Raw genomic sequence first — 232,500 nt, forward strand, 5'->3', positions numbered from 1 at the left:
GAAAGAAAAAAAATCATGATGTATGCATATCATTATGTCAAGATAATGGCACTAGCATTTACTTAATTTAAGAATATTTTTCAACATATTGAGCAAAAAGGTCTCTTTTTTTTCTACCAAGAAAAGTGCACTTGTTATTAGTGAGAATATACTTATTTTAAGGTATTTTTGGGTTCATTGAGGTTAGCTAATTTGACTTGTTTTGGAAAGTCTTGACAAGCCGAATTTTCTTGTTCTATTGGCAGATAATTTTGCTTAGTTCAAGTAAAATAGCCCTCCTTTTTGTATATTTTTTTCTTGTTTTTGAACACTGACTTTTTGCAGTGTATATAAATGCATGGTTGTTGATGACCCCAATGTATCCCACTGGGCATCTCCCACACTGCAAAAACTGAAAAATAAGTAAGATTAAATATCTCAAATAAGTTTTGCTTATTTTCTGTCGGATAAGATAATTCTTCTCACTAAGCAGATTTTATTTTAGAGTGTTTTACTTGTTTTAAGGGTTTTGGTCCTAAATTATCTCAGTAAGATATTACAGCTTGTTGCTGAGATTTGATGACCTATATTGAGTAAAACATGCTTGAAAGTAGAATATCAACTGATGCAAAGCTGTGTCATCAACACTCACTCAAAAGTACTTTTTTAAAGTAATAATTTCTTACTTCAAGCATGAAAAAAAAAAATCATGATGTATGCATATCATTATGTCAAGATAATGGCACTAGCATTTACTTCATTTAAGAATATTTTTCAACATATTGAGCAAAAAGGTCTCTTTTTTTTCTACCAAGAAAAGTGCACTTGTTATTAGTGAGAATATACTTATTTTAAGGTATTTTTGGGTTCATTGAGGTTAGCTAATTTTACTTGTTTTGGAAAGTCTTGACAAGCCGAATTTTCTTGTTCTATTGGCAGATAATTTTGCTTAGTTCAAGTAAAATAGCCCTCATTTTTGTATATTTTTTTCTTGTTTTTGAACACTGACTTTTTGCAGTGTATATAAATGTATGGTTGTTGATGACCCCAATGTATCCCACTGGGCATCTCCCACACTGCAAAAACTGAAATCTAAGTAAGATTAAATATCTCAAATAAGTTTTGCTTATTTTCTGTCGGATAAGATAATTCTTCTCACTAAGCAGATTTTATTTTAGAGTGTTTTACTTGTTTTAAGGGTTTTGGTCCTAAATGATCTCAGTAAGATATTACAGCTTGTTGCTGAGATTTGATGACCTATATTGAGTAAAACATGCTTGAAACTAGAATATCAACTGATGCAAAGCTGTGTCATCAACACTCACTCAAAAGTACTTTTTAAAGTAATAATTTCTTACTTCAAGCATGAAAAAAAAAAATCATGATGTATGCATATCATTATGTCAAGATAATGGCACTAGTATTTACTTAATTTAAGAATATTTTTCAACATATTGAGCAAAAAGGTCTCTTTTTTTCTACCAAGAAAAGTGCACTTGTTATTAGTGAGAATATACTTATTTTAAGGTATTTTTGGGTTCATTGAGGTTAGCTAATTTTACTTGTTTTGGAAAGTCTTGACAAGCCAAATTTTCTTGTTCTATTGGCAGATAATTTTGCTTAGTTCAAGTAAAATAGCCCTCATTTTTGTATATTTTTTTCTTGTTTTTGAACACTGACTTTTTGCAGTGTATATAAATGCATGGTTGTTGATGACCCCAATGTATCCCACTGGGCATCTCCCACACTGCAAAAACTGAAATCTAAGTAAGATTAAATATCTCAAATAAGTTTTGCTTATTTTCTGTCGGATAAGATAATTCTTCTCACTAAGCAGATTTTATTTTAGAGTGTTTTACTTGTTTTAAGGGTTTTGGTCCTAAATTATCTCAGTAAGATATTACAGCTTGTTGCTGAGATTTTATGACCTTTATTTAGTAAAACATGCTTGAAAGTAGAATATCAACTGATGCAAAGCTGTGTCATCAACACTCACTCAAAAGTACTTTTTTAAAGTAATAATTTCTTACTTCAAGCATGAAAAAAAAAATCATGATGTATGCATATCATTATGTCAAGATAATGGCACTAGCATTTACTTCATTTAAGAATATTTTTCAACATATTGATCAAAAAGGTCTCTTTTTTTTCTACCAAGAAAAGTGCACTTGTTATTAGTGAGAATATACTTATTTTAAGGTATTTTTGGGTTCATTGAGGTTAGCTAATTTTACTTGTTTTGGAAAGTCTTGACAAGCCACATTTTCTTGTTCTATTGGCAGATAATTTTGCTTAGTTCAAGTAAAATAGCCCTCATTTTTGTATATTTTTTTCTTGTTTTTGAACACTGACTTTTTGCAGTGTATATAAATGCATGGTTGTTGAAGACCCCAATGTATCCCACTGGGCATCTCCCACACTGCAAAAACTGAAATCTAAGTAAGATTAAATATCTCAAATGAGTTTTGCTTATTTTCTGTCGGATAAGATAATTCTTCTCACTAAGCAGATTTTATTTTAGAGTGTTTTACTTGTTTTAAGGGTTTTGGTTCTAAATTATCTCAGTAAGATATTACAGCTTGTTGCTGAGATTTGATGACCTATATTGAGTAAAACATGCTTGAAACTAGAATATCAACTGTTGCAAAGCTGTGTCATCAACACTCACTCAAAAGTACTTTTTTAAAGTAATCATTTCTTACTTCAAGCATGAAAAAAAAAAATCATGATGTATGCATATCATTATGTCAAGATTATAGCACTAGCATTTACTTAATTTAAGAATATTTTTCAACATATTGAGCAAAAAGGTCTCTTTGTTTTCTACCAAGAAAAGTGCACTTGTTATTAGTGAGAATATACTTATTTTAAGGTATTTTTGGGTTCATTGAGGTGAGCTAATTTTACTTGTTTTTGGAAAATCTTGACAAGCCGAATTTTCTTGTTCTATTGGCAGATAATTTTGCTTAGTTCAAGTAAAATAGCCCTCATTTTTGTATATTTTTTTCTTGTTTTTGAACACTGACTTTTTGCAGTGTATATAAATGCATGGTTGTTGATGACCCCAATGTATCCCACTGGGCATCTCCCACACTGCAAAAACTGAAATCTAAGTAAGATTAAATATCTCAAATAAGTTTTGCTTATTTTCTGTCGGATAAGATAATTCTTCTCACTAAGCAGATTTTATTTTAGAGTGTTTTACTTGTTTTAAGGGTTTTGGTCCTAAATGATCTCAGTAAGATATTACAACTAGTTGCTAAGATTTTATGACCTTTATTTAGTTAAACATGCTTGAAAGTACAATATCAACTGATGCAAAGCTGTGTCAACACTCACTCAAAAGTACTTTTTTAAAGTAATCATTTCTTACTTCAAGCATGAAAAAAAAAAATCACGATTTATGCATATCATTATGTCAAGATAATGGCACTAACATTTACTTAATTTAAGAATATTTTTCAACATATTGAGCAAAAAGGTCTCTTTTTTTTCTACCAAGAAAAGTGCACTTGTTATTAATGAGAATATACTTATTTTAAGGTATTTTTGGGTTCATTGAGGTTAGCCCATTTTACTTGTTTTAGAAAGTCTTGACAAGCCGAATTTTCTTGTTCTATTGGCACATAATTTTGCTTAGTTCAAATAAAATACCCCTAATTTTTGTATATTTTTTTTTCTTGTTTTTGAACACTGACTTTTTGCAATGCATGAGTTGTGTTCTGGGTCCTGTTGGTACCTGAGACATCTGCGGCCTGAGGTTGATGGCCTTCAGGTCGAGGCTGCGGGCCCTCAGGTTGTTGAGCAGCTGACACAGCAGAACGCCGTCCCGCAGAGTTTGCGCCAGGTCGAAGACATGCGCCGAGTCCGCAGTGACGCGATGGTTGACTGGCAACACCTTGCAGCCGATCAGCCACAGGGCGCACTGCCTCCAGTATTCCATGACGGTCCTGAAAACTAAATAAAAACAAACAAATAAACAAAAGTTTATCGTCCAAAATGTGGTGTCCACAACATGCTGAGAGCTTTGGTGTCTCTAAAGGCAGCAGCAGCGTTAATGCAGTGGGAGGAGGTGCACTTGCGCTTGATGTGGGTCAAAAGTGGGTAAAGCTTCCTGTGGCTGCTCAGTGCTTGGACTTCCCCCTTCTTCCTTTTGGTGACATTTCAACACGTATGGTCCTCCCTCTCAAATGTACTTTCAATATCCATGACCAAATAGGTTTTCATTTGCAATTGTCTTATTATTATCATGACTATTAGAGGTGTCCCCGCTACAATATTGATATTGGTACGATATCAGCAAAAAAAATCGGATAACATGGCTTTGCATGTAAAAAACCCAAAAGCAGTGAAGTTGGCACGTTGTGTAAATGGTAAATAAAAACAAAATACAATGATTTGCAAATACTTTTTAACCTACACGTATTTTTCGGATTATAAATCGCATTTTTTTTCATAGTTTGGCCGGGGGTGCGCCACCACCCTCGTCTCCGGTGGGCCAGCAGCAGAGGGCGCCACCACCATCCTCCCCGGTGGGCCAGCAGAGGGCGCCACCACCATCGTCCCCGGTGGGCCAGCAGAGGGCACCACCACCATCGTCTCCGGTGGGCCAGCAGAGGGCGCCACCACCATCGTCTCCGGTGGGCCAGCAGAGGGCGCCACCACCATCGTCTCCGGTGGGCCAGCAGAGGGCGCCAGCAGAGGGCGCCACCACCATCGTCTCCGGTGGGTTCTCCCACGCCGGCGGACGAGCCGCCTCGCCTATTGCGGCGGCGTTCAACTCGCCGTCGCCACCTAACTCTTCCCCGCTGGTTGCGGGGACACTTGGCCTGGTGGCCCACCTCCTTGTCCTCCCTCCACCCTCCCGTGACTTTGGACTTTTTTTGGGGGGGGGGTTTCTAGAACGTCTGGTATCCGTTATAGGAAGGGGGGCTACTGTCAGGCTTGTCCCTGACAGTTTGACTGTGTTTTATTTTTTCCTCTGTGTTTGTCTTAGTTTTCTGTCAGCGCTTTTTATTTATTTCTATTCCTGATTGTCTCCCTGAGTGCTGCTTCCCCTCAGCTGTGGCTGATTGGCACCTGGCCACACCTGGTGTCAATCAGCCAGCTGCTATTTAAACCTGCCTTCCCCTCCAGTCAGTGCTGGATTATTGTCATTGTCATTGTCATTACTACCTGTCTTAACACTTGTCATTGTAGCTCTGTCTACTTTTGTTTCACTCTGCTCATGTCCTAGTTCCTTCCTGTCACAGTAAGTGTTTTTGTTTCTTGTCCAAAGTTAGCCTCTGTGCTATTTTAGTTCATAACCAAGTTTGTTCTCCGCCTTGTGCGCGCCTTTTGTTGTTACCCTTTTGTTTGTTGTTTTGCCTTAGTGTTTAATTAAATCATGTTTTATCGCTCAATGCCTGCCGTCATCTCTGCATCTTGGGGTTCGTGTCCTACAAACTCTGACAATACTCAGGAGCGACTTATGTGTGAAATTATTAACACATTAGCGTAAAATATCAAATAATATTATTTAGCTCATTCACGTAAGAGACTAAACGTGTAAGATTTCATGGGATTTAGCGATTAGGAGTGACAGATTGTTTGGTAAACGTATAGCATGTTCTATATGTTATAGTTATTTGAATGACTCTTACCATAATATGTTACGTTAACATACCAGTTGGTTATTTATGCCTCATATAACGTACACTTATTCAGCCTGTTGTTCACTATTCTTTATTTATTTTAAATTGCCTTTCAAATGTCTATTCTCGCCCGGAAAAGGGTGCAATGCCATCTTCGGCTTGGGGAGGAGACCCTGCCCCAAGTGGAGGAGCTCAAGTACCTCGGAGTCTTGTTCACGAGTGAGGGAAGAGTGGATCGTGAGATCGATAGGCGGATCGGTGCGGCATCTTCAGTAATGCGGACGCCGTATCGATCCGTTGTGGTGAAGAAGGAGCTGAGCCGGAAGGCAAAGCTCTCAATTTACCGGTCGATCTACGTTCCCATCCTCACCTATGGAGGTGTTTAGGGCACATCCGACCAGTAGGAGGCCGCGGGGAAGACCCAGGACACGTTGGGTAGACTACGTTTCCCGGCTGGCCTGGGAACGCCTCGGGGTCCCACAGGAAGAGCTGGACGAAGTGGCTGGGGAGAGGGAAGTCTGGGCTTCCCTGCTCAGGCTGCTGCCCCCGCGACCCAACCTCGGATAAGCGGAAGAAGATGGATGGATGGATGGATGGAAGGGTTTGTGTCGCTGACGTTTATACAGAACAAGAAAAAAGGTGGAAAAATGCCAACTTTATTTTACTGGTGGAGTAAAATAGCCTGCTCAGTGGCCTTGTGGTTAGAGTGTCCGCCCTGAGATCGGTATGTTGTAAGTTCAAACCCCGGCCGAGTCATACCAAAGACTATAAAAATGGGAGCCATTACCTCCCTGCTTGGCACTCAGCATCAAGGGGTTGGAATTGGGAGTTAAATCATCAAAATGATTCCCGAGCGCAGCCACCGCTGCTGCTCACTGCTCCCCTCACCTCCCAGGGGGTGTCAAATGCAGAGAGTAATTTCACTATCAGTGGTACTTTATTACTCTCTTAATAAAATGGAGGTCGGCATGATTGACATGTTGACCTGCCAATCAGTGTCAAGCAAGATGATGTGAGTCATTGAAGTCCATTATAGTGAACTGACTGAAAATGTAATTGTTACAATTTACAAACACAGCTAATCCACATCATGTTTTGCATTTTACTTCATGTCCAGTAAGCAACGAAAGAAAGAAAAGAAGCAAGAAGGGCAGACATCCTCCTTCAGTCTGATGATTAAGACCTTCACATAAACACAGGAAGGAAGCTGAGGTATCCCATCTTGTTTCGCACCAGATGAGACCACCACATTTTATAGCATCACTGAACTGGACTTACTGATAACAGTATTTGTTAGTGTATTAAAATAATTTGTTCTCTCTAAAACAAATTAGTGGTATCATAACTGTGTTATAATTAGTGGATGGTTTGTGACTTTACACCAGGGACAATATCACATCTGTGCATCTAACTATCTCGCTGTCAAAATGTGTAGTGTATAACTTTAATTTGTGCCTGCACAATGTAAATAAGATAATTAAACATTAGTTGACTATACATCACTGACATATTTATTTCAATAGTCTAATGTTTTGTTTAATTAATTCATTAACGTGGACCCCGACCTAACAAGTTGAAAAACTTATTCGGGTGTTACCAAAGTGGGCTGGCTCAGGGTGGAGGACAGAGTAAAACAACTTGCACTGAGCCTGGTCTATAAAATCTGCTACACCTCCCTGATACCGAAGTACATGTCAAACTACTTCCTTAACGTAAATGACCGCCATAACCACAACACCAGGGGGAGCTCCACAAACCACGTTAAACCCAGATTCCGATCGAACAAAGGTCTTAACTCATTCTCCTTCTATGCCACATCAATATGGAATGCACTCCCAACAGGTGAAAAAGAAAGGGCATCTCTATCCTCCTTCAAAACCTCACTAAAAGAACACCTCCGGGCAACTTCAACCCTAGACTAACACCCTCCCCCCACCACATCCCACCTCCCCGGATTGTAAATAACCAAATGTAAATAATTTCTAATGTATATACTTGTTCTTATGCTATCTGAACTCACTATGTTCTCTGCTCGCTGTACATATCCTACCAAGTCAGACCTACACTGTTACAATGCCCATTTCTCTGATGATGCAATTGTTGATGACTGAAGTGCTGATATCAACCAAACCCTCCTCATCCCACCCTTCGGATTGTAAATAATGTAAATAATTCAATGTATATACTCTGATGATTAACTTGTGTGATGACTGTATTTTTCCTGCGATAAAATGGCAACCAAGGTAATGAAAAAGGTCAACCAACGAACAAGATTTCTCGATAGAATCTCCTCTCTGGTCAACAAAAGCACCATGAGGGTTCTGGCGGGAACTCTTGTTCAACCCTTTTTCGATTACGCATGCACCTCCTGGTACCCTAGCACCTCCAAAACCCTCAAATCTAGACTCCAAACATGCCAGAACAAGCTAGTCAGATTACTTCTAGACCTCCACCCCAGATCCCACCTCACTCCTACCCACTTCTCCAAAGTGGGCTGGCTCAGGGTGGAGGACAGAGTAAAACAACTTGCACTGCCTAGTCTATAAAATCCGCTACACCTCCCTGATACCGAAGTACATGTCAAACTACTTCCTTAACGTAAATGACCGCCATAACCACAACACCAGGGGGAGCTCCACAAACCACGTTAAACCCAGATTCCGATCTAACAAAGGTCTTAACTCATTCTCTTTCTATGCCACACCAACGTGGAATGCGCTTCCAACAGGTATAAAAGAAAGGGCATCTCTATCCTCCTTCAAAACCGCAATAAAAGTACACCTCCAGGCAACTTCAACCCTAAACTAACACCCTCCCCGGATTGTTGTTAATAATCAAATGTAAACCTTCTGATCTCTCTCTCTCTTTCTATGTCTACTACTTGCTGTACATATCCTACCAAGTCAGACCTACGTTGTTTCAATATCCATTTCTCTGTTCTCAATTGTTGATGACTGATGATAACAACCAAACCTAACCCCCCCCCCCCCCCCTCCTCCACACCCCGAATTGTAAATAATGTAAATAATTCAATGTATACACCCTGATGATTATCTTGTGTGATGACTGTATTATGATGATAGTATATATCTGATAGTATATATCTGTATCATGAATCAATTTAAGTGGACCCCGACTTAAACAAGTTGAAAAACTTATTGGGGTGTTACCATTTAGTGGTCAATTGTACGGAATATGTACTTCACTGTGCAACCTACTAATAAAAGTCTCAATCAATCAATCAAAAGTATATGCTGATAGTATATATTTGTACCATGAATTGATTAACGTGGACTTAAACAAGTTGAAAAACGTATTCGAGTGTTACCATTTAGTGGTCAATTGTACGGAATATGTACTGTACTGTGCAATCTACTAATAAAAGTTTCAATCAATCAATGTCATGGTATTGTATCTAAAGTTGTGGGCGGTGAATGTATTTCAAAATGCGAAATATATGGAAGAAAACAAAATACAGCAAGAAAAGGGCTGTTATTTTTACTTTATTGTACCACTTCCGGGATTGAGCACAACTAATGACGTCAACGGCAGTCTCCCCACACACACACACACACACACGCGCGCACAAAAATGAACAGTCACGCAGGAAAACCTTAATTTTGTTCAATATTTGTAACTCTTTGTATTTTAATCAATAATTGAGGGAAAAAAGAGGAACAAAAGAAAAAAAATTAAGTTACTAGTTTCTCCCCATGCTACTACTTTTGGAGTTGAGAGCAACACTATGACGTCACCAAAAGCTTACGGCACACAAAACAGGAGCTCAACTGTCAAAGGCGCAATTAATAGTTCAGTTTATAAACAATCTCATTAAATTGTGACAATGTGATCGGTGTAACGGTAGGTTGTGTATGGAATAAAGACTAAACAAAGACAGTGAAGTATCTTAGTGTATTCTGTGCTGCTACTTCCGGGTTAAAAAAAAACAAAAAACAACAAAAAAAAAAAACTCGCGTCCCTACGTCACCGGAAACGTGACCAAAAAAGGAAGCAGCAGCTCAGTTGGGTCAAAACATAAACAGAACGAGCAACCTTGTTTCTTCTTCTTATGCTCGCCGTCAACAATGTGGCGTCTTCGTCTCTTTTTGTCACAGCCTGCCCGCTAGAGAGGCGTTTGCTTTAGCAAGCGGTGACGAAAGCAAAGCCGCAAAAAAAAAAAAGGGAAAAAAGATTAGGACTCAGCTAAAAGAAGTGCGGAGCGTCGGGCCTGCGAGGCGAGCTAGCTTGTTAGCCGCGCTAGCCTGCAGCGGAGCTACCAAACAGGTGTTTTACAACAACGAGTGACAGCTGTTGATATTTGTTAACCATGCACATGCTATCTTGTCACGGTATTATCATATCAGTGTCACACCATTGTGCTGTTACTCGGCTTTGTGGGGGGGCTGAGAAGGTAGACAAGTGCACGACTCTCACCAAAACAAAAGTGGGCCATTTCGTCAGGCCTGCACGTCAGTTTTTGTAACCGAGTTGTTTTAAGTATGCCGTCACAAAGCGTCTCTAGGTGTATTCTGCATGCTGGCTAGCTAACCTAACAGGCAGTGCATGCTTAGTCTTAAATGCACAACGAAACAATGTTAACTTTTAGAGTTGACCACTTTCAGTTTCAGTTTGTGCAAATGTATATAAATCACCTTTTGTGTGTGTGTGACAGACTCACCAGAGACTCCATGATGGCGGAAACCGATGGCAAAGCCAGATCGCTCAACGGTAAAGGCAATCGGGTTACTTTTGGGGGGTCTTCATTCTGATAGGTGTGTTTTTTTTCTTCTCCTAGGGGCTTCTGGAGAGGAGGAAGACCAACAGGAAGAGGGCGCTTGCAAAAGCAAAAAAGGTACCGTGGAAATGAGTTTACCATCTTTTTACAGGTGTTGGGCATTGGTAGGGATGATGTTTGATAAGAAATGATCGAGTTCGAGCCCATTATCGAATGCTCTTATCGAACCGATTCCTTATCGATTCTCTTATCGAGTCCAGATAGGGTTTGAAATAGGAAAAAAACACACAATATTTGGTTTAACAAAAGCTCACTTTTATTATATAAGAAAAAAATAAAATGTAATAAATAAATAAATAAATATTGACTGTTACTAGGGATGTCCCGATCCAGGTTTTTGCACTTACGATCCGATACCGATATTGTTTTTGCATTTCCGATCCGATACCGATACTGACCGATGCTGGCCTATCCGAGCATGTATTAAAGTTTAAAGTTATTTAGCCTACTTAGTTGTCAGAATCATGTTGAAAATGGTTTTAGTACTCTTGATAACAACTAGCCAGCTGAATTAGGGGAGTTTGAATAATACACAATGGTTGGTAACAAGAAACTGACCTGTTTATTCAAGGATAAACACAAAATAGACAAAATTATACATGACAAACAGAAATGGCATCACTGAACTAGGGCTGGGCGATATGGCCTTTTTTTTAATATTGCGATATTTTAAGGCCATATTGCGATACACGATATATATCTCGATATTTTGCCTTAGCCTTGAATGAACACTTGATGCATATAATCACATCAGTATGATGATTCTATGTGTTTTGATTGATTGATGAGACTTTTATTAGTAGGTTGCACAGTGAAGTACATATTCCGTACAATTGACCACTAAATGGTAACACCCCAATAAGTTTTTCAACTTGTTTAAGTCGGGGTCCACTTAAATTGATTCATGATACAGATATATACTATCAGATATATACTATCATCATAATACAGTCATCACACAAGATAATCACATTGAATTATTTACATTATTTATAATCCAGGGTGTGGAGGGGGGCGCCAGATGTAAGTGTCAAAAAGACAGCCAAAAGAGTTTGATATGAGAATAAATCTAAAGTTAAAATATAGGGTAGAAATGCACCCATTTGCAGGAAATGTAGTCTTGATTTTCAAAATTTTCTTTCAAAGCTTGCATGTCTACATTAAAACATTCTTCTTCATACTGCAATAATATATGCTACTTTTAAACTTTCATGCAGAGAAGGAAATCACAACTAAAAAAATCACTAATTTCTTCATACGGTGTTGATGTGGAAATTTTTGCCTCTGCATTTTGATGGTGTGGACGTGTGGCACCGAATGGAGATAAGCGTCTCGACAGACGTCACAATATTTGAACAATGATGACGAAAACTGTTTTCTCTGTCGTGTCCGTGTGTCGAAAATTGTTATGCGCTTATTTTTTTATTTGATTTTGTGCGTGGCATAGATTTGCTATGCGCAGAGGACGCTTAAACAGTGCGCAATTGCACAGGCGAGCACCTTAGAGGGAGCGTTGCTCACACGGCTGCGCTAGCATCACAGCTAACGTTAACCATGCTGCTACCTCTCTGCTCGGGAAGGACGTATACGTATGTGACGTATGTCGTGACAGTATGTGACGTGTGTAAGAAGGTGCACTTGCTGTCTGTGAGAGGGAGACACAGGAAAGAGTGAGAAGAGCCTGTCGTGTAATGCCAGCAGCTAAAAGCAACTGCGTGAGAATTCACAGACATGTGGATGTGTTGAAGGTGTGCTGGAAAATGCGGAACGGAAATTACGGAGCAGCAGAAAAGTGAAATGTATTATTTAAATCGGTGTGTTGGAAAACACGGACCGGAGTTTTTTTTTTTAAACTGGATCTGGATCGGCATTTTCCCATGCCTTGCCGATACGCAATTTTTAGCAAATATCGGCAGCCGATCCGATCCAAATATCGGATCGGGACATCCCTGACTGTTACCCCCCTAAAAAAATAAAATAAATACATATTGACTGTTACCCAAAGTATATTAAGTGGGATTTTTCAGAAAAACAAATATATATACAGTAACACAAAAACAACCTGTCTCTGTGATCACTATAGGTGTATAAATAATAATATAGTGTTAAATAAAATCAGTCCCTTGGGCACAAAACTGAAAATAATACAGCTCTCCAAAAAGTGCACTTCTGCTGCTGTTTGACATAACTGTTTGTTATGATGCTTTGACATTTTTGCACTTTATTTCTTTATCGAAAGAAAATTCTATGAAGAGAAAAGTTGTTTGCAAATGTGGTTACAATGTTAAAAAAATGAAAAGTTACAGCTAAAAAAAGAAATACACTTTATTGAGTTAACATTATTTCTTCATAGGGGGAAAGATGTGATGTTATGAGCTAGGGAATATAACAACTACACTACCCAGCATGCAACGGGAGTGACGAGCATGCGCGGTAGCCCCGAAAAGTGTTGTTGCATGTCGCCACCCGGCAGCTAAGAATGAGGTTATGAGCACGCTGTGAAAGTAAAGGTCAAGAACTCAGCCAGCACGCCTCGTCTGCATCATTTATAATTAGACAGACAACACATATACAGTGTGATTTTGTTTTGTTTACAAGGAAAGAAAAACTAAAGTTAAAAAAGGGAGATATGTTATATGTATGTGCTGCGGTTGCTTTAAGAACGTTGCGACAGCTGCCGTAAAGGAAGTGCGTTGCTAGCCTGGTTGCTATGTTTCCGGTTAGTCGTAAAAGTGTTCGTCATGTGTTTGTACCCTGCTCATATCTCTCAGTGAAGTTATTCATTGGATAATACCTTTTGTTTTGAACTTTCTTACACCTTGGAGCGCTTTTTCCGGTCCATTGTTTTTCCTGCTTTCCCTATCTGCGCCTAATGACTGAGCTACGTGACGTCATTTCTTGTGATGTCCCACGGGGCATTTCTGGTCGGGACGGGATTTGTTCACAGGGATTCGAATAAAGAACCAACTCTTTTTCTTTACTATAGTGGTCTCGATAACGGGTACTGGTTCTCAAAAAGGGATTAGAGTCCAAAGACTCGGTTCTTTTCTTATCGAACAACCGGGAAAATCGGTTTCGCGTATTATCTCTAGGCATTGGTGATAGAATTTGCAACAAGTAAGGTAGGAAACATGGTAAAGCGGCAAGGTTAAAGGATATGTTTTCAAATTGTAGGTTAAAGTAACACAAAATATCACATACTTTTTGTGGCCGAAGGACTCGTCATTTTAAGTACCGTATTTTTCGGAGTATAAGTCGCTCCGGAGTATAAGTCGCACTGGCCGAAAATGCATAATAAAGAAGAAAAAAAACATATATAAGTCGCACTGGGGTATAAGTCGCATTTTTGGGGGGAATGTATTTGATAAAAGCCAACACCAAGAATAGACATTTAAAAGGCAATTTAAAATAAATCAAGAATAGTGAACAACAGGCTGAATAAGTGTATGTTATATGAGGCATAAATAACCAACTGGTATGTTAACGTAACATATTATGGTAAGAGTCATTCAAATAACTATAACATATAGAACATGCTATACGTTTACCAAACAATCTGTCACTCCTAATCGCTAAATCCCATGAAATCTTATACGTCTAGTCTCTTACGTGAGTGAGATAAATAATATTATTTGATATTTTACGGTAATGTGTTAATAATTTCACACAAGTCGCTCCTGAGTATAAGTCGCACCCCCTGCGACTTATAGTCCGAAAAATACGGTGGAAGACACGCATGCATATGATCACGTTTCATCAAACATATTAACGTTGTTGCCCTAGGGGAAACTGGGTAACACATGGCACACTGACAAAGCTTAACCTATTGTTACTATAACAATCTACAAGGTTAATATAGTTGGCTTCTCTTTCTTCCTCTCCATTTGTCTGCTTTCTTTTGAATTTCAAGTTATCATTACGTATATGTATTGTTGCATTTGAACTAGAGATGTCCGATAATGGCTTTTTTGCCGATATCCGATATTCCCCAACTCTTAATTACCGATACCGATATCAACCGATACCGATATATACAGTCGTGGAATTAACACATTATTATTCCTAATTTTGTTGTGATGCCCCACTGGATGCATTACACAATGTAACAAGGTTTTCCAAAATAAATCAACTCAAGTTATGGAAAAAAATGCCAACATGGTACTGCCATATTTATTATTGAAGTCACAAAGTGCATTGTTTTTTTTTAACATGCCTCAAAACAGCAGCTTGGAATTTGGGACATGCTCTCCTTGAGAGAGCATGAGGAGGTTGAGGTTGGGGGGGTTTGGTAGCGGGGGGTGTATATTGTAGCGTCCGGGAAGAGTTAGTGCTGCAAGGGGTTCTGGGTATTTTTTCTGTTGTGTTACGGTGCGGATGTTCTCCCGAAATGTCTTTGTCATTCTTGTTTGGTGTGGGTTCACAGTGTGGCGCATATTTGTAACGGTGTTAAAGTTGTTTATACGGCCCCCCCCTCAGTGTGACCTGTATGGCTGTTGACCAAGTATGCCTTGCATTCGCTTGTGTGTGTGAAAAGCCGTAGATATTATGTGACTGGGCCGGCACGCAAAGGCAGTGCCTTTAAGGTTTATTGGCGCTTTGTACTTCTCCCTACGTCCGTGTACAGTGGCGATTTAAAAAGTCATGAATTTGACTTTTTGATACCGATACCGAAAATTTTGAAACCGATACCGATAATTTCCGATCTTACATTTTAAAGCATTTATCGGCCGATAATATCGGCAGTCCGATATCGGACATCTCTATATTGAACAATTGTATTGTTGATAATAGAGGTAATTATTGTTATTATTCATTATCAATAGTGCTATTTCTATTGGTATTTGTATTGCTCCATGTGTAGTGTAATAATGCTCATTGTCATTTCTGTATTTATTTATTTCACTAACTGATGCTTTGCTGTCACTTTTACCATCATATTTATACATATCCTATTTGCTGATGTTGTTCTATTGTTATTGTTATTGGCTGTTGTTTTTGTCTCTCTGTCTTATCCCTTATCTTATTTTCTTGTACATATCCTATTTGCTGATGTTGTTGTTATTGTTGAGTTTGCTGTTGTCTCTCTGTCTTATCCCCACAATTTCCCCCTCTGTTTTCCTTTTTTCCTCTTTCTATCTACTCCTGCTCCGGCCCGGCTGCACCAAATAATAATATAAATCCACTTAATAAAGTCAAATACAAATAAGGCATCAAGAGAATTATCCCACACCTCTCTTTTGTAAAGTGCATTTGTACAGCCGATATGGGCATCTACATCAACTATATGATTTGCCTCAGTAGCTGGACAGGACAAAAAAAAAACTAAGTAGAAGTGTGGTGATAACCATAGAACAGGAAGTCGAGGTTACTGTTATGCAGGGAAGTGGTTCACATGTGTCTGTGTGGCTGTTCACTACAACATTGATTAAAGAACAAAGTTAAGACTCACTGTAGTGCATGTTTGTCACTGGGAAGTCACACATCGGAACTCTTAAATCCATTTTCTTAGATGCAGCATTAACACCTTACTGTCGTATTCTTGGTGTACCCTAAAAAAAAAAAGACACAGGAGAAGCATCGGGAGACAAGAAGAAAGTGCCGGGGAAAAGTGAGCTGAAGGCAAACCAAGACACCGAGGTGGAGGACGATGAAGAAGACACAGACAGCATGGACGGCAGCGGTCTCTACTCGCTGACTGAGGACGGCCAGCGAGAGAGCGAAGGAGACGGACGAGACGGGTCGAAGGACAAGGAAGGCGGGAGACGGGCCGCCCGGAAGAGGAACAGACCTTGTAGCGGAAGCAACAACAACAACAACAACTCCTCCAGCTCGGATGAGGACGAAGAAGATGAGCATAAAGACGAAGAAGAAGACGACGAGGAGGAGGAGGATGACAACGAGGCGATAGAGGCGTGGCTGGGCGCCGAGCTGCGAGACCTACGCGGGCCCGTGTGGCGCGCCATCCCGTCGCTGCGCTCCAGGGAGATCGGCCGGGAGGCGCAGCAGTTCGTGAGGCGGGTGTGCGGTGCCCGCGGCTTGGTGCAGAGGCTGGAGCTGCAGGGCCGGCTGGAGAGGCACTCGGGGTGCGTCAACACGCTGCACTTCAACCTGTCGGGCACGCGCCTCGCGTCCGGCAGCGATGACCTCAGGGTGGTCATCTGGGACTGGGCCATCAGGCGCGCCGAGCTGGAGTTCGACAGCGGACACAAGAGCAACGTCTTTCAGGTGAGAGATGGCGTGGAGAACGGGTTCTCTGCAGTCAATGTCTCTTACTACAATAAACAAAGCCAATATTTAAAGCTGCCGCAATTAAAATAAATCCATCATAATCAGAACGTTTTCCTTTTGAAATACTAGGGGTGTAACGGTACGTGTATTTGTATTGAACCGTTTCGGTACGGGGGATTGGGTTCGGTTCGGAGGTGTACCGAACGAGTTTCCACACAAACATATTAAGTAGCCGCCTCCGCTTCCTTCTGCCTCTCTCTGTCAGTCCTCTACACAGCACCCAGCATTGTCCCACCCACACAACCATCTGATTGGTTACAAACAGAGCGGTAACAGCCAATCAGCAGTGCGTATTCAGAGCGCATGTAGTCAATGCTTAGCGTTTAGCACAGGGGTCGGCAACCCGCGGCTCCGGGGCCGCATGCGGCTCTTTGATCACTCTGATGCGGCTCAGCAGCTTACTTGCTGAACCCCCCAATTGTCCCATGAGATTTCCGGATTTCAGTGCCTCTCGCAGAAAACTCCCGGGATTAATATTCACCGATTTACACCCTTATGGCTATAATAAGGGTGTGCTATGATGGTACAACATTTAGCGCCCTCTACAATTTGTATTAACAGCGTGTCAGCACACGTATGTGACAGCAAGGCATACTTGGTCAACAGCCACACAGGTTACACTGACGGTGGTCATATAAAACAACTTTAACACACTTACTAATAATGCGCCACACTTTGAACCAAAACCAAACAAGAATGACAAACACATTTCGGGAGAACATCTGCACCTTAACACAACATAAACACAACAGAACAAACACCCAGAATCCCATGCAGCCCTGACTCTTCCGGGCTCCATTATACACCCCTGCTACCACCAAACCCCCCCCCCACCCCCCTCTCTGTGCGTCGGTTGAGGTGGGCGGGGTTTGGTAGCGGGTCTGTATAATGTATCCCGGAAGAGTTAGGGCTGCATGGGGTTCTGGGTATTTGTCCTGTTGTGTTTATGTTGTGTTACGGTGCAGATGTTCTCCCGAAATTTGTTTGTCATTCTTGTTTGGTGTGGGTTCACAGTGTGGCGCATTATTAGTAAGAGTGTTAAAGTTTTTTTTTTTTTAATACCGCCGCCGTCAGTGTGACTTGTGTGGTTGTTGACTAAGTATGCCTTGCTGTCACCTACGTGGGCAAGCGGAAGCCGCGTACAACGTGTGGCTGATCAGGTTCGCTGACTGCAGTGAGTGCTATATGCTGTACCATCACGGCACGCATGACGCTGACAAGCGCCATTCATTCAAAACCTGCGTGCCGCACCAGCTTTCAAATTCCACATAAAGGTGTGGGCAGCGTGACGGAGACCACTGGTTATACATATCACAAAGCATGTTTTGTATGCAGTGTTATTTCATTTAAAATTTCAAAAAAAATTTGCGGATCCCATTGTCTTCTATAATTTGTGAAACTGGTCAAAATGGCTCTTTGACTGGTAAAGGTTGCCGACCCCTGGTTTAGCAGGTAAGCATCAGGCAGCGGACTCTCCCCAAATTATAATGAACACTCCCAGTCAACTACTAGTAACATCAAATGAGCCCGTTGACCTTCTAGAAATATAAAAGGCAGCTCAGCTCGCTCGCAGTCCTGGCTTGAGGTGAAGGCTAATTCGCTTTTAGCGTAACGTTAGCTCATTTTGTGTGTGTTACGGACAGCAAAGCCCTGTCTGTCTGTTATTTCACTTTACCTTTTTCTGTGTTGATTGAGCTGTGTCGAAGCAGCAAAAAAGGACATTACCGGTATGTTAAATGAAGAGTTTCTGTCTCTGATAGTTGATATAATAATGTAACTGCATCATTAAGCCTACATGAACTCCATGGTGTTCAGGGATGAATAGTCTCTCCTATTGCTATTGTATCATTTTTTTCAGCTATAGTTACATTAATCATTAGTAATGCAGCAGCCTAATTTTGAATGGCAGGGTCCCTGCTATCACATGTTGATAAAAATATAACATTTACATAATAAATCAACTACAGGCTTCCCAAATGCTGAAATAAATTAAGCATGATGAGTTGACTTGATACTTTAATGTTGCACTTTTTATATGTAGAAGAAAAGTTTTGTCATTTTATTTAATCTGAGCAACAACCTGAGGCAGTTTAATGTTGATTAACGTGGGCAGAATTATTATAGTGTTCCCAATGTTAAAAGGATAAAGCCATTGTTTACAAATTTGGTAAATAAATAACCCAAAAATTAAAATTTAGTTTTCTTACTGTACCGAAAATGAACCGAACTGTGACCTCTAAACCGAGGTACGTACCGAACCAAAATTTGTGTGTACGTTACACCCTTAACTAATACAAACATGAATTTATATTTTTCCACTTGAAGAAGTTGTAATCTTGAAAAACTCACTTATGTAACATCCTCTGTGACTCCCATTTGTGGCGGCCTGCCACAAATACTTTTGGGCCATTATTAATCAATTAATTGTTCCCTCTGCCAGAAAATTAAGAATTGTTGCTGTTGTTTTGTCTAATATCAAAATAGTTGATGCGGATCATTTTTAATACGTTACCTTACTGTTACATGAAAAGCCTCAACTTCTTTGTGTGTATGCAAGCAACCCCCGCCTCCACCCACAGAGACAAAGATAGCATAAACTGACAAGAGGCTTAACGCAAGTGTTTTTCATTCCGCCATAGATAACTTGAAAAGTTATTGGCAAACTTCCATCTACCTTTCAGGGAACGTCGGGAATGGGATAACAAACCAGTGGCCACTTTTTAAGGCTTTGCGGAAGTCTGTGCTCTGAGTGCTTTTCTCGTTTTTATTGTTAAATTTCCCATTACACAAGAGGTGTCCAAAATATGGCCTGTGAGCCTCTTGCAGAACACAGCATGGTTTTTTATGGTTATTTATGGAGATGGCCGATACTATCGGCTGATAAATGCTTTAAAATGTAATATCGGAAATTATCGGTATCGGTTTCAAAAAGTAAAATGTATGACTTTTTAAAACGCCGCTGTGTACACGGACGTAGGGAGAAGTACAGAGCGCCAATAAACCTTAAAGGCACTGCCTTTGCGTGCCGGCCCAATCACATAATATCTACGGCTTTTCACACACACAAGTGAATGCAAAGCATACTTGGTCAACAGCCATACAGGTCACTCTGAGGGTGGCCGTATAAACAACTTTAACACTGTTAACAAATATGCGCCACACTGTGAACCCACACCAAACAAAAATGACAAACACATTTCGGGAGAACATCCACACCGTAACACAACAGAACAAATACCCAGAACCCCTGGCAGCACTAACTCTTCCGGTATGCTACAATATACCACCCCCCACCTGAACCTCGCCCCACCTCAACCTCCTCATGCTTTCTCAGGGAGAGCATGTCCCAAATTCCAAGCTGCTGTTTTGAGGCATGTTAAAAAAAATAATGCACTTTGTGACTTCAATAATAAATACGGCAGTGCCATGTTGTCATTTTTTTCCATAACTTGAGTTGATTTATTTTGGAAAACCTTGTTACATTGTTTAATGCATCACAACAAAATTAGGCATAATAATGTGTTAATTCCACGACTATATATATATCGGTTGATATCGGAATTGGTAATTAAGAGTTGGACAATATCTGAATATCGGCAAAAAAGCCATTATCGGACATCTCTAATCTCTAGTTATTTATAATGTAACAAGAAAAAGATTAAAATATTGTTTTTCTGTTTCCTTAGCTTTTTGGTTTTTATTTTCTACTGACATATTTGCTATTCTGTACACGTATTTGTTTATTTTTCACCCGGTAAAGTGTGTTTCAGTTGTTTGAAAATGCTCTATAAATAAAATGTATTATTACATTTTGATAACAATAACTTGGGGTGCACAATAAATATTGGAACAGTATTTATGCTATCGAGCAATTATGATATCACACCGATACATCTGATTATATAAAAAACAGCTCAGATAACCAGTTTAAAAAAAATGCTCCAATGAGGCGTGATTACCCATATTGGGCTAAAAGTAGGTTAGGGTGGGGAAATCAAGCAGCCTTTTTCTTCTGGCCTGTCATAAACTTCTCCTGAGTTAATTGTAAACAAACATGGCGTCAATCGCCTGGAACTTCCTTAGTTTTAGAGGAGTTTACACATGCTATTTGCACCAAATGTTCTGCAAACAATCCGCAGGGAGGGTAAACCACTGCGCATCAGAACATCAACTTTGTTCGCTACTACGGTGTTTTGAAAACCTACAACAACGCCTGCTGCTAAAGAAGCTGCCACAAGCCAGCCACAGAGAAAGGTAGGCACAAATGACAGTTAAATCAAAATAAAAAAAATTAAATACTCAATTATCGGTATCAGTCTTGAGAAGCAGGAAGTTATCTGTATTGCTTGAAAAAATATTGTGCATCCCTAAAAATGACTCAAAATAACACATTGATTTGCCTTTTGAATATATGTATGTTTTTTAGCCTTTTAAAAGAGCATGTGTTATAGCCAATTATGCAACTCAGACTATGACATTATCTTGGCCCCCACCGACACAAAAATCATAAGAATGGTAAATAACACGAGATAGTATCAAATGTGACTGTCATTGGCTACTTCAATTGATTTAACTTGAGGCTACAGATAAACGTTTGCTTATGTCGAAAGAAAATTACATTATCTCCACTCGGGATGTCCCGATCCAGGTTTTTGCACTTCCGATCCGATACCGATATTGTTTTTGCATTTCCGAACCGATACTGACCGATACCGATACTGGCCTATCCGAGCATGTATTAAAGTTTAAAGTTATTTAGCCTACTTAGTTGTCAGAATCATGTTGAAAAGGGTTTTAGTACTCTTGATAACAACTAGCCAGCTGAATTAGGGGAGTTTGAATAATACACAATGGTTGGTAACAAGAAACTGACCTGTTTATTCAAGGACAAACACAAAATAGACAAAATTATACATGACAAACAGAAATGGCATCATTGAACTAGGGCTGGGCGATATGGCCTTTTTTTAATATTGCGATATTTTAAGGCCATATTGCGATACACGATATATATCTCGATATTTTGCCTTAGCCTTGAATGAACACTTGATGCATATAATCACAGCAGTATGATGATTCTATGTGTTTTGATTGATTGATTGAGACTTTTATTAGTAGGTTGCACAGTGAAGTACATATTCCGTACAATTGACCACTAAATGGTAACACCCCAATAAGTTTTTCGACTTGTTTAAGTCGGGGTTCACTTAAATTGATTCATGATACAGATATATACTATCAGATATATACTATCATCATAATACAGTCATCACACAAGATAATCACATTGAATTATTTACATTATTTATAATCCAGGGTGTGGAGGGGGGCGCCGGATGTAAGTGTCAAAAAGACAGCCAAAAGAGTTTGATATGAGAATAAATCTAAAGTTAAAATATAGGGTAGAAATGCACCCATTTGCAGGAAATGTAGTCTTGATTTTCAACATTTTCTTTCAAGGCTTGCATGTCTACATTAAAACATTCTTCTTCATACTGCATTAATATATGCTACTTTTAAACTTTCATGCAGAGAAGGAAATCACAACTAAAAAAATCACTAATTTTTTCATACGGTGTTGATGTGGAAATTTTTGCCTCGGCATTTTGATGGTGTGGACGTGTGGCACCGAATGGAGATAAGCGTCTCGACAGACGTCACAATATTTGAACAATGATGACGAAAACTGTTTTCTCTGTCGTGTCCGTGTGTCGAAAATTGTTATGCGCTTATTTTTTTATTTGATTTTGTGCGTGGAATTGATTTGCTATGCGCAGAGGACGCTTAAACAGTGCGCAATTGCACAGGCAAGCACCTTAGAGGGAGCGTTGCTCGCACGGCTGCGCTAGCATCACAGCTAACGTTAGCCATGCTGCTACCTCTCTGCTCGGGGAGGACGTATACGTATGTGACGTATGACGTGACAGTATGTGACGTGTGTAAGAAGGTGCACTTGCTGTCTGTGAGAGGGAGACACAGGAAAGAGTGAGAAGAGCCTGTCGTGTAATGCCAGCAGCTAAAAGCAACTGCGTGAGAATTCACAGACCTGTGGATGTGTTGAAGGTGTGCTGGAAAATGCGGAACGGAAATTACGGAGCAGCAGAAAAGTGGAATGTATTCTTTAAATCGGTGCGTTGGAAAACACGGACCGGAGTTTTTTTTTTAACTGGATCTGGATCGGCATTTTCCCATGCCTTGCCGATACGCAATTATTGGCAAATATCGGCAACCGATCCGTTCCAAATATCGGATCGGGACATCCCTAATCTCCACATTTTGTGAGTGTTGTTTAGTTTGTTTATTTTTTGGCCTATTGATTATAGAAAGACTTTAATAAATACCAGGAAATACTTAAATATTTGATCATTAGAACAAATTATAAACTATTTCCCCAAACATCATTAAAATAAAAGGCAGGGAAGCCCGAGGCTGCGGACTAAATGCTTCACATTCAAAGGTCAGAGATTGTTGTGGTACAATATGAACATGTCAACACATAAAAGCAGTCTTAATGTACTGGACAGGAGTGTGCAAACATGCAAGCTTGAGGAACTATATTCCATCCACTTACCACTATTCAGTGTTGTGGCTTTGACTATATTGCTGATGAGGTGTTTCGGTGTGTCACTATGCACCCACAGGCTAAGTTCCTGCCCCACAGCGGTGACTCCACTTTGGCCATGTGCGCCCGAGACGGTCAGATCCGGGTGGCCGAACTCTCCGCCACGCAGCGCTGCAAGAACACCAAGAGAGTGGCGCAGCACAAAGGCGCCGCGCACAAGGTGAGTATTTTACGCGCCGTTACCCACAATGACGTTGTTTCTCACCGGTTCTTGTTTTATTCCAGCTGGCCCTTGAGCCTGACTCTCCCTGCTCCTTCCTATCAGCGGGAGAAGACGCTGTGGTGTTTGGAATCGACCTAAGGCTCGACCGGCCCGCCAAGTGAGCGCGAGTTTTGTTACATTTTGTTTATTTAACACATTTCAGCTCAAAGCCAAATGCGATACTGCCGTCTTGTGTAATGAGCAAACACCTGGCTTACTGCAATATGTCCGATTATGACGAAACTGTATACATCAGTTGATACTTGGGGCATGTATGCTTGAAACTTTGTGGAAAGACTTTCCGCCGAACCCCTGAGGCTGACTCACCGAACCCCGAGGGTTCGATCGAACCCAGGTTAAGAACCACTGTACTAGTGCTAATGTAGTCGAAATATTAGTACTAGGGATGTCCCGATCCAGGTTTTTGCACTTCCGATCCGATACCGATATTGTTTTTGCACTTCCGATCCGATACCGATACCGATAATGGCCTATCCGAGCATGTATTAAAGTTTAAAGTTATTTAGCCTACTTAGTTGTCAGAATCATGTTGAAAAGGGTTTTAGTACTCTTGATAACAACTAGCCAGCTGAATTAGGGGAGTTTGAATAATACACAATGGTTGGTAACAAGAAACGGACCTGTTTATTCAAGGATAAACACAAAATAGACAAAATTATACATGACAAACAGAAATGGCATCACTGAACTAGGGCTGGGCGATATGGCCTTTTTTTAATATTGCGATATTTTAAGGCCATATTGCGATACACAATATATATCTCAATATTTTGCCTTAGCCTTGAATGAACACTTGATGCATATAATCACATCAGTATGATGATTCTATGTGTTTTGATTGATTGATGGAGACGTTTATTAGTAGGTTGCACAGTGAAGTACATATTCCGTACAATTGACCACTAAATGGTAACATCCCAATAAGTTTTTCCAGGGGTCCACTTAAATTGATTCATGATACAGATATATACTATCAGATATATACTATCATCATAATTCAGTCATCACACAAGATAATCACATTGAATTATTTACATTATTTATAATCCAGGGTGTGGAGGGGGGCGCCGGATGTAAGTGTCAAAAAGACAACTAAAATAGTTTGATATGAGAATAAATCTAAAGTTAAAATATAGGGTAGAAATGCACCCATTTGCAGGAAATGTAGTCTTGATTTTCAAAATTTTCTTTCAGGGCTTGCATGTCTACATTAAAACATTCTTCTTCATACTGCATTAATATATGCTACTTTTAAACTTTCATGCAGAGAGGGAAATCACAAAAAAAAAATCACTATTTTTTTCATACGGTGTTGATGTGGAAATGTTTGCCTCGGCATTTTGATGGTGTGGACATGTGGCACCGAATGGAGATAAGCGTCTCGACAGACGTTACAATATTTGAACAATGATGACGAAAACTGTTTTCTCTGTCGTGTCCGTGTGTCGAAAATTGTTATGCGCTTATTTTTTTTATTTGATTTTGTGCGTGGCATAGATTTGCCGTGCGCAGAGGACGTTTGAGCAGGCGCGCACCTTAGCGGCTGCGCTAGCATCACAGCTAACGTTAGCCATGCTGCTACCTCGCTCTCTGCTGGAAGAGGGCGTATACGTATATGACGTATGACGTGACAGTATGTGACGTGTGTAAGAAGGTGCGCTCGTTGTCTGTAAGAGGGAGACACAGGAAAGAGTGAGAAGAGCCTGTCGTGTAATGCCAGCAGCTAAAAGCAACTGCGTTAGAATCCACAGACCTGTGGATGTTCTGAAGGTATGCTGGAAAATGCGGGACGGAGCTTAGGGAACAGCAGAAAAGTGGAATGTATTATTTAAATCGGTGCGTTGGAAAACACGGACCGGAGTTTTTTTTTAAACTGGATCTGGATCGGCATTTTCCCATGCCTTGCCGATACGCATTTTTTTGCGAATATCGGCGGCCGATCCGATCCAAATATCGGATCGGGACATCCCTAAGTAGTACTAATAGTAGTGGTAGTAAACATAGCAGTTTAGGAAATTTAATTATTAGTAGTTGTAGTAGCAGTAGTAAGAGTAGAAGTCGTAATAGTAAAATAAATAACAGTCGCGGTAGTAGCAATAGCAGGAGTAATAGTGGTACTTGCAGTTGTACTGTTGAAAGTAGCAATAGTGGTGGTGGTGAAGTGAGTAGTAGTAATAATAGTAGTAGAAGTAGTGAGAATGGTCATTGTAGTAATGGTGGTAGCAGTAGCAGCAACATTTAAGGTAGTAGCAGTAACAGTAGCACTAGTATTCGTGGTAGCAGTATTAGTATAGGCCCAATGACCTCATGTCCAAATACTTTTGTCCATATCTGCTATTAAGAAATATGTTTTTGCTGACAGGGTGTTTTTATTGCTTTGTGTGGCAGTAAGCTGGTGGTGGTGAAGGAGGGTGACAAAAAGGTGGGCCTCTACACCATCTTTGTCAACCCAGCCAAGACGCACCAATTTGCTGTCGGCGGGAGGGACCAGTATGTTAGGTACGCATGATGAAGATGATGATGATGATGATGATGATGATGGCCCGAGACTTCATGTTGGTGTTATTACTGGCTCTGTAGGATTTACGACCAGAGGAAGATCAACGAGAACGACAATAACGGCGTGCTGAAAAAGTTCTGCCCTTCCCATCTGGTGTCCAGCGAGTCCAAAACCAACATCACCTGTCTGGTGTACAGTCACGACGGCTCAGGTGCGCACAATTCAAAACAGGGGAGCACGTTTTGACGGCTTGAAAATGTTTCAAATCTGCTGCATGCAGAGCTGCTGACCACTTACAACGATGAGGACATCTACCTGTTTGACTCCAACCACAGCGACGGCGCAGACTACTGCAGGAGATTTAAGGGACACCGCAACAACGCCACAGGTGGGACGAGCCCGTTGACTTTTAGACCATTGACAGTAACTCCTTCACGTCTTTCTGGCAGTGAAGGGCGTCAACTTCTACGGGCCGAGCAGCGAGTTTGTGGTCAGCGGGAGCGACTGCGGACACATCTACCTGTGGGACAAACACTCGGCTCGCATCGTCCAGTTCATGGAGGGGGACATCGGGGGAGTGGTGAGTATCACCTGTGTCAATAATTAAAATTAGAGATGTCCGATAATGGCTTTTTTGCAGATATCCGATATTGTCCAACTCTTAATTACCGATTCCGATATCAACCGATATATGCAGTCGTGGAATTAACACATTATTATGCCTAATTTTGTTGTGATGCCCCGCTGGATGCATTAAACAATGTAACAAGGTTTTCCAAAATAAATCAACTCCAGTTATGGAAAAAAAATGCCAACATGGCACTGCCATATTTATTATTGAAGTCACAAAGTGCATTATTTTTTTTAACATGCCTCAAATTTCGCGCAAAATTTAAAATTGCACTTTAGTAAGCTAACCCGGCATGTGTTGCAATGTTAAGATTTCATCATTGATATATAAACTATCAGACTGCGTGGTCGGTGGTAGTGGGTTTCAGTAGGCCTTTAAAAGTAGAACCCAAAACCAGTGAAGTTGGTACGTTGTGTAAATAAAAACAAAATACAATGATTTGCAAATCCTTTTTAACCTATATTTAATTGAACAGACTGCAAAGACAAGATACTTAATGTTCGAACTGGTAAATGTATTTTTTGCAATTATTAGCTCATTTGGAATTTGATGCCTGCAACATGTTTCAGAAAAGCTGGCACTAGTGTCAAAAAAGACCTGAAAAAGTTGAGGAATGCTCATTAAACACTTATTTGGAACATCTCACAAGTGAACGGGCTATTTGGGAACAGGTGGGTGCCATGATTGGGTATAAAAGCAGCTTCCATGAAATGCTCAGTCATTCACAAACAAGGATGGGGCGAGGGTCACCACTTTGTGAACAAATGCGTAAGCAAATTGTGGAACAGTTTAAGAACAACATTTCTCAACCAGCTATTGCAAGGAATTTAGGGATTTCACCATCTACGGTCCGTAATATCATCAAAGGGTTCAGAGAATTTGGAGAAATCACTGCACGTAAGCGGAAAGGCCGTGACCTCAGGCGGTACTGCATCAAAAAGCGACATCGGTGTGTAAAGGATATCACCACATGGGCTCAGGAACACTTCAGAAACCCACTGTCAGTAACTACAGTTTGTCGCTACATCTGTAAGTGCAAGTTAAAACTCTACTACGGAAAGCGAAAGCCATTTATCAACAACACCCAGAAACGCCGCCAGTTTCGCTGGGCCCGAGCTTATCTAAGATGGACTGATGCAAAGTGGAAAAGTGTTCTGTGGTCTGACGAGTCCACATTTGTTGTTTGGAAACTGTGGACGTCGTGTCCTCCGGAACAAAGAGGAAAAGAACCATAGGCGCAAAGTTGAAAAGCCAGCATCTGTGATGGTATGGGGGTGTATTAGTGCCCAAGACATGGGTAACTTACACATCTGTGAAGGCGCCATTATTGCTGAAAGGTACATACAGGTTTTGGAGCAACATATGTTGCCATCCGAGCAACGTTGTCATGGCCGCCTCTGCTTATTTCAGCAAGACAGCCACGTGTTACAACAGCATGGCTTTGTAGTAAAAAAGCGCAGGTACTAGACTGGCCTGCCTGTAGTCCAGACCTGTATCCCATTGAAAATGTGTGGCGCAATATAAAGCCTAAAATACCACAACAGAGACTGTTGAACAACTTAAGCTGTACATCAAGCAAGAATGGGAAAGAATTCCACTTGAAAAGCTTCAAAAATTGGTCTCCTCAGTTCCCAAACATTTACTGAGTGTTGTTAAAAGGAAAGGCCATGTAACACAGTGGTAAAAATGCCCCTGTGCCAACTTTTTTGCAATGTGTTACTGCCATTAAATTCCAAGTTAATGATTATTTTCCCCCCAAAAAAATGAAGTTTTTCAGTTGGAACATTAAATATCTTGTCTTTGCAGTCTATTCAATTGAATATAAGTTGAAAAGGATTTGCAAATCATTGTATTCTGTTTTTATTTACCATTTACACAACGTGCCAACTTTACTGGTTTTGTAGAAAAAAAATATGCCTCTTTCAAGATGTGTAGCAAAGCATGCCTTTTTTATGCAAACTGGTGGGCGTATACATTTATTATCTAGCCAATGACGGGTTTGAAGCCATATCATGTCCAGAAGGATGTCCATGATGTTATGAAAAGCCACTATTTCAAAAGCGAGCATGTGATTGCCTCTTCTGTCAAAAGTAAAGAGTTGAGTTCTCATGTGTGTTGCTACTAAAAAGGCTCTAGTGATGCGTTTTACTGTTAAAAGAGCACTTAAACGTCACTGCACAAAATGGGAACCTAAAATGATTCCACAAGGGTTTAAAGGCAACTTATGTTGTACTCGTGTGGCATAGGTGAACTGCTTGGAGCCACATCCCCACCTGCCTGGAATGGCCACCAGCGGCCTGGATCACGACATCAAACTGTGGGCGCCTACCGCCGAGACCCCCACTGGACTGAAGGGCCTCAAAGAGGTAAGCAACCCTTTCTAATTGTCACTTTTAAGCCAACCACGATAAACTAGGGGTGTAACGGTACGTGTATTTGTATTGATTCGGTACGGGGGGTTCGGTTCGGTTCGGAGGTGTACCGAACGAGTTTCCGCACGGACATATTAAGTAGCGTAACAAATGCACACCGAGGCACAACACATGGCTTGCTAGCAGCTATCGGGCTAGGATAGACTGAGCATACGTCCTCTTTTCACCGGACATGTCCTCTTTTGTGGAGCTGTCAGGGCGGAGTTTCTTAAATGCCTCAAATGTCCGGCATTTTGAGTTAGGGTTGCGTGTATTGTCAATGTACGTTCAGGGTTAAGAAGGGGTTAAAAACAAAATAAATTGTGCACGCAGTAGCATTGGTGAGGGAGGGGCAGAGACAGAGAGAGAGAGAGAGAGAGAGTTATGATAAACACGCATGCGTCGCCAGGTTTTGCTTTTTATCCATATATTTATCAGATTTAATTTTTTATTATCTACAGCATGGGTGTCAAAAGTGTGCCCCGGAGGCCTTTTGCGGCCCACAGCTAATGTTTTAAAGGCCCACGGCACATTCTAAAAATACTATTAAAATAAACAAAAACATTACTAAAGTGAAATAAAAAAGCTTAAAGGTTAAATGTAATTTAGAAAAAGTTGCAATGTTGACTAATAAAACACAGCTGTTTTTTTTCTCTTTCTTCTCAAAACAATGTTATTATGAATTATTGACCTATCCAAGGTTCCGATTACTTCACATCAAATATTCCACTAAGAAAAATATTTTTGGTGGAAGATTTTGCAAATTTGGTAAATAAATAACCCAAAAATGTATATTTTGTTGTTTTCTTACTGTACCGAAAATTAACCGAACCGTGACCTCTAAACTGAGGTACGTACCGAACCGAAATGTTTGTGTACCGTTACACCTCTACGATAAACAGTACTGTATTTTTTGGACTATAAATCGCTCCGGAGTATAAGTCGCACAGGCCGAAAATGCATAATAAAGAAGGAAAAAAACATATATAAGTCGCACTGGAGTATAAGTCGCATTTTTGGGGGAAATGTATTTGATAAAAGCCAACACCAAGAATAGACATTTGAAAGGCAATTTAAAATAAATAAAGAATAGTGAACAACAGGCTGAATAAGTGTACGTTATATGAGGCATAAATAACCAACTAGTATGTTAACGTAACATATTATGGTAAGAGTCATTCAAATAACTATAACATATAGAACATGCTATACGTTTACCAAACAATCTGTCACTCCTAATCGCTAAATCCCATGAAATCTTATACGTCTAGTCTCTTACGTGAATGAGATAAATAATATTGTTTGATATTTTACGGTAATGTGTTAATCATTTCACACATAAGTCGTACCCCCGGCCAAACTATGAAAAAAACTGCGACTTATAGTCCGAAAAATACGGTATCAGATTTAATTTTTTATTATCTATAGCAGGGGTGTCAAAAGTGTGCCCCGGAGGCCATTTTCGGCCCACAGCTAATGTTTTAAAGGTCCACGGCACATTCTAAAAATACTATTAAAATAAACAAAAACATTACTAAAGTGAAATAAAAAAGCTTAAAGGTTAAATGTAATTTAGAAAAAGTTGCAATGTTGACTAATAAAACAAAGCTGTTTTTTTCCTCTTTCTTCTCAAAACAATGTTATTATGAATTATTGACCTATCCAAGGTTCCGATTACTTCACATCAAATATTCCACTAAGAAAAATATTTTTGGTGGAAGATTTTGCAAATTTGGTAAATAAATAACCCAAAAATGTATATTTTGTTGTTTTCTTACTGTACCGAAAATGAACCGAACCGTGACCTCTAAACCGAGGTACGTACCGAACCAAAATTTTTGTGCACCGTTACACCCCTACGATAAACAGTACCGTATTTTTCGGACTATAAGTCGCTCCGGAGTATAAGTCGCACAGGCCGAAAATGCATAATAAAGAAGGAAAAAAACATATATAAGTCGCACTGGAGTATAAGTCGCATTTTTGGGGGAAATGTATTTGATAAAAGCCAACACCAAGAATAGACATTTGAAAAGCAATTTAAAATAAATAAAGAATAGTGAACAACAGGCTGAATAAGTGTGCGTTATATGAGGCATAAATAACCAACTGGTATGTTAACGTAACATATTATGGTAAGAGTCATTCAAATAACTATAACATATAGAACATGCTATACGTTTACCAAACAATCTGTCACTCCTAATCGCTAAATCCCATGAAATCTTATACGTCTAGTCTCTTACGTGAATGAGATAAATAATATTATTTGATATTTTACGCTAATGTGTTAATCATTTCACACATAAGTCGCACCCCGGCCAAACTATGAAAAAAACTGCGACTTATAGTCCGAAAAATACGGTATCAGATTTAATTTTTTATTATCTATAGCAGGGGTGTCAAAAGTGTGCCCCGGAGGCCATTTCCGGCCCACAGCTAATGTTTTAAAAGGCCCACGGCACATTCTAAAAATACTATTAAAATAAACAAAAACATTACTAAAGTGAAATAAAAAAGCTTAAAGGTTAAATGTAATTAAGAAAAAGTTTCAATGTTGACTAATAAAAGTGAAGTGAAGTGAATTACATTTTATATAGCGCTTTTTCTCAAGTGACTCAAAGCGCTTTACATAGTGAAACCCAATATCTAAGTTACATTTAAACCAGTGTGGGTGGCACTGGGAGCAGTTGGGTAAAGTGTCTTGCCCAAGGACACAACGGCAGTGACTAGGATGGCAGAAGCGGGGATCGAACCTGCAACCCTCAAATTGCTGGCACGGCCGCTCTACCAACCGAGCTATTAGTCGTCATAAGTCGCTCCTGAGTATAAGTCAAACTATGAAAAGAACTGCGACTTATAGTCCGAAAAACACGGTATGTCTTTCTATTCTTTTTAACGCACCTGAAGGTGATGAAGAAGAACAAGCGGGAGCGTGACGAGGACAGCGTGCGGCACGGCGATCAGTACGACACGCAGCTGCTGTGGTTCCTCATGAGGCACATGAGGAACAGGCGGCCCCCCAGGGTAACTACAATAAACAACCACATGATCAAACCTCCAACGACACACAAACATAAGAACCGTTGTATTATGCCAACTCTCGAATTGGATCTGATTGTACCTAATATTGTGACCAGACCCGCCGCGAGGGGGCCGACGCCGACACCGACGAGTCCTGGAGCTCGCCGGACAGTTCGGACGAAGAAGAGGGGGGTCCGGATCACGTACAGTGCATGTCGTCCTGAACCACAATCCACAGTCACTGTCCTGTGGAAAAACATGTATCTCCCCAAAAATGGAAATATGGAATTACATGCTTTGCAATGGAGAGTGACTATGCATCTACACACATACTTCATTGCTCTTGTATTAACACACACACACATGCAGATTTTTGCTGCCCAGGGAAAGAGAATGAGTCTCCAAATTTGTCGTCCAAAAAGGCAGCAAACAAGTATGGCGATACCTGCTTCTCAGTGGTCAGCAATCATACACTGGCTTTTTTTCTTTTCTTCTGGCACGCACACATTTCAGACACAGCGAGAGGTGCAAGGTGACAACATCGACTGCAGCGCCATAGTGAAATCCCTCTTTTCTTTTAGACCTGAAACGACCTCTTGTACCCTACACCAGCACGTAGACCCGCCCCTTCTTTGTAACGACACACCTTTTTTTGGCCCCGCCCACCCCACTATTGAACGCACGTTGAATCAGGGATCTTGTAGTTTAGCACAAATGTGCAGTGATTTTATTTTTTTGCTTTTTTTGTGGGTTAGGTGCTAATTTTTGCATCTTTTTGTTGCACTTGAGCCTTTTTGATGAGACTCTGAAGGAAGGAGTATTATTTTGTTGCTTCCAGTCGCCCTTCCTTCTCATCCCTCTATCCTGGACAGGAAACCCATTCTTAATCATATCGTGGAGCTTTTTTTTTTTTTTTGTCTGTTGGTTTTGTTCCTCTGCAGAATTAGAACCAGATCATGCGGTTTGCTGGCACCCCCAATCTTTAGTCCAAAAGAGGAAAGGTGGTTGTTTAGGGGGGGGGGGGCGAGGCTTGAAGAAGTGTGCTCGCCCGTTCTTTGTTGTGTGAGAGCGATGAAGACAAGCTTTTTTTTCTCGTTTTTCGAGAACTCCAGTTATGTAGTTTGAATTTAATTGTACATAATATAAATATGAAAACTGTAAAAAAAAATAAAAAGGATTAAAAGATGCTGTTTGATTCTAAAAAGTAAAAATAAGATGTCAAAATCAGTTTGATTGGTCGCAGAGGTTTATATTCGATACAAAGACAAAATACTTTTAAGAAAAAACTTGACGCACCTTTTCTCCTCCTTTGACTGTTTTATTACAGTATTAAGCGTTGATGTGGAAAGCAAACTAATGTGTTTTGGTCAATCTTTTTCCCTACAACCACCACACAGTCCATTACAACATAACTACTGGTTCAGCTGAAAATATGTTCAAATATTTGTGCAATAAAAAAATACAGTACTCTTGATCCTGCTTCTTGTCCTGGTCGCAATTATTCTATTGCTTTAAACATTTTAGTGTCAATGTTTTATGTCCTCTATACCAGTGGTTCTCAACTTTTTTTCAGTGATGTACCCCCTGTGAATTTTTAATTCAAGTACCCCCTAATCAGAGCAAAGCATTTCTGGTTGAAAAAAAGAGATGAAGTAAAATACAGCACTATGTCATCAGTTTCTGATTTATTAAATTGTATAACATTGCAAAATATTGCTCATTTATAGTGGTCTTTCTTGAACTATTTGGAAAAAAAGATAGGTTTTTATTTATATTTATAAAGGATTTTTGAATTGTTGCTATTTTTAGAATATTTTAAAAAAATCTCACGTACCCTTTGGCATACCTTCAAGTACCCCCAGGGGTACGCGTACCCCTATTTGAGAACCACTGCTCTATACCACCGGTTCGGGGACCGGTACAGGTCCACGACGCATTTGCTACCGGGCCGCACAGAAACCCTAATTAGTTTATGAACTAACGCATTTTCTCCAATTTAACTTTCGCCTGTCCCACTAAACACTAATAAGCTTGTTAATAGATGTGTAATACTCCTTTTGTTATAGTACATGGTACAATGCACATTAATGGACATAAAAAAAGGTTAATGTGCCAAATTGTAGCCAAAGGATAATTTTTTTGCTGTTTTTATCTGCCACACGTACTGTAGAAAGCCGGTCCGTGAAAATAATGCATACATTAAACCGGTCCCTGGTGGAAAAAAGGTTGGGGAACTCCGCTCTATAGGGAGGATTCACAATACAGCCGTCCCTCATTTATAGCTGTTGATTGGTTCCCGGCCTGAGTGGGGATTAACCATAAATTGATTATATCCTGTCTACAGCCCTCTAAACACAGGTTTAAAAATAAGGGGCCTGTAGACATGAAACAGTTTCCGTTACACTCCTTTAATACATTACAATTTACTTAAGACATACCGGTACTGTACTGACTTTTAGACCCATGATCTCTTCTATTGGCCACTTGTATTATAATGTTTTTTGTTTGTTCATTTAGCCATTTTTATGCTTGAAAATGCTTACTTTAGGCCAAAAATACATAGAATATGCTTTAAAACCAAGCCGCAGACTCAAAGCGTGGTGTAGCGAGGAGCGACTGTAGTCCATAAACACCATCGGGATGAACTAGAAGGGAGATTTGAGGTAAACCAGCAGGTCCTCACGCTTAACACCTGTGTTACATGTGTTTTATGTTGCACGATTGCACCAAGGAAAATTCCTAGTTTGTGAACCCGTTCTCAAACATTGGCAATAAAAAGTATTCTGATTCTAACAAGTGGAAACATTCCCACACTGCAAAAACTGAAATCTAAGTAAGATGAAATATCTCAAATAAGGGTGATATTTGCTTATTTTCTGTCTGATAAGATAATTCTTCTCACTAAGCAGATTTTATTGTAGAGTTTTACTTGTTTTAAGGGTTTTGGTCCTAAATGATCTCAGTAAGATATTACAGCTTGTTGCTGAGATTTGATGACCTATATTGAGTAAAACATGCTTGAAACTAGAATATCAACTGATGCAAAGCTGTGTCATCAACACTCACAAGTATAAAACTACTTTTTTAAAGTAATTTATTTCAAGCATGAAAAAAAAATCATGATGCCGAGCGCATATCATTATGTCAAGATAATGGCACTAGCATTTACTTAAAAGAATGTTTTTCATCTTATTGAGCAAAAAGGTCTCTTTTTTTCTACCAAGAAAAGTGCACTTGTTATTAGTGAGAAAATACTTATTTTAAAAGATATTTTGGGGTTCATTGAGGTTAGCTATTTTTACTTGTTTTGGAAAGTCTTGAGAAGCCGAATGTTCTTGTTCTATTGGCAGATAGTTTTGCTTAGTTCAAATAAAATACCCCTATTTTTTTTCTTGTTTTTGAACACTAACTTTTTGCCTTGCAGATTATGTCAAGATAATGGCACTCGCATTTACTTAAAAGAATGTTTTTCATCTTATTGAGCAAAAAGGTCTCTTTTTTTCTACCAAGAAAAGTGCACTTGTTATTAGTGAGAAAATACTTATTTTAAAAGGTATTTTGGGGTTCATTGAGGTTAGCTATTTTTACTTGTTTTGGAAAGTCTTGACAAGCCGAATTTTCTTGTGCTATTGGCGGATAATTTTGCTTAGTTCAAATAAAATACCCCTATTATTTTTTTCTTGTTTTTGAACATAAACTTTTTGCAGTGCAGAGTCAAAAATATCCCAACCTCTTGAAGTTCAAACTGCAAAAGGGAGAAACAACTCCATGTTTTCTCCCCTCAGCTACTTACGTGAGCAGCAACGAAACCAAGGTATTCTTGACATTTTTATTTAAACAGAGTGCAGTAACAAAGAAAAAAAAGCTATTATGTACAAGCAGGCGTCTGACCTGTGAGTGTTCGTTCTTTTTCTGTTGCGTACAAATAAAAGCCCCGCTCCTAAAAATTCATTCTTTGTAGTCGAGAAAGTGCTGCAGTCTCTTGCGGTGCTCGGCGGACATGTGAACAGCACTGAGGAAGCAAAAACAACACTATGAAAACCTAAAAATGTAAAAGACAGTCCCCTGCCACACCTACTTTAAGTGATCTCCAAAGGTGGTGGTTATTCGGTAAATGGCTGTCTTGAGCGTGGCCCTGAGAGCGAAACGCAGAGTCTTGTAGGCTGAGTCGCCCATGCTGCCCGTGGTCCTCACGGGTTTTGTGGAGGCGTGAGGCAGCTTGAAGTGTCGGTCAACCGCCTGGTAGAATAAGAGCAGCTGTCGGTACAATGCAGTGAGACAAACTACAAATAATAGAGCACAAGCGACCTCTTGAAGGAGCAGCAAACAGCTGAGAATGCTGGGTAACGTCGTCTGGACTACTCCAAAGTGGTCCTCTGAAAAGGAGGCTTGGACCAGGTAGGACAGTCCTGCAAGCCCAGAAGTTTCATAACCATACTGGGACCATAGAGGAAGTGAGCATCTTTTTACCTTCTAAAGCCCAGATGTGGGCCTGGCTGTCAGCAAAAAGCGCTTCACTAGAAGCCTCTGGAAGCTGGGCAATAAAATAAAAACATGCATGTGAACTGTTAAGTTGCAGTCTAACTTACCAGGGACTGAGTAGTGGACTCACCTTGTTGAACAAATATGCTATGAGCACCCGCTTTGACAGGAAGCTTTTGACCTGAAGAGGAAGAACAAAATGTTAGAATTTAAGTGAAAACATAACAACCTTCCACTCCTTTTTATGTGATCAGTAATTAACCTTTGTGTAATGTTCATATTGTTACTCAGCCAGCGTTTGTGGTTCTGATGCACACTTTTATGTTAAAATACTAAACAGATGTTTACCTTATCCCAATAAACATCTGTTCAGTATTTTAACATAAAAGTGTTTGATTGTGAGGCATTAAAAGACACAAAATGCAAGGGGTCCATCAGACCCACAAATGCTGGCTGAGTAACAACAATATGAACGTTGCACGGAAAATTTCTCTGCCAGTTTCTGCATCCCACAGGGATTCTTCTTTTGTGTTTCTGCACCTGCGGTTCCCACACAAGGTTGCAACATTGTTTGTCTGCTCTCATTTTCTCGCACATTTGTCCCTGTCCTCCTGCTGTGTGTGTGTGTGTGTGTGTGTGTGTGTGTGTGTGGTAGGGATGTCCCGATCCGATATTTGGATCGGATGCCGATATTTGCAAAAAAAATGCGTATCGGCAAGGCATGGGAAAATGCCGATCCAGATCCAGTTTAAAAAAATAAACTCCGGTCCGTGTTTTCCAACGCACCGATTTAAATAATACATTCCACTTTTCTGCTGCTCCCTAATTTCCGTTCCGCATTTTCCAGCACACCTTCAACACATCCACAGGTCTGGGGATTCTCACGCATTTGCTTTTAGCTGCGGACATTACACGACAGGCTCTTCTCACTCTTTCCTGTGTCTCCTTCTCACAGACAGAAAGCGCACCTTCTTACACACGTCACATACTGTCACGTCATACGTCACATACGTATACGTACTCCCCGAGCAGAGAGGTAGCAGCATGGCTAACGTTAGCTGTGATGCTAGCGCAGCCGCTAAGGTGCGCGCCTGTGCAATTGCGCTCCGGCGCACGGCAAATCATTGCCACAAACAAAATCAAATAAAAAAATAAGCGCATAACACACGGACACGACAGCGAAAACAGTTTCCGTCATCATTGTTCAAATATTGTAACGTCTGTCGAGACGCGTATCAAAATGCCGAGGCAAACATTTCCAAATCAACACCGTATGAAAAAAATAGTGATTTTTTTAGTTGTGATTTCCTTCTCTGCATGAAAGTTTAAAAGTAGCATATATTAATGCAGTATGAAGAAGAATGTTTTAATGTTGACACACAGAATCATCATACTGCTGTGATTATATGCATCAAGTGTTCATTCAAGGCTAAGGCAAAATATCGAGATATATATCGTGTATCGCAATATGGCCTTAAAATATCGCAATATTAAAAAGCCATATCGCCTAGCCCTAGTTCAATGATGCCATTTCTGTTTGTCATGTATAATTTTGTCTATTTTGTGTTTATCCTTGAATAAACAGGTCAGTTTCTTGTTACCAACCATTGTGTATTATTCAAACTCCCCTAATTCAGCTGGCTTGTTGTTATCAAGAGTACTAAAACCCTTTTCAACATGATTCTGACAACTAAGTAGGCTAAATAACTTTAAACTTTAATACATGCTCGGATAGGCCAGTATCGGTCAGTATTGGTATCGGATCGGAAGTGCAAAAACAATATCGGTATCGAATCGGAAGTGCAAAAACCTGGATCGGGACATCCCTAGTGTGTGGTACACAGAACATCAATTTCCACACTTCTATTAGTGGACCCGGACATCTTATATGTAATAGAAATGTGTAGGGAGGGTGTATGGTGTGTGGTCATTAAATATGTATTCTGATATATGTTCTTCACAGAAAATGAGCCAAAGTCAGTGAGTCTCAGTTTGAAAAATTAATTAATTGTATAATTTTTCTTTTAATAAAAAATGAAAACGGGTCCCACAGACCCGAACACCACACAAGGGTTAAAACAATAACAATAAAACATCGTTTTGTTACTGTAAAAATAATTGATTTATTAGGTGCTGAATAAATACCACTTTAGTTCCTTAAATAATTGTCTCTGCCAACCACTGACAATCAACAGTATATTTTTTTCAAAGTAATGATGAGCATTCATTTATTCATCATTTGTATGTCTTTTGCATTGTTTTCTGCATGTAAAACAATACATATTTTATAAAAAATTATATTTTTGGCTGCCTGTAATGGATTAATTGGATGTATATTTTGTGAAAAATGTTCTTGGTTTTGTAATACCGAAAAGCATACATATGATTTTGGAGTGTGGAATGTTAGAAAAGGTTGTATCAAGTGAAATTGGTCAAACAAAACAATACTACATATGAAAAGCACTAACCTATTTATTATCAACATCTATAATAGACTTATTCTGAGTGTTAATTTTTTTTAGCGACACCTGGTGGTCACAATAATTCATTACATGAGAGTACCGGTACGTTGTATGATGCAGACATGTTTGTTACAGGATACTTTCTAACACGAGACATCTTTGAAACATTGTATGTGAAAGTAATATGCGACTATAATTATTTGATACTTGTTTATATTGACAAATGTGTTTTAGACTGCAATATTGTTCATTGAAGGACACTTTTTACACCTGTCTAGCTTGTGTAGCTGCTATCTCCTAGTAGCCTATAGCCTACCATGTTTACCTTTTGTAAATGTCTTGACTAAAATACAAGAAAATACCAACTTGTGTGCTTATTGGCAAACATCTCTATGTTAACTGACTGTCCAGCTTTGCACAAATAAACACGCTACAGGACTGCTTGTATTGGAGCGCTTAGTTAGGAGATTTTACATGCAAGCTAATATTTTTTGACGATATCACACCGATATCAGATCGGGGCTTAATACAAATGTTATTTTGCTGCCTACTTGTAAAAAATTAAAAAAATTAATACAAAATCAAAATGCCTGCTTGATAATAAACGCCTGGAACTCTCAATAGTTGAGTAAATACACTTGCCCTCGAGACTATTTTAGGAAATACTGTAATCAAATAGGGACAATAAAAGGTAATGATGTCAGCGAAGACCGTAAAAAGTTTCAGTTCAGTATTGTAATGTTTTGCAGATGCATCCTACTTCAGCCCAAAGGCAAAGTTCCGTTTAGGACAACATTATTCTGATTCAGCACGCTAACATTGCAAGTACCTGCTCTTTTCGCTTGTGCAGGAACTGGGCCAGAAGGCTTGGTTTGTAGGCGCCCTGCTTGTGAAAGGGAAAGGGGGAGGGCGAAAGCAGCAAGCTGCCATTGGACTGCGAATCTGGAACAAGGCAATGACACAATAATAATATAATAATACATAAGCAAGCAGAAATATGTACGCTAGGGCTGGGCGATATGGCAAAAAAAAAAAATATCACAATTTTTTTCATATCTAATCTCGATTAATATCACAATTTTTTTCTTGAATTAAAGTGGATTGTCCAGTGCAGGATTATACTGAGTAGCCTTGCATCCCTACTGTTTAATACAGCAGTGTCTTGTAAAATACATTTCCACCATGTTTGATAGAGGCAATATATGTTAACAACTGTCATTTTGTTCATACCTATATTTGTGTTTACTAGAGGTGCAACAGTACAGGTAACCCACCCTACAGTCTGTACCTGGTTTTAGAGCCACGGTTTTTGCACCTTTTTTGGTACGTTATGTGGGGGTAAAGAGAACACCTTTTTTCCTCTTAGTTATTTAGTTTTTGTGCTTGCCATCACAAACATTCTGAAGTAAACAAAGTATATTTGGTATAGGGATTACTATAAGACTTATTTCAAGTTAACATTTATTTAGCAATTTTAGTAAATTATTAATTTTATTCTTTAATTAATTGTATACATCAGTGCAGGGCAAACACACAAGCGGTGACTCACATTGGAGTTTTTAAAACTCAAATGTTGTATCTTATATTGAATGAAAGTACATCAAAGTGCAGTTTGAATTTGAGGTACTGTAAAATAATGTAAACTAAAGTTTAATGACTGCCAGGAACAAAATATATATGTATTTTTTTTAATCCACAAACAAACAAAAAGAACAAAGTGTCTGTCTGCAGTTTTTTTTGTTTAATACAGGTATACTGATACTATTGCGCTTTTTACTCCAACATCTGGGACAGGTTTTTTTAGTACATGTTGTATGACAGGATGGAATCTTTGCAGACACAAACAAAAAGTCTGATTAAAAAAATATTTAGATATAAAATTGCGTTATGATTAAATTAGCGGGTGTGTTGATTCTCCCAGTCTGGACCAATACAGTCACACAGACGAGTGCCTACAAGTCCGCGTTCGGGGCAAGATTACTAGTGCGCTGCAGTAGATAGTGAAACTAAAGCCGCTGCTCCTTCTAAATGTTTTTGTTAGAGATGTCCGATAATGGCTTTTTTGCCGATATCCGATATTGTCCAACTCTTAATTACCGATTCCGATATCAACCGATACCGATATATACAGTCGTGGAATTAACACATTATTATGCCTAATTTTGTTGTGATGCCCTGCTGGATGCATTAAACAATGTAACAAGGTTTTCCAAAATAAATCAACTCAAGTTATGGAAAAAAATGCCAACATGGCACTGCCATATTTATTATTGAAGTCACAAAGTGCATTATTTTTTTTAACATGCCTCAAAACAGTAGCTTGGAATTTGGGACATGCTCTCCCTGAGAGAGCATGAGGAGGTTGAGGTGGGCGGGGTTGAGGGTAGCGGGGAGTGTATATTGTAGCGTCCCGGAAGAGTTAGTGCTGCAAGGGGTTCTGGGTATTTGTTCTGTTGTGTTACGGTGCGGATGTTCTCCCGAAATGTGTTTGTCATTCTTGTTTGGTGTGGGTTCACAGTGTGGCGCATATTTGTAACAGTGTTAAAGTTGTTTATACGGCCACCCTCAGTGTGACCTGTATGGCTGTTGACCAAGTATGCAGCGGGGAGTGTATATTGTAGCGTCCCGGAAGAGTTAGTGCTGCAAGGGGTTCTGGGTATTTGTTCTGTTGTGTTTATGTTGTGTTACGGTGTGGATGTTCTCCCAAAATGTGTGTCATTCTTGTTTGGTGTGGGTTCACAGTGTGGCGCATATTTGTCACAGTGTTAAAGTTGTTTATACGGCCACCCTCAGTGTGACCTGCATGGCTGTTGACAAAGTATGAATTGCATTCACTTGTGTGTGTGAAAAGCCGTAGATATTATTTGACTGGGCCGGCACGTAAAGGCAGTGCCTTCAAAGTTTATTGGCGCTCTGTGCTTCTCCCTACGTCCGGGTACACAGCGGCGTTTTAAAAAGTCATAAATTTTACTTTTTGAAACCGATACCGATAATTTCCGATATTACATTTTAAAGCATTTATCGGCCGATAATATCGGCAGTCTGATATCGGACATCCCTAGTTTTTGTTTCAACTTCTATGATAGTGTTAGTCATATTTCTTTATTTTGTTCTTCAGGGCAGCACCTACAGCTGTTTAAGGGGACGAGGCACAAGATCACGGTCAACAAAAGGCGGAATGTTCCATGCAGGATTATCCCAAGCATTTTTGCTTCCCTGTTTACTACTGCAGTAACTTCTAACAGACTTTTCGCCATGTTTGATTGAGCAAATATGCCAACAGCTGATTATTGTGATCGAACTAAAAATAATCGCAATCAACGATCACAATCATATAATCGCACTGCTTCTCACCTGTGGACGTAGACCACAGCTTTGGGCCCCTCCTCATGATGTGGGGACTCTGCACAGTGCCGTGCCACGGTGATCCTTGATCCACGTAAGCAGTGAGACGACGCAGGCTGGGTGACGTAAAGGGGCTGTCCATGTGAGGAGGGGTAAAGGGGGCTGTTAGAGGGCTCTGCGCCAGGTCGATGGCGGGGCGGCCGGCGACAGACGTGGGCATCTTGGGCAGGAAGGTGGTGGGATGCGGACTCATCAGATCCTCCAGGCCAGAAGATACTTTAATCAGAAACATTTCAGATCCTTTAATTGCCTTATAATGTACATCTAATAAGGGTGTAACGGTACGTGTATTTGTATTGAACCGTTTCGGTACGGGTGTTTCGGTTCGGTTCGGAGGTGTACCGAACGAGTTTCCACACGGACATATTAATTAGCGCACCGCACGTTGTGTAAACAATGCACACCAAGGCATGCTAGCAGCGACCGGGCTACGACAACAAAGCGAAAGTGGTTTGCCGACATTGTTCAGCAGCGGTAGGGTATGCTTCTGGCAACACGTCAAACATGCTAACCCATTTGAAGCGTCACCACCCCCAAGTGAACATCGCTTCAACGAAGAAAAAGACGAGCGTCGTGCAATCACCGCATTCAAGCAGCCTCTCCTCGGCGAGTCAGGCAGGGCTAAAGCAATAACAAATGCCGTTGGTGTTTTTATAGCAGCAGATTTAAGACCATATTGCATTAAAAACTAGATTTTGACCCACTTCTTCTTTCTGCAGACAATGTGGATAAAATGATTTTTCTGGCAAAAAACATGAAGATTGAGTGAAAGTCACCAAGGTTAAAGGCTGGGGGGAAAAAGAAAAGTTAATCTGAGGCTGAGTTGACTTGAAACTGTTTAATGTTGCACTTTTTCTATGTAGAAGAAAAGTTTTGTCATTTTATTTAATCCGAGCAACAACTTGAGGCAGTTTAATGTTGATTAACGTGGACCCTGTATCATGAATCAATTTAAGTGAACCCCGACTTAAACAAGTTGAAAAACTTATTGGGGTGTTACCATTTAGTGGTCAATTGTACGGAATATGTACTGTACTGTGCAATCTACTAATAAAAGTCTCAATCAATCAATCAAAAAAGCACTTTATATGTAGAAAGGTTTTGTTAAGAAACCATTCTGAGCTATATCTTATTTAGTTTTTATTTTATATATAGGGGACGGCGTGGCGAAGTTGGTAGAGTGGCCGTGCCAGCAATCGGAGGTTGCTGGTTACTGGGGTTCAATCCCCACCTTCTACCATCCAAGTCACGCCCGTTGTGTCCTTGGGCAAGACACTTCACCCCTTGCTCCTGATGGCTGCTGGTTAGCGCCTTGCATGGCAGCTCCCGCCATCAGTGTGTGAATGTGTGTGTGAATGGGTGAATGTGGTGATACTGTCAAAGCGCTTTGAGTACCTTGAAGGTAGAAAAGCGCTATACAAGTATAACCCATTTATCATTTATATATGTTGACCACATTAACCCTGGCAATGGACCCTGTGTGTATATGTATGTTATTGTTATGCTTAGCAATCATGACGGCCTGCTGTTGCACTGATCAGCCTAGTGGTGACTCACATCCATCACACACACAGCTATTTCTATTTTTGGGCAGAATTATTATAGTGTTCCCAATGTTAAAAGGATAAAGCCATCGTTTACAAATTTGGTAAATAAATAACCAAAAAATTTATATTTTGTTGTTTTCTTACTGTACCGTAAATGAACCGAACCGTGACCTCTAAACCGAGGTATGTACCGAACAGAAATTTGTGTACCGTTACACCCTTAACATCTAACTGTAACTACTTAGTGACCACTAGGGATGTCCCAATCCAGGTTTTTGCACTTCCGATCCGATACCGATATTGTTTTTGCATTTCCGATCCGATACCAATACTGACCGATACCGATACTGACCGATACTGGCCTATCCGAGCATGTATTAAAGTTTAAAGTTATTCAGCCTACTTAGTTGTCAGAATCATGTTGAAAAGGGTTTTAGTACTCTTGATAACAACTAGCCAGCTGAATTAGGGGAGTTTGAATAATACACAATGGTTGGTAACAAGAAACTGACCTGTTTATTCAAGGAGAAACACAAAATAGACAAAATTATACATGACAAACAGAAATGGCATCATTGAACTAGGGATGGGTGATATGGCCTTTTTTTAATATTGCGATATTTTAAGGCCATATTGCGATACACAATATATATCTCGATATTTTGCCTTAGCCTTGAATGAACACTTAATGCATATAATCACAGCAGTATGATGATTCTGTGTGTTTTGATTGATTGATTGAGACTTTTATTAGTAGGTTGCACAGTGAAGTACATATTCCGTACAATTGACCACTAAATGGTAACACACCAATAAGTTTTTCAACTTGTTTAAGTCGGGGTCCACTTAAATTGATTCATGATACAGATATATACTATCAGATATATACTATCATCATAATACAGTCATCACACAAGATAATCACATTGAATTATTTACATTATTTATAATCCAGGGTGTGGAGGGGGGCGCCGGATGTAAGTGTCAAAAAGACAGCCAAAAGGGTTTGATATGAGAATAAATCTAAAGTTAAAATATAGGGTAGAAATGCACCCATTTGCAGGAAATGTAGTCTTGATTTTCAAAATGTTCTTTCAAGGCATGCATGTCTACATTAAAACATTCTTCTTCATACTGCATTAATATATGCTACTTTTAAACTTTCATGCAGAGAAGGAAATCACAACTAAAAAAATCACAAATTTTTTCATACGGTGTTGATGTGGAAATTTTTTGCCTCAGCATTTTGATGGTGTGGACGTGTGGCATAGAATGGAGATAAGCGTCTCGACAGACGTCACAATATTTGAACAATGATGACGAAAACTGTTGTCTCTGTCGTGTCCGTGTGTCGAAAAATTTTTATTTGATTTTGTGCGTGGCATAGATTTGCCGTGCGCAGAGGACGTTTGAGCAGGCACGCACCTTAGCGACTGCGCTAGCATCACAGCTAACGTTAGCCATGCCGCTACCTCGCTCTCTGCTGGGAGAGGACGTATACGTATGTGACGTATGACGTGACAGTATGTGACGTATGACGTGACAGTATGTGATGTATGACGTGACAGTATGTGATGTATGACGTGACAGTATGTGACGTGTGTAAGAAGGTGCACTTGCTGTCTGTGAGAGGGAGACACAGGAAAGAGTGAGAAGAGTCTGTCGTGTAATGCCAGCAGCTAAAAGCAACTGCGTGAGAATTGTGGATGTGTTGAAGGTGTGCTGGAAAATGCGGAACAGAAATTACGGAGCAGCAGAAAAGTGGAATGTATTATTTAAATAGGTGCGTTGGAAAACACGGACCGGAGTTTTTTTTTTAAACTGGATCTGGATCGGCATTTTCCCATGCCTTGCCGATACGCAATTTTTGGCAAATATCGGCAGCCGATCCGATCCAAATATCGGATCGGGACATCCCTAGTGACCACTACATTAGGTACAACAGCCCAATCTAATAATGCCATTACAAAGATAATACTGCAATGTTTGAAGGTGTTTCTTTAATAATATTTTTAATGTAGACAGCATTAGTGTAAAAAGGCTGTTTAATATTGTGACCTCGAGTAAGACATGCGCAAATGTACCTATTGTTGTGGCCAATGCATCAAAAGAAAAAAAAACTTCAATTGTAAAATATAAAACATAAACAGAGTACCTACCCATGGACGTCTCTGACGAGGACTTTTCGCTCCCCGAAGACAGCGACTTGGCCCTGCCATTTGTGGCCACGCTGTCATGATACGTCACCAGTCGCTGTGTCAAGTCAGCCAGCAGCGACATACACTCCCTGCTGATGGTGTTCCAGTTGTGAGGATGACCACCTGAAAGAGGGAGTTTGAGATTGCCTTCAAATGTTGTTATGCTCAAGCCACACAAAACATTCAAAGCCAACAAACAAACCTGGCTGACTCAGGCTGAACACCTCGCAGCGACGCGACGGCGAGTGCTGAGAGAGTAATGCCAAGTCCTGCAGGGCTAGGAACTTTTTAGGAGAGAACTTGTTAGGTGAGATTCAGTACGATGCACATTTAAACACAACTGGGCCTGCAGGAGATAGCTGATTGACTACCTTTAAGATGGGCGGCTGGGGGTCGCTCAGAACTTTGGGAAGACATTGATGCAGGTCCTCAGTGAAAGACGACTGCAAAGGAAAGCTGTATCCCTGTAAAAGTTAATATTCCTCAATTAAAGACTAATTAATGTCAACTGAAGACTCCTGGCAGATTTACAACGTTCGTACAAGCGGTAAAAATGGATGGATGGATGGGTTCCTTATTCATACACATGTGAGACAACAGCAACACTGCCCTCTAGTGTCTACATAATGAAGCAAGACTATCATACAGTTAGAAAAAGAGAAAAACACCTCAGTGACAAAAATCCTGAAGAGCAGCAGGGTGATGTGCCAGCTGAAGAGCAGGAAGGTGGCACTGAGCCACAGATGGTAGAGCATTGACAAGTCCAAAAGTCCCGCGACAGTGTCCAGACGATGAGCGGAGCTTGAGGGAAAGACAAGAACAATAATGTGTAAACACTGTGAGGGCGGAGACACTTCAGCTTTAAACCCAATGACTGACCTGTCAATGTATAGATTAAATGTTTTACAGATCCATTCCCTTGGAATATAACCTGTCAATACAAAGCATAAAGAGAGTGAGTTCTGACAGCCCTAATAAAATGTACAAAAAAAAGAAAAAAAGAAAAGGAAGTAAATCAAAATCAGTTCAATGATAAAGGTAAACTGCACTTTTTAATGTTGCCTATCATTCACAATTTCTATGCAAGACAAAAACATGTTTTTCTCTTTTTTATGCATTGTAATTTGTAGTACGGTATTTAACTCGTACTAGTCGGCTAATAACGTAACTAGGGGGAGTCATCTATTGCCCCCTTAAAGACTCCCCACAAAAACGCCAACAATACTTCATGTTAAATTGGAGATTTTTAGAGCTCTTTATAGGCAGAATAGATTGAATGTCCATAACCTGCATTGTTAGCCATTTCTTGCTAGAGTTTATTTATCAGTTAGAATGCACACAAAAAAAGAAAGACATACAGCTATTTTCATAATAATAGCAGTGTGTTTAAAAAGGTGAGTAAACCTCAAAATTATTCAAATAAATTGTATTTTAATGAACACAAATGCATTGGGGACACTGCACATTCTATTTCAAAGCAAGAAAATTGGAAAAAGGTAATTGAATTTGATATTTTACAAAAAGTCAATAAATATAAAACAGAAAAATAGCAGTGCTGACATATTTCTTTACAAAACTCAAATGTACTGTATAAACTAAGAAAGGCTTGCATATTCAACTTTCTTGAGAATCATTAACTAATATTTAGTTGCATAACCACGGTTTCTGATAAATGCTTCACATCTGTGGCACATGGAGTCCACCAACTTCTGGCACCGGTCAACAGGTATTGCAGCCCAGGACAATTGTACTACGTTCCACAATTCCTCTGCATTTTTTGGTTTTGCCTCATGAACAGCATTTTTTATGTCAGCCCACAAGTTTTCAATGGGATTAAGGTCCGGGTATTGTGCTGGCCACTCCATTACTTGAATTCTGTTTGTCTGAAACCATGATTTTGCTCGCTTGCTGGTGTGTTTCGGGTCATTGTCTTGTTGAAACACCCATTTCAAGGGCATTTCCTCTTCAGCATTTGGCATCATGACTTCTTCTAGTATTCTGATGTACTCAAACTGATCCATGATGCCTGATATGCGATAAATAGGACGAACACCATAGTACGAGAAACATCCCTATATCATGATGCTTGCACCACCATGCTTCACCGTCTTCACTGTGTACTGTGGCTTGAATTCAGTGTTTGCAGGATGTCTGACAAACTGTCTGTGGCCCTTGGACTCAAAAAGAACAATCTTACTCTCATCAATCCACAAAATATTACGTCATTTCTTTTTAGGCCAGTCAATGTGTTCTTTGGCAAATTGGCACACGTCTTTTTTTTTAACAATGGGACTTTGTGGGGGCTTCTTGCTGGTAGCTTGGCTTCACATAGACGTGGTCTGATTGTTCCAGTACTCACAGGCCATCTTAGATCTTCTTTGATTCTCCTGGAGCTGATCATTGGCTGAGCCTTTGCCATTTTGGTTATTCTCCCATCCATTCGAATAGTCGTTTTTCTTCCTCGCCTTTCTGGTTTCGGCTGCCATTTTAAAGCGTTTGATATCATTTTAGCTGAACAGCCTATCATTTTCTGCACTTCTTTATAGGTTTTCCCCTCTTTTATTACTTTCTTAATCAAAGAACGATCTTCTGAACAGTGTCTGGAACGACCCATTTTACTCTGTTTTTCAAGGACAAATGCACCGCCAGCATATACAGCGTCAGTTGCCTTGATCCTTAAAGGGGAACATTATCACCAGACCTATGTAAGCGTCATTATATATCTTGATGTTGCAGAAAAAAGACCATATATTTTTTAAACCGATTTCCGAACTCTAAATGGGTGAATTTTGGCGAATTAAACGCCTTTCTATTATTTGTGACATCACATCGGGAAGCAATCCGCCATTTTCTCACTTTCGTCGGTGTGTTGTCGGAGGGTGTAACAACACGAACAGGGACGGATTCAAGTTGCACCAGTGGCCCAAAGATGCGAAAGTGGCAAGATATTGGACGAAATTTGTTCAAAATATGAGGGTGTGGGGAAAGCCGACGAAATGGTCAGTCGTTTGTTCCGCACACTTTACCGACGAAAGCTATGCTACGACAGAGATGGCAAGAATGTGTGGATATCCTGCGACACTCAAAGCAGATGCATTTCCGACGATAAAGTCAAAAAATCTGCCGCCAGACCCCCATTGAATCTTCCGGAGTGTGTGAGCAATTCAGGGACAAAGGACCTCGGTAGCACGGCAAGCAATGGCGGCAGTTTGTTCCCGCAGACGAGCGAGCTAAACCCCCTGGATGTCTTGGCTCACACCGTCCCTTATGCCACCGAAGATGATCAAGAGAAGAATATCGACTCTAGCTTCCCTGGCCTGCTGACATCAACTCCAAAACTGGACAGATCAGCTTTCAGGAAAAGAGAGCGGATGAGGGTATGTCTACAGAATATATTAATTGATGAAAACTTTATTCATTACTCGCGGTTTTACGTAAATTATTATACATAAACTGTGTTTACCAATAATTTAGCTTAAAAACATTTTTTTTCTTCAATCATTCGAGTACATTCGGGTAGTCTTGTGTAATGCAGTATTTTGTGTCTATTTAGGTATAACCTGAGTGCTGAAATCGTGGAAAAATATATGTTCTTAGCACGCCAGAAATAGGCTGTCTGCACTCTCAAAGTGCATGTTGTTGCCAAATGTATTTCATATGTTGTAAACCTAGTTCATAGTTGTTAGTAATTATCTTATCAGACAGTGTTAAGCCGCTGAAATCAGAGTCTGAATCCAAGCTAATGTCGCTATACCTTGCGGTTTGTTTATATTGGCATCACTGTGTGACGTCACAGGAAAATGGACGGGTGTATATAACGATGGTTAAAATCAGGCACTTTGAAGCTTTTTTTAGGGATATTGCGCGATGGGTAAAATTTTGAAAAATTTAATAAGCCACTGGGAACTGATTTTTAATGGTTTTAACCATTCTGAAATTGTGATAATGTTCCCCTTTAAATAAGGGCCACCTGTTTAACACCTTTTTTTTTCACATAATCAATGACCTCACTTATGGAACTCAGCACTGCTATTTTTTTTAACACGCCCCTTTCAGTAAATGATTCAGTTTCACAGAATCTGCAGCATGCATGTCATGCCTGTTTTCTATACCTTTACTAAACCTTTTAGAAACTTACTTGCACTGTAGAAGTTGAAATTCTAACAAAAACAGTGATTTATCTTGCTAGTGATGTGGGACTGCTATTATTTTGAACACAACTGTATGTGTGCTTGTCTCACATAGATTGTGAATGATAGGCAAAATTCCTAAATAAAGTGTAGTTACCTTATACTCAGTTTCTGTGTGTGTGTGTGTGTGTGTGTGTGTGTGTGTGTGTGTGTGTGTGTGTGTGTGTGTGTGTGTGTGTGTGTACAGGAAGGCAAACTTACCCAAAAAGAAATACACTATGATGTAGTTCCTCACGGAGTATAGTGCTTGAGTGGCGCTGCACTTCACCACCAGTGACAAGGACCCCTTAAAGTGAATATACTTGTATTGCTAAGGAAGGGGGGGAGAGAAAGTGTGCTCAAAATTGTTCAACAAACCAGATTGTGAAAGGTAAACACGCTTTGACACGACGCACCTGAACGGTGTGGAAAGAGACGTAATTGACGTTGTGGATCACACCAAACAGGCTGTGTGAAAAGCCAACAAAGGCTCCCGCTAGCAAGAGAACGAGGTGGTACTCGTTCAAACACATCTGAGAAACACTGTGCAGACAATTATTAGCGACGTGTTAGCATAATGAACTTATTATTTATCATTCTCTCGCGGTCCGTCAGCTTACCCCTCACTGTGGGCGCACGGATATCCCACCATCTCGTATCTGCCCCCGATGGTGACGGTGGAACACCAGGCAACGATGATACCCATGACACAGTGGATTAGGGAGTTGGCCACGTGACGAGGGTGAAGCAGCTGAGCTAAAAGGGAAATTTTGGAACAGGCGATGGTTGGGACCACTAAGGGGAAGCAGACCAAATACTGTATTAGAGCACAATAACCAGGTTTAAACTCCAATCGGACTCCTCTGTGTGGAGTTTACATGTGCTCCACTTGTATGCATGGGTTTATTCAGGCTTCCCCAAAATATGCATGTTAGGCTAATTGGAATCTCTAAATTGTCCAAACATATACAGTAGTGGTCAAAAGTTTAGATACACTTGTAAAGAACATAATGTCATGGCTGTCTTGAGTTTCCAATCATTTCTACAACTCTTATTTTTTTGTGATAGAGTGATTGGAGCACATACTTGTTGGTCGCAAAAAACATTCATGAAGTTTGTTTCTTTTATAAATGTATTATGGGTCTACTGAAAATGTGAGCAAATGTGCTGGGTCAAAAGTATACATACAGCAATGGTAATATTTGCTTACATGTCCCTTGGCAAGTTTCACTGCAATAAGGCGCTTTTGGGAGCCATCCACAAACTTCTGATGGAATTTTTGACCACTCATCTTGACAAAATTGGTGCAGTTCAGCTAAAATTGTTGGTTTTCTGACATGGACTTGTTTCTTCAGCATTGTCCACACTTTTAAGTCAGGACTTTGGGAAGACCATTCTAAAACCTTAATTCTAGCCATTCCTTTACCACTTTAGACGTGTGTTTGGGGTCACTGTCCTGTTGGAACACCTAACTGCGCACAAGACCCAACCTCTGTGCTGATGATTTTAGCTTGTCCTGAAGAATTTGGAGTTAATCCTCCTTTTTATTGTCCCATTTACTCTCTGTAAAGCACCAGTTCCATTGGCAGCAAAACAGGCCCAGAGCATAATACTACCACCAGTTGTAGAAATAATTGGAAACGCAAGACAGCCATGACACTATGTTCTTTACAAGTGTATGTAAACTTTTGACCACGACTGTACATGTGAGCATGAATGGATGTTTGTCTATATTGTGTGCCATGTGATTGACTGGAGAACAGTCCGGCATGTAAGGAAGATGAGCACTACAGAAAATGATAGGATGAGTATAGGAATGTCCCGATCCAGGTTTTTGCACTTCCGATCCGATACCGATATTGTTTTTGCACTTCCGATCCGATACCGATACTGACCGATACTGGCCTATCCGAGCATGTATTAAAGTTTAAAGTTATTTAGCCTACCGTACTTAGTTGTCAGAATCATGTTGAAAAGGGTTTTAGTACTCTTGATAACAACTAGCCAGCTGAATTAGGGGAGTTTGAATAATACACTGACCTGTTTATTCAAGGATAAACACAAAATAGACAAAATTATACATGACAAACAGAAATGGCATCATTGAACTAGGGCTGGGCGATATGGCCTTTTTTTAATATTGCGATATTTTAAGGCCATATTGCGATACACAAAATATATCTCGATATTTTGCCTTAGCCTTGAATGAACACTTGATGCATATAATCACAGCAGTATGATGATTCTGTGTGTTTTGATTGATTGATTGGGACTTTTATTAGTAGGTTGCACAGTGAAGTACATATTCCGTACAATTGACCACTAAATGGTAACACCCCAATAAGTTTTTCAACTTGTTTAAGTCGGGGTCCACTTAAATTGATTCATGATACAGATATATACTATCAGATATATACTATCATCATAATACAGTCATCACACAAGATAATCACATTGAATTATTTACATTATTTATAACCCAGGGTGTGGAGGGGGGTGCCGGATGTTAGTGTCAAAAAGACAGCCAAAAGAGTTTGATATGAGAATAAATCTAAAGTTAAAATATAGGGTAGAAATGCATCCATTTGCAGGAAATGTAGTCTTGATTTTCAACATTTTCTTTTAAGGCTTGCATGTCTACATTAAAACATTCTTCTTCATACGGCATTAATATATGCTACTTTTAAACTTTCATGCAGAGAAAGAAATCACAACTAAAAAAATCACAAATTTTTTCATACGGTGTTGATCTGGAAATTTTTGCCTCTGCATTTTGATGGTGTGGACGTGTGGCACCGAACGGAGATAAGCGTCTCGACAGACGTTATAATATTTGAACAATGATGACGAAAACTGTTTTCTCTGTCGTGTCGGTGTGTCGAAAATTGTTATGCGCTTATTTTTTTATTTGATTTTGTGCGTGGCATATAATTGCTATGCGCAGAGGACGTTTAAACAGTGCGCAATTGCACAAGCGCGCACCTTAGAGAGAACGTTGGTCACACGGCTGCGCTAGCATCACAGCTAACGTTAGCCATGCTGCTACCTCTCTGCTCGGGGAGGGCTTATACGTATGTGACGTATGACGTGACAGTATGTGACGTATGACGTGACAGTATGTGACGTATGACGTGACAGTATGTGACGTGTGTAAGAAGGTGCGCTTGCTGTCTGTGAGAAGCACAGACACAGAAAAGAGTGAGAAGAGCCTGTCGTGTAATGCCAGCAGCTAAAAGCAACTGTTAGAATCCACAGACCTGTGGATGTATTGAAGGTGTGCTGGAAAATGCGGAACGGAAATTATAGGGAGCAGCAGAAAAGTGGAATGTACTATTTAAATAGGAGCAGAGTTGTTGTTTTTTAACTGGATCTGGATCGGCATTTTCCCATGCCTTGCCGATACGCATTTTTTTGCAAATATCGGCGGCCGATCCGATCCAAATATCGGATCGGGACATCCCTAGATGAGTATAATACATTAACAAAAAATCCATCCATCCGTTTTTTACCGCTTGTCCCTTTTGGGGTCGCGGGGGGTGCTGGAGCCTATCTCAGCTGCATTCGGGCGGAAGGCGGGGTACACCCTGGACAAGTCGCCACCTCATCACAGGGCCAACACAGATAGACAGACAACATTCACACACTAGGGCCAATTTTAGTGTTGCCAATCAACCTATCCCTAGGTGCATGTTTTTGGCGGTGGGAGGAAGCCGGGGTACCCAGAGGGAACCCACGCAGTCACGGGGAGAACATGCAAACTCCACACAGAAAGATCCCGAGCCCAAGATTGAACTCAGGACTCATCAGGAGATCATTATTTTTGAAAACTCAATCAAACAGTTGGATTACAGAGGCAATACTAAATGTATACTAGCAGATTTGAACTCTGCTCACCTGTATAATACTCATAGATCAGGAACCCAACCATGATGGTCACAGTGCAAAGCAAGATAAAGGAGAAAATGGCACTTGTGCTTGTCAAGATGGACAAACATTCTGTCAGAAGGGGGAAAAACAAGACATTTAGCTTCAATGGAGACTGGAATATAAATACTTGAATGGGGAACTATGAAGAATGCTGACTTACCTGATATGGTCTGGAGTGGGAGAAGAAGACTGAATCTGCTGAGGATGATAAAAACTGCAGTGGTGGGAGGCAACAACAGGACAGCCCAGGCGATGCTGGCCGCAGCCCTCCAGCATATCACCTGAAATGAAATGAGCACATTTCTCAACTGTAAGAACTATGGTTACCATGAATTGATTAACGTGGACCCCGTGTGTGGTGTTCGGGTCTGTGGGACCCGTTTTCATTTTTTATTAAAAGAAAAATGATACAATTAATTAATTTTTCAAACTGAGACTCACTGACTTTGGCTCATTTTCTGTGAAGAACATATATCAGAATACATATTTAATGACCACACACCATACACCCCTCTACACAATTCTATTACATATAAGATGTCCAGGTCCACTGGACTTGGGGCTAATAGAAGTGTGGAAATTGATGTTATGTGTACCACACACACACACACACACACACCTAGACAGCAGGAGGACAGAGTGTAGGTACACAGAACATCAGAGGGTCAAATGTGTGAGAAAATGAGAGCAGACAGTGTTGACAAACAATGTTGCAACCTTGTTTGGGAACCGCAGGTGCAGAAACACAAAAGAAGAATCCCTGTGGGATGCAGAAACTGGCAGTGAAATTTTCCGTGCAATGTTCATATTGTTGTTACTCAGCCAGCGTTAAACAGATGTTTTACCTTATCCCAATAAACATCTGTTCAGTCTGTAGACTGACCATACGTCCTCTTTTCCCAGGACATGTCCTCTTTTGCGGGGCTGTCCGGGCGGAGTTTCTTAAATGCCTCAAATGTCCGGCATTTTGAGTTATGGTTGCGTGTATTTTCAATGTACGTTCAGGGTTAAGAAGGGGTTGAAAACAAAACTAATTGTGAAGGTGTACGCACGCAGTAGAATTCGTGAGGGAGGGGCAGAGACAGGGAGAGCAAAAGAGTTATGATTAACGCGCACGTGTCGCCAGGCTCTGCTTTTTATCAATAGATTTATCAGATTTAATTTTTTATCATCTATAGCAGGGGTGTCAAAAGTGTGCCCCGGAGGCCATTTGCGGCCCACAGCTAATGTTTTAAAAGCCCACGGCACATTCTAAAAATACTATTAAAATAAACAAAAACATAACAAAAGTGAAATAAAAAAGCTTAAAGGTGAAATGTAATTTAGAAAAAGTTGCAATAATGACTAACAAAGCTGGGTTTTTTTCTTTCAAACTGTCATTGCTCAAAACATAATATTGAATCAAAATCAATGTTATTATGAATTATTGACCTAGCCATGGTTCCCATTACCTCACATCAAATATTCCACTTTGAAAAATATTTTTTGTGGAAGATCTTGCATATTTTGTGTGTTTGCCATTAAAAACATAGTTTTGTTTGACCAAAAAGAGCGGAAAACATCCATCCACCCATCCATTTTCTACCGCTTATTCCCTTCGGGGTCGCTGGAGCCTTCCTCAGCTACAATCGAGCGGAAGGCGGGGTACACCCTGGACAAGTCGCCACCTCATCACAGGGCCAACACAGATAGACAGACAACATTCACACTCACACACTAGAGCCAAACAAACAAACAAAAAAACCACATAAAAAAACTAAAACATTTTGAAATGAGGGATAGATCTGAAGTTGATGTAGACTCCAGAGATTTAAGCGTTAAATATAAAATGTATGTATGCCCTGGCACACCATTATCATCATTTCATGACCCAAGCAAAACACTTTTTACACTTTTATACTGAAATGAATACAGCTACAACTTATTAAATAAAAACATAGAAAAAAAACTACCAGCAGTGGTAAAGTTCAGATCCATGAAGGAAAGAAAAAAGTGAATGAATGTTTATAACTGAATACATTAGGGATGTCCCAATCCAGGTTTTTGCACTTCCGATCCGATACCGATATTGTTTTTGCACTTCCGATCCGATACCGATACTGACCTATCTGAGCATGTATTAAAGTTTATAGTTATTTAGCCTACTTAGTTGTCAGAATCATGTTGAAAAGGGTTTTAGTACTCTTGATAACAACTCGTCAGCTGAATTAGGCGAGTTTGAATAATACACAATGGTTGGTAACAAGAAACTGACCTGTTTATTCAAGGATAAACACAAAACATACAAAATTATACATGACAAACAAAAATGGCATCATTGAACTAGGGCTGGGCGATATGGCCTTTTTTTAATATTGCGATACTTTAAGGCCATATTGCGATACACGATATATATGTGGATATTTTGCCTTAGCCTTGAATGAACACTTGATGCATATAATCACAGCAGTATGATGATTATATGTGTCTACATTAAAACATTCTTCTTCATACTGCATTAATATATGCTACTTTTAAACTTTCATGCAGAGAAGGAAATCACAACTAAAAAAATCACTATTTTTTTCATACGGTGTTGATGTGGAAATGTTTGCCTGGGCATTTTGATGGTGTGGACGTGTGGCACCGAATGGAGATAAGCGTCTCGACAGACGTTACAATATTTGAACAATGACGACGAAAACTGTTTTCTCTGTCGTGTCCGTGTGTCGAAAATTGTTATGCGCTTATTTTTTTATTTGATTTTGTGCGTGGCATAGATTTGCCGTGTGCAGAGGAGGCATGAGCAGTGCGCAATTGCACAGGCGCGCACCTTAGAGGGAAGGTTGCTCGCACGGCTGCGCTAGCATCACAGCTAACGTTAGCCATGCTGCTACCTCTCTGCTGGGAGAGGGCGTATACGTATGTGACGTATGACGTGACAGTATGTGACGTATGACGTGACAGTATGTGACGTATGTCGTGACAGTATGTGACGTGTGTAAGAAGGTGCGCTTGCTGTCTGTGAGAGGGAGACACAGGAAAGAGTGAGAAGAGCCTGTCGTGTAATGCCAGCAGCTAAAAGCAACTGCGTTAGAATCCACAGACCTGTGGATGTGTTGAAGGTGTGCTGGAAAATGCGGAACGGAAATTATAGGGAGCAGCAGAAAGTGGAATGTACTATTTAAATAGGTGCGTTGGAAAACACAGAGTGGAGTTTTTTTTTGTTTTTTTTTAATATAAATTGGATCTGGATACACATTTTTTTGCAAATATCGGCGGCCGATCCGATCCAAATATCGGATCGGGACATCCCTAGAATGTTTATAACTGAATACATTTACATATGTATACAAATTAGTTTTTTTTTTTTTTAATGAATTAAGTAACGTTTATGACAACCTTTTTCCAAAACACAATATAGAATGTGAGATAATAATAACTGGGATTTATATAGCGCTTTTCTAAGTACCCAAAGTCGCTTTACATGTAGAACCCATCATTCGTTCACACCTGGTGGTGGTAAGCTACTTTCATAGCCACAGCTGCCCTGGGGTAGACTGACGGAAGCGTGGCTGCAATTTGCGCCAACGGCCCCTCCGACCACCACCTGTCATTCATCATTCAATTCACCGGTGTGAGTGGCACCGGGGGCAAAGGGTGAAGTGTCCCGCCCAAGGACACAACGGCAGCGATTTTTGGATGGTAAGAGGCGGGGAGCGAACCTGCAACCCTCAGGTTTCTGGCACGGTTGCTCTACCCACTACGCCATGCCGCCCCCAGATATAACAGGATAATGCATGCGCTTATCAATTTTTTTCAAAACGCTTACAAAAATGTATCCAATATTTGGATCGGATCGGGACATCCCTAGAATGTTTATAACTGAATACATTTACATATGTATACAAATTAGTTTTTTGTTTTTTTTAATGAATTAAGTAACGTTTATGACAACCTTTTTCCAAAACACAATATAGAATGTGAGATATAACAGGATAATGCATACGCTTATAATTTTTTTTCAAAACGCTCACAAAAATTTACTGTGGGACCCCATTTTGAAAACTCCTAGCGAGGAGAAAAAATGCTTTATTTAAATAAATATATTATTTATAAAGCAAGTTCAAGTATCATTGGCACATTTTCACCTAGTCCCGGCCTTGGCACGCATATATGTGTCCTCTTTTGGGGATTTCACAATATGGTCAGCCTACACTTCAGTATTTTAACATAAAACTGTTTGATTATGAGCCATTAAAAGTAGGGATGTCCCGATCCGATATTTGGATCGGATCGGCTGCCGATATTTGCCAAAAATTGCGTATCGGTAAGGCATGGGAAAATGCCGATCCAGATCTAAAAAAAACTCCGGTCCATGTTTTCCAACGCACCGATTTAAATAATACATTCCACTTTTCTGCTGCTCCGCAATTTCCGTTCCGCATTTTCCAGCACACTTTCAACACATCCACAGGTCTGTGAATTCTCACGCAGTTGCTTTTAGCTGCTGGCATTACACAACAGGCTCTTCTCACTCTTTCCTGTGTCTCCCTCTCACAGACAGCGAGCGCACCTTCTTACACACGTCACATACTGTCACGACATACGTCACATACTGTCACGACATACGTCACATACTGTAACGTCATACGTCACATACGTATACGTCCTCCCCGAGCAGAGAGGTAGCAGCATGGCTAACGTTAGCTGTGATGCTAGCGCAGCCGTGCGAGCAACGCTCCCTCTAAGGTGCTCGCCTGTGCAATTGCGCACTGTTTAAGCGTCCTCTGCGCATAGCAAATCTATGCCACGCACAAAATCAAATAAAAAAAATAAGCGCATAACAATTTTCGACACACGGACACGACAGAGACAACGGTTTTCGTCATCATTGTTCAAATATTGTGACGTCTGTCGAGACGCTTATCTCCATTCGGTGCCACACGTCCACACCATCAAAATGCCGAGGCAAAAATTTCCACATCAACACCGTATGAAAAAATTAGTGATTTTTTTAGTTGTGATTTCCTTCTCTGCATGAAAGTTTAAAAGTAGCATATATTAATGCAGTATGAAGAAGAATGTTTTAATGTAGACATGCAAGCCTTGAAAGAACATTTTGAAAATCAAGACTACATTTCCTGTAAATGGGTGCATTTCTACCCTATATTTTAACTTTAGATTTATTCTCATATCAAACTCTTTTGGCTGTCTTTTTGACACTTAGATCAGGCGCCCTCCTCCACACCCTGGATTATAAATAATGTAAATAATTCAATGTGATTATCTTGTGTGATGACTGTATTATGATGATAGTATATATCTGAATAGTATATATCTGTATCATGAATCAATTTAAGTTGAAAAACTTATTGGGGTGTTACCATTTAGTGGTCAATTGTACGAAATATGTACTTCACTGTGCAACCTACTAATAAAAGTCCCAATCAATCAATCAAAACACATAGAATCATCATACTGCTGTGATTATATGCATCAAGTGTTCATTCAAGGCTAAGGCAAAATATCGAGATATATATCGTGTATCGCAATATGGCCTTAAAATATCGCAATATTAAAAAAAGGCCATATCGCCCAGCCCTAGTTCAATGATGCCATTTCTGTTTGTCATGTATAATTTTGTCTATTTTGTGTTTATCCTTGAATAAACAGGTCAGTTTCTTGTTACCAACCATTGTGTATTATTCAAACTCCCCTAATTCAGCTGGCTAGTTGTTATCAAGAGTACTAAAACCCTTTTCAACATGATTCTGACAACTAAGTAGGCTAAATAACTTTAAACTTTAATACATGCTCGGATAGGCCAGTATCGGTCAGTATCGGTATCGGAAATGCAAAAACAATATCGGTATCGGATCGGAAGTGCAAAAACCTGGATCGGGACATCCCTAATTAAAAGCCACAAAATGCAACGGGTCCATCAGACCCACAAACGCTGGCTGAGTAACAACAATATGAACATTACACAAGGGTTACACAAGTTGAAAAACTTATTCGGGTGTTACCATTTAGTGGTCAATTATACGGAATATGTACTGTACTGTGTAATCTACTAATAAAAGTCTCAATCAATGGTGTTTACTGTCAATAGGCGTATGGCATCAAACTCCTAGTTCAGGAGAGTTAAAAGTGTATGATATTTGTATAAAAGCAAATGCCAGTGAATATATATAAACATAAACACTCTTGTAAAATATGAACTTAAGGGTATAAAAAGTAGGCTAACTGGCTCAAACTAGCGTAAACAACAAGGCTAACGTTAGCATGCTAGCTGACGCCGTGTATATTAACAACATATATTAACAACAAAAAGCGGGCTTTTGGAAGACACGTTGACTCACCTTGCGAACAAACCAACAACTTTGATCGGAAAACATGAGTGTTGCAGCAGAGAGCAGAAGTATTTATTTGGGCTTTGCGGCTGTCAAAACTACGAAACCACTCAAATGTCCATGCCGCGCCACATTCATTCATAGGACCTCCGGAAGGACCCCTCGGCGTCAGTAGGGGTGTCTTAATTACTGCCTGTTTAAAAAAGAAATGAAAACATCCATCCATTCCTGATCTAGCGCTTGTCGCCACCATATGTCAGGGCAAACATTGTTTACAAAAACAAAATTAACGACTAAATGGGGAATACTACCATGAATTGATTAACGTGGACCCCGACTTAAACAAGTTGAAAAACTTATTCGGGTGTTACCATTTAGTGCAGTGGTCCCCACAAGAAATACATTTTTTTTTTAAAATACTTTTTTTATTTTTATTAAATCAACATAAAAAAGACAAGATACACTTACAATTAGTGCACCAACCCAAAAAAAACTCCCTCCCCCATGTATACTCATTCACACTCATTCGCACAAAAAGGTTGTTTCTTTCTGTTATTAATATTCTGGTTCCTACATTATATATCAATATAGATCAATACAGTCTGCAGGGATACAGTCCGTAAGCACACATGATTGTATTTTTTATGACAATAACAAACAAACAAAACAAAACAAAACAAAAAAAATGTTCAAGCGTTGACCAGTCCGCAGTTACAAAAAGGTTGGGGACCACTGATTTAGTGGTCAATTGTACGGAATATGTACTGTACTGTGCAATCTACTAATAAAAGTCTCAATCAATCAATCAAACTTTACGGAATATAAGTAGGTCTTATTTTTTTGGAATTTTTAATACATCCATCCATTTTCTTCCGCTTATCCGAGGTCGGGTCGCGGGGGCAGCAGCCTAAGCAGAGAAGCCCAGACTTCCCTCTCCCCAGCCACTTCGTACAGCTCCTCCCGGGGGATCCCGAGGCGTTTCCAGGCCAGCCGGGAGACATAGTCTTCCCGACGTGTCCTGGTTTTGATTGATTGATTGATTGAAACTTTTATTAGTAGATTGCACAGTAAAGTACATATTCCGTACAATTGACCACTAAATGGTAACACCCGAATATGTTTTTCAACTTGTTTAAGTTGAAATCAATTCATGGTACAAATATATACTATCAGCATAATACAGTCATCCCACGAGTTAATCATCAGAGTATATACATTGAATTATTTACATTATTTACAATCCGGGGGGTGGGATGAGGAGGGTTTAGTTGATATCAGCACTTCAGTCCTCAACAATTATATCGTCAAAGAAATGGACATTGAAACAGTGTAGGTCTGACTTGGTAGGATATGTACAGCGAGCAGAGAACATAGTGAGTTCAGATAGCATAAGAACAAGTATATACATTAGAAATACATTTGATTATTTACAATCCGGGGAGGTGGGATGTGGAGAGGGGAGGGTGTTAGTCAAGGGTTGAAGTTGCCTGGAGGTGTTCTTTTAGTGCGGTTTTGAAGGACCTACACACTTGCCTAGGGAGGCGTTCGGGTGGCATCCTGACCAGATGCCCGAACCACCTCATCTGGCTCCTCTCCATGTGGAGGAGCAGCGGCTTTACTCTGAGCTCCCCCCGGATGGCAGAGCTTCTCACCCTATCTCTAAGGGAGAGCCCCGCCACCCGGCGGAAGAAACTTGTGATCTTGTCCTTTCGGTCATAACCCAAAGCTCATGACCATATAGATCGACCGGTAAATTGAGAGCTTTGCCTTCCGGCTCAGCTCCTTCTTCACCACAACGGATCGATACAGCGTCCGCATTACCGAAGACGCCGCACCGATCCGCCTGTCGATCTCACAATCCACTCTTCCCTCACTCGTGAACAAGACTCCGAGATACTCGAACTCCTCCACTTGGGGCGAGATCTTCTCCCCAACTTGGAGATGGCACTCCATCCTTTCCCGGGCGAGAACCATGGACTCGGACTTGGAGGTGCTGATTCTCAAACCAGTCGCTTCACACTCGGCTGTTTTTAATACATTTCTTTGAAAATCTTTAGTCATTTTAATGACGAACACAAATCAGACTGAATTAGAAGGTAATTTACTTACATCTCCATACATGTATGAATAAGAGCAATGTGCAGTAATCAGTTCTGAATCCCTTGAATTGTATCATGCATGAAAGACTTCTTGTCATAATGATAGCCCATCCCATAAAAATCCACAGCCGTCTTTTGGTCATTGGTAACGGACTTGGACTCAAACGCATTGGCTGGAAGCTTTTGTGTTGAGCTGATGGACATGTCTGTCTGAATGGCTTTTTGGACGGTCGGTTTCTGTCCTGTTTTGAGAGCGATGGCGGGCAGGGCCTTGTGCTCCCGCTGGGTCTTCTTGTCCTCCCACAGTTTCAACAGACGCCGCTGGTTGTTGGTCATGTCTTTGAGGTTGCGCTGCAGCGACTGCACCTGCTCCTCCAGAAGCGTCTTGGAGGTGACCGCGTTGGCCAACTCGGACGTCAGCTCGTCAACGGTCAGGCTGAGCTTCGCGGTCTTTTCCACCAGGGAGCCGCACTCTCGCTCCTTGTCGCGCAAGTCGTCGATGATGTCCTTGGTAGTCTTGCCGTGGAACCCGGGGCTGCACTCCAGGCCGAGCTCCGTGCGAAGAGCCTTCGTTTGCTTCCTCAGCTCCTTGTGGTCTACGGTCAAGGTCTTCAGTTTCTGCTTGAGGGCCTCGGTGGAGCGCGTCCTGGACTCGTATTGCCTCAGCTTCTCCCTGAGGACGCTTTCCCTGTGCACGGCATCGTCCCGTTCCTTCCTGCACTTCTCCAACAGCTTTAAGGTCTCGAATTTACACGTTCGGTCGCCTCTGCCATTCGAAGACGCCATCCCAGCGATTACAGTTCACAGCACAGAAACAAACCCAACCTCATAAAGTCATTTTCGGCTCTGTATTAGTTCATCCTTGAGCATTGTGCAGCCAATTCCCCCAACGGCGAGGCGAGCCTGATACTGATGCAGGGGACATTCCTCCCACAGGGTTTTCTGCCAGTGTAACTCAAAGCTGGGGCTAGAATGACCATTAATTAGGGCACCAGCTTTGACACAGTTTCAACACTGCAAAAAGTCAGTGTCCAAAAAAACAAGAAAAAAAAATACAAAAATGAGGGGTATTTTATTTGAACTAAGCAAAATTATCTGCCAATAGAACAAGAAAATTTGGCTTGTCAAGACTTTCCAAAACAAGTAAAATTAACCCGAAAATACTTTAAAATAAGTATATTCTCACTAATAACAAGTGCACTTTTCTTGGTAGAAAAAAAAAGACCTTTTTGCTCAATATGTTGAAAAATATTCTTAAATGAAGTAAATGCTAGTGCCATTATCTTGACATAATGATATGCACTCGGCATTACATTTCTTGAAACCAGCAAACTTATACTAAAAAACAATTTATTGTTCTTAATGGAAAGGCAACAAGGCAACCGCTTGTTACTCTCGTGGTCTCCTAGCCGCTCAGGCAAATCATATGCTCTAAAAATGCATTTTTCCATCGACAACATGACATAATCGCGCCAAGTGCGTGCTCTTTCAGTCAATTACCGTAATTTCTGGACTATAAGCCGCTACTTTTTTCCCTCGTTCTGGTCCCTGCGGCTTATACAACGGTGCGGCTTTTCTACGGCTTACGGTAACCAGGGGCGCGCACTACCGAGGATGCGCGAGACCGAGGCAGACATCTGGCGCCAGGTAAGAGAGAGAGCAAAACAAAGAGTAGGAGAGCGTCAGCGACAGTTTGCGCGAAGGAAGTGTTCATGCAAACACCCTCAATATGGAAAACAAACGGAGAAGTGCATATGATTATGATGAAGAGGACGACGTAACGGCTGACGAAGCCGAAGCCGTCGATTCCACTGACGAAGAGGAAGGTTTTGAGAGCGAGAACAAAGGAGAGAGAGTGGCTGACGACGCCATTTTGGACCTGTTCTTCTCCGACACCGACGAAGAGGATTTCGGTGGTTTTAGTACGCAGGAGGAAGACGATGACACAATGATTAAAGACTGACTTTTTATATACCGGTAGTAGGCTGGTTATTTTGATAACGTAAACGGCCGCGGGACTGCACTTTTACTGCCGTGTTACAGGCGAGCACTTTGTATTACTTTGCACCGTTGTATTATTTGTACTCTGCACGAATGCTGTTCGCCATGTCAAAGATGTGAAAGTTTGATTGATCCCGACAATCCCCTCCGTGGTAGCAGGAACCCCTATATACTACAGTAATTACACATCAAAACGCCTGCGGCTTATAGTCGGGTGCGGCTTATATATGGAGCAATCTGTATTTTCCCCTAAATTTAGCTGGTGCGGCTTATAGTCAGGTGCGCCTTATAGTCCGGAAATTACGGTAGTGTGCATATATAAAGCCCGGCCCCCGGCCAAAATGTTTTTAATTGTAATTTGGAGGAATTTATCTGAATGTGCATGAACTATTTCTGTTCAAAATTGTTAGAAATGTCAAATGTTAAATGTTTAAATATTAACTGTCAGTTTACTGTACTGTGCCAACTGTACTACTATATGAGTACGTATTTTCTATTGTTTCATTGAAAATAAAACAGCAAAGTCCATTTGACACAATTGTGTCAAAGTCATGATTTTTTTTGTTCATGCTTGAAATAAGAAATGATTACTTTAAAAAAGTAGTTTTATACTTGTGAGTGTTGATGACACAGCTTTGCAATAGTTGATATTCTAGTTTCAAGCATGTTTTACTCAATATAGGTCATCAAATCTCAGCTACAAGCTGTAATATCTTACTGAGATCATTTAGGACCAAAACACTTAAAACAAGTAAAACACTAACATAAAATCTGCTTAGTGAGAAGAATTATCTTATCAGACAGAAAATAAGCAAATATCACCCTTATTTGAGATATTTCATCTTACTTAGATTTCAGTTTTTGCAGTGAAGTGACAGAATTTATTTTTCTTATTTTGTTAATTCATCTAAAAAGTAATTTACAAAAATAGTTAATATCCACTACCCACACAGGAAGATGCAAATAGCGACACGTCAAACCGTCGTCAGGCAGCAAGGTGGTTTGAGATGGAAGAGCTGCCAAATGTCACTTTCATAGCTGGACGCTTTGACGAGTTTGGAACTATTTTAGTTACAAGCACCGGCTGCCTAAATATTTAAAAACGTCACGTGCTGAAATGTGCTGGCAGGCTTTGATGCGGTTAGCTGCTGATTAAAAGAAAGAGTCGTGTTGCCTGCACCAGTGGGATTTTAAAGTGTTTTATTCGAGTTAGAATTGTGTATATTTGCTGAAATAACAATTCATCTACCGTATTTTTCGGAGTATAAGTCGCTCCGGAGTATAAGTCGTACTGGCCGAACATGCACAATAAAGAAGGAAAAAAACATATATAAGTCGCACTGGAGTATAAGTCGCATTTTTGGGGGAAATGTATTTCATAAAAGCCAACACCAAGAATAGACATTTGAAAGGCAATTTAAAATAAATAAAGAATAGTGAACAACAGGCTGAATAAGTGTACGTTATATGAGTCATAAATAACCAACTGGTATGTCAACGTAACATATTATGGTATAAGAGTCATTCAAATAACTATAACATATAGAACATGCTATACGTTTACCAAACAATCTGTCACTCCTAATCGCTAAATCCCATGAAATCTTATACGTCTAGTCTCTTATGTGAATGAGATAAATAATATTATTTGATATTTTACGCTAATGTGTTAATCATTTCACACATAAGTCGCTCCTGAGAATAAGTCGCACCCCCGGCCAAACTATGAAAAAAAATGCGACTTATAGTCCGAAAAATACGGTACTAGAAAATGTGTACGTTAATTTGCACACAAGTAATTATTAATCCGTAAATAATGTGTTGTTGAGTGTCGGTGCTGTCTAGAGCTCGGCAGAGTAACCATGTAATACTATTCCATATCAGTAGGTGGCAGCAGGTAGCTAATCGCTTTGTAGATGTCGGAAACACGTCGTGTCGTGATCACAATATGCAGACGACAGCGGAAAGCAGAGTGCAGGTAAAAAGGTATCTTATGCTTAAACCAAAAATAAACAAAAGGCGAGTGCCGCTAAGAAAAGGCATTGAAGCTTAGGGATTGGCTATGCAAAACGACACTAAAACTGAACTGGCTGCAAAGTAAACAAAACACAAAAATGCTGGACGACAGCAAAGACTTACAGCGTGTGGAGCAGCAGACGGCGTCCACAAAGTACACCCGAACATGACATGACAATCAACAATGTCCCTACAATTTAAAATAGTCTGGATAGCGAAAACAAAGCAGGTGAGGGGAATAGCGCTCAAAGGAAGACATGAAACTGCGACAGGAAAATACCAACAAAACAGGAAATAACACCAAAATAGAAGCGCAAGGCAAGGACTAAAATACTACACACAGGAAAACAGCAAAAAACTCAAAATGAGTCAGGGTGTGATGTGACAGGTGGTGACAGTTCACCTACTTTGAGACAAGAGCTAGTGTGATGCCTGCTTGGTTATGCTTTAAAGTCATATCCAACAATTGCGACAACGACTTTTTATTGTCTATATCGGCTGCTGACTTTCGTTTTTTATTGATTTCTGCTGGTGGTGTGCCTCAGGATTTTTTCAATGAAAAAAATGTGCTTTGGCTCAAAAAAGGTTGAAAAACACTGCGTTAAGCATTCTGTGTGCTTAATAATTTATGTTTAAAAGCAAGGAATACACATTTTTTTGTTGCAAGAGTTTAAATGTCCATTAATCAGTTCCCTGAATATCACCAATTTATTTATTTATTTTTAATCAACACAAAATAATTAAACATGCACAGAGGAGCATAAGAGCCACACTGGGAGAAAAAGGAAGTGTTTATTGCATGGCAATAAATGAACTGAATAGAAGACTAATGCTGTAATGTTACATGAAAAATCACACATACAGCGTCACCTCGTGTTTTGAGATAAGAGCTGTCTCTTGTTACGCTTTAAGTTGCAAGCATACCAAACATCCGTTTTTTACTCACGAGCAATAGCGTATTGCTAGAAATCGACGTAACTTTGCTTTCCAACTATTGGAATGAAGAAAGTGAGTGTGAAAGATAGTGCTGAGAAGCAGCAACATTGATTTGAGATACAAGTGTTTTGATTTAAGAGCTCAGTCACTGAACCAATTAAGGGTATGTTAAGGTACTACTGTACCGTCCCTATCGGGGTCGCGTGGGGGTGCCGGAGGCTATCTCAGCAAAATTTTACCTTGAAATTTTATTTTTACCTTGAAAAAATGTATTTACCTTGAAAATCATTTTTTACCTTGAAAATCATTTTTAGCCTTGAAAAAAAAATTTTACCTTCAAAAATTTTTTATACCTTAAAAAAATTTTTTACCTAGAAAATCATTTTTTACCTTGAAAATCATTTTTAACCTTGAAAAAAAAAATTTACCTTGAAAATTTTTTTTTACCTTGAAAATAATTGTTTGCCTTGAAAATCATTTTTTACCTTGAAAATCATTTTTAACCTTGAAAAAAAAAATTTACCTTGAAAATTTTTTTTTACCTTGAAAATAATTGTTTGCCTTGAAAATCATTTTTTACCTTGAAAATCATTTTTAACCTTGAAAAAAAAAATTTACCTTGAAAATTTTTTTTTACCTTGAAAATAATTGTTTGCCTTGAAAATCATTTTTTACCTTGAAAATCATTTTTAACCTTGAAAAAAAAAATTTACCTTGAAAATTTTTTTTTACCTTGAAAATAATTTTTTGATTTTCTCACCTTGAAAATCATTTTTTACCTTGAAAACATTTTTTACCTTGAAAATCATTTTTTACCTTGAAAATCATTTTTAACCTTGAAAAAAAAATTCTACCTTGAAAATCATTTTTTTTACCTTGAAAATCATTTTTTACCTTGAAAATCATTTTTTACATTGAAAAAAAAATGATACCTTAAAATTTTTTTTTTAACCTTGAAAATCATTTTTTACCCTGAAAATCATTTTTTACCTTGAAAATTTTTTTTTACATTGAAAATCATTTTTTTACCTTGAAAATAATTTTTTACCTTGAAAAAAAATTTTTTACCTTGAAAAAAAAAATGTACCTTGAAAATCATTTTTAACCTTTGAGTTCATGCCAAAAATGGCAAATAAGGCATGGATTCTAATTTATACAACTCATTAGATCATGCTTGTAGAATTGAACAAACAATTTTACAGCTTTATTGTTGTATAATTATTCATTTTATTTGTAAAATGTTGGGGTTTTGGAGGGATGACATTATGACTTGCTCTTAAATCACAACTTTTTCCTAATTAAATGAATATTGCTTTTAAAGGTGTGGCCCTGATACTCCTTTGTACTTATGGTATTTGTTGACAGTGTTAATAATTATATTAAAGAAATTTAAATACATTCATCAGTACAGAAGATTATGTGGTATCCCATGACCATAACATTAAATAAATAGATGCCTCCAAAAGACGAGTTATTTTGGCTGATTGTCTTTATGTAAGGTCAGAAGCCACCCCGGTAGAAACAACATACTTGGTACCAGTGTTCATTGTCAGCCATGTAACCAAGAATTGAAGCCAGGCTTTCAGGTCTTGGGCTAGTTAGTAAGTGCGAGTGCAGGTGAAATCCAGACAGCCTGTGACTTCATCACCACAGCAACCCGATTCTCTGTAGTAAGGCAACAGGAGAACCTGCAATATGGGAGAGGAAAAAAAAAAAAGCACTTGCTGAGGCAGAATTCATGTGGGGAAGTGAAGTGTTGAATTGCACATGAACTTGAGACGGAGAAATGGGCCACACAGTTTGGAGCAAGTGAGGTTAACATTTGGCCATTAAACTGTTGTAAATGTATTTATGTATGTTTCCAATCTTTTTTTTTTTAAGCATTTTCTTTAATGAAAATGACTGAATTTGCACATGACCTGCTCAAATACAAGGCAGAAATCTAAGATGAGGCTGCAGTGAACTAAGACAAGCCTCTGACGGTCTTTATTCTACAACATGTCTGGGTTGGCCTCCACTGAACTCTACCCAGAAATAATATGTCTCATTGTCATATTAGCATTTAAGCTATCTCGCGATTGATTGATTGATTGATTGAGACTTTTATTAGTAGATTGCACAGTACAGTACCTATTCCGTACAATTGACCACTGAATGGTAACACCCGAAAAAGTTTTTCAACTTGTTTAAGTCGGGGTCCACGTTAATCAATTCATGGTACAAATATATACTATCAGCATAATACAGTCATCACACAAGTTAATCATCAGAGTATATACATTGAATTATTTACATTAGAGATGTCAGATAATGGCTTTTTTGCCGATATCCGATATTGTCCAACTCTTAATTACCACTTCCAATATCAACCGATACCGATACATACAGTCGTGGAATTAACACATTATTATTGCTAATTTTGTTGTGATGCCCCGCTGGATGCATTAAACAATGTAACAAGGTCTTCCAAAATAAATCAACTCAAGTTATAGAAAAAAATGCCATACTGCCATATTTATTATTGAAGTCACAAAGTGCATTATTTTTTTTAACATGCCTCAAAACAGCAGCTTGGAATTTGGGACATGGCTCTCCCTGAGAGAGCATGAGGGGGTTGAGGTGTGGGGGGCGGGGGGGTGTATATTGTAGCGTCCCGGAAGAGTTAGTGCTGCAGGGGCTTCTGGGTATTTGCTCTGTTGTGTTTATGTTGTGTTACGGTGCGGATGTTCTCCCGAAATGTGTTTGTCATTCTTGTTTGGTGTGGGTTCACAGTGTGGCGCATATTTGTAACAGTGTTAAAGTTGTTCATACGGCCACCCTCAGTGTGACCTGTATGGCTGTTGACCAAGTATGCTTGGCATTCACTTGTGTGTGTGAAAAGCCGTAGATATTATGTGATTGGGCCGGCACGCAAAGGCAGTGCCTTTAAGGTTTATTGGCGCTCTGTACTTCTCTCTACGTCCGTGTACACGGCGGCGTATTAAAAAGTCATACATTTTACTTTTTGAAACCGATACCGATAATTTCCGATATTACATTTTAAAGCATTTATCGGCCGATAATATCGGCAGTCCGATATAATTGTCTCTAATTTACATTATTTACAATCCGGGGGGTGGAATGTGGAGGGGGTTGGGACGGGGGGGGGATTAGGTTGGGTTGCTATCAGCACTTCAGGCATCAGCAATTATAACATCAGAGAAATGGACATTGGAACAGTGTAGGTCTGACTTGGTAGGATATGTACAGCGAGTAGAGAACATAGTGAGCTCAGAAAGCATAAGAACAAGTATATACATTTGATTATTTACAATCCGGGGAAGTGGGATGTGGTGGGGGGATGGGGTTAGTCTAGGGTTGTAGTTGCCTGGAGGTGTTCTTTTAGTGCGGTTTTGAAGGAGGGTCGAGATGGACTTTCTTTTACACCTGTTGGGAGTGCATTCCATATTGATGTGGCATAGAAGGAGAATGAGTTAAGGCATTTGTTAGATCGGAATCTGGGTTTGACATGGTTTGTGGAGCTCCCCCTGGTGTTGTGGTTATGGCGGTCATTTACGTTCTGGAAGTAGTTTGACATGTACTTCGGTATTAGTGAGCTAGTTGCCAGCTAATAATTCGTCAGATGCTGGCTTGCGATTAGTCAGTGGGACCAGCTCCGAGCTAACGATCAGCTAACTTGCGATCCGCGCGCTAGCAATTAACTAACTATCAGCGAGCTTGCAATCCGCGCACTAGCGATCGGTGTGCTCGCTTTCTTCTCAAAGAAATTATCAGTATCGCCAGTCTGTGGCTTTATTGCGTTGCAGTTATCAATCACAGTTTTATGATTTTTTTAGGGCCCGCATGGCCCATTGCATAAGGACTCCCAAAGGGAGTCCTTATGCAATGGGACATAAGGACCTATTGAATTTGTAAGGTTTTATTCTTTATTCTTTATTCTTCCGCCGCCACATTAAACTGTAATTTGACCCACTTAACATGCTTCAAAACTCACCATATTTGACCCACACATCAGGACCTGCGAAAATTGCCTTTAAAAAAAAAAAACGAACAGCAAAACTCAAAATTGCGCTCTAGCGCCCCCTAGGAAAAAAAAAACTAGACTGCCTGTAACTCCCACTAGGAAGGTCGGAGAGACATGAAACAAAAACCTCTATTTAGATCTGACTTACACCTACCTTTCATAATTGTATATGCTCGGGCAAAAATCAACAGGAAGTTGGCAATTCCCCCTTCAAGACAAAAAAGTACTAAAAACAGTAACTTTTGCCTCTTTGAGCTGTAATTTGACCCCCTTAACACGCTTCAAAACTCACCAAACTGAACGCACACATCAGGACTGGCAAAAATTGCGATCCAATAGAAAAACCTAACCCCAAATTTAAAAATTGCGCTCTAGAGCAATTTTTAAATAAAACAGAGAAAAAACTGCTCCTCGGAAGAAAAAAATGACAAAACTGCCTGTAACTCCCACTGGGAAGGTCGGAGAGACATGAAACAAAAACCTCTCCGTAGGTCTCACTTAGACCTACATTTCATAAATTGACAACCCCCAGCAAAAATCAACAGGAAGTTTGCTATTCCCCCTTCAAAACAAATTTTTTGTAAAAACCGGTCACCTTCCTTCAAAAACGAACTCCTCTGAGCGCGTTTGTCGTTTCGCCTTCAAACTAACACAGGAGAGAGATTGAACCCTTCTGATTACAATGACAGAAGCGCTTTTTTTCTAACTGCTCCGGTTTTGATTTTATGACCCTTCAAAGACCCGCTGCGCTGATGCTGCTGTTTTTTTAAGATGGCTGCTTAAAAGCAGGAAGCACCAACGTGCCCACACAATGCAGACAAGGTAGGTACACTAGACAAAAGTATTGGGACACTTCAGACTAAAAGTAGACAAAAGTATTGGGACACTTAGGACAAGCACCTGCCAAAAACACGGGCCCGACCAATGCTGCTTGCAGCTTTAATTTTATTTGAAACGGTAATATTAGTAGTCAAACGTATTACTGCAATTTAACAATAACACCTGTCATCGTTAACTTCCTAGCTGGTATAGATAATTTCCTGCTCCTCAAGACCGATAACCAATGACCTATTTATATTTGCTATTTTTTAAATGTGGATTTTGTCAGGTTTGTCACTGACAGTTTAGTTATGTTTTGAGTTTTTCCTCTGTTTGTCTTTATTTCCTGTCGGCACTCTTATTTTGGTTATTTCCTACTTGTCTCCCTGAGTGCTGTGTCCCCTCAGCTGTGGCTGATTGGCACCTGGCCACACCTGGTGTCAATCAGCCAGCTGCTATTTAAACCTGCCTTCTCCTCCAGTCAGTGCTGGATTATTGTCATTCCTACCTGTCGATGCCAGTGTAGCTGTAAGCGGTAGCGGTAAGCTATTAGATGTTTGTAGCTTGCTGTCTTTTTGTTCCTCGTCTTCCAGTTCCTGTTTTCCTGGCATCCTGTTCCTAGTTCCTGGTTTGTGTTTTTTTCCTTTATTTTATGAACATTAAATCATGTTTTCCCGCACAATGCCTTCCGCCTTCTCTGCATCTTGGGGTTCGTCACCAACAAACTCTGACGGATTTAAGTGTAGTTTGTGCACACCTGAAGGTTTTTTATTTATTTAGCCTTTATTTAACCAGGTAAAATCCCATTGAGATCAAAGATCTCTTTTCCAAGGGAGACCTGGCCAAGAGGGCAGCAGCAAGGTTACATTAAAAACAGTAAACAACACATAAAACATCAAATATACAACATTAAAACTTGCCCATATGACACGTGTGCATACAGACAAGGTAGACTGCAATCCTTTCACAGAAGCTTTAAACTCATTTAATGTAACAAGGGTTTGAAGTTGAAGATACGATTGTAGGTTATTCCAAGCCCTCGGTGCTGAAAACCTAAATGCTTTCTTGCCCAGTTCAGTTCTTACTTTGGGGATGACAAATCGCAGAACATTCAATGAACGAAGATTGTGACTGCTTTGTTTCTTTGTTAAAAGACAAGACAGATAAGATGGAGTGATACCCAGAATGGTTTTGTAGGTAAATAGGTAAATAAGACAAAAAAAGATGGATTTAACTAACTGAACCTGTAGATTTTTTCTAACCAAATATGAGATCAATTCTTTAATAGAGCTAAAATCACGCTTTCATAAGTCAGTACTCGGGTTGTACCTAAACCAATATTTTGGTACCGGTAACAAATTATTTCGATACTTTTCAAAATAAAGGGGATAATGAAAAAAAAAAAAATTTGGCTTAAAGGGGAACATTATCACCAGACCTATGTAAGCGTCAATATATACCTTGATGTTGCAGAAAAAAGACCATATATTTTTTTAACCGATTTCCGAACTCTAAATGGGTGAATTTTGGCGAATTAAACGCCTTTCTAATATTCGCTCTGTGACGTCACATCGGGAAGCAATCCGCCATTTTCTCAAACACCGAATCAAATCAGCTCTGTTATTTTCCGTTTTTTCGACTGTTTTCCGTACCTTGGAGACATCATGCCTCGTCGGTGTGTTGTCGGAGGGTGTAACAACACGAACAGGGACGGATTCAAGTTGCACCAGTGGCCCAAAGATGCGAAAGTGGCAAGAAATTGGACGTTTGTTCCGCACACTTTACCGACGAAAGCTATGCTACGGCAGAGATGGCAAGAATGTGTGGATATCCTGCGACACTCAAAGCAGATGCATTTCCAACGATAAAGTCAAAGAAATCTGCCGCCAGACCCCCATTGAATCTGCCGGAGTGTGTGAGCAATTCAGGGACAAAGGACCTCGGTAGCACGGCAAGCAATGGCGGCAGTTTGTTCCCGCAGATGAGCGAGCTAAACCCCCTGGATGTCTTGGCTCACACCGTCCCTTATGCCACCGAAGATGATCAAGAGAAGAATATCGACCCTAGCCTGCTGACATCAACTCCAAATCTGGACAGATCAGCTTTCAGGAAAAGAGAGCGGATGAGGGTATGTCTACAGACTATATTAATTGATGAAAATTGGGCTGTCTGCACTCTCAAAGTGCATGTTGTTGCCAAATGTATTTTATATGCTGTAAACCTAGTTCATAGTTGTTAGATTCCTTTAATGCCAAACAAACACATACCAATCGTTGGTTAGAAGGCGATCGCCGAATTCGTCCTCGCTTTCTCCCGTGTCGCTGGCTGTCGTGTCGTTTTCGTCGGTTTCGCTTGCATACGGTTCAAACCGATATGGCTCAATAGCTTCAGTTTCTTCTTCAATTTCGTTTTCGCTACCTGCCTCCACACTACAACCATCCGTTTCAATACATGCGTAATCTGTTGAATCGCTTAAGCCGCTGAAATCCGAGTCTGAATCGGAGCTAATGTCGCTATAGCTTGCTGTTCTATGCGCCATGTTTGTTTGTGTTGGCATCACTATGTGACGTCACAGGAAAATGGACGGGTGTGTATATAACGATGGTTAAAATCGGGCACTTTGAAGCTTTTTTTAGGGATATTGCATGATGGGTAAAATTTTGAAAAAAACTTCGAAAAATAAAATAAACCACTGGGAACTGATTTTTAATGGTTTTAACCCTTCTGAAATTGTGATAATGTTCCCCTTTAATTTTAACAAAATATCTTACGATACTTTAATCATTTGGTTCTTATTGCACTCAAAGAACACTTTTAGAAGATTAAAATAAAAACTAAAAGGCATTAAACACACTGGGCTTTTCTTGTTGCACTCCAAAAACGATTTACAATTTGATGTATTACATATAGTAATCTAGGATTAGGTTAGAATAGAATTGAATAGTTTATTGACATTGTATTAACTGTTTCATTATTGCCACTCTTGGTTTGTGCTTTAAGACAAAATCATTAGTAAATACTAAAAACAATACTATGACTAAACATACACAGATAAGACATGTAGCAGGTAAAACACACATTGTTAAAGATACAACACAAATTGTAGCAAATAGTCACAAAATTCAGTCATTTCACTTGCATTACCGGTAGTTTGCGCTACATGGGCGGTTTGCGCTAAAATTTGGCATCAAGCCAAATAGCTGTGCAAGCTTCTATACGATATGTGCACAATAGGGGAGCTAGTTATCTATATAACCTTTAAACTACTTGCGCGGGTCCGGATGACTGCTATTAAAATGTTTACCTAATACTGTCGGAGGCAGATATTTACATATATCCGTATTTAAGTGTTACTTCTTTAATTTCATAATCATATTACAAAACAGCTAGTGTTTTTCTTCCAATTGTGGTCTTTTGGTTGTCTGCAAATACTGTGTGCTAACCTTGAGTGTGGAATGTAAGAAAGAGAGATACTCCTTCTTCTTATCTATTCTTATGTCCAGGTGCGGAGGACAATGGGCATGTGTTTGGGCTGAAAAGACAAGACAGCGAGGGAGGGAGGGAGAAAGACTTTATAGAAGAGAAGGTTTCCATTTTTGAGATCAGACCATCTTAGCTGCGTGATTGAATGTTCTATGCTGGACTGGTCTCGTTTATATTTACAAAGCTTTGCAAATATATACAAAATACCTATTCTGTCTCTGGTGGTTCTTTTACTCAGCTTTAAGTGTCGTAAGGAGCTTGGGAGCGACGACCAGCAACTTGAATTCCCTGGGAGGAACAACTGGTCCAAACGCAACAATACCTAAATTCGATGGTAATACTTTATTTATGCCACTTTTCACAAGGCATGTTTTAAAGCGCTTGCATCGTGGCACTTCTGTGTTTAAAGTGCCATCCAGATTTATGGTTTTAAAGCCCAAATAACTCCATATTGTGCTTCTTGTACCCTCTTTATTAACTAGTGCAATTGCCTTTATTTACCATTTTTCCTCTCCACACTGTTTCTGCTTGTGTGTCTGTGAGCAGACATAACAATAAATGGGATTAAGTATTTGAAAACAAAATTTTTACTGAGAGTGAATTTTTTTTTTACTTGTCATCCCTTTAATTATAAATAAGAATTTAATGTTTGCAAAGTAAGCCTGTGCCTCACCGGCCATGAAACACACCGCACGTCCTTGTTTGGAGCTGATAGTGAAGAAATGCACAAGTAGACAATATGCAATGTGAATACCTTCAAACAATGGCAGCTTCTCATGTTGTGGCATGTGCATGGATCCCTGCTGTCGCTGCTAACTTATCAGGTATTAACACCGGCGCTGCTTTGCTGAAAAAATAGGCCTAGAAAAAGGAGAAAGAAAGCAACAAAAAGGATCATCGCCAAAGTTTCATGTTGTCAGTGTAACTTGCAGACGCGGGATTAAAGTGAAGACTAATTACACCACCACGAGGAGACATGCGACACCGTGGACTTGACAGAGCTTAGAGCATCAACATACTATAACAGGGTCACAGTTTCCGATGAAAGTCAGGTCAACACGACACGGGACGAGCAGGACGATGGGTCAGCAGGTTGAATGAGTCACTCAATTGAGATTAATTGTATTTATTCAAATTTTAAAGGTGAGGCCCATTTCCTCTCGGGGGGGGGGGGGGGCAACGGAAGACCCAACGAGAAGCGTAACACCAAATGAGGAACTAAATTGATCTCTTATTAAATGTGAGAGGTATGCAGCTGAGATAGGCTCCAGCAACCCCTGCGACCCCTAAAAGGGACAAGCGGTAGAAAATGGATGGAGGTATGGACGGATTTTAAGCAGTTGACTCTTACCACTATTTAACATGGGTTCTGTTACAACACATATGGAAAATGGGAGGACTTTTTTGACTGCCCGTTGTCGTGGGATGCAATATTCAAATTAATCTACAAAACTACTATCGACGTGCAAAATCGTTATTTTCAAATTAAAATTATTTATAACTTCTTACCCACGGGAAAAATTTTAAAACTATTGAATGTGACAGAGTCATATACCGGGTAGTTGATGTCGATGCCCATATCGGCTGTTCAGATTTACTTGACAAAAGAGAAGTGTGGGATACTTCTCTTGTTGCCTTATTTGTATTTGACATTATTAAATGTATTTATATTATCATTTGGTGCAGCCGGGCCGGAGCAAGAGGGGATAGAAAGAGAAAAAAAGGAAGACAGAGGGGGAAATTGTGCGGACAAGAGGGGGATAAGACAGAGAGACAAAAACAACAACAGCAAACACAACAATAATAACAACAACAACAACAATAGAGCAACATCAGCAAATAGGATATGTACAAATATGATGGTAAAAGTGATAGCAAAGAAGCATTTAGCAAAATAAATAATACAGAAATGACAATGAGCATTATTACACTACAAATGGAGCAATACAAATACCAATAGAAATAGCACTATTGATAATGAACAATACCAATAATTTACCTCTATTATCAACAATACAGTTGTTCAAATGCAACAATACATATACATAATGAAAAATAGAAATACAAAATAATGCAGAAAAATGGAGGGGAAAGAAAGAAGCGACCTATATTAACCTTGTAGATTGTTATAGTAACAATTGGTTAAGCTTTGTCAGTGTGCCATGTGTTACCCAGTTTCCCCTAGGGCAGGGGTCGGCAACCTTTACCAGTCAAAGAGCCATTTTGACCAGTTTCACAAATTATAGAAAACAATGGGAGCCGCAAAAATTTTTGAAATTTTAAATGAAATAATACTGCATACAAAGTTTTTTTTTTTGCTTTGTGCTATGTATAAACCAGGGGTCTCAGACACGATGCTCACACCTTTTTAAGGAATTTTTAAGCTGGTGCGGCACGCGGGTTTTTACTGAATAGCGGTTGTCAGCGTCATGCGTGCCGTGATGGTACAGCATATAGCGCCCACTACAATCAACGTGCCTGATCAGCCACATGTTGAATGGGGCATCCGCTTGCTCATGTAGGTGACAGCATTGCATACTTGCTCAACAACCACACAGGTTACACTGACGGTCGCAGTATAAAAAAAACTTTAACACTCTTACTAATAATGCGCCACACTGTGAACCCACACCAAACAAGAATGACAAACACATTTCGGGAGAAGATCTGCACCGTAACACAACATAAACACAACAGGACAAATACCCAGAATCCCATGCAGCCCTAACTCCTCGGGCTACATTATACACCCTCGCTACCAAACCCCGCCCACCTCAACCGACGCACAGAAAGGGGGGGGGGGGGGGGGGGGGTTGATGTGTGAGAGAGCAGGGTTGGGGTGGGGGCGGGGTTTGGTGGTAGCATAATGTAGCCCGGAAGAGTCAGGGCTGCATGGGATTCTGGGTATTTGTCCTGTTGTGTTTATGTTGTGTTAAGGTGCAGATGTTCTCCCGAAATGTGTTTGTCAATCTTGTTTGGTTTTGGTTCAAAGTGTGGCGCATTATTAGTAAGAGTGTTAAAGTTGTTTTATATGATCACCGTCAGTGTAACCTGTGTGGCTGTTGACCAAGTATGCCTTGCTGTCACGTACGTGTTCAAGCAGAAGATGCCTACCACATAACAAGGGGTTGGGCTGACACGCTGTTAATACAGATTGTAGAGGGCGCCAAATGCTGTACCATCATGACACGCCCTTATTATAACTGCAAGGTTGAAAATCGGAGAATATCAATCCCGGGAGTTTTCTGCGAGAGGCACTGAAATCCGGAAGTCTCCCGGGAAAATCGGGGGGGTCGGCAAGTAAGCTGCTGAGCCGCATCAGAGTGATCAAAGAGCCGCATGCGCCTCCGGAGCCGCGGGTTGCCGACCCCTGCCCTAGGGTAACGATGTTAATTTATGTTTGATGAAACGTGATTATGTGCATGATGATAATATTGGCAGTCCGATATTATCGGACATCTCTGATGATGATGTACCGTATTTTTCGGCCTATATAGTGCGGCTTATATATGTTTTTTTCCTTTTTTATTATGCATTTTGGGCAGGTGCGACTTATACATATACGTATATATATATATATATATATATATATATATATATATACTTATACGTATATAAAACCACGCCTCCACCGCCACTATATCTTGGCAATCTGGAGGAAATCCTGATACTTGCTCATCATCTGACCAAAAAGGGTTCTAGTTTTTGTAGTGGAATTTCTGACTTTTTAACTATATTTCGTGTCTGTCAAGAATGTCTGCTCATTTCATTTCTCGTCTATTCTAAACCACCATAGGACCAGATGTCGGCCAAAGTTGAATATGGAGTCGGGCTGACCATTCTACAAAATGTTTTGATTGTCTAAGTATGACTATGGCATACTTGCCAACCTTGAGACCTCCGATTTCGGGAGGTGGTCAGGGTGGGATGGGGGCGTGGTTGGGGGCGTGGCTAAAAGGGGAGGAGTATATTTACAGCTAGAATTCACCAAGTCAAGTATTTCATATATATATATATATATATATATATATATATATATATATATATATATATATATATATATATATATATATAAGAAATACTTGACGTTCAGTGAATTCTAGCTATATATATATATTTTTTTTTTAATTATATATATATATATATATATATATATATATACAGTATATATATATATATATATATAAAATAAATACTTGAATTTCAGTGTTCATTTATTTACACATATACACACACATAACACTCATCTACTCATTGTTGAGTTAAGGATTGAATTGTCCATCCTTGTTCTATTCTCTGTCACTATTTTTCGAACCATGCTGAACCCTCTCTGATGATGCATTGATGTGTGGCACGCACAAAAGTGCTTTCATCAAATGCACTAGATGGCAGTATTGTCCTGTTTAAGAGTGTCACAACATTGCTGTTTACGGCAGACGAACTGCTTTACGGTATACAAAAAAGTGACTGCTGTTGTTGTGTGTTGTTGCCACGCTGGGAGGACGTTAATGAAACTGCCTAACAATAAACCCACATAAGAAACCAAGAACTCGCCCTCCATCATTCTATAGTTATAACGTGATTGGGCAGGTACGCTTTTTTATATTGTGGAGGACCTGAGTCCATCTGAATTTCGGGAGAAAATTTGTCCCGGGAGGTTTTCGGGAGAGGCGCTGAATTTCGGGAGTCTCCCGGAAAATCCGGGAGGGTTGGCAAGTATGGACTATGGGTTAAAGGAGATTGCGGAACAAACTTGTCGAAAACATCAGGACCTTGACGCACGAGGAAAACAGATAAAAATGACGAAGTCAAAGCAAGGAGAGAGCTTTTTTTCATTGCATGTTGACGGGCGCGCCCGGGGAAAACTGTCTGTGTGCTCGACAACTTAATCCAACCATTTAATTATGAGTAAAATAAAACTCTTGTGTTAAATCCACTTTTGTTCTCATTTAAAACCTGGACCTTCCACGACATTTTCCTTTTCAGCTTTATAATGCATCACAGAGTATGATCAAAGCTATACAAAATGAGTTTCCAACATTAAAAACAACATCATCCTTACAATTATCGCCTGTCTTACCTTGCATCCGACGGCGAGCAGGACGTTGAGCACCACGATGGCCGACATGACCGCCGCGATGATCTTGGGCTGGTCGTCGCGCACCGCTGGCCAGAAGGTGATGACCAGGACAGAACCGGACAGGAAGAGGGCCACCAGGATGGAGAGCCACCTCAGCCACTCGAACGGGAATATCCACAGAACCTTGTTGGGATAACATGATCAAATGTGTATACATTAGAGACGCAGGTATATAATGTTAGTGTAGTTTCTAAAAGTAGCCATATAAAGTTTCATATTAGCGCAGGACTGACGGAACATATAAATATAAATAAGTGAAGAAAAACATTCTCTTTTGTATAATCTGCCTTCTTAAATTAAAATGACAAAGAAAAGGGAGCAGTAATTTAACCCCCTATGAATCCTGGCACAGCATAAATAAATGTGACCGTGTAAGCAACACCTACCACTGCAGGAATGTAGATGAACAGGGAGTATCCGTACACACAGACAATCTCCATAAAGGAATATGACACCAAGTTCATAATCTTGTTGCTTCTCCAAAGCAGGAAACCCCAAACAGCAAGCGGCACCAGCCAAGCATAGCTGAAGATGGCCGTGGCAGCTATGGTCACTAAGGTAAAACACAAGCAAAAATGTACAGGTTATTTAATGGGATTTTAAAAGCTTCCTCCAAATATGGAACAAGAAAACTATTACCTTTTCCAAACTCAGGGCTGTACTTGTATTCTGGTTTGCCTAAGTTAACCAGGAAGGTAGATATGTTTCCACTGATGGCGATGGCAAACACAAGAGTCGTGCAGATCCAGAATGGCCCTAAGAGGGAAAAGAATGAGAAAATCAAACAACTTGATTCAATATTAGACATAGAAGCTGAACATTTCTGATATCATCAACAAGAATATTGATGTGGGTGGACGTGTTGTGCAAGCGGACCATAGAGATCAGGGTTTCGACGAAGGTAGACTTGAATGAAGTTCTTTCCGGGCCATGGCAGAATGGAACCAATTATCCTCTCCTTTACCTTAAAAGACATATGCGTCTATAATCATCAAGTAACACTTTCCTTCCGTTTAAATGGAGGTTATACTTACATGACGTGTGTCCACGTTGAAAAGCATTTGGTAGTAATCAAACGTCCAGAAAGGGACACTTTTCTTCTGCCCGGAGAGAAGCTTCAAATACAGACAAAAAATTATGAAACTGACATTTTCACCTACACTTCAAAAACTGAAATCTAAGTAAGATGAAATATCTCAAATAAGGCTGATATTTGCTTATTTTGCGTCTGAAAAGATAATTCTTCACACTAAGCAGATTTTATGTTAAAGTGTTTTACTTGTTTTTAGTGTTTTGGTCCTAAATGACCTCAGTAAGATATTACAGCTTGTTGCTGAGATTTGATGACCTATATTGAGTAAAACATGCTTGAAACTAGAATGTCAACTGTTGCAAAGCTGTGTCATCAACACTCACAAGTATAAAACCGCTTTTTCAAAGTAATAATTTCTTATTTCAAGCGTGAAATTAAAAAAAATCAAGACTTTGACACAACTGTGTCAAAGTCAATAATTAAAACAGATGACAGCCTAATGGACTTTGCTGTTTTATTTTCAATGAAACAATAGAAAATACATACTCATATAGTAGTACAGTTGGCACAGTACAGTAAACTGACAGTTAATATTCAAACATTTAACATGTGACATTTCAAACTATTTTGAACAGAAATACTTCATGCACATTCAGATAAATTCCTCAAAATTATAATTAAAAAGAATTTGGCTGGGGGCCGGGCTGTGAATATATATGTACACACATATATATATGTATATGTATGTGTGTGTGTGTGTGTGTATATATATATATATATATATATATATATATATATATACATACTAGGCTGCAACTAACGATTAATTTGATAATCGATTAATCTGTCGATTATTACTTCGATTAATCGATTAATAATCGGATAAAAGAGACAAACTACATTTCTATCCTTTCCAGTATTTCATTGGAAAAACAACAGCATACTGGCACCATACTTATTTTGATTATTGTTTCTCAGCTGTTTGTAGATGTTGCAGTTTATAAATAAAGGTTTATAAAAAAATAATAATAATAATTTGCCTCTGCGCATACGCATAGCATAGATCCAACGAATCGATGACTAAATTAATCGCCAACTATTTTTATAATCGATTTTAATCGATTAGTTGTTGCAGCCCTAATATATATATATATATATATATATATATATATATATTCCTCGCGGACTAATTGGCTGAAAGAACACGCACTTGGCGCGATGATGTCATGTTGTCTAAGGGAAAATGCATTTTTAGACAATATGATTTGCCTGAGCGGCTAGGAGACCCCGAGAGTAACAAGCGGTTGCCTTGTTGCCTTTCCATTAAGAACAATAAATTTGTTTTGAGTGTAACTTCGCTGGTTTCAATGATATGCCGAGCGCATATCATTACGTCAACATAATGACACTAGCATTTACTTAATTTAAGAATATTTTTCAACATATTGAGAAAAAAGGTCTTTTTTTTTTTTCAAGAAAAGTGCACTTGTTATTAGTGAGAATATACTTATTTTAAGGTATTTTTGGGTTGAGGTTAGCTAATTTTACTTGTTTTGGAAAGTCTTGACTAGCCAAATTTTCTTGTTCCATTGTTAGATAATTTTGCTTAGTTCAAGTAAAATACCCCTCATTTTTTTCCCTTGTTTTTGAACACTGACTTTTTGCAGTGCAGTTAATGTTGTTGTTTTTTGCTCTCCAAACCTCTGATTTGTCATCACTTGCAAGCGGGTCGTCATCAGGAGCGAGACTGGGGGTCTTCCTCGACGTGTCAGAGTTGATGAAATCGTCCTCAATGCTGATAGAGGTTGAATCTTTGTCAGCTGCTAGCAGATTGCTCTCTTCAAATTCTAAAATACAGCAAATTCAGTATTTTATTTTATTTTTTCAAAAATGGCAATATTTAACTTTGCAATGCTACTACTTTACACAGAAAAATATATTCATGTATAAATACAGTGTTGGGACTAACGCGTTACTGTTACGCTGTTAGTTTCGGCGGTAACTAGTAATCTAACGCGTTATTTTTTATATTCAGTAACTCAGTTACCGTTACTACATGACTGCCTAACAATAAACCCACATAACATACTGCGTTATTTTACGTTATTTTTTATGTAGAATCGGCTAGAAACAGAAGATCTGAGTGTGTTTTATTGGAGCGCTGCGGTGGAAAAGAAAAGGCGTGCTTTGTGTGGGTGGGGGCTGGGGGGGACTCCCATACCGTAGTTGAGGGGCGCAGGGGAGACGTCCTATGTACTTCGGGGCTAACAACCTTCACTTTACCCGGAAGTGGGTCTTTACAGCTGAGGGTGAATGACGAGGCCGGCGGTTTGTTGCAACTTTGTGACTTTATTGGACGCAGCCATCCACCAAGCTAGAGCACCTGCACGCACTCACTGTCGCCGTTCCCTCACCTCTCTCGCCCACTCACTCACTGACGTCACTCACCTCACATGCTGTCATATCTTAAAGGGCCACACACACACACACATACGCTACTCTCATAACAACTAACAAGACATCATGGCGAAGCCAGAAGTCGAGTTTCTTAACATGGAGACATTCTCAATACTCTTCTTTTGTCGAGCACAAAGAAAATAACATTTTAGTTAAATGTAAGTTGTGTCCATACTTGCCAACCTTGAGACCTCCGATTTCGGGAGGTGGGGGGCGTGGTCAGGGGTGCGGCGGGGCGTGGTTGGGGGCGTGTTTAAGAGGGGAGGAGTATATTGACAGCTAGAATTCACCAAGTCAAGTATTTCATACATACATACATACATACATACATACATATATATATATATATATATATATATATACATCCTGAAAATATGCAAACAAAACTGTGTTTAGATAATTGATACTTCAAACTTGCATAAATAAATCTTAAGGAATATAACATAACTTGGCTTCTGAGAGCTTCAAAATGTAATGAATAAAATGCTAAAGTTGTTGATAAGCAATTATTTTCATAATTAAATATGGTAATTTTAAATGAATTATGATCATTTAAAATTAATTATTTCAAATATGTTTATTTTAATGTATAATTCTATGGCTGGATGTAATAAGGAGTCAGAAAAAATACAAATAAAAATACAATTAATTTTGATGTTTTTAGCAAAATATAGTAAAAATGTATTTCGTTTTTTTTTTTTTTAATTAATAAATATATTTATTTTTAGGTAAGATAAACATAATAATACAATTTATCTCTAGTCTGGATGATTTAGTTCTTGTCACCCTGTTGTCCTCCCGTCTGAAAAAAGGCTGTCCTCACTCAGGTCCGCATTCCTCCGGCTGAAAATCGGGAGATTTTCGGGAGAATATTTGTCCCGGGAGGTTTTTGGTAGAGGCGCTGAATTTCGGGAGTCTCCCGGAAAATTCGGGAGGGTTGGCAAGTATGGTTGTGTCTTAGATCAAAGATCCTATCTACTTCAAGTTAAAGTGCCATTATGTTGCAGCTATTTAAAATAGTTTTGTCAATTTGTTCTGGCCTGAAATAAATTGGCCCTTTGAAACATATCTTTGTCTTTGTGTGTTGTATGTAGACCACATTGCTTTCTGAGTTCAGTGATGCAAATGCATGTCAAGTTGATCAACACATTGTATTATTCTCCAGTGCAATAACAGTACTGTAATGAAGGCTCAAAAGGCATTAAAGGGAGCCTTAAAAAAACTAAATAGTTACTTTTCACGGTAACACATTACTTTTTGGTGTAAGTAACTGAGTTAATAAAGTAACTAGTAACTGTAACTGGTTTTCAGTAACTAACCAAACACTGTATAAATACGAGTAAAGACTTGGAGATAAATGACGTCACCCACCTTGGAACTGAAATGGGTCGTTTGCTGCCATTTACACGATTGTGTACAGTCCAGATCGATCTGTAAGAAACGTATTATTGGCTTATTATTTCGAGTAACACCGAAGTCATGACTCTTTCTGAGATAAAAAAAAACAAATATATATCCAGAGAGTCCTTTCATAGACGATGTCCATTTGAATACAAGTAACTACGAGAATTGATTAACGACTTATAAGTTGAAAAACTTATTCTGGTGTTATTACCATTTAGTGGCCAATTGTACGGAATATGTACTGTACTGTGCTATATATTAATAAAAGTTTCAATCAATCAAACAAAGGCTAAACAAGTTAAGTGTTTCAAGTTGGCTACTAGCTAGCTAGCTAGCACACCTCCGTGCAGGAAATAGTGACGCTACGTATCTTTTTAAAGACCATACAGCAATATTATTGGGTGTATTCATCAACTTAACACATAAATTCGACAGAAATATCATAAATATTACACAAAATGCATAATTTACCTGTCCCGTTTGCGTTAGCTACGTTGACGGAAGCCGGACCAGGAAATGCCGTGTGTAAATATGTCCGCTTCCGGTTGTGGTCTTTCAAAATAACTGCTCGAGATCACTTTTAACTCATACCTTTTGTAAATATGACAAGCAAACATTGAAATGTCTTTTTATAGGTGACACTAGTTGTTTTTAATGTCGTATGTAGCGTTTGGTGACGATAAATGAGTTTTATTTTTTAGTTATAACTTTTATTGTGACACCAGTGAGCAAAACACGCGACACCGTCAACTTGTTATGTTGTGCAAACATTCGGACCTGGGAATAAGGACAAAAACAACATAAATAAACACTGCAACGCATGCACGGGCGTACGTGGGGGAAAAAAGAACCAATGACCGTGCTGATGATCCCATCGAGGCTTCTTCGTGGGGGGGTGATGTAACGCGTGCATTAATTAGCTAACTCGGTGCTAATCGTGTCAAATGTTCGGGTAAAGTTGCAATAATGGCCTCCAACATGGACTCCGGTGTCGTTTACGTGCGGGAAAGAGGAAAGCTGCGCCGCGTCAGCGACATCGTCCTCGCACCGCCCAAGCTGGCGTCGTCGTGCAGGAGGACCAACCCGTTCGTGCAGAGGAAGGAGCACTTTGTCTTCACCTACAACGCGGAGGGCAGCCTGAGGTACAGCACCAAGTCGCTCTTCGACATCGTCCTCCTCTTCGTGGCGGACAACGTCCACCACGTCGACTCCCTGGTGGGCTTCCCCGAGCAGATCGGGGACAGACTCTTTACAGCCGCCGAGGAGAACCGGGTTTTTCTCAACCCGGACGTGTCCCCCAAAGCCCTGCAGCTCTTCAGCGATGCCTACGGAGGCATGGTGCTGGGCTCTCTCTGTCTCAGGAACAGGTCAGTTTCAGTCTTAGAGCATGTCTTTTTTATTTAGCCTCATTGAATGAATGACATCAGTTATTTTGGTCATATAATCTAGTGTTTTTCAACCACTGTGCCGCAGATACAGTCTGGTGTGCCATGGGAGATTATCTAATTTCACCTATTTCGGTTCAAAATATTTTTGGCAAACCAGTAATTATAGTCTTCAAATGATGTGTTGTTGTTGAGAGTCGGTGCTGTCTAGAGCTCTGCAGAGTAACCATGTAATACTCTTCCATATCAGTAGGTGGCAGCCGGTAGCTAATTGCTTTGTAGATGTCGGAAACAGCGGGAGGCATAGTGCAGGTAAAAAGGTGTCTAATGCTTAAACCAAAAATTAAACAAAAGGTGAGTGCCTCTAAGAAAAGGCACTGAAGTTTAGGGAAGGCTATGCAGAACAAAACTAAAACTGAACTGGCTACAAAGTAAACAAAAACAGAATGCTGGACAACAGCAAAGACTTACTGTGGAGCAAAGACGGCGTCCACCATGTACATCCGAACATGACATGACAATCGACAATGTCCCCACAAAGAAGGATAAAAACAACTGAAATATTCTTGATTGCTAAAACAAAGTAGATGCGGGAAATATCGCTCAAAGGAAGACATTAAACTGCTACAGGAAAATACAGAAAAAAGAGAAAAAAAACACCAAAATAGGAGCGCAAGACAAGAACTAAAACACTACACACAGGAAAACTGTCTAGAGCTCAGCAGAGTAACCGTGTAATACTCTTCCATATCAGTAGGTGGCAGCCGGTAGCTAATTGCTTTGTAGATGTCGGAAACAGCGGGAGGCAGCGTACAGGTAAAAAGGTGTCTAATGCTGAAACCAAAAATTAAACAAAAGGTGAGTGCCTCTAAGAAAAGGCACTGAAGTTTAGGGAAGGCTATGCAGAACAAAACTAAAACTGAACTGGCTACAAAGTAAACAAAAACAGAATGCTGGACAACAGCAAAGACTTACTGTGGAGCAAAGACGGCGTCCACCATGTACATCCGAACATGACATGACAATCAACAATGTCCCCACAAAGAAGGATAAAAACAACTGAAATATTCTTGATTGCTAAAACAAAGTACAAACCCCGTTTCCATATGAGTTGGGAAATTGTGTTAGATGTAAATATAAACGGAATACAATGATTTGCAAATCATTTTCAACCCATATTCAGTTGAATATGCTACAAAGACAACATATTTGATGTTCAAACTGATAAACATTTTTTTGTGTGCAAATAATCATTAACTTTAGAATGTGATGCCAGCAACACGTGACAAAGAAGTTGGGAAAGGTGGCAATAAATACTGATAAAGTTGAGGAATGCTCATCAAACACTTATTTGGAACATCCCACAGGTGTGCAGGCTTATTAGGAACAGATGGGTGCCATGATTGGGTATAAAACAGCTTCCCAAAAAATGCTCAGTCTTTCACAAGAAAGGATGGGGCGAGGTACACCCCTTTGTCCACAACTGCGTGAGCGAATAGTCAAACAGTTTAAGAACAACGTTTCTCAAAGTGCAATTGCAAGAAATTTAGGGATTTCAACATCTACGGTCCGTTATATCATCAAAAGGTTCAGAGAATCTGGAGAAATCACTCCACGTAAGCGGCATGGCCGGAAACCAACATTGAATGACCGTGACCTTCGATCCCTCAGACGGCACTGTATCAAAAAGCGACATCAATCTCTAAAGGATATCACCACATGGGCTCAGGAACACTTCAGAAAACCAGTGTCACTTAATACAGTTGGTCGCTACATCTGTAAGTGCAAGTTAAAGCTCTACTATGCAAAGCGAAAGCCATTTAGCAACAACATCCAGAAACGCCGCCGGCTTCTCTGGGCCCGAGATCATCTAAGATGGACTCATGCAAAGTGGAAAAGTGTTCTGTGGTCTGACGAGTCCACATTTCAAATTGTTTTTGGAAATATTCGACATCGTGTCATCCGGACCAAAGGGGAAGCGAACCATCCAGACTGTTATCGACGCAAAGTTCAAAAGCCAGCATCTGTGATGGTATGGGGGTGCATTAGTGCCCAAGACATGGGTAACTTACACATCTGTGAAGGCACCATTAATGCTGAAAGGTACATACAGGTTTTGGAACAACATATGCTACCATCTAAGCGCCATCTTTTTCATGGACGCCCCTGCTTATTTCAGCAAGACAATGCCAAGCCACATTCAGCACGTGTTACAACAGCGTGGCTTCGTAAAAAAAGAGTGCGGGTACTTTCCTGGCCCGCCTGCAGTCCAGACCTGTCTCCCATCGAAAATGTGCGGCGCATTATGAAGCGTAAAATACGACAGCGGAGACCCCGGACTGTTGAACGACTGAAGCTCTACATAAAACAAGAATGGGAAAGAATTCCACTTTCAAAGCTTCAACAATTAGTTTCCTCAGTTCCCAATCGTTTACTGAGTGTTGTTAAAAGAAAAGGTGATGTAACACAGTGGCGAACATGCCCTTTCCCAACTACTTTGGCAGGTGTTGCAGCCATGAAATTCTAAGTTAATTATTATTTGCAAAAAAAACATAAAGTTTATGAGTTTGAACATCAAATATGTTGTCTTTGTAGTGCATTCAATTGAATATGGGTTGAAAATGATTTGCAAATCATTGTATTCTGTTTATATTTACATCTAACACAATTTCCCAACTCATATGGAAACAGGGTTTGTAGAAATGAAATCAAGAGCTGGTCTAACATCACTCCCGGTCCTTGTTTGGCCAGTAGAACAGAACAAGCACGCACACGTTGTTGAATATGAAGTACTATCGAATGACATCTACCAGAGCATCTTCTCACTGATGTTCCCTGCAGGTTTCCTCTACTCAACGAGAGGATGGATGACATCAAAACATTTCACAGTTTGAAATGTTTGGACCTGTTTGGCTGCAGACTAGGTGACAATCACGAGATCTTCCAGCACCTGACGTCCACCTCTCTGGCAAGGTGATGAACGCAACCACTGACCTTTCATTGACCTTGAAGATAAACGCTCGTCTTCTCCCCTCCAGCTGCTTGGTACAGCTCTTCATCGGCGCCAACGGCCTGTCAGACGTGGGCCTGCAAAGACTGACGGCGCCAGTAAGGATGATGAGGAAGGGACTGGACTGCCTTCAGTACCTGGATGTGTCACGTTAGTTGACATTTTCATTACGTCGCACAATAAACTGCAACTACATGATCTACTGACCAGTATAGTGTGTGCACAACAACATCAGGGAACTTGTGTCTTCGTAAAATGACCAAATTTGGTCATAATTTGTCCTACAGGAAGTAACAGCTTCTTGTTACACAGATATTGTAAAATTGCCACAACAGAAAAAGTACAACAATTGCTTTCAACACAACAGGGCGTAAGAAGTTCAGGTAATGTAGAAGATTCCTTGGCGTCCCAACTCTGTTACGGCTCTAATACGACCTCAGAAGGCAGAAAGTTGCTGGTTTGACTTCCGTGCTGGTGCCTTTTTATACGGAACAGTGACAGGAAAGTGGTTAGGAATACAGTATGATCTGTTTCAGGGTCAAGCTTTGACCGTCATAAAGACAATTACTACATCATTTGCTGCCATGCAGGTTAAAAAAAAAGAGAAAAAAAGGCTAACCACACTGCAAAAAGTCAGTGTTCAAAAACAAGAAAAAAATACAAAATACAAAAATTAGGGGTATTTTATTTGAACTAGGGCTGCAACAACTAATCGATTATAAAAATAGTTAGCGATTAATTTAGTCATCGATTCGTTGGATCTATGCTATGCGCAGAGGCAATTCATTTTTTTATTTTTTTTTATAAACCTTTATTTATAAACTGCAACATGTACAAACAGCTGAGAAACAATAATCAAAATTAAAGCTGCAAGCAGCGATGGACGGGACCGACTTTGAGGGCTCATAAAATCTAAACCGGAGCAGTAATTAAAACTCTTTCATCAACTTTTAATCAGAAGGGTTCAATCTCTCTCCTGTGCTAATTTGAAGCCGACACGACAAACGCGCTCAGAGGAGATAATGTTTGAAAAAAGGTGACTGTTTTTACTCAACTTTTGTTTTGAAGGGGGAATTGCAAACTTCCTGTTGATTTTTGCTGGGGGTTGTGAGTGAATGAAATCTAGGTCTAAGTGAGACTTACATAGAGGTTTTTGTTTCATGTCTCTACGACATTCCTACTGGGAGTTACAGGCAGTTTTGTCTGTGTTTTCTTCCTAGGGGGCACTAGAGCGCAATTTTGAGTTTTGGGGTTTGGTTTTTTGATTAGATCGCAATTTTCGCCAGTCCTGATGTGTGTGTCCAATTTGGTGAGTTTTGAAGCATGTTAAGGGGGTCAAATTACAGCTCAAAGAGGCGGCGGAATAATAATAATAAAACGCTAGAAATACAATAGGGTCCTCTGTCCCAAAGGGACTCGGTCCCTAATAAGTATGGTGCCAGTATGCTGTTTTTTTCCCCAAAAAATACTGGAAAGAATAGAAATGTAGTTTCTCTTTTATCCGATTATTAATCGATTAATCGAAGTAATATTCGACAGATTAATCGATTATCAAATTAATCGTTAGTTGCAGCCCTAATTTGAACTAAGCAAAATTATCTGCCAATAGAACAAGAAAATTTGGCTTGTCAAGACTTTCCCAAACAAGTCAAATTAGCTAACCTCAATGAACACAAAAATACCTTAAAATAAGTATATTCTCACTAATAACAAGTGCACTTTTCTTGGTAGAAAAAAAAGAGACCTTTTTTGCTCAATATGTTGAAAAATATTCTTAAATTAAGGGTTTTGGTCCTAAATGATCTCAGTAAGATATTACAGCTTGTTGCTGAGATTTGATGACCTATATTGAGTAAAACATGCTTGAAACTAGAATATCAACTGTTGCAAAGCTGTGTCATCAACACTCACAAGTATAAAACTACTTTTTTAAAGTAATCATTTCTTATTTCAAGGATGAAAAAAAAATCATGATGCCGAGCGCATATCATTATGTCAAGATAATGGCACTAGCATTTACTTCATTTAAGACCATTTTTCAACATATTGAGCAAAAGTCTATTTTTTTCTACCAAGAAAAGTGCACTTGTTATTAGTGAGAATATACTTATTTTAAGGTATTTTGGGGTTCATTGAGGTTAGCTAATTTTACTTGTTTTGGAAAGTCTTGACAAGCTGAATTTTCTTGTTTTATTGGCAGTTTGCTTAGTTCAAATAAAATACCCCTCATTTTTGAAAAATGTTTTTCTTGTTTTTGAACACTGACTTTTTGCAGTGCAGCATTTACACGTCCGAGAGGTTGAAGTGTGATGATAATCTGCTATTGTCTCTCATCTACCCAGAAAAGAGGCGCTGTAGATTAATTAAATTAATATTTAAGATGGGCAAACACTTTTCAAGTGTGAAATATACATGGGGGAATGTCTACAACTTTTTTTTTTTTTTCCCATGTAATTATTACGAATAGCTATAATAACAGTTGACAATCATTTCTGATGATGTGCTTTTACTGCCATCTAGTTTCTACTTTTAAGTCTGCGCGTAAACGTCAATACAGTTTTTAATTTTTAATTTGTGTTCATTCCCGTGCTTTTTGAAGAAACACATAAAATCACAAGTTGATTAAAAGTTATTGAAAAAATAAGTCTCAAAACATTGCAACTTTTGCCTGAAAAATCTGCTGCGAATTCAGGCACTTTTGGCCGCAACAATCCCAAAAAAAGTCAGCAGAATCTTGGAGGGACTGACTACATATTTTTCCGTTCGGTGCTTGATGATAATGTGTGTTAAAACATGCATTTTCTTTCCAATCCAGACAATCCCATCTCAGAAAGGGCTCTCAGGTATCTTACATGTCTCCCCAAACTTGAAAAACTTGACGCCTCTGGGACAAGTATGAAGGTGAGGCTGGCAGGCTTATTAGCATCATTATTTGTGATTAAACATTTATAATCTCCTGCAGTTTGGAGCGGTATTGAAGTCGACCATTTGGGAGATGCTGGGCCTGACTTACTCGGAGAAACCACTGGACGCCTTCGATCACTCCGCGTGTAAAACACAAGGATGGGCAGAACAGGTAATTAAAAAAAAAACATTGTTTTCCTGAGTTTTTGCTGGTTTGTGCGTGATATCTCATAAATAAAATGCGTTGATGATTACCAGGTGGTGAACCAGTGGGAAACCAATGCAGGGCTAATGCCCAAACAGAAGAAATTGGAAGAATCTAGATTGTCAGCGCTCTGCTTCTGTAAGTCTAAACTATATTGTTTTTTTTAATAGAGTATTGGTGTACTTAGTTTAAATTAGAGATGGGCACTATGCGCAAATTGTTGAATTTTTTAATGTTTACTAATGTATCAAAAAAATCCTTTTAAAACCTCTAAAGGCTCAGTGCCCACATGTGTGGACAGCACCTTTTAGCTCTTATTTCCAAAATTGTGTGCACTACTGAATTGGGGTCTTACGGCCACTTATGTGGACACTTATACTGCCATCTGGTGGTGTCAGAAGAGTATAACATACAATGGAGTTTGGAAGAAAAAAAAGTGTAAAAATAAGAATTAGCATGTCACTAAACATGAAGTACACGTTTGTGTACTTATGGACTAAAGCACATCATATCAAAAGATGATTCTTAGTTTTTATTCTAATTAGGGTCCAATAAGCCCAAATAGCAAAGAGAAATAAAAAAAAGCATGTAAACAAACAGCTTGGGCCTTAAGAGGTTAATAAAGGGGACTTTTTTACCTGGAAATATGCCGAATTTGTGACAATTTTCCCAGTTGTCAGCGGATATCTCCATATATGGTAGAAATTTACCTGCATTGCTTTGCGCAAGTCCGCCATTGTAGTTTGACGCCGTAGGCAATAAGCTTCGTATCTATCCTCATGTTTTGGGGCAGACTGGCTCGTACATGCACCTTTGTAATAAAAAGTAGCGCATAGTTTTAAATTGTATCCAGTCAGTAGACTCGATTTGGAAGCGCTAAAAAGTACAACATGGCTGACGGGGAGAAGACTTTAATATAGCGGAAAAAAGGCTCATACATTTTGTAAGTCTAAAGTATATTGTTTTATTTTAGTAGAGTATTGGTCTACTTAGTTTAAATTAGAGATGGGCACTATGAGCAAATGTATTATTGTTGATTTTTTAAATATTTACTAATGTATCAAACAATCCTTTTAAAACCTCTAAAGGCTCAGTGGCCACATGCGTGGACAGCACCTTTTAGCTCTTATTTCCAAAATTGTGTACACTACTGAATTGGGGTCTTATGGCCACTTATGTGGACACTTATACTGCCATCTGGTGGTGTCAGAAGAGTATAACATACAATGGAGTTTGGAAGAAAAAAAAAGTGTAAAAATAAGAATTAGCATGTCACTAAACATGAAGTACACGTTTGTGTACTTATGGACTAAAGTACATCATATCAAAAGATGATTCTTTGTTTTTATTCTAATTAGGGTCCAATAAGCCCAAATAGCAAAGAGAAATTAAAAAAAGCATGTAAACAAACAGCTTGGGCCTTAAGAGGTTAATAAAGGGGACTTTTTTACCTGGAAATCTGCCAAATGACGTTTTTCCCAGTTGTCAGCGGCTATCTCCATATATGGTAGAAATTTACCTGCATTGCTTTGCGCAAGTCCGCCATTGCAGTTTGATGCTGTAGGCAATAAGATTCCCATCCATCCTCATGTTTTGGGGCAGACTGGCTCGCACATGCATATGCACCTTTCTAATAAAAAGTAGCGTATAGTTTTAAATTATATCCAGTCAGTAGAGTCGATGTGGAAGCGCTAAAAAGTACAACACGGCTGACGGGGAGAAGACTTTAATATAGCGGAAAACAGGCTTGTACATTTTGTAAGTCTAAAGTATATTGTTTTATTTTAGTAGAGTATTGGTCTACTTAGTTTAAATTAGAGATGGGCACTATGCGCAAATTTACTATCAGGGAATTAATTGTTAATTGTTTTAATGTTTACTAATGTATCAAAAAATCCTTTTAAAATGGGACTTTTTTACCTGGAAATCTGCCGAATTTGTGACATTTTTCCCAGTTGTCAGCGGATATCTCCATATATGGTAGACATTTACCTGCATTGCTTTGTGCAAGTCCGCCATTGTAGTGTGACGCTGTAGGCAATAAGATTCTTATCTATCCTCATGTTTTGGGGCAGACTGGCTCGTACATGCACATTTCTAATAAAAAGTAGCGCATAGTTTTAAATTGTATCTGTCAGTAGACTCAATTTTTGGAAGCGCTAAAAAGTACAACATGGCTGACGGGGAGAAGTCTTTAATATAGCGGAAAAAAGGCTCATACATTTTGTAAGTCTAAAGTATATTGTTTTATTTTAGTAGAGTATTGGTCTACTTAGTTTAAATTAGAGATGGGCACTATGAGCAAATGTACTATTTTTGATTTTTTTAATGTTTATTAATGTATCAAAAAATCCTTTTAAAAACTAAAGGCTCAGTGGCCACATGCGTGGACAGCACCTTTTAGCTCTTATTTCCAAAATTGTGTACACTACTGAATTGGGGTCTTATGGCCACTTATGTGGACACGTATACTGCCATCTGGTGACGTCAGAAGAGTATAACATACAATGGAGTTTGGGGGGAAAAAAGTGTAAAAATAAGAATTAGCATGTCACTAAACATGAAGTACACGTTTGTGTACTTATGGACTAAAGTACATCATATCAAAAGATGATTCTTAGTTTTTATTCTAATTAGGGTCCAATAAGCCCAAATAGCAAAGAGAAATAAAAAAAAGCATGTAAACAAACAGCTTGGGCCTTAAGAGGTTAATAAAGGGGACTTTTTTACCTGGAAATATTTGTGACAATTTTCCCAGTTGTCAGCGGATATCTCCATATATGGTAGAAATTTACCTGCATTGCTTTGCGCAAGTGCGCCATTGCAGTTTGACGCTGTAGGCAATAAGATTCCCATCTATCCTCATGTTTTGGGGCAGACTGGCTCGTACATGCACCTTTCTAATAAAAAGTAGCGTATAGTTTTAAATTATATCCAGTCAGTAGAGTCGATTTGGAAGCGCTAAAAAGTACAACACGGCTGACGGGGAGAAGACTTTAATATAGCGGAAAACAGGCTCGTACATTTTGTAAGTCTAAAGTATATTGTTTTATTTTAGTAGAGTATTGGTCTACTTGGTTTAAATTAGAGATGGGCACTATGCGCAAATTTACTATCAGGGAATTAATTGTTAATTTTTTTAGTGTTTACTAATGTATCAAAAAATCCTTTTAAAAGGGGACTTTTTTACCTGGAAATCTGCCGAATTTGTGACGTTTTTCCTAGTTGTCAGCGGATACCTCCATATAAGGTAGACATTTACCTGCATTGCTTTGCGCAAGTCCGCCATGTAGTGTGACGCTGTAGGCAATAAGATTCTTATCTATCCTCATGTTTTGGGGCAGACTGGCTCGTACATGCACATTTCTAATAAAAAGTAGCGCATAGTTTTAAATTATATCTGTCAGTAGACTCGATTTTTGGAAGCGCTAAAAAGTACAACATGGCTGACGGGGAGAAGACTTTAATATAGCGGAAAAAAGGCTCATACATTTTGTAATTTTTAAAGTATATTGTTTTATTTTAGTAGAGTATTGGTCTACTTAGTTTAAATTAGAGATGGGCACTATGAGCAAATGTATTATTGTTGATTTTTTAAATGTTTACTAATGTATCAAAAAATCCTTTTAAAACCTCTAAAGGCTCAGTGGCCACATGTGTGGACATCACCTTTTAGCTCTTATTTCCAAAATTGTGTGCACTACTGAATTGGGGTCTTATGGCCACTTATGTGGAAACTTATACTGCCATCTGGTGGTGTCAGAAGAGTATAACATACAATGGAATTCGGGGGAAAAAAGTGTAAAAATAAGAATTAGCATGTCACTAAACATGAAGTACACGTTTGTGTACTTATGGACTAAAGTACATCATATCAAAAGATGATTCTTAGATTTTATTCTAATTAGGGTCCAATAAGCCCAAATAGAAAAGAGAAATTAAAAAAAGCATGTAAACAAACAGCTTGGGCCTTAAGAGGTTAATAAAGGGGACTTTTTAACCTGGAAATATGCCGAATTTGTGACAATTTTCCCAGTTGTCAGCGGATATCTCCATATATGGTAGAAATTTACCTGCATTGCTTTGCGCAAGTCTGCCATTGCAGTTTGACGCCGTAGGCAATAAGCTTCGTATCTATCCTCATGTTTTGGGGCAGACTGGCTCGTACATGCACCTTTCTAATAAAAAGTAGCGTATAGTTTTAAATTATATCCAGTCAGTAGAGTCGATTTGGAAGCGCTAAAAAGTACAACACGGCTGACGGGGAGAAGACTTTAATATAGCGTAAAACAGGCTCGTACATTTTGTAAGTCTAAAGTATATTGTTTTATTTTAGTAGAGTATTGGTCTACTTAGTTTAAATTAGAGATGGGCACTATGCGCAAATTTACCATCAGGGAATTAATTGTTGATTTTTTTTTAATGTTTACTAATGTATCAAAAAATAATTTTAAAAGGGGACATTTTTACCTGGAAATCTGCCGAATTTGTGACGTTTTTCCTAGTTGTCAGCAGATACCTCCATATAAGGTAGACATTTACCTGCATTGCTTTGCGCAAGTCCGCCATGTAGTGTGACGCTGTAGGCAATAAGATTCTTATCTATCCTCATGTTTTGGGGCAGACTGGCTCGTACATGCACATTTCTAATAAAAAGTAGCGCATAGTTTTAAATTATATCTGTCAGTAGACTCGATTTTTGGAAGCGCTAAAAAGTACAACATGGCTGACGGGGAGAAGACTTTAATATAGCGGAAAAAAGGCTCATACATTTTGTAAGTCTAAAGTATATTGTTTTATTTTAGTAGAGTATTGGTCTACTTAGTTTAAATTAGAGATGGGCACTACGAGCAAATGTATTATTGTTGATTTTTTAAATGTTTACTAATGTATCAAAAAATCCTTTTAAAACCTCTAAAGGCTCAGTGGCCACATGTGTGGACATCACCTTTTAGCTCTTATTTCCAAAATTGTGTGCACTACTGAATTGGGGTCTTATGGCCACTTATGTGGAAACTTATACTGCCATCTGGTGGTGTCAGAAGAGTATAACATACAATGGAATTCGGGAAAAAAAAGTGTAAAAATAAGAATTAGCATGTCACTAAACATGAAGTACACGTTTGTGTACTTATGGACTAAAGTACATCATATCAAAAGATGATTCTTAGTTTTTATTCTAATTAGGGTCCAATAAGCCCAAATAGCAAAGAGAAATAAAAAAAAGCATGTAAACAAACAGCTTGGGCCTTGAGAGGTTAATAAAGGGGACTTTTTTTACCTGGAAATCTGCCGAATTTGTGACGTTTTTCCCAGTTGTCAGCGGATATCTCCATATATGGTAGAAATTTACCTGCATTGCTTTGCGCAAGTCTGCCATTGCAGTTTGACGCTGTAGTCAATAAGCTTCCCATCTATCCTCATGTTTTGGGGCAGACTGTCTCGCACATGCACCTTTCTAATAAAAAGTAGCGCATAGTTTTAAATTATATCCAGTCAGTAGACTCGATTTGGAAGCGCTAAAAAGTACAACATGGCTGACGGGGAGAAGACTTTAATATAGCGTAAAACAGGCTCGTACATTTTGTAAGTCTAAAGTATATTGTTTTATTTTAGTAGAGTATTGGTCTACTTAGTTTAAATTAGAGATGGGCACTATGCGCAAATTTACCATCAGGGAATTAATTTTTGATTTTTTTTAATGTTTACTAATATATCAAAAAATCCTTTTAAAAGGGGAAATTTTTACCTGGAAATCTGTCGAATTTGTGACATTTTTCCCAGTTGTGTTGTCAGCAGATATCTGCATATATGGTAGAAATTTACCTGCATTATAGTTTGACGCTCTCGTCAATAAGCTTCCTATCTATCCTCATGCTTTGGGGCAGACTGGCTCGTACATGCACATGCACCCTAAGCTGTTGCCATTTCTAATAAAAAGTAGCGCATAGTTTTAAATTATATCTGTCAGTAGACTCGATTTGGAAGCGCTAAAAAGTACAACATGGCTGGCGGGGAGAAGACTTTAACATAGCGGAAAACAGGCTCATACAGAAGGGGTCCTGCCCCCAATAACCAGTGAGTGTCACTGAATCATCGTTCAGTGGGACACATGGTCAACTTTGTAGTTTGTTTACTCGGTATCTGTGATTCACGTCGTCAAACACTTGTATCTAAGTTATCACAAAACTTTGTGTTTCAATGAGTTTCCGGCGAGAGGACAAAAGCTGTCTTTGATCTTACCAATCAAAAGGCTTGTAAAACTCCACTGTGTAGGATGGGAAGCAACATGAAGGCAAACTTTTCTTTGAACTGTTCTGTAACCAAAGGTGATGGCTGTTTATGACCCCCCTCCCTTAGAAACAGCTTGTAATCAGGGAAAGTCCAAAATAAAAGAGGCGGCGTACAATCTTTCGTCTGAGCGTGGTGTAACACTGTACAACAGTACAGTGTCTGTGTGTTTCTCCTCATTGAGCTAAATTTAATTCTGTCTGTTTAATTCCTTGCTTCTTGTCTTGTTTAATAGATGTCATCAGTTGCATTTATACTAAGAGGAGCATAATTACATATTACACGGTTTATTCTCTTAATTTAACTAGCATAGCATGGGTGAGTCATTGACCAAATTAATGGTGACGGGAACCCGTGAGTGCCGATTCAATTAAAAAACTTGCAGGTTTTGAACAGTTCGTTAATGACTTGCACGTCACTAATAGCCACCGTAATTTATAAAGTTTAGCTCATGACGCATAAAGTTAAATGATGCGGACACATTTATTACTGGATACTAAGCCTTGGAGACTTTGTATGTTTAAATAATTTGCAACTATAGTTATTTGATACTTGTTTATGTTGACAAATGTGTGCTGTTTTAAACGGCAATATTTTCCAATTAAGGACACAGCTAAGCTTGTGTGCTTAGCTGTTGTGTAGCTGCAAGTTCCTTGTAGTCTAACGCCTACCCTGTTTACCTTTTGTAAATGACTTGACTAAAATACAAGGAAAGACCAACCTTATGTGTTTGTTGAAGGGGCGTTTAGATGTTAAAATACTTGTTCTCAAGTCAATAAATAAATAGACGGAATAGAAATTGAAAGAGTAAATGAAACCAAAGTTCTTGGTATAATGATTGATGATAAATTGAACTGGAAATCTCACGTAAAAAATATACAACATAAAGTAGCAAGAAACACGTCAATAATAAATAAAGCAAAACATGTTCTAGACAAAAAATCACTTCATATTCTCTACTGCTCACTAGTGTTACCATATCTGAGTTATTGTGCAGAAATATGGGGAAATAACTACAAAAGTACACTTCATTCATTAACGGTGTTACAAAAAAGATCAGTTAGAATAATACATAATGTACACAAATCCTTTATTTATTGAATCAAAGATACTGAAATTCTACGACATAGTGAATTTGCAAACAGCTAGAATTATACACAAAGCAAACTATAACCTGCTACCCAAGAATATACAACAATTCTTCTCAAAAAAAGAGGAGAAATATAATCTTAGGGAGAAATGTAATTTAAAACATTTGTATGCACGTACAACACTTAAGACCTTCAGTATATCAGTATGTGGAATTAAATGATGGAATGGATTAAGCAAAGCAATCAAACAATGTACTAATATGATCCACTTCAAGAAACTCTTCAAACTTAAAGTGTTTACAAAGTACAAAGAAGAAGAACCATGATAAACATTCTGAATTTATTTAACTCATCCATTCTTTCATTCTTTCACTCACAAAATAATCTTACTTATCTCAACATATGAAATGTAACTTACTTCACCAATTATCATTTATTTACTTATTTTATTGTGATTACTTATGGAGTATATTGTGAATAAATTGAGAACAGGAAGTGAACAAAAGTTTTAGCAACTGTTATGTAAAAGAAAAGGGGTAGGATTAAATAAGCTCTGCTTCTTCCTACTCCTTTTCGAACATGTTGAAAAGAGAAACTGGAGATTGTGATGTATCATGTTGTATACTTGCATGTTCGAAATAAACTCAAACTCAAACTCAATAAATAACTGAGCTATCACCAACTCTTTGTTCTTTAGTCGGAAGGCAGAAGTTTGTCCGAGAGGTGCTGAACGCTGCCTCCTTGTCACGTGAGAAACAAGCAACTGCAGCCGCCACCTCGGAGAAGGAGCAACGCCTGCACTTTTACAAACCTCCAGCAGGAAGCGGCGGCGGCGCCCCCACAGACAACACCTCCTCGTCCTCAACGAACGACCAAGACAGGACGTCCAAAAGGAAATGCTTGCCGAAAAGATGGGGCGGCCCAAAGACGAGTCCGCCGCCGAAACGCGTGTCCTCGTCAGTGCTGACCGCGGCAGACATGGACTTGTTGGACAGCTATTGAGACGTCTTTTTTTTATTGTATTGTTTTGCATTTTTGTAATGTTTTTTTTTTCCTTTCTTTAAATAAAGCTATTTTGTATGCTTGTTTTGTTGTACTTCTACTCATTTTGTCAGTATGACAAAAGTTGACGTACTGAATAGAGATGTCCGATAATATCGGACTGCCGATATTATCGGCCGATAAATGCTTTAAAATGTAATATCGGAAATGATCGGTATCGGTTTCAAAAAGTACAATTAATGACTATTTAAAACGCCGCTGTACGGAGTGGAGAAGTACCGAGCACCAATAAACTTAAAGGCACTGCCTTTGCGTGCCGGCCCAATCACATAATATCTACGGCTTTTCACACACACAAGTGAATGCAAGGCATACTTGGTCAACAGCCATACAGGTCACACTGAGGGTGGCCGTATAAACAACTTTAACGCTGTTACAAATATGCGCCACACTGTGAACCCACACCAAACAAGAATGACAAACACATTTCGGGAGAACATCTGCACCGTAACACAACATAAACACAACAGAACAAATACCCAGAACCCCTTGCAGCACTAACTCTTCCGGGACGCTATAACATACACCCCCCGCTACACCCTACCCTCAACCCCGCCCCCCCAACCCCACCCACCTCAACCTCCTCATGCTCTCTCAGGAAGAGCATGTCCCAAATTCCAAGCTGCTGTTTTGAGGTATGTTAAAAAAAATAATGCACTTTGTGACTTCAATAATAACTATGGCAGTGCCATGTTGGCATTTTTTACCATAACATGAGTTGATTTATTTTGGAAAACCTTGTTACATTGTTTAATGCATCCAGCGGGGCATCACAACAAAATTAGGCATACCGTATTTTTCGAAGTATAAGTCGCTCCGGAGTATAAGTCGCACCGGCCGAAAATGCATAATAACGAAGGAAAAAAACATATATAAGTCGCACTGGAGTATAAGTCGCATTTTTGGGGGAAATGTGTTTGATAAAAGCCAACACCAAGAATAGACATTTGAAAGGCAATTTAAAATAAATAAAGAATAGTGAACAACAGGCTGAATAAGTGTACGTTATATGAGGCATAAATAACCAACTGGTATGTTAACGTAACATATTATGGTAAGAGTCATTCAAATAACTATAACATATAGAACATGCTATACGTTTACCAAACAATCTGTCACTCCTAATCGCTAAATCCCATGAAATCTTATACGTCTAGTCTCTTACGTGAATGAGCTAAATAATATGATTTGATATTTTACGGTAATGTGTTAATAATTTCACACATAAGTCGCACCCTCGGCCAAACTATGAAAATAACTGTGACTTATAGTCCGAAAAATACAATAATGTGTTAATTCCACGACTGTATTTATTGGTATCGGTTGATATCGGAATCGGAAATTAAGAGTAGGACAATATCGGCAAAAAAAGCCATTATCGGACATCTCTAGTACTGAAGTATTTTAAAAAGAAGTCCCCTTTTCGAAATTTAAAAGCATTTTATTAAATATGTCATGGACACATCACAAGAACAGGAAGCTGCTACCATATTGCCTCATTATACCAAACATTGTCCGCATAATCAAAAGTTACATATTTTCAATAAAAATAAACTAACACACAAAATTAAAGGGAGGGTAAACACTCGCATATTTTAAGTTTTGTACTGATTTAGTACCATAATGCACCCACTGTGGCCCACTTATGATTTGTAAAACATTAACTCAATCATAGAAAATGTTTTGCAAGTACAGTTTCTTTTATAGCACAAAAAGTTGCAGCAGGAATCAACTTATCAAAAAAAAAAAAAAACCCAGCAGCTTTTAAATGTCAGACTGACCGAGGTTCACCTTGGGAGGGAGAGGCCCTGCCCCTTCCTCTTCTGCTGCTTCCAGCCCTTTCGCAGTGATGAGCAGGGAGGACGACAGGTAGGGAATCAGTTTCTTCTCCGTGATGTAATCCCTATCACCGTAAATGCTCAATTTCTGAAAAGTTGGAAACATTTCTATTATTGTGATATATTTTCGACTACTCCACTCACTCATTTCATAGTAATTATTTACTAGACACAGTACATGGATGTAAAGTGCAATTTATTTTCCATGCAGCACCCCACGGCTTGTCAAAGCACATGATTAGTGGTAAAAGAAGGTAAAACGATAACGAATGAACTCTAATTTCCTTTAACAGCATTATTTTTTTGACACACGGTTAACCCTTGTGTGGTGTTCGGGTCTGTGGGACCCGTTTTGATTTTTTATTAAAAGAAAAATGATACAATTAATTAATTTTTTAAACCGAGACTCCCTGACTTTGGCTCATTTTCTGTGAAGAACATATGTCAGAATAAATATTTAATGACCACACACCATACACCCCCACTACACATTTCTATTACATATAAGATGTCCGGGTCTGTGTAACACACACACACACACACACACACACACACACACACAGGAGGAGGACAGAGTGTAGGTACACTGAGGGTGGCCGTATAAACAACTTTAACACTGTTACAAATATGCGCCACACACCAAACAAGAATGACAAATACATTGCGGGAGAACATCCGCACCGCAACACAACATAAACACAACAGAACAAATACCCAGAACCCCTTGCAGCATTAACTCTTCCGGGACGCTACAATATACACCCCCCCGCCACCCCCCTTTTCAAACCCGCCCCCCGCAGCCCCAACCCTGCCCACCTGAACCTCCTCATGCTCTCTCGGGGAGAGCATGTCCCAAATTCCAAGCTGCTGTTTTGAGGCATGTTAAAAAAAAAAAGCACTTTGTGACTTCAATAATAAATATGGAAGTGCCATGTTGGCATTTTGTTCCATAACTTGAGTTGAATTATTTTGGAAAACCTTGTTACACTGTTTAATGCATCCAGCGGGGCATCACAACAAAATTAGGCATAATAATGTGTTAATTCCACGACTGTATATATCGGTATCGGTTGATATCGGAATCGGTAATTAAGAGTTGGACAATATCGCAATATCGAATATCGGCAAAAAAGCCATTATCGGACATCTCTATTTAAAATTTCAAATGCCGATAGCTTTTAGCGGCATTATACTGTAAAATTTTAATATCTTAGTATTTTTATTCTTTAGGACTAGTTTAATTTTTAAAACACAATCACAATTTTCGACAGGATATATACTGCAAGTAAGGGGTCCCCCACTCCATCGCTCCCTCAGTTTGGGGCTCTTTGGCCTGGGAAATGTTGAAGAACCCTGGTCTAAGGTACACGTATTAAAAGTAAAAAAAACAACTTCTATCCCTCTGCGATTTATCACAATTAATTACAAGTTAACTATGGACAAAATGCAATTAATCTCCTGTTTTTAATAGAGATTAAAAAGGTACCGACCTCAGGAGCCACATGCTGGTCCACAGCGGTCGCCACAGTGGCACAGCAGATCCAGATGAGGACCATTACCGACAAAACAAGAGTGCTGGTAAGAATCCAGCCTGGCAGCCAAGGGTTCCTGTATAATGCAACACACAATGTTGTAATAATGGCAAGGAGCAAACCGCTGAGCCACACTGCAAAAACTGAAATCTAAGTAAGATCCATCCATCCATTTTCCACCGCTTATCCCTTTTTGGGGTTGCGGGGGGTGCTGGAGCCTATCTCAGCTGCATTCGGGCGGAAGGCGGCGTACACCATGGACAAGTCGACACCTCATCACATCTAAGTAAGATGAAATAACTCAAATAAGGGTGATATTTGCTTATTTTCTGTCTGATAAGATAATTCTTCTCACTAAGCGATTTTATGTTAGAGTGTTTTACTTGTTTTAAGGATTTGGTCCTAAATGATCTCAGTAAGATATTACAGCTTGTTGCTGAGATTTGATGACCTATATTGAGTAAAACATGCTTGAAACTAGAATATCAACTGATGCAAAGCTCATCAACACTCACAAGTATACAACTACTTTTTTAAAGTAATAATTTCTTATTTCAAGCATGAAAAATAAATCATGACTTTGACACAATTGTGTCTCATAATTAAAACAGATGACAGCCAAATTGACTTTGCTGTTTTATTTTCAATGAAACAATAGAAAATAGGTACTCATATAGAAGTACAGTTGGCACAGTACAGTAAACTGACAGTTAATATTTTAACATTTGACATTTCTAACAATTTTGAACAGAAATAGTTCATGCACATTCATGATGAATTCTTCAAAAGTACAATAAAAAATTTTTTTGGCCGGGGGCCGGGCTGTATATATGCGCACTAATTGACTGAAAGAGCACGCACTTGGCGCGATGATGTCATGTTATCCATGGGAAAATGCATTTTTAGACAATATGATTTGCCTGAGCGGCTAGGAGACCCCGAGAGTAACAAGCGGTTGCCTTGTTGCCTTTCCATTAAGAACAATAAACTAGTTTTTAGTATAAGTTTGATAGTTTCAAGAAATGTAATGCCGAGTGCATATCATTATGTCATTAATTGTAATTTTGAAGAATTTATCTGAATGTGCATGAACTATTTCTGTTCAAAATTGTTTGAAATGTTAAATGTTTAAATATTAACTGTCAGTTTACTGTACTGTGCCAACTGTACTACTATATGAGTACGTGTTTTCTATTGTTTCACTGAAAATAAAACTGCAAAGTCCATTTGGCTGTCATCTGTTTTAATTATGAGACACAATTGTGTCAAAGTCATGATTTTTGTTTTCATGCTTGAAATAAGAAATGATTACTTTAAAAAAGTAGTTTTATACTTGTGAGTGTTGATGACACAGCTTTGCAACAGTTGATATTCTAGTTTCAAGCATGTTTTACTCAATATAGGTCATCAAATCTCAGCAACAAGCTGTAATATCTTACTGAGATCATTTAGGACCAAAACCCTTAAAACAAGTAAAACACTTAAAATAAAAATCTGCTTAGTGAGAAGAATTATCTTATCAGACAGAAAATAAGCAAAGATCACCCTTATTTGAGATATTTCATCTTACTTAGATTTCACTTTTTGGGTTGCAACCTTGAGGTGTAGATGTTTATAAACTCCACCAAAAGGGAGTGGCTGCATTTGAATACGAGTTGTCAACAACTTAATCACCTCAATCATCATCATTTTCACTGGTGTAAAGCACTTGGTGTTGCAACTTGACTGTGCATGAAAAGTGCTATGTAAATATTTGCTGTATTTGCTGTATAAAAATGTGGTCATTCTGGATTCGAGCATGTTCACCAACCTTGCGAGGCAGCTGAAGAGGTTGTTCTCGCCGTAGCTGCGATCGACGTTCAAGTCCCGGTCTCTCTCCTGGATGAGCGTGCGCTGGTAGTCTTTATAGACGGGACTGCTCAACACGGAGACTTAAAAAGGTGGAGACGATATAGAATGAAATGACATTGGTTCGTGTTGTTGTCACAAACACTGGCTGACTTACTTGTCTTCTGTGGTTCCTGCTCCTCCTCTTTCTCCACTTCAAACTGGGAGAACTTGAATTGAGGCTCAGTCTGGCATTCAAGGCAAACACTCGTGTTTTTTTTAACACCTGATGTCTATTACAGTGCCTCACCTGGAAAATGACCACTTTTCCATCATCCGCCTGGAGGTAAAATGTCCACGTGGAGGTGATGAAGCTGTGCGCCTGACTCATCATGTCGTCCCAAAACCCTCGCACCAAAGTTAGCGGGTACAGCAAGTGAATCCTCGGCACCATGGCTTCCAGCTATAAATTTTTTTTTTAAAAAGCTCTGAACTGCTGTGCGAGGAAATACTTGACGAAATGCAAAAAAGCTCAAAACCCTGACCACACCCTGTATAGTTATAGTTAGACTGAACCACCCGAGATTTGATGTACTGTACCTGTTCATAGCGTTGCTCTGCAAAAGGAAGCTGGTTCTCACAGCCCAAGTTGCACGCAAACTTCTCATTAGTTTGTGAGTAGGCTTCGTAGCAGGCTGTAAAACAGCATTACAAACAAGAGAACAAACAATATGTTAAAAAGCAGTGTTGACGCGTGCTACTGCAACAAAACCTTTATGTGTTGTGTGCAGTAAAGACGTGATGTTTGTGAACGAGTCAAATTGTTGAACGGCTCTTTAAAGGGAACGATGAGAACCGATTCGCAGTTGCGAGCTATAATGTTTCACAAATTACAATAACAATTACAAATATGAAAATGAGTCAGGGTCAAAGGAATCGCAGCATTTGGAGTCGCTTTTCTGGTTAATTCGTGTAAAGAAGTTCAGGGGTGGTATAATTTTGCATTCACATTTTTATCTTGTCCTAATTTTTTTCTAATGTTAATAATAATTGTATATACATTGAGACACATCAGTGTTTCCCACACATTCATTTATTTGTGGCGGCCCGCCACGAAAGAATTACGTCCGCCACAAATGGATTTTTCGGCTTTTGACTCGCTCGACCGCTCATAAAAGCAATGGGACTCTGTCTGTGAATGTACCTTGTAGTTACAACTCCGGTGCAGTAGGTTGCGGTAGCCTACTATGCATTGTAACTCCGCCAATAGCACTTAATTCACCTGGTGGGCCAGAAGAAGAAGACGAAGACGGACGGACGGACGGGATCAAAATACGAGGGTAATATAGGTTATGGTAGATAGGTTATAGCTGCATCGCTCGCGGCTCGTCATATATTTAACGTTAATCCGCGATTTCACCGAGCGTTTCACTGACGGTGAGCAGCCTGACGCTGCTTCATTAACACCGCCGCTGTTTGACTCGGGTCCGGGGCAGACGCACGTAATAACAATCACCTGTTTTCATACCGACGAGCTAACGTGTCCAGGTTATAACCCTGTTGTCAATAAACACACGTGGAGACGGTGCTTCAGATACTGCATTAATACTCAAGCTAAAATGTCCACTGTCCACTGCAGCATGTGAATGCAATGAAAAGAATAAAATCTGAGCCAACCAGCTGTTAAAATGTTGTCCAGGTTAATGTTTTGGCCATTAAAGGCCCTTCATTTCAAGATTTCAACTGTGATCGGGCTTTAAACAGGTGGCTGACCTGTTCAGATGGGTGTAACTGCTATTGGTCAAATAATGTGAAATAGCATTTAATTTTACATGTATGCAATGCCATTTAAATGTAATTATAGATAATAATAATAATAAATACTGTGTAGTGTTGTAAATAGTCAACGGGAAGGATTTTAGTAAGATATAAGCCACGAGCACTACACAGCCAGAAAAAAACCTAGGCAGGACAAGTAAAAATATTGGGGCAAGTAGATTTGAGAAGTCGGGCAAGTAGAAAAATTAGGGCGGAGGGAACAGGTGAGACTCAGCAAACACTGAAAAATAAAGCAGGGTCAGATCAGAAATGCACTTTTCTCATGAAAAGGGTCCTAATTTATATTCTTATGTGCCTTATAGAGAGGACCATGACAAAACATACACCTCTGCCTCTGTTTCACTTTATGTTGCTGGTAAATAATATGGTTGTAGTAGTAGGCTAAAGTTAAATGATTTAGTATGCACTAATTAAAGGGGCAGAGCTTTAAGAGACATTTTAGCGTTTATATTTTATAAGATATATTTTTTGTAAGAACCACAATTAATAAATATATTTCAGTGAATAACTAATTGTTCAAATCTGTATATAAATATGTACATAAAGTGTTCTTCTTGGTCATCGCCGCTGCCGCCGCCACCGCCACCCCCCGCCCCCCGACCACACCACCACAAATAGATGCCTGCCCTATGGGAAACACTGCACATTATTCTTATTTATTATTTGCATATTTTTCTGTACCTGTGATCCACAAAGTTTGTAGGCGAAGAACATTTTTAAATTTGAGATTTCATTGTCAATGCACATGGATGGGATATAGCACCATCTTATGGAATGTTTACATGCATCCATTTGTCTACCGCTTGTCCGCTGGAGCTTATCCCAGCTGCACCCGGGCGGAAGGTGGGGTGCACCCTGGACAAGTCGCCACCTCAACGCAGGGCCAACACAGACGAAAACCAAATTAAATAATTCTCACTACCATCAATAGAAAATATATCATATATGATAACATTTCATATTAAGTTGTTTTATAACTGCTATCAGTGATTGCTTCTTCAATAAAAACAAGTTACTTTTAAAAAAAGGATTATAACAACAAGCCAGTCCTTTGAAGAGTCATAAAACCCAATTCCTGTGTGCATGGAGAAAGTTGCATTAGAGCATACTTGCCAACCCTCCCGGATTTTCCGGGAGACTCCCGAAATTCAGCGCCTCTCCCGAAAACCTCCCGGGACAAAATTTCTCCCGAAAATCTCCCGAAATTCTCCCGAAATTCAGGCGGAGCTGGACAGCGGCCAGCCTGTTTTCACGTCCGCTTTCCCACAATATAAACAGCGTGCCTACCCAATCACGTTATAACTGTAGAATGATTGAGGGCAAGTTCTTGGTTTATTGTTAGGCAGTTTCATTAACGTCCTCCCAGCGCGGTAACAACACACAACAAAAGCAGTCACGTTTTCGTCTACCATAAAGCAGTTTGTCTGCCTTAAACAGCAATGTTGTGACACTCTTAAACAGGACAATACTGCCATCTACTGTACATGCATATGTGACAATAACATCTAGGGCTTTTAGAGAGTGCAGTGCACAACTGCTATACTATATATATATATATATATATATATGTCTTAATAAGGTTATCCAAAAAATTGTGCTCGATACCGTAGTAGAGCGCAATATATGTATGTGTGGGAAAAAAAATCACAAGACTATTTCATCTCTACAGGCCTGTTTCATGAGAGGGGGTACCCTCAATCATCAGGAGATTTTAATGGGAGCATTCGCATACCATGGTTTATATAGGGCACAGAGTGGGTGGGTACAGGCTGGCGTAGGGGCGTGGTGATTGGCTCATGTGTTACCTAGGAGGTGTTTCCGTCTATGGCGGCATGCTGTTACAATTTCGCTGCGCTTGTTGAGGGATGACAGGTCTGGACGGTAAATAATAAACAGTTTCTCTTTAAGGCATAGGTTGCATCTTTTATTACCACTATTGTAAGGTGTGCTGGATGCAAGAATTTGCCATGTTATTGAATAGTCAACATTATTGTCTTTGAGGTCCCAAATGTGTTTGCTGAGTTCTGTGGTATTTCGCAGGTTTTTGTTCCTGAAAGAAGCCTTGTGATTGTTCCATCTGGTTTTGAATTCTCCCTCGGTTAATCCTACATATGTGTCGGATGTGTTAATGTCCTTGCGTATTACCTTAGATTGGTAGACAACTGATGTTTGTAAGCACCCCCCGTTGAGAGGGCAATCAGGTTTCTTTCGACAGTTACAGCCTTTGTTGGTTTTGGAGTCGCTCTGTCTGGGGGCCGACGGCTCATTTGCAATTGTTTTGTTGTGGTTTGAGATGATTTGTCGTATATTGTTCATGCAGCTGTAGCTCAATTTTGTTCTTGTTGAATACTTTTCTTAGGGTGTTGTCTTTGGGAAAGTGTTTGTCAATCAGATTGAGGAATTTGTGTCCAAAGTTAGTTGAGACGTTTTTGCTGTATGAGGGGTTGTACCAGATGATGTCGTTTCGTTAATGCCGAAAACTCAAACCCCCGTTGAGACGGCTGCGTTGACCCTGGATCTCAGGAAACAGAGTGGACCGACACCAGCAGATGACATGGCACCCCAAACCATCACTGATGGTGGAAACTTTACACTAGACTTCAGGCAACGTGGATCCTGTGCCTCTCCTGTCTTCCTCCAGACTCTGGGACCTCGATTTCCAAAGGAAATGCAAAATTTGCATGGTTGGGTGATGGTTTGGGGTGCCATGTCATCTGCTGGTGTCGGTCCACTCTGTTTCCTGAGATCCAGGGTCAACGCAGCCGTCTACCAGCAAGTTTTAGAGCACTTCATGCTTCCTGCTGCTGACCTGCTCTATGGAGATGGAGATTTCAAGTTCCAACAGGACTTGGCGCCTGCACACAGCGCAAAATCTACCCGTGCCTGGTTTACGGACCATGGTATTTCTGTTCTAAATTGGCCCGCCAACTCCCCTGACCTTAGCCCCATAGAAAATCTGTGGGGTATTGTGAAAAGGAAGATGCAGAATGCCAGACCCAAAAACGCAGAAGAGTTGAAGGCCACTATCAGAGAAACCTGGGCTCTCATAACACCTGAGCAGTGCCAGAAACTCATCGACTCCATGCCACGCCGCATTAACGCAGTAATTGAGGCAAAAGGAGCTCCAACCAAGTATTGAGTATTGTACATGCTCATATTTTTCATTTTCATACTTTTCAGTTGGCCAACATTTCTAAAAATCCCTTTTTTGTATTAGCCTTACACAATATTCTAATTTTGTGACACACGAAATTTTGGATTTTCATTTGTTGCCACTTCAAATAATCAAAATTAAATGAAATAAACATTTGAATGCATCAGTCTGTGTGCAATGAATAAATATAATGTACAAGTTACACCTTTTGAATGCAATTACTGAAATAAATCAAGTTTTTCAAAATATTCTAATTTACTGGCTTTTACCTGTACATGCTCGGATAGGCCAGTATCGGTATCGGATCGGAATTGCAAAAACAATATCGGTGTCGGATCGGAAGTGCAACAACCTGGATCGGGACATCCCTAATTAAAACGCCACTGCAGTAAACAACAGAAATAGATATAAGCCTGTACCGAAGCGATGACACACATTAAAGCAGATAATGGAAGTCCAGGCAAGATAACAAAGGGCTTATTTTCAGCTTACTTGATTCACAGTCGGATTTGGTGTGGTTCAAATCTTTGCTGTCACGCACAAACTGGCAAATGGAGAAGAGTCGGCAGCCTCGCTGACAGGCATAGAGTTCCTCCTCCTAGGAAAATAAAAACCCAATTTAACCACAATCACTTTGAAATAAAACAAAGCAAAAGTGTATTATTAGGACATAGTCACCAAGTACAAGGCTAACGGCGGGAGCTAAAACTAGCCGTGGTCACTTTTTTTTAAGCTAATTTGTCAACACTCACCCTCGGGTACGTATGTAAAGTGTACGTCATTTCACACGACCTATGGCAGGACACCGTACTCCCCAGCACGCTGTCGAACACGTCCGAGGACGCCCACACGCCCGCCAGCGAGACAAGAAGTCCCAAAGTAACGAAGAGACGGGACGGCTTCCCCATTTTGTCTGCGAAAATCCCCAAACAACAACAAGCGCCAGCCACTTCCGCCCTTCCTTTCCTCCTCGAGTCATCGCGGGAAGATGACGTCACGCGAGACTTTGAGGAGATTGCTGCGTTTGGTTCGACCCGGGAAATGATCAGTATTCTGCTCTGTTTGTTTCGTGACGGGTTAATTAAGACACATTGATTAGCTAAATGTCGCTCTGACAGAAGAATATTATTTGGGAATCATGTTTATCATGTGGTGGGCTCTTCTATTTCTGGGGCTGAGGTTGCTGAGGTAGTTAAAAAGCTCCTCGGTGGCAAGGCCCCGGGGGTGGATGAGATCCGCCCGGAGTTCCTTAAGGCTCTGGATGCTGTGGGGCTGTCTTGGTTGACAAGACTCTGCAGCATCGCGTGGACATCGGGGGCGGTACCTCTGGATTGGCAGACCGGGGTGGTGGTTCCTCTCTTTAAGAAGGGGAACCGGAGGGTGTGTTCTAACTATCGTGGGATCACACTCCTCAGCCTTCCCGGTAAGGTCTATTCAGGTGTACTGGAGAGGAGGCTACGCCGGATAGTCGAACCTCGGATTCAGGAGGAACAGTGTGGTTTTCGTCCTGGTCGTGGAACTGTGGACCAGCTCTATACTCTCGGCAGGGTCCTTGAGGGTGCATGGGAGTTTGCCCAACCAGTCTACATGTGTTTTGTGGACTTGGAGAAGGCATTCGACCGTGTCCCTCGGGAAGTCCTGTGGGGAGTGCTCAGAGAGTATGGGGTATCGGACTGTCTGATTTTTGGCGGTCCGCTCCCTGTATGATCAGTGTCAGAGCTTGGTCCGCATTGCCGGCAGTATGTCGGACACGTTTCCAGTGAGGGTTGGACTCCGCCAAGGCTGCCCTTTGTCACCGATTCTGTTCATAACTTTTATGGACAGAATTTCTAGGCGCAGTCAAGGCGTTGAGGGGATCTGGTTTGGTGGCTGCAGGATTAGGTCTCTGCTTTTTGCAGATGATGTGGTCCTGATGGCTTCATCTGGCCAGGATCTTCAGCTCTCGCTGGATCGGTTCGCAGCCGAGTGTGAAGCGACTGGGATGAGAATCAGCACCTCCAAGTCCGAGTCCATGGTTTTCTCCCGGAAAAGGGTGGAATGCCATCTTCGGGTTGGGGAGGAGACCCTGCCCCAAGTGGAGGAGTTCAAGTACCTCGGAGTCTTGTTCACGAGTGAGGGAAGAGTGGATCGTGAGATCGACAGGCGGATCGGTGCGGCATCTTCAGTAATGCGGACGCTGTATCGATCCGTTGTGGTGAAGAAGGAGCTGAGCCGGAAGGCAAAGCTCTCAATTTACCGGTCGATCTACGTTCCCATCCTCACCTATGGTCATGAGCTTTGGGTTATGACCGAAAGGACAAGATCACGGGTACAAGCGGCCGAAATGAGTTTCCTCCGCCGGGTGGCGGGGCTCTCCCTTAGAGATAGGGTGAGAAGCTCTGTCATCCGGGGGGAGCTCAAAGTAAAGCCGCTGCTCCTCCACATCGAGAGGAGCCAGATGAGGTGGTTCGGGCATCTGGTCAGGATGCCACCCGAACGCCTCCCTCGGGAGGTGTTTAGGGCACGTCCGACCGGTAGGAGGCCACGGGGAAGACCCAGGACACACTGGGAAGACTATGTCTCCCGGCTGGCCTGGGAACGCCTCGGGATCCCCCGGGAGGAGCTGGACGAAGTGGCTGGGGAGAGGGAAGTCTGGGCTTCCCTGCTTAGGCTGCTGCCCCCGCGACCCGACCTCGGATAAGCGGAAGAAGATGGATGGATGGATGGATGTTTATCATTTAAATATGCTATATAAATTACTCTTGAATAGTGATTAGATTCATGCATTCTCGAAAATGTGTTCAGTTTCTGTGGTATGAAATGAGACCATAACCCCATATATTAAAAAAATCTTATTTTTTTTTACATTTAATCTATTTAAATCAGAATGTTTAAATATTTAAACCATTTAACTAGCAGTACTGTAACAAACAGTTCAGGGTGTCCCAAGTTATATTTGATGTTCAAACTGATAAACATTTTTTTTTGTTGCAAATAATCATTAACTTTAGAATTTGATGCCAGCAACACATGACAAAGAAGTTGGGAAAGGTGGCAATAAATACGGATAAAGTTGAGGAACGCTCATCAAACACTTATTTGGAACATCCCACAGGTGTGCAGGGTAATTGGGAACAGGTGGGTGCCATGATTGGGTATAAAAACAGCTTCCCAAAAAAAGGCTCAGTCTTTCACAAGAAAGGATGGGGCGAGGTACACCCCTTTGTCCACAACTGCGTGTTGGAATAGTCAAACAGTTTAAGAACAACGTTTCTCAAAGTGCAATTGCAAGAAATTTAGGGATTTCAACATCTACGGTCCATAATATCATCAAAAGGTTCAGAGAATCTGGAGAAATCACTCCACGTAAGCAGCATGGCCGGAAACCAACATTGAATGACCGTGACCTTCGATCCCACTTTATCAAAAACCGACATCAATCTCTAAAAAAAAATAAAATAAAATAAAACTATTCTGATTCTGATAAAGGATATCACCACATGGACTCAGGAACACTTCAGAAAATCACTGTCACTAAAAACAGTTTGTCGCTACATCTGTAAGTGCAAGTTAAAGCTCTACTATGCAAAGCGAAAGCCATTTATCAACAACATCCAGAAACCCCGCCGGCTTCTCTGGGCCCGAGATCATCTAAGATGGACTCATGCAAAGTGGAAAAGTGTTCTGTGGTCTGATGAGTCCACATTTCAAATTGTTTTTGGAAATATTCGACATCGTGTCATCCGGACCAAAGGGGAAGCGAACATCCAGACTGTTATCGACGCAAAGTTCAAAAGCCAGCATCTGTGATGGTATGGGGGTGCATTAGTGCCCAAGGCATGGGTAACTTACACATCTGTGAAGGCACCATTAATGCTGAAAGGTACATACAGGTTTTGGAACAACATATGCTGCCATCTAAGCATCGTCTTTTTCATGGACGCCCCTGCTTATTTCAGCAAGACAATGCCCAGCCACATTCAGCACGAGTTACAACAGCGTGGCTTCGTAAAAAAAGAGTGCAGGTACTTTCCTGGCCCGCCTGCAGTCCAGACCTGTCTCCCATCGAAAATGTGTGGCGCATTATGAAGCGTAAAATACGACAGCGGAGACCCCGGACTGTTGAACGACTGAAGCTCTACAGAAAACAAGAATGGGAAAGAATTCCATTTTCAAAGCTTCAACAATTAGTTTCCTCAGTTCCCAATCGTATATTGAGTGTTGTTAAAAGGAAAGGCCATGTAACACAGTGGTGAACATGCCCTTTCCCAACTACTTTGTCACGTGTTGCAGCCATGAAATTCTAAGGTAATTATTATTTGCAAAAAAAAAAAAAAAGTTTATTAGTTTGAACATCAAATATCTTGTCTTTGTAGTGCATTCAATTGAATACGGGTTGAAAAGGATTTGCACATCATTGTATTCCGTTTATATTTACATCTAACACAATTTCCCAACTCATATGTTAAGTAAGGAGGAGGAGTTGTGTCCTTCCAGAGTTGCCGTAGGGATGTGACGTAAGAGGTCTATAAGTGTGGGTTGTTGAAGAAGGTGAAGAGATGACATTAAAGAAGTGGTGGAGACCGGACCTGCTCTCATGACTCCCATTTATTATTTTATTATTATATTATATCTGTTATATTATATCAGTACACAGAATATACGAACCCAGGACACTCGGCTACAATACATTATTTATAAATCTCATTTCCCCCCGCCAAAATTTGCATTTCCGATTCCCCAAAATGCAACACGAGTAGCATAACACTGCGAGCTTTGAGACTAAATCCATATGGAAAAAAATCTTTTTTTTTTTTTACATTTAATTTATTTACATCAGAATGTTAAAATGTTTAAACCATTTAAATAGCAGTACATTATTTATAAATCTCATTTCCCCCCGCTAAGGTTTGCATTTCCGATTCTTCAAAATGCAACACGAGTAGCATAACAAACCCATTTGGAAAAAAATCTTATTTTTTTACATTTAATTTATTTAAATCGGAATGTTTACATGTGTAAACCATTTAACTAGCAGTACATTATTTATAAATATCATTTCCCCCCGCTAAGAGTTGCATTTCCGATTCCCCAAAATGCAACACGAGTAGCATAACAAACCCATTTGGAAAAAAATCTTATTTTTTTACATTTAATTTATTTAAATCGGAATATTTACATGTGTGAACCATTTAACTAGCAGTACATCATTTATAAATCTCATTTCCCCCCGCTAAGGTTTGCATTTCCGATTACCCAAAATGCAACACGGGTAGCATAACACTGCTAACTCGCTTCTAGCATCAGCGTCGATGCTTTTGTTTATTTGCCATAATTCTCAATGTAAATGAATGAATGTCCTCATTTAAGTAATCCCTTCAAGATGGACAAGTATGTGGTGCGACTACCTACGGGGGAGAAGCCTAAAAAGCCGAGGAGCAGCCACAAGGTTTACAAGCAAACCACCATTGAATCGCTCAGGGTGAGTTATGACTTGCATTGATGACATCCATCCATCCATTTCCTACCGCTTGTCCCTTTCACGGGGGTGGCGGGGGGTGCTGGAGCCTATCTCAGCTGCATTCGGGCGGAGGGCAAGGTACACCCTGGACAAGTCGCCCCCTCATCACAGGGCCAACACAGATAGACAGGCAACATTCACACAATAGGGACCATTTAGAGTTGCCAATTATGGCAAATTCCATATAAAAGTTAAGTTAAAGTACCAATGATTCTCTGCATTTGACCCATCACCCTCGATCACCCCCTGGGAGGTGAGGGGAGCAGTGGGCAGCAGCGGTGGCCGCGCCCGGGAATAATTTTTTGGGTGATTAATACTTAGCTTGTGTTTTCTGCAGAGGGTGGTCGTCATTGAGGACATCATGCGCTACAAGTCCACATTGGAGCTGCCGGGACAGAGCAGGGACAACATACTGAGTGCCTTGACTGAACTGAGCAAGAAGATGCCATCCAGGGAGGTGCTCAGGACCACTAAAATAGGTAGGCTATGTTTATTATTACTATTGTCATGTCTGTGTGATCATGTTTTGTTTTAGTCATGTTCGGTTTTGTTTTTGGACTTTTTGTGCACTTTTGTTGTTTTGTCACCATAGCAACCATTAGTTTTCACCTGTCACGTCACGCACCTGTTTCACGTTTTGAGTCACGCACCTGCTTTCACTAATCATGTCTATAGTATTTAAGTTCATTGTTTTCAGTTCGTCGTTCTGGCGACATCCCGCAATCATACCCCTGTCACACTCTGTTTACCTCTGCGTACTTCATGCCCTGTCCAAGTAAGTTTTTTCGATTCATGCCACAGTTAGCGACTTTTGTTCATGTCCTTAGTTTTTTGCCCACGTGCAAGTATTGGTTTCATTTGTCAAGTTTGTACTTCCGCCTTGTGCGCACCTTTAGTTTGTTCTTTTTGTTATAGTAAAATTAAATATGTCTTCACCTTCACGCCATGTCTGGTCCAAATGTTCATTTGCACCACGGGAGAACAAACCACGCCATAGTCCAAGTCTTTACAACTATTACTATCATTATAAAGTTGTTGCAATTTTGAGATTCATCAACGCATGATGCAATACGGACTGGTATTGGTTTGGTTTAAGTTTATTTCCAACATTAATGCAGTCACAATATGATACATCATGCAATTAACATATTTTCCATTATACAGCATGTCCGAAAAGAAGTCAGAAATCAATATTTTGGTACCGGTACCAAAATTATTTCGATACTTTTTGGTACTTTTCTAAATAAAGGGGACCACAAAAAAATGCATTAATGGACTTTATTTTAACAAAAAATCTTTAACAGTAACCTCTTAAGGCTCAAGCTGTTTGTTTACATGCTTTTTTTTTATTTCTCTTTGCTGTTTGGGCTTATTGGACCCTACTTAGAATAAAAACTAAGACTCATCTTTTGATATGATGTACTTAATCCATAAGTACACAAATGTCTACTTCACGTTTAGTGCATACTTGCCAACCTTGAGACCTCCGATTTTGGGAGGTGGGGGGTGGGGGGCGTGGTTAAGATATATATATATATATATATATATATATATATATATATAAGAAATACTTGACTTTCAGTGAATTCTAGCTATATATATATATATATATATATATATATATATATATATATATATATATATATATATATATATATATATATATATATATATATATATATATATATAAAGAAATACTTGAATTTCAGTGTTCATTTATTTACACATATACACACATAACACTTATCTACTCATTGTTGAGTTAAGGGTTGAATTGGCCATCCTTGTTCTATTCTCTGTCACTATTTCAGAACACACACATTATACAAATATACATTATAAAATCAATAAGAAAACGGGAGCTCTAATTTGGGAGTCTGAATTAGGATCAGAAGTTCCTATATAAACATTGCGCACTCACGTCGCCTTTTTGTATTGATTACTGCAGCTGTGCACTGGATTCATTCACAAATACAAACTACAACTCACAAACACTTTAGAGCAGCGTTTCTCAAAGTGTGGGGCGCGCCCCACTGGTGGGGAATAGAGACATGACAGGTGGGGCGTGAGGAACGGGAGGAAATTTCACTTTAAATTTTTTTTTAAAATTATTATATTTTTAGATTATTTTTTTTACTATGCTTTCATTTTCTATACACACTGTAAATCACTTTGTGATTCTGTCTGTGAAATCCGCTATATAAATAAATGGAAATTACCGGTACTTATTTTTACTGTAGGCTTTATATTTCTCGGTAGGAGCGAAAGTTTGACAGACATAGCAACAGTAACTAATGGGGGCGGGGCTAAGCGGAACAAACTTTCGAGCGGATGGGTAGCAGGCTAATGTGTGGATCACAATTACACAAATATATACATTTGTGACTCACACCTCAAAGGTCGTCGAGCCAGAGCCAGCGCCTGCAGAGAAACAAAAATGTGACGGGCACGCACTGTGTCATTCACCGGGAAGCACTCGCGTCAAGGCAGCTCAGCCCCGAACTCAATGAGGTTTTAACAGATGTTGTGAGCGCGGTAAATTTGATCAAAACACGACCACTGAAAGCGCGACTGTTCTCTGCACTGTGTGAGGAAATGGGAGCTGATCATACAGCCGTGCTGTTTCACAGTGAAGCAAGGTGGCTCTCCCGGGGGAAAGTGCTGTCACTTGCCCTGTCTTGCCAAATGCATAGCTCCTCCTTTTTTTTGTTGCAAAGATTGCAAAGTGGCACTTTTATTGTATTTATTATTGAACTTGATGCAAGTTATTTGATTTATTATTGAACTTGATGCAAGTTATAACACTTTTTTTGATTTATTATTGAACTTGATGCAAGTTATAACACTTTTGTTTTATTTATTATTGAACTTGATGGAAGTTATTTTATTTATTATTGAACTTGATGCAAGTTATACCACAGCTGCACAGTTATTTTATTTATTATTGAACTTAATGTTATTTTATGTTATTGAGTTCGAATGTATACAACTTGATGTTCAATAAATTTGAAAATGTTAAAGCTTGGCATTAGCGCTCTGTTGGGGCGATGGGGGCAGGTGGGGCTTGAAAACTCCCCCTTGTCCAAAGTGGGGGATGACAAAAAAAGTTTGAGAACCACTGCTTTAGAGTTAGGCTCTGCCATCAGAATGTGTACTTAAACTTATAAAGATCACATGGATATTATTCAGTGAGTTGATTCACCAAAACTAACCTGTTATACAGGAGGAAAAAGCACACAGGACGTTTCAATTGTTCACAGACTGGTCGCGCTCATCAGAATGACAAGACATTTCCGGTCTGCAGGTGATAGCATTCAATTGGGAAGAAACGCCCTACTGCCCCCTACTGACCAATGTGAATACTGATAAATGTGTAATGACAGCTCCAAAAACGAATTCAAATCACAAAATAAAATAAATAAATCAACACAAAAATGTGACACATTATGGGTGGGTCACATATGCATGTACAGTAGATGGCAGTATTGTCCTGTTTAAAAGCCGTAAACAGCAATGTTGTGAACAGGCTGTCAACACGTCACTCAAGTCCGCATGGAGCTGGAGGGGGCGTGGCCTCCAGCTCAGCCTGAATTTCGGGAGATTTTCGGGAGAAAATTTGTCCCGGGAGGTTTTCGGGAGAGGCGTTGAATTTCGGGAGTCTCCCGGAAAATCCGGGAGGGTTGGCAAGTATGGTTTAGTGACATGTTAATTCTTATTATTACACTTTTTTCCCCCTCCAAATTCCATTATATGTTATACTCTTCTGACACCACCAGATGGCAGTATAAGTGTCCACATAAGTGGCCATAAGACCCCAATTCAGTAGTGTACACACTTTTGGAAATAAGAGCTAAAAGGTGCTGTCCACGCATGTGTCCAATAAGTCTTTAGAGGTAACATATGTTTCTTATTGCAAGTTTGTCCTTAAATAAAATAGTGAACATACAAGACAACTTGTCTTTTAGTAGTAAGTAAACAAACAAAGGCTCCTAATTTAGTCTGCTGACATATGCAGTAACATATTGTGTCATTTATCTACCTATTATTTTGTCAACATTATTAAGGACAAGTGATAGAAAATGAATTATTAATCTACTTGTTCATTTACTGTTAATATATCTGCTTACTTTCTCTTTCAACATGTTCTATCAACATCCATCCATTCATTTTCTACCGCTTATTCCTTTTGGGGTCGCGGGGGGCGCTGGAGCCTATCTCAGCTACAATGGGGCGGAAGGCGGGGTACACCCTGGACAAGTCGCCACCTTATCGCAGGGCCAACACAGATAGACAGACAACATTCACACTCACATTCACACACTAGGGCCAATTGAGTGTTGCCAATCAACTTATCCCCAGCTGCATGTCTTTGGAGGTGGGAGGAAGCCGGAGTACCCGGAGGGAACCCACGCAGTCACGGGGAGAACATGCAAACTCCACACAGAAAGATCCCGAGCCCGGGATTGAACCCAAGACTACTCAGGACCTTCGTATTGTGAGGCAGATGCACTAACCCCTCTGCCACCGTGCAATTAACATATTTTCCATTATACAGCATGTCCGAAAAGAAGTCAGAAATCAATATTTTGGTACCGGTACCAAAATTATTTCGATACTTTTTGGTACTTTTCTAAATAAAGGGGACCACAAAAAAATGCATTAATGGACTTTATTTTAACAAAAAATCTTTAACAGTAACCTCTTAAGGCTCAAGCTGTTTGTTTACATGCTTTTTTTTATTTCTCTTTGCTGTTTGGGCTTATTGGACCGTACTTAGAATAAAAACTAAGACTCATCTTTTGATATGATGTACTTAATCCATAAGTACACAAATGTGTACTAGTGACATGTTAATTCTTATTATTACACTTTTTCCCCTCCAAATTCCATTGTATGTTATACTCTTCTGACACCACCAGATGGCAGTATAAGTGTCCACATAAGTGGCCATAAGACCCCAATTCAGTAGTATACACAATTTTGGCAATAAGAGCTAAAAGGTGCTGTCCACGCATGTGTCCAATAAGTCTTTAGAGGTAACATATGTTTCTTATTGCAAGTTTGTCCTTAAATAAAATAGTGAACATACAAGACAACTTGTCTTTTAGTAGTAAGTAAGCAAACAAAGACTCCTAATTTAGTCTGCTGACATATGCAGTAACATATTGTGTCATTTATCATTCTATTATTTTGTCAACATTATTAAGGACAAGTGATAGAAAATGAATTATTAATCTACTTGTTCATTTACTGTTAATATATCTGCTTACTTTCTCTTTCAACATGTTCTATCAACATCCATCCATTCATTTTCTACCGCTTATTCCCTTTGGGGTCGCGGGGGGCGCTGGAGCCTATCTCAGCTACAATGGGGCGGAAGGCGGTGTACACCCTGGACAAGTCGCCACCTCATCGCAGGGCCAACACAGATAGACAGACAACATTCACACTCACATTGACACACTAGGGCCAATTGAGTGTTGCCAATCAACTTATCCCCAGCTGCATGTCTTTGGAGGTGGGAGGAAGCCGGAGTACCCGGAGGGAACCCACGCAGTCACGGGGAGAACATGCAAACTCCACACAGAAAGATCCCGAGCCCGGGATTGAACCCAAGACTACTCAGGACCTTCGTATTGTGAGGCAGATGCACTAACCCATCTCCCACCGTGCAATTAACATATTTTCCATTATACAGCATGTCCGAAAAGAAGTCAGAAATCAATATTTTGGTACCGGTACCAAAATTATTTAGATACTTTTTGGTACTTTTCTAAATAAAGGGGACCACAAAAAAAATGCATTAATGGACTTTATTTTAACAAAAAATCTTTAACAGTAACCTCTTAAGGCTCAAGCTGTTTGTTTACATGCTTTTTTTTAATTTCTCTTTGCTGTTTGGGCTTATTGGACCCTACTTAGAATAAAAACTAAGACTCATCTTTTGATATGATGTACTTAATCCATAAGTACACAAATGTCTACTTCACGTTTAGTGCATACTTGCCAACCTTGAGACCTCCGATTTTGGGAGGTGGGGGGTGGGGGGCGTGGTTGGGGGGCGTGGTTAAGATATATATATATATATATATATTAGAAATACTTGACTTTCAGTGAATTCTAGCTATATATATATATATATATATATATATATATATATATATATATATATATAAAGAAATACTTGAATTTCAGTGTTCATTTATTTACACATATACACACATAACACTTATCTACTCATTGTTGAGTTAAGGGTTGAATTGGCCATCCTTGTTCTATTCTCTGTCACTATTTCAGAACACACACATTATACAAATATACATTACAAAATCAATAAGAAAACGGGAGCTCTAATTTGGGAGTCTGAATTAGGATCAGAAGTTCCTATATAAACATTGCGCACTCACGTCGCCTTTTTGTATTGATTACTGCAGCTGTGCACTGGATTCATTCACAAATACAAACTACAACTCACAAACACTTTAGAGTTAGGCTCCACCATCAGAATGTGTACTTAAACTTATAAAGATCACATGGATATTATTCAGTGAGTTGATTCACCAAAACTAACCTGTTATACAGGAGGAAAAAGCACACAGGACGTTTCAATTGTTCACAGACTGGTCGCGCTCATCAGAATGACAAGACATTTCCGGTCTGCAGGTGATAGCATTCAATTGGGAAGAAACACCCTACTGCCCCCTACTGACCAATGTGAATACTGATAAATGTGTAATGACAGCTCCAAAAACGAATTCAAATCACAAAATAAAATAAATAAATCAACACAAAAATGTGACACATTATGGGTGGGTCACATATGCATGTACAGTAGATGGCAGTATTGTCCTGTTTAAAAGTGTCACAACATTGCTGTTTACGGCAATGTTGTGAACAGGCTGTCAACACGTCACTCAAGTCCGCATGGAGCTGGAGGGGGCGTGGCCTCCAACTCAGCCTGAATTTCGGGAGATTTTCGGGAGAAAATTTGTCCCGGGAGGTTTTCGGGAGAGGCGCTGAATTTCGGGAGTCTCCCGGAAAATCCGGGAGGGTTGGCAAGTATGGTTTAGTGACATGTTAATTCTTATTATTACACTTTTTTTCCCCTCCAAATTCCATTATATGTTATACTCTTCTGACACCACCAGATGGCAGTATAAGTGTCCACATAAGTGGCCATAAGACCCCAATTCAGTAGTGTACACACTTTTGGAAATAAGAGCTAAAAGGTGCTGTCCACGCATGTGTCCAATAAGTCTTTAGAGGTAACATATGTTTCTTATTGCAAGTTTGTCCTTAAATAAAATAGTGAACATACAAGACAACTTGTCTTTTAGTAGTAAGTAAACAAACAAAGGCTCCTAATTTAGTCTGCTGACATATGCAGTAACATATTGTGTCATTTATCTACCTATTATTTTGTCAACATTATTAAGGACAAGTGATAGAAAATGAATTATTAATCTACTTGTTCATTTACTGTTAATATATCTGCTTACTTTCTCTTTCAACATGTTCTATCAACATCCATCCATTCATTTTCTACCGCTTATTCCTTTTGGGGTCGCGGGGGGCGCTGGAGCCTATCTCAGCTACAATGGGGCGGAAGGCGGGGTACACCCTGGACAAGTCGCCACCTTATCGCAGGGCCAACACAGATAGACAGACAACATTCACACTCACATTCACACACTAGGGCCAATTGAGTGTTGCCAATCAACTTATCCCCAGCTGCATGTCTTTGGAGGTGGGAGGAAGCCGGAGTACCCGGAGGGAACCCACGCAGTCACGGGGAGAACATGCAAACTCCACACAGAAAGATCCCGAGCCCGGGATTGAACCCAAGACTACTCAGGACCTTCGTATTGTGAGGCAGATGCACTAACCCCTCTGCCACCGTGCAATTAACATATTTTCCATTATACAGCATGTCCGAAAAGAAGTCAGAAATCAATATTTTGGTACCGGTACCAAAATTATTTCGATACTTTTTGGTACTTTTCTAAATAAAGGGGACCACAAAAAAATGCATTAATGGACTTTATTTTAACAAAAAATCTTTAACAGTAACCTCTTAAGGCTCAAGCTGTTTGTTTACATGCTTTTTTTTATTTCTCTTTGCTGTTTGGGCTTATTGGACCGTACTTAGAATAAAAACTAAGACTCATCTTTTGATATGATGTACTTAATCCATAAGTACACAAATGTGTACTAGTGACATGTTAATTCTTATTATTACACTTTTTCCCCTCCAAATTCCATTGTATGTTATACTCTTCTGACACCACCAGATGGCAGTATAAGTGTCCACATAAGTGGCCATAAGACCCCAATTCAGTAGTATACACAATTTTGGCAATAAGAGCTAAAAGGTGCTGTCCACGCATGTGTCCAATAAGTCTTTAGAGGTAACATATGTTTCTTATTGCAAGTTTGTCCTTAAATAAAATAGTGAACATACAAGACAACTTGTCTTTTAGTAGTAAGTAAGCAAACAAAGACTCCTAATTTAGTCTGCTGACATATGCAGTAACATATTGTGTCATTTATCATTCTATTATTTTGTCAACATTATTAAGGACAAGTGATAGAAAATGAATTATTAATCTACTTGTTCATTTACTGTTAATATATCTGCTTACTTTCTCTTTCAACATGTTCTATCAACATCCATCCATTCATTTTCTACCGCTTATTCCCTTTGGGGTCGCGGGGGGCGCTGGAGCCTATCTCAGCTACAATGGGGCGGAAGGCGGGGTACACCCTGGACAAGTCGCCACCTCATCGCAGGGCCAACACAGATAGACAGACAACATTCACACTCACATTGACACACTAGGGCCAATTGAGTGTTGCCAATCAACTTATCCCCAGCTGCATGTCTTTGGAGGTGGGAGGAAGCCGGAGTACCCGGAGGGAACCCACGCAGTCACGGGGAGAACATGCAAACTCCACACAGAAAGATCCCGAGCCCGGGATTGAACCCAAGACTACTCAGGACCTTCGTATTGTGAGGCAGATGCACTAACCCATCTCCCACCGTGCAATTAACATATTTTCCATTATACAGCATGTCCGAAAAGAAGTCAGAAATCAATATTTTGGTACCGGTACCAAAATTATTTAGATACTTTTTGGTACTTTTCTAAATAAAGGGGACCACAAAAAAAATGCATTAATGGACTCTATTTTAACAAAAAATCTTTAACAGTAACCTCTTAAGGCTCAAGCTGTTTGTTTACATGCTTTTTTTTAATTTCTCTTTGCTGTTTGGGCTTATTGGACCCTACTTAGAATAAAAACTAAGACTCATCTTTTGATATGATGTACTTAATCCATAAGTACACAAATGTCTACTTCACGTTTAGTGCATACTTGCCAACCTTGAGACCTCCGATTTTGGGAGGTGGGGGGTGGGGGGCGTGGTTGGGGGGCGTGGTTAAGATATATATATATATATATATATTAGAAATACTTGACTTTCAGTGAATTCTAGCTATATATATATATATATATATATATATATATATATATATATATATATATATATATATATATATATATATATATATATAAAGAAATACTTGAATTTCAGTGTTCATTTATTTACACATATACACACATAACACTTATCTACTCATTGTTGAGTTAAGGGTTGAATTGGCCATCCTTGTTCTATTCTCTGTCACTATTTCAGAACACACACATTATACAAATATACATTACAAAATCAATAAGAAAACGGGAGCTCTAATTTGGGAGTCTGAATTAGGATCAGAAGTTCCTATATAAACATTGCGCACTCACGTCGCCTTTTTGTATTGATTACTGCAGCTGTGCACTGGATTCATTCACAAATACAAACTACAACTCACAAACACTTTAGAGTTAGGCTCCACCATCAGAATGTGTACTTAAACTTATAAAGATCACATGGATATTATTCAGTGAGTTGATTCACCAAAACTAACCTGTTATACAGGAGGAAAAAGCACACAGGACGTTTCAATTGTTCACAGACTGGTCGCGCTCATCAGAATGACAAGACATTTCCGGTCTGCAGGTGATAGCATTCAATTGGGAAGAAACACCCTACTGCCCCCTACTGACCAATGTGAATACTGATAAATGTGTAATGACAGCTCCAAAAACGAATTCAAATCACAAAATAAAATAAATAAATCAACACAAAAATGTGACACATTATGGGTGGGTCACATATGCATGTACAGTAGATGGCAGTATTGTCCTGTTTAAAAGTGTCACAACATTGCTGTTTACGGCAATGTTGTGAACAGGCTGTCAACACGTCACTCAAGTCCGCATGGAGCTGGAGGGGGCGTGGCCTCCAACTCAGCCTGAATTTCGGGAGATTTTCGGGAGAAAATTTGTCCCGGGAGGTTTTCGGGAGAGGCGCTGAATTTCGGGAGTCTCCCGGAAAATCCGGGAGGGTTGGCAAGTATGGTTTAGTGACATGTTAATTCTTATTATTACACTTTTTTTCCCCTCCAAATTCCATTATATGTTATACTCTTCTGACACCACCAGATGGCAGTATAAGTGTCCACATAAGTGGCCATAAGACCCCAATTCAGTAGTGTACACACTTTTGGAAATAAGAGCTAAAAGGTGCTGTCCACGCATGTGTCCAATAAGTCTTTAGAGGTAACATATGTTTCTTATTGCAAGTTTGTCCTTAAATAAAATAGTGAACATACAAGACAACTTGTCTTTTAGTAGTAAGTAAACAAACAAAGGCTCCTAATTTAGTCTGCTGACATATGCAGTAACATATTGTGTCATTTATCTACCTATTATTTTGTCAACATTATTAAGGACAAGTGATAGAAAATGAATTATTAATCTACTTGTTCATTTACTGTTAATATATCTGCTTACTTTCTCTTTCAACATGTTCTATCAACATCCATCCATTCATTTTCTACCGCTTATTCCCTTTGGGGTCGCGGGGGGCGCTGGAGCCTATCTCAGCTACAATGGGGCGGAAGGCGGGGTACACCCTGGACAAGTCGCCACCTCATCGCAGGGCCAACACAGATAGACAGACAACATTCACACTCACATTCACACACTAGGGCCAATTGAGTGTTGCCAATCAACTTATCCCCAGCTGCATGTCTTTGGAGGTGGGAGGAAGCCGGAGTACCCGGAGGGAACCCACGCAGTCACGGGGAGAACATGCAAACTCCACACAGAAAGATCCCGAGCCCGGGATTGAACCCAAGACTACTCAGGACCTTCGTATTGTGAGGCAGATGCACTAACCCCTCTTCCACCGTGCAATTAACATATTTTCCATTATACAGCATGTCCAAAAAGAAGTCAGAAATCAATATTTTGGTACCGGTACCAAAATTATTTCGATACTTTTTGGTACTTTTCTAAATAAAGGGGACCACAAAAAAATGCATTAATGGACTTTATTTTAACAAAAAATCTTTAACAGTAACCTCTTAAGGCTCAAGCTGTTTGTTTACATGCTTTTTTTATTTCTCTTTGCTGTTTGGGCTTATTGGACCCTACTTAGAATAAAAAATAAGACTCATCTTTTGATATGATGTACTTAATCCATAAGTACACAAATGTGTACTAGTGACATGTTAATTCTTATTATAACACTTTTTTCCCTCCAAATTCCATTGTATGTTATACTCTTCTGACACCACCAGATGGCAGTATAAGTGTCCACATAAGTGGCCATAAGACCCCAATTCAGTAGTGTACACAATTTTGGAAATAAGAGCTAAAATGTGCTGTCCACGCATGTGTCCAATAAGTCTTTAGAGGTAACATATGTTTCTTATTGCAAGTTTGTCCTTAAATAAAATAGTGAACATACTAGACAACTTGTCTTTTATTAGTAAGTAAACAAACAAAGGCTCCTAATTTAGTCTGCTGACATATGCAGTAACATATTGTGTCATTTATCTACCTATTATTTTGTCAACATTATTAAGGACAAGTGGTAGAAAATGAATTATTAATCTACTTGTTCATTTCATGTTAATGTATCTGCTTACTTTCTCTTTTAACATGTTCTATCAACACTTCTGTTAAAATGTAATAATCACTTATTCTTCTGTTGTTTGATACTTTACATTAGTTTTGGATGATACCACAAATTTGGGTATCAATGTGATACCAAGTCATTACAGGATCATACATTGGTCATATTCAAAGTCCCCCACTTTCCTCAGTGATGTAACCAGGGACCTCCCAAATAAGTAGAAGAAGCACGTGGGCTGGACTTTAGAGTGTAGTTTGGATCTGTAACTAGAGTACAGTCCAAAAAAATGTCTCTCCTCAATTGAGCAAAGTTGAACTCTGTCTCTGCATGATTCCTTGCTTCTTGTCTGTTTAATAGATGTCATCAGTGTTTGAACCTGACAGTCTTAGATTTACATTTCTTTACAATTTTGATTATTTCCTCTTTTCCTCACCTTCTCGTATTAAACCCCAAAGTCAAAAACTCTTTACTAACCCGTCCTTACCCAAATCAGTGTCCCCGTTAAAATCGTTGCCTTTCTTACGCGTCCCTTCAGGTCACATTGTCAACAAACTGCGGAAGCATCCGGACCCCGAGGTGAGCGTCGCAGCCGCCAAGGTTTACACAGACTGGAGGACTTTCATCGAGGAGAATTCCAATAAGCCGTCCATCGAGGTGCGCTCGGACAAGCAATCAGAGGGGCTCAGGAGCAACGCCAGAAGGCTCATGGCCGAGGCCCTGGAAATCAAGGTGAGGACCGGCGTGACATCCACTGTCTGCATTTTGGTTATGTTTGAATATATTACGCCCGGTATGCACTGCAAAGAGTCAGTGTTCAAAAACAAGAAGAAAAAAATACAAAAATGAGGGGTATTTTATTTGAACTAAGCAAAGTAATCTGCCAATAGAACAAGAAAATTTGGCTTGTCAAGACATTCTAAAACAAGGGGAACATTATCACCAGACCTATGTAAGCGTCAATATATACCTTGATGTTGCAGAAAAAAGACCATATATTTTTTTAACCGATTTCCGAACTCTAAATGGGTGAATTTTGGCGAAATAAACGCCTTTCTATTATTCGCTCTCGGAGCGATGACGTCACAACGGGAAGCAATCCGCCATTTTCTCAAACACCGAGTCAAATCAGCTCTGTTATTTTCCGTTTTTTCGACTGTTTTCCGTACCTTGGAGACATCATGCCTCGTCGGTGTGTTGTCGGAGGGTGTAACAACACGAACAGGGACGGAATCAAGTTGCACCAGTGGCCCAAAGATGCGAAAGTGGCAAGAAATTGGACGTTTGTTCCGCACACTTTACCGACGAAAGCTATGCTACGACAGAGATGGCAAGAATGTGTGGATATCCTGCGACACTCAAAGCAGATGCATTTCCGACGATAAAGTCAAATAAATCTGCCGCCAGACCCCCATTGAATCTGCCGGAGTGTGTGAGCAATTCAGGGACAAAGGACCTCGCTAGCACGGCAAGCAATGGCGGCAGTTTGTTCATGCAGACGAGCGAGCTAAACCCCCTGGATGTCTTGGCTCACACCGTCCCTTATGCCACCGAAGATAATCAAGAGAAGAATATCGACCCTAGCTTCCCTGGCCTGCTGACATCAACTCCAAAACTGGACAGATCAGCTTTCAGTAAAAGAGCGCGGATGAGGGTATGTCTACAGAATATATTAATTGATGAAAATTGGGCTGTCTGCACTCTCAAAGTGCATGTTGTTGCCAAATGTATTTCATATGCTAGTTCATAGTTGTTAGTTTCCTTTAATGCCAAACAAACACATACCAATCGTTGGTTGGAAGGCGATTGCCAAATTCGTCCTCGCTTTCTCCCGTGTCGCTGGCTGTCGTGTCGTTTTCGTCGGTTTCGCTTGCATACGGTTCAAATCGATATGGCTCAATAGCTTCAGTTTCTTCTTCAATTTCGTTTTCGCTACCTGCCTCCACACTACAACCATCCGTTTCAATACATGCGTAATCTGTTGAATCGCTTAAGCCGCTGAAATCCGAGTCTGAATCCGAGCTAATGTCGCTATATCTTGCTGTTTTATCCGCCATGTTTGTTTGTGTTGGCATCACTATGTGACGTCACAGGAAAATGGACGGGTGTATATAACGATGGTTAAAATCAGGCACTTTGAAGCTTTTTTTAGGGATATTGCGTGATGGGGAAAATTTTGAAAAAAACTTAGAAAAATAAAATAAGCCACTGGGAACTGATTTTTAATGGTTTTAACCCTTCTGAAATTGTGATAATGTTCCCCTTTAACTAACTTCACTGAACCCAAAAATACCTTAAAATAAGTATATTATCACTAATAACAAGTGCACTTTTCTTGGTAGAAAAAAAAAAAGAGACCTTTTTGCTGATAATGAAGATGTTACGTGTTGTTTACACCCTTTTTGTGTGTTGTTGTTGGATTGGCAAAGTTCCACACACCGCATGTCTCGTCAATGTTGTTAAAAGTTGCTTCATTTGTCCTCATGGAGCTCATCTATTCAGCTTGCTTTGCCACCTTGTACACTGCAAAAAGTCAGTGTTCAAAAACAAGAAAAAAAAATACAAAAATGAGGGGTATTTAATTTGAACTAAGCAAAATTATCTGCCAAAAACAAGAAAAAAAATACAAAAATGAGGGGTATTTTATTTGAACTAAGCAAAATTATCTGCCAATAAAACAAGATAATTCGGCTTGTCAAGACTTTCCAAAACAAGTCAAATTAGCTAACCTCGATGAACCCTAAAATACCTTAAAATAAGTATATTCTCACTAATAACAAGTGCACTTTCCTTGGTATAAAAAAACAATATGAGACCTTTTTGCTCAATATGTTGAAAAATATTCTTAAATTAAGTGAATGTTAGTGCCTTTTCTTGACATAATGATATGCGCTCGGCATCATGTTTTTTTTTCATGCTTGAAGTAAGAAATTATTACTTTAAAAAAGTAGTTTTATACTTGTGAGTGTTGATGACACAGCTTTGCATCAGTTGATATTCTAATTTCAAGCATGTTTTACTCAATATAGGTCATCAAATCTCAGCAACAAGTTGTAATATCTTACTGAGATCATTTAGTACCAAAACCCTTAAAACAAGTAAAACACTCTAACATAAAATCTGCTTAGTGAGAAGAATTATCTTATCAGACAGAAAATAAGCAAATATCACCCTTATTTGACATATTTAATCTTACTTAGATTTCAGTTTTTGCAGTGTGTGCGCTTGCACACAGAAATACCGACGTCCCACAAACCGATAACGCAATACATAACACTGTTTTGATGCTATGTTAAATGTTATGTTGTGATGTTGTATTTTATTTCTTATTATATTGTATATGTATTGTGTGCTTTTTTTTTTTTTTTTTTAAATTTTTCTCCCTTTTTCTTTTCTTTTTCTTTGAAATTTTCATTTTACTGCCTTTTTTACATCAAGGCCAGGAGACTACAGATGAAAACTAGCCTTCCGGCTAATTCTGGCTTTTTTTTTTAACCATGTGTAGTCATGTGTGTTATGAAATTGCATTGTCCACTTTGAAATAAACTAATCTTAATCTTAATCACAAAGACTGATCCCCTCTATCTGACATTATATTTATTTTTGGTCAGCTAGTAGCTAACTGTATGTCTCCATAAACTGTGTGGATCTGCTCCCCGAAGTTAATAATAATAAATCAACTTTATTGCGGCAAATAAACAGAGTTTAATTGTGTCTTAAGTACCGTTATCACTGGAGGACCAGGCGAAACATGTTACACACCGGGAGCAAGCCAGGAGCAGGCATGTTAATAGTTAAGATATCTGCTATGCTATTTTGAAACGGCACCATAAAATAAGTGCTTAATTAAATTTAAGAAATGTAGATGGAATTTCTTTGCAACAGAAAGTAAGCAGTTATTAACAGGATGTTAGCAAGTAGACTAATAAGAGTGAGAGAGAGGATGATATTACAGCAACTGTTCAAGGGCGGCTCAAATAATAAACGATACCAAGGGTAGTATCAGTATATGATCAATACTAAAGTGATTAGATTGATATTTGTATTTTGTGAAAATAATGTTTTTGTTGTTTATCTGTATCTTTACACGATCAGGAAATAATTCCGTGGACATAAGAGGACTTTAATGAGCAAAAACCAAAGGATTTAAATAAATTGTAGATGGTAATTTTAAGTTTTTTTTAGTTATTGTGTACTATTGACTTTGTTTTGATCAAACAATAATTGTGTGTAATACAGGAGAATAGGACGCCGAGAGGGATAAGCGGTAGGAAATGGATGGATGAAAAAGAGAATAAGGAACTAGTTTTCCCGTACATGTTGTGTTAATAAGTAGGGATGGGAGATATGGCCTAAAAATGTATATTGCAATATTTCAGGCTCCTACAATAATGATTTAATATTATTTGGTATATAAATGATAATAAAAACATTTTAAAATAGGTTACAAAGGCCCCTCGTTTTGCTGCTGGTGTAAGTGGTAAGATATTATGCCATTTACAGTTGTATTATTCTCTCCAAACTATTATTAATCTACTAGATAATTTACTGTTCATGGTTGGTTGGTTACTTTCAATTAAAGTTAAAGTACCACTGCATGGGGTGGGGTTAAGGGGGAGGAGTATATTTGTAGCTAGAATTCACTTAAATTCAAGTATATATATATATATTTTATATATATATATACATATATATATGTAAATAAAATAAATACTTGACTTTCAGTGAATTCTAGCTATATATAAATAGGTATTTTATTATATATATATAGTGTCGGAGGCAGATATTTACATATATCCGAATTTTAGTGTTACTTATTTTCTTTCATAGTCATATTTGAAAACAGCTCGTGTTTTCCATTTATTCTCTTTCTGTTTCTCTGCAAGTAAACTGTGTGTGTTAACCTTGAATTCTTTGGAATGTGTTTTGACTAGCATGTGTTTTGACTAGAGAGAGGAGAGAGGGTTTTGGGGTCGGGAAGACAGACCATTTTGGCGGCGCGATAGAATGTTCTACGCTGGACTGGTCTCAAATGTATATCTGCAAAGCTTTGCCAATATATTACAAAATACCTATTCTGTCTCTGGTGGTTTTTCAACTCAGCTTTAAGTGTCGTAAAAAGCTTGGGAGCAACTTGTGACTTGAATTCCCTGGGAGGAACAACTGGTCCAAAACGCAACAATAGACATATAAATAAAATAAATACTTGAATTTCAGTGTCCATTTATTTACACATACACATACATAACACTCCTCTCTACTCTTTTTCATGCTTGAAGTAAGAAATGATTACTTTAAAAAAGTAGTTTTATACTTGTGAGTGTTGATGACACAGCTTTGCAACAGTTGATATTCTAGTTTCAAGCATGTTTTACTCAATATAGGTCATCAAATCTCAGCAACAAGCTGTATTATCTTACTGAGATCATTTAGGACTAAAACAAGTAAAACACTAACATAAAATCTGCTTAGTGAGAAGAATGATCTTATCAGACAGAAAATAAGCAAATATCACCCTTATTTGAGATATTTCATCTTACTTGGATTTCAGTTTTTGCAGTGTCTATCATTCATATATTACATTGCTTATTTTGAGCAACCCAATTGTTGATATTGTTAAACTGTCAATAGCGCTCACCACAAATAAATGGAAACATTTCCAGTTAATGATCAGAATCGGCAGTATAAACCCGGATCGGAACATCCCTAGCTCATATCGAGCAGCGACCACATGATATAAGTCGTCTTTTAGAGATTTGTGTTAAAAGCAGACTGCTTGTTAAAGCAATATTAATTAATACAATCAACATTAATACAGATCAATATTAATACGTTTTTTATTTCCCCATCAGGAGGACAGCGGACTGGTGGACAACATGGAGCGAGAAGTGTTCCACCAGAGCGGCAGATTGGTCAGCAGCTCGTACAGGAGGACAGTCAGAGCGCTGGTGTTCGCCTTTAAGCACCATCCTGACCTCAGAACTCTCGTGAAGAAGGACAACGCCTCAGTCGGCCAGCTGGTGACCAAATATAAGAAATAGCCTTTAATAGACTTAAAAACCTCATTTTTAAAACCAATTTTTTATTGAATGTAAATATATGTTTTTTTCTTATTGGTCATGCTGCTTCCTGCAATAGGTTTTTATTATGCGCTTGATTTTATACTGTACAGAAAATGGATTGAAAAAATACACTCTTCAATAGGAACATTTGCACATCTAATAAAATCATATACGGTACATTTTTGATTTGTACTGTATAGATTTTCTGTAAATCGAAGATGCAAACAAACAACCCCTGAGGCAGACTCACCGAACCCCTAGGGTTCGATCGTACCCTGGTGAAGAACCACTGTGTTAGATCCACTATGGACTGGACTCTCACAATATTATGCTAGATCCACTATATACTGGACTCTCACTATTATGTTAGATCCACTACGGACTGGACTCTCACACTATTATGTTAGATCCACTCTGGACTGGACTCTCACACTATTATGTTAGATCCACTATGGACTGGACTCTCACACTATTATGTTAGATCCACTATGGACTGGACTCTCACACTATTATGTTAGATCCACTCTGGACTGGACTCTCACACTATTATGTTAGATCCACTATGGACTGGACTCACACTATTATGTTAGATCCACTATGGACTGGACTCTCACACTATTATGTTAGATCCACTATGGACTGGACTCTCACACTATTATGTTAGATCCACTTTGGACTGGACTCTCACAATATTATGTTAGATCCACTCTGGACTGGACTCTCACACTATTATGTTAGATCCACTATGGACTGGACTCTCACACTATTATGTTAGATCCACTCTGGACTGGACTCTCACACTGTTATGTTAGATCCACTATGGACTGGACTCTCACACTATTATGTTAGATCCACTATGGACTGGACTCTCACACTATTATGTTAGATCCACTATGGACTGGACTCTCACACTATTATGTTAGATCCACTATGGACTGGACTCTCACACTATTATGTTAGATCCACTATGGACTGGACTCTCACACTATTATGTTAGATCCACTCTGGACTGGACTCTCACACTATTATGTTAGATCCACTATGGACTGGACTCTCACACTATTATGTTAGATCCACTCTGGACTGGACTCTCACTATTATGTTAGATCCACTATGGACTGGACTCTCACACTATAATGTTAGATCCACTCTGGACTGGACTCTCACAATATTATGTTAGATCCACTCTGGACTGGACTCTCACACTATTATGTTAGATCCACTTTGGACTGGACTCTCACAATATTATGCTAGATCCACTATGGACTGGACTCTCACACTATTATGTTAGATCCACTCTGGACTGGACTCTCGCACTATTATGTTAGATCCACTCTGGACTGGACTCTCGCACTATTATGTTAGATCCACTATGGACTGGACTCTCACATTATTATGTTAGATCCACTCTGGACTGGACTCTCACACTCTTATGTAGATCCACTCTGGACTGGACTCTCACAATATTATGCTAGATCCACTATGGACTGGACTCTCACACTATTATGTTAAGATCCACTATGGACTGGACTCTCACTATTATGTTGGATCCACTATGGACTGGACTCTCACTATTATGTTAGATCCACTCTGGACTGGACTCTCGCACTATTATGTTAGATCCACTATGGACTGGACTCTCACACTATTATGTTAGATCCACTATGGACTGGACTCTTACGCTATTATGTTAGATCAGTGGTTCTTAACCTTGTTGGAGGTACCGAACCCCACCAGTTTCATATGCGCATTCACCGAACCCTTCTTTAGTGAAAAATAAAATGTTTTTTTTTTTTAATTCAAGAAAAAGTCGTATGTTTTTTTACTGGTTTACAAAATGAACCGTGCATGAACATCACCTTGTTCAAAGAACAAAACCAACACAGTGCATGAACTCACAACAAATTACACGCCTTACACACATTACCATGAATTTATTAACATGGACCCCGACTTAAACAAGTTGAAAAACTTATTCGGGTGTTACCATTTAGTGGTCAATTGTACAGAATATGTACTGTACTGTGTAAACTGTACTGTTTCATATAATGTATTCTCTTCCTTTGCAATCTGCTAGTAAAAGTTTCAATCAATCAATCAAAAAACATGCAAATCAGATGGAAAATTAGAGGGAACATTGTTCGGGGGTATTCATAATACGCCGATAGGGAGAAGTTTTTATTTACACGATAAGTCGGATGTGTCTATACCTCCGTGGCGGAGGCTCCGCCGAACCCCTGAGGCCGACTCACCGAACCCCTAGGGTTCGATCGAACCCTGGTTAAGAACCACTGTGTTATATCCACTATAGACTGGACTCTCACAATATTATGTTAGATCCACTATGGACTGGACTCTCACACTATTATGTTAGATCCACTCTGGACTGGACTCTCACACTATTATGTTAGATCCACTATGGACTGGACTCTCACACTATTATGTTAGATCCACTCTGGACTAAACTCTCACTATTATGTTAGATCCACTATGGACTGGACTCTCACAATATTAGGTTAGATCCACTCTGGACTAGACTCTCACACTATTATGTTAGATCCACTCTGGACTGGACTCTCACATTCTTATTTTAGATCCACTCTGGACTGGACTCTCACACTATTATGTTAGATCCACTATGGACTGGACTCTCACAATATTATGTTAGATCCACTATGGACTGAACTCTCACTATTATGTTAGATCCACTACGGACTGGATTCTCACACTATTATGTTAGATCCATTCTGGACTGGACTCTCACACTCTTATGTTAGATCCACTATGGACTGGACTCTCACACTATTATGTTAGATCCACTTTGTACTGGACTCTCACACTATTATGTTAGATCCACTATGGACTGGACTCTCACACTATTATGTTAGATCCACTCTGGACTGGACTCTCACACTATTATGTTAGATCCACCTTGGACTGGACTCTCACACTATTATGTTAGATCCACTATGGACTGGACTCACACTATTATGTTAGATCCACTATGGACTGGACTCTCACACTATTATGTTAGATCCACTCTGGACTGGACTCTCACACTCTTATGTTAGATCCACTATGGACTGGACTCTCACAATATTATGTTAGATCCACTATGGACTGAACTCTCACTATTATGTTAGATCCACTACGGACTGGATTCTCACACTATTATGTTAGATCCATTCAAGACTGGACTCTCACACTCTTATGTTAGATCCACTATGGACTGGACTCTCACACTATTATGTTAGATCCACTTTGTACTGAACTCTCACACTATTATGTTTGATCCACTATGGACTGGACTCTCACACTATTATGTTAGATCCACTCTGGACTGGACTCTCACACTATTATGTTAGATCCACTCTGGACTGGACTCACACTATTATGCTAGATCCACTCTGGACTGGACTCTCACACTATTATGTTAGATCCACTCTGGACTGGACTCTCACACTCTTATGTTAGATCCACTTTGGACTGGACTCTCACACTATTATGTTAGATCCACTCTGGACTGGACTCACACTATTATGCTAGATCCACTATGGACTGGACTCTCACAATATTATGCTAGATCCACTCGACGTCCATTGCACCGGTCGCCCAGGGCGGGGGGGTCTCCACATCTGCGATACCCTCCAAGGTTTCTCATTGTCGTCCCATTGGGTTGAGTTTTTCCTTGCCCTGATGTGGGATCTGAGCCGAGGATGTCGTTGTGGCTTGTGCAGCCCTTTGAGACACTCTTGATTTCGGGCTATATAAGTAAACTTTGATTGACTGAGTCTCTAGGTATTCACATAACTAGTAACACCTGTGGCTGTAGGCAACATCCTGATTTGTATGAACTCCACCAGATGGCAGTAGCCGCGCTAAAAAGTACGAGTGGTCCGCGTCTGCTGCACTTTAGAACATTGCTGAAGTTCTTATGCACTCCAAGTCACGCAATTGTAAATAATTAATTGGAGTACATAAACACTGTCTATATAAATTAAGGACTTACTTTAGTTCCTAATTAGAAGATGTCTAGTGGGATACATTATGGTTGTCTGCAGCCAAGCATCTGCTGTATTGTTTTAAAGCATACAGATCTTGTACTGGATGCCGTGAGTGTACCTAATGGTGTGGCCTATAGATGTGTGTTTTAACCAATTGCTGGATGTCAGGTGGTAGACATCGTGGTGTACCTGTTAAAGGAGCACCAACCAGACGATGGCTATCACCATGAGAATGACGGCCAACACGCAGATGCTGATGAAGACAACGTCGCTGAGGTCGTGGGGCTCGGCGTGCGGGCGGCTGGCGTGCCCCCCGCCGCCGCCGGCGTCGCCGTGCAGGGCCCGCTGCTCCAGGCGTCGCTCCTCGGCCGAGACAATAGAGGCAGACGCCACCTTCTTCATGGCGTCGCACTGCACTTTGTACTCCTGCACGTTGTGCTCGTCTCCGTCCGAGAAGTCGATGTAGAGCTTGTTCACCAGCATGGTGACGTTGCGGTGTTTCTGCAAGGCGGACGCACTCCGAGGTCATTCTCCGTCACCAGCAATTTGACCGTCGTCTCGACGGGGGTGTCACCTGACTGGCGGTGCCGCAGTTGACGAACTGCGCGAGGATCTTGTAGGAGGTGGCGGTCAGCTGGGCGGTGCAGGAGGGGTTGCCCAGGTAGATGCGCTCTCGGTCCAGCTGGGGCAGCGACTGCTGGGGTATCAGGATGGTGAACTCTGACCTGGTGCAGCTCACGTTCACAGGCACAACTTTCGGAGGGGGACACACACACACACACACTTAACTGGACACATCATCAGTTACACTGCAAAAAGTCAGTGTTCAAAAACACGAAAAAAATACAAAAATGAGGGGTATTTTATTTGAACTAAGCAAAATGATCTGCCAATAGAACAAGAAAATTCGGCTTGTCAAGACTTTCCAAAACAAGTAAAATTAGCTAACCTCAATGAACCCAAAAATACCTTAAAATAAGTATATTCTCACTAATAACAAGTGCACTTTTCTTGGTGCAAAAACAAAATGAGACCTTTTTGCTCAATATACTGAAAAATATACTTAAATGAAGTAAATGCTAGTGCCATTATCTTGACATAATGATATGCGCTCGGCATTACATTTCTTGGAACCAGCAAACTTATACTAAAAACTAATGTATTGTTCTTAATGGAAAGGCAACAAGGCAAGCGCTTGTTACTCTCGGAGTCTCCTAGCCGCTCAGGCAAATCATATGGTCCAAAAATGCATTTTTCCATGGATAACATGACATCATCGCGCCAAGTGCGTGCTCTTTCAGTCAATTAGTGCGCATATATACAGCCCGGCCCCCGGCCAAAATTTTAATTTTGAAGAATTTATCTGAATGTGCATGAACTATTTCTGTTCAAAATTGTTAGAAATGTTAAATGTTTAAATATTAACTGTCAGTTTACTGTACTGTGCCAACTGTACTACTATATGAGTACCTATTTTCTATTGTTTCATTGAAAATATTACACTAGGTGTGGCAAAATTATTCTCTGCATTTGCTTGATTCCCCTTCGGGGTGATGGACAGCTGGCAGCGCTTCATAGCAGCAGTCAACCTCCAGGGTCCCAACTCCCCCCACCCCTTCTGTTGCGAGTTGTCGTGATTAAATGTAACATGTTTACGTGTGCATGGCATGGAGGTTTTTTCCCACTCCAGATTAGGCCCCTTTAGGAGCCCAGTCTGGATTGTATTTTTTTACTCATCTTCTTCCCCAGCGTTTTACCTTTTTCCTACCTTTTACGGGGCGCCTGGTGGCGACCCATCAGCGTTCATGTTCTGTAACCCTGCACACTGTTTGTTTGTCTAATCTTGAACGGGTTTGTGCTGAAAACATAGTTTTGTTGTACTTGTTGCAATGACAATAAAGACCTATCCCATACTTGCCAACCCTCCCGGATTTTCCGGGAGACTCCCGAAATTCAGCGCCTCTCCCGAAAACCTCCCGGGACAAATTTTCTCCTGAAAATCTCCCGAAATTCAGGCGGACTCAGGTCCTCCACAATATAAAAAAGCGTACCTGCCCAATGACGTTATAACTGTAGAATGATGGAGGGCGAGTTCTTGGTTTCTTATGTGGGTTTATTGTTAGGCAGTTTCATTAACGTCCTCCCAGCGCGACAACAACACACAACGACAGCAGTCACTTTTTTGTATACCGTAAAGCAGTTTGTCTGCCGTAAACAGCAATGTTGTGACACTCTTAAACAGGACAATACTGCCATCTAGTGCATTTGATGAAAGCACTTTTGTGCGTGCCACACAGCAATGCATCATCAGAGAGGGTTAAGCATGGTTAGAAAAATAGTGACAGAGAATAGAACAAGGATGGACAATTCAACCCTTAACTCAACAATGAGTAGATGAGTGTTATGTGTGTGTATATGTGTGTAAATAAATGAACACTGAAATTCAAGTATTTATTTTATATATATATATATATATATATAATAAAATATATATATAATAAAATAAATATATATATATATATATATATATATATCTAGAATTCACTGAAAGTCAAGTATTTCTTATATATATATATATATATATATATATATATATATATATATATATATATATATATATATATATATATATATATATATATATATATATATATATATATATATGATATACTTGACTTGGTGAATTCTAGCTGTAAATATACCCCTCCCCTTTTAGCCACGCCCCCATCCCACCCCGACCACGCCCACCCCCACCTCCCGAAATCGGAGGTCTCAAGGTTGGCAAGTATGACCTATCCTATCCTATCCTATCCTATCACCCTTGATAACCCCCTGGGAGTTGAGGGGAGCAGTGAGCAGCAGCGGTGGCCGCGCCGGGGAATCATATTTGGTGATTTAACCCCCAATTCCAACCCTTGATGCTGAGTGCCAAGCAGGGAGTTAATGGGTCCCATTTTTATAGTCTTTGGAATGACTCGGCCGGGGTTCGAACTCACAACCTACCGATCTCAGGGCGGACACTCTACCCCCTAGGATGTCATACATTAGCAGTCAAGAGGAGCTTTTGTAACGTTTAACTTGTCTTGAAAAGAGAATCGGTTTGAATCACGAATCGATTCTGAATAGAATCGTCACTCCAAGAATCGGAATCAAATCGTGAGTTGTTATAAATAAATAAATGGGTTATACTTGTATATACATTTTACTACCTTCCAATGTACTCAAAGCGCTTTGACACTATTTCCACATTCATCCATTCACACACCGGTGGTGGGAGCTAAGTGTTACAGAAAACCGGTAATGTGTATGTACAGTATATGCATGAATAAGTGGAATGCTTTGATGGTGGAATGGTTGAATTAGTTGAGAAGTGTGAAACTTGGGAACATTTTTCATTGATTCAGAAAATGTGGAATTCCTGGAAATTTTCTATTCATTTTCATTCATTGTGAAATGAAAAAAAAGGACCACACCTGTAGTATTTCTGGGTATTGGTATACCAAAGATAAATGGGATTTTTACCTCCAAGATAAGACGCCGTGAAGCCTCTGTGCGCCTCATCTCTGTCCGTACTCAACACCACCAGCATCTTGTTGCCCCGGGAGACGAGAGACGGCGGCCTCTCCCCGCCGCACCAGCTCCCCAGCAGCGACGCATCCATCTGCCGGTCCCCGTCGTACACGGCCAACGAGTCGTAGTCGCATTCACCCGTCAAAGTATTGCGGCCCTCCAGGTCCACGACGGGGAAGAAGAGCTTGATGCGGTAACCGGCCGCCAGCGAGATGCTCCAATGGCAGTTGATGTTGTTGGGGTAGATCTCAGGGAAGTGAGGGCTGCTGAAATTACCGCTCACGGCTGACAACACCTGCTGGCATTCACCTGGTGATTAATATATGATAACGATGGTGAAACTGCAGAACAGTGAAAAACAACAACTCTGTGGAAGTTACAATGGCAGTTACTCAACGGAGCCCCAGGGGCTTAATGGAGCCACTAACCTCTTAAACCAGGGATTGTAGGTTGAAATCCCATCTGGATTTAGCAGTTGGACTTTCATCTGGGTTTTAAATTCAATGCAAGTTGCTGTGAAATACGCGATATTGATCAGCAATCTGCAGAATGTCAGCGTCGTTCTTTTTTAGCAGAGTTCTATTTTCATTCCATCACAGGATGTGATAAGTCTCACACAGGATGTCATCTTTTTCCTACTTCCTGTCTTCAATTTGGCACCTTCTCTGCTATCTATTGATCGGTCAGTCAGTCAGTCGGCCTGTCTGTCACTCGTCCATCAAGATTGTCTGTTTTTCCGTTTATTCATGCCTATGTCTGTCTGTCTGTACAACTTTTTTGCCTTTCATTCATCCGTTTGCATGTTAATCTATCTTTCTATCCGTCCATTTGTTTGTCTGTCAGTCATCCACCTTTACTACTCCATCCATGCAGCCGTCTGTCCATCCACCCTTTGTTTGGTCTTTCATCGATCCGTTTGTTAATTTCTTTAAGTCCATGCATCCATATGTATCTGCCTTTCCTTCGTTCTGTCTTCCATCTATCCATTGGGGAATCAGTGTGTCAATCAGTTCATCCGTTCATCCATCTGTCAGTCCGTCTATCCAACTTTGTGCCTTTCTGTCCATGCATTTATTTGTCCATTATGTCTGTTCATCTATCCACCTTTCTGTCTATCCGTCCATCCATTTTCTTGTCTGTCAGTCATCTACCTTCATCTCTCCATCCATGCATTCGTCTGTCTATCCACCCATTGTTCAGTTTTTCGTCCATTGTTTGTTCATTTCTTTATATCCTTCCATCCATACAGTTGTAAATCAATGTGGCTATAAGTTCATACCTTCATCCATCTGCCATCCAGTTTACCCAACTGTCTGTCCATCCATCCATCAGTCCAGCTCTGTTGCTTGGTCTGTCCATCCATTCTTTCAGCAAACACATCTTCCAACCGGCTCTGTAATTCTGTCCATCATCTGTCTTCCTATCTTTCCATCCACTTATCCGTCTATCCATCCATTCATATTTCTTTCAACACTCCATTCATCTTTTTGTGTGTCCTTTCATCATACAAACTTCGGTCTTTCATACATGTATTTTTCTGCCCATCCATCATTTCTGCCCTTCTGTCCGTCCATTAATCCACCTTTCCATCTCTCCATCCATCCATTTGTTTGTCTGTCAGTCAACCATCTCTACCCCTCCATCCATGCAACTGTCACCCCAGTCATCTATCATTGAGTATTTCCTCCATCTGATTGTCCATTTCTCTCCATCCATGCATCCATAGATCTGTTCATCCCTTTATCCATTTGTCAGTCAACTTTCTGTCCGTCCATCCATCCATTGCTTGGTTTAGCCATCCATCTTCTATCATAGACCTATTCATCCATATTTCAGTCAATCCATTCTCCAACCAGCTCTGTATTTCCGTCCATCCATCTGTCTTCCTGTCCCACTCTTTCATCCATCCGTTTGTCCATTTCTCTCCGTCCATACATCCATATCTATTTTCTTTCTGTCTTTCAACCATTTATCCGTAGATCTGTTCATTTGCCCATCTCCATCTCATCTCTCCATCCGTCACCATCATGTATCAGTTAAAGTTAAGTTAAAGTTAAAGTCCGAACGATAGTCACACACACACTTGGTGTGGTGAAATTATCCTCTGCATTTGACCCATCCCCATGTTCACCCCCTGGGAGGTGAGGGGAGGAGTGAGCAGCAGTGGTGGCCCTGCTTGGGAATCATTTGGTGATTTAACCCCCAATTCGAACCCTTGATGATGAGTGCCAAGCAGGAAGGCAATGGGTCCCATTGTCATAGTCTTTGGTATGACTCGGCCGGGGTTTGAACTCACGACCTTCCAGTCTCAGGGCGGACACTCTAACCACAAGGCCACTCAGCAGTCTATCTTTCCTTTCATCCATCCCCTTTGCTTTACCTATCCATCCAGCCATCCATCCAGTTTGCAGTCAATTCATCCTCCAACCAGTTCTGTAGTTCCATCTTTTAATTTCTTACACAATTATGCCCCAAAATTGCTAACACTCTATGCAATGTTATTTTGTCTCACTCTTCCTCTATCTTCTCTCTCTAAATCTAGTCGGTCGAGGCAAATGACCCCTCCCACCCACTTACTCTCGGTTCCTGGATGTGTTTTTCTATTGGGAACAGTTTTGTTGCATATCAGTTGAAATATTATAGATCATTTGACATCCAGGAGGAGTTACCTGAGTAGTAGTAGGCCTTAAAGCCACGGCCAGCGATGTTGAAGTCTGACTTGAAGACCACCATCAGCTGACTGGAGGTGGAGATGGACGTTGGGGGTTTGTCAGCCCCGCAGTAGGTGCCAAGGTGTTGATGGCCGACGCTGGGGCCGTCAAACATTGCCACGTAGTCAAAATTACAGCCCTTGTTGTCTTCCATCTGGAAGTCTAGGAAGACCAAGGTGACCACGCTGCTGTTGGACACCTGGATGAACCAAGTGCAGTCTGCGTTGTTGCTGTAGTCCTGAGGGTAGCCTGGACTAGAGATCACACCTGATAGGCCGGTGAGGACCCCGCCGCACATATCTATGGACATATAGACCCTCTTTGTTGACTCATTTAACCCAATTTATTTTGATAACGCTAGTATGCGGTCACCTTTCCTGTAGCCAACGCTGAAGCCCTTGTGGACGACGTGGCGGTCCGAGTGGAAGATGATCGACATGACGTTCCAGGACGAGGTGAACGGAGGAGGGGCGCCGTCTCCGCAGAAGGTGCCGAGCAGGTTGCCCTCGTCGCCGGGGACGCCGTTGTAGATCTTGACGTGGTCGTAGGCACAACCGGCGTGGAATTCCAGCTCAAAGTGGTGGAAGTTGAGCAGCACAGAGGAACCTTCCGGAACCACGATGAGCCAGGAACAGTCAATGTTGTACGGGTAGAGGCCTGGGAAGTTTGGGCTAGAGAGGTTGCCAGAGGGTGCAGAGAGGATGCCGCCACATTTGACTCCTTAAGAGTGACAAAAACACCATTGTCATTATATTAAGTACACTTTTATGCAAGCGATTTTACATATTTCATTTTGCAGTGCCATTTACAAAAATACATTTAGATACAGTACATCCATCCTGTCATTTTCTACCGCTTGTCCCTCTCAGGGTCGCAGGGGTGCAGGAGCCTATCCCCGCTGCACTCGGGTGGAAGGCAGGGTACACCCTGGACAAGTCGCCACCTCATCACAGGGCCAACACAGATAGACAGACAACATTCACACTCACATTCACACACTAGGGACCATTTAGTTTTGCCAATCAACCTATCCCCAGGTGCATGTCTTTGGAGGTGGAAGGAAGCCGGAGAAAACCCACGCAGTCACGGGAAGAACATGCAAACTCCACACAGAAAAACCCAGAGCCCGGAAATCGGACTCAGGACCTTCGTATTGTGAGGCAAGAGTGCTAACCCTTCTTCCACCGTGCTGCGTAGATACAGTACAGTGTACACTAAATAAAACATACTTGCCAACCTTGAGACCTCCGATTTCGGGAGGTGGGGTGGTGTGGGCGTGGTCGGGGTGGGACGGGGGCGTGATTTGGGGCGTGGCTAAAAGGGGAGGAGTATATTTACAGCTAGAATTCACCAAGTCAAGTATTTCATATATATATATATATATATATATATATATATATATATATATATATATATATATATATATATATATATATATATATATATATATATAAGAAATACTTGACGTTCAGTGAATTCTAGCTATATATATATATATATATATATATATATATATATATATATATATATATATATATATATATATTGCCGTAAACATATATATATTGCCGTAAACAGCAATGTTGTGACACTTTTAAACAGGACAATACTGCCATCTACTGTACATGCATATGTGACCCACCCATAATGTGTCACATTTTTGTGTTGATTTATTTATTTTATTTTGTGGTTTGAATTCGTTTTTGGAGCTGTCATTCCACATTTATCAGTAGGGGGCAGTAGGGCGTTTCTTCCCAATTGAATGCTATCACCTGCAGACCGGAAGTGTCTTGTCATTCTGATGAGAGCGACCAGTCTGTGAACAATTGAAACGTCCTGTGTGCTTTTTCCTCCTGTATAACAGGTTAGTTTTGGTGAATCAACTCACTGAATAATATCCATGTGATCTTTATAAGTTTAAGTACACATTCTGATGGTGGAGCCTAACTCTAAAGTGTTTGTGAGTTGTAGTTTGTATTTGTGAATGAATCCAGTGCACAGCTGTAGTAATCAATACAAAAAGGCGACGTGAGTACGCAATGTTTATATGGGAACTTCTGATCCTAATTCAGACTCCCAAATTAGAGCTCCCGTTTTCTTATTGATTTTATAATGTATATTTGTATAATGTGTGTGTTCTGAAATAGTGACAGAGAATAGAACAAGGATGGACAATTCAACCCTTAACTCAACAATGAGTAGATGAGTGTTATGTGTGTGTATATGTGTAAATAAATGAACACTGAAATTCAAGTATTTCTTTATATATATATATATATATATATATATATATATATATATATATATATATATATATATATAGCTAGAATTCACTGAAAGTCAAGTATTTCTTTTATATATATATATATGTATATATATATATATCTTAACCACGCCCCCAACCACGCCCCCGCCCACACCCCACTCCCCGAAATCGGAGGTCTCAAGGTTGGCAAGTATGCAGTAAGTAAGTATTCCGTGAAAAAATTACTCAAGTTTGGAGTAACTTGTGAGTAACTTCTGATTTATTTAGTAGTTATTTTGATAGTTCTTGGACTGCAATCCTAGTTGGTTCTTGTGTGTGTACATTTGCGTATGTGTGTAAAACCTAAAAATGATCCACAGTACAATGAACTGCAACCACATTTCTCTAGTTGGAAGTGTAATTCTTGCAGGCTGAACTGTGATCATTTCTACGGACACAAATGACACCGCACGATATAAATGTTCTTTATCCTAGTTTATAAGTAAACATTGAACATTTGTGCTGCCTTGTCTGACATCATGTCATGTATTTACGTCAGTACGTGTCTATGCACTAAATTAGTCTGATTTGACAAATAATTCAGTGTCTTGTATTTTTACAGTTTTAGTTTCAATGCTGTATCTCTCATGTGATTGTTGGCCAGACGCAGTGTGCGTCTTGTACACTAGGGGGCGATAGTGGCCATTTCAGCTTGTTTAGCTGTGTGGGAATGTAAATACAGTAAAAGAAGACAATACTACAGCGCTAGTAACATTTAAGCTCTGGATCTTACAGATAAATATAATACAGGATCATCAGAGACGAACAAAAAGATTGTTATTTGAGTGAACTGTTTGACTATTTACTGATTTATTTTTAATTGCTGTTTTTCACATTGTGTAAATCAGGGGTCCCCAAACTACGGCCCACGGGCCAGCGTCCAAAATCCGGCCTGCGGGAAGTCCCATTATAAAAAAATAAAATAAAATATATATATTTAAATGTTTTATTATTATTTTTTTTTAATCTGTCCTTTCTAATCTATTTTCTACCGCTTGTTACTCTCGGTGTCTCCTAGCTGCTCTGGCAAATCATATTGTCTAAAAATGCATTTTCCCATCGATAACATGACATCATCGCGCTCGGAATATATGTATGTATGTATTATATATATAAATATATATAGTCGAGGTCTCTGTGGTTTATACGTCATACAGTGCTTAATACCGGGGTACAGCGCAATATACATTAGGTCAGGAAAAAACACAACGGCTATTTCATCCCTACAAGCCTGTTTCGCAGGTTTTCCTGCTCTTCCGGGGATTTTATATTCTTCAATAAAATCCCCGGAAGAGCAGAGAAATCTCCAAAACAGGTCAGGAAAAAAACACAGAGGCTATTTCATCCCTATCAGCCTGTTTCGCAGGTTTCCCTGCTCTTAAGGGGATTTTATTGATGTATTTATATAAATTTTTTGACTCGGGGGCCGCATTGGGTTAAAAAAATTTGGCGGGGGGCAGGGCTGTACATATATATATATATATATATATATATATATATATATATATATATATATATATATATATATATATATATATATCAATCAATCAATGTTTATTTATACATCCATAAATCACAAGTGTCTCAAAGGGCTGCACAAGCCACAACAACATCCTCGGTACAAAACCCACATAAGGGCAAGGAAAAACTCACCCCAGTGGGACGTCGATGTGAATGACTATGAGAAACCTTGGAGAGGACCGCATATGTGGGTAACCCCCCCCTCTATATATATATATATATATATATATATATATATATATATATATATATATATATATATATATATATACATACTAGAGATGTGCGGATAGGCAATTATTTCATCCGCAACCGCATCAGAAAGTCGTCAACCATCCGCCATCCACCCGATGTAACATTTGATCAGAACCGCACCCGCCCGCACCCGCCCGTTGTTATATATCTAATATAGACGATGCAAGGCATTAGTGAGGTTATAAAGCTTTTGCCTGTTAAAGAAAGGAGACTGATCCAATGCAGCACAGACATTCGCGTGCCACGCTGTCACGACCCAGACGCACACCAGTGCGCAATCATATGGGAGCCGCGCTGAGCGCACCTCCAAGTGCATCTCGCTGCCGGCGACGGCCGGGTATGGGCCCGACGCTCCAGCGCCATCCATTTTCAGGGCTAGTTGATTCGGCAGGTGGGTTGTTACACACTCCTTAGCGGGTTCCGACTTCCATGGCCACCGTCCTGCTGTCTATATCAACCAGGGTGAGCCCCACCCCTTTCGTGAGCGCACTGCGCGCGGAGTGACCCCTGTTACGCGCCCCCGGCCACGGGGGTGGCGGGCAGGTAAGCTGCTTACCTGCTGCGCGTGATGCCGGCCGCGGCGAAGGCGGACGAGGCGGGGTGTCGGTGCGGTGGGCGCGGTGGTGAGCCTGGACGTGCGTCGGGCCCTTCTCGCGGATCGCCTCAGCTACGGCTCCCGGTGGGGCCCTCTCGGGGGAAGGGGCCTCGGTCCCGGACCCCGGCGAGGCGTCCCTTCTCCGCTCCGTAAAAGTGTCCATCTCTTTTTTTTTTTTCTTCTGTTGTGGCATATGCAGCAGGTGCCTGCTCGTTTTTCGTATGTGGGTAACAACATTTAACTATGTATATATATTTCCGAATTGGTTTAACTGCCACCCGCCTGAATCTATTTAAAATCTAATTTTTTTTTATTTCAACCGCCCGACCCGACCCGACCCGACCCGACCCGCGGATAAAATCTAATTTTTTTTAATTTCATCCGCCCGATCCGCGGATAATCCGCGGACTCCGCGGTTGTGCCCGCAAACCGCGCATCTCTAATACATACACATATATACATTGTCTTTATATTCCAGCGAGTTAATCCGTTTTGTCATTTAACATCAATTAACATTGATATTCATCAACATTTAACATTGTCACGTTATCGATGGGAAAATTAATTTTTAGACAATATGATTTGCCTGAGCGGCTAGGAGACACCGAGAGTAACAAGCGGTAGAAAATGGATTAGAAATGAAAGATTAAAAAACAAAACAAAAAAAACAACAACATTTTTTTTTAACTTTGGACTTCCCGTGGGCCGGATTGCTCCGGGGCCGGATCCGGCCCGCGGGCCGTAGGTTGGGGACCCCTGATATATATAATCCCTTGAAAAACAGGGAAACCTTCCGAAACAGGCTGGCAGGGATGAAATAGCCTCTGTGTTTTTTCCTGACCTAACGTATATTCCGCTCTACCCCGGTATTAAGCACTGTATAACAGATAAACCACACAGACCTATAGAAATATATATATATATATATATATATATATATATATATATATATATATATATATATATATATATATATATAAACAATAAGACAATAAACACTTAGGTATTTTTTACATGTGAATACCATAAATACAGTCTATTATACAGCATTATTCACATGTGAATAACATAAATACAGTCTATTATACAGCATTATTTATATGTGAATAATATAAATACAGTCTATTATACAGCATTATTCACATGTGAATAACATAAATACAGTCTATCATACAGCATTATTCACATGTGAATAACATAAATACAGTCTATTATACAGCATTATTCACATGTGAATAATATAAATACAGTCTATTATACAGCATTAGTCACATGTGAATAATATAAATACAGTCTATTATACAGCATTATTCACATGTGAATAATATAAATACAGTCTATTATACAGCATTATTCACATGTGAATAACATAAATACAGTCTATTATACAGCATTATTCACATGTGAACAACATAAATAATAGACTGTATTTATGTTTTTCACATGTGAATATTATACAGCATTATTCACATGTGAACAACATAAATAATAGACTGTATTTATGTTTTTCACATGTGAATAATGCTGTATAATAGACTGTATTTATATTATTCACATGTGAATAATGCTGTATAATAGACTGTATTTATATTATTCACATGTAAAAAATACCTAAATGTTTATTGTCTATTGTAAGCGAACTGTGATGCTGAATTTCCCCCAGGGATCAATAAAGTACTTTCTATTCTATTATATTCTATGGTAATTTGTTATGCATTGTATATATTATATAAAAATATAATATAATACAATAATATAATATATCAGTATATTATTTAATGTATACATAATATGTAAATATTACATATATGTTATATTTTATATTGCTACTATGGTACATTTTTTGTCTACTTAATACCTGCATGATCCTTTCCATCTTTACCCTTTCCATCCCTTGAAACTGAGCTACTGCGGGGAACAATTTCCCTTGTGGATCAATAAAGTTTGTCTAAGTCTTGAAAAAAAAAAAAAAGAAAAAAAAAGAACACGCATGAAATAAAATAAAAGTACAAAAAAATAATATAATAAATTGCCAACAAACCTACTAGGCAAGCATTGTTTGTATGGGACCAGTATCGTTAAACACATCCTTGTTTGTTGTTTCCTTGTCAGCATAAAAACAGAATTTGATTTAGAACATTTAACCTCAGCAGTATCCCGACTCATCTCTTAACTCCAATCTCTGTCCAACGTTGGTCTTAAATATAAGACAGAGCCAAGCCATCAAGCTGGCGGCGGCGCCTCTCCGTTACGATAACAAACGACAGCTCACCTCGTCCCGCCGCGGCCTTGTCGACCAGCAGCAGGAAATGAAGAAGCGAGGCGACCCTGGGACTCATATTATTGTTGATTTAGCCGCAAAACGTATAAAAGAGGCAGCCAAGACGGGCGGCATGACGGCAGCACGAAGCACTTAGCTGTTGAGGGACGCTGCTAAAAAATTAATCGCCCCCCCCCCCCCCCCCCCCCCCCTCTCCCGAGTGGACAAACCTGATCCCCACCTGAGTCTGGCTTTGGCCGCCTACTCCTCCGGCTTCACTAAATTTTAATGAGTGCGATCCTATGAGAGGTGTGTCAGCACGCCGTTTTTTCTAATGGCGGTCACAGCAAGACAGAACGTATGTCAGCAGTGTTATCAATAGCAATACAACATTGCGAGCAGCAGGCGAGATTTTAATTGTGTTGTAACAATACCAATATTTTGGTACCGGTACTAAAATAATTTTCGCTACTTTTCTAAATAAAGGGGACCACAAGAAAATTGCATTATTGGCTTTATTTTAACAAAAAATCTTAGGGTACATTAAACATATGTTTATTATTGCAGTTAAGTCCTTAAATAAAATAGTGAACATGGAAATGGTTTAAATGTTGAAATCATTTAAACGCTGAAATGGTTTGAATGTTGAAGAGTTAGAATTTCCAGGAAAACCGGAATTTGGTTTGGAACTTGGGAAAGTATTAGTTTGAATGTCCAGGATGAGTGGAATGTGTTAATGTTGGAATGGTTTGAATAGGTTGAAAAATGTGGGAATTGGAAAAATGTCCCATTTCAATGGGAACTTCCTGGAAATTTGGGAAAAGCGGGATTTTTGGAAAATGATTAGGAGCATGAATGTCCTAAATGAGCTGAAATGGTTGGTGTTGGAATTGTTTAAATCGGACAAGAAATGTTGAGGTAGTAAATAGTATTAGGGAATTTCGGGATTTTTTTATAAAATGGAAAAAGGGTATTTTGAATTTCCAGAATGGTGGAATGGTTTGAATGGGTTGAAGAATGTGGCAATTGTGGAAGTTTGGAAAATGGCCAATTCATTTTGAATGGGGAAAACACACACAAAAAAAGGAATTATGGGAAATCCGGGAATTTCTTTTTAGAATTGTTGAACCGGAGCACATAATTCCTGAACAGGTTGAATATTTTGAATGTCGGAATGGTTTGAATGTTGAAGAGTTAGAATTTCCAGGAAAACTGGAATTTGGTTTGGAAGTTGGGAAAGTATTAGTTTGAATGTCCAGGATGAGTGGATATGTGTTAATGTTGGAATGGTTTGAATGGTTTGAATAGGTTGAAAAATGTGGGACTTGTGCAACTTGGAAAAATGTCCCACTAATTTCAATGGGAAATTCCTGGAAATTTGGGGAAAAGCATGAATTTTTGAAAATGATTAGGAGCACGAATTTCCTAAATGAGCGGGATTGGTTGGTGTTGGAATTGTTTAAATCGGGCAAGAAATGTTGAAGTAGTAAATAGTATTAGGGAATTTTTTATAAAATGGAAAAAGGGTATTTTGAATTTCCAGAATGGTGGAATGCGTTGAAGGTGGAATGGTTTGAAAAATGTGGCAATTGTGGAAGTTTGAAAAATGGCCAATTCATGTTGAATGGGGAAAATGCACCAACAAACAAAAGGAATTATGGGAATCCTGGAATTTTTTTTTAGAATTGTTGAACCGGAGCACAGAATTCCTGAACAGGCTGAATATTTTGAATGTAGAAATGGTTTGAATATTGAAATCGTTCAAACGCTGAAATGGTTTGAATGTTGGAATGGTTTGAATGTTGAAGAGTTAGAATTTCCAGGAAAACCGGAATTTGGTTTGGAACTTGGGAAATCATTAGTTTGAATGTCCAGGATGAGTGGAATGTGTTGATGTTGGAATGGTTTGAATAGGTTGAAAAATGTGGGAATTGTGCAACTTGGAAAAATGTCCCATTCATTTCAATGGGAACTTCCTGGAAATTTGGGAATTTGGGGAAAAGCGGGATCTTTTTGAAAATGATTAGGAGCATGAATGTCCTAAATTAGCTGAATTGGTTAGTTAGTGTTGGAATTGTTTAGATCGGGCAAGAAATGTTGAAGTAGTAAATGGTATTAGGGAATTTCGGGAAAATCTGGAATTTTTTTTTAACATGGAAAAAGGGTATTTTGAATTTCTTTGAAGGTGGAATGGTTTGAATGGGTTGAAAAATGTGGCGATTGTGGAAATTTGAAAAATGGCCAATTCATTTTGAATGCGGAAAATGCACCAAAAAAAAAGGAATAATGGGAAATCCGGGATATTTTAATTTTTTTTTTAGAATTGTTGAGCACAGAATTCCTGAACAGGCTGAATATTTTGAATGTTGGAAAGGTTTGAATGTTGAAGAGTTAAAATTTCCAGGAAAATCTGAACTTGGTTTGGAACTTGGGAAAGTATTAGTTTGAATGTCCAGGATGAGTGGAATGTGTTAATGTTGGAATGGTTTGAATAGGTTGAAAAATGTGGGAATTGGAAAAATGTCCCATTTCAATGGGAACTTCCTGGAAATTTGGGAAAATTGGGATATTTTGAATGGCCAAAAATGGCCAATTCATTTTGAATGGGGAAAATGCACCAAAAAAAGGAATTATGGGAAATCCGGGAATTATTTTTTTTGGAATTGTTGAACCAGAGCACGGAATTCCTGAACAGGCTGAATATTTTGAATGTTGGAATGGTTTGAATGTTGAAGAGTTTGAATTTCCAGGAAAACCGGAATTTGGATTGGATCTTGGGAAAGTGTTAGTTTGAATGTCCAGGATGAGTGCAATGTGTTAATGTTGGAATGGTTTGAATAGGTTGAAAAATGTCCCATTTCAATGGAAACTTCCTGGAAATTTGGAAATTTTGGGAAAAGTGGGATATTTTGATTGGCTAAAAATGGCCAATTCATTTTGAATGGGGAAAATGCACAAAAAAAAGTAATTTATAGGAAATCCGGGAATTCTTTTTTTTTTAGAATTGTTGAACCGGAGCACAGAATTCCTGTACAGGCTGAATATTTTGAATGTTGGAATGGTTTGAATGTTGAAGGATTATAATTTCCAGGAAAACCGGAATTTGGTTTGGAACTTGGGAAAGTATTAGTTTGAATGTCCAGGATGAGTGGAATGTGTTAATGTTGGAATGGTTTGAATAGGTTGAAAAATGTGGGAATTGGAAAAATGTCCCATTTCAATGGAAACTTCCTGGAAATTTGGGAAAAGCGGAATATTTTGAATGGCCAATTCATTTTGAATGGGGAAAATGCACCCAAAAAAAAGGAATTATGGGAAATCCGGGAATTTTTGTTTTTTAGAATTGTTGAACCAGAGCACAGAATTCCTGAACAGGCTGAATATTTTGAATGTTGGAATGGTTTGAATGTTGATGAGTTTGAATTTCCAGGAAAACTGGAATTTGGATTGGATCTTGGGAAAGTATTAATTTGAATGTCCAGGATGAGTGGAATGTGTTAATGTTGGAATGGTTTGAATAGGTTAAAAAATGTGGGAATTGGAAAAATGTCCCATTTCAATGGGAACTTCCTGGAAATTTGGGGAAATTGGGATATTTTGAATGGCCAAAAATGGCCAATTCATTTTGAAAGGGGAAAATGCACACAAAAAAAGGAATTATGGGAAATCCGGGATTTTTTTTTTTTTGGAATTGTTGAACCATAGCACAGAATTCCTGAACAGGCTGAATATTTTGAATGTTGGAATGGTTTGAATGTTGAAGAGTAAAATTTCCAGGAAAATCGGAACTTGGTTTGGAACTTGGGAAATTATTAGTTTGAATGTCCAGGATGAGTGGAATGTGTTAATGTTGGAATGGTTTGAATAGGTTGAAAAAGGTGGGAATTGGAAAAATGTCCCATTTCAATGGGAACTTCCTGGAATTTTGGGAAAATTGGGATATTTTGAATGGCCAAAAATGGCCAATTCATTTTGAAAGAGGAAAATGCACAAAAAAAAAGGAATTATGGGAAATCCGGGATTTTTTTTTTTTTGGAATTGTTGAACCAGAGCACAGAATTCCTGTACAGGCTGAATATTTTGAATGTTGGAATGGTTTGAATGTTGAAGAGTTTGAATTTCCAGGAAAACCGGAATTTGGATTGGAACTTGGGAAATTATTAGTTTGAATGTCCAGGATGAGTGGAATGTGTTAATGTTGGAATGGTTTGAATAGGTAGAAAAATGTGGGAATTGGAAAAATGTCTCATTTCAGTGGGAACTTCCTGGAAATTTGGAAATTTTGGGAAAAGCGGGATATTTTGAATGGCCAACAATGGCCAATTCATTTTGAATGGGGAAAATGCACAAAAAAAAAGGAATTATGGGAAATCCGGGAATTTTTTTTTTTTAGAATTGTTGAACCAGAGCACAGAATTCCTGAACAGGCTGAATATTTTGGATGTTGGAATGGTTTGAATGTTGAAGAGTAAAATTTCCAGGAAAATCGGAACTTGGTTTGGAACTTGGGAAAGTATTTGTTTGAATGTCCAGGATGAGTGGAATGTGTTAATGTTGGAATGGTTTGAATAGGTTGAAAAATGTGGGAATTGGAAAAATGTCCCATTTCAATGGGAACTTCCTGGAAATTTGGGAAAATTGGGATATTTTGAATGGCCAAAAATGGCCAATTCATTTTGAAAGGGGAAAATGCACCAAAAAAAAGGAATTATGGGAAATCCGGGAATTTTTTTTTTTAGAATTGTTGAACCAGAGCACAGAATTCCTGAACAGGCTGAATATTTTGGATGTTGGAATGGTTTGAATGTTGAAGAGTAAAATTTCCAGGAAAATCGGAACTTGGTTTGGAACTTGGGAAAGTATTAGTTTGAATGTCCAGGATGAGTGGAATGTGTTAATGTTGGAATGGTTTGAATAGGTTGAAAAATGTGGGAATTGGAAAAATGTCCCATTTCAATGGGAACTTCCTGGAAATTTGGGAAAATTGGGATATTTTGAATGGCCAAAAATGGCCAATTCATTTTGAATGGGGAAAATGCACCAAAAAAAGGAATTATGGGAAATCCGGGAATTATTTTTTTTGGAATTGTTGAACCAGAGCACGGAATTCCTGAACAGGCTGAATATTTTGAATGTTGGAATGGTTTGAATGTTGAAGAGTTTGAATTTCCAGGAAAACCGGAATTTGGATTGGATCTTGGGAAAGTGTTAGTTTGAATGTCCAGGATGAGTGCAATGTGTTAATGTTGGAATGGTTTGAATAGGTTGAAAAATGTCCCATTTCAATGGAAACTTCCTGGAAATTTGGAAATTTTGGGAAAAGTGGGATATTTTGATTGGCTAAAAATGGCCAATTCATTTTGAATGGGGAAAATGCACAAAAAAAAGTAATTTATAGGAAATCCGGGAATTCTTTTTTTTTTAGAATTGTTGAACCGGAGCACAGAATTCCTGTACAGGCTGAATATTTTGAATGTTGGAATGGTTTGAATGTTGAAGGATTATAATTTCCAGGAAAACCGGAATTTGGTTTGGAACTTGGGAAAGTATTAGTTTGAATGTCCAGGATGAGTGGAATGTGTTAATGTTGGAATGGTTTGAATAGGTTGAAAAATGTGGGAATTGGAAAAATGTCCCATTTCAATGGAAACTTCCTGGAAATTTGGGAAAAGCGGAATATTTTGAATGGCCAATTCATTTTGAATGGGGAAAATGCACCCAAAAAAAAGGAATTATGGGAAATCCGGGAATTTTTGTTTTTTAGAATTGTTGAACCAGAGCACAGAATTCCTGAACAGGCTGAATATTTTGAATGTTGGAATGGTTTGAATGTTGATGAGTTTGAATTTCCAGGAAAACTGGAATTTGGATTGGATCTTGGGAAAGTATTAATTTGAATGTCCAGGATGAGTGGAATGTGTTAATGTTGGAATGGTTTGAATAGGTTAAAAAATGTGGGAATTGGAAAAATGTCCCATTTCAATGGGAACTTCCTGGAAATTTGGGAAAATTGGGATATTTTGAATGGCCAAAAATGGCCAATTCATTTTGAAAAGGGAAAATGCACACAAAAAAAGGAATTATGGGAAATCCGGGATTTTTTTTTTTTTGGAATTGTTGAACCATAGCACAGAATTCCTGAACAGGCTGAATATTTTGAATGTTGGAATGGTTTGAATGTTGAAGAGTAAAATTTCCAGGAAAATCGGAACTTGGTTTGGAACTTGGGAAATTATTAGTTTGAATGTCCAGGATGAGTGGAATGTGTTAATGTTGGAATGGTTTGAATAGGTTGAAAAAGGTGGGAATTGGAAAAATGTCCCATTTCAATGGGAACTTCCTGGAATTTTGGGAAAATTGGGATATTTTGAATGGCCAAAAATGGCCAATTCATTTTGAAAGAGGAAAATGCACAAAAAAAAAGGAATTATGGGAAATCCGGGATTTTTTTTTTTTTGGAATTGTTGAACCAGAGCACAGAATTCCTGTACAGGCTGAATATTTTGAATGTTGGAATGGTTTGAATGTTGAAGAGTTTGAATTTCCAGGAAAACCGGAATTTGGATTGGAACTTGGGAAATTATTAGTTTGAATGTCCAGGATGAGTGGAATGTGTTAATGTTGGAATGGTTTGAATAGGTAGAAAAATGTGGGAATTGGAAAAATGTCTCATTTCAGTGGGAACTTCCTGGAAATTTGGAAATTTTGGGAAAAGCGGGATATTTTGAATGGCCAACAATGGCCAATTCATTTTGAATGGGGAAAATGCACAAAAAAAAAGGAATTATGGGAAATCCGGGAATTTTTTTTTTTTAGAATTGTTGAACCAGAGCACAGAATTCCTGAACAGGCTGAATATTTTGGATGTTGGAATGGTTTGAATGTTGAAGAGTAAAATTTCCAGGAAAATCGGAACTTGGTTTGGAACTTGGGAAAGTATTTGTTTGAATGTCCAGGATGAGTGGAATGTGTTAATGTTGGAATGGTTTGAATAGGTTGAAAAATGTGGGAATTGGAAAAATGTCCCATTTCAATGGGAACTTCCTGGAAATTTGGGAAAATTGGGATATTTTGAATGGCCAAAAATGGCCAATTCATTTTGAAAGGGGAAAATGCACCAAAAAAAAGGAATTATGGGAAATCCGGGAATTTTTTTTTTTAGAATTGTTGAACCAGAGCACAGAATTCCTGAACAGGCTGAATATTTTGGATGTTGGAATGGTTTGAATGTTGAAGAGTAAAATTTCCAGGAAAATCGGAACTTGGTTTGGAACTTGGGAAAGTATTAATTTGAATGTCCAGGATGAGTGGAATGTGTTAATGTTGGAATGGTTTGAATAGGTTGAAAAATGTGGGAATTGGAAAAATGTCCCATTTCAATGGGAACTTCCTGGAAATTTGGGAAAATTGGGATATTTTGAATGGCCAAAAATGGCCAATTCATTTTGAAAGGGGAAAATGCACAAAAAAAAAGGAATTATGGTAAATCCGGGAATTTTTTTTTTTGGAATTGTTGAACCAGAGCACAGAATTCCTGAACGAGCTGAACATTTTGAATGTTGGAATGGTTTGAATGTTGAAGAGTAAAATTTCCAGGACAATCGGAACTTGGTTTGGAACTTGGAAAAGTATTAGTATAAATGTCCAGGATGAGTGGAATGTGTTGATGTTGGAATGGTTTGAATAGGTTGAAAAATGTGGGAATTGGAAAAATGTCCCATTTCAATAGGAACTTCCTGGAAATTTGGGAAAATTGGGATATTTTGAATGGCCAATTCATTTTGAATGGGGAAAATGCACCAAAAAAAAAGGAATTATGGGAAATCCGGGATTTTTTTTTTTTTTTAGAATTGTTGAATTAGAGGACAGAATTCCTGAACAGGCTGAATATTTTGAATGTTGGAATGGTTTGAATGTTGAAGAGTTAAAATTTACAGGAAAATCTGAACTTTTTTTGGAACTTGGGAAAGTATTAGTTTGAATGTCCAGGATGAGTGGAATGTGTTAATGTTGGAATGGTTTGAATAGGTTGAAAAATGTGGGAATTGGAAAAATGTCCCATTTCAATGGGAACTTCCTGGAAATTTGGGAAAATTGGGATATTTTGAATGACCAAAAATGGCCAATTCATTTTGAAAGGGGAAAATGCACAAAAAAAAATGAATTATGGGAAATCCGGGATTTTTTTTTTTTTATAGAATTGTTGAATTAGAGCACAGAATTCCTGTACAGGCTGAATATTTTTGAAGTTGGAAGAGTTTGAATCGGGTGAAAAATGTGGAAAATAGAACTCGCCAAAATCTGGAGAAGAATAATAATAATACGTTCAGTGGCCTAGTGGTTAGAGTGTCCGCCCTGGGATCGGTAGGTTGTGAGTTCAAACCCCAGCCGAGTCATACCAAAGACTATAAAAATGCGACCCATTACCTCCCTGCTTGGCACTCAGCATCAAGGGTTGGAATTGGGGGTTAAATCACCAAAAATGATTCCCGGGCGCGGCACTGCTGCTGCCCACTGCTCCCCTCACCTCCCAGGTGAACAAGGGTGATGGGTCAAATGCAGAGGACAAATTTCACCACACCTAGTGTGTTTGTGACAATCATTGGTAATTTAAATTTAACTTTAAATAGATGCAATTTGGTGTAGAAAACCATATGTGTGAATGTTCTGGAACATTCCCCCAATCACTTTCACTATGCTTTGTTTCTTCTGCAAGAACCCAAAGATTAACAGGCATTAATAACAGTTTATTGTTACAGTTTGAGGTTTTGCAGGTTTCTTTAAAGCAGAGAGACACATTTCCCTTAACCTTACTTCAAATAAATGCGTGCAAACATATGAATTGGTTTGAAATTGTAGCAAAACAGGAACGCCTCACGTCAAAAGCAAAAAAAAATACTCACCTCAGCCTGCCGGGTGGCGCTGTTGCACTGCACTTGACAAGCTCCTTCTTGCTCCTCTCAAGTCATGCCAAGCTTGCATGCAGAAATAAATAAGAATGTGATTAAAATCAGTCAAGTGTTTTTCACACACACACACACACACACACACGCAGCAGAAAATTCCTGGAACTGACTCCTGCCTTTGAATCCTAATTCCGTCCTCGTGGTCGAGGAAAAAAAGCTCGTCATTGTTAAAGGATTCGGATTGGCGGGCAGCGTCGAAATGTGTTGCGGGAAGATACGGCCTGTTCGGGGGCAATTAAATCACCTCAAGTAAATACTCCAGAAACAAATAGGCTTGAAATGGCTGCAAAAAAAAAAAAAATGAGTGAAAGAGGAGCTGGAGTGAAATATGCAGCAGCTCTCTTTCCTCCTGTCCTGGAGTATCACTCGGAGCCCAATTGAATATTACTGAAGTATTAGTGCTGGGGAAATTCTGATGCTTTGTATCCTGCGGCGCAAACGATGCATTATTGAAGTAATAACGGCTCGTCTTCATGCGTGTGCACGGCAGCTTTGGCATATGATTAGAATAACAAGAGAGCTGATAACAAATAGCTTCTGCCAGCGGATGACATTTGACTAAATACCTCCTAAAATGCTTACACGTGCGCGCATGAATGCTGGTGGTGCTCCTGGTAGACGCTCCCGATTCCTCCCGTGGGTTGCGGAATGAACACGCTCACATGCAGAGATGAGGGCGGTTTGGTTAGAACACTAGTGTGCCATTATACAGTCTGGTGTGCCGTGGGAGATGATCTAATTTCACCTATTTGGGTTAAAAATATTTTTTGCAAACCAGTAACTATAGTCTGCAAATGATGTGTTGTTGTTGAGTGTCGGTGCTGTCTAGAGCTAACCGTGTAATACTCTTCCATATCAGTAGGTGGCAGCCGGTAGCTAATTGCTTTGTAGATGTCGGAAACAGCGGGAGGCAGTGTGCAGGTAAAAAAAAAAGTGTCTAATGCTTAAACCAAAAATAAACAAAAGGTAAGTGCCTCTAAGAAAAGGCATTGAAGCTTAGGGAAGGTTATGAAGGACGAAACTAAAACCGAACTGGCTACAAAGTAAACAAAAACGGAATGCTGGACGACAGCAAAGACTTACTGTGGAGCAAAGACGGCGTCCACAATGTACATCCGAACATGACATGACAATCGACAATGTCCCCACAAAGACGGATGAAAACAACTGAAATATTCTTAATTGCTAAAACAAAGTAGATGCGGGGAATATCGCTCAAAGGAAGACATGAAACTGCTACAGGAAAATACAGAAAAAGCCACCAAAATCGGAGCGCAAGACAAGAAGTAAAACGCTACACAAAGGAAAACAGCAAACAAGTCAAAATAAGTCAGGGTGGGATGTGACAGGTGGTGACAGTACACCTACTTTGAGACAAGAGCTATAGTGATGCATGCTTGGTTATGCTTTAAAGGGGAACATTATCACAATTTCAGAAGGGTTAAAACCATTAAAAATCAGTTCCCATTGGCTTATTTAATTTTTCGAAGTTTTTTTCAAAATTTTACCCATCACACAATATCCCTAAAAAAAAGCTTCAAAGTGCCTGATTTTAACCATCGTTATATACACCCGTCCATTTTCCTGTGACGTCACATAGTGATGCCAACACAAACAAACATGGCGGAAAGAACAGCAAGCTATAGCGACATAAACTCGGATTCAGACTCGGATTTCAGCGGCTTAAGCGATTCAACAAATTACGCATGTATTGAAACGGATGGTTGTAGTGTGGAGGCAGGTAGCGAAAACGAAATTGAAGAAGAAACTGAAGCTATTGAGCCATATCGGTTTGAACCGTTTGCAAGCGAAACCGACGAAAACGACACGACAGCCAGCGACACGGGAGAAAGCGAGGACGAATTTGGCGATCGCCTTCTAACCAACGATCGGTATGTGTTTGTTTGGCATTAAAGGAAACTAACAACTATGAACTAGGTTTACAGCATATGAAATACATTTGGCAACAACATGCACTTTGAGAGTGCAGACAGCCCAATTTTCATCAATTAATATATTCTGTAGACATACCCTCATCCGCTCTTTTTTCCTGAAAGCTGATCTGTCCAGTTCTGGAGTTGATGTCAGCAGGCCAGGGAAGCTAGGGTCGATAGGGGGTTTAGCTTGCTCGTCTGCGGGAACAAACTGCCGCCATTGCTTGCCGTGCTACCGAGGTCTTTTGTCCCTGAATTGCTCACACACTCCGGCAGATTCAATGGGGGTCTGGCGGCAGATTTCTTTGACTTTATCGTTGGAAATGCATCTGCTTTGAGTGTCGCAGGATATCCACACATTCTTGCCATCTCTGTCGTAGCATAGCTTTCGTCGGTAAAGTGTGCGGAACAAACGTCCAATTTCTTGCCACTTTCGCATCTTTGGGCCACTGGTGCAACTTGAATCCGTCCCTGTTCGTGTTGTTACACCCTCCGACAACACACCGACGAGGCATGATGTCTCCAAGGTACGGAAAACAGTCGAAAAAACGGAAAATAACAGAGCTGATTTGACTCGGTGTTTGAGAAAATGGCGGATTGCTTCCCGATGTGACGTCACGTTGTGACGTCATCGCTCCGAGAGCGAATAATAGAAATGCGTTTAATTCGCCAAAATTCACCCATTTAGAGTTCGGAAATCGGTTAAAAAAATATATGGTCTTTTTTCTGCAACATCAAGGTATATATTGACGCTTACATAGGTCTGGTGATAATGTTCCCCTTTAAAGTCATATCCAACAATTGCGACAACGACTGTTTACGGTCAACGGAGTTTAGTTTTTTAATGAATCCTGCTGGTGGTGTGCCTCCGGATATTTTCAACGCAAAAAATGTGCCTTCAGTCTTCTGTAATGGTACTGGTTTTATTTCGGAGCTACTTTTAAACGACTACATTTCAACTGCCAATTGCCTTGTGTTTCTCTGTGAAATACTTGTACCAAACTAATGTTCAGCCTCCTCCAGTTGATTCTGGCAACCTGTTTTAGCTGTGTAGTTCTTAAAAAACTACATCTTTATTGATCAAACGACACAGTTTTTCGTCCTCCCGCGTAGCTCAGACCTACTACTGGTTCCTGTCCACAGCGCTAAGTCCTCTCGATAATGTAGTATATAAACATTTAGCACCACAACGGCATTGTCACCCCCTAGTTGACATGTATTTATATATTTATTTCACTTGTATATATTCAGGGTAAGACAATTAAGAACAGATTTTCATTTGCAATGCTGGTTTTGCAAAGAGGCAACATTTACTGTATATGTTAAAGATCTCTCATCGTCTCTCATTTACAAACAAAACTAGCGCTGTAGATCGTTCTCAACAGTTTACAAAGGGTCTTAACATGCAGGGGTAAATGTAAATATTCTCAGCAGAATCCTCGATGGTGCATGGGAGTTTGCCCATGCGCCATGGATTTACAGAAGGCATTCGACCGTGTCCCTCGGCAAGTCCTGTGTGGAGTACTCAGAGAGTATGGGGTATCAGATCGCCTGATAGTGGCGGTCCACTTCCTGTATGACAGGTGTCAGAGCTTGATCGACAGTAAGTCAGATCCGTCTCCGATAAGGGTTGGACTCCGCCAGGGCTGCCCTTTGTCACCGATTCTGTTCATAACTTTTATGAACAGAATTTCTAGGATTAACTCTCTGCTTTTTGCAGATGATGTGGTCCTGCTGGCTTCATCTGCCCAGAATCTTTAGTTCTCACTGAATCTGTTCGAGGGCCTGTGTAAAGCGACTGGAATGAGAATCAGCAGCTCCAATCTGGAGTGCCATCTCCGGGTTGGAGAGGAGATCTTTCCCCAAGTGGGGGAGTTCAAATACCTTGGAGTCTTGCTCACGAGTGAGGGAAGAGTGGATCAGTGCGGCGTCTGCAGTGATGCGGACCCTGTATCGATCCGTCGTGGTGAAGAAGGAGCTGGGCCTGAAGGCAAACCTCTCAATCTACCGGTCAATTTAATTTCCTATCCTCACCTATGGTCATGAGCTTTGGGTTATGACTGAAAGGACAATATCACGGGTACAAGCGACCAAAATAAGTTGCTTTCCCTTCGAGATAGGGCAAGAAGATCTGTCAATCGGGAGGGGCTTGGAGTAAAGCCGCTGGTCCTCCACATCGAGAGGAACCAGATGAGGTGATTCGGGCATCTGGATGCCCCTGGACACGTCCCCGGGAAGGTGTTTAGGGCAAGGGGAAGACCTAGGACACGTTGGGGAGACTATGTCTTCCAGTTGATCTGGGAACGCCTTGGGATCCCCCGGGAGGAGCTGGGGAGAGGAAAGTCCGGGCTTCTCTGCCTAGGATGCTAGCCCCGCGAATGATTGATAATGTTTTGTCCATTATTGGACCTATTGTAGAATTAAAATGATCTTCAGTGTAATATTTATGTTCATTAATGACAGGAACGAATTAATTGTAATCACTATATTTTGTGTCATGTATTTGATCCGTCGTATTGATATTTGGGTCCATGAAAATGTGTATTAGTTCAATTTGTATTTATGTCTAACCATTTTTGTCAGTATTTGGCCAGTTTCTCCATGTTTCTAAAAACTAGAAGTCTGGCTTCTTTCTGGTGTACCGTTTAGTTTAATGAAAACCTTGCGGTTGGACGTCCAAGTAGACTGTATTTTCCAGAGTCGCGGTTTACCAGCAATATCAGCATTTCCTAGACAGGTGCTCATTTTTTGTAGACCTAGGTGCCTTCCAGCTTCCTCCCCTGTCTTAGAAGCTCCATCTTACGCTTCCTGTTGGCGAATCTTAAAATAATTGAGAGTTTGTCCTTTTTCCTTCTTCTTGGGAGAATATGACATGCCTCAATGTTTCCTGAGTCTATTTTAATCCCTTTAGAGTGCATGAAAGCATTTACTTGGTCCTCTGTTGATAGCTCGTCCATTTCGTTTGGTTCCTGGTCCTGATTTTTCGTCACTGCTCTGGCATACCATCAAGAAAGTATGTGACTGTGCACCGGAGCTTAGAACATGTTACCACCGGAAAAAGCCCCGCTGCTGAGCTTCTCTTTAACCAGAAGATGAGAGGAAAATTGCCAGACACCACACAAGGTTCCGGTAAAAAAGAGACTAATATCACTCACACACAACTATAGAGCATCCAAGTGGCAAAGGTACCAAAGGCCAGATCTAAAAGGGTTATAAAAGCCCCTGAAAGACTCAGTGATTTTGTGCTGAACTGAATAGCAAATTGTTAAAAGAAAAATGAAAATGTGGAGTGTTTGTTTGAATCATACTTGCCAACCTTGAGACCTCCGATATATATATATATATATATATATATATATATATATATATATGTATGTATATATATATATAAATATAAAATACTTGAATTTCAGTGTTCATTTATTTACACATATACACACACATAACACTCATCTACTCATTGTTGAGTTAAGGGTTGAATTGTCCATCCTTGTTCTATTCTCTGTCACTATTTTTCTAACCGTGCTGAACACCCTCTCTGATGATGCATTCTCCTTCGTCTCCTTGTTGTGTGCGCAGTTGTGCACTGCACTCTCTAAAAGCCCTAGATGTTATTGTCACATATGCATGTACAGTAGATGGCAGTATTGTCCTGTTTAAGAGTGTCACAACATTGCTGTTTACGACAGACAAACTGCTTTACGGTAGACGAAAACGTGACTGCTGTTGTTGTGTGTTTTTTCCGCGCTGGGAGGACGTTAATGAAACTGCCTAACAATAAACCCACATAAGAAACCAAGAACTCGCCCTCGATCATTCCACAGATATAACGTGATTGGGCAGGCACGCTGTTTATATTGTGGGAAAGCAGACGTGAAAACAGGCTGTCGACACGTCACTCAGGTCCGCATGGAGCTGGAGGGGGCGTGGCCTCCAGCTCCGCCTGAATTTCGGGAGATTTTCGGGAGAAAATTTGTCCCGGGAGGTTTTCGGCCAACCAAGAAGTAACCACAGAACACTAGTGCTCTGTGGTTACTTATTGGTTGGCCAACGGTTTACGTTGTATTGCGCTATATACACCCGTCCATTTTCCTGTGACATCACATAGTGATGCCAATACAAACAAACATGGCGGATGGACAGCAAGGTATAGCGACATTAGCTCGGATTCAGACTCGGATTTCAGCGGCTTAAGCGAAATGGAAGAAGAAACTGAAGCTATTGAGCCATATCGGTTTGAACCGTATGCAAGCGAAAACGACGAAAACGACACGACAGCCAGCGACACGGGAGAAAGCGAGGACGAATTCGGCGATCGCCTTCTAACCAACGATTGGTATGTGTTTGTTTTTAAGTGTTGTAATGTTTTTAAGCTAAATTATTGGTAAACACAGTTTATGTATAATAATTTACGTTAAACCGCGAGTAATGAATAAAGTTTTCATCACTTAATAAATTCTGTAGACATACCCTCATCAGCTCTCTTTTCCTGAAAGCTGATCTGTCCAGTTTTGGAATTGATGTCAGCAGGCCAGGGAAGCTAGGGTCGATATTCTTCTCTTGATCATCTTTGGTGGCATAGGGGACGGTAGAAGCGGTGTGAGCCAAGACATCCAGGGGGTTTAGCTCGCTCGTCTGCGGGAACAAACTGCCGCCATTGCTTGCCGTGCTATCGGGGTCCTTTGTCCCTGAATAGCTCACACACTCCGGCAGATTCAATGGGGGTCTGGCGGCAGATTTCTTTGACTTTATCGTTGGAAATGCATCTGCTTTGAGTGTCGCAGGATATCCACACATTCTTGCCATCTCTGTCGTAGCATAGCTTTCGTCGGTAAAGTGTGCGGAACAAACGACTGACCATTTTCGTCGGCTTTCCCCACACCCTCGTATTTTGAACAACATTCGTCCAATTTCTCGCCACTTTCGCATCTTTGGGCCACTGGTGCAACTTGAATCCGTCCCTGTTCGTGTTGTTGCACCCTCCGACAACACACCGACGAGGCATGATGTCTCCAAGGTACGGAAAACAGTCGAAAAAACGGAAAATAACAGAGCTGATTTGACTCGGTGTTTGAGAAAATGGCGGATTGCGTCCCGATGTGACGTCACAACGAGCGAATAATAGAAAGGCGTTTAATTCGCCAAAATTCACCCATTTAGAGTTCGGAAATCGGTTAAACATCAAGGTATATATTGACGCTTACATAGGTCTGGTGATAATGTTCCCCTTTAAGAACTTGCACACAAAGCAACACTGGAGGTGACTATGCGTACTAGGTCACGTTGCGCCGGCTGACGGAGGGGTGGAGGGGGTCTTAAACGACCATTGTGCGTGTGTGTGGACAAGGATAAGGTTAGGTGGGATTTACCTTGGATAACCTTTAGTGTAGAAGGGGCCTTAGTAGGGTTGCTGTCGTTCTCCTTGGACAGTTAGGTGGACTGATTGGAGACAGCTGGGACAATTAACAATCAAACTATTTAAATACCAGCAGGAGACACAGAGAGAGGAAGGCAGAAAAGTGCGTCGAAGCAGGGACACGCCGCACTGGACAAGCGGGAGTGACGTGCAAGGTTGAGTCTGACGCGGAGCAAAGCGCTGGAGTGACGACACGCGGCAGACAGGTGGCCAGGACGATCACACGCTGATGGGAAAATATCGGCTCAATGCTCACGATACGCGAAGTAAAGGAAAGAGAAATAATGATGTGCCTGGTGGGCGTGTTTGTTTATGACAAGCTGTCTGCATATTGCTCAGTGAGTGCACCCTTCTGCTCTCCTCACAGCGGCGTCGCAGGAAGGATCGGCGAAGGAGTTGCAGGGCCGTAGCTAAGCTAAAAAAGGTCAAGGAGCACGCCCCCCCAGCAAACAAAGGCAGCTGGAACGGAAAGAGCTAAGAACTACTTTAGTCATACTTGCCAACCTTGAGACCTCCGATTTCGGGAGGTGGGGGGTGGGGATTGGGGGGCGTGGTTGGGGGCGTGGTTAAGATCTATATATATATAAGAAATACTTGACTTTCAGTGAATTCTAGTTATATATATATATACTGTATATATATATATATTATTACATATATATATATATATATATATATATATATATATATATATATATATATATATATATATATATATATATATATATATGTATATATATATATATATATATATATGTATATATATAAATAGATAAAAGAAATATTTGAATTTCAGTGTTCATTTATTTACACATATACACACACATAACACTCATCTACTCATTGTTGAGTTAAGGGTTGAATTGTCCATCCTTGTTCTATTCTCCGTCACTATTTCAGAACACACACATTATACAAATATACATTATAAAATCAATAAGAAAACGGGAGCTCTAATTTGGGAGTCTGAATTAGGATCAGAAGTTCCTATATAAACATTGTGTACTCACGTCGCCTTTTTGTATTGATTACTGCAGCTGTGCACTGGATTCATTCACAAATACAAACTACAACTCACAAACACTTTAGAGTTAGGCTCCACCATCAGAATGTGTACTTAAACTTATAAAGATCACATGGATATTATTCAGTGAGTTGATTCACCAAAACTAACCTGTTATACAGGAGGAAAAAGCACACAGGACGTTTCAATTGTTCACAGACTGGTCGCTTCTCATCAGAATGACAAGACACTTCCGGTCTGCAGGTGATAGCATTCAATTGGGAAGAAACGCCCTAATGCCCCCTACTGACCAATGTGAATACTGATAAATGTGGAACGACAGCTCCAAAAATGAATTCAAACCACAAAATAAACTAAATAAATCAACACAAAAATGTGACACATTATGGGTGGGTCACATATGCATGTACAGTAGATGGCAGTATTGTCCTGTTTAAAAGTGTCACAACATTGCTGTTTACGGCAGACGAACTGCTTTACGGCAGATGAAAACGTGACTGCTGTTGTTGTGTGTTGTTACCGCGCTGGGAGAACGTTAATGAAACTGCCTAACAATAAACCCACATAAGAAACCAAGAACTCGCCCTCGATCATTAGCTGTTTATATTGTGGGAAAGCGGACGTGTGAACAGGCTGTCAACACGTCACTCAGGTCCGCATGGAGCTGGAGGCGCCCCCTCTAGCTCCGCCTGAATTTTGGGAGATTTTCGGGAGAAAATTTGTCCCGGGAGGTTTTCGGGAGAGGCGCTGAATTTCGGGAGTCTCCCGGAAAATCCGAGAGGGTTGGCAAGTATGACTTTAGTTGACTTTTGTTTTTTTAAATCTTTTTTAATTATTTGTTTTAATTTTTAACCATCCATCCATCCATCTTCTTCCGCTTATCCGAGGTCAAGTCGTGGGGGAAGCAGCCTAAGCAGGAAAAGCCCAGACTTCCCTCTCCCCAGCCACTTCGTCCAGCTCCTCCCACGTTCCCAGGCCAGTCTTCCCAAAGTGTCCTGGGTCTTCCCCGTGGCCTCCTACCGGTCGGACGTGCCCGAAACACCTTCCGAGGGAAGCGTTCGGGTGGCATCCTAACCATCTTGTTAAATAAATTTTTTAGCTGGAATTAAATTATTTGAAACAACTTTTGGTATATTTTTCTTAACGGTGGAACTTTGCTTTTAATTGCTGGTAGACGGAAACAACTTTGCCTTACGCGACACAAACTCCACACAGTAAAACCCCGAGCCTAGGGATGTTCTTCTTTCTTTCTTTCTTTAATCCTCTTGGCCCCCTTGGGAGCATAGGGCGTCTACCATGGATCTCCACCTCACTCTCTTCTGTGCGATGGTCTTCGCTTCTTGCCAGGAGATCCCCATCTTGGTCAGTTCATCAAGAGTGGACCGCCTCCAGTTGAGTTTTGGTCTCCCTGGCTTCCTCTTGCCTTGAGGGTTATAGTCCAGAGCTTGTCTTGCTATGTTTCTCGGATCCTTCCTAAGTGTATGGCCGATCCATCCCCACTTTCTGCTTTTGATTTCATTTTGAATTAGCTCTTGGTTCTTATGTCTCCACAGGTCTACATTTGATATCTTGTTGGGCCACCAAATCCTCTGTATGTACCTGAGACAGTTGTTAATAAACACTTGTAGTTTATGGATGATTGATTTGTTGGTTTTCTAGGTTTCATAGCCATAAAGAAGGACAGATTTTACATTTAGTGTTTCTGGAGAGCTGGGAAGAGAGCCATACAGGTCGGAGAGTTCCAAAGGCATGTCTTGCTTTGCTGATGCGCAGCTCGACATCTTTATCAGCTCCTCCATCTGTGCTGATGTTGCTTCCCAGGTAGACAAACTCGACCACATCTTCCAGGGGGTGCTCCTCGATTGTGATAGGTTGATAGGATTTGGTGTTGAGCCTCATGACCTTGGTCTTCCCAGTGTTTATCCTGAGGTCTATCTGTTTACTGTGTTCATGCAATCTGGTGGTCTTGCGTTGAATGTGTGTGTGTGTTCCTGAGATCAGAGCCAGGTCGAACCCAGGAAATTCATAGTTTGAGGCACACACACTAACCCCTGTTTCACCGTGCTGCCTGTGCACTAATGATTAATTGGGCACACGTATGTTCTTTTTGTTAGGGCCCAAGCTCCTGCCGCCGCACATTCAGCAGGGCGCTCCTCTACTGCTGCAGCCGCGCCTCAATCTACAATCAACACACTTGACGCTGATGAAAGCTCCCCTTCCTTCTTAAGCCAGCGTGTCCTGCGTTCTAGTGCCAGAACATAGCTACTTGTATCCGTACAGTAAGCCCTACACGTCTCCAGCTCTCCTCGCCTATGTCTTTCCTTGCTCTCTGTGTCTTGTCCTGTGTCGTCATCCTGCAGCCTCGCGTCATTCCCTGGTTTTTGAGCTGAGTGTCTCGTCTCCCTGAATCCCCTTTGGACTCCCTGCTGCCTTCCCGGATCTCGACCTCTCACCTGCCCCCGGACAATGACCTTTCTGGACTTCCGCATCTGCCTCAACTCCAACACCTTCCGGTAACACTCGACAGATAACCACCTTCCTCACTGTACCGTTACACTTTTACTGCCATCTAGCGTCTACTTTTAAGTCTGGGAAGTTCGAAACATGTAAAACATCAATACATAATTAGTTTTTCCATCTTTGTTGCTTTTTTAGGTGTAGGTTTGAAGAAAATCATCAAAATCAGCACCTCCAAGTCCGAGTCCATGGTTCTCGCCCGGAAAAGGGTGGAATGCCATCTCCGGGTTGGGGAGGAGACACTGCCCCAGGTGAAGGAGTTCAAGTACCTCGGAGTCTTGTTCACCAGTGAGGTAAGAGTGGATTGTGAGATCGACAGGCGGATCGGTGCGGCGTCTTCAGAAATGCGGACGCTGTATCGATCCGTTGTGGTGAAGAAGGAGCTGAGCCGGAAGGCAAAGCTCTCAATTTACCGGCCGATCTACGTTCCCATCCTCACCTATGGTCATGAACTTTGGGTTATGATCGAAAGGACAAGATCACGGGTACAAGCGGTCGAAATGAGTTTCCTCCGCCGGGTGGCGGGTCTCTCCCTTAGAGATAGGGTGAGAAGCTCTGCCATCCGGGGGGAGCTCAAAGTAAAGCCGCTGCTCCTCCACATCGAGAGGAGCCAGATGAGGTGGTTCGGGCATCTGGTCAGGATGCCACCCGAACGCCTCCCTAGGGAGGTGTTTAGGGCACGTCCGACCGGTAGTAGGCCAAGGGGAAGACCCAGGACACGTTGGGAAGACTATGTCTCCCGGCTGGCCTGGGAACGCCTTGGGATCCCCCGGGAAGAGCTGGACGAAGTGGCTGGGGAGAGGAAAGTCTGGGCTTCCCTGCTTAGGCTTCTGCCCCCGCGACCCGACCTCGGATAAGAGGAAGAAGATGGATGGATGGTTTCAAGAAAAACTTCAAACATCGACAAATTCATCAAATCGCAAGATGATTCTGAAAAAAATAAGCCCTTAAAACTTTCAACTTTTACCACAACTGCTGCAAATTCAAGCATCGTAGGCTGCAACAGTTCGAAAAAAAGCCTGCACAATCCTGGAAGGACTGAATAATAGGGCCAATAAAACAAAACCGAGCTGCGGGATCAAATGGCCCCCAGGCATGTGTTTTTTTGGTCTTGTATATGCAGTCCACCTGTTGCTTGCTGACAGATTGATACTTGTGTATGTTAATGGAAGCTGTATACCAGCTGCATGTATTATACATACTGTATATGACTAGTATACAGGCTATAAGCAATTCCACCAGGGAATGTTCTGCTCCTCCAGTTTCATCCCCTCCGCAGTAATCTCAGCGAACAAACACAAGCAGGCTTTATTATTCTCTGACATTTCCTCCCCCATTAAACAAGGCTTTGTCAAGGAGAGGCGACGTGTGTAATCCAGCAGATATTTGAAACAAAACGTGGGTGTACGCCGTGCCTGGCCAACGAGCTCTAGAGAACTAATCCACTTGGTGCGCGAATAAACAGCTGCAGATAATCAGGCCCTCGTTGAGAAGCCGCGGAAAAACTCCGCAGGAGTCGTTTGTAAATGATGACCAGCAGTGCGTTAATAGGATCCAGGATCAAGAGGCTAGTGGCTATTGGTCAGTTACACTCCTAGGATGCAGAATGACCAATCACGGTGATTAATGGGGGTGTCATTTAACAATTAGCCTCACCACCAAACTTAAGCCCACTCTACACTAAGCCGGATAAGGTTATCCAGGATAAATCTCACCTACCCTTATCCATGTCAAGAGGGGACAGAGGCTAGTGGCTATTGGTCAGTTACACTCCTGGGAAGCAGAATGACCAACCATGGTGATTAATGGGGGTCTCATTTAACAATTAGCCCCACCACCAAACTTAGGCCCCTTCTACACTAAGCCGGATAAGGTTATCCAGGGTAAATCCCACCTAACCTTATCCGTGTCAAAAGGGGACAGAGGCTAGAGGCTATTGGTCAGTTACACTCCTGGGAAGCAGAATGACCAATCACAGTGATTAATGGGGGTCTCATTTAACAATTAGCCTCACCACCAAACTTAGGCCCCTTCTACACTAAGCCGGATAAGGTTATCCAGGGTAAATCCCACCTAACCTTATCCGTGTCAAGAGGGGACAGAAGCTAGTGGCTATTGGTCAGTTACACTCCTGGGATGCGGAATGACCAATCACGGTGATTTATGGGGGTCTCATTTAACAATTAGCCTCACCACCAAACTTAGGCCCCTTCTACACTAAGCCGGATAAGGTTATCCAGGATAAATCTCACCTAACCTTATCCGTATCAAGAGGGGACAGAGGCTAGGACTATTGGTCAGTTACACTCCTGGGAAGCAGAATGACCAACCATGGTGATTAATGGGGGTCTCATTTAACAATTAGCCTCACCACCAAACTTAGGCCCCCTCTACACTAAGCCGGATAAGGTTATCCAGAATAAATCCCACCCAACCTTATCCATGTCAAGAGGGGACAGAGGCTAGTGTGCTAGTGTGATGGAGTTACACTCCTGGGAAGCAGAATGACCAACCATGGTGATTAATGGGGGTCTCATTTAACAATTAGCCTCACCACCAAACTTAGGCCCCCTCTACACTAAGCCGGATAAGGTTATCCAGAATAAATCCCACCCAACCTTATCCATGTCAAGAGGGGACAGAGGCTAGTGTGCTAGTGTGATGGAGTTACACTCCTGGGAAGCAGAATGACCAACCATGGTGATTAATGGGGGTCTCATTTAACAATTAGCCTCACCACCAAACTTAGGCCCCCTCTACACTAAGCCGGATAAGGTTATCCAGAATAAATCCCACCCAACCTTATCCATGTCAAGAGGGGACAGAGGCTAGTGTGCTAGTGTGATGAAGAATGACCAATCACGATGATTAATGGGGGTCTCATTTAACAATTAGCCTCACCACCAAACTTAGGCCCACTCTACACTAAACCGGATAAGGTTATCCAGGATAAATCCCACCTAACCTTAACCGTGTCAAGAGGGGACAGAGGCTAGTGGCTATTGGTCAGTTACACTCCTGGGATGCATAATGACCAATCGCGGTGATTATTGGGGGTCTCATTTAACAGTTAACCTCACCACCAAACTTAGGCCCACTCTACACTAAACCGGATAAGGTTATCCAGGGTAAATCGAACCTAACCTTTTCCGTGTCAAGAGGAGACAGAGGCAAGTGGCTATTGGTCAGTTACACTCCTGGGAAGCAGAATGACCAATCACAGTGATTAATGGGGGTCTCATTTAACAGTTAGCCTCACCACCAAACTTAGGCCCACTCTACACTAAGCCGGATAAGGTTTTCCAGGATAAATCCGACCATCAGCAGCTCTTAGACTATTGTAGTGAATCTTACCTGAGCCATCATACATGAATCATATCTTTAATGGACGTGTGGAAGTAAACAATGTGATAAAGAACATTTTACAACAACCAACAACAGGACACTGTGCTTGTAGACTGAAATTGGCGGTCGTACTTGACGGCCGCAACCACTTCATGGCTTCACAATAGTTATGGAGTACAAAACTAGACGTTGAGTAATCGCTCGACATACATCGCGGACAATAACTGACAGTCTGCTTTGCCAGTTCAAATGTATTCGCTATTTTTCGTAGTCTTCCCTTGTCCATTGTCGTTGTCTCTCTTTCGACCAATGGACGAAGTTTTTCGGTAAGTAGAATCACAGCTGACCTGGACATTGGAAAGTTCTCTTGCCATTCCTCAGGCACCACACACTCGGTGACAAACATATCCCACCAGGCTGTCGTTCTTCCAGGCCTTATCCAAAACCGTCGCTCAACATTGCTATGTTGACGTCTGAGATGTGTTGTATCCCGAATAGCTGCAATTGCCCGTTTTCTTCTCTTAAGGTATTGTGTGATTTCCACAAGCTTCTGTACATGTACGAGAAGGAGAAACACGGGCATGTCTGATGACTTGCATCCATCTTTCTAGTGGTTGCCGCCGAGTTACCGAACGGGTTGTTATGAAGCTGGCTGTGGCACGTTTTTTCTGATGTCACTTCCTGCGTGGGCATACTTGCCAACCTTGAGACCTCCGAATTCGCCATGTCTCTTCTTCGTTCGTCTGCTTCGCCTCCTTCTTGTTGTGTGTGCAGTTGTGCACTGAGCTCCAAAAGCCGTAGATGTTATTGTAGCGTCCCGGAAGAGTTAGTGCTGCAAGGGATTCTGGGTATTTGTTCTGTTGTGTTTATGTTGTTGCGGGTGTTCTCCCTAAATGTGTTTGTCATTCTTGTTTGCGGTAGCGGGGGGTGTATATTGTAGCCCGGAAGACATAGGGATGCAAGGGATTCTGGGTATTTGTTCTGTTGTGCTTATGTTGTGTTACGGTGCGGACGTTCTTCCGAAATGTGTTTGTCATTCTTGTCTGGTGTGGGTTCACAGTGTGGCGCATATTTGTAACAGTGTTAAAGTTGTTTATACGGCCACCCTCAGTGTGACCTGTATGGGCGTTGATCAAGTATGCCTTGCGTTATCATTAAACCAGTTGAAAGATCATACAACTTGTCAGCATTTCTTGACATCATCGAGTAAAGATCATTGTTAAACCCGTCCAACGCTACATTATTACGTGACTGGGCCGGTACGCTGTTTATATGGAGGAAAAGCGGACCGCTGGACAGTGTGCGCCTGTTATGGGGTGAAGGTTTCAGGTGAGAGAGGACGTTAAAGGCAGTGTCTTTAAGGCACGCCCCCAATATTGTTGTCCAGGTGGAAATCGGGAGAAATTCGGGAGAATGGTTGCCCCGGGAGACTTTCAGGAGGGGCACTGAAAGGGAGGGTTGGCAAGTATGTGTGTGGGGCGCGGTCTTCCTGGCGTCACTTCCTCTCCGAAATCAGTTTGTAAACGATCGATGAGTCCATTCAAAGCTAAGAGCCGGAGATTCAAGAAATAGATGGCGCACTTACCCGTGTAAACAATTGTCCGAGGAGTGGGACCTTAAACGATGGTTTGGTGTGGCTGACACGATGCTTAGGCTAAATAATTATTCGTTGTAAGGGGTTACCCGGCTTAGTGTAGACAAGGCCTTAGTCTGGAGCCTATGATGAAGTATCTTTTGTTTATAACATTTTTAACCCTTGTGTGGTGTTCGGGTCTGTGGGACCCGTTTTCTTTTTTTATTAAAATAAAAATGATACAATTAATTAATTTTTCAAACTGAGACTCACTGACTTTGGCTCATTTTCTGTGAAGAACATATATCACAATAAATATTTAATGACCACACACCATACACCGCCCCTACACATTTCTATTACATATAAGATGTCCGGGTCCACTGGACCCGGGGCTAATAGAGGTGTGGAAATTGATCTTTTGTGTACCACACACACACACACACACACACACACACACACACACACACACACACACACACACACACACACACACACACACACACACACACACACACACACACACACACACACACACACAGCAGGCCTAGACAGGAGGAGGACAGAGTGTAGGTACACAGAACATCAGAGGGTCAAATGTGCGAGAAAATGAGAGCAGACAGTGTTGACAAACAATGTTGCAACCTTGTGTGGGAACCGCAGGTGCAGAAACACAAAAGAAGAATCCCTGTGGGATGCGGAAACTGGCAGAGAAATTTTCCGTGCAACGTTCATATTGTTGTTACTCAGCCAGCGTTTGTGGGTCTGATGGACCCGTTGCATTTTGTGGCTTTTAATGCCTCACAATCAAACACTTTTATGTTCAATTACTGAACAGATGTTTATTGGGATAAGGTAAACATCTGTTCAGTATTTTAACATAAAACTGTTTGATTGTGAGGCATTAAAAGCCACAAAATGCATCAGACCCACAAACGCTGGCTGAGTAACAACAATATGAACATTACACAAGGGTTAATATAAATTCAAAATGTTGATATTGTCTTGAATCTCTGCTGTGTATCAAATATAAGAGAAAAAAGAAAGCATTGTGAGTGTTTCGTGCAGGATGACTTTTCTTCCAGTGTTTGCCAGTGAGCCGTGATTGATGTTACACAACAACAACATCGTGCTGGAAGGCCACGAGTGTTGCTGTGTGCCGGTGAGACGCGTATTACAACACTTTTACACGGCGCCGGATGAAAATTGCCACGCTGAGGTGGGATTTGCATCAATGGTGAGCTCAGCAAAAGGTCCTCTGTGATTTGTAGCTGCTCCGCGTTGTTTGTTGTTTGCAAACAGTGTCTCGGTGTTCAGAATAATGTTTATTGAACAGAGAGGGCGTTCAGATGATGGGAACCTTGCTGGAATGAGTTGATTAAAATGAGTCAGATCATCTTGGTGGTGACAACACAGAGTAACCACGTACTAAAGTCTTAGCATACCCTGGGAATCATCTACAATCCCTATGTGAGACAAGAACACATGTCTTTCCCTTTTTTGTGCCTTCTAAATAGTGAAAAACTGTTCTTAAGTGGCAACTAACAATGCAAGTACCGTATTTTCCGGACCATAGGGCACACCGGATTATAAGGCACACTGCCCGACGAATGGTCGATTTTCGATCTTTTTTCATATACCGTATTAGGCACACCCGATTATAGGGAGCATTAAAGGAGTCATATTATTATTATTTTTTTCTAAATGGAAAACACTTCCTTGTGGTCTACATCAGGGTTTTTTCAACCACTGTGCCGTGAGATACAGTCTAGTGTGCCGTGGGAGATTATCTAATTTCACCTATTTGGGTTTTGCAAACCAGTAATTATAGTCTGCAAATGATGTGTTGTTGTTGAGTGTCGGTGCTGTCTAGAGCTCGGCAGAGTAACCGTGTAATACTCTTTTTATATCAGTAGGTGGCAGCCGGTGCTAATTGCTTTGTAGATGTCGGAAACAGCGGGAGGCAGTGTGCAGGTAAAAAGGCGTCTAATGCTTAAACCAAAAATAAACAAAAGGTGAGTGCCCCTAAGAAAAGGCATTGAAGTTTAGGGAAGGCTATGCAGAACGAAATTAAAACTGAACTTGCTACAAAGTAAACAAAAACAGAATGCTGGACGACAGCAAAGACTTACTGAGGAGCAAAGACGGCGTCCACAATGTACATCCGAACATGACATGACTATCAACAATGTTCCCACAAAGAAGGATAAAAGGATATTCTTGATTGCTAAAACAAAGTAGATGCAGGAAATATCGCTCAAAGGAAGACATGAAACTGCTACAGGAAAATACCAAAAAAAGAGAAAAAGCCACCAAAATAGGAGCGCAAAACAAGAACTAAAACACTACACACAGGAAAACAGCTAAAAAGTCAAAATAAATCAGGGGGTGATGTGACAGGTGGTGACAGTACACCTACTTTGAGACAAGAGCTATAGTGATGCATGCTTGGTTATGGTTTAAAGTCATATCCAACAATTGCGACAACGACTTTTTACCGTCAACTGAGTTTCGTTTTTTAATGATTTCTGCTGGTGGTGTGCCTTGGCTCAAAAAAGGTTGAAAAACACTGGTCTACATAACATGTAATGGTGGTTCTCTGGTCAAAATGTTGTATGGATTATGTTTTACAGATCAAGTCGCTTCCGGATGCGTCGTTTTGTGGGTGGTCTTATTTACGTGGCTCACCTTCGACAGCGTCTTCTCCCTGTCATCTTTGTTGTAGCGGTGTAGCGTGCAAGGACGGGTGTGGAAGAAGTGTCAAAAGATGGAGCTAATTGTTTTAATGACTGTGAGGGTTGGACTCCGCCAAGGCTGCCCTTTGTCACCGATTCTGTTCATAACTTTTATGGACAGAATTTCTAGGCGCAGTCAAGGCGTTGAGGGGATCCGGTTTGGTGGCTGCAGGATTAGGTCTCTGCTTTTTGCGGATGATGTGGTCCTGATGGCTTCATCTGGCCAGGATCTTCAGCTCTCGCTGGATCGGTTCGCAGCCGAGTGTGAAGCGACTGGGATGAGAATCAGCACCTCCAATTCCGAGTCCATGGTTCTCGCCCGGAAAAGGGTGGAGTGCCATCTCCGGGTTGGGGAGGAGACCCTGCCCCAAGTGGAGGAGTTCAAGTACCTAGGAGTCTTGTTCACGAGTGGGGGAAGAGTGGATCGTGAGATCGACAGGCGGCATCTTCAGTAATGCGGACGCTGTATCGATCCGTTGTGGTGAAGAAGGAGCTGAGCCGGAAGGCAAAGCTCTCAATTTACCGGTCGATCTACGTTCCCATCTTCACCTATGGTCATGAGCTTTGGGTTATGACCGAAAGGACAAGATCACGGGTACAAGTGGCCCAAATGAGTTTCGTCCGCTGGATGGCGGGGCTCTCTCTCTTAGAGATAGGGTGAGAAGCTCTGTCATCCAGGGGGAGCTCAAAGTAAAGCCGCTGCTCCTCCACATCGAGAGGAGCCAGATGAGGTGGTTTGGGCATCTGGTCAGGATGCCACCCGAACGCCTCCCTAGGGAGGTGTTTAGGGCACGTCCAACCGGTAGGAGGCCACGGGGAAGACCCAGGACACGTTGGGAAGACTATGTCTCCCGGCTGGCCTGGGAACGCCTCGGGATCCCCCGGGAAGAGCTGGACGAAGTGGCTGGGGAGAGGAAAGTCTGGGCTTCCCTGCTTAGGCTGCTGCCCCCTCGACCCGACCTCGGGTAAGCGGAAGAAGATGGATGGACTGTTGAAGTCTCTCTTTATAGTGGGTTCACCTGGTGCCGACAGATCTTCTGGGAGCCCGGTGGTCAGGTTTGAACAAGTCTTTTATTGCAAGCGCACACTCGCAAGGATAGCCCGCTTTCCAGCAGTCTTCGCTCTCGTGACTTTTCAGTCTGCTCGTGTCTGCTCGCTCTCTCAGTCTCTTGCTCAAGTGTCTCCCTCCGCTCCAACTCCCAACTCCAACCACATGTCTTGTTCCGGCTGCTGCTAATAAGGGCGACAGGTGATTAGATAACAAGCCCCAGCTGGGCAATCTACTCACCTGCCGCTGACTTTACAAACCCCGCTCCGCGACAGGCCCGCAGACCACGCCCCCCTCCACAATGACATTCGGACTTTACTTATTCACGATTTACGATTCGCGATTGTGACTTACTTCAGTAACAATTTGTCGTGCTCTGGTTTCACTTGTTGGCCTCACTGGTTTAGGAGCTGGGGGTGAAGTAGGTGTCGGGGGATGGTGACACAATTTCGCAGAAGGAGATGACTGTTCAGAACTCGGTTCCTCTTCAGTTTTGTTGCCATCTTTTAAATGTGGACAGAGGGTCTTCGAAGGGTTGATTTCGATGTGAGTGGTTGAAGTAGCACGTCATTCAAGATAACGGACAAGTGGTTTATCCAATCACATACAATGATGACTTTGGAATATTTAGGAGCGAGGAAATTTCACGACTGGACGTGTTGCACTGGTGGCATCCTATGACAGTTCCACGCTGGAAATCACCGAAAGCGGCCCATTCTTTCACACATGTTTGTAGAAACAGTCTCTATGCCTAAGTGCTTGATTTTATACACCGGGCCAAGTGATTAGGACACCTGATTTTCATCATTTGGATGGGTGACCAAATACTTTTGACAATATAGTGTATATGTATATATATATGTATGTACAAACCCCGTTTAAATATGAGTTGGGAAATTGTGTTGGATGTAAATATAAACGGAATACAATGATTTGCAAATCATTTTCAACCCATATTCAATTGAATATGCTACAAAGACAACATATTTGATGTTCAAACTGATAATCATCAACTTTAGAATTTGATGCCAGCAACACGTGACAAAGAAGTTGGGAAAGATGGCAATAAATACTGATAAAGTTGAGGAATGCTCATCAAACACTTATTTGGAACATCCCACAGGTGAACAGGCAAATTGGGAACAGGTGGGTGCCATGATTGGGTGTAAAAGTAGATTCCATGAAATGCTCAGTCATTCACCAACAAGGATGGGGTGATGGTCACCACTTTGTCAACAAATGCGTGAGCAAATTGTTGAACAGTTTAAGAAAAACCTTTCTCAACCAGCTATTGCAAGGAATTGAGGGATTTCACCATCTACGGTCCGTAATATCATCAAAGGGTTCAGAGAATCTGGAGAAATCACTGCACGTAAGCAGCTAAGCCCGTGACCTTCGATCCCTCAGGCTGTACTGCATCAACAAGCGACATCAGTGTGTAAAGGATATCACCACATGGGCTCAGGAACACTTCAGAAACCCACTGTCAGTAACTACAGTTGGTCGCTACATCTGTAAGCGCAAGTTAAAACTCTCCTATGCAAGGCGAAAACCGTTTATCAACAACACCCAGAAACGCCGTCGGCTTCGCTGGGCCTGAGCTCATCTAAGATGGACTGATACAAAGTGGAAAAGTGTTCTGTGGTCTGACGAGTCCACATTTCAAATTGTTTTTGGAAACTGTGGACGTCGTGTCCTCCGGACCAAAGAGGAAAAGAACCATCCGGATTGTTATAGGCGCAAAGTTGAAAAGTCAGCATCTGTGATGGTATGGGGGTGTATTAGTGCCCAAGACATGGGTAACTTAAACACCTGTGAAGGCGCCATTAATGCTGAAAGGTACATACAGGTTTCGGAGCAACATATGTTGCCATCCAAGCAACGTTACCATGGACGCCCCTGCTTATTTCAGCAAGACAATGCCAAGCCACGTGTTACATCAACGTGGCTTCATAGTAAAAGACCTGTCTCCCATTGAAAATGTGTGGCGCATTATGAAGCCTAAAATACCACAACGGAGACCCCCGGACTGTTGAACAACTTAAGCTGTACATCAAGCAGGAATGGGAAAGAATTCCACCTGAGAAGCTTCAAAAATGTGTCTCCTCAGTTCCCAAACGTTTACTGAGTGTTGTTAAAAGAAAAGGTGATGTAACACAGTGGCGAACATGCCCTTTCCCAACTACTTTGGCACGTGTTGCAGTCATAAAATTCTAAGTTAATTATTATTTGCAAAAAAAAAAAAAAAAAAGTTTATGAGTTTGAACATCAAATATGTTGTCTTTGTAGTGCATTCAATTGAATATGGGTTGAAAAGGATTTGCAAATCATTGTTTATATTTACATCTAACACAATTTCCCAACTCATATGGAAACGGGGTTTGTATATGTATATATATATATATTTTGGCAATAGTGAACACAAACACACGTACACATACACACACAGTGCTTGTTAATCCATACTGTTTGGCGTCTCCCGCCAACAGTATATGCATGGCGGGACGACAATGACATTTGACAAAGTGCAGTAATTCCACCATCCCTCCATTCCGCTGCGCTGTTACCACACATTAACCTTTGTGCAAGTTCTTTCTATACGTTGCCAGACTATAAATAATAAGCTTATGCTCTCCAGTGATAAAATCTTGCCAATCTCTCAGCCAGCTGCAGCCACCCTATTATTTCTCCAAAAGGTTGCGTGGTCACACGGCTTCAATGATTCCATTCCCTGCTCTACATTTTGACGCCTCTATGCAGTGTTGCGATGCGCGTTGTCTCCACAAATGGAATATGGAAATGTGCTGCTGATGTTTCACCGCATCACACGAGCATTTCATCAACTGGTGGCCTGCCCTTGGCGTGCCGGCGTTCGCCAAATTGCGCTCTAGTCATGTGTGCAATCTCATATCAAATACACACAACTGCTGTATTTACCGTGCTGCCATGGCAGAGGTAATACAGCGGAACCTTTCGAGTTGAGCACTCCTGATTGGTCGTATGACTGAAAAAAGAAAACATACTGGGAAAAAATACTCAGCTCCATAAACCTGTTTTCTTTTTAACAGCGGAAGTAAAAAAAAACAATCAGCTACAATAATTTTAAACAACATATTTTTTCTCATCATCTGTTTCCATATGAGTTGGGAAATTGTGTTAGATGTAAATATAAACGGAATACAATGATTTGCAAATCATTTTCAACCCATATTCAGTTGAATGCACTACAAAGACAACATATTTGATGTTCAAACTCATAAACTTTATTTTTTTTTTGCAAATAATAATTAACTTAGAATTTCATGGCTGCAACACGTGCCACAGTAGTTGGGAAAGGGCATGTTCACCACTGTGTTACATCACCTTTTCTTTTAACAACACCCAATAAACGATTGGGAACTAAGGAAACTAATTGTTCAAGCTTTGAAAGTGGAATTCTTTCCAATTCTTGTTTTATGTAGAGCTTCAGTCGTTCAACAGTCCGCTGTCGTATTTTACGCTTCATAATGCGCCACACATTTTCAATGGGAGACAGGTCTGGACTGCAGGCGGGCCAGGAAAGTACCCGCACTCTTTTGTTTACGAAGCCACGCTGTTGTAACACGTGCTGAATGTGGCTTGGCATTTTCTTGCTGAAATAAGCAGGGGCGTCCATGAAAAAGATGGCAGCATATGTTGTTCCAAAACCTGTATGTACCTTTCAGCATTAATGGTGCCTTCACAGATGTGTAAGTTACCCATGCCTTGGGCACTAATGCACCCCCATACCATCACAGATGCTGGCTTTTCAACTTTGCGTCGATAACAGTCTGGATGGTTCGCTTCCCCTTTGGTCCGGATGACACGATGTCGAATATTTCCAAAAACAATTTGAAATGTGGACTCGTCAGACCACTGTTGCGTTTTGGACCAGTTGTTCCTCCCAGGGAATTCAAGTCACAAGTCGCTCCCAAGCTCTTTACGACACTTAAAGCTGAGTTGAAAAACCACAATAGACAGAATAGGTATTTTGGAATATATTGGCAAAGCTTTGCAGATATACATTTGAGACCAGTCCAGCATAGAACATTCTATCGCACCGCCAAAATGGTCTGTCTTCCCGACCCCAAAACCCTCTCTCCTCTCTCCTCTCTCTAGTCAAAACACATGCTAGTCAAAACACATTCCAAAGAATTCAATGTTAACACACAGTTTACTTGCAGAGAAACAGAAAGAGAATAAATGGAAAACACGAGCTGTTTTCAAATATGACTATGAAAGAAAATAAGTAACACTAAAATTCGGATATATGTAAATATCTGCCTCCGACACCACAAAACACTTTTCCACTTTGCATGAGTCCATCTTAGTCGATCTCGGGCCCAGAGAAAACGACGGCGTTTCTGGATGTTGTTGATAAATGGCTTTCGCTTTGCATAGTAGAGCTTTAACTTGCACTTACAGATGTAGCGACCAACTGTAGTTACTGACAGTGGTTTTCTGAAGTGTTCCTGAGCCCATGTGGTGATATCCTTTAAAGATTGATGTCGGTTTTTGATACAGTGCCGTCTGAGGGATCGAAGGTCACGGTCATTCAAAGTTGGTTTCTGGCCATGCCGCTTACGTGGAGTGATTTCTCCAGATTCTCTGAACCTTTTGATGATATTATGGACCGTAGATGTTGAAATCCCTAAATTTCTTGCAATTGCACTTTGAGAAACGTTGTTCTTAAACTGTTTGACTATTTGCTCACGCAGTTGTGGACAAAGGGGTGTACCTCGCCCCATCCTTTCTTGTGAAAGACCGAGCATTTTTTGGGAAGCTGATTTTATACCCAATCATGGCACCCACCTGTTCCCAATTAGCCTGTTCACCTGTGGGATGTTCCAAATAAGTGTTTGATGAGCATTCCTCAACTTTATCAGTATTTATTGCCACCTTTCCCAACTTCTTTGTCACGTGTTGCTGGCATCAAATTGTAAAGTTAATGATTATTTGCAAAAAAAAAAAAGTTTATGAGTTTGAACATCAAATATGTTGTCTTTGTAGCATATTCAACTGAATATGGGGTGAAAATTATTTGCAAATCATTGTATTCCGTTTATATTTACATCTAACACAATTTCCCAACTCATATGGAAACGGGGTTTGTAAATCCAACATTTTAAAAGGGAATTGCACTTTTATGAATGTGTGACTATAATTCACAATCCTAATGTAAGACAAGAACACATGTTGTTTTTTCCTTTATGCCTTCCATACTGAACAAAAATATGAACGCAACACTATCAATCAATCAATCAATGTTTACGTATATAGCCCTAAATCACGGGTGTCTCAAAGGGCTGCACAAGCCACAACGACATCCTCGGATCAGATCCCACATTTATTTTTTGCAAATAATCATTAACTTTAGAATTTGATGCCAGCAACACGTGACAAAGAAGTTGGGAAAGGTGGCAATAAATACTGATAAAGTTGAGGAATGCTCATCAAACACTTATTTGGAACATCCCACAGGTGTGCAGGCTAATTGGGAACAGGTGGGTGCCATGATTGGGTATAAAAGTAGATTCCATGAGATGCTCAGTCATGCACAAGCAAGGATGGGGCGAGGGTCACCACTTTGTCAACAAATGCGTGAGCAAATTGTTGAACAGTTTAAGAAAAACCTTTCTCAACCAGCTATTGCAAGGAATTTAGGGATTTCACCATCTACGGTCCGTAATATCATCAAAGGGTTCAGAGAATCTGGAGAAATCACTGCACGTAAGCAGCTAAGCCCGTGACCTTTGATCCCTCAGGCTGTACTGCATCAACAAGCGACATCAGTGTGTAAAGGATATCACCACATGGGCTCAGGAACACTTCAGAAACCCACTGTCAGTAACTACAGTTGGTCGCTACATCTGTAAGTGCAAGTTAAGACTCTCCTATGCTAGGCAAAAACCTTTTATCAACAACACCCAGAAACGCCGTCGGCTTCGCTGGGCCTGAGCTCATCTAAGATGGACTGATACAAAGTGGAAAAGTGTTCTGTAGTCTGACGAGTCCACATTTCAAATTGTTTTTGGAAACTGTGGACGTCGTGTCGTCCGGACCAAAGAGGAAAAGAACCATTGTTATAGGCGCAAAGTTGAAAAGCCAGCATCTGTGATGGTATGGGGGTGTATTAGTGCCCAAGACATGGGTAACTTACACATCTGTGAAGGCGCCATTAATGCTGAAAGGTACATACAGGTTTTGGAGCAACATATGTTGCCATCCAAGCAACGTTACCATGGACGCCCCTGCTTATTTCAGCAAGACAATGCCAAGCCACGTGTTACATCAACGTGACTTCATAGTAAAAGAGTGCGGGTACTAGACTGGCCTGCCTGTAGTCCAGACCTGTCTCCCATTGAAAATGTGTGGCGCATTATGAAGCCTAAAATACCACAACAGAGACCCCCGGACTGTTGAACAACTTAAGCTGTACATCAAGCAAGAATGGGAAAGAATTCCACCTGAGAAGCTTAAAAAATGTGTCTCCTCAGTTCCCAAACGTTTACTGAGTGTTGTTAAAAGGAAAGGCCATGTAACACAGTGGTGAACATGCCCTTTCCCAACTACTTTGGCACATGTTGCAGCCATGAAATTCTAAGTTAATTATTATTTGCAACAAAAAAAAAAAAGTTTATAAGTTTGAACATCAAATATGTTGTCTTTGTAGTGCATTCAATTGAATATGGGTTGAAAATGATTTGCAAATCATTGTATTCCGTTTATATTTACATCTAACACAATTTCCCAACTCATATGGAAACGGGGTTTGTACACAAAACATCAATTTCCACACTTCTATTAGCCCCGAACATCTTATATGTAATAGAAATGTGTATGGTGTGTGGTCATTAAATATGTATTCTGATATATGTTCTTCACAGAAAATGAGCCAAAGTCAGTGAATCTCAGTTTAAAAAATTAATTAATTGTATCATTTTTCTTTTAATAAAAAATGAAAACGGGTCCCACAGACCCGAACACCACACAAGGGTTAAGTTAAGTGAAAGAAAGGAAGGTGTTTTGCCAATAAATAGAATACATCTCAATAGTTTATTAGAGCCAGGGTCTCTGAACATGAGACAAACTAGTGTTCTGCTTCCAGAGGAAAGAATGAACATAAATTAGTTCATATATTCTGGCTTGATAGCATTATTTTTGCTGTTTGCTGTCCTCTTCTTACAGGATCACGTTTGTATTTAATCTTCTGTTGTCTCTCGTCACTGTCCTATTTCCTATGTAACGCTCTTTTTTTCGCCCACTTGTCTTTGTCCTCCTATGAAAGTCTTACTTGTTTTCCTATTAATCCCATGGATATCACTTGTTCTTCCGTGTCACTCGTTTTGATTCTCTTTCGTCCGTCTCTGCATTTAGAGTCGGCATGTTTACCACCTGGAGTGCACGGAATTGATTAACTGAGCAGTATCACGTGGGTTGGTTTACCTAACTGCAAATTACTTGGTGCATTTCATGATTCGATCAACCAGTACGGTAGGGTCTGTAAAAGCTGTGCTGGTCAAAATAGAAGTGCTTCGTCCAAACGTCCAATACGTAATAATCAAATTGATGATAGGTTTAGATCAGGGGTGTCAAACTGATTTTAGCTCAGGGGCCGCATGGAGGAAAATGATAAAACGATGGCATGATAACTTAACACTAAAGACAACTCCAGTTTGTTTTCTTTGTTTAACTTTGGGCAAAAATAGAACAAGCACATTATGAAAACATACAAATCACATCTAATCCTCTGGACAAAAAAAAAATTCAGAGGAAATTGGTGCAGTTTCTAAAACACAATGAGCTTAGACTTTGTCACAGTGTATCTACAAAGCCAGGATGAAACTTTAAGTCACAGTCTTTCTGGGATTGAACCAAAAACACAACATGTAAACTCTTCTAGGGATGAAATACCTCTGTCATGTCCACGTATCAATCCAGGGCTAACTCAAAAATCCATAAGAAACGGAGGTAAAAACTATTCAAAAGGGTTAAGTCATACTTGCCAACCTTGAGACCTCCGATTTCGGGAGGTGGGGGGAGGGGGTGGGCGTGGTCGGGGTGGGTCGGGGGCGTGGCTAAAAGGGGAGGAGTATATTTACAGCTAGAATTCACCAAGTCAAGTATTTCATATATATATATATATGTATATATATATATATATATATATATATAAAAGAAATACTTGACGTTCAGTGAATTCTAGCTATATATATATATATATATATATATATATATATATATATATATACATATATTTATTTTATTATATATATATATATGTATATATTTTATTATATATATATATATATATATATATATATATATATATATACATATATTTATTTTATTATATATATATATATATATATATATATATATATATATATATATATGTATATAGTTTATTATATATATATATATATATATATATATATATATATATATATATATATATATATATATATATATATATATAAATACTGGAATTTCAGTGTTCATTTATTTACACATATACACACACATAACACTCATCTACTCATTGTTGAGTTAAGGGTTGAATTGTCTATCCTTGTTCTATTCTCTGTCACTATTTTTCGAACCATGCTGAACACCCTCTCTGATGATGCATTGATGTGTGGCACGCACAAAAGTGCTTTCATCAAATGCACTAGATGGCAGTATTGTCCTGTTTAAGAGTGTCACAACATTGCTGTTTACGGCAGACGAACTGCTTTACGGTAGACAAAACGTGACTGCTGTTGTTGTGTGTTGTTAACGCGCTGGGAGGACGTTAATGAAACTGCCTAACAATAAACCCACATAAGAAACCAAGAACTCGCCCTCCATCATTCTACAGTTATAACGTGATTGGGCAGGTACGTTTTTTTATATTGTGGAGGACCTGAGTCCGCCTGAATTTCGGGAGATTTTCGGGAGAAAATTTGTCCCGGGAGGTTTTCGGGAGAGGCGCTGAATTTCGGGAGTCTCCCGGAAAATCCGGGAGGGTTAGCAAGTATGGGTTAAGTTCACTTTTCTCGTGTTTGACAGAGACATTTTGGGGCAACGAGGGTGCCAAATGATGATGTGTTCGAAGCAGAAGACATACAACGGCAGGTTTTAAGTTTCATGTGGGTCGAGGAGTAGGAGCTACAGTCACCCTTTACTGTGTACCTCTTGCTAGACCCCGGTGCAAACCATTTGCTTGCCTAACAGAATTGCTATTGTGACATCCAGTGGACACATTTAGAACAACAGTTTTTTTTCGTAAAAAAAAAAAAAAAAAGCAACTAATTTTTATACTTGGCAAATTCATCATGCGTGCCGGAAAAAACCTGTTTGCGGGCCGTACATTTGACATCCCTGGTTTAGATCCATATGGGATGGTGTCTGGGTCCAGACTCGGGCTGCGACCCGTTAGTGATCCCTGTGCTAGACGTTCGGCGAGCGTCAAAGGATTGACTAAACCTGTTTGCTATTTTTTTGTATGACCAGAACCTCAGAACGGAATCGACGTCTGGCTAACCCAGGGGTCGGCAACCTTTACCAGTCAAAGAGCCATTTTGACCAGTTTCGCAAATTATAGAAAACAATGGGAGCCGCAAAATTTTTTTGAAATTTTAAATGAAGTAACACTGCATACAACGTTTTTTTTTTTGCTTTGTGCTATGTATAAACCAGGGGTCTCAGACGCGCTGCCCACATATTTATATGGAATTTGGAAGCTGGTGCGGCACGCGGGTATTAAAAGAATGGCGCTTGCCAGCGTCATGCGTGTCGTGATGGTACAGCACATAGCACCCACTACAATCAGCATGCCTGATCAGCCACACGGTGTATGGTGTTTCCGCTTGCTCACGTAGGTGACAGCAAGGCATACTTGATCAACAACCACACAGGTTACACTGACGGTGGTGGTATAAAAAAAACTATAACACTCTTACTAATAATGCGCCACACTGTGAACCCACACCAAACAAGAATGACAAACACATTTCGGGAGAACATCTGCACAGTGACACAACATAAACACAACAGGACAAATACCCAGAATCCCATGTATCCCTAACTCTTCCGGGATACATTATACACCCCCCGCAACCAAACCCCGCCCACCTCAACCGACGCACAGAGGGGGGGGGGTTGATGTGTGAGGGAGCAGGGTTGGGGTGGGGGCGGGGTTTGGTGGTAGCAGGGGTGTATAATGTAGCCCGGAAGAGTCAGGGCTGCATGGGATTCTGGGTGTTTGTTCTGTTCTGTTTATGTTGTGTTAAGGTGCAGATGTTCTCCCGAAATGTGTTTGTCATTCTTGTTTGGTTTTGGTTCAAAGTGTGGCGCATTATTAGTAAGAGTGTTAAAGTTGTTTTATATGGTCACCGTCAGTGTAACCCGTGTGGCTGTTGACAAAGTATGCCTTGCTGTCACGTACGTGTGCAAGCAGAATATGTATATTGTATAAAAATTGTTGGGCTGGCACGCTGTTAATGCAGATTGTAGAGAGCGCCAAATGTTGTACCATCATGGCACGCCCTTATTATAGCTGTAAGGGTGAAAATCGGTGAACATTAATCCCGGGAGTTTTCTGCGAGAGGCACTGAAATCCGGAAGTCTCACGGGAAAATTGGGGGGTTCAGCAAGTAAGCTGCTGAGCCGCATCAGAGTGATCAAAGAGCCGCATGCGGCTCCGGAGCCGCGGGTTGCCGACCCCTGGGCTAACCTATCGCACACCTGCCCCATGCTACCCACGTGGGTTAGAAAGTTTGGCTCTCCTCCCATGACCTGCCTCTCGCTACAGATTACAAGAAGCTGACCCCAGGATTTAGTGCAACCCGGTCTTCCATGTCTCTCGAATGAAGCCGGTAGCTTCAAGTCCCCTCAGCCCTCCTGAAGTGCCGCCTCGCTCCTCCCTAGGCTTATCGGCAATCTTGGATGTGAGAAGAAGGTGCAGGGTTTCTCGCTCTGGCACCAGCGTCTCCCCCATGCGTGATTGGCCCAGCTGTTTTCCGGTGTGACCATCAGTTAAGTTATTTTTGTGTTGTTTTTCCATGGTATGCTTCCTCCCTCGCCACCACGGCTTTTTGTTGAACCCTTCCTTGATTGAAGAGACTGTAAATTGCTATCTGGCCTCCTTGGGTACCGCACCACACCAGATCATAACACCGGGTTGACATACTGCTGTACAGCCAATGTTTAAAGTCACAATTTAACAACCGTTCGGATGACCTGGCTCTGGTTAGCCATACTCAGCGTGTTCTCCAAGAGATGACCAACAATCTCTATGAGCACGGAGAAAAAGTCGGCGAGCGTCAAAGGATTGACTAAGCCTGTTTGCTATTTTTTTGTATGACCAGAACCTCAGAACGGAATCGACGTCTGGCTAACCTATCGCACACCTGCCCCATGCTACCCACGTGGGTTAGAAAGTTTGGCTCTCCTCCCATGACCTGTCTCTCGCTACAGATTACAAGAAGCTGACCCCAGGATTAAGTGCAACCCGGTCTTCCATGTCTCTCGTATGAAGCCGGTAGCTTCAAGTCCCCTCAGCCCTCCAGAAGTGCCGCCTCGTCCGCCCTAGGCTTATCGGCAATCTTGGATGTGAGAAGAAGGGGCAGGGTTTCTCGCTCTGGCATCAGCGTCTCCCCCATGCGTGGTTGGCCCAGCTGTTTTCCGGTGTGACCATCAGTTAAGTTATTTTGTGTTGTTTTTCCATGGTATGCTTCCTCCCTCGCCACCACGGCTTTTTGTTGAAACCTTCTTTGATTGAAGAGACTGTAAATTGCTATCTGGCCTCCTTGGGTACCGCACCACACAAGATCATAACACCGGGTTGACATACGCTGTACAGCCAATGTTTAAAGCCACAATTTAACAACCGTTCGGATGACCTGGCTCTGGTTAGCCATACTCAGCGTGTTCTCCAAGAGATGACCAACAATCTCTATGAGCACGGAGAAAAAGTCGGACTACGGATAAGCCAAGAAAAGACCAAGGCAATGGCTGTTGGACCAATACAACACTTTCCACCACTCACTATAGACCAGTGGTTCTGAACCTCGTTGGAGGTACAGAACCCCACCAGTTTCATATGCACATTCACCGAACCCTTCTTTCAAATTCAAGACAAAGTTATATGTTTTTTTTACCGGTGCACAACATGAACCGTGCATGAACATCACCTTGTTCAAAGAACAAAACCAACACAGTGCATGAACTCACAACAAATTACACACCTGCAAATCAGTGAGACTTCTGCTGTTGCCGTATCCATAATAAGCCGATAGGGAGAAGTTTTTATTTACACGATGAGTAGGGTGTGTCTCGACCTCCAGAGCGGAGGGTCGCCGAACTCCTGAGGCCGACTCACCGAACCCCTAGGGTTCGATCGAACCCAGGTTAAGAACCACTGCTATAGACGAACATGACAGAGTATAGAGCATGTTGACGACTTCACCTATCTTGGAAGTAACATCTCAAGTACAGGAGACGTGGAGAAAGACGTCAATAACAGAATTGGCAAAGCTACCGGAGTGTTCCAACGGTTCCGATTACATCTGGTCGTCCAAAGCCATCACAACGGCCATCAAGCTACGCCTCTACATGTCAGTGGTCATACCAACAGCAACCTACGCCTGTGAGACGTGGGTAAAGACAGCCAGTATCACCAACAAGCTGGATGTCTTCCACCGACGATGCCTCAGATCCATCCTGAAAAATCCTGGAGAGACCGCATCTCCAACGAGGAGGTGATGAGAAGGGCAGGTGTAGCAGCACTGTCTGCCATTGTCTCCGAAAGGAAAAGGAGAATGATGGGGCACGTAATCCGGCTGCCAAGAGAGAGACCGGCAAGTGTGGGAATGGACTGGATGCCAGAAGGTGGAATAAGGAAGAGAGGGAGGCCGAAGAAGACGTGGAGACAGACAGCCAAGGAAGACCTAAGGGAGATGGGTGTCAGCTTGCACAAAGCAAGAAGAGCTGCCAGTGACCGGAGAAAATGGAGGGGACTCATTGCCCAATGTTCCAATAGGTCTAAGTAAATAAGTCTACAAGGGTAAACAGAATTTAAGCACGGTATAATAAAACTAAAATAAAGTAAAACGATACTCCCCATGATAGACTAAATTAGACTAGATTAAAAGGGTACAGTTTTGGGCAAGTTTCTTTCTTTTGTTGTTGACATTAACATCTGCTGGGTCAGATTGTGCAGGTGTACTGTTGCGTTTGGACCAGTTGTTCCTCCCAGGGAATTCAAGTCACAAGTCGCTCCCAAGCTCTTTATGACACTTAAAGCTGAGTTGAAGAACCACCAGAGACAGAATAGGTATTTTGTAATATATTTGCAAAGCTTTGCATATACATTGAGACCAGTCCAGCATAGAACATTCAATCGCGCCGCTAAGATGGTCTGCCCCCCCCCGACAAAACCCTCTCCCCTCTTAAGTCTCTCTTCCTCCCCCCCTGGCAGTCATGTCTCTCCAGCCAAAACACATGCTTATTATCTCTCTCTCTAACATTCCTCACTCAAGGTTAAGCACACAGTTTTGCAGACAACCAAAAGACCACATTTGGAAGAAAAACACTGTTTTGTAATATGATTATGAAATAAAAAGAAGTAACACTTAAATTCGGATATATGTAAATATCTGCCTCCGACATTACCTAATGATGTGTCCTTTATGGCGACTACCATGGCCATGTTTCTGTGTGATTATGCGTAAAAATGACATGTAATCATTGGCATGTTTCACTAAAGTCTTATTTTGAGGAGATGACCGCAGCCAAGAGGTGGCGACTTTGTCCAGGGTGTACTCCGCCTACCGCCCGAATGAAGCTGAGATAGACTCCAGCGACCCCGAAAGCTGGACAAGCGGTAGAAAATGGATGGATGGATGGACCGCAGCCAATATTTCTTGGTGGAATGATGCCAAACTCTGCATGCTTTATCGCCATGGAAACAGTTGTCTTCCCTGTCCACATGTTGTTACAGTCAACATGAATAATTGACACAGCTCAACCAGCATGAAATATTCATGGCATAGATTTGTCATTTTAACTCGACATACACTGGACACCCGGAATAAACTATTATTAGGGGTGAATAATGCAAATAATATTTAATGCATGAAACCAGCTGTAACCTATTCATCGTGGAGGCCCTGCTGCATCATAAGATATTTACCCATATTTATTGTGTGTATATATATATTAATTAGGGCTGTAAAGTGATTAATTTTTAAAATCAGATTAATTACACTATTTTTTGTGAATAATCATGATTATTCACAGGTTAATACTCGCTTACATAGTTAAATTTTGACACAAATACAATTGTATTGTCAGGATGTCATCCAGGAATAGTAAGATTTAAGTGCACATTTTAAAAGTATTTGCAATAATATAGCAAACAGGGTACAGATAGGAAACACACATAAACAACCTAACATTGTGCACCATTTCCATATGCACGTACTCTTCCTTTAACCAGTTGTTTAAACAAACAAGCGTATTTCCCTTTTTAGATGAGAGTGTAATCTCTTTTTTTTGATACAATGCGACCTCTGGTAGTTCGTGACTACTTACAGATGTCCGATGGTCCCCAGTAAACAAAATACATTCAGCATCAGCCAGAGGTTGCTTGTTGGTCTCGTTTGTGTAGTACAGTCTGTTTATCCTTGATTTGTGCGTCACAAATATTGCAGAGAGCGTAATCTACATCGGAAATTTGGAAAAGATGAGACACACTTTAGAACGTTTTCTATTTGGCATGTGTTGCGTTTGGACCAGATGTTCCTCCAAGGCAGTGGTTCTCAAACTTTTTTTGTCATCCCCCACTTTGGACAAGGGGGAGTTTTCAAGCCCCACCTGCCCCCATCGCCCCAACAGAGCGCTAATGACAAGCTTTAACATTTTCAAATTTATTGAACATCAAGTTGTATACATTCAAACTCAATAACATAAAATAACATCAAGTTCAATGATAAATAAAATAACTGTGCAGCTGTGGTACAACTTGCATCAAGTTCAATAATAAATAAAATAACTTCCATCAAGTTCAATAATAAATAAAACAAAAGTGTTATAACTTGCATCAAGTTCAATAATAAATCAAAAAAAGTGTTATAACTTGCATCATGTTCAATAATAAATCAAAAAAAGTGTTATAACTTGAATCAAGTTCAATAATAAATCAAATAAGTGTTATAACTTGCATCAAGTTCAATAATAAAAAAAAAAAGTGTTATAACTTGCATCACGTTCAATAATAAATAAAAAAAAGTGTTATAACTTGTATCACGTTCAATAATAAATCAAAAAAAGTGTTATAACTTGAATCAAGTTCAATAATAAATCAAACAAAGCGTTATAACTTGCATCAAGTTCAATAATAAATCAAATAAAAGTGCTATAACTTGCATCAAGTTCAATAATAAATCAAATAACTTGCATCAAGTTCAATAATAAATCAAAAAAAGTGTTATAACTTGCATCAAGTTCAATAATAAATAAAACAAAAGTGTTATAACTTGCATCAAGTTCAATAATAAATCCAAAAAAGTGTTATAACTTGCACCAAGTTCAATAATAAATCAAATAACTTGCATCAAGTTCAATAATAAATACAATAAAAGTGCCACTTTGCAATCTTTGCAAAAAAAAAAGGAGGAGCTATGCATTTGGCAAGACAGGGCAAGTGACAGCACTTTTCCCCGGGAGAGCCACCTTGCTTCACTGTGAAACAGCACGGCTGTATGATCAGCTCCCATTTCCTCACACAGTTCAGAGAACAGTCGCACTTTCAGTGGTCGTGTTTTGATCAAATTTACCGCGCTCACAACATGTTAAAACCTCATTGAGTTCGGGGCTGAGCTGCCTTGACGTGAGTGCTTCCCGGTGAATGACACAGTGTGTGCCCGTCACATTTTTGTTTCTCTGCAGGCGCTGGCTCTGGCTCGACGACCTTTGAGGTGCGAGTCACAAATGTATATATTTGTGTAATTGTGGTCCACACATTAGCCTGCTACCCATCCGCGCAAAAGTTTGTTCCGCTTAGCCCCGCCCCCATTAGTTACTGTTTCTATGTCTGTCAAACGTTCGCTCGTACCGAGAAATATAAAGCCTACAGTAAAAATAAGTACCGGTAATTTCCATTTATTTATATAGCGGATTTCACAGACAGAATCACAAAGTGATTTACAGTGTGTATAGAAAATGAAAGCATAGTAAAAAAAATAATCTAAGAATATAATTTAAAAAAAATTTAAAGTGAAATTTCCTCCCGTTCCTCGCGCCCCACCTGTCATGTCTCTATTCCCCACCAGTGGGGCGCGTCCCACACTTTGAGAAACGCTGCTCCAAGGGAATCTAAGTTACTGGTCAATCCCAAGTTCTTTTGATGACACATAAACTGAGTTTAAATTATCACCAGAACAGAATAGGTATTTTGTAATTTATTTTCAAAGCTTTGAAGAGACCAGCCTAGGACAACACATTCAATTGCGCAGCCAAGTTGGTCTGAAAACCTTACGGAAGTGCTGTGTTCTTCAATATGTCCCTCACCCTCCAGAAGTAATACACAAGTCAATTGTTCTACTCTGAGAAGAGACAAGATAAGAAAAAAGGAGTATTGCTACTCCCTGCATTCCAAGCTCAAGGTAGTCCACAGTGTACCCTCGGTCATGAGATGGAGAAAAAATAGAAAGAGCACAAAGAGAAAACACTAGTTATTTCAAACCTGACTATAGAAAGAAATAACTCTTTAAATATGGATATATGTAGATATCTATCTTTGTCACATGGTTTTTGTCATGAAACATTGATGAGTTGCAAGATTACAAAGAGCATGTCCGCTTCCAAATCCCCTATTTTACTCTCAAATGCTAGCAAGTACTCGCCACTCACAAGTGCTATTTCAAACTGCCATGACGTCACACGCCACCCAGGAACCGAAACATGCCACCGCTGGATCGTACGTGAATCGGTGCCCGATAGTACCAGATGGTTTCGGTCAGTGCCAGAAAAAGTACCGGATCCGGTGCCTATCCCTATTGACAAAGCATGATCGTAATGTAAGAAATGTTTTATTTTGTAAACATACATGTAGTTAAACCGGATGTATAGCGTAGCGCTTTTATTTTGAAGCCGGACAAAGTGTGTGATTGGTTTGAGAAAGTATATTGACATGTTATGTGTCCTGCCAACCGTCTGGTTTGCAAAATAGCTATTGTGCTATGGAGAAGATATGTTTTGAGAATGTAATATTGAATTTAGAGAATAATAATGATATTGTTATTGTGGATTATATGAAATATATATAATGGGTAATAAAGAGAGGAAACTGGGGGGAGGGATTGGGCGGGCCGGGTTTGGTGGTAGCGAGGGGGTGTATTCTGTAGCCCGGAAGAGTTAGGGCTGCAAAGGATTCTGGGTATTTGTTCTGTTGTGTTTATGTTGTGTTACGGTGCGGACGTTCTTCCGAAATGTGTTTGTCGTTCTTGTTTGGTGTGGGTTCACAGTGTGGCGCATATTTGTAACAGTGTTAAAGTTGTTTGTACGGCCACCCTCAGTGTGACCTGTATGGCTGTTGATCAAGTATGTCTTGCAGTCACTTTCGTGTGTATGCAGAAGCCGCATAGAACATGTGACTGGACCGGCACGCTGTTTGTATGTAGAAAAAGCGGACGCGACGACAGGTTGTAGAGGACGCTAAAGGCAGTGCCATCAAGGCACGCGCCCAATATTGTTGTGCGGGTGAAAATCGGTAGATATTCGGGAGAATGGTTGCCCCGGGAGGGGCACTGAAATTCGGGAGTCTCCCGGAAAAAATCGGGAGTGTTGGCAAGTATGACTCCGCGGCAGGCCCGCAGACCACGCCCCCCTCCACAACTGGTTTGCAAAATAGCTATTGTGCTATGGAGAAGATATGTTTTGAGAATGTAATATTGAATTTAGAGAATAATAATGATATTGTTATTGTGGATTATAGGAAATATATATAATGGGTAATAAAGAGAGGAAACTTGGGAAGCTTCAAGGATTATTCGTGTCTTCACTCTCCTTAAACATTGCCTGCATTTTCCAGGGTTTAGACCATACTTGCCAACCCTCCCGGATTTTCCGTGAGACTCCCGAAACCTCCCGGTACAAATTTTCTCCCGAAAATCTCCCGAAATTCAGGCTGAGCTGGAAGCCACGCCCCCTCCAGCTCCATGCGGACCTGAGTGACGTCAGGTGCGCAACACCACGTAAATCGTTGGCCAACCAAAAAGTAACCCCAGTACGCTATAGCCAACATTCACCAGGAGATGGCAACAGACAAACATAGATCACTCTATTACATTCCTCCCCTATTAGAAATGTATAGAAGTTACTCGAAATAAATAAACAACCCAACCAAAAAAATGCAGCAGCTCAATTAAAAAACTGTACTTAAGCCACATTCTTTTCTTTTTTTTTTAGTACTGAACTCTTAACCCTCATTTGTAAAAAATAACATGCTTATTATACAAACAGTATTTGTACACCTTTAACACAGATTTTTATATTGTCTTCAGAGATTCAGTTTTTTTTTGGTGGTACTAGAAACCTTTCTGGGTACCTGCGAAAGGGTGTTCAGCATGGTTGGAAAAATAGTGACAGAGAATAGAACAAGGAGGGACAATTCAACCCTTAACTCAACAATGAGTAGATGAGTGTTATGTGTGTGTATATGTGTAAATAAATAAACACTGAAATTCAAGTATTTATATATATACAGGTAAAAGCCAGTAAATTAGAATATTTTGAAAAACTTGATTTATTTCAGTAATTGCATTCAAAAGGTGTAACTTGTACATTATATTTATTCATTGCACACAGACTGATGCATTCAAATGTTTATTTCATTTAATTTTGATGATTTGAAGTGGCAACAAATGAAAATCCAAAATTCCGTGTGTCACAAAATTAGAATATTGTGTAAGGCTAATACAAAAAAGGGATTTTTAGAAATGTTGGCCAACTGAAAAGTATGAAAATGAAAAATATGAGCATGTACAATACTCAATACTTGGTTGGAGCTCCTTTTGCCTCAATTACTGCGTTAATGCGGCGTGGCATGGAGTCGATGAGTTTCTGGCACTGCTCAGGTGTTATGAGAGCCCAGGTTGCTCAGATAGTGGCCTTCAACTCTTCTGCGTTTTTGGGTCTGGCATTCTGCATCTTCCTTTTCACAATACCCCACAGATTTTCTATGGGGCTAAGGTCAGGGGAGTTGGCGGGCCAATTTAGAACAGAAATACCATGGTCCGTAAACCAGGCACGGGTAGATTTTGCGCTGTGTGCAGGCGCCAAGTCCTGTTGGAACTTGAAATCTCCATCTCCATAGAGCAGGTCAGCAGCAGGAAGCATGAAGTGCTCTAAAACTTGCTGGTAGACGGCTGCGTTGACCCTGGATCTCAGGAAACAGAGTGGACCGACACCAGCAGATGACATGGCACCCCAAACCATCACTGATGGTGGAAACTTTACACTAGACTTCAGGCAACGTGGATCCTGTGCCTCTCCTGTCTTCCTCCAGACTCTGGGACCTCGATTTCCAAAGGAAATGCAAAATTTGCTTTCGTCAGAAAACATGACTTTGGACCACTCAGCAGCAGTCCAGCTGGTGTCGGTCCACTCTGTTTCCTGAGATCCAGGGTCAACGCAGCCGTCTACCAGCAAGTTTTAGAGCACTTCATGCTTCCTGCTGCTGACCTGCTCTACGGAGATGGAGATTTCAAGTTCCAACAGGACTTGGCGCCTGCACACAGCGCAAAATCTACCCGTGCCTGGTTTACGGACCATGGTATTTCTGTTCTAAATTGGCCCGCCAACTCCCCTGACCTTAGCCCCATAGAAAATCTGTGGGGTATTGTGAAAAGGAAGATGCAGAATGCCAGACCCAAAAACGCAGAAGAGTTGAAGGCCACTATCAGAGCAACCTGGGCTCTCATAACACCTGAGCAGTGCCAGAAACTCATCGACTCCATGCCACGCCGCATTAACGCAGTAATTGAGGCAAAAGGAGCTCCAACCAAGTATTGAGTATTGTACATGCTCATATTTTTCATTTTCATACTTTTCAGTTGGCCAACATTTCTAAAAATCCCTTTTTTGTATTAGCCTTACACAATATTCTAATTTTGTGACACACGGAATTTTGGATTTTCATTTGTTGCCACTTCAAATCATCAAAATTAAATGAAATAAACATTTGAATGCATCAGTCTGTGTGCAATGAATAAATATAATGTACAAGTTACACCTTTTGAATGCAATTACTGAAATAAATCAAGTTTTTCAAAATATTCTAATTTACTGGCTTTTACCTGTATATATATATATATATATATATGAAATACTTGACTTGGTGAATTCTAGCTGTAAATATACTCCTCCCCTCTTAGCCCCGCCCCCAATCACACCCCCGCCCACCCCGACCACACCACCCCCCACCCCCACCTCCCGAAATCGGAGGTCTCAAGGTTGGCAAGTATGGTTTAGACAATGAACCCAATCTTTTCGTCTACTGAACCCACACGCCTGTGAGACCTGTAACATAAGGATGGATGACGGAAAAAAAAGAAAGAAAAAAAATCGCAATTGTGTCGTTAACCGTGAGGCGTCTGCAGTTGACACGTGTAACGTTGAGCGTGAAATGAAACATTCTCACTGTTCCTGTCCACGCAAACAAGACTTAATAAAGGTGATGGTTCTGTAAGTACGGCGCTGCCTCCCTGCCCATCCTCCCCCCTCCCTACTTCTTCTTTTCTAATTTCCTGCTTCACTGGACATCCCATGTCGACGAGGCGACCACCTATTTCCTGTAAAATACGCCGCTGAAGCACTCAAGTGACATCACGGAACACATATGAGCTGTGTAGGAATGTGCAGACATTGACTACAAATAAATGAAATAATGTCGCAGAGGTCGGGGGTCACGGGCTATCAGCTCTGGGAAAGTTTCATTAAATGAGCGGGAATGGATCAAATAATGTCCACTTTCCCGTCTTTTTTTCCTGTAATGGAGCTAATCAGAATGAAAGGCTGCTCCATTCGTCAGTCCAGTGACCCCCGCCTTGATCCCCGCCATTGTGGTGCCCCTGACAGGTGGTCCTGCCATGGGGGAGCCGCTGACCCTCCTCGGCTTCCCTCTGCGCCGTCAGTCAACGTGACAAAGGTGACATTAGCGGCGTGATGGAAAGGGCACGGGCACAGCATGGACGTCTCTTAATAGCCTGCGCTCGCAATCACGCATTCAGATAGAAGCCGTGGCGGAACAAGTCAGAGCCGGGCCCGGGAGTCGGGCCCCATCACCAAATAATAAAGCTCATCCTAACATCATTTTACAACATGCACATCAATCAATGTTTATTTATATAACCCTAAGTCACAAGTGTCTCAAAGGGCTGCACAAGCCACAACGACATCCTCGGTTCAGAGCCCACATAATGGCAAGGAAAAACTCACAACCCCAATGGGACGTCGATGTGAATGACTATGAGAAACCATAGGGGAGACCGGATGCAATGGACGTCGAGTGGGTCTAGCATAATATTGTGAAAGTCCAGTCCATAGTGGATCTAACATAATAGTGAGAGTCCAGTCCATAGTGGATCTAACGTAATAGTGAGAGTCCAGTCCATAGTGGATCTAACATAATAGTGAGAGTCCAGTCCATAGTGGATCTAATAGTGAGAGTCCAGTCCATAGTAGATCTAACATAATTGTGAGAGTCCAGTCCATAGTGGATCTAACATAATAGTGAGAGTCCAGTCCATAGTGGATCTAATAGTGAGAGCCCAGTCCATAGTAGATCTAACATAATAGTGAGAGTCCAGTCCATAGTGGATCTAACATAATAGTGTGAGAGTCCAGTCCATAGTGGATCTAACATAATAGTGAGAGTCCAGTCCATAGTGGATCTAATAGTGAGAGTCCAGTCCATAGTAGATCTAACATAATTGTGAGAGTCCAGTCCATAGTGGATCTAACATAATAGTGAGAGTCCAGTCCATAGTGGATCTAATAGTGAGAGTCCAGTCCATAGTAGATCTAACATAATAGTGAGAGTCCAGTCCATAGTGGATCTAACATAATAGTGTGAGAGTCCAGTCCATAGTGGATCTAACATAATAGTGAGAGTCCAGTCCATAGTGGATCTAACATAATAGTGAGAGTCCAGTCTATAGTGGATCTAATAGTGAGAGTCCAGTCCATAGTGGATCTAACATAATAGTGTGAGAGTCCAGTCCATAGTGGATCTAACATAATAGTGAGAGTCCAGTCTATAGTGGATCTAACATAATAGTGAGAGTCCAGTCCATAGTGGATCTAATAGTGAGAGTCCAGTCCATAGTGGATCTAACATAATAGTGTGAGAGTCCAGTCCATAGTGGATGTAACATAATAGTGAGAGTCCAGTCCATAGTGGATCTAACATAATAGTGAGAGTCCAGTCCATAGTAGATCTAACATAATAGTGTGAGAGTCCAGTCCATAGTGGATCTAACATAATAGTGAGAGTCCAGTCCATAGTGGATCTGACATAATAGTGAGAGTCCAGTCCATAGTGGATCTAACATAACAGTGTGAGAGTCCAGTCCATAGTGGATCTAACATAATAGTGAGAGTCCAGTCCATAGTGGATCTAATAGTGAGAGTCCAGTCCATAGTAGATCTAACATAATAATGTGAGAGTCCAGTCCATAGTGGATCTAACCTAATAGTTAGAGTCCAGTCCGTAGTGGATCTAACATAATAGTGAGAGTCCAGTCCATAGTGGATCTAACATAATAGTGAGAGTCCAGTCCATAGTGGATCTAACATAACAGTGTGAGAGTCCAGTCCATAGTGGAGCTAACATAATAGTGAGAGTCCAGTCCATAGTAGATCTAACATAATAGTGAGAGTCCAGTCCATAGTGGATCTAACATAACAGTGTGAGAGTCCAGTCCATAGTGGAGCTAACATAATAGTGAGAGTCCAGTCCATAGTAGATCTAACATAATAGTAAGAGTCCAGTCCATAGTGGATCTAATAGTGAGAGTCCAGTCCATAGTAGATCTAACATAATAGTGTGAGAGTCCAGTCCATAGTGGATCTAACATAATAGTGAGAGTCCAGTCCATAGTGGATCTAACATAATAGTGTGAGAGTCTAGTCCATAGTGGATCTAACATTAAAGTGAGAGTCCAGTCCATAGTGGATCTAACATAAGAGTGAAAGTCCAGTCCATAGTAGATCTGGGCCGGCACGTAAAGGCAGTGCCTTTAAGGCACGCCCCCCAATATTGTTGTCTGGATGGAAATCGGGAGAATTCGGGAGAATGGTTGCCCCGGGAGATTTTTGGGAGGCGCACTGAAATTCGGGAGTCTCCCGGGAAAATCGGGAGGGTTGGCAAGTATGTCAATCAATCCACTCCCTCACGAATGCTGCTGCGTGTGCCTTCACCTTCACAATTTGTTTTGTTTTTAACCCCTTCTTAACCCTGGACGTACATTGAAAATACATGCAACCCTGACTCAAAATGCCGGACATTCGAGGCATTTAAGAAACCCTGCCCGGACAGAGGACGTATGGTCAGTCTATGCAAGGCCCATATTAAGACCTTTACTACATCACTATGCACACTTGCCAACCTTGAGACCTCCGATTTCGGGGGGTGGGGCGGGGGGCGTGGTTGGGGGCGTGGTTAAGATATATATATAAGAAATACTTGACTTTCAGTGAATTCTAGCTATATATATATATATATATATATATATATATATATATATATATATATATATATATATATATATATATATATATATATATATATTTATTACGTATATATATACAGTATATTTATATATATATATAAAAATAAATAAAAGAAATACTTGAATTTCAGTGTTCATTTATTTACTCATATACACACACACATAACACTCATCTACTCATTGTTGAGTTAAGGGTTGAATTGTCCATCCTTGTTCTATTCTCTGTCACTATTTCAGAACACACACATTATACAAATATACATTATAAAATCAATAAGAAAACGGGAGCTCTAATTTGGGAGTCTGAATTAGGATCAGAAATTCCTATATAAACATTGCGCACTCACGTCGCCTTTTTGTATTGATTACTGCAGCTGTGCACTGGATTCATTCACAAATACAAACTACAACTCACAAACACTTAAGAGTTAGGCTCCACCATCAGAATGTGTACTTAAACTTATAAAGATCACATGGATTTTATTCAGTGAGTTGATTCACCAAAACTAACCTGTTATACAGGAGGAAAAAGCACACAAGACGTTTCAATTGTTCACAGACTGGTCGCACTCATCACAATGACAAGACACTTCCGGTCTGCAGGTGATAGCATTCAATTGGGAAGAAACGCCCTACTGCCCCCTACTGACCAATGTGAATACTGATAAATGTGTAATGACAGCTCCAAAAACGAATTCAAACCACAAAATAAAATAAATAAATCAACACAAAAATGTGACACATTATGGGTGGGTCACATATGCATGTACAGTAGATGGCAGTATTGTCCTGTTTAAAAGTGTCACAACATTGCTGTTTACGGCAGACAAACTGCTTTACGGTAGACGAAAACTTGGACTGCTGTTGTTGTGTGTTGTTACCGCGCTGGGAGGACGTTAATGAAACTGCCTAACAATAAACCCACATAAGAAACCAAGAACTCGCCCTCGATCATTAGCTGTTTATATTGTGGGAAAGCGGACGTGGGAACAGGCTGTCAACACGTCACTCAGGTCCGCATGGAGCTGGAGGGGGGCGTGGCCTCCAGCTACGCCTGAATTTCGGGAGATTTTCGGGAGAAAATTTGTCCCGGGAGGTTTTCGGGAGAGGCGCTGAATTTCGGGAGTCTCCCGGAAAATCCGGGAGGGTTGGCAAGTATGTCACTATGTCCAATTTAACCCAAACATCACAACAACAAAGCCTGGATTTTTGGTCATTTTTTTCCAGGCCTGTATGACCTGAGCCCTTTTTCTTTGCCCAAACTTAGGCGAAAGGTATTGTTTATGTGTTCTGCTGACAAGAAAGCAAATCGGTGCTGAAGTGAGAATGTAGCTGTGGTCTCTTGGCAATCTGGCTAATTATCAGCAAAAAGCCCGCGAGCGTGGCTGCCAACGCCGACAGGAGGGAACGTTCCGTGGGCCAGCTGCTTTGTGGTGGGTGGCTGCTTTTCCATTAATGCAGGGCACACCGTTGAGGGAAGGCCAGTAGTAGTTGTTTTTTTTTGCAGGCTTAATGCCTCCAACCAGACGGCAATGCATATTTTTTACCTGTAATGTAAATCTATCTCCCTGGTAGGGTTGCCAACTATCCCTTGGAAAACGGAATCGTCCTGTTTTGACAAACAAAAATGTGCGCGTTCCACATTTAGCTGTCTATTTTATTTAACATTAGAATAAAGAGTAGTCTGTAAAACATCAATAGATTCAATCGAATACAACTTTGACAACAGTTTTCCACAGGCTAAGGCTAACCCAATCGTTGCCAGCGTGTCTGACCGCTCTCCTGTCAAACCAATTTGCAGTTTGACTTCATTTGTTTGTCTTGTCTTGGCCGTTGTTACTCTGCTTTACAGTCGCGATCAAACACCGAATCAAATCAGCTCTGTTATTTTCCGTTTTTTCGACTGTTTTCCGTACCTTGGAGACATCATGTCTCATAGGTGTGTTGTCGGAGGGTGTAACAACACGAACAGGGACGGGTTCAAGTTGCACCAGTGGCCCAAAGATGCGAAAGTGGCAAGAAATTGGACGAAATTTGTTCAAAATACGAGGGTGTGGGGAAAGCCGACGAAAATGGTCAGTCGTTTGTTCCGCACACTTTACCGACGAAAGCTGTGCTACGACAGAGATGGCAAGAATGTGTGGATATCCTGCGACACTCAAAGCAGATGCATTTCCAACGATAAAGTCAAAGAAATCTGCCGCCAGACCCCCATTGAATCTGCCGGAGTGTGTGAGCAATTCAGGGACAAAGGACCTCGGTAGCACGGCAAGCAATGGCGGCAGTTTTACACCTGCAGTCTGCAGGTGTACCTAATGTTGTGGCCCTGCAGTCATTCACAACTCCTCCAACACGAACATTATTGTTTTTGCACTTTTTGGCTTCTTATGAGATAACTTTTTTAAATAGATTCAATCTTGCACGTGGAAAGTTTAAGTGTGGGCTTTAGTTGATATAACACTCCCGTCAGGGGGTGCATTCTACGGCGGGGGTGCAGGAGGCGGGATTACTGCGAGCCTCAGCCAGTGCGTGCGTATTTTGCAGCCGTTTTATGATCGCTCAGCACAAGAAATACTTTACACACATACAGTTGTTGACAAAATACACTGTACATTATATACCTCAGCTAACTAAACTATGGAAATGTATAATATAATTCATATAGCAATACGGTCTCACTGCACAGCAGGCCAGCAGTTAGCCGAGTCATTGCGCAATCCATGTTGAGGCACAACGCAGTGACGTGCCTCAACTGGCTGCTGTTCACCGCACCGTCTCTTCTCAGTATTTGAACGGCAAATGAGAAAATTCAGCGATTTTGAATAAAAATAATCGAAAACTGGTGAAGTTAAATGGAAAATAACTTTATAGTATAATCACTGAATACATATAACAATTTAATTAATTTGTTTTCTTTTTACATTTTTTTTCGGAGCCTCACCTGCCTCTAGTGACCGCACGTCACTGGTGTCAGGTCATATAATCCAAAAAGGTCTAATCGATGCAAATGGACTCTTTTAAAAAAGAGTCCATTTGCTTCCATTCGACCTTTATGAATAGTATAAAACTCCTTTAACACAAAAAAAGGTCACCGCCTCTGTCCATGGTGCTGAGGACAGAGCACCATCAGACGGGGGCGTGGCAGTGCTGACGGCGAGACACAGCTGGCAGGTGATTAGATTTCACAGGAGGCACGTGTTAATCTAATCACCTGTTGTCTTTAACAGTAAGCGGCTGGGAGCAGAGAGAGAGAGAGGATACGGACGTGGCTGAAAGGTCACGTTCTACTGGAGAGAAAAACTTTGGTTGAAACAGTATTATTAAAACCTTGTTAAAACGGCCCGCTTGGCTCCTGTGAAGTGTCTGTCAGTGAGACCGCTAGGAAGCGACTTCCACAGTGTCCCTTATTTGTTTCGGGGAGTTGGCAACCCTACGAGCCGGTCCTCCAGCTTAAAAAACCCGGCGCCGCGTGCGCTCCTCACAAGTCAATTAATTTGCGAGCCTCTTCGCCTCTGCAACGTTCCTGAATGCTGAAAGGGGCGGCAGATAAAAGTGAACGAGCGTGGCACATTTGCACTCTAATGTTGATGAATGTGCCGCGTGGCTGACACATAAATAAAACTAACAGACGCCTCAGACGTCGCCAGCAGAAATGAAACATTTTGCAGCTGATGAAGGTTGAACTGAAAATAAACTGATAAATGGCCGTGTTCAAGATGCATGTGCCGCATTAGTAGACACTTCCATCACCTCGTGCAAGTCTGCAATGTGCAAATATTGCTTCATTTTCTACACTTACTTTGAGCTGTAGGCAGACAAACGGAACATTTTTATGGCAGGGTGTCAGGATTTCAATGTTGTGCCCGATAGTGTTATCGCAAACAAGTAAACAGTGAATAGACATACTTTGATGTTGGGGGAACTGCACCAAACAACTTTATAAATGTGTTACTTCACACTTCACACCATCCATACATGGAATAGAACAAGTGGCTGACAATGTTGACTTTTGGCCAAATTTTAAAGGAATCAAGACAATCTACTTTATATGTTTGACTATATCAGTGCGTAGTGTTGTCCCGATACCAATAATTTTGGTACCGGTACCGATAAATAAAGGGGACTACAAGAAATTGCATTATTGGCTTCATTTTAACAAAAAATCTTGGGGTACATTAAACATATGTTTCTTATTGCAAGTTTGTCCTTAAATAAAATAGTGAACATACAAGACAACAACAAGCAAACAAAGGCTCCTAATTAGTCTGCTGACATATGCAGTAACATATTGTGTCATTTTCCATTCTATTATTTTGTCAACATTATTAAGAACAAGTGGTAGAAAATGAATTATTCATCTACTTGTTCATTTACTGTTAAAGGCCTACTAAAATGCGATTTTCTTATTCAAACGGGGATAGCAGGTCCATTCTATGTGTCATACTTGATCATTTCGCGATATTGCCATATTTTTGCTGAAAGGATTTAGTAGAGAACATCGACGATAAAGTTCGCAACTTTTGGTCGCTGATAAAAAAGCCTTGCCTGTACCGGAAGTAGCAGACGAGTAGCGTGACGTCACAGGTTGTGGAGCTCCTCACATCTGCACATTGTTTACAATCATGGCCACCAGCAGCGAGAGCGATTTGCACCGAGAAAGCGACGATTTCCCCATTAATTTGAGCCAGGATGAAAGATTCGTGGATGAGGAAAGTGAGAGTGAAGGACTAGAGGGCAGTGGGAGCGATTCAGATAGGGAAGATGCTGTGAGAGACGGGTGGGACCTGATATTCAGCTGGGAATGACTAAAACAGTAAATAAACACAAGACATATATATACTCTATTAGCCACAACACAACCAGGCTTATATTTAATATGCCACAAATTAATCCCGCATAACAAACACCTCCCCCCTCCCGTCCATATAACCCGCCAATACAACTCAAACACCTGCACAACACACTCAATCCCACAGCCCAAAGTACCGTTCACCTCCCCAAAGTTCATACAGCACATATATTTCCCCAAAGTCCCCAAAGTTACGTACGTGACATGCACATAGCGGCACGCACGTACGGGCAAGCGATCAAATGTTCGGAAGCCGCAGCTGCATGCGTACTCACGGTACCGTGTCTGCGTTTCCAACTCAAAGTCCTCCTGGTAAGAGTCTCTGTTGTCCCAGTTCTCCACAGGCCAATGGTAAAGCTTGACTGTCATCTTTCGGGAATGTCAACAATGAAACACCGGCTGTGTTATCCGGCACAACAGTCAGGGGGTGCATTCTACGGCGGGGGTGCGTTATCCTGCACAACACCTGCCACAATACACCGCTTCCCACCTACAGCTTTCTTCTTTGCTGTCTCCATTGTTCATTGAACAAATTGCAAATATTCACCAACACAGATGTCCAGAATACTGTGGAATTTTGCGATGAAAACAGACGACTTAATAGCTGGCCACCATGCTGTCCCAAAATGTCCTCCACAATCCGTGACGTCACGCGCTGACGTCATCATACCGAGACGTTTTCAGCAGGATATTTCGCGCAAAATTTAAAATTGCACTTTAGTAAGCTAACCCGGCCGTATTGGCATGTGTTGCAATGTTAAGATTTCATCATTGATATATAAACTATCAGACTGTGTGGTCGGTAGTAGTGGGTTTCAGTAGGCCTTTAATATCTGCTTACTTCCTCTTTTAACATGTTCTATCTACACTTTTGTTAAAATGTAATAAACACTTATTCTTCTGTTGTTTGATACTTTACATTAGTTTTGGATGATACCATACATTTGGGTATCAATCCGATATCAAGTCGTTACAGGATCATACATTGGTCATATTCAAAGTCCTCATGTGTCCAGGGACATATTTCCTTAGTTTATAAACATAATTGTGTGGGGGGGGCGTGGCCTGCGGACCTGCAGCTAAGCGGGGTGTGCCAGGACCGGCTTCGAGATCGTGCGTAGATGACCCAGCTGGGAGTGTGTGTCTGATCACCTGTCGCTTTGTTAAAGGCAGCAGTCGGGAAGGAAAAGGGTGTTGTTGTTGAGAGCGGTTGGTGAAGCACGAGCACGAACGAGAGCGAGAGCAAGACAAACGACACTCTGGAGAGAAACCATTCGTGTGCTCGATTGAGAGAAAAGACACTGCTGAAAAGCACCCCGAAAGACTTTGCACTTTTATTGTAAAATAAAACAGTGTTGTCAACCTGGAAGAGCCTGGCATGTCGGTAATTGGTGGTCCAAAGAACCCGGAGGAGCAAGGCCTCCACAATAATATACATTTAAAAAAAACGAAAGTAGATGTGATGCCAAAAAATATCGACGTAATCATAGTAGTATGGACTAGATACGCTACTGTACTTGGTATCATTACAGTGGATGTTAGGTGTAGATCCACTAATGACGGTGAGCTACAGTGTGTAGTGAAGCATGTTTAGCTATTCCTCGTCCTGCAGGGATGATACTTGGAAGAAACTTACTTCATTTGTCGCCATGGAGGCGAGGATTAATGATTTAGAAGTAGCTAAAACACTGCAGACTGGGGCTGGACTTTAGCCGCTAGCTAGCTAGCCATGTCTTAACTTCACCTTTATTGTTAGTTTTTAAGCCAAACTGCTGGAGGAAGATATACATTCGTGATATCTTTTAATCTTGAACTTCATTTTCTTTAGATATTTAAACTATTGCTTACAAGCAGCAGGCGGAAGATGAAGACGTAATATAAACCCTCTTAATTAGGATAAGGTACTGTTGGAATAATTGTTTGTAAGTTATCACAAAAGAAATGTTGTATTATGAATGCTGTATTTCGAGGCCTAACAAGAGGAAGAAGGCTCGTGAAACGCCACTGTGATTTCAGCACGGACAGATGGCAGGATGTGCTCAACTCCCGGAGGAACTCTCTTTGAAGTGTTAAACGAACTCTCTCTGAAGTGTTTCACAAACTCTCTTCCAACTGTTTGGTGACCGAGATCAACGCTGTTTACGACCCGCTGCCCTCTTGAAGTTGCTGTGGACAGGAGACGGGAGGGGTTATCCATTGTCCTCCAACACCTGCCCCAGCTGGATCCAGGAAGAGCCCAAGCCCGAGAAATACCCTTCTTGGACTTCAAAGCGACCGAAAACAATGACTCTTTTTAATACCTCCCATTCCTGCTGTGACATATGTTGGTGCATGAACATGGAACATCTGAATTAAAAGAGGAGACGGAAACCTTCTTCGTCAGAGCGTGCTAAGACACTGTAAGAGGTTACTGGTTGACGCCGTCTCTCCTCAATTGAGTCTAAATTGAATTCTGTCTCTGTTTGATTCCTTGCCTTTTTGTCTTGTTTAATAGATGTCCTGTGTTTGAACATGACAGGGACAGATGTGAAGAATCAGTTCTCCCACAAGAATCAGACATTTGGAAGGAGCACTGAAAACATAAACAAACACTAAACACAGGAAGAATACAACACCAAACCAAGTCAAAGTATGACGTGGGTGACAGGTCCTGACAACTTCCTCAATTTAGTCAAGTTTGATGTCTTTTGGTGCTGCGCGACAGAGCCGAGGACCTCACAAGCTGTGGTTCAGCCTTTTTTGTGGAAAAAGTTGCAAATGAGATCTTTGTTTTGTTCACTTCAATGAAAGACTGTAGTTCTTGTATAAGTACATTTTAATTAGCTTGAAAATAGTCAACTACAATATATGTACTAGAGCACATCCATGTGACGAGTCACTATACTCTACTACATATTATCATCTGTTTAGGGGGGCGGCATAGCCGCATAGGTTTAAACTCACAACCTACCGATCTCAAGATTGTGTTTATTTATTTTTTCTTTAGAGCGGACCACGTTCGGGGCCCGACGCTGATCGCCGCCTGGGCCTGGGCCTGGGCCTGCTCCGTTCTCTGGCCAGGGCCGTATCCGAAGGCTGCTCTGGGACCTTTGACCCACGCCCAGAAATTTGTTTAAATCAGGGGTGTCAAACTCAAATACAGAGTGGGCCAAAATTTAAAACTGAACAAAGCCGCAGGCCAAGGTTGAACAAATTAACCTTTTAATAGAGACCCAAACAAGTTTTGCATTGAATATTGAACATGCAAGGCTTATATAACTTTATAGTGACTTGCAAAATCGAGTTTCAAATAATAATAATTAAAAAATATCAATGGCATATCAAATACAATTTAAATAAAAATTGAATGCCTCTTTTCTATTTGCAGCCTTCTGAGGTAAATATCAACATTAACTTTTTCCACAGGCTAATAAATTTGAAAATAAAATAACAATGAATAAACCAACAATTCAGGACTTTAAACTGCTCAGTTTGCAACACACTGATCTAATCTGATGTGCCCAAGCCAGATACCTGCCATCTTTTCTTGGATGCTAGTTCATTAATATCGGGGCTCAGGCTTTGAGCTGAGGCAACCTTCATTATCGAACGAAGGTTTTCATCAGTCATTATATCTCGTAGTCCACCCGGACTACAGTCTTGGGGGCGTGCCTTAAAGGCACTCCCTTTAACGTCCTCTACGAGCTGTCGTCACGTCCGCTTTTCATCCATTCTAACAACGTGCCGGCCCAGTCACATGATATGTGCGGCTTCTGTATGCGCACACACATGAATGCAACGCATACTTGATCAACACTGAGGGTGGCGGTATAAACAACTTTAACACTGTTAGAAATATACACCACACTGTGAATCCACACCAAACAAGAATGACAAACACATTTCCGGAGAACATCCGCACCGTAACACAACATAAACACAACAGAACAAATACCCAGAACCCTTTGCAGCACTATCTCTTCCGGTACGCTACAAAATACACCCCCTACTACCACCAAACCCCCACACGTCAAAGTGAGTCCGACTCCATCTAGCCAAAACTTCTCAGCGAGGTGACGTTCCAGGTCCAAAGAGCTCGCTTCTGTAGCCGAGGATCGGACCTCCAAAGGCCCTGCCTTCGGCTGCCGCCCAGCTCACACTGCACCGACCTCTATGCCCCTTCCTATGGGTGGTGAGCCCATCGGAAGAGGGATCCACATTACCTCTTTGGGCTGTGCTCGGCCGGGCCCCATGGGGACAGGCCTGGCCACCAGGCACTCGTTATCGAGCCCCACCTCCGGGCCTGGCTCCAGAGGAGGGCCTCGGTGACCCGCATCCAGACGAGGGAGATCTGGGTCCTTGATTTATACTTTCCATAGAGGTCTTCGAGCTGCTCTTTGTCTGGTCCTTCAACTAGGACCTGTTTGCCTTGAGAAACAAGTCAATTTCAGAAAACCAACAAATTTAGCTGAACTGCACCAATTTTTTCAAGAAGAGTGGTCAAACATTCAAGCAGAAGCTTGTGGATGGCTACCAAAAGCGCCTTATTGCAGTGAAACTTGCCAAAAGACATGTAAGCAAATATTAACATTACTGTATGTATACTTTTGACCCAGCAGATTTGCTCACATTTTCAGTAGACCCATAATACATTTATAAAAGAACCAAACCATAAACTCTGTCACAAAAAAACAAGAGTTGTAGAAATTATTGGAAACTCAAGACTGCCATGACATTATGTTCTTTACAAGTGTATATAAACTTTTGATCGTGACTGTATCTACGACGGCCTTAAGACATCCGTCGACATCTTTTTCGTCCTTGAATGTTAGCTTGGGGATGACTGTCTATGTGCAAAGTCAGTAGATAAATAGGATGTTTAGGAGAGCAAACGTCCTGCAGGAATACTAATTAAGTAGGCTCTTCATTTACTCTGCACCGGGCCTCAGGACTATACATTATCTCCATATTGCTTACAAGACACAAATGGGGAAGATAAAGTCGCGGCATCAGGCGATGATGAAGATGAATGATTAACGTTGGAAAATGTTGACGTAAATTCAGTATCAGGGTGGAAAGCAAGGGCGGCGGCAGAAAGCCTGAGTGGTGTCACCTGCTGGCTGTCAAGACATGGACTATGGCGACGCAAATTACTGCGTGGGTTGCTTTCCCGGAATGCAAGCGAACCAGACTGGACATGGCGTGAAGGTAAATACATGATTTATTCTTAACTCCAAAGTACAAACAAAAGGGTACAAACAAAAGGCGCGCACAAGGCGGAGAACAAACTTGGCTATGAAAACAAGGACTAGCACAAAGGCAAAACTATGGACATGAAACAAATAACACTTACTGTGACCAGAACGAACAGCATGAACTACGATCTCAAGGGTAACATGAGTAGCATGGGTAGTAGAGGTAGTAGAGGTATCAGAGTTAGTAATGTCGCCAGGCCGACTGCCTGGCAACTGCAAGCTTAAATCCTAGTGACATGATTAGTGACAAGTGCGTGAGTCCAAATGTGAAACAGGTGAAACTAATGAAACTAATGGTTGTTCTGGTAACAAAGCAAGGGAGTGAAAACAGGAACTAAAAATAATTTTGCTTAGTTCAAATAAAATTTTTCAAGGTAACATTTTTTTTCAAGGTAAAAAATGATTTTCAAGGTAAAAAATGATTTTCAAGGTAAAAAATGATTTGCAAAGAAAAAAATTATTTTCAAGGTAAAAATTTTTTTTCAAGGTAAATTTTTTTTTTCAAGGTAAAAAATGATTTTCAAGGTAAAAAATGAATTTCAAGGTAAAAATTTTTTTTCAAGGTAACATTTTTTTGTAGAGGTATCAGAGGTAGTAATGTCGCCAGGCCGACTGCCTGGCAACTGCAAGCTAAATACTAGTGACATGATTAGTGACAGGTGCGTGAGTCCAAATGTGAAACAGGTGAAACTAATGAAACTAATGGTTGTGAAAACAAGGGAGTGAAAACAGGAACTAAAAAGAGTCCAAAAACTAAACAGAACATAGCCAAACAAAAACATGATCAAAAGACATGACACTAGCTCCCATCCCTCCAGGACCTGTTCTTCTCCAGGACCAGGAGGCGTGTGGGTCAGATCATAGCTGACTCTTCTCACCCTGGACACAAACTATTCTCCCCTCTCCCCCTCAGGCAGGAGGCTACGGTCCACCCAGACCCACACCTCCCGCCACCTGAACAGTTTTTTTCCCCTCGGCCATCAGGCACATGAACAATAACAAGATCTGATGGCTCAGTTACAGCTGATTTTATTACCTATTCTGTGTTATATGTGTTTTATGTTGTACCATTGCACCAAGTAAAATTCCTAGTTTGTGAACCCGTTCTCACACAATGGCAATAAAAACTTGTCAGGTTCAAACACTGATAACTATTAATCAGACAAGAAGCAAGGAATCATGCAGAGACAGAGTTCAATTTAGCTCATAAGGAGAACGCACTCTAAAAGGAGTGGTCACATATATTATGCAAAGCAGGTCCAGGACGCACAATATGTGACGGAATGTGCTGGGGGGCCTTGTGATTTCGCCTTGTCCCCGCTTCGTCTGCGTATTGGCATCTTATCTTCGTTGAGGTCCTTGAAGTCTCTGCTTCGTCTGCGTGCTGTCATCTTATCTTCGTTGAGGTCGTTGAAGTCCTTAGCTGTTAGCGGGCTAAAACAAAGATAACATCTACGGCTGAGGCCACCCCTCAGAGAAGTTTTGTCCTTGCACAGATTAGAAAAGTCTAACTTGAGCACAATAGCTAATAACTAAAGCAACGGATTTTAAGCATACTAAAGTTAGTGTGATAATATACACATAATTATTCTAACAAAACTATTCTGATTCAGATTCTTCTTTTAGGAGTCAGAGTGGGTTTGCTCCTCACGTGAAAAGTGCATGCCTCTCAGGCAGCGGCCCGACGTTAATTAGCTGAAAGTGGTGCGGGCGAAAAGTAAATCAACTTTAATAAACAACGGCAACGTTCGCCATGGCAACACCAGCCAGACTGAAACACTGTCGAGCAACTCATTCATGCTTGTTTCACTCAGCGGGAAGAACATTCAGCACATATTTTACATTGAAAAGGTAGGCGTAACATCACTTAATAAAGTTAAAGTACCAATGATTGTCACACACACACACTAGGTGTGGCAAAAATAATTTGACCCATCACCCTTGATCACCCCCTGGGAGGTGAGGGGAGCAGTGATGCTGAGTGCCAAGCAGGGAGTTAATGGGTCCCATTTTTATAGTCTTTGGTATGACTCGGCCGGGGTTTGAACTCACGACCTACCGATCTCCATACTTGCCAACCTTGAGACCTTCGAATTCGGGAGATTGGGGGGGTTGAGGTAGCGGCGGTGTATATTGTAGCCCGGAAGAGTTAGGGATACATGGGATTCTGGGTATTTGTTTTGTTGTGTTTATGTTGTGTTACGGTGCGGATGTTCTCCCGAAATGTAGTTGTCATTCTTGTTTGGTGTGGGTTCATAGTGTGACGCATATTTGTAACAGTGTTAAAGTTGTTTATACGGCCACCCTCAGTGTGACCTGTATGGCTGTTGACCAAGTATGCCTTGAATTCACTTGTGTGTGTGAAAAGCCGAAGATATTATGTGATTGGGCCGGCACGCAAAGGCAGTGCCTTTAAGGTTTATTGACGCTTTGTACTTCTCCCTACGTTCATGTACACAGCGGTGTTTTAAAAAGTCATAAATTTTACTTTTTGAAACCGATACCGATAATTTCCGATATTACATTTTAAAGCATTTATCGGCCGATAATATCGGCAGTCCACCCCCGTCCTTGCACGCTACACCGCTACAACAAAGACGACGGGGAGAAGACGCTGTCGAAGGTGTGCCACACTCAGTGGCCTAGTGGTTAGAGTGTCCGCCCTGAGATCGGTAGGTTGTGAGTTCAAACCCCGGCCGAGTCATACCAAAGACTATAAAAATGGAACCCATTGCCTCCCTGCTTGGCACTCAGCATCAAGGGTTGGAATTGGGGGTTAAATCACCAAAATGATTCCCGGGCGCAGCCACTGCTGCTGCCCACTGCTCCCCTCACCTCCCAAGGGGAGATCAAGGGTGATGGGTCAAATGCAGAGAATAATTTCGCCACACCTAGTGTGTGTGTGACAATCATTGGTACTTTAACTTTAACTTTAACTTTAAATAAGACCGCCCACAAAACGGTGCATTCGGAAGCGACTGTCAGAAAGCCTCTTGAAGATGATCTGTAAAACATAATCTATGCTACATTTTGACCAAAGAACCACAAGGAAGTGTTTTACATTTAGAAAAAAAAAAATAATAATAATATGACTCCTGTTGCGTCTGAACCAGCCTTCCCTCCCAGGGAATTAAAGTCACTGGTCAATCCCAAGTTCTTTAGATGATATATATGCAGAGTAAGAAGGACCATCAAGACAGAATAGAAATATTATCAAGTTTTACTAAAGCTTCAGCAGACCAGCCCACACCAATACATTCATACCGGCTTCTCGAATTGGTCTCCCATTCAAACGGAAGAGAATATGAAGAAAATCCCCACCCTGTCCAGGGAGGAATACAGCCTCATTGTTCTAATACAGAGAAGATATAAAGTGAGTTCTCCAACTCCTACATTCCAAGTCTTCAAGGTAAAGCACACAGTTTACTTGCGGACATAAAATAAAAAAATAGAAAGAGTACAAATGGAAAAGCACTAACTGATTTAAACATGACTATGAATAAAGAAATAACTCTTAAACATATATGCATTATCCTTTAATGCGCCCTGTCATCCGGTGCGCCTAATATAAGAAAACAGATCAAAAATAGACCATTCATCGCCAGTGCGCCTTATAATCCGGTGCGGAAAATACGGTATTTTATTAATAGACTTTATCAATTTATAACTATTTAATGCTTTATTATATAATTAAATACATTTCATATAATTTATATAAAATTATGGAAAGATATAGACAAATTATGTTAATAAAAATTAACTATAGATAAAACATTAGAATGCAAAACATCTGAAAAAGACTATCAGGCACAATATATCAACAGCGATACACACTGCAGTAATAATAATAATAATATCCAGTGTAAAATTTTGCAGCGTTTAATGTTAGCGTCCAAGTGGGAGCCCCGCATGTATTCATCAGGTGTGTAGATGAGTTATTGTGTTATAGCATTACGTGCTAGTACGCGTCTCCATGGCGCTGTGTCATTGTCGGCCCTGCGGCGACGTCTTGTGTTTGCCGCCCTTTTGATATTTATCTTTAATCAGCCGGCTCCCGGATGGATTAGCATGCAGCACGTGGAGCTATGTCCGACATTACCACGCTGCCTGCTCACTGGCGAAGGCGAGATAAGGTCAGCAGTTAAATATTATCACTGGCCACGGAGGGTTGGGGAGATATATATATATGTATATATATATGTATATATATATATATTGAGAGAGAGAGAGGTGGGCACTAGGTTGAGTGGGCGGCTGTTAGGTAAGGTGCTAGATGCCGTGCCAAAATGCTCAGATAGGAACCAATCAATGAGGAAAAACCGCGGGCCCCTCAAGCGTGACTCTGACAAGCTCCTCCCACTTACTCCCACCTACCACTAGTGGCCTAGTGGTTAGAGTAGGATCGGTAGGTTGTGAGGCCGAGTCATACCAAAGACTATAAAAATGGGAGCCATTACCTCCCTGCTTGGCACTCAGCATCAAGTATTGGAATTGGGGGTTGAATCACCAAAAACTATTCCTAGGCGTGCCCACCGCTGCTGCTCACTGCTCCCCTCACATCCCAGGGGGTGAACAAGGTTGATGGGTCAAATGCAGAGGACACATTTCAGCATTTTTTTGTGTGACAATCATTGGCACTTTAACTTTTAACTTGGTGATGTGAAGTGAATTATATTTATATAGCGCTTTTCTCTAGTGACTCAAAGCGCTTTTACATAGTGAAACCCAATATCTAAGTTGCATTTAAACCAGTGTGGGTGGCACTGGGAGTAGGTGGGTAAAGTGTCTTACCCAAGGACACACTGCAAAAAATGTCTCTGATAAGATAATTCTTCTCACTAAGCAGGTAAATTTTTTTTTTCAAGGTAAAAAATGATTTTCAAGGTAAAAAATTATTTTCAAGGTAAAAAATGATTTTCAAGGTAAAAAAAATTTTCAAGGTAAAAACAAATTTTCAAGGTAAAAAATGATTTTCAAGGTAAAAAATAATTTTCAAGGTAAAAAATGATTTTCAAAGAAAAAAATGATTTTCAAGGTAAAAAAAATTTTTCAAGGTAAAATTTTTTTTTCAAGGTAAAAAATGATTTTCAAGGTAAAAAAATGTTTTCAAGGTAAACATTTTCTCTCAAGGTTAAAAATGATTTTCAAGGTAAAAAATGATTTTCAAGGTAAAAAAAGATTTTCAAGGTAAAACATTTTTTTCAAGGTAAAAAATGATTTTCAAGGTAAAAAATGAATTTCAAGGTAAAAAAAAATTTTCAAGGTAAAATTTTTTTTTCAAGGTTAAAAATTATTTTCAAGGTAAAAAATGATTTTCAAGGTAAAAAATGATTTTCAAGGTAAAAAAAAATTTCAAGGTAAAAACAAATTTTCAAGGTAAAATTTTTTTTTCAAGGTAAAAAAATGTTTTCAAGGTAAACATTTTCTTTCAAGGTTAAAAATGATTTTCAAGGTAAAAAATGATTTTCAAGGTAAAAAATGATTTTCAAGGTAAAAAAAATTTTTCAAGGTAAAAAATGATTTTCAAGGTAAAAAATGATTTTCTAAGAAAAAAATGATTTTCAAGGTAAAAAAAATTTTTCAAGGTAATTTTTTTTTTAACAAGGTAAAAAAATGATTTTCAAGGTAAAAAAATGTTTTCAAGGTAAACATTTTTTTTCAAGTTTAAAAATGATTTTCAAGGTAAAAAATGATTTTCAAGGTAAAAAATGATTTTCAAGGTAAAAAAATGTTTTCAAGGTAAAAATTTTTTTTCAAGGTAAAAAATGATTTTCAAGGTAAAAAATGATTTTCAAGGTAAAAAATGATTTTCAAAGAAAAAAATGATTTTCAAGGTTAAAAATGATTTTCAAAGAAAACAATGATTTTCAAAGAAAAAAATGATTTTCAAAGTAAAAAATTTTTTTCAAGGTAAAAAATGATTTTCAAGGTAAAAAATAAATTTCAAGGTAAAAAATGATTTTCAAGGTAAAAAATGAATTTTAAGGTAAAAAAAAATTTTCAAGGTAAAATTTTTTTTTCAAGGTTAAAAATGATTTTCAAGGTAAAAAATGATTTTCAAGGTAAAAAATGATTTTCAAGGTAAAAAATGATTTTCAAGGTAAAAAATGATTTTCAAGGTAAAAAAAAATTTCAAGGTAAAAACAAATTTTCAATGTAAAATTTTTTTTTCAAGGTAAATAATGATTTTCAAGGTAAAAAATAATTTTCAAGGTAAAAAATGATTTTCAAGGTAAAAAATGATTTTCAAAAAAATATATAATTTTCAAGGTAAAAAATGATTTTCAAAGAAAAAAATTATTTTCAAGGTAAAAAATGATTTTCAAAGAAAAAAATGATTTTCAAGGTAACATTTTTTTTTCAAGGTAAAATTTTTTTTTCAAGGTAAAAAATGATTTTCAAGGTAAAAAAATGTTTTCAAGGTAAAATTTATTTTTCAAGGTTAAAAATGATTTTCAAGGTAAAAAATGATTTTCAAGGTAAAAAATGATTTTCAAGGTAAAAAAATGTTTTCAAGGTAAAATTTTTTTTTCAAGGTAAAAAATGATTTTCAAGGTAAAAAATGATTTTCAAGGTAAAAAATGATTTTCAAAGAAAAAAATGATTTTCAAGGTTAAAAATGATTTTCAAAGAAAAAAATTATTTTCAAAGAAAAAAATGATTTTCAAGGTAAAAATTTTTTTTCAAGGTAAAAAATGATTTTCAAGGTAAAAAATGAATTTCAAGGTAAAAAATGATTTTCAAGGTAAAAAATGAATTTTAAGGTAAAAAAAAATTTTCAAGGTAACATTTTTTTTTCAAGGTTAAAAATGATTTTCAAGGTAAAAAATGATTTTCAAGGTAAAAAATGATTTTCAAGGTAAAAAATGATTTTCAAAAAAAAATATGATTTTCAAGGTAAAAAATTATTTTCAAAGAAAAAAATTATTTTCAAGGTAAAAAATGATTTTCAAAGAAAAAAATTATTTTCAAGGTAAAATTTTTTTTTCAAGGTAAAATTTTTTTTTCAAGGTAAAAAATGATTTTCAAGGTAAAAAAATGTTTTCAAGGTAAAATTTATTTTTCAAGGTTAAAAATGATTTTCAAGGTAAAAAATGATTTTCAAGGTAAAAAATGATTTTCAAGGTAAAAAAAATTTTTCAAGGTAAAATTTTTTTTTCAAGGTAAAAAATGATTTTCAAGGTGAAAAATGATTTTCAAGGTAAAAAATGATTTTCAAAGAAAAAAATGATTTTCAAGGTAAAAAAAAATTTCAAGGTAAAATTTTTTTTTCAAGGTAAAAAATGATTTTCAAGGTTAAAAATGATTTTCAAGGTTAAAAATGATTTTCAAGGTAAAAAATGATTTTCAAGGTTAAAAATGATTTTCAAGGTAAAAAATGATTTTCAAAGAAAAACATTTTCAAGGTAAAAAAATGAATTTTCAAAGAAAAAACATTTTCAAGGTAAAACATTTTTTTCAAGGTAAAATTTTTTTTTCAAGGTAAAAAATGATTTTCAAGGTAAAAAATGATTTTCAAGGTAAAAAATGATTTTCAAGGTAAAAAAAATTTCAAGGTAAAAAATGATTTTCAAGGTAAAAAAAATTTCAAGGTAAAAAATGATTTTCAAAGAAAAAAATGATTTTCTAGGTAAAAAAAATTTTTCAAGGTAATTTTTTTTTTTTCTTGTTTTTGAACGCTGACTTTTTGGAGTGTGGTCCTCACAAGTATAAAACTACTTTTTTAAAGTAATCATTTCTTACTTCAGGCATGAAACAAAAAAATAATGATGCCGAGCGCATATCACTATGTCAAGAAAATGGCACTAGCATTTACTTAATTTAAGAATATTTTTCAACATATTAAGCAAAAAGGTCTCATATTTGTTTTTTCTACGAAGAAAAGTGCACTTGTTATTAGTGAGAATATACTTATTTTAAGGTATTTTTGGGTTCATTGAGGTTAGCTGATTTTACTTGTTTTGGAAAGTCTTGACAAGCCACATTTTCTTGTTCTATTGGCAGATAATTTTGCTTAATTCAAATGAAATACCCCTAATTTTTTTTTCTTTTTTTTCTTGTTTTTGAACGCTGACTTTTTGCAGTGTGGCCCTCAAAATCCTGTGGGGCAGACAGTCCGATGTGAGCCAAATAACAAGAGTGTCCACGGTTCTTCCCGCATCCTCCAATCATTTGTGGCAGCTTTGGGGTACATTGAAGTGGATGAATAGATGGACTGTGCAGGATGATAGGCAGATAGAGGATACATTGTGGAAACATAGACGGACATCAGAATCAGAATCAGCTTTATTGGCCAAGTATGGCAGCGTATTGAGGATTTCCCCAGAAAATTGGGCTTTATTGCAGGTTGTACTGTATTTTTTACATGTTTGTCATGCGGACTTAAATCATTGGGATTGCCGATCACTTGTGAAAACAGCTGCAGAAACTGGTTTGGAATAAATGATAGGAAAGGAACATAGGTAGTATCTTAAAATGATAACGACAATTTATTGTAACTTATTGTAACTTTATAAGTTTAGTTTGGTGATTTACTGTAGCTATTAAATTCATTCAAATAGTAAGATATTACAGCTTGTTGCTGAGATTTTATCACCTATATTACGTAAAACATGCTTGAAACTAGAATATCAACTGTTGCAAAGCTGTGTCATAAACACTCACAAGTATAAAACTACTTTTTTAAAGTAATCATTTCTTACTTCAGGCATGAAAAAAAAAAAATCATGATGCCGAGCGCATATCATTGTCAAGATAATGGTACTAGCATTTACTTCATTTAAGAATATTTTTCAACATATTGAGCAAAAAGGTCTCATATTTGTTTTTTCTACCAAGAAAAGTGCACTTGTTATTAGTGAGAATATACTTATTTTAAGGTATTTTTGGGTTCATTGAGATTAGTTAATTTTATTTGTTTTGAAAAGTCTTGACCGGCCGAATTTTCTTGTTCTATTGGCAGATAATTTTGCTTAGTTCAAATAAAATTCCATTCTATCAAATTCCGGAGGGAAAAGCCTTATCCCTGCAGCTATAGCCGCCCTAAACAGCAGGCCCGGCCGAACTTGTCTGACCAGCCTGTAAATGTGTTGGTCATGTATGATGTCTTTTATGTTATTTTTGTCCGTGACGTGTAATGTCTATTGTTTAAATGTACGGCAGTGAAAATGAATTTCCCCAAACGGGGACCAATAAATCTAAATCTAAAATACCCCTAATTTTATTTTATTTTTTTCTTGTTTTTGAACACTGACTTTTTGCAGTGCACAACGGCAGTGACAAGGAAGGCGGATACGGGGATCGAACCTGGAACCCTCAAGCCACTCTACCAACCGAGCTAGACCGCCCCACCGTCTTTTAATGCTCTGAGATATCTTAAGTCAACATAGTTGGTCAAAATGGAGGCTGGCGGCTGAGATGGTCAAAACATGCTATATCGACATATTGAGAACGAAATAGGTACGAACATAGGTTTTATTTGTCGAAAATATATGTTGCCCTGTCAGTTGGATGACACATCAACATACAGGCTAACGGGCACATATTTCCCCTGTTAGCGTATATGTTGATGTGTCATTGACCGGGCTAGCATGCTAAGTATTGTGACGGTGATTCGCTCCTAAGTATTCGTTGCACAAACATACTAGCTTTGTTAGACACGATCATATTCTGTATTGGACGATATAGTTTACGTATGAAATGTCCATTTCCATTTATTACAAGTAATAAGAAAACTAAATGCCAGACTTACCTGTCAAGGAGGAATTTAGCAAGTTTGGCCCTTCAATAGTCTTCATCTTTCAAAAGCATCCCCGTTTGTTATAAATTCCCTTTGTCAGTGATTGAGATAGAATATATAAATCCCTATTTAATATGTTCATTGTTGAATATGATTGACTATATTATTGTTGACGTAAACAAGCTATTAATGTAGTCATGCACCTTTAAGTTGAGTCTTGTCTGAGTCAGGCAGTTTACCGGGCAGCAATGTTCCCTCTAAGGTGCGCGCCTGTGCAATTGCGCACTGCTCAAGCGTCCTCTGCGCATGGCAAATCTATGCCACGCACAAAATCAAATAAAAAAAATAAGCGCATAACAATTTTCGATACACGGACACGACAGAGGAAACAGTTTTCGTCATCATTGTTCAAATATTGTAACATCTGTCGAGACGCTTTGAGAACATGAATTCCAACCATCACTTTACTGAGCAAAACTCTTTATTGTCGGCCATAAACACATCACCAAAACATTAGTAAAAAAAAAGATATTTAGCAAAAGTGGTCATTTTCTGCAGACCAAAAGCAACTTTGTTATATCAACAGCAGCCGCTCGCTCTTTCTCACTTGCGCCAACACATGCACATATGGCACTTAGCCAGTGATGCGTTTACAGCCACACAAAATGTCGGACAACTCCAACACCACACTTAAAGTGTCATTCCAGGTCGCTACACTATGATTTACCAATCAAAGGTGTGCTTATTCTAGTGTCATTTATTCCATCCATCCATCCATCCATCTTCTTCCGCTTATCCGAGGTCGGGTCGCGGGGGCAGCAGCTTAAGCAGGGAAGCCCAGACTTCCCTCTCCCCAGCCACTTCATCCAGCTCCTCCCGGGGGATCCCGAGGCGTTCCCAGGCCAGCCGGGAGAGATAGTCTTCCCAGCGTGTCCTGGGTCTTCCCCGTGGCCTCCTACCGGTCGGACGTGCCCGAAACACCTTCCTAGGGAGGCGTTCGGGTGGCATCCTGACCAGATGCCCGAACCACCTCATCTGGCTCCTCTCGATGTGGAGGAGCAGCGGCTTTACTTTGAGCTCCCCCCGAATGACAGAGCTTCTCACCCTATATCTAAGGGAGAGCCCCGCCACTCGGCGGAGGAAACTCATTTCGGCCGCTTGTACCCGTGATCTTGTCCTTTCGGTCATGACCCAAAGCTCATGACCATATGTGAGGATGGGAACGTAGATCGACCGGTAAATCGAGAGCTTTGCCTTCCGGCTCAGCTCCTTCTTCACCACAACGGATCAGCGTCCGCATTACTGAAGACGCCGCACCGATCCGCCTGTCGATCTCACGATCCACTCTTCCCCCACTCGTGAACAAGACTCCGAGGTACTTGAACTCCTCCACTTGGGGCAAGATCTCCTCCCCAACCCGGAGATGGCACTCCACCCTTTTCCGGGAGAGAACCATGGACTCGGACTTGGAGGTGCTGATTCCCATCCCAGTCGCTTCACACTCGGCTGCGAACCGATCCAGCGAGAGCTGAAGATCTTGGCCAGAGGAAGCCATCAGGACCACATCATCTGCAAATAGCAGAGACCTAATCCTGCAGCCACCAAACCAGATCCCCTCAACGCCCTGACTGCGCCTAGAAATTCTGTCCATAAAGGTTATGAACAGAATCGGTGACAAAGGGCAGCCTTGGCGGAGTCCAACCCTCACTGGAAACGTGTCCGACTTACTGCCGGCAATGCGGACCAAGCTCTGGCACTGATTATACAGGGAGCGAACTGCCACAATAAGACAGTCCGCTACCCCATACTCTCTGAGCACTCCCCACAGGACTTCCCGGGGTACACGGTCGAATGCCTTCTCCAAGTCCACAAAGCACATGTAGACTGGTTGGGCAAACTCCCATGCACCCTCAAGGACCCTGCCGAGAGTATAGAGCTGGTCCACAGTTCCACGACCAGGACGAAAACCACACTGTTCCTCCTGAATCTAGGAATCTTAATTTATAAATATTAATCATGAAATGCTGATAGTATATTAAATAAATACTAATAAAAATATATTTTTTACAAACAGGAAGTTGCAGGAATGATCCCCTGCTTACATCTCATTGTGCAACATGTGAATGTTTTAATGGGAACTAAATGCAATGTCTGAGAGGGGTACAAATTATTTCCAAAGCAGGACCTCCACCTAGACAAACAATACAAGTACACAGTTCATGAAAAACAATATTTTTTGTTATTGTCATTGTAAGTGGGCCTAAACACTTATATTAGAAAATAACCTCATGGAAATGACTGCTGTCATTTGATAATAATAATAAGAGAATGTCTGTCTATCTGTGTTGGCCCTGCGATGAGGTAGCGACTTGTCCAGGCTGTACCCCGCCTTCCACCCGAATGCAGCTGAGATAGGCTCCAGCACCCCCCCGTGACCCCAAAAGGGACAAGCGGTAGAAAATGGATGGATGGATGGAGATTGAACTTGTCATTTAGTCAGGTTTGGGACAGGTGTGCTGCTGGTGTAGCCACAGTGTGCACGTCTGATGGGCTCCACTGAATGCTCAGGGAGTTTTTACGTTTGCTCACACATGAAAAATTAGAGGGAACATTGTATTTACTTTCTGGGGATCCTTATTCCCTAACCAGAGTACGCTCACGGGTGAAGAGTCCCAGCACAACAACAATAAGTTGAGAATCGTAACGACGCCTTTTAGATTTACTAAGGTCTGACATGTTTAGTAACTTTACCAGTGGCAGTAGCTCGACGAAGGTGGAGGTGCGTAACTGGCAACCTGGATGTGACACACTCACAGACTTTCTAATTGGTCAAACGGTGGAGGGCAGGGACATCGAAAAGAAAACAATAATCAATCAATCAATGTTTATTTATATAGCCCTAAATCACAAGTGTTTCAAAGGGCTGCACAAGCCACAGTGACATCCTCGGTTCAGAGCCCACATAAGGGCAAGGAAAAACTCACAACCTAGTGGGATGTCAATATGAATGACTATGAGAAACCTTGGAGAGGACCGCAGATGTGGGTGGCCCCCCTCTAGGGGAGACCGGATGCAATGGACGTCGAGTGGGTCTAGCAGAATATTGTGAAAGTCCAGTCCATAGTGGATCTAACATGATAGTGTGAGAGTCCAGTCCATAGTGGATCTAGCATAATAGTGTGAGAGTCCAGTCCATAGTGGATCTAACATAATAGTGAGAGTCCAGTCCATAGTGGATCTAACATAATAGTGAGAGTCCAGTCCATAGTGGATCTAATATAATAGTGTGGGAGTCCAGTCCATAGTGGATCTAACATAATATTGTGAGAGTCCAGTCCATAGTGGATCTAACATAATAGTGAGAGTCCAGTCCATAGTGGATCTAACATAATAGTGAGAGTCCAGTCCATAGTGGATCTAACATAATAGTGTGAGAGTCCAGTCCATAGTGGATCTAACATAATAGTGTGAGAGTCCAGTCCATAGTGGATCTAACATGATAGTGTGAGAGTCCAGTCCATAGTGGATCTAACATAATAGTGTGAGAGTCCAGTCCATAGTGGATCTAACATAATAGTGAGAGTCCAGTCCATAGTGGATCTAACATAATAGTGAGAGTCCAGTCCATAGTGGATCTAATATAATAGTGTGGGAGTCCAGTCCATAGTGGATCTAACATAATATTGTGAGAGTCCAGTCCATAGTGGATCTAACATAATAGTGAGAGTCCAGTCCATAGTGGATCTAACATAATAGTGAGAGTCCAGTCCATAGTGGATCTAACATAATAGTGTGAGAGTCCAGTCCATAGTGCATCCAACATAATAGTGTGAGAGTCCAGTCCATAGTGGATCTAACATAATAGTGTGAGAGTCCAGTCCATAGTGGATCTAACATAATAGTGTGAGAGTCCAGTCCATAGTGGATCTAACATAATAGTGTGAGAGTCCAGTCCATAGTGGATCTAACATAATAGTGTGAGAGTCCAGTCCATAGTGCATCTAACATAATAGTGAGAGAGTCCAGTCTATAGTGGATGTAACATAATATTGTGAGAGTTCAGTCCATAGTGGATCTAACATAATAGTGTGAGAGTCCAGTCCATAGTGGATCTAACATAATAGTGAGAGTCCAGTCCATAGTGGATCTAACATAATAGTGTGAGAGTCCAGTCCAAAGTGGATGTAACATAATAGTGAGAGTCCAGTCCATAGTGGATCTAACATAATAGTGTGAGAGTCCAGTCCATAGTGGATCTAACATAATAGTGAGAGTCCAGTCCATAGTGGATCTAACATAATAGTGAGAGTCCAGTCCATAGTGGATCTAACATAATAGTGTGAGAGTCCAGTCCAAAGTGGATGTAACATAATAGTGTGAGAGTCCAGTCCATAGTGGATCTAACATAATAGTGTGAGAGTACAGTCCATAGTGGATCTAACATAAAAGAGCATGTACATATGTAGTTCTTGTGGAACAGATGCATCAAATTCCATTTAGAGCTTGTTATATAATTGTTGCCATTATACAACACTGGGTGAATGTGGTAGTCAAAATGCTGGCTTGTTGCACTCCAAATTAATATTAAAGTTGTAAAAGCCCCCCAAAGTAAGTGCAGCATTTATGCTACATGAATAAGAAAAGGATCATAGCTCAAATAAGACCGAATAATAAGTAAGAAAATACACACCTTTCAAAATTTCAGGGCAAATATTGCACTTAAATATCAAACCTCGCTGTTTTATTGTGCGTTTTTTTTTCCCGAGAAGTCCCTTCCATCAGAGAGAAAAGCTCGGAGTCTATTTCCGAAGTGTACGTCGCGTATATCCCGTCCAATAAGCATGAGTCAAATAGCCTTCATAAATCATAAAAGATCACTTTGGCTGGGCTCTGGCGTCAGCTCTGGCGTAATGGAACAAGGTGCCAAGATAAATTGTTATTGCTGCTCCCGTGGCAGCGACTACTGGCGGGGAAAGAGGGGAAAGAAATCAATGGTATAATCAGAGGAAAGGAAAGGACCAGGTTGAACTGGTCCTGTGTTTATTCTCATCCATGCTGCCTCTCGACAAAAAATAAAAAAACAGGTGTTATTTGTTTTTTTTGTTTTTTTTCATTAGCCAAAAGCAATTTCCTTGCGAGTCCTCAGACGGAATATTAAACACAAAAGCAGAGCGACAACAAGGCTTCAAACTGCGGGACTATTTTAGGAGGCTTTCTTTGTTTGGGCTCCAGGTAAAAAAAAAAAGCCTCGCCACGAAGCTCCTCGTCCTCATCATCATCATCATCATCAGCAGCACGCCAAAAAAACGTTTGGCTTTAACTTGAGGGCCTTCTGCTGGCTGCCTGACAAAGAAGGTGCCACGGATTTGTTTTCAAAGACGCCCGCGAGTTCGTTCGAAAGTTTTGCTGTGAAACAATTCGAATGGCGGCTGCCTGTGATGGCAGTGGAGAAAAATGGATGGTACCTAGAGGGGAGTGTAGTCCCGATACCAATATTTCGGTACTTTTCTAAATAAAGGGGACCACAAAATGACATATTGTCCGAACCTGGGGTGGACCGCTCGCCTGTGCATCGGTTGGGGACATCTCTGCGCAGCTGACCCGTCTCCACTCGGGGTGGTCTCCTGCTGGCCCCGCTATGGACGGGACTCTCACTATTATGTTTGATCCACTATGGACTGGACTCTCACACTATTATGTTAGATCCACTATGGACTGGACTCTCACTATTATGTTAAATCCACTATGGACTGGACTCTCACTATTATGTTAGATCCACTATGGACTGGACTCTCACTATTATGTTAGATCCACTATGGACTGGACTCTCACTATTATGTTAGATCCACTATGGACTGGACTCTCACTATTATGTTAGATCCACTATGGACTGGACTCTCACTATTATGTTAAATCCACTATGGACTGGACTCTCACTATTATGTTTGATCCACTATGGACTGGACTCTCACTATTATGTTAAATCCACTATGGACTGGACTCTCACTATTATGTTAGATCCACTATGGACTGGACTCTCACTATTATGTTAGATCAACTATGGACTGGACTCTCACTATTATGTTAGATCCACTATGGACTGGACTCTCACTATTATGTTAGATCCACTATGGACTGGACTCTCACTATTATGTTAGATCCACTATGGACTGGACTCTCACTATTATGCTAGATCCACTATAGACTGGACACTCACACTATGTAGTTAGATCCACTATGGACCGGACTCACACTATTATGTTAGATCCACTATGGACTGGACTCTAACACTATTATGTTAGATCCACTATGGACTGAACTCTCACACTATTTTGTTAGATCCACTATGGACTGGACTCTCACTATTATGTTAGATCCACTATGGACTGGACTCTCACTATTATGTTAGATCCACTATGGACTGGACTCTCACTATTATGTTAGATCCACTATAGACTGGACTCTCACACTATTATGTTAGATCCACTATGGACTGGACTCACACTATTATGTTAGATCCACTATGGACTGGACTCTAACACTATTATGTTAGATCCACTATGGACTGAACTCTCACACTATTATGTTAGATCCACTATGGACTGGACTCTCACTATTATGTTAGATCCACTATGGACTGGACTCTCACTATTATGTTAGATCCACTATGGACTGGACTCTCACTATTATGCTAGATCCACTATAGACTGGACTCTCACACTATGTAGTTAGATCCACTATGGACCGGACTCACACTATTATGTTAGATCCACTATGGACTGGACTCTAACACTATTATGTTAGATCCACTATGGACTGAACTCTCACACTATTATGTTAGATCCACTATGGACTGGACTCACACTATTATGTTAGATCCACTATGGACTGGACTCTAGCACTATTATGTTAGATCCACTATGGACTGAACTCTCACACTATTATGTTAGATCCACGACAGACTGGACTCTCACTATTATGTTAGATCCACTATGGACTGGACTCTAACACTATTATGTTAGATCCACTATGGACTGGACTCTCACTATTATGCTAGATCCACTATAGACTGGACTCTCACACTATGTAGTTAGATCCACTATGGACCGGACTCACACTATTATGTTAGATCCACTATGGACTGGACTCTAACACTATTATGTTAGATCCACTATGGACTGAACTCTCACACTATTATGTTAGATCCACTATGGACTGGACTCTCACTATTATGTTAGATCCACTATGGACTGGACTCTCACTATTATGTTAGATCCACTATGGACTGGACTCTCACTATTATGTTAGATCCACTATGGACTGGACTCTCACTATT

At 40.4% G+C, this 232,500-nt stretch overlaps 9 protein-coding genes across 17 annotated transcripts in view; 3 read left to right on the forward strand and 6 right to left on the reverse strand.

Annotated features, from left to right (window-relative positions):
• Positions 1-15,972, reverse strand: part of LOC133618464 (guanine nucleotide exchange factor VAV3-like) — a 150,524-nt gene extending 134,552 nt beyond the window's left edge. For all 3 annotated transcript variants that reach the window (XM_061978845.1, XM_061978843.1, XM_061978842.1), the window contains exons 1-2: positions 15,857-15,972; positions 3,719-3,936 (exon numbers count right to left, since the gene is read on the reverse strand). In XM_061978845.1, the coding sequence (XP_061834829.1) occupies positions 3,719-3,936; positions 15,857-15,908 (270 nt within the window). In that variant the 5' untranslated portion in view covers positions 15,909-15,972. The remainder of the gene's footprint in view (positions 1-3,718; positions 3,937-15,856) is intronic.
• dcaf8 (DDB1 and CUL4 associated factor 8) lies at positions 9,612-33,585 on the forward strand. Of its 3 annotated transcripts, none has more exons than XM_061978847.1 (13): positions 9,612-9,896; positions 10,285-10,340; positions 10,408-10,464; positions 15,971-16,632; positions 23,337-23,477; positions 23,543-23,637; positions 25,929-26,039; positions 26,121-26,251; positions 26,321-26,428; positions 26,490-26,620; positions 28,918-29,037; positions 31,993-32,109; positions 32,223-33,585. In XM_061978847.1, exons 2-13 carry the CDS (start codon positions 10,301-10,303, stop codon positions 32,328-32,330), a joined length of 1,821 nt encoding a protein of 606 aa, XP_061834831.1. In that variant the 5' UTR covers positions 9,612-9,896; positions 10,285-10,300; the 3' UTR covers positions 32,331-33,585. The 3 variants fall into 3 exon arrangements, with proteins under 3 accessions (XP_061834831.1, XP_072771345.1, XP_061834830.1); XM_072915244.1 differs by having other exon boundaries at positions 10,408-10,457; positions 15,963-16,632; XM_061978846.1 differs by lacking the exon at positions 9,612-9,896 and having other exon boundaries at positions 9,903-10,340.
• Positions 33,586-35,921: 2,336 nt separating this feature from the next.
• ndc1 (NDC1 transmembrane nucleoporin) lies at positions 35,922-60,807 on the reverse strand. Its single transcript, XM_061979854.1, has 18 exons — positions 60,641-60,807; positions 54,457-54,577; positions 54,264-54,365; positions 50,990-51,164; positions 50,786-50,912; positions 50,592-50,700; positions 47,080-47,131; positions 46,869-47,001; positions 46,572-46,664; positions 46,403-46,484; positions 46,162-46,323; positions 42,405-42,671; positions 39,880-39,992; positions 36,719-36,769; positions 36,577-36,640; positions 36,415-36,515; positions 36,185-36,345; positions 35,922-36,118 (listed from the first exon to the last, which is right to left on the reverse strand). The coding sequence occupies exons 1-18, from the start codon at positions 60,674-60,676 to the stop codon at positions 36,055-36,057; spliced, it is 2,013 nt and encodes a 670-aa protein (XP_061835838.1). The 5' UTR covers positions 60,677-60,807; the 3' UTR covers positions 35,922-36,054.
• Positions 60,808-62,778: 1,971 nt separating this feature from the next.
• Positions 62,779-63,516, reverse strand: LOC133618961 (uncharacterized). Its single transcript, XM_061979821.1, has one exon. The coding sequence runs from the start codon at positions 63,514-63,516 to the stop codon at positions 62,779-62,781; it is 738 nt and encodes a 245-aa protein (XP_061835805.1).
• A 4,742-nt stretch (positions 63,517-68,258) lies between these two features.
• yipf1 (Yip1 domain family, member 1) lies at positions 68,259-87,317 on the reverse strand. 3 transcript variants are annotated; one of them, XM_061978828.2, is made up of 10 exons: positions 87,162-87,317; positions 86,011-86,070; positions 83,884-84,029; positions 82,184-82,264; positions 82,026-82,113; positions 81,789-81,905; positions 81,536-81,702; positions 81,090-81,272; positions 76,764-76,870; positions 68,259-69,371 (listed from the first exon to the last, which is right to left on the reverse strand). In XM_061978828.2, the coding sequence occupies exons 2-9, from the start codon at positions 86,039-86,041 to the stop codon at positions 76,784-76,786; spliced, it is 900 nt and encodes a 299-aa protein (XP_061834812.1). In that variant the 5' UTR covers positions 86,042-86,070; positions 87,162-87,317; the 3' UTR covers positions 68,259-69,371; positions 76,764-76,783. The 3 variants fall into 3 exon arrangements, with proteins under 3 accessions (XP_061834812.1, XP_072771344.1, XP_061834810.1); XM_072915243.1 differs by lacking the exon at positions 87,162-87,317 and adding an exon at positions 86,522-86,599 and having other exon boundaries at positions 68,261-69,371; positions 86,011-86,072; XM_061978826.2 differs by lacking the exon at positions 87,162-87,317 and adding an exon at positions 86,515-86,639 and having other exon boundaries at positions 68,265-69,371.
• Positions 86,670-102,014, forward strand: lrrc42 (leucine rich repeat containing 42). Its single transcript, XM_061978825.2, has 7 exons — positions 86,670-87,410; positions 90,270-90,401; positions 90,467-90,588; positions 93,254-93,339; positions 93,401-93,514; positions 93,601-93,685; positions 101,627-102,014. Exons 1-7 carry the CDS (start codon positions 87,010-87,012, stop codon positions 101,929-101,931), a joined length of 1,245 nt encoding a protein of 414 aa, XP_061834809.1. The 5' UTR covers positions 86,670-87,009; the 3' UTR covers positions 101,932-102,014.
• A 1,397-nt stretch (positions 102,015-103,411) lies between these two features.
• On the reverse strand, positions 103,412-113,152 carry tmem59 (transmembrane protein 59). Of its 3 annotated transcripts, none has more exons than XM_061978824.1 (8): positions 112,934-113,152; positions 112,674-112,779; positions 107,789-107,883; positions 107,499-107,651; positions 107,367-107,409; positions 107,172-107,292; positions 105,320-105,437; positions 103,412-103,917 (listed from the first exon to the last, which is right to left on the reverse strand). In XM_061978824.1, exons 1-8 carry the CDS (start codon positions 113,087-113,089, stop codon positions 103,756-103,758), a joined length of 954 nt encoding a protein of 317 aa, XP_061834808.1. In that variant the 5' UTR covers positions 113,090-113,152; the 3' UTR covers positions 103,412-103,755. The 3 variants fall into 3 exon arrangements, with proteins under 3 accessions (XP_061834808.1, XP_061834807.1, XP_061834806.1); XM_061978823.1 differs by having other exon boundaries at positions 107,367-107,418; XM_061978822.1 differs by having other exon boundaries at positions 107,367-107,436.
• A 4,133-nt stretch (positions 113,153-117,285) lies between these two features.
• Positions 117,286-136,019, forward strand: tceanc2 (transcription elongation factor A (SII) N-terminal and central domain containing 2). Its single transcript, XM_061979853.2, has 4 exons — positions 117,286-117,642; positions 118,019-118,160; positions 130,245-130,438; positions 135,559-136,019. The coding sequence occupies exons 1-4, from the start codon at positions 117,508-117,510 to the stop codon at positions 135,745-135,747; spliced, it is 660 nt and encodes a 219-aa protein (XP_061835837.1). The 5' UTR covers positions 117,286-117,507; the 3' UTR covers positions 135,748-136,019.
• Positions 136,020-139,964: 3,945 nt separating this feature from the next.
• cdcp2 (CUB domain containing protein 2) lies at positions 139,965-153,068 on the reverse strand. The gene is made up of 6 exons (XM_061979820.1): positions 153,002-153,068; positions 146,426-146,773; positions 146,012-146,353; positions 143,295-143,651; positions 140,347-140,525; positions 139,965-140,273 (listed from the first exon to the last, which is right to left on the reverse strand). Exons 1-6 carry the CDS (start codon positions 153,066-153,068, stop codon positions 139,965-139,967), a joined length of 1,602 nt encoding a protein of 533 aa, XP_061835804.1.
• Between the last annotated feature and the right edge of the window lie 79,432 nt (positions 153,069-232,500).

The sequence above is a fragment of the Nerophis lumbriciformis genome, linkage group LG19 (genome assembly GCF_033978685.3).
Source record: "Nerophis lumbriciformis linkage group LG19, RoL_Nlum_v2.1, whole genome shotgun sequence".
Taxonomy (NCBI): Eukaryota; Metazoa; Chordata; class Actinopteri; order Syngnathiformes; family Syngnathidae; genus Nerophis; species Nerophis lumbriciformis.

Bases quoted from the DNA above. Each gene is read 5' to 3' on its own strand.
- dcaf8 (XM_061978846.1), top strand. From the start codon at position 10,190: ATGCACAACGAAACAATGTTAACTTTTAGAGTTGACCACTTTCAGTTT. The intron at 16,633-23,336 runs GTGAGAGATGGC...ATGCACCCACAG, and splicing joins ACAAGAGCAACGTCTTTCAG to GCTAAGTTCCTGCCCCACAG. The intron at 23,638-25,928 runs GTGAGCGCGAGT...TTTGTGTGGCAG, and splicing joins AGGCTCGACCGGCCCGCCAA to TAAGCTGGTGGTGGTGAAGG.
- ndc1 (XM_061979854.1), bottom strand. From the start codon at position 60,676: ATGTTTTCCGATCAAAGTTGTTGGTTTGTTCGCAAG. The intron at 36,641-36,718 runs GTGAGTCCACTA...TTTATTGCCCAG, and splicing joins TAGCATATTTGTTCAACAAG to CTTCCAGAGGCTTCTAGTGA. The intron at 36,516-36,576 runs GTAAAAAGATGC...CTGGGCTTGCAG, and splicing joins CCACATCTGGGCTTTAGAAG to GACTGTCCTACCTGGTCCAA.
- LOC133618961 (XM_061979821.1), bottom strand. From the start codon at position 63,516: ATGGCGTCTTCGAATGGCAGAGGCGACCGAACGTGTAAATTCGAGACC.
- yipf1 (XM_061978828.2), bottom strand. From the start codon at position 86,041: ATGGCAGCAAACGACCCATTTCAGTTCCAAG. The intron at 82,265-83,883 runs GTTTGGAGAGCA...CTGTATTTGAAG, and splicing joins CAAGTGATGACAAATCAGAG to CTTCTCTCCGGGCAGAAGAA. The intron at 81,906-82,025 runs GTCCGCTTGCAC...TTTCCCTCTTAG, and splicing joins TCGAAACCCTGATCTCTATG to GGCCATTCTGGATCTGCACG.
- lrrc42 (XM_061978825.2), top strand. From the start codon at position 87,010: ATGGCCTCCAACATGGACTCCGGTGTCGTTTACGTGCGGGAAAGAGGA. The intron at 90,589-93,253 runs GTTAGTTGACAT...TTTCCAATCCAG, and splicing joins TCAGTACCTGGATGTGTCAC to ACAATCCCATCTCAGAAAGG. The intron at 93,515-93,600 runs GTAATTAAAAAA...GATGATTACCAG, and splicing joins CACAAGGATGGGCAGAACAG to GTGGTGAACCAGTGGGAAAC.
- tmem59 (XM_061978822.1), bottom strand. From the start codon at position 113,089: ATGGGGAAGCCGTCCCGTCTCTTCGTTACTTTGGGACTTCTTGTCTCG. The intron at 107,884-112,673 runs GTAAGCTGAAAA...GCTGTTTTACAG, and splicing joins CAAATCCGACTGTGAATCAA to CCTGCTACGAAGCCTACTCA. The intron at 107,293-107,366 runs GTAAGTCAGCCA...CACCTTTTTAAG, and splicing joins GCAGGAACCACAGAAGACAA to TCTCCGTGTTGAGCAGTCCC.
- tceanc2 (XM_061979853.2), top strand. From the start codon at position 117,508: ATGAATGAATGTCCTCATTTAAGTAATCCCTTCAAGATGGACAAGTAT. The intron at 117,643-118,018 runs GTGAGTTATGAC...TGTTTTCTGCAG, and splicing joins CCACCATTGAATCGCTCAGG to AGGGTGGTCGTCATTGAGGA. The intron at 118,161-130,244 runs GTAGGCTATGTT...GCGTCCCTTCAG, and splicing joins GCTCAGGACCACTAAAATAG to GTCACATTGTCAACAAACTG.
- cdcp2 (XM_061979820.1), bottom strand. From the start codon at position 153,068: ATGAGTCCCAGGGTCGCCTCGCTTCTTCATTTCCTGCTGCTGGTCGAC. The intron at 146,774-153,001 runs GTGAGCTGTCGT...GTCACTCTTAAG, and splicing joins CAAGGCCGCGGCGGGACGAG to GAGTCAAATGTGGCGGCATC. The intron at 140,526-143,294 runs GTAAAAATCCCA...CCCCTCCGAAAG, and splicing joins CACGGCGTCTTATCTTGGAG to TTGTGCCTGTGAACGTGAGC.